This window comes from Myodes glareolus, chromosome 19 (assembly GCF_982192425.1).
Source record: "Myodes glareolus chromosome 19, mMyoGla1.1, whole genome shotgun sequence".
NCBI lineage: Eukaryota > Metazoa > Chordata > Mammalia > Rodentia > Cricetidae > Myodes > Myodes glareolus.
Window position 1 is genome coordinate 45,533,551 of NC_142044.1, and position 288,358 is coordinate 45,821,908.

General features: G+C 46.5%; 3 protein-coding genes and 1 long non-coding RNA gene across 10 annotated transcripts; all 4 read right to left on the minus strand.

Annotated features, from left to right (window-relative positions):
- Positions 1-40,708: 40,708 nt before the first annotated feature.
- On the minus strand, positions 40,709-90,884 carry Arfgap3 (ARF GTPase activating protein 3). 2 transcript variants are annotated; one of them, XM_048445003.3, is made up of 16 exons: positions 90,713-90,884; positions 84,038-84,156; positions 78,324-78,396; positions 76,295-76,426; positions 74,513-74,596; positions 70,131-70,218; positions 67,489-67,548; positions 63,235-63,281; positions 57,659-57,798; positions 52,805-52,933; positions 51,930-52,052; positions 48,979-49,110; positions 47,688-47,811; positions 46,699-46,789; positions 43,469-43,590; positions 40,709-41,713 (listed from the first exon to the last, which is right to left on the minus strand). In XM_048445003.3, the coding sequence occupies exons 1-16, from the start codon at positions 90,785-90,787 to the stop codon at positions 41,696-41,698; spliced, it is 1,557 nt and encodes a 518-aa protein (XP_048300960.3). In that variant the 5' UTR covers positions 90,788-90,884; the 3' UTR covers positions 40,709-41,695. The 2 variants fall into 2 exon arrangements, with proteins under 2 accessions (XP_048300960.3, XP_048300959.3); XM_048445002.3 differs by having other exon boundaries at positions 48,979-49,113.
- A 12,342-nt stretch (positions 90,885-103,226) lies between these two features.
- Positions 103,227-114,072, minus strand: LOC125407422 (uncharacterized). Its single transcript, XR_007234209.3, has 4 exons — positions 113,337-114,072; positions 112,208-112,664; positions 110,999-111,106; positions 103,227-104,652 (listed from the first exon to the last, which is right to left on the minus strand). It is a non-coding gene; the product is annotated as an uncharacterized LOC125407422 (long non-coding RNA).
- Positions 114,073-120,655: 6,583 nt separating this feature from the next.
- On the minus strand, positions 120,656-223,597 carry Pacsin2 (protein kinase C and casein kinase substrate in neurons 2). 5 transcript variants are annotated; one of them, XM_085678500.2, is made up of 11 exons: positions 223,458-223,597; positions 152,814-152,952; positions 138,163-138,319; positions 136,207-136,442; positions 132,950-133,105; positions 129,580-129,755; positions 129,022-129,142; positions 125,920-126,041; positions 124,041-124,163; positions 123,357-123,553; positions 120,656-122,146 (listed from the first exon to the last, which is right to left on the minus strand). In XM_085678500.2, the coding sequence occupies exons 2-11, from the start codon at positions 152,871-152,873 to the stop codon at positions 122,034-122,036; spliced, it is 1,461 nt and encodes a 486-aa protein (XP_085534626.1). In that variant the 5' UTR covers positions 152,874-152,952; positions 223,458-223,597; the 3' UTR covers positions 120,656-122,033. The 5 variants fall into 5 exon arrangements, with proteins under 5 accessions (XP_085534626.1, XP_048300956.2, XP_048300955.2 ...); XM_048444999.3 differs by lacking the exon at positions 223,458-223,597 and adding an exon at positions 208,237-208,259; XM_048444998.3 differs by lacking the exon at positions 223,458-223,597 and adding an exon at positions 187,508-187,612.
- A 24,249-nt stretch (positions 223,598-247,846) lies between these two features.
- Ttll1 (TTL family tubulin polyglutamylase complex subunit L1) lies at positions 247,847-274,369 on the minus strand. 2 transcript variants are annotated; one of them, XM_048444997.3, is made up of 12 exons: positions 274,230-274,363; positions 273,051-273,151; positions 269,829-269,876; positions 268,541-268,657; positions 266,907-267,115; positions 264,617-264,797; positions 262,195-262,329; positions 261,704-261,812; positions 257,519-257,662; positions 254,315-254,401; positions 253,504-253,667; positions 247,847-248,325 (listed from the first exon to the last, which is right to left on the minus strand). In XM_048444997.3, exons 4-12 carry the CDS (start codon positions 268,651-268,653, stop codon positions 248,196-248,198), a joined length of 1,272 nt encoding a protein of 423 aa, XP_048300954.1. In that variant the 5' UTR covers positions 268,654-268,657; positions 269,829-269,876; positions 273,051-273,151; positions 274,230-274,363; the 3' UTR covers positions 247,847-248,195. The 2 variants fall into 2 exon arrangements, with proteins under 2 accessions (XP_048300954.1, XP_048300953.1); XM_048444996.3 differs by lacking the exon at positions 273,051-273,151 and having other exon boundaries at positions 274,230-274,369.
- Positions 274,370-288,358: the final 13,989 nt, after the last annotated feature.

Below are 288,358 nucleotides of genomic sequence, written 5' to 3' on the forward strand. Positions count from 1 at the left end.
GAGTTGCCTCAGTCCAAACTCCACCTCTGAGAAAGGCCGCCAAATGGTGACCCCTCCCCAGGGACGGTCAAGACCACTCCCACAGGCTATTTAAACTGCCTCCCAGAGCCTGAACACATGGTCTCTCGGGTTTTCCTTTCCTCTCTCAGTGTTTTCCCAGAGGGTCTCCTGGGAGCACTGGCATCCATTAAACCTGGACTTTTTCTAATTCGATCTGATTTGGTTTGATTTGGATTACTGCATCTGCGAAGAGGCTTACAGGCCAAAAAAAAAAAAAAAAACCATAATATCTGGAGGTCCATTGAGATGGGCTGTTTTTCCTACTGACCTGGGGCTACATGTTGGAAAATGCCCTTCTCACCCTTGCTCTCTGCCAGGCTAAGATCGGCTTTGTCTGGGTGAGCTCCCCTTTTTCAGGTACATGGCCCTAGGTACAGGACCCGAACGCTCGTCGGGATAGTCTGCTGAAGTCACGGCTGTGCCAGGCACCTGACCCCACCGAAAGTGGTGAGGCAGTCCTTGCTGAGGTGAGATTGTGTGGGACATTTGTCCCATGCAATTCTCACACCCCTCTGTTTTCTGACTCCAGAGTCATATCACTTGGCATAGACTTGTATAAATGGGCTCTTGCAATTCAAAGCCGGATCCTCTATCACCCTTGGGCTGCCTTTTACTCCCACTCCCCTTCCCTGCTCCCCTCTCAGCTTCTCTAGCTGTTTGCTGTTTGTCTCATGATGGGCCTCTCTATGAAGAATCTGCTGCCCCCCTCCTTCCACTCTAAAACTATATAGGTGTTCTGTTCTTTGTTTCTGTTCCCTCTTGCAGCATCTGCTAATTTGGTCCTTAATGGGACCACCTGTGTACTTCTCTGGCTTCTGCTACCTACACAGGGATTTTAAGTTGGTCAACTGATACAGGTTCCAAAAAAACCCCCCAAAAAACAACAAAAGAAACTTCTATCTGTCTGTTAAAATAGTGTGGCCACACTGTGCTTTTATGTCAATATGTGTTTGTTTCCATAGTATGTTTGTCTTATTTCTCTGTGTATGTCTATGCATTTTAAGATCTGTAAAACTTGTAACTCCAGATTACAACAGCTCTGGAAAAATACAAACATGTGGGTAGCCGTCATTTTGACCTCAGCTCCATCTTTGGTAAGAATACCCACTGTGCTAGACCTACCAAGAAGACATTTCACCTCCAAAATTCTTTAACTTATTATAATATTCCTTTTATTCTTATATTTACTAGCATTGGTAAATCGTAACTAATTGGGTAAAATACATGTCTAAATTTAACTTATATGTCTAATTTAAATGTAACTAACAGGTAATGGTACCCAATTCACAAGTGCCTTTACAGATCCAAGAGTATGGCATTTAAAAAATGAGCTTCTAACACAATGACATGCCAGCTCCTGCAACATTCTATAGTGCCTCCAAGAAGATACATGGTTGCAAAAGACCTTCTGCCTGGAGGCTTGCCTTTGGGTATGGCAAAGCCACCCACACAGCAAAAAAACGGCCTTTCACCTCCTCAGCCTCCTGGATACAACACCAGGGATTGGTTGTTTCATCCTGCCAAAACAGGTAGACTAAATCATCCCCCCACAGGAAAAAATCTTCTGGCCTCTTGTACTCAGCAGCTAACGGCAGCTACTGCTTCTAAGGCTGGTGTTCTTCAAAGACTATGGAGAGACTTGGGATTGCCTGCGTAGCTAAAAAAGTTGTCTCATTTCTCTTCATTTACCCCTCCCAGATCTGTCTAATGGCATTTGATGACTTAAGGTACTGGTAGTTCATTACTTCATTTGTTAAGTTTCCTGCTAAAAACATAGACAGGCATGCCTCTTTTACAGGTTTCGTAGTCCAGGATTAACAGGTTTCAGGTGTATCTTCAGAGATCCAGAGTTCCCAATTCCCTTTAATTGTCTTCTAAAATGTTCCCGTTCCAGTTGTCTCACAGATACCTGCAGGTTCCTGAAAAAGTTCTGCTGCTTTATCAAGAAATCTGGTCTGGTGAAAACTAACAGTCTCCAGAGCCCATTTTAACCCCACCCATTTTCAAGCATATTTTACAGGTCACTCCTGCTGTCTGGGCCAAGACCAACTTACAAAGGGCCCTCTAGACAACGCCAACATTGGCACCAGCTCCTGACTCAAAAGGACACCTACCAACTAAAATCTGTTTTTAAAGGGCATATCTGCTCTCTCTCGTGTCTCACTTATTTACTCATGGGTTCTCCAGTACCACCAGGGCACTTCTCTGTCCCATTCTTTCTGGCAGTTAATGACCCTTCCCATGGCTAGCCCCTTTCATAGGGCCAATAATAACGGTATATTTTTTCTCCTAGCACCTGCCTTCCCATTTCCCTCAAGGAACAGATGCCTGAGGTCTTCAAGATGGCAGTAAACCGGACACCTCTCCAGCCACACCTCTCTCTAAGCATGAGCCCACTAACTCCCAGCTCTCCCCTCTCCCACATCGCCCCATGCCCACAGAAGTAGCCAGACTTGAGCCGACATCCCTTTACCCAAAGAGTCTAGAATGTTTGGTTGCAAACGTCACCTTAGCCCCCTAGCATCCTATATACAAGGAGTCTGGAATGTTTGCCTGGGGGGGTCATAGCACCTTCTCCTGGGAGTTGCCTCAGTCCAAACTCTACCTCCGAGAAAGCCCACGAAATAGTGACCCCTCCCACAAGCTATTTAAACTGCCGGCAGAGAACAAACATGTGGTCTCTCTGGTTCTCCTTTCCCCTCTATGTGTTTTCCCAGAGGGCCTCCCTGGAACGCTGACATCTGTTAAACCTGGGCTTTCTCTAATTTGGTCAGATTTTAGTTTGATTTGGATTATTGCATCAGCAGAGAGGCTTACAAGGCTGAAGAAAAAAAACTTTAACAGGGACATAGCCCAGTCCTTGAGAAACAGGTTTAAATATAAATAGCATAGGACCCAGCTGAGTCTCAGTAGTTTACCCTAAGGCAATGCCTGGTTCCAAGAAAGAACACAAACTGAGACCACCCAGTCAGCACCCAGGAACAGACAATAAAGAGGAATGAGTCTGGTTTACCTTTACTATAAGATGGATTTTGAGTCCAAGGGGAGGCAGGCTGGTTCTTCAGTACACACACACACACACACACACACACACACACACACACACACACTTAAAAATAAAATTAAAGAGATGGAAATCTGGCTCAGCAGATAAGTTCTTCCAGAGACCCAAGTTCAATCCTAGCACCCATGTGATGGCTCACAACTGTCTTTCCCAGGATATCTGATGGATTCTTCTGGTTTCCATAGGTACTAGATACACACACAGTATGCAGACATCTGTAGTTGGTTGTTTTATTATTCTTTACTCTTAGCTCTCTGGAAGCCAGCCACTCAGTTCACAAATAAATCACATAGAAGCTTTGTTATGGTTTTTGTCTCTTTAAGAGGCAAGCCATGCCCACTCCTGACGGCCCCTCCCCCCATCTTAGTTCTCTCATTGTCCTCTGTTGGGGCGCGCACATCCCCCCAAGTCCCCCTTCTCAGTCTCTTTTTCCTCTTCTCTCTCTCTCTCTCTCTCTCTCTCTCTCTCTGCTTCCCCTTCTCCCTTCCCCCTCCATAACCGCCTGAATAAATATTCAACCTCACTCTACATGTTGTGTCTATCCATGTCTCTGTCTCTTGCCCGCCCGCCATGCATCTCCCTGCCCGGGACCAGCAACCGCTCCGGGGATCTTGCAGGGACCCGCGGCCATTTCTGTCTGGGACAGGCTGCTCCCAGAGCCTGCTGCTTGCTGCCACACGGCCCCACCACAAGCTGCTCTCCTGGGACCTGCCGCAGACAAAAATCATAAAAGGCTTATTTTTCTTATGAATATGTGCCCTTAGCTTGGCTTATTTTTAGCCAGCTTTTCTTAAGTTAAATTATCTGTTCCACCTTTTGCCTCTGGATTTTTTATCTTTATCCTATATATCTCTCTTTACTTCTTTTTTCTTATTTATTTATTTATTAAAAATTTCCACCTCCTCCCCCTTTCTTTACTTCTTGCTCCGTGGCTTGCTGTGTGGCTAGGTGACTAGCCCCTTCTTTTCTTGCTCTTTGATCTTGCCTCTTCTCCTATTCTTTCTTCCTGCCAGCCCCGCCTATCCTTTCTCCTGCCTTACTACTGACTGTTCAGCACTTTATTAGACCAATCAGGTGTTTTTATACAGACAAAGTAACACAACTTTACAGAGTTAAACAAATGCAACATAAAAGAACAACATAAAAGATGTGCTGTGACACATCTTTGCATCATTAACAAAATGTTCCACTGTAGATGGAAGTTTCTGTCCTGCCAGATCCCACAGCTGTTCAATCCCAAAGAAACACACAGAGGCTTATGTTAATTATAAACTGTTTGGCCTAGTAGCTCAGGCTTATTATTAACTAACTCTTACAACTTAAATTAACCCATAATTCTTGTCTATGTTTAGCCACGTGACTTGGTACTTTTTCTCAGTAATGCATTCTCATCTTGCTTCCTCTGCATCTTGCTGGTGACCAACTTTCGTCTTCCCAGAATTCTCCTAGTTTGGTTTCCCTGCCTATACTTCCTGCCTGGCCACTGGCCAATCAGTGTTTCATTAAACCAGTATGAGTGACAAGTCTTTACAGTGCATAAGAGCTTTATCCCACAGCATTCCACAATATAAACAAATGTATCACATCTTTAACTAATATTCTACAACAGACATCCAGTAGGGCAAAATAACCACACACATACAGCAAAACAACTTTAAAATGTTTAATAAACAAAAAGAAGTGAACCAAGACACTAGAGAACATGAACACAGAGGGTAGTATTAAGGGCACAGTATGAATGACTGATTAATTCTATAGAATGTTGGGAAAAGACTGTGGTATTGAACTTCAGAGCTCAATAAAACATTTTTGATAACCATGAATAATAAATTATCCCAGCTAGCTGTAGAGGTGCACACCTTTAATACCAGCGTTTCAGAGGCAGAGGCAGTGGTTCTGTGAGTTCCTGGCCAGCCAGAGCTATATAGTTCAACAATAATAACAGCTTATTATTTATCCCTCATAATCCATAGGGAATCCGAGGGTATTTTTAGGAGTCCTGCAGTTGACAAATACCATAGGTGCTCAAGTCTTACATCAGGTATAGTGTCTGCTAGTGAACTGTTAGACTGTAATCCCAGCACTTGAGAGTTTAAGACAGAAGGATCAGAAATCCAAAGCCAGCCTTGGCTGTATGCAAGTTTATAATCAGCTTGGGCTATATGAGATCCTGTCTTTCTCAAGATGAAAAAAAAAATTGTAACCTAGACTGGCCTCAAACTCTCAATCCTCCTGCCCCAGCCTCCCCAGCTCTTGGACTACAGGCCTGCATCATCACCTGCCTACCCCCAGCTACGCACACACTGTCAGTCATTTCTGGATTACTCATTATGTCTGAAGCAACACAAACAGATGTGATAGTGGGTTGCTCAGGAGAAATGCCCCAGGGGATAATGTGACTTGTTCAGAACAAGAGGAAGCCTTTTTCTTCAAACACAGTCATTCCCCTGTTGTTTGAGTGTATACATTCAGACTGTTCTGATTCCCGAGCTGACTATATGACTTTCAAAGATGTGTATCCACAGCGGGTGGGAGGGGGGAGATGGAATTAGCTTACTGCCTGCCCTCCTGCCTGTGTTGGGGCAGCTGCAGGGTGTGGTCCTTGAAGATTCAGATTTCCATTTGTGAGCTTTCCTTTGGGGTTTGAAATCCCTCCCTTCCTGCCCTGCTACAGGGGTGTGGGTGGGTGGGGGGGTAGAGCAGGTGACGAGGGACAGACTGCCTAGGTTTTCTTCCTCCTTCGCAGACCTAGTCTCCAGTCCTGTGTGCCGCTCCAGCATCTTGGGAGATGTGTCGCCTCTTCCCTGACGTCTAGAGTAGGTACCTCGTAGTGACATGCCTGGTGTAAACAATAAATTGTTGTGGTCCCTTCTCACTTAGGGTGGACTTAGGGCTCCTCAGAGTTACAGGTGAGCAGGCGACATCAGGGCCCCTCTCTAGCTGGAGGCTGCGACCTGTTTGCCTTAAAACTCTCGAGATGGAAAGTAACAGGCAACCTGAAGCCATGATCAGAATAGTTCCAGAGCAGTCCTTAGAAAAGGCCTTGGATCCCAAACCAATATGGTAGAGGATCTTCGAAGAGGGCTATGCTAGATTGTGCATCCCTGAAGTCTCTCCCTACTGGAGAAAGAGGGCAGGCATTTCTCAGGGTTGGGGATTTAAAAGCCACTGCCTGGCACCAAGTCGCACAGCAGCCGGTTTTTGCTGTCACTCCTTTCTGTAGAATGGCATATTAAATACAGCTTTGTTTCCCTAGCCTCTTGACTTCATTATTATAGAGGGGGAGGTTTATTTTTATCTCTATCTATCTATCTATCTATCTATCTATCTATCTATCTATCTATCTATCTATGCTTAAGACAAGGACTATGTAAACCAGGCTGGCCTCAAGCTCACAGAGATGCACCAGCCTCTGCCTCCTGAGTGCTGGGATTGACGGTGTGCACCACTATGTCCGGCAGAGGATCTTGCCTCCCACACTGGCAGCAGAAAGGTTCCCAGGCATTCCCCACACTTGTCATTTCTGATGACCCCACGCGGAGGTGGCATCTATACAATGACAGTGAAACTCCTGTCTATGTAATCAATACTCCAGATGCAGCTCAGTGTCTCATCAATTTGATCAGTGGGTGCACAGTGCATCTTGTCTGTCTGATGCTGTAGGAATGAACCTGAGTCCAGAGAAAACCCACTGAGATGTCCAGGTTCTTGAGTTCCACAAAGAAGATTTAGACTGGGGTCACGTGGCTGATGATGGAAAGAGAGACGGTTTCTCCATGAAGGAAAATGAACTCCTGAGAACAGGAGTGGGCTGGAGAGCTGGACTTCAGCCTGTGTATCATGTCATTTACATACTCATGAGGCACCCCCACAGGCACAATTTGGAGAGCAAGGGTCTGTTTCTCATGCCTGCTGTTTTGTTACATGGTACCTGTGTGTGTCTGTCTGTAGTCTGTGTACTGTGTCCATTCTTCCCTATCACTGGTTTATTTTCTTTGAAAAACTTTTTATTTGGTCAGGCATCGTGGTACATGCCTTTAATCTCAGCGCTCGGGAGGCAGAGGCAGGAGGATCTCTGTGAGTTGGAGGCCAGCCTGGTCTACAGAGTGAGTTTCAAGACAGCCAAGGATGTTACACAGAGATACCCTGTTTCGAAAATCTACGCACACACATACACACACACCAAACAAACAACCAACAACAAGAAAAATCCTTATTTTGTATTATTATTGCAGGGCAGATGGCACACGTGTGAAGTCATGAGACATATTTGTTGGGGGAGGGGCTTTGAGACAGGATTTCTCTGTGACCTAAAGAAAGTTCCCAGAAAATGACCTAGCCAAATGTTTTCCAAGGAAGTCTACAAAGGAATCAAAGTATATTTCTGGATAGGGGTGGAGGGGTAAGGATGAGGAGTAGGGGTGGGCGTGGCTTCCAGGTACTGAAAAGAACCCATGGGAAAGGGATTGATCAGGGTCAGTCAGAGCCATTCAATGACAGCTTGTCATTTCCGTCACATCCAGGGTCCCATGGCCATCAGCATTCAGGCCCAATTGCCTAGTGACACCAGGTGTCTTATGCCTTACATATCTGTGTGCAGCATGACCTTGTAACCTATACATGGTGTGGCTATGTAAGTCCCGTGCACGTACACTAAACGGCCTTTAAGAAACAGACACTCCTGCTCCACCGTCTCTGGCCACGTTGCTTGCAGACAAGCCTGTGCATGCCCCTCCTTTCCTTCTCTTTATTAATAAAGCTCTTAAAGTGGGTTTCGTTAAATGCCTGCGGTCCGTTCTCACACACGATAATATCAGGCAGGGCTAGCCGGGGTATACCTACCCCTAGGAGACAGACAGGCTGGGATACCTACACACCGTGTCTCAGCAGTTCATTCTCTGTGACTGTGGGCCAAGCAGACCCTCAGTGGATTTTTTGTTTGCTTGTTTTTGCTTATCTGCTAACTAGAAAGAACGATCACCCTTCCCTCACGTTTGGGGTAGCACCCTGTTAGCAGAAGCCTAGGCAGCCCTGAGCTGTGGTTCTGGGAGCCAGTGAACTCCCTAATAGACATGGGTCAGGCTGTCCGTGTCTGCTCAGCTTCAGCCCTAACCGGATTAGCTGGGCATCTGGCTCCAGTTCTGGCAGGTTTCCTCGCTGTTCCCCTGCTCCCTGCATGGGCAAGGCCAACTGATTGATGTTGATTATGTCCTCATGACACATGGCTGGGCTTTCCTGGACTGACACAGTATTTTTCTAAGGGAATCAAACAGTGAGAAGCCTGCCCTGCTACTGTCAATATGCCTTTATGCTGTCCTCACCCCGCCCCAGCCCTGCATCTTCACCGCCTGGGGAAGATGAGATGGCTCTCCCTCCTTCGTAGGTTATATCTTCCGTTTGAGGCTTTGGGCTTCCGTCCCCTGCTGCAGAGTGGTGCCGAAGAAGAGGTGGGAGTTTCCAACTTATCTCTGAACAGGTTTCTCAGAGAATTGTAGAGCACACCCAGAAAGTGCAGGGTTATCCCCCCCAACCCCTCTACCATCACCATCACCCACTCCCCTCTACCCCTCCACAACCCCACCACCATCACTACCACCCCACCACCACCATCACCACTACCACCACCAATAACAACAATCTCTCATACCATCACCACCACCCACCACCAGCACCACCACCACCAACCCCCAGACCACTACCCACCATCAGCACCACCACCCACCACCATCCTTGTCACACCTTCACTACCATCCCCACTCTCATCCCTGCCATCACCAGCTTGTCACCACTACCCTTACCACCATCACCATTACCCTCGTTACCACTACAACCACCATTATAACCAGCATCGCACCACGACCACCACCATCATAATTCCTATCACCGCCGGCCCTTGACCATACCGCCTCAGACTCCCAAGTGCTGGGGCTACAGGTGTGCTGCCATGCCTGGCTTTGCTGATATTGCTTAGAGTCACTGAGCCCGTGACGTGCTGTCCTAGCACTGAGACAGGCTGGAGAGTGTCCTTCTGGGGAGGCAGGCCATGCCTAGGCTCGGAAGCCTGTGACATTTTCTCAGCAGATGCTGTGTAGCATGACGCCCAGTGTCACACTGATAACATGTGGTTCCTGTATCCCTGTGTCTTGGGATGTCTCTGGCAAGCCAATGTTGTCATGTCTATGGCAGCATTTGGCTTTGCTTCAAAAGGTTTTGGTGAAGTCTGTCGTGGCAACCTTATTTATTTATTTATTTATTTATTTATTTATTTATTTATTTGAGTCAGGGGTCTCTCTTTGAAGCCCTGGCTGTGTCCTGGCACTCTACATAGACTGGCCTCGAACTCACAGAAATCCCCTGCCTCTGCCTCCCAAGGGCTGAAGTTACAGGCGCACACCACTACTCCTGGCTTGTACATATTTTTAATGTATTTTAATTGTACTCATCCACTGTTGCTCCTCTTCTTCCTCCTCCCATTCCCACAGATGCCTCCAAGTGTAGACCCGCCCCTGCCAGGAAGGCAGTGTCCGAGCATAGAGCAAAACGTCAGAAGATCTGCGTGCAGCAATCTAACCAAGGTACTCCAAGTGTTTGGGCTCAAGATTAGTGCAAACAAAGCACTTCTCATTTTTATTATTGAAACACGAGGTGAAGTCTACAGTTAGCCTAAGCAAATACAAGTCCAGCAAGGTGATACGCCTGGTGCTATGGCTTAGCATCTTTGGTCGGCGTGTGAAAAGAGCCATGAATATTCCTCCCAGGTCTTTGTCTTTCCTATGGAGACAATGTAGACAAGCCAGGGAATTCCCTTCATGTTTTGCTTTCATGTATATTTATTTTATTTAGTTTTTCAAGAAAGGAGTTCTCTATGTAGTCTTGCATGTGCTGGAACTCACTGTGTAGACCAGGCTGGCTTTGAACTCAGAAATCTGGACACCTCTGCCTTCAGAGTGCTGGGATTAAAGGAGTCACTACCACTGCTGGGCTTCAAGTACATTTATTTATCATAGTTTATGCAATTCTTTCTAGTAGGCCATCTCGTGGAAAGAGCGTTCTACACTCTGCCTTGTTGAAGCTAACAGTTCACAGCTTTCCTCCTCCTCCTTCTTCCTTCTCCTCCTTCTCCTCCTCCTCCTCCTTCTTGCTTTTCTTGTTTGTTTTTGAGACAGGTTTCTCTGTGTAGCCGTGGCTGTCCTGGAACTCACCCTGTAGACCAGTCTGGCCTCGAACTCACAGAGATCCATCTGCCTCTGCCTCCGGGGTGCAAGTTCACGGCCTTCTTACATGGGCTCCCACATACAAGGATCTTATTTTGATTATAATTGTGTGTGACAGCCAAGCCTGGTGGCACAGGCCTGTCATCCAGTTCCTTGGGAGCAGAGGCAGGAGTATTACAGTTTGGAGACCTGGGACACAGTGTGAGTTCAAGGCCAACCTGGGTAACGTAGAGGCTCTGTGGCAAAAATTGCAAAGGGGTACAGGGCTGTGGCCCTTGACTGAGCTGAAGCTCTCGACTAACATTCGTGAGGCTCTGGGTTCAGTCCCCAGTGCCACACACAGGGAAGATGTAGGGGAATAAGACCCCCAGCATGTGGACTATTTCCATCGGTGGCCTTCACATGGGCTGTGTATTTGGATATAAAATGAGGTCATCTAAATAAAACCCTGCCTGTGGTTTGAATACTGTTTATCTACTCTAAAATTTCCTATTGAAGGCTAACCCCACCATCAGCCAGCCATGCCGTTCCCATTCCTGCCCTTTGCCTTGTGGTTCCATTTGGACCCTAGGCAGGTTGGATATGGCCACTCCCCATGGTGGTGAGTCGTGTGTGTGTGTGTGTGTGTGTGTGTGTGTGTGTAAAATACTATTTTACCAGCTGTCTGGGCAACTCTTTATTTTTATTTTATTGAATGATTGACTGATTGATTGAGACAAGGTCTCTCTCTATAGCCCTGGATGACCTGGAACTCAGAGAGATCGCCTGCCTCTGCCTCCCAAGTGCTGAGATTAAAGGCGTGCACCACCACACCAAGCATCTGGGCAGCTCTTAAGAAAATGGGCCACTACCACTAGAGGGTCGTTAAGAACACTTGCTGCTCTTGCAGAGGGGCCTCAATTTGATTCCCAGCATCCAAAGAATGGCCCACAACCACCCATGAACTCCAGTTCCAAGGGATCCATTGCCAACTGACCTCTGTGGGCACATATGGTGCACATATATTCATGTAAGTAAAACATAAAATAAGTCTGACACACACGTGCACGCGCACGCACACACACACAGCGGAAACTAAGGTACCACACAATGTGAAAGCCATGGGTTGTTTCAGCACCCTGAAAGGAAATGTCCTTCACCACAATGTAGCCAAGGCTGCTGGCCTTTTTGCTTTCTCAACCAAATCCAGGTAAGGGCTGCATTACTGCCCGGTGGGCTCTGTGAGAGAGAAAGGACCACCTCCAATGTGTGGCCTAAGCAGCGTGGAAGCTGTGCATATGGTTATTGTTACCTCCAAGCTAAGGTGAAAAAAACCCCAAAAAAACGTGTTTTGCCTGAGCTGGAGAGACGACTCAGCAGGCAGGAGCATTTGCTGTTCTGACCGAGGGTCTGAATTTGAATTCCGGCACACTTAACATTGGGTGTTTCCCACCCAGCTGGCTGTAACTCCAACCCCAGGGAATCCAGTGCCCTCCTCTAACCCCAGGTTATTCGTTCATAACCACAGATGTTTGCACACACACACAGACACATAAATAAATAATAAATTTTTAAAGTGTGTTTTTCTCTCTGCTTCCACAAAACATAACCAGATAATTGATAAACACAGCAGGAACATGTACTTATGCGCCTCACCTCCACCCCAATTCCTGTCTCCCGAGTGTGTGTTCTCAGGGATAAATAGACATCCTCCAGACATCCTCCGACTTCTAAACTGCAGGAGTGAAGGCCATGTGTGTGGATCCTCGGGAGTGGCAGTTTAGAAGTTGGGTTCCGACAGTCCTGAGTCAGTGACCAAAGAAGGCAGCGAATGCAGCAGGGACAGCCGGGCTGTGCCCGGCAATGAAAGTCATCTCTGTGGAACTCTGACAACACTGAAAGAGAACAGGGCTCTGTGACAGGGTCACGTGATGACGAAGTGTCGGCATGACTGAAACATGTCAGGAATTTCAGCCCTTCAGAGGCGGAGGCACACATCAGGAGTTCACAGCCGTGTTTACCCACCCTGACTTTGAGCCATCCTGGGCTACATGAGACACTGCATCAACAAACAAAACAACAACAACAACAAACAAATCACGGGATGCCCGTTCAGTCACAGAGAATTTATTACATAAAACGTTAAGACCTGAAGTTCAGCCTGGTGGTGATGGTGCACGCCTTTAATCCCAGCACTTGAGAGGCAGAGGCAGGTGGATCTCTGTGAGTTCGAGGCCAGCCTGGTCTACAAGACCTAGTTCCAGGGCAAGCTCCAAAACTACAGAGAAACCGTGTCTTGAAACAAAACAACAACAACAAAAAAACCCACCAACAACAACAAAAAACAAAACAAAACAAAAAACAACCCCCTGAGTCTTGTATTCCGAGCACTGGAGAGGTGCAGACAAGAGGATAGTCTAGGGGAATACAAAAGCTTCCGCTTCAATGAGAGACCTAGTCTGGTGGTTTCTTGATGAAAGACTACATTTCCCAGCTTCCCTTGCAGACTATGGCAGCTGCACCCCATTTTCTTCTGTAGGCATTTTAGTCAGTGGATGACAAAAGGCTTCTTTGGCTGTGAATAAACACGATCAGGAGCCAGTCATAATAAGCTAAATAGAAACAGAGCACCCAAAGGAAGTTCTTCCAACCATTATCACCTGCGAGAGTAGGACTCGGCCATCAATAAATTTAATAGAGGCCTGAGTCTCAGTAGTTTACCCTGAAGCAATATCTGGTTGTAGGAAGTACCATAAATTGAGATTATCAGAACACCACCCAAACCATCCAAAGGAAATGCCTAATGGTCCAACTTCTGTAGATTGGATCACCTACCAGCACACACTCACCAGGACACCCCTAGACAAATGTCAGCCAATCAGGGGTCCTGAACCTCAGAAACCCCTCACCCCCACCCACCTTTATTACCATAAAAACCCAACTCTAACTGAACTTGGGGCTCTCCGTTTATTCCAATACGTTGGATATGTGGAGAGACCGAGTTTACAAAGTTGTATAAAATAAAGGCTCTTTGCTTTTACCTACGGGACTTGGTCTTCTTGTTGGCTTTTTGGGGACTTTGCGGATTTGGGCATAACTTTTGAGGGCTCGTCCCGGATCCCCCAAGCCCACTGGGACTACCACCTGTAGAGCCTTCAACCAGCTGGTAGGTTTTCTGTGTTTTGTTTCATGTCTCATATCTGTGTCTCATGTCTTTCTGTAAGCCGGCCCAGGAACCGTGAGTGCCTGGAGATGATTCAGGCAGATGCACTGAGCAAAAAGAAAAGATCTCAGGCGGGTCGCCTGGAGGGGACGTCCCTAGGACCCTTCTGCAGAGGGTGGGTCCCTCTGGTGAGACACACGGGTAGAGGACTCAGAGACATGCAGGTAGCGGTCTTGATTCTGTGTAGAGACGCAGGGAGCAGTCTCAGTTCTGTAGAGAGACGCGCAGGTAGCGGTCTGTCTGTATAGAGACATGCGGGTAGCATGCTCAGTCCGATAGAGGGGTGGGTCACACCCACAAAACAGCTTGAAGCTGTGTCTTTGATTTGGTTTGTCCTGTTCATTGTCCTGTGTGTCTGTGTGTTGTTGTGTTTTTGTCCTGACTTAGACTGACACTGACAATATGGGACAGACTCAAATCACGACTTCTTTGACTTTGATATTGTGATCACTTCCAGGACTTTAGAGATAGGGCCATAAGCATAGGGGTATATTTTCCTAAAACGGGTAAGATAAATAACCTCTACCTAACGCCTTAAACATTTCATGGAAAGGAGTCAGCCTTGGCCTCTGCAGTGATGGGAAAAACACAGACAGGTTTGCCATACAAGCACCAGGCTTCGGGGCAGCAAGCTTGGGTGGATGGGTGGCTGGGCTATGCAGCCTTGTTGTTACCATGTAGCAAGGCTGCCAGCCACAGTTGTAAGGGGGCGGATGTATCCCAATAGGATTTCAAACACTAAACAAAAAATCTGGGGTTAATTGCTATGGTTTAGAGAGGTTAACCATCTTTTCCCCCCATGCTGCATATCACCCTGCCCTCTCCCATGTTGGTGGATGAGTTCCCTCCACCTGCTCTAAGGGCTGCATGCCTCAACTTCTGCTCAAACCTGACCAAGTTTTGGCTCCACGGGTCAAAGACTCTGGCTATAGGTGTTGCTGCAATGGCCATGTTGTGGCACTATAGCCAGACTTTTCCACCAGAGCTGCTTTGATCATTCAGATCCAATACCTTATAAATATATGTCGTCATTTATAGGGGTTGGTTACAAATTATTATTAGTTAATGCATATAAAAGAAAACTACTGTTGGTCTCAGATGTTTCATGCTGGTACAGGATTTTATGTGATATAAATTTAAAGGTTTTTTGTTATAATATATGCATGTTTCTCTTCTTGTTTAAAATACCGTAGCCATACAACATACCATACACCACTGAGGGAAACCACAAAAAGACTTTGATAAGAGTTTTTATGTTGTCCAAAAAGCAAGAGAGATTTTGGTATGTTGTCTAAAAAGCAAGAGAGATTTTGGTACGTTGTCTGGAAAGCGAGGAAAAAAGCAGGAGACTGAAAAAATAAAGAGAGAAAAAAATGGATTAAAGGTATATAAAAAGTTAGAAAAGGTCAGAAGGGGATGTGAACTATGTTTGCTATGATTTCTCATACATGCAAATACTGAATATGCTATTTTGTTGAAAAGTTTGTCTATGTAAGTTGTCTTGCAAGCATAGAGCTGAGACAGAAATGATCTGATCAACTAATGCTTTAAAAATATGTTTCCTTGTTCAAGGTCTATTCAGGTTTAAAAATGTATGCCAGCTTCCTTGCCTTTGCTAATTTGTTGGGTTTAAACTATTTGGATAAACTGACTCATAAGTTTTTGTATTGATACTAAGAGGCTTGGACTTCCTCGTCTGGGCAAAGAATGTTGTTTCTGTGTCAATCACTCCGGGGTAATGAGAGATCCAATGACCTTGATAATGATAGAGAACAGAACGCTCACACGGAAACTGGATGAAAACTTGCTCAGCTGGCCTCCTTGGCTAACAATCTTGCTTCCAGCTCTAACAGGATCCTAATGATCTTGCTTCTTCTTATCAACAGACTGATGGCTTTTGTTCAGAATGGGTCAATACTGTTCGACTGATGGTATTGAAGTTCCAGTAGCACCCCCTTGAGCCCCTGGTCAGACAGGAGCCATGATTGAGTCCTGCCATTGGTACTTGTGAAGGGGAAAAAAATGTTGGGCCCAGGGCAGCTTTCCCAGAGCAACTTGGTACACACCTGCCAAGATGTTCTATAAATCAGCAGGAAGGTGGGCCTGAGTCTCAGTTTGCCCTAGGGCAATGCTAGCTCTTAGACTCCCTCCTGTTCCCTTTTCAGCCTGGGACCTCTTCCTTGCCTTTGCAGGAGACAGCATTAACAGCTGGATACAAACTTGTTCTGTGTTTACCCTTGGAACTATTTGGTCTGTATTCAAATATACTTTATTTATCCTTCTGGAATCTCTGATAGCATTGATGGCTAGGACAGTTATAATGTCAGGGTAACAGCAAAAGTTGTCCAGATTCTTCCACAAAGCTATAGCCAACTTGTTAGCTCATTCTAAAGCTATCATACACGGTTCTCTGGAGAGCAGAAAAACATACATGCTTCTAACCAAAATCTGTAGGTTTTTTTGTTTTGTTTTGTTTTGTTTGTTTTTTTTCGAGACAGAGTTTCTCTGTGGCTTTGGAGCCTGTCCTGGAACTAGCTCTTGCAGACCAGGCTGGCCTTGAACTCACAAAGATCCGCCTGCCTCTGCCTCCCGAGTGCTAGGATTAAAGGCGTGCGCCACCACCGCCTGGCCAAAATCTGTAGTTTTTGCTCTATTTCTTCTGTTTACAGGCATTTGCTATCTGCTCTTTTTCTAAATTTTAACTTCTGTTCCTAGTTTAAACTTATCTCAATGGCTTCCACTTGGCTGGCAGACACATCTAAGCATCAGTTGCTGACTACACCCGCTCTGAATGACCGTGAGTCCTGGACTTCCTGAAAGCTGGTGTGGACCAGTCCAGCTGATATGAATACTCCCTGTCCCTTCAACAGAGTCTGATGAGTGCCCCATTGTCTGAATTCCCTCCCTAACTTAGGTTAGCCTTTCAACCTGCTTGGGCCCAGATAACAGCGCCCCGATATCAGCTTGAAGTAGTTGCGGAAAGAAACATGTCGTCTTATGCTCCCTGCCCAAAATAGGTTAACAGGCTGAAACAAGGGGAAACTCCCTGGCATGGGGGACAGGGTAACTACCTATAGTGCCTGTTGATATACCAGAAAAATAGGTCCAGAGTTGTCAATTAATGGATTTATTAATTTAATAGTTCCACGTCTTCCTAAAGTCAGGGGCAAGCAGGACCCAAGATTGGATCCTGTCGTTGGTGCTTATAAAGGGGAAATGTAGGAACCAGTCATGATAAGCTAAATAGAAACAGAGCACCCAAAGGAAGTTCTTTACTTCCAACCATCATCATCTGCCAGTGTAGGACTCGGCCATCAATAAGTTTAATGGAGGTCTGAGTCTCAGTAGTTTACCCTGAAGCAATACCTGGTTGCAGGAAGGACCACGAACTGAGATTCACTGAGCACCACCCAGGAACAGATCATCCAAAGGAAATGCCTAAAGTTCCAACTACTGTAGATAGGATCACCTGCCAGCACACACTCACCAGGACACCCCTAGACAAATGTCAGCCAATCAGGGGTCCTGAACCTCAGAAACCCTTTACCCCCACCTTTACTGCAATAAAAACTCAACCCTAACTGAGCCCGGGTCTTTCCATTTATTCCAATACGCTGGACATGCGGAGAGACCGAGTTTGCAAAGTTGCATAAAATAAAGGCTCTTTGCTTTTATGTATGGAACTCAGTCTCCTTGTTGGTTTTTTGGGGACTTTGCGGATTTGGGCATAACACCCCATAGTTGTTTTTTAGTAATCTAACATCCTCAAACAACTCAAGCCACGCGCAATCAGCGAAGACACCTGCTCTAGCACGTGTGCGTGCATGCACCTAAAAGGAATAAACAAAAAACAAAAAAGTGCTTTAGGGGCAAAAATGAAACTGTGAGTTCGCTGTGAATGAGACTGACTCAGGAGCACAGCCAGCCTGCTCTGGGTACCCTGTCCCACCACGGAAGAGGGTCCATGAGCACAGTGGACCGGTCGGGACATTTCCTGGCTATGTCAGTGGGAGCATGGAGTAGGCGGCTCGCTGCCCAGTGGGAAGTCTCTGTATGTTCAGAATGTGGCGGTAGATGTCCTTAGAGCAAGGACTGGTGGGGCCTGAAGGGCAGTTACCCTGAGGGACACGTTCTGTGATGCATATCTACTGGACAGAAGATAGATAAGTCAGGCACAACCCTTTAGTTAGAAGACTCCAGATAACTGTGATAACTGACTCAGGACAGTCAAGGGCAGGCAGTCTGCAGGGCCTTTAATACAGACAAATGCAACTACCTCAGAGAATTGCAGCGTGCAGAAGACCCTGACAGGAGCGTGCCCTGGGTAAAGATTCATCCCACCAATGTCCCACAGCCTTTGACCATCTAGAGAGCAGCAGTGATCTCCACCCTCACTGCAGACAGGGTTTCTCGGTAGTCCTGGCTGTTCTGGAACTACCTCTGTAGATCAGGTTGGCCTCGAACTCAGAGCTCCACCTGTGCCTGTGCTGTGATTAAAAGCGTGTGCCACCACTGCCTGGCGTCTTATATTTCTATCCTGGCAGTACAGGGATTAAACCAAGAGCCTTACTGACACATGCCAGGCCAATGCTCTGCCACTGAGCTGTATCCTCTACTCTTTTAATTTAATTATGTGCATTGGTGAGAGGGTGTCAGAGCCCCTGGAAATGGAGTTACAAACAGTTGTGAGCTGCCATGTGGGTGCTGGGGATTGAATTTGGGTCCTTTGGAAGGGGATCTCTCCATTCCCCCCTCCAGAAAAACTTTTATATTGAGACAGGTTTTACTAAATTGCTCAGGTTGGACCTTCACTCAGCCTGTAGCCCAGGAAGGCCTTGGACATTTGGTTTTTCTGCCTCAACTTCCTTGGTTGCTGGGAAGGTCTGGCTATGAGGCCCACCTTGACTTAGATTTTTGATGAAAGGATTTTGCTGACAACACACTGTATGTTCTGATGTAAATCTGATATCTGTGTTATTTTTGTCTGACCCTTTTTAACACCCAACCCTGAACTCTAAAGGAAATGGAGATTTTTCTCACAGGCATGGTGGCCAAAAGTCTAAGTTGAAAGGATTAGCAGGGTGGTGTCTTTTTGTCTTATAGACACTGGCTTCTCCTTGGGTCTTCATGTTGTCCATCTGGTGTGACCCTAGGTCATAATCTTTTTTTTTCTTTTTCTTTTCTCTTTTTTATTTTTTTATTTTTTGCACAGAGATTTGTTTTATTGTGGACTAAAAGAGCATGAATTTGTTGGATTAGCGTTAGAATTCTTTTTTGATGTTTTTTATTGATATTTATTGAGTTTTACATTTTTCTCTGCTCCTCTCCCTGCCTCTCCTACCCCCTTCAATCCTCCCCCAAGGTCCGCATGCTCCCAATTTACTCAGGAGATTTTGTCTTTTTCTACTTTCTCCTTCCCATGTAGATTAGATCTATGTAAGTCTCTCTTAGTGTTCACATTGTTGTATAAGTTCTCTGGGATTGTGGTTTGTAGGCTGACTTTCTTTGCTTTATGTTTAAAAACCACTTATGAGTGAGTACATGTGATAATTGTCTTTTTGGGTCTGGGTTACCTCACTCAAAATAATGTTTTCTAGCTTCATCCATTTTCCTGAAAAATTCAAGATGTTGTTATTTTTTCTGCTGTGTAGTACTCCATTGTGTAAATGTACCACATTTTCTTTATTCTTCAGTCGAGGGGCATTTAGGTTGTTTCCAGGTTTTGGCTATGACAAACAAAGCTACTATGAACATAGTTGAGCACATGTCCTTGTGGCATGATTGAGCATCCTTTGGATATATACCCCAAAGTGGTATTACTGGGTCTTGAAGAAGGTTGTTTCCTAATTTTCTGAGAAATTGCCACACTGACATCCAAAGGGGTTGTACCAGCTTGCATTCCCACCAGCAATGCAGAAGTGTTTTGTTTTCCCTACAACCTCTCCAGCATAAGTTGTCATCAGTGTTTTTGATCTTGGCCATTCTTACAGGTATAAGATGGAATCTCAGAGTTGTTTTGATTTGCATTTCTCTGATGACTAAGGACGTTGAACATTTCCTTAAGTGTCTTTCAGCCATTTTAGATTCCTCTGTTGAGAGTTCTCTGTTTAGGTCTGTACTCCATTTTTTTTTATTGGATTATGTGTTCTTCTGGTGTCCAATTTCTTGAGTTCTTTGTATATTTTGAAGATCAGACCTCTGCCTGATGTGGGGTTAGTGAAGATCTTTTCCCATTCCGTAGGCTGTTGTTTTGTCTTGTTGACCGTGTCCTTTGCTTTACAGAAGTTTTTCAGTTTCAAGAGGTCCCATTTATTAATTGTTTTTCTCAGTGTCTGTGCTGCTGGGGTTATATTTAGGAAGTGGTTCCCTGTGCCAATGCGTTCCAGTGTACTTCCCACTTTCTCTTCTATAGGGTTCAGTGTGGCTGGCTTTATGTTGAGGTCTTTGATCCATTTGGACTTGAGATTTGTGCATGGTGATAGATATGGGTCTATTTTCATTCTTCTACATGTTGATATCCAGTTATGCCAGCACCACTTGTTAAATATGCTTTCTCTTTTCCATTTGATATTTTTTGCTTTCTTGTCAAAAATCAGATGTTCAAAGATGTGTGGATTGATATCCGGGTTTTCTATTCAGTTCCATTGGTCCTCCTGTCTATTCTGATGCCAATATCAGGCTGTTTTCAGTACTGTAGCTCTGTAGTAGAGTTTGATGTCAGGAATTGTGATGCCTCCAGAAGTTCTTTTATTGTACAGGATTGTTCTGGCTATCTTGGGTTTTTTGCTTTTCCATATGAAGTTGAGTACCATTCTTTCAATGTCTTTGAAGAATTTTGCTGGGATTTTGATGAGCATTGCATTGAATCTGTAGATTGCTTTTGGTAAGATTGCCATTTTTACTATGTTAATTCTGCCTACCCAAGAGCATGGGAGATCTTTCCACTTTCTGGAGTCTTCTTCAATTTCTTTCTTCAAAGATTTAAAGTTTTTGTCATACAAATCTTTCATTTGTTTGGTTAGAGTTACTCTGAGATATTTTATGCTATTTGTGGCTATTGTGAAGGGTGTTGATTTTTTGATTTCTTCCCCAGCCCTTTTATCATCTGTGTACAGGAGGGCTACTAATTTTTTGAGTCAATCTTGTATCCTGCTACACTGCTGAAAGTGTTTATGAGTTGTAGAAGTTTCTTGGTAGAATTTTTGGGATCACTTATGTAAACTATCATATCATCAGCAAACAGTGAGAGTTTGACTTCTTATTTTCCAATATGTATCCCCTTGATCTCCTTTTTGTGTCTTATTGCTCTAGCTAGGACCCCAAGAACTATATTGAATAGATATGGGGAGAGTGGGCAACCTTGTCTTGTTCCTGATTCCAGTGGAATTGCTGGGAGTTTCTCTCTATTTAGTTTGATGTTGGCTATTTGATGTGGGAGAATTGTCTGTATTCTGTCAATCATATTTTAATAAAACGCTGATTGATCAGGCAGGCAGTATAGGCGGAAAAACCAGACAGGAAGTAGAGGTGATGCAATGAGAACAGGAGAATTCTGGAAAGCAGAGAGGTTCCTCTGCCACTCCTACGCAGACAACCGAAGAGGCAACATGTAAGCTGTCACATTGAGAAAGGTACTGAGCCCATGTGGCTAACATAGATCAAAATAATGGGTTAAGACAAGTCATAAAAACTAATAAGTAGCCTGACCTAATGGACCAATCAATTTATAACCTTATGGAGTCTTATGTATGATTTTTTCTTTGGGACTTGCCAGCTGTGGGGTACTGGGTGGGAACAGATACCCCAACAAGCTGGCCCCTCATGTTACATATGGCGCCCGTCAGGACTTAATTATAACTCTAAATTTTCTTAAGGTCCCCATAAGATTATCAGCGCCCCCAACCAGCAGTAAGTAGCCTAAAATACTACACCCACATTCCCAACAAATGGACTATGGGTATTTTCCTTTGTTTAAAAAAAAAAAGAGGGAAATGATGCGGGAGAATTGTCTGTATTCTGTCAATCATATTTTAATAAAACGCTGATTGGCCAGGCAGGCAGTATAGGCGGAAAAACCAGACAGGAAGTAGAGGTGATGCAATGAGAACAGGAGAATTCTGGAAAGCAGAGAGGTTCCTCTGCCACTCCTGCACAGACCACCAAAGAGACAACATGTAAGCTGTCACATTGAGAAAGGTACTGAGCCCATGTGGCTAACATAGATCAAAATAATGGGTTAAGATAAGTCATGAAAACTAATAAGTAGCCTGACCTAATGGACCAATCAATTTTATAACCTTATGGAGTCTTATGTATAATTTTTCTTTGGGACTTGCCAGCTGTGGGGTACTGGGCGGGAACAGATACCCCAACAAGCTGGCCCCTCATGTTACAGCTATTGACTTGCTGTATGTTGCCTTAATTATGTTTAAGTATGATCTTTGTATCCCTGCTCTCTCCAAGACCTTTATCATGAAAGGATGTTGTATTTTGTCAAAAGCTTTTTTGGCATCTAATGAGATGATCATGTGGTTTTTATTTTTCAGTTTGTTTATATGGTGGATTACGTTGACAGATTTTCATATGTTGAACCATCCCTGCATCTGTGGGATGAAGCCAACTTGGTCATGTTGTGATGTAGGTGGGTCTTCTGTCTGTGTGTTACTTTCATTATCAAATAAAGAGACTGCCTTGGCCTTTGATAGGACAGCTTCTTAGATAGGTAGAGTAGACAAAACAGAATGCTGGGAGAAAGAAGCAGAGTCAGGCAGATGCCATGAAGCTCCAGCCCAAGATGGATGTAGGCTAGAATCTTCCCGGTAAGCCACGACCTTGTGGTGAATACAGATTTATTAGAAATGGGTTAATCAAGATGTGAGAGTTAGCCAATAAGAGGCTAGATATAATGGGCCAGGCAGTGTTTAAATGAATTTAGTTTCTGTGATTATTTCAGGGGCAAGCTAGCCAGGATCTGGGTGGGAACGCAGCCCGTTGCTCTTTTACAATGGTGGATGATGGTTCTGATGTATTCTTGGATTCGATTTGCCAGTATTTTATTTAGTATTTTTGCATCAATGTTCATGAGTGAGATTGGTCTGTAATTCTCTTTCTTAGTATTGTCTTTCATGATCAGTTTTCCTTTCCAGTGCCTGGCTGCAGCAACTATCTGGCTCTGCCACCTACCTTTACCCCTCCTCTCACATGCTCATGTGCTGCTATGGAACCCAACCCTGACCAAGCCAAGCCTGTGACAGTTCTCCCATTGCGAGAGGTGCCCAGCATAGATAGATTATTAGGATACATGCTCCTTTCTCCCTCTCAGAACGCTCCCATATAGAACAAAAACTGGGGTCCTATACGTCTAATTCTACCACTTTCATAAGGCAATTCCAATATATTACTCAGTCTTATAATCTCACCTTTCATGATATCTATATGATCTTATCTAATAACCTACTTCCTGAAGAGAGCAGGTGAGTTTGGGAGCAGGCCAGACTACATGCAGATGAGATTCACCAAACTCATGCAACACACCCTCTGGGGGCAGAAGTGATCCCTGAGCAGGAACCTCACTGGGACTATAACACTCCAGGTGGGATTTTAACTAGGGACCAGTTTTTGACTTGCCTCCTGGCAGGTCTCTGCAAGGCTGCCCTCAAGCCAGTAAACTATAATTAGCTTTCAGAGGTCATTCAAGATATGAAGGAAAACCCTTCTGCATTTTTGGAACACCTCACTAAAACAGGCCTCACTAAAACTCTGTTACAATATACTAACTTGGTATAGGAAGGTCTTCTTTCTATGTGTTGCTTTCATTGGTCTCTTCTCCATGGCTCTTCTCTCTGAGACAGATGCTGTAGGAAGGTCTTCTTTCTATGTGTTGCTTTCATTGGTCTCTTTTCCATGGCTCTTCTCTCTGAGACAGATGCTGGTTAGACTCATGCCGGTAAGCCACAGTCAAGTGGCAATACACATTAATGAATATGGGATAAACTAGTATGTGAGAGTTAGCCAATAAGAGGCTAGATATAATGGGCCAGGCAGTGTTTAAATGAATACAATTAATGTGTTGTTATTTCAGGGTATAAGCTAGCCAGGCTGCTGGGAGCTGGGTGGCAGGAACGCAGTCCGCCATCCTCATTACTATAGAGTAAATGTTGTAGGAGGGTCTTCTTTCTATGTGTTGCTTTCATTGGTCAAATAAAGAAACTGCCTTGGCTTTTTGATAGGGCAGAGTTTGGATAGGTGGAGTAGACTGAACAGAATGCTGGGAGAAAGAAAGCAGAGTCAGATGGACACCATGGCTCTTCTCTCTGAGACAAATGCTGGTTAGACTCATGCCGGTAAGCCTCAGTCAGGTGGCAATACAGATTATTAGAAATGGGTTGAATCAATATGTGAGAGTTAGCCAATAAGAGGCTAGAACTAATGGGCCAGGCAGTGTTTAAATCAATATAATTTGTGTGTTGTTATTTCGGGGTATAAACTAGCCTGGCGGCCGGACACCAGGAACACAGCCCGCCACTCCTTTTTACTACACTAACTTAGATCCAGAATCCACAGAAGGCAGACAGTTACTCATGACTCATTTTTTTCTCAGTGCTACCCCAACATTGAGGCTAAACTTAGATGTTTGGAAAAAGGCCCCTTGACCTCGCAGGCAGAAGTCTTAAGCAGACTTTTAAGGTCTACCATGCAAAGAATGACAAGGTCCACAATCACTGTCATGTGCTAACCACAGCCTCCCGACCAGCTGAGGTGACAGACTGCCTGATCCATGCTGTCTGTTCTGCTCCCTTGCCCCCTTGGGGCTCAAGAACCGCCAGGCCTATGTTTCAAATGTGGTAGAACTGGTCACTGGGCCCGAGCATGCCCTAATCCTCATCTTGGTCCCACAAGACCTTGACCAAGATGTCATAGGGAAGGACATTGGGCAGTCAATTGTCCTCATGCACATAATGGCATGGAGACATCAAACCCAGAAAATTCCCAAGTTGACCTTCTAGGTCTGGCCATGGACAAGTGAGGCCGCTTGGGCTCCTTTGATCTGACCACAACTGTCATCTGTAACAGGGAGCCACAGGTAAACATCACAGTATCAGGACGGCCCATCTCCTTTCTCTTGGACACTGGAGCCACATACTTGGTACTGAGGGAATTCTGGGGACCTACCTCTCCTTCTAGTTTCCCTATTGTCAGGGTAGGGAGACAGCCTTATTTACCTCAGCAGACACCACCACTTAACTGTGTTTTTAGGGATATTTGTCTAACTCATTCATTTTTAGTCATGATAACTTGCCTGGTACCTCTTATGGGAAGAGATTTTTTAGCAAAAGTAGGAGCTTCCATTTCGTTTGCTCCTTCCATTCACCTTACCCTAGACTCACCATCAGCTCCCCCCTCCTCCTTCTAGCCTCCCAGCCTCCCAGTTCCAATGTGCCTTTTCCTTTACCAGCCTCTAAGGTGAACCCCCAAGTCTGGAACACCCAAAACTCCTCTGCTGCTAAACACCTTTCTCCCATCATTATCCAGTTACAAGGTTCTACTAAGTACATTACTCAAACTCAGCATGTGTAGTGTACAGAGTTTACTTTCCAGATTTCTCAAACTTTGTCTAAGGCTCTTAACATTCCCTGGCATTTTCTTATCCCATACCACCCTCAGTCTTCAGGGAAGGTCGAACGAACTAACCATTCCTTAAAAAATGTTCTTGTTAAGATGTCACAGGAGCTTCACCTCGACTGGGTAAAATTTTTGCTTCTGGCCCTTCTTAGGCTTAGGGCTCTCCCCAAAAGCCCCCTTTCCATCTTGCACTTTGAACTGATGTATGGGTAGCTGGTTTTAACCCCCAGCCTCTCACCTAAAACCTCTTCCCTTCCTGATCACCTGCTTACTCCACTGTTAACCCATCTTCGTTCCCTATTATGGGATTTTACCGACTACTCATTACCTCAACCATGTGCTAATTCAGGCCTACCACTGATTAAAATAGGGGATCAGGTACTATTCTCTCCTCCAGACCAATGCCTCTCACCCTTTTCCCCTAAATGGCAGGGCCCCTTAAAGTAATTCTTGTAACTCCCACAGCTGCCAAGCTTGAGGGACTTCCTCATTGGATTCACCTGTCCCACCTTGAACCTTTTACTCTTCCAGTTCAAGATACTCCCTCATATATGGCAACTCAAACAGGGCCCTGCTCCTTTAAGTTCCAGAGGACACCAAGATCAGCCACTCTCTCTCCAGGTCCATAAAAATAAAAGTCCCATCACCGTACTCAAGTCTCCTGTACCAAAACCTCCATATACTCCCCCTCTTCCTCTTTCTCCCATCTGCTTTACCAACTTCTCTATATTTCCAGTGTCATGCTTAGATTTCCAGTTAACCACTCAGCTGTTATTACAGGGACCATCATTAAACATAAAGCCGGAGGTACAAAGACTGTCAAAAGCCCAGGTGGTAAGAAACAATAATGACTTTGGGGACATTCACAGTCCTAAACTCCAAAAACTCACAAAACAGATTTTAACATAACAGGTTTATCACTGACTGCAGCAGGGTCTCCTGGATGTTAAGGTAATACCATGATGCTAAAGAGAACAAGTGTCTTACGGTTTGCTTCAGGTAAAACATCGAGGGGCCTAATAATTCCCCTTTCTAATAATTCCCCCTTCTTTTCCTCCTTCCTCCCCACCCTCTTCCATTCCAACACTATATCATCATAATCATAAGCTTTTAATATATCTAAAATTTATTTCTTTTCAAACAATTTTTTCATAAGCTCCAGGGACCCAATTGAACCTATCTAAATGGACCAGACTTGCCCAGAATAAGTATTATTTAATTCTTCCCTTATCATTCCTGGTCTCAGGAACCCCTGAGAAATTCCATCCTCCACCCCCCACCAAATACCCTCTATCTTGCATCTTGAGACTTTCCTCCCTTGATCACTGGGATCTACATTTTTTTTCCAGACATAATTTTCTGCCTTTCCAGCATCTTGCGAGGTCCAAGCTGCCAGCCAGCCTGTTCCACAGAGCGTGGAAAAAACACAAAAGTAATCAGCCACCCCAGGACATGGTCAAGCATCTCAACTCTCCAATGCCCACAAAATCAGCAGGAAGCAGTCACAAGAGACCTTAGTGATGCCCCATTCCCACCCATTAAAGACCCTCAACTCCCCAGATTTTTATAATAAACAAAAGGGTGGAATGTAATGATTTCAGCCACATAAGGCTGATACTTCTGGGTTCTAGGGGCCATGCATGTGCAGACAAGCCTTCAGGCAGAAGTGCCTAATGGCCTCTGGGGATGTTAAAGGGCCCCGCAAGACCCACATGTGGCATGGATTACATCACCCACGTATGGCTCAGCATGCATGCATGTTTGCATCATCCATGTATGACTCAACTAAGCCCTTTTGTGCATGCATGAGCCCCATCATCTGCATATGAAGTAACACGTCAATCTCCTGTGCGCATGTGCTAGGCAGCTTTTAAAAGCTGGATGCTCCATCTTCCTCTCTCTCTCTGCACACTCTGACTTTCCCAGGCCTGTATATGCCCCTTCTAATAAACTCCTAAGCGGGTTTGTTGCATGTTGCGTGTTTTCTTCTCACCTGTGCTAGGTAATTTCAATCACAGCTGGGTGGAGCAGAAAATATGTTTACACAGTAAAGACATGTTTCTGTCTAAGGTGCCTTCTGATTGGTTTAATAAAGAACTACATGGCCAAGAGCTAAGCAAGAGAGATAGGCGGGACTTCCAGGCAGAGAGAGAAAACTCCAGATGAATCTAGGTGCATGAGAGACCCCAGCCAGACATGGAACGAGTTGGACGCATAGAATGTGATAGAGGTAAAATCCATGTGGTAGAACATAGATGAATAAAAATATGGGTTAATTTAAGTTATAAGAACTAGCTAAAAATAAGACTCTCATTATTAATAATACATCTCTGTGTCATTATTTGGGAGCTGCCTGGCAGGACAGAGAAAGACTCATTACCGCTGGACTTGTTGGATGTTGGGCATGGGAAGGGTTTGGAACCCTTGCCTGAGTATTCACAACCAGCTGTAAGCAATTCTTCCCTAACTGTTGTGGCCTTGGGGAGGAACTTGGGGATCTAGGGTGGTGTCTTAGTTATTTTTCTGTTGCTGAGATAAACACCCTGGCCAAGGCAACATCTAGAAGGAAGAGTTTATTTGAGCTTACGGTTCTATAGAGATTGGTCCTTCATGGTGGGGAGGCATGACAGCAGGCGTTGAAGCATGGGGGCAGGAGCAGGAAGCTGAGGGCTCACATTTTCAAATGCAAGAAGCAGAGAGGAAAGCAGGAGGAAGGGTACAGTACTTTGAATGTAATTGGTCCCCATAAGCTCATAGAAAGTGGCACTACTAAGAGGTGTGTCTTTGTTGGAGTAGGTGTGGCCTTGTTGGAGGAAGTATGTCACTACAGAGGCGGACTTTGTGGTCTCATATATGCTCAAACCATGTCCAGTGTCTCAGTTCACTTCCTGTTGCCTTCGTATCACTATGTAGAATTCTCAGCTCCTTCTCCAGCACCGTATCTGCCTGCACTCCCCCATGTCCTGCCATGATGATAATGGGCTGAACCTCTGAACTGTAAGTCACCTCAGTTTAATGTCTTCCTTTATAAGAGTTGCTGTGGTCATGGTGTCTCTTCACAGCAATAGAAACCCTAACTAAGACAAAGAATAAGACTATATACTCTCAAAGCCCACCCCTACTGATGTACCTCCTCTGGCAAGGGTGTGCCTCCTCATAACCTCCCCCAAAGCATAGCCAGTGGGGAACCATGTGTTCAAATGCACATGGTTTGAGCCTATTCAAACCACTAGAGTGGGGAAAGACCAGAGGTGCAGGGGCTTTATCTACGTGGCCATGGGAAGGCCATCATCCATGTTGGTTGCAAACCTTTCAGAGTGGCCACTCTCAGGTCCTGTCTGCTCCTGCATGGAAGCCTCACCCGTGACTCTGTCAGTAATTCTACTAAACTCACAGGCCTCAGGTTGGACTTTGGTGGAATCTCACTTTGGTTTGTTTCTGTACGTTAAGAGGAGGGAGAGCCATTGCTTGCATCTCCTCCAGAGAAGGAGTTTTAGCAATACCTGTCTGGTCTGGAATTCTTGATCCTCCTGCCTCAGCCTCCCAAGTCGTGGAGCTGAGCTCAACCACAGGACCTGATTTCCTTCAGTTGCTTCCTTATCTTGACTCAAATACAATTGTATGCCTGAGGTACCTGGCGTTGGGACTTTGGGAAGAACACAGTTGGGCTGCAGGAAGCAGGTTTTCTTGCTTCTGTCATGTGGCAAGACCTTCCTTGTCACAGTGTGACTGCCACACTTCTGGAGAGACAAGGTAGGGAATGGCATCTGCAGTCTGGGCATCTCTCTGCCTTTGGTGTTAGAATCCATTTATACCTGAAAGAATTATTGTTATTATTAATATTTGCTTGGTTTTTGCTGGGGTGGGGACAGGAGAACCTGTATAGAGTTCCTTGGTGTCTCAGTCCGTTTCTGTTGCTGTTAGCTAGTATTGAAGATGGTGGTGATTTACTTGACTCACAGTTCTGGAGGCTGGAGGTCAAGGGGCATGGTGCTGGCTCTCTATGATCTCGTGTCAGGGGCCCTCAATAGATTGGACATGGGAGGGCATCACATGACAAGACAGTGTGTCAAAGAAAGCTCAACGGTGCTGGGGAGTCACTGCCTTGATAACAGAGTCCACTGCTCTGGGAGCAGACACGGTCCTCATGATCATCTGACATTGATATAAATATCAAATAATAACAACCATCAATTGCCTGTCTCCAGACCCCAGGATGGAGGAACCTGGCATTATGGGAAATGTGTATGACACATTAGAACCCAGGGAACAGAGCTCCTGACCACACCCACGCTAATAGGCAACACGGAGCCAGGGTCACCCTGCACTAGGAGCTAGGCCTGGCTTGACCCTGCAAGGTTGGCGTGGACCTCATGTCACGCCCTCATGGCTCCTCGCTGTGTTGACTGTGCACTAGCTGTCCTGAGCTCCTCGTTTGCCTTGAATTTGCATCATCTGGCCTGTGTTTGTGCTCACAGCGTCGTTGGGAGCTGTGGAGTCCACATGACTCCCCTCTAGCCGCATGGGTTGCTCTGAGTCAGGTATTGTCCAACCAGGCTTGGGGACATAACACAATACCAAAATAACAAGGCTCATGCAAATGGGACATGTGAACACGGCAATAGTAAAATGCATCAGCTGAGACGGTCGGAAGTCACACTGCTCAGGAAGAGGCTGGAGTCAGGATGGGAGATGCGGCTCAGCTGGTTGAATGCTTGTTTAGTGTGCAGGAGACCTCAGGTCTGATCTCTGTCCCGCATGGCTTAAACCAAGTGTGGTGGCACATCCTGGCAGCAAAGGAAGGAAGATCAGGAGTCCAAAGTCATTCTTTGCTACATGTGGAGCTTGAAGGCAGCCTGGGATACACAACAATGTGATTCCAAACAACAGTGGGGAGATAGGCGTGTAGCCAGTACCTGTAACCCCAGCTGCTCAGGAAGCTGAGGCAGGAGGATCTCAAATTTAAAGCCAGAATGGGCAACATAGCCTGACCGCAAAGAAAACTGTGTGTGATTTGTTGTTTATCCTTTACTGAGGTTGTTTTGTATTGTGAAAGGATCTCATTATGTAGCCCTGGCTATCCTGAATTTCACTATGTAGACCAGATTGGCCTCAGACTCACAGATTCATCTGCCTCTGCCTCCCAAGCACTGCAATTAAAGGCATACATGTCACACTCGGCTACACTGAATGTTTATGTGGAAATTTAGGTAATTAATGTGTTTTATTTTTTAATTTCTTTAGATTTATTTATTTGTATTTTGTGTGTTTGTGAGTGCCTTGGGTATGTGCCTGGTTCTCTCGAAGGCCAGGCAAAGCCGTCAGGTCCTCTGGAATTTGAATTATAGACAGTTGTGAGTCACCATGTGGGTTCTGGGAACCAAACCAGACTGTGTGGTATGGTGTAGCTTGACAAGCTAGAGAGAGACCCCTGGAAAGAGCAAACTTTAATTGATAAAATGCTTCCATTAGATTGGCCTGTAGGGAAGTCTGCAGGGGTATTTTTTTTATTAATGACTGATGTTAGAGCCACTGTGAGCAGTGGTCCTGTGTAATGAGAAAGCAGGCCGAGCAAGCCATGGCGAGCAAGCCAGTAAGCTCCACTCCTCCACGTTCTGTTTGAGTTCCTGCCTCGACTTCCCTCAGTGAAGGACTGGCATCGGGACATGTCAACCAAATAAGCCCTTCCTTTCCGAGTTGCTTTTGGTCAGCATGTGTAACCATAGCAACAGAAGCCAACTAGGTCACGTGGTGATCCCAGGCTTTGCACCAAAGACCCGAGTCCTAAAGCTCACACCACCATTCATTCACAGGCTGTGCCATCCTGACCCTCCACTTGGGCATCTGCAGGGTTCAAGTGGAAGAGGATGGCAAGAGAGAAAAGTTCAAGAGGCAGCATGACTCGGGCACTGGGGACAGCCTCCCCACACCAGCCCCTGTCCCGGGGGGAAGAAGTTCCTGGGGATGTCTGCCCCGGGCTTTAGGTTCACAGTGTGGCTGTCCCATGCCACCTGGGGGAACCCATGGCAGCCTCTAATCAATTCCACTTCCACATTTGGTGCGCATAACCCACTAGCCGATATGGTGGTTCTCCGAGAGGCCGCCTTCCCGGCACTCTCCCTGAACCCCAGTTTGTTCGTCTTTGTCCTGTGTGCCAAGCAGTACCTGAGCTCCCTCCTCCTCAACGGGAACCACTTGATTTCTGCAACAGGTATCTGGCGCTCAACTCTCTGGACACCAAATCCTGGTGTGCAGTTGCATGGCAGTGTCTTTGGGGACCTTTTCATCTGCGGTCCAGCCGTGGTTACCAGAATGAAGGTCATAGGTGACCTGGCTGGGGAAGGTAGCCAGAGGTACCACCCCAGCACTAGATCTGAGAAGGTTCAAGGACTGGGACCTTGGTTTCCACGGGGTTAACACAGTCAGGTCAGCCCTGCCCATTGTCTTTAGTCCTGCATATGGCTGCTTAATTCTGTCTCTGGTTCCTGAGGAGCAAAAGCTGGCTTCTCTGTCAAGGCTCTTGCCTCTCCAGGGGCTGAAGCTGCCTAAGGTGACTCTGCCCTTCATCAGGAGTGGCACAGGCACAGGTGTGTTTTTCTCAGCCTCTGGGGCCCATCTGTCCCTGTATTTGTTTCCCAAAGCCAGGACCCATGGAGACTCAGCAGCTATCTCCAGGTGATGCTCGTTGGCTGATCTGTACTCCTGGGATCGGGCACATCTGTCTCAAACACTGGCCATATTGCCTGAGTTGGCTGGGATTTCTGAGGGGTGGGGACAGTCTCTGGGCCCGAGTTAGACAGAACCCTATCAGTCATATCCTGAAATGCAACTTTGTTCTAGAGGGCCTCCTGCCCACTTTCCTTCCTTCCTTCTTTCCTTCCTTCCTTCCTTCCTTCCTTCCTTCCTTCCTTCCTTCCTTTTCTCTTTCTCTCTTTCTCTCTCTTCCTTCCTTCTTTGCTCCCTCCCTCTGTCTCTCTCTTCCTCCCTCCCTCCTTCCTCACCCCTTTCTTCTTTCTTTTTCTTTTCTTTTTTTTCTTTGTTTTGTTTTTTATAGCCAGGGTTTCTCTGAGTAGCCCTGGCTGTCCTGGAACTTTGTTTTTTTATAAACAGGGTTTCTTTGAGTAGCCCTGGCTGTCCTGGAACTCACTCTATAGACCAGGCTGGCCTCAAACTCAGAGATCCGCCTGCCTCTGTCTCTGAAGTACCGGGATTAAAGGCATGTACCACTACCACCTGGCTCATTTCCTTTTCTTAGACCATGTTTAATCTGCAAGCAGTTAAGAGTGGAGAGCACATAGCACTCCCTTGTTTCCCCAGGTGCCTCTGTCTGAACTGCCCCCATTTCCTGCTAGACTGGTTCCAGGCCCATCTTGTTTAGTTACTGTCCTATTGCTATGAAGAGATTCCATGAACAAGATAACTTACAGAAGAGTTTACTGGGGCTTATAGTTCCAGAGGGTTAGAGTCTATGACTATCATGTCAGCGAGCATGGTAGCAGGCATGACACTGAAGCAGCCACTGTGAACTTACCATGTTATCTGCAAGTAGAAGATACACACACACACACACACACACACACACATGATAGATGACAGATGATGGATAGATAGATAGATAGATATGTAGATTAGATAGATAGGAGATAGAGAGAGAGTCATACACTGGGAATGGCATAGGTTTTTGAAACCTCAAAGCCCACCCCCAGTGACACACATCCTTCAACAAAGCCATACTTCCTATTCCTTCCCAAATATGTTCCCCAACTGGAGCCCAAACATATGAGCCTATGGGGGCCATCGTCATTCAAAGCACCACAGTCTCCCTCCAGCTGTGCCGTGGGTCTGGCAGATGTTGCTCCTGTTTGAGGGATGTCACAGTGGCTCACATTGTTGACTCTCTGGAGGAGCACAGGACTTAGTCCCTATTGAGTGCCCGTATCTTAAAACCTCAGTACAGCTTTGTCTTCCGTGCACCCAGAGATGAGTCGGAACAGGCAGCTCTGTGCCTGTACTCAATCTGCCGCATGCATATCTCTCTCTCTCTCTCTCTCTCTCTCTCTCTCTCTCTCTCTCTCTCTCTCTCTCTCTCTCCTGCATACTGCAGTCTGTATCTGAGGCCTTGCCACAGGCTCAGCGCTTTGATGTTCATGATCCTGAATCACGCAGGGTGAATCACGGGCCTGAGCGTGTCTCCTTTGACCTCCTTTCTCTTCAAGTCTCAGCCCCATTTCCAGGCATAACCTCTGCCCACAGTTCCACAGAAAAGTTTTAGGACTTCCTGCCAAGTGCTGTGACACACCACCGGGCCGGGGTGGGGTAGGGGTAAGGTTGTAAAGTCCCCAAACTTGAATTTTGAAACATCAGAGGCATCAGCAGTGTGTGTGTGTGTGTGTGTGTGTGTGTGTGTGTGTGTGTGTGTGTGTATGCGGGATACCACACACCAGGCTTTTAAACTGTACAATTTGTTTCGATTTGGTTTATAGAATTTATTACTATTTTACATTTTATTTGTGCGTTGGGGAACACACACGGATCGCAGCATGGGTGTGAAGCCAGAGGACTTCTAGGAGTTGGTTCTTTTCTCCCACACAGGTCCTGGGGATCACATTCAGGTCATCAGGCTTGGGGGCAAGTGCCTTTACCCGATGAGCTATCAGCCTGAATTCTGTTCTCTTCACAGTTGGGTTTGTATCCAATTTATGTTAGAGTTCCACTTTTTGTTTTTTTCCTACAGTCTCACAGAATGCCCTCCTGGGGTCAAGCGGGGTCTGTCACCATCTGGAAAGTCACAGGAAACCTTTGCTTGATTCATCCCAGGTCTAATGGGATGCTATCCAAGAACTGAAACGAACCTGGCTTAACCAGCTTTGGCAGCCTTGCCCAGGGAGGCTGGCCTGGCTACAGACTCGTTTCCTAGAACCAACGATGCTGGCTGTCCTTGTTCGCTTTCTACTGCTGCATAAATACCACAACCAAAAGCAACCTGGGGAAGGAAGGATTTATTTCAATTTACAGCTTGAAGTCCACCATGAAGGGAAGTCAGGGCAGGAACTGAAGCAGAGGCCATGGAAAAATGTTGCTTACTGGCTTACCAATGGTTGTGAGCTACCACGTGGGTGCTGGGAATCAAACCTGGGTCCTCCGGAAGAGCAGCCAGTGCTCTTAACCATTGAGCCATGGCTCCGATCCTCAGTCAGCTTTCTTATACAACCCAGGACTACCTGCCCATGGCTGGCACCACCAGGGCTGGGTGCTCTCACATCAATCAGTCAAGAGAATGCCTCACAGACTTGCACACACATTTTATCAACTGAAGATCCCTCTTCCCAGATGACTCTACAGGGTCCCCAGAGCCAGCTGCCTGATCAGGTTCCACTGTGTTTAGCTGCTTGTCCTTGGATGGACTGAATAGGAACTGACCCATCCATGCCCTGTAAAGTCCAAGGGGACGATGCCAATGATGACTCTACAGGGGACTTCCAGCATGTTCTGCTGGCAGCTAGGAAGGTTGTTTTTTAAAAATAGATTTCTTGTTTATTGCAAGGCTAATACATGTATAAAATGTATTTCAATTTTATTCACCCCTCTAGTTCCTTCTAGATCCTTCCCCACGGCCTTTCCCAACTTCATGTCCTCTTAGGGAAGTCATATTATATGTAAAGTAGCCACCTGCTCCTTCCAGCTCTCCAGGCCTCAGCATTCTGTTGCCTTTCGTTGGTCTCCACCTCTGCATTCAGTCACCTTCCAATCCCTTTACCATTTCAATTCCTGACCCTTCTCCTCCAGGGTCAGGGGGTCTGGGTTTTTGCATTTCCTACTGTGTGGGCTCCAGACCAGCTTACCCAGTTTGGGCTAGGAGAAGCCCAGGAAACAGACATTTTTTTTTTTCCTGCAAAGCCTGAAGACCTGGCTCATTTGGGACCTGGCCAAGCCCTTTCTTCTCCCAGGTCTGTTCCAGACTGTGAGGTGGGGGAGGGTGCAGAGACTGCCCGGTTCCAGGCCGAAAGGAAGGGCCATCAAAGATCCTGCAGATCAGAGCTCACTAGGCTGGTCTTTGAGGCCATGGACACAATGGTTCATGGCCAGGAGCCAATATATCAAGTCTGGGAGATGGGGGAGGGAACCAGGCGGATCTCTGAGGCTTCTGGGTAAGTCAGAACAGAGTCTGGTCATCTGGGTGACCATGAAATGCATTCCAGTAGCTGGGTACTTTAGTTTCCTCAACCACAAGACACAGCTATTTGTACAATCTCCTCAGAACTGCTATAGGCACTGGATCTAATAGGGACTTCATTCCTAATACCTATTTGCCTGACATGCATGCGCGCGCGTGTGTGTGTGTGTGTGTGTGTGTGTGTGTGTGTGTGTGTGGTATATGAGGGTGTGTAAGGGGGTGTGCATCTGTGGATTTGGGTGTAGAGGCCAGAGGTTGACATCAGGTGTTTTCCTCTATGGCTGTCCACCTTATTTTTTAAACCCTCGTATATTTACTTTCTCGTGTGTACACATGGGCATGCACATGTGTTGGCACATGTGTGGCGGTTTGTTAGCGGGCAACTTGTGGTGTCAGTCCACCCCTTGTACCATATGGGTCCCTGGCATCGAGCTTCTTAGGTTTGGAGGAAGAAACCTCTACTCACCAATGTACCTGGGCCTCTATTCTATTTACTTATGTGTATGGGCCTTTTGCTTGCATGTGTCTCTGTGCACGGTGCATACGTATGTCTGATGCTCTTGAAGGCCAGAAAGTGTCAGAGCCCCTGTAGCTGGAGTTGGAGACAGTTGTGAGCTTCCGTGTGTGTGCTGGGACTCAAACTCAGGTTCTCTCCCAGACAAGGAGATGCTCTTATTCGCTGAGTCACCTCTCCAGCCCCCACCTTAGTTTTTGAGGCTGTCTTTCATTGAACTTGGAGCTCACAGATTTGTCTAGACTGGCAGCTAGTGTGCCCCTGGGATCCATCTCTATGCCCTTGTAGCTGGGGTTCCAGAAGCTGCACTCCCCTCCTCCCCTGCATTGTCTCCTCTGGGCTGGGGACTGAACTCGGGTTGTCATGTCTCCCAGTTGCCTGTTCCTTCCTGGTCGAACTTTATGTCTGCAGAGAGGCAATGGGCAGCATTTCCTTCCTCCTTAGCAGCTCCAAGTGGTAAATCATGGTCATCGGAGGCAAAGCTGTAGACAGGACATCTTATACAGCCTCTTTTCGCCCTTCTTCCTGCCCAGAGTTGCAGACTCCATGGCTGGAATTAGGGAAGCCATTTTGAGAGCATATGGATGCAAGTCCCACCGTGATACTGGCCGAGATGGCGAGCAGGGGTCTGGTCCCTGCTGCCATTGTTGTGTTGAGATGTTTGATGTGAAACTGAACCCCAAACCTGTCTGTATCTTGAGACTGCTTTGTGCTGTTACAGCAACTGAACACAAAATTGTTTTTTGAGACAAGATCTCATGTAGCCCATACCCTCAAATGAACTATGTAGTGGAGGAAGACCCTGAGCTTCTGATCCTCCTGGCTCCACCCCGGAGTGCTGGTATCATGGGATTTCAGGCGGGCACCACCAATGCCCAATTTATACTGTGCTGGGGTTCAAACCCAGGGCCTTGTACACACTAGACAAGTACTTTACCAACTGAGTCACTTTCTCACCCCCCTGAACACAAAGTTTAACTTATTTAGCACCAAGTAAGTACTCGACACATGGGAGTAGTGGTCTCCACCTTTGTTGGACCGTACTGGGTGGGTTTAAGCCAATAGTCACTGCCTGTCCTTCCGCACTTGAACATCTTCTCATCTGGCTCTGGGGTGCCTCCTCGCTGGACTATCTGCCCCTTCTGTGGCTGGTCCTTCTCTCTTTCTGGAGCTGCTTCCTCTTCGTTTGACCTCTGGCTTGTTTTGGTGGGTTCCAACTCTGGGCAGTCCCAGTCTGGCATCCTTGAAAGCCAGTTCTACCCTGATAGCTCACGGGTGCCTCTGCAACTTGGCCCGACTCTGAGCTCCTGACAGGCAGACACAACTGTAAGCCAGCACCCTCCATTTCTTGCCCTGGCTCTTCTACCAGATGACCGCTCATACCTAGCAAGCCCTTAACTTCTTTGTGATCTATTTATACTTTCCAGCAAACTCCTTCACTGTTACCAGGATCCAGCCACAGCTCCCTACCTCCCAGCCCCATTCCCAGGCGCTACAGACTCTCTCTTCTCCCCTGGACCTTCACCATATCTATTCAGAGAATCAGCAGCATTGGATATGGCGAGCTAAGGGCCCATAGGAGGACATGATAGTCACGAGTTCTGGGTGTCCATACAAGTAGGGACTTTCCAGATGTGGCTAAAGCTGCTGAGGTGTAGGAAACGCCTGCCAGCTTCCAGTGGTGCAGATGAGGGCTGCTGGAGGCAGAAAGACGAGCAGAGTCCTATTGCGTGCAGGGGCAGAAAGACGAGCAGAGTCCTATTGCGTGCAGGGGCAGAAAGACGAGCAGAGTCCTATTGCGTGCAGGGGCAGAAAGAGGAGCAGAGTCCTATTGCGTGCAGGGGCTCCTCAGCTGAGGTTTGTTTTCAGTGGCCAGGGGTGTGGCTTAGTTGGATGTGACTCACCTGGGGGTAGGAAGTCATATTGAGTACAGGGACTGAAAAAGCCTCAGAGCCCAGGCTCAGCCCCAGGCCCGGGTTGGTACAACTAGGTCAGACAATGCCCCCCATGTCACCCCAGCTGCCTGGGGACCAGCACAGATGCCAAGCACAGGGAACCAGAGAAGAGTCACCTGTCCTTTCAACAGTCTGTGCTGGGCCTGCAGCTGGTGTCCCAGCCACGGAGTTCCCAGTGAGCGAGGCAGAGGGCTGGGTAAGACACGGGAACCACATCCAATTGGGACAAACGGGCACTGAGGTGCAGAAGAGCACACAGCCCGTGTCTCTATCACTGGATACAGTGCGAACACAGGCCTCGGGGCCCTGCTGGTCCCCACTGAAGGCTGTCTGTCACCTCTGCTCCCCTGAGCTAGTTGTCAGGAGTGGGGAGTGGGGGACAGGGAGAGCACATTAGCAGAGGTGAATAAGCATGGCGAGGCAAGGATGACGAAGCGAGTCACGCTGTGGGTGGCAGTGCCAGCCCGGAGCTGCTATCTCCCTCTCAGCCTCATGTCACCTCTGTGGCTGCCCCAACAGAGCAGCAACTAAGGACCTTCAGTGTGCTGGCAAAATGCCAAACAAGAGAGCCAACTACCCTGTCCCCAGGATGCTTATGTCTTAAGTCACAGACAGGCTGGGAGGCTGTGCCTGACTGCAAGAGGCCTGTGTGGCCACAATGGAGTTGGCTGGGGAGCAGAAGGGCCTAGAAGGTTCCGGTCACAGTAAGGGGCGATGGGGAGAGACAGCAGAGGCTAGAGAGACATGGCAGCCTGGGAGCCACAGGCCACCCTGAAGGACTGCAACAGACGCTCTAAAGGAGATGGCGGGAAGGGCCACCTCTGCCTGCATACCAGCAGCCTGAGTATCTAGAAAAGTAGGTGTGTAGGGCGCACCACCAGCTTCCAGAGAGTAGCTGGGCCTTGCCCAGTGCTTGTGTGCCCCCAGCAAAGGGGCCTCGGATTTCCTGGAACTGGAAGGTCCAGTCCCCTAGAGTTGCAGAGTGAGTTCTCCCTCCTTCTGGGGCTCTTTGGATCTCAGTGTCGTCAAAGATCACAGAGAAACCCTTCCCGATTGGCACTGACCTTTCTGTGTTGTTCTGAGACAGGGTGCCACTAGGTGACCCTAGTTGTCCTGGAACTCATTATGTGGACCAGGATGGCCTCGAACTCACAGAGACCCGCCTGCCTCTGCCCCGTTGGAATTAAAGGCGTGCCCCATCACACCAAACATGCCCGCCTTTATTTGCATCCATTTACTCACACTCTCAGTGGGCCCTGTGGTCACTGGAAGCATTTATTCTTTTTAGTGTGAATGTGCGTGTGTGAAATGCACGAGAGTGCCTGCGGTGGCCAGAAGGGGGCGTTAGATGCTTCGGAGCTGGAGCTGCAGGGGGTTGTGGCCAACTGATGTGGGTGTTGGGAACAGAATTCAGGTCCTCTCCAAGAGCTGCGAGTGCTCTCACTAGCTGAGCGTCTCTCTAGTCCTCCAGGGTTACTTTAAAATGCTGCATTTTAACCTGGATTTCTTCTGAAAAAGGTGTTGTTCAGCAAAGGCCCCGCCCTCAGGGCTTTCTCTACCAGCCCCCATTCTTCTCCTCCAGCCCGCTCTGCACAAAGGCTCCAAAAGGAGTCTCCTGGCTTTCTTGGCCTCACACACAGGGAAAGCTCAGAAGCACCTCACACACCCCAGGCCCCCTGTGACCAGGCAGTTCCACCATGGGGTTTCTTCTGCCTTTCCTGGCCTCACACACAGCAGGCAAGTCCTCTACTGCTGGGTCATGTTCCCATTTTACTTTTTGAGATTTTTTAAAAACATCTTTGGGTATTTTGCCACATGTATGCCTGTGTACTGTGTGTGCCAAAACCAAAAGAGGGTGTGGGATCCCTTGGAACTGCAGCCACCAGCTGGGTACTAGAAATTGAACCCAAGTCTTCTGAGTACTCTTGACCCTTGAGCTTCTCTCCAGCTGCTGCCCCTTCCCCCCCCCAAAAAGATTCATTCAGCCAACATGAACAACTAGCTTTTGGTAGCAGCAATGAAACTAATACTGCACAGCCACGCCTCCTCCCAGCAGACCTCAGACAGGGCAGAGCCTCTGGATGGGCAGTGGACTCGTCTGCACAGCATGGCACTCAGCCCTGAGTCCTCCTTGAATTACTGGAAACACTGACTACATGGATCCAGAAGATACCCACGCAAGCCTGCTGCCCAGTGAGGAGGCCCCAGTGAGGAGGCCCCAGTGAGGAGGCCCCGAATCGGGGAGCAGATGAGGAGAGCAAGTTGGGGCAGGGGCCCAGTTGCCTGGGGATAAGACAGGCATAGAGCTCACAGGGCACACGGGATGAGCACAGGGCTCACTGTGGGCCAGGCTTCGGATAGAGCTATCCCCACTACTGAACCTCCCTCCCCCGTGGGCTGTCAGTGTTTGATGTTCCGCATGAATGCTCAGAAGATGAACAGCTGCGGTGTTCCTCACGGATGGGTGGTCATGGGGCATCCCCGACAAAAGATGGGCTGAGTTCTCAGTGCTCAGTATGTTCAAAGGCCTGGCTCCCATCCCAAGACTGAACCAATAAAGCGAAAAGGGGGTAACAAACCAGCAGCACCCCTTCCGTCCCTGCATGTCAGTAATCAAGGCCTCTGGGAAAACCCACCCTGAGGGTACCCTGACCCTGTCATTCCAACCCACAGTAAGAGCCACATGCTGTGGTCACAGCTGTGTGCTGCCTTGCCGTGCACCCATGTGTGGAAGCCCCCTCCCTTCCCAGAGGCACTCACCTGCCCACTGTGCTCTTTCAATAATACCTGCCAGTCCCACCCATAACATGGGAGTGACGGGGGGGGGGGCAGAGTCACCCACGCCCAGTTTACTGTGAGTCAGTGCAAAGGCTCTGGTGAAAGACAACACAGGCAACAGGGTCTGCTGTGCTGTCCATTATATTTAGAAGTCTACAAATTGGATCTTTTAAGAAAGATTCACAAAATAGTCATCTGAAATCACATTTTGGTTCATCAAATTTCAAATATATTTTACTGTGCTGAACAATATATTCTGATGCTGTCTAAAACACAGCCAAACGACTATCGATTTACATTTATCCTGTAACTTTTGGAACATCAAGGTCAAGATAAAAAATATTAACAAAATCACCCAATTATAATTACCATTTCCCCGAATCTGAGCTGATCCTGAAGCCACATGGCCACCTCTATTGATTTCTAGGTGGACTGGGAGCCCTTAGTTGGCCCTGCAACACCTGTCACCATGTCACAATGAACTCCCTTGGCATTGTGGAAGCTCAGGTTTGTTAAAAAGAACTGACTGGGGATTATTTTTAAGTGTAGAGAATGTACAAAATAATTTACAAAGTGACAGATGGCTTTAAGTGTTGTTTGAAATCTCCTCGCTGTGTGAGGGACACAGGAAGCGATCTGTCAGTGAGAGGCCGGGCACTTTTGGTCTGGTTTTTGTTGTCTGCGCCTTTGCAGAGGGAAGCATGTGCTGTGGCTTTACTTCTCTCGCCCATCCAGCACCAGCTAGCTCTGGCAGCCCTGGGCCCACAGTCCTTGGAGACTCTCAGGTGCCCCAGGGAAGGCTCCCAGTCCAGGGAGCAGTGGGAGGAGCCCGCAGCTCAGGCTCCCAGCTCTTAGAACTGAAGATTCCACAAAGATAAAGCAAGAATGTGCTTGACTGACAAAGAGCTAAGCTAAACCAGAAATGAAAGCAGAGCTCCACTACATAGAAATGGGGGTGCCTCAAAGGAAAGACGCACGCTCCAAGTGTGCAGGTGCCTTGCCAACCAGCAGGATTTGCCTGCACAGCAGCTGGGGCTTCGGTGCAGCCAGATGTGCTCCCAGATCCGTCTGAAGTGGAGTGTTACCAGGTTAGGCACAGCCTGGCACCAGGATTAAGAGCCGTAGCGATCCTAGAGAGAACCAGACCAACATTTACTCCAATACACTGCATCTGTCTCCTCCCCTGTGCATGTACCATGTGACCGCTGTTGCAGGCACCCAGCTCAGCACTGGCCACAGCCCCAGCACGAAGAGTAGGTGAGTGTTGCCAGCACGGCTTCAGTGTCTCTATGGTAGGAGGTGAATGGGGTTTGGAGTCCTGCCTGGATTACACCCTAAGTGAGGTGCCCAAGGACGGTCTAGAGTTCCAGGCCGTACTAAGATGGAAAGGCAGGGGCCAGCGTCGTGTCAGGAGCACAGGGAGCATGCCTGAGGGAAGCACCGAGGGACTGTCTCAAGTCTGAAACCTCGATTTTGGTTCCTATGCATCTTACAGAAGCTTAGTCTTTGCCTGTTTCTTTACTTATAGGTGAAGGACAGGAATGGACGTACTCTAAAAACAAGATGATCGCCCACAAAACAGGACAGTGACGGCCAGGAGGACTGGGGCCAGGGGGACCTGAGGGAGGAGAGCCCCAAGCCTCTGCAGCCTTAGGCTTGTTCCTTGGAGGGCTTTCCTCACGTTTCCACTGAGGCCGCAGCAGTGTCTGTCTGCAGACTAAGAGCCTCCATGGACCCAGAAGGGGCAGCGTCAACCCAGTCTACTCCTCTGGGCCATATTTCACCCAACAGGATGCTTTCAAATGACTGCACTTAAGCAAGCCATCCACATGCTTAGAGAGGTCCTCACTGTCATAACAAACAGGCTCCACCTTTTCCTTATTGTATATTAGGTGAATTAAGTCCAACACAGAAAGATAAATATTTCCACAGATACTTAAAAGTATGTATGTGTAAAGTAGAAGCAAAATTGTCCAGGGGACTAAGAGGACCAACTTGGGAGGGCACGAGTGAAGGGCAGAGGTATGGAGGAAATATGCATCAAGTCAATTCTACACATTATGAAACCGTCCTTAGGTAACCCGGGACCAGAGTATAGAGTAATACAAATAAAACTCAAAAAGAGAGTGAAGAACAGTGCAATGTCCAATGTGTGGAACAAGCAAATTAGATAAGCATATTTTCACCCCATGGCAAACGGCTTCTGGAGAATTTGTAGTTCCAGAGAGCCACTGAGAAATGGAGAAGATACAGTCACACAGCAATAGGATTCCCTCTTCATTTAAAAAGATACGCAGCCACAGGCGGTGGTGGCCCATGCCTCTAATCCCAGCACTTGGGAGGCAGAGGCAGGTGGATCTCTGTGAGTTAGAGGGCAGCCTGGGCTACAAAGTGAGTTCTAGGCCAGCCAGGACTTCACAGTCTAGAACTAAAACAAAACACAGCAGAACACTACAGGGTTATCCCAGAGCAGGGAGACGGTGGACGGTTTTCAGATTAGGAATTCTCTCTTCTGTGGGGTTGGGAGATGGCTCAGCAGTTTATAGCAACTGTTGATCTTGCAGGAGATCTAAGTTTAATTCTGACACCCACATGGCAGCTCATAACCATCTTTAACTACAGTTCTGGGGATCTAATCCCTTCTGTATGGCCAGGCATGCATACATAGTACATGCAGGTAAAACATGCAGACCTATAAAATAAAATAATCTAATTTTTTTAAAAAAGTATTCTCCATTCTAAACTCAGAACTGGGGAATTATATGAATCCCAGTAAGAACTTGGAAAATGCTGCCTGAGGCAGGGTCTCAGCCCAAGTCTGCAGCACAGCTTTGCACTCACAGCTACAGTCCAGTTCCCTGGGAGCCTCGCGGAGCGTCACTCACCTGAATGGACGTCATGACTCCATTGGCAAAGACCGAGAGTTTTCCAGCAACGGATCGCACGCCTTGCTTGAACTGCGCCATGTCTGGGGCGTTGGGCAGCACGTTCGAGAGGTTGTAGTTTCCTGCACACAGAGAGATGCCAGCTCGTCCCTCTTCTAAGGACCTATGTATCTCTGTGAACCCACTCTGCCTCTGCTGTCACCTCCCAAGCTACGACTGTGTCTGCAAAGATGATCATGTGTGGGGCAGGGCTCAGAGGGCAGTACTGGTTCCACCACAGCAAGGTGGACACAGCACTCTGCAAGTGGCTCTCAAGGCTCCAATGGAATCAGACATATAGCCAGCAGTGGCCATGGGGAACTGGAGGCTCTGGCAAGGCGTGTGGCTCCTGTGCTGGGCAGCAGGCACACTCCAGGCATGGAGGGTATCGTGTTCATTCATTCTCCATATGTCTGATCATTCATTCAGCACACCTGTGACAAGGGCTTTGTCAAGTGCCAAGGGCACAGAAAAGAGCAGATGGGTTCTGCTGTAGTCAGGTCATAGGTACCTCATTCCTGCTGTGGTGAGGTACAAGCATGGGGAGGCCTGTGGAGCCCCCACAGGCCCAGGACAGCTGGCCAGAGGGAGAACTGAGGAGGCAGGAGCCAGGCTGAAAGCTGGTGACTAGGCATGAGGGCAGGGTACCAGCCTGCAAGCAAGGGCTCAGCAGTGTGCTGGCTGCTCTGGCAGAGAAGAGGCCAGGGGGCAGCGGGAATGGATGATGGACACAACACACACAGAAAGGCCTGGACCATGGGAGTGGCTGCAGACAGAAGAACCTGTGGACACCCAGAACTCAGGGCTCTGCCCTCCCACCCATCAGGGGAGTCATGGACCTTCTTTAATGGGTTATTTATGGACCAATTCTCAGAAATGGAGACAAATCAAGAGAAAAGTCCAAGATCCTCCACAAGCATGCATGCATGAGCAAGGACATGTATACACACACACACACACACACACACACACACACACACACACAGAGAGAGAGAGAGAGAGAGAGAGAGAGGCATGCGTGAGCACACACACAAGTACCTGTGTATACATGCACACACATGCATGCTAAAAACACCAAGGAATAAGCTGGGCCCTGAGCTTTTTTCAAACATGGCTATCATATACCTCCCTCTACTCTGGCATCTGTGGTCCTAAGTGCCCCATCCCTTCTCAGATGGCCCAATCCACATACTCACTGGCCTTGCTCATAGAAGCAGCCACAGGCCTTGCCGTGACAGGATAGCTTCGATACTCACACACGCTTCTCACTCGATCCTTCCATTTTCTCTAGCAGGGATCAGCCCTGAGTACCACCCCATCAAGGATCTACTTCACAGGAAGTGCATGGACCAGCAACTCTAGATTGCTTTATCTGGCACATGGGAGTGATCAGGATGAGCCAACACGATCGCTTCTAACACTCGCTTAGGCTCTTTACTGAAGTGCACACCAAAGAATGAGTCCTTGGTAAGGCTGTCCAGCCAGCTCAGGGTGGTGGCTGCAGGTGTCCCGAGGGGAGTGGTGGTGGGGTTTCAGATGGGCTCAGTAGCAGGGGCGGGGGTGGGGGGAAGGAAGAAGGAGCAGGCTCTGCTCAAGGCAGACCACCAGCCATAGTTAGGGGGTGCCTGACACCCTAGGGAGCAATTCACAAAGGCCCTCCCCGAGCTGCTGCTATGGCCCTAGTATCAGAGTTCAGCAGACCTTTGGTGGTGGGGCAGGAGGCAAGCTTGAGCCAGACATGCTCTGTAACAATGTGAAGGGCGGAAGGGTGTGTTTGCTTCAAAGAGCTTTCTTTTCTTTTTTTCTTGTGTATGTGTTTAAACAAACAATCATGTTCAGAGTAAATGTTCCAAGAAATTAAATTTAAAAAGCAAGTGGATATTTCAACAGCCTGGGTCTTGGGGCTGGCTTCGAGATGACTAGCCAGCACTGACAGGGTGGGAGCTCTGCCCGGAGACCTTGGGAGGTTGGGTGCAGCCTTTGGGCTAGGGGTGTGTCACATCACAACAGGAAGCGCCTGACAAAGGCCAGGATGTGAAGGTCAGACGCGAAAAGGTAGCAGACTGCTGGCTAAAGACTTGCTGGGCAGTGGCTGACCAACAACCGTCCCCGCACCTGTAGTCAGGAAGGATGGGCACAGGCGCCACCGTCCTGCCAAGCCCCGTCAGGCAGCAGACCTACAAGGGTGGCCCACCAGTCTCTCTGAACACTGCTGCCTGCCTGCCAGCCACTGTACCAGCACACACCAGCCTAGAACAACTCTCCCCACTTAAACTGGCAGTGCCACTGTATCTGAGGATCATAATGACTACACATGCCAGAATCTCCACACAGAAGGTTCCAGACAGTTGAGATGAATCCTACACCTTCTCTGTTGAAGCTGCATCCACTCCATATGTCTCAAAGGCAGTGTGGCTGCCAGGATGGTCCCCCCACACCAACACTCAGGCCTTCTGTAGCCAAAGCCAGTCTGGTTGTGAAGTAAACGATGCAAACCAGCACACAGAGACCTCAGCCTGCAGCACTGGCTCCAGAGACCCCTTCTTGGTTCTTTTACTGAAATAACTTCAGAAGCTGCTGCCATTTCATGCTCACCCGGTGGCCTGGTAGAGGTTGTGTGGGTGCCCACGCAGGCAGGCCTTCTGGGACAGCCAGAGCACAGGTAAAAGCGGGAGGTATAGGGAAGGGCCTGCTCTGGGGCTCACATCTGGGCTCATGGTTGGTTAGACTCCAGCCCTGGGATGACCAGACACCTCGTGCAGGATGTAGAGGGGCAGCAGAGACAGGTTCTTTCTCCCCACACACCCACTTCCAAGCTTCAGTGGATCTTCCCTAAAGAGCTGCCCACTCCTCAGTGCCTGTGTATCCTGAGGGCTGAGGAGCCTGAGGCGACTCCTGGGTACAGGACCCCAAGTGGTTGGTACCTTACACAGTATCTCAGGCCCAACTCCTCCATAGACAAGAGACGGAGGCTAAAATGACCCCAGCTAGTGAGTGGCGGGCACCTCGCAGGAGCCCCCCCCCCCCCCCGCCGCCTCCTGTATTCACAGTGTCTGGATACCAAACTGCCAGGTGACAAGGGTGCTATGGCATAAACTTCATGATGTGATCTCCTCTCACGGGACCCTGGAAGGACAGCCTCAGTTCTCACTGCTCACACAGCGGCAAAGGTGCTATGGAGTCACACTCACCTGCTGGCTGTTTTCTCTGTTCATCGAAAAGATCTGCGGAGCTTATGGAGGAACTGGCAGAGAGCCTCTCCAGCCGTGCCCGGGTCTCAAACTAGACAGAAAAAGGCAGAGTTAGACCCCAAGAGCTGCTGAAGAGAACTGGAATGAGTCTGCTCCCCAGGGCTCCTCCCGTGTCACTCCCAGCCAGCTGTGCTCTGCAGTGGAGCAGGTCACGGCTGCGCAGGGCAGCATTCCACATCACTATCAATGAGGTCAGAATGAGGGGCAGCCAGAGCTCACGTCTGCTCTCAGCCACCCTGGGAAACCCCTCAGTGCTTGGCACACTGCTTAGCCCATCAACTTCAAGTCCTTCAAATTTGTGTGTGTTCATCGTGCACGTGTGTGTGTGTGTGTGTGTGTGTGTGTGTGTGTGTGTGTGGTACTGGGGATGGAACTTAGGGCCTTGAGTAGGCCAGGCAGGCATACTTGCAAGAGTGTACCCCAGCTCACTAACTAAAGTAAACCAAGTTGAAGAGTTGGAGGTCCCTCTGGCAATTAGGCCTCTGCTAAGAGACAAACCAGCATGCCCGAGTTCTAGCCCCACCATTCCCTCTGCACTTGAGCACTAGAGGGAAGTGGGCTTGGCCCCAGCTTAGCCAGACTCCTGAGGCAGGTGACAGCTGGCTAATGAAGCTGTCGCCCACAAACATTTCCAGGCTTAATTTAACTATGTTAAACTGATCAAAAGCAATTACTGCTACATAAAAACCTGAATTTACTCAAAAGCTACTAACTGATGGCCACTCTCTCCAGAGAGGCGGAAGAGTAATGAATGAGACGGGGTCCCTGACTCCACAGCTGCCCAGGGTGTTCAGGCAGGCCTGGCTCTGGTCCTGGCTTCAGCATGATTGTCTGGGGGCCTCTTCTCCCTCAGCAGCCCACCCTCTCATGGTCCCCACAGCTTCTTTCCTGGTTCTCGGGGCTCCTGTGGGAGCTTTCTGCACCCTTACATCTGCCTGGGCTTGTCTTCCAAAGTACATGTCTGAGGAAATGGCCTTGACGTTGCCAAACTTCTTCTGGGCTTCATCCGTGGTGTCAACAGGCTCATAGTCCGGCTTCCGGCGAGTGCTAGGCCTAGAGCAAGAAACAGCCAGGGTTGGTCACACCAAGGGCGGTGAAGCAAACCCGGTTCACACTTCAACTTATGTGGAGTCTCCCATCCCAGCTGCCCACACTGAGTGAGCCCAGAAGGACAACACTGGCCATCAACAGAGTGTAATGCAAGGGGTAACAGGACATCCAATTACGGGGCAACCTTGGGCTACATGTGTAAGGCTCCTTGGTGTGGACAGTAAATGATGGGTTCCCGCTTCAACAGGAGAGCTGTGGAGGCGGAGGGGAGGCTACCTCAGACAGGTGACCTCTGCAGTCAGGTGACCGGGAGTTCAGAGTTCAGAGACGAGGCCAGTTACTGGATGACTGACTAGCCCACAAGGGAAGACCCAAAAAGAGAATAGCAGGGGCCGGGGGCTGAGGACAGAGCAAGGGACTTGGCAGCAACAGAATGTCCTGGGCCTTGTTCTTAGCAGTCACTACATGACTGTGTGCTAGTCAAGACTATGAAAACTGTGCCGGGTGTGGTGGCGTGAGTAGCAATCTGAGGCAGAGGCGGGAGGATGTCAGGTCTGAGGCTAGCCTGGGTAACTCAGGGAAACTGCCTTCAAAATAAAACAATAAAATTAGATTCCAAAGAGCACATGTGTAGTTCAGCGCAGTTCGCCTGCCAAGCACGCTTCAGGTGCTGAGTCTAACTCCCAGCAGCACACTCAACACCCCATAGACAGCACCCACACACTCATACATGTGCACATTCCCCCACATATCCCTAGAACACACATATACATACATGTATACACACTCACACATAGCACTCCCCCACATGCACACGTATATATACCCAGAAACATATCCCAGGATTACACACATACATACACACATGCATACACGCACATACACACACGAGACCAAATTGCAGAGCTGTTCCCTAGGAAATAGGGACTCCTACAGTTTACAAATAGTCTTCACATGGGGAAGGTGACTCATTCATGAGCCAGGTCAGACACACGGACTGCTAATCCCCAAGGAACCGGCCCTCACACCTGCTTTTAAACAGCCACAGATGTTTCCGGCATGTGCCCCCAACACACAGTCACTTCCTAAAGCAGCACAGGACATATGACACATACATCAGCTCCTGGTCCTACGAGAGGAGCCCCTGGCTGCCCAGCCTGCAGCTCCCACCTGTCTGAAGAACCAGTGCTTTGCACGGCAGGCTCGAGGTCTCTGCTGCTGTCCTTCTTCCAGTAGGAATCGGCACTGTCATCCCAGCTAGAAAAGGAGCTGCCTCTTATCTCCATGGGGTCATCAAAGTACCTGCTACAAGAGAAGACAGTGACTAGGGGGTACCTAAGGATGCTCACTCCTTTCGGGTCTCTTGCGTTTGGGCATGGGGAACCTGACTTCCCTGCCCAGTCATGTGCTGACATGAAGGGCAGAGCTGACGTGAGGCGTCCATTTCCAAGGTCCTCCCTGCAGCTGTGCTCCCGCTGACCTTGCTCTCTGAGGGCTTAAGGGAAGAGGGGTCCCTCTGCTGTAGTCTCAGGCTGCTGACACTGCCACTACTTTGGACAGTTGTGATGCCATAGGGTAGAGTCCAGAGGCTGGTCAACCCCTCAGAAGCACAAGGCGCGCGCGGCGGGGGGGGGGGGCAGCACTAGATGGGGAGGGGCTGGGATACTCAGGTTCTTCTCAATAATGGCTCTCAGTGTTCTGGAGATCACCACTCCAAAACACAAACAGTCTTCACCTGTGTGAGTGAAAACCTTATCTGGACCGGAGGGGCACTGGGAGACTTTAAATTGCAAAACAAGATGATATCTGTGTGGGTGCCCTGAGCAGTCCACACATGGGTCTTCCCAACTCTTCACTCTCCCTATGCTCTGGCACCCTGTAGGGGATACCTAGTCACTCACAGGCAACACTCTATGCCAGCCAGCCTGTGTAGCCATCAGGCCCATGCCAGGACTCAGCAGCTCTTCCCATCGCTACCTTCACCCAGTGTGGGCTTTGATTTCTGGGTCCATTTTCTCCAGGAGCTTTTCCTTCATGCTGGTCCTCACACTGCACCTTCCTCCCCTCTGAACACACTGCTACAGGTCCCTGGGAAAAGCCTTGAGCAGCTAGCACACTGTCTTGTCGCCAGTCATGTCCCCCACCAAAGGCCATTTGGACTCCATGGGGCTCAGCAAACAGTCCAGTTTCATTATTCTGAATGCGGTTTTATAACAATGCATCATTTATAATCTGGAAATAATGGAATCCACTATAAAATATGTCCTCTTGCTTAACAGAAACAGCATTCTTCCATAATTCATAATATGCAAGTTCTAATGGCTGATGAATAATTTGGAAGCAGTAAAAGCACTCTGTGGCACTGCCATGCTGGCTTTCAGAGTGTGTTCACTTCATCTCTGGTGCCAAATCAGCCAATCCAATCCTGCTCTGTCCCTGTGGTCATCAACTGAACTAGAGTGATGCTTCTGTCCCTAAATAACCTGCAGATCACCATCTACACGGCACCAAAATCTCTCTGCTCTACATCCAAACACCCAGTTTGGATGAACTGAAACTGAAACTGGTCCCCGGCACAGCGGCCTTTGGGGCTGACTCTTCTGACTGAGAGAGGATGCTGGAGGTTCCAAGGCACACATAAGCCCCACACGAGTTCCTCCATGACCTGAGGCTGTGGGGATAGGAAAGGTCCCACTCAGCAGGCAACCTTAGCCAGACCCCTTCCTCTCACCAACACTGCTACCCAAGCTTGGAACTGGCGCTCCATGAAAGTGAGTCTGTCTCTTCCTACTACCCTCCTGGGCATTACTACTGAGCAGGGAAGTCTGTCCTCAGACCCTCACCTGGCCCTCCTTAAACCATGTGTGAAATGGCCTGACATGTGGTTTCCAGGTTTAGACACAAACATGAATTTCTCTTGTGTCAGCTGCATCTCGGTTTTCTCAAATGCACAGTATGGACAGACCCAAACATGCTGCTGAAGTCAGAGGAAGGTAGGGAGCAGGCAGCCTCTGACTATGCCAGCAAGGAAATATGAAAGCTCTCTCTAAAATACTGGGAATCAGGTAACTCAGAGCTGTGCTTAGAAACAAAGAAAGAGCTGTTTGCACCATTTCTTACCTGGGAGCTTGGATAGGAAAGTCAGTGATTTCATAGTTGGCTCTAGATAACAGCCTGTGTCTGTTCCACCTACGACACCCATGTCTGCAGCCATGACACCAGGAAGCCTGTGTGACCGTGGCAGCACTGTCACTGACAGATGTGTCCCTTCCCCACCAACTCCAGAAGTGAAAGGGTCCTTGGTGTGGTTAACGCAGCTGCCCACTTGGCCACTCACTGAGCCACACGTCCCTGGACAAGGTCCGAGGCTACAGTAGAGACAAGCCGCAGCAGAGCTATGCACTGCCGGTAGCGCCTCAGCTTTTCCTATGGACCTGCAAGGCAGGTTCATTTACAAACGAGGAGGCTGCAGCAGGGAGCATCTTAATAACCCGGCCACTGCTATGCAGTTCATATGTGGCACAGTCAGCCTTCGACCTAGGCTACTCCGTTTCTGCACCTACAATGCTATGTCAAAGCCATCCCAAGTTCCTGTGAAGACAGCTTCTGGGTGGCCCTGACAAGGTGACATTCCAGAGGACCCTTGTCCTCACCACATTCAGCCTTATGCCAGTCTCATGTTTTGCCTCAACAGACAGTAGACACAAAAGGACAGAACCAGGCTGTCCTAGTACCGTGGGATCCCCTCAGAGAACAGTCATGGCTTTCCCGAATAAATACATCTGCAAATGCTATCTCCTCCCGGACTCTTGTAGAAGCTTTCAGAAGGCAGTGTTTCAACACAGAAGCCACTGAAGGTTTGGGCATGCTCCGGCCCTAGCCTCTCTCCACTCCTCACAGTACAGAAACATCTCGCCCACCTCTGACTTTAATCCTCAGTTGCTGACTGTAGCAACAAACATTTTTCTGGTTGTAAACACTGCCCCTAACTGCTTCCCCACCCCCTGGTCCTATGCACAGACTCGCAGCAGCCAGAGCTTTCAAACGGTGCCAGGCACTGATGTGTACTGGTTCCTAAGGACAACCCCTAATGCACCCTTGGCTGTGGCCAGGCTGAGCACCTGGAGCTGGAGGTGAAGTACGACTCGTCTGGGTCCTCTTGGTACTTCCTCCTTGGCTTTGCCAGTGTGGGCGACTCTTGCTCGATGGTTTGCATGTCTGAAGTCACGGAATGGGAGATGCCACTTGAGGAGATAGAATAAAACAAGGAGTATTACATCACTGGCTTCCTAAAGGCTTGTGTCTTACCAAACAAAAGAATGCTGTAAGCTGTACTCTGAACAAACATAAGCTCATCAGGAGGGCTGGGAAACCCAATGTGAGCTTTGGAAACTAGAAGTCATTCTGAGGGCAGGACCGGACCGGGAAGAAGACAGCCACATGCATGGGGTGTGCCCAAGGCGTCCATTCCAGTGCACTCTTCGTGGAAACTCAGGCCCATTTCCTTTTCTTCAAGAACCATGTGCACCATCTGTCATCGCAGCCCTACCCCCTGCCCCCCACCCCCCACCCCCGTCTCATAGCCTAGGTTAGTTTTGAGCTTGCTATATAGCCGAGGCTGGCCTTGAAATTCCTGATCTTTCTGCTTCTACCTCCTGAGTGCTAGGACTAGAGACACACACCACTATACTTAGTTTTACCCTAAAGCTAGTCTGTACTTGTTGTTTTGAGACAGACAGGAACCCTTGCAGCTCAGAATGACCTTCAGTAAACCCCCAACCTTGTTTTCTATGGTGCTGGGGATCCAACCTAGGGTTTTGTGCATGTACTACCCATGAAGCTCCAGTCCGAGCCATAATGTACTAAATACCAAAGCAAAGCCAACCAACCAGGAAAAGGAAGAGCAGCAGAGGAATGGTCTGAGGTTGAAATGAGCCCCTAGAGCCCTTCGCCATGAGCAAACTGCACTGGGCTGACCCAACCAAGCAGACCATACCTCCTGCAGCTCCCAAAGCCCATGCCTAGCCTCTCGGCTTCCACCTTCTTCTGGCCTCTCAGGTTCGGGTTTTCATCTTTCTTCATGTGAATTTCGAGATCCTTGTAGGCCAAGCGTAATGATGAGACCCTGTTGGGAAAGCACACGCTCATGAGGTCAGCTTTAAACCACAACTGACATTAAAATCCCGGGCAGACCGCAGACATGGAAGCCCCCTTGAGCTTCAGCATCTCAGTCCTTTTCCAGTTAGCACACTTGCAGATGCTGGCTTCAAGTCTTTCTCAAGTACCAGCTCAGGATTTTCTGGCTGTTCTTCCGCTTGTGGGTAGCATGGCGAGTTCCTTGGTTACTTCCCACACAGAGTCCTCCCTTTGACTGACATTTGATTACACTTCCCTGGGACACATCAGCATATGTGGTTAGTAAACTTGTCTGTGTCATTTAAGATGGAACTATGATCTCTTTAGGTGATCTGACGCCCTCTTCTGACCTCTGCAGGCCCCTGCACAAACATGCTAACTCCCACAAGCAGAGAGACATCATACATTCAATTAATTTAATTAAAAAGATGAAAATATATCTAGAATTGATTTCATAAATATATAAATCATTAGCTGTATTTCAAATAATTTCCTCTAGTGTCTCCTTATGCATCATTCTGAGAACATTTAAAATGGACGCCCAGTCACTATCTCTAGCTTTAAAATCATTTTATTGTTATCATATGCATACATGTTGTGTGTGGGGCGGGGACAAGTATATGGTGTGTGTGTGTGTGTGTGTGTGTGTGTGTGAGAGAGAGAGAGAGAGAGAGAGAAGATACAATCTATGAAGTCAGTTCTCCCACCATGGGTTCTGGAGATTAAACTCAGGTCACCTGCTGGGCCATCCCATGTGCCCCAGCCATACCCTGATTTCTATTAAAGAAGGCATCACTGTGCCTGGAAGGTGTGTGCATTGCCCTTGCTCCCAGGCTTCCACAAGCTCAAGCTGGGCATACAGAAAGCTATGCCCCTGCAGTAGGAACGGGAGTTTGCATCAAAAAGCGACAGTGTCGTGAGAAGTGACATGCCTACCATCTGCTTCCCAATGGCCTGGACAGAGCCAGGGACCCTATGCAAAGTGACTCCTGTGCTGTGGCAGGGAACAAATACACCAGGGACACTCTACTCCTGTTCTTGTTCTTTCCTTCTTGAGACAAGACATGGGGATTTTTTGGGTCGGCCCTGACCTGACAGGTGTCTTTTTCTTTAGCTTTCTTATATCATCTTCCTAAGCAAACACGGTAAAACATCAGGTTTCCTTAGAATCACTACCTGACAAACTGGGGCAGCAGGTCTCCTGGAGAAGAACGGAAAACTACGAAGATCATAGGAGGGGCTCTTAGGGACTGACAGGGGACTGTCCTTGCTCACAAGCATGTGCTCTCCATGGTGACGGCTGGGCTGAAGGATGCACAGAAGCCAATCGGGTAGTCAGCCAGGATGAGGCACTGCCAAGGCCATTAGCTTCACAGTGTGACAGGGTATGGCGTGCTGACACCTCCACAGATCCCTGAACCTGTACCTATTCACACTCACTAGAAATGTCAGCTTCCAGGATCTCACCCTCACTCTCCCCAGTGAACACAGAGCTCAGACAGGGGTGAAATCGGTTTGCATAGCAGGGACAGGTGGTTAGTCACAAGAGGTCCTGGAGAAAGGCAACAAAGCTGCCAAACTGGGTTGCCAAGAAAATCATTCTTTCCCTCCCCACCAGACACCTCTGCACAGAGGCTTTCTGCATGCCTGGAGAAAGCTCTAGCCACATGCTGTGCGATATCTACACACTGTGAAGACATGCTGCTGTGACTGGTGTAATAACTGATACTAAGTGTCTACGTCCTTATTTGTGGCTGGTGGCCACGATGAGGAAGTACTACTACACCTACAAGCTGCAAGCTAAGCCCTCATTATTGTGTTTTCAATGCATCCAAAGGACAGACACATGGAAGGTGGGTGTGGCTAGCATCCCATGCTCATCCCCCTGTGTCCTGCTTCTCCAGCTTCCTGATCACACAAAGGAGGGCGTGGGCGCATCCCACAGCTCTTGTCTCACCAGGCTTTTGAGTTTACTTCAAGCCCCAGCAGCACAGGCAGAGCCACTTCCCAACAGCTGCACTAACCTGCCTCTGCCCAGGTCAGAAAGCAATGAAAAGAGAAATTTAAGTCTTCCACCCCACTCCTGTCATAAAGTCTGTCTACACAGGTCAGTGCTACCCCTGGCGTTCTGAGAGCTCAACAGGAAAATAATCTCAAACCATCCAGGCTTAGTCTCTGAGTTTCACTCAGCAAACCAACATCAGCACAAACAGAAACAAGTCACACTGCTAAACACCTGCTGTGTGCCAGAGGCACTAACTGAACCCTACTGTGCTCCAGGTACTGCTGTCAGGATTTCAATAAATGTCACCTAAACTGTACCTTGAAAGAACCTCACAAATCAGGGTCATCTGTTTCGCCCGTTATACAGTGGACTACAATTCCAGCTAAAGCAGATAAAAAAAACAGAGGAAGACAAGAGATCTCACAGAAGATGGTCCACACAGAAGACAGCCAAGACAGAAAGAGGACATTACAAAAGATGGTCTGCACAGAAATAGGACATGGCAGAAGACAGCCCATTCAGAAACAGAACATCACAGGAGACAGTCCACACAAAACCAGGACATCACAAGAGACAGTCCACATAAAAAGAGGATCTCACAAGAGACAGTGCGAACAGAAACAAGTACCACAGAGGACAGTCCAGAGAAACAAGACTCCACAGAGGATAATCCACACAAGAACAAGATTCTATAGAAGATACTCCACACAGAAACAATCATCAGAGAAGACAGTCCACAGAGAAACAGAACACTATAGAAGACAGTCTACACAAAAACAGGACAGCACAGGAGACAGTCCACACAAAAACAGAACATCACAGAAGATGGTACACACAGAAACAAGACTCCACAGAAGACATTCCACACAGAAACAATTACCATAGAAGACAGTCCACACAGAAACAGAACGCCACAAATGACAGTCCACGCAGAAAGAGAACATCACAGGAGTCAGTTTACACGGAAACAAGATTCCACAGGAGACAGTTTGTACAGAAACAAGCACCTCAGAAGACAGTCTACCCAAGAATGAGAATCCCCAGAAAACAATCCACACAAAAACGAGACTCCACAGAAGACAATTCACAGAGAAACAAGACTCTTCAGAAGACAGTCTACACAGAAATAAGACTCCCTAGAAGGCAGTGCACACAAAAACAGGACTCCACAGAAAGAAGAGTCTCCGGAAGACAGATTACATATAAATGAATGCGACTTCACAGGAGATGGTCCACACAGCTCCATACAGAAACAAGACTCCCTGGGAGACAGTTCATATAAATGAGACTCCATGGAAGACAGTCCACACAGATGCAGGCAGCACAGAAGACGGTCCACACACACACACACACACACAAATCAGACTCCACAGAAGACAATCCACACAGAAACAAGACTCTTTGGAAGACAGTCTACATATAAACGAGACTCCGCAGAAGACAGTCCACACAGAAACACCACTTCACAGAAGACGGTCCACACAAAAACAGGACTCCACAGAAAGAAGAGTCTCCGGAAGACAGATTACATATAAATGAATGCGACTTCACAGGAGATGGTTCACACAGCTCCCTAGCCAGGGGGCGGGGGGGCTCACCTGGTGTGACAACCTGAGTTGATCCCTGAGCTCCATGCGGTAGAGCCAGAGAACCTATTCCTTCCATGTTGTTCTCTGACCTCCACACATGTAGTGACTTTGTGTATATGTGTGCACACACACACAGACACATTAAAAAACAAAACAAAATAAAACCCAGGGCCCTGATGTCTTTCCCTCTGCACTGATAGTACCTGCTCTCCCTCTTTGCCTTCTAACTCTGTGATCTGCTTGTTAGACATCTCCTATGGGGAGAATCACACTCTGTGTAGTTTTGTGTGTGCTTTCTTTCTTTGGGTAAACTTTCAATGTACATCCAGGTATTCATTCTTTTCCTAGCTATCAAATCACACTGTGAAGACACACATCGTTTATTCAGGAGACACATTCCGGTTCCTTCTACTCCGCTGTGGGGGCGCATGCTCTGTGAATGCTCTTGTATAGTCCAGGAAAGTGCTCTTCAACTGAGCTATAGTCCGAGCCTCAGTTGCTTTCCCATTGCTACCAACAGTGTTACAATGCCTGTGTCCTACCAGCATTTGCGACAGCCTGTCTGTCCCGGAGATAGACTGCAGACCCTCACGCATGCTAAGTGGGTACTGGGCCATTAGCCCAGTAGTTCTCAACTGTCTTAATGTTGCAACCCTTTAATACAGTTTCTCATGGTGTAGTGACCCCCAACCATACAATTATTATCATTGCTACTTCACAACTGTAATTTTGCGAGTGTTGTGAGTTATAATGTAAAGATCTGTATTTTCCAATGGTCTTGGGTGGCTCCTGTGAAAGGGTTGTTTGACCCCCAAAGGGTTCGTGCACCACAGGCTGAGAACCTCTGCTCCAGCCTGTCTTTTCTGTTGTAGTTGCCCTTCCTGGATAAGAACTGGCATCTTCCTGATACTGTGCCCCATCTGCCATTCCTGCCCATGGCTCCTCCAGGGTCCACTGCTGCTTCCCAGAGCCACCAGTCCTGAACCCTCCAACACACACGCCAACACAAAATTTCATGAAACGACACCCTGCATAGCACACTCACCAAAAATACAGGGTGTCTGGAAAACAAACCAAGTCAAAAGTCAAAGCATAGACAGCAGAAGCAAAGGAAGCTCACATGGACTCCTCTTTCGGTGTGCTCCTGGCCAGGCCTTCCTGCTCCCTCCTCTTATCCACGGCCTGTGCTTGCTTCTCGATCTCAGTGAAGGATGCATTCGTCAGTTTCTGGGCTCCCAAGCTTCCTTTTTTGGCTCCAAGCTGGAATATATGTAAGATTTTATTCTACCCAGAGTTAAAACCTATAACTGCAACAATACACTTTGAGGCCCGTGACCTACCAGGCCTGTGAAAAGCATTTCCTTCTCCTGCTTAGTCCCCTCAGTGAGACTGGCAGTCTCCTTACCCCATGCACAGATGCTGACACTGAATGAAACACATGGGATCCATGGGAATCAAGACAGTATCCAGGACTGCTGAGTGAGGTGGAGCTGGAGTGGGTATTGGGAGGAGGGGAAGTGTGGGTGCTCCCACCCCAACCCTTGCCTGCAAGAATCACTCCCTTACTGCAGGCATCGCTGTAAGGGAGAATTCTTCATAAAGCCACCCTCTGGTCTTCACAGGTGTCTCAGTTACAAATTTTCCCACGTGGTCACAGACAGAAGACAAGGTTAAACATGTATTCTAGAAAATACTAAATATAATACTCACTGAACAAAACCACCACATTTATTATGTTATGACTCAAAATAACTGAGGATACTGCTCTGCTGAGGACAAGATGAATCCCGATATTGATGTGGGATGTCCTTCTGCATGTGTGTTGTTTTTTTGGACAGTGGCTTAGCACAGTAAAGCCAAGCGGAAAAATCTGAACAGAGATATATAAGAGAGTGGGCAGGGTCAAGGAGACACCATGTAGCTGCCAAAGGAGAAAGATTCCTCATGGGGATACGTAGGATTAATAGAAATTGGTTAATTTAAGATGTAAGAGCTAGCTAGGAATATACCTGAACCATTGGCCAAACAGTGTTGTAATTAATATAGTTTGTGTGTGATTATTTGGGTCTGGGTGGCTGGGAAACAATAGCACAGTCTGTGTCTACAAACAGGCCCCAAACATTTGGAAAGACTCTCCACATGAAGCCTGAGAAAGCTTAAAAAAAAAAAAGGATTCTCCCCCTTCCCTCTTTTCTTAAAGATATATTTATTTTATGTATAGGGATGCTTTGTTGGCATGTGCCGTCATACACCAGAAGAGGGCATCAGATCATATAAGACTATAGTTATAGAAGGTTTTGAGCTTCCATGTGGGTACTAGTAATTGAACTCAGGAACTCTGGAAGAGCAGCCAGTGCTCTTAACCATTGAGCCATCTGGCCAGCCCCATTTAAAAAAACAAAAAGATTCTTGACAGACAAGAAAAGAATCAAGTGCAACTTCTTAGTAGCTGTCTTTTCTCTGGTAGGCTCTGTTTGCTGTCAGCCGGCAGAGGTGCAGCTCCTTTAAGGGATGCTTCCTGGATCAGCATTAGTGGCTAAAATCTTGCAGCTCTTTTAAGAGGCTCTGCCATTAAACACTTAGATGGTGTTTAATCAGTCTTCTTGGTGGTGACATGGACCTAGAAACTCCACAGATTTGTGAGAATAAATGTGGTTCCCACCAGTACCTCTGCCATGAAGCTAGATTCTCAAAAAGCTAAGGAATGGGGTGGAGTCGGCTGCCAAAGCCTCAGTTTTAATCCTAGCCATACTGTTTAGCAAATGTGGTCAGAAAAAGAGATATACAGTTAAGATGGAGTCAGATAAAAAAAAAAAAACTTCAAAGTAGTTTACAGTGTGCTTAAAATATACATAGGCTTGAGAGAGAAAAGAAAAAGGATAGAGAAAGCCCTGAAAACAAAGGAAATAGAGTAGTTGGGCACACCCCTTTAATCCCAGCACTTAGGAGGCAGAGGCAGGTGAATCTCTGTGAGTTTGAGGCCAGCCAGGTATACAGAGTGAGTTCCAGTACAGCCAAAGATGCACAGAGAAACCCTGTCTCAAAAACTAAGAATAAAAAAGAGTCTAGATTATGTATATTATTGAGTTTTCTTTGAATTCTTTGACTGTGAATGAGATGAGCTAAGTACAGAAATATATTTCATTGTACGGGCTGCTGAGCTAAACCAACATATATATTTTAAAGGTATCTTGACTTCAAAATTTAAGTCTAAGGACAGGTTACTTTGGAAGAGAGGTTCTGTTTTTGTTTCCACAGAGTATAGAAAGCTGTGGATTCCTTACCAGCTTACATGGTTTGACCAAGCAAGACCCCCTGACGTGATGGCACAGGTGGTCTATGATCCATGACAGCTTCAGGACTGCTGGCTGAAATGGACCAACCACACAGGATACCCCATGAAAGACCTGATTAACAGCATCCCCAATCAGCAGGAAGTAGTCTAAAAAACTACACTCACATTCCCAAATATTGTTTATAAATGTTTGTTTTCATTTAAAGTAGGTTGATAATAAGGGTTAATGTTCACAGTCAAGGTCTTTCTAAAGAAAAAGGGGATGTGATGAAGAAATGAATACATTGGTATGAACTTTGGTTCATTGATAAAAATTTAAGGTCAATTTTGTTATATGTATATTTCTACTCTTAAGGTATTATATTTATACAGCTAATTTTAAAAAGTAATGTATAATTAAAAATTACGGATTAATAAATAGTTATCTATAACAGTCAAACTTGTAGTCATATTAGGTTTTCTAGATGTACAGAGATATATTTTGGATAGATAGGATTCTTCAAATCTTTCAAAGACCTACAGAACATGGCATTTAAAAGGTTTTAAGAATTCAGACTTTTCTCAACAGTGAGACATGTCTGCTGGCAGCACCAATCACTTCAGAGAGGTTGATGGGTATTGAAGAAACTCATTACGGAATTTGCCTTCAATGTGACAAGGTTAGTCATTTGGGCAAGAAAGTACTCTTGCCTAAACTGCTTGCTGGCATGCTGAATGAACTGGACACACAGGACCCACAGAAAAGTGACTGTTAAACTTGCCTAAAGAAGGTGAGATAGTCCTTCAGGGTTCCTGCTTCATGAAATAAACTGACAGACATTCTACAGGATACAGAAGAAAGCAACTGACAAACTTTGCCATTACAAGACAGAACAGATATTCAAATTTTCTGCTTCATGGAAAAGTTTGCCAGATACTATGGGCCTGTAGGCTGGATATGGATGTGCCAACGTTACAAAAGAACTTTGGGTGACTGTCCAGGAAGCAAAATGTCTCTGTCAATTCTAGCATTTTGGAAGTTGCTTACAATGTACTTCCTGTTTACTTAGGTAATATTATATCCTTCTAGGGTCTTTGGTGGAGTTGAAGACAGAGTTTTTATAGTTTTCCTTAGTTATGATAAAAGATAAATTAGATATGAAACTTTAGACTCACAAAGAAATATTATAACTGTAATTCTTGCTTGATACCTGTTTTGTTATGTTTAATTTTACTATGTTAAAGTTAAAACCTTCCTTTTTATTTAGACAGAAAATGGGAGATGATGTGAGATGTCTTTCTGTATATGTGATGCTTTTATTGACTAATGAATAAAGTTGTTTTGGCCAATGGTTTAGCAGATTAAAGCCAGGCTAGAAAACCAAACAGAAATATAGAGAGAGTAGGTGGAGTCAGAGAGAAGCCATGTAGCTTCAGAAGAAGAGAGATGCCAGAATCTTTCCAGTAGGCCATAGCCTCATGGCAATACAGATTAATAGAAATGGGTTAATTTAAGATCTAAGGGGTAGCCAGGAATATGCCTAAGCTATTGACTAAGCAGTGTTATAATTAATAAAGTTTTGTGTGATTATTCAGGTCAGGGTGGCCAGGAAACTATTGAGCAGTCTCTGTTTACAAGAGACCAATTGAGATTCCTGCGCAGACCACCAAAGAGGCAACATGTAAGCTGTCACACTGAGAAAGAAAACGAGAGACTCTGGATTTATTCAGAGTTAAGAATAATCACCTTTGACCAAGGGAGGCCACCTGAAAAATCTACGATAGGAACAGATGGCCCAGATGACAGAGGTCTACATCCAGAACTGATCCAAGACTGCTGCCTGAGATGATCGAGACTCACAGGATACTCCAGTCATGACTTGATTATAACTCTAAATTTTCTTTAGGTCCCCTTAAGACTATCAGCGCCCCCAACCAGCAGGAAGTAGCCTGAAATACTACGCCCACATTCCCAACAAATGGATTATGGGTATTTTTCCTTTGTTTAAAAAAAAAAAAAAGAGAGAGGGAAATGGTGCGGGAGAATTATCTGTATTCTGTCAATCATATTTTAATAAAACGCTGATTGGCCAGGCAGGCAGTATAGGCGGGAAAGCCAGACAGGAAGTAGGGGTGGAGCAAAGAGACTGGGAGAATTCTGGGAAGCAGAGAGGTTCCTCTGCCATTCCTGCGCAGACCACCAAAGAGGCAACATGTAAGCTGTCACACTGAGAAAGGTACTGAGCCCATGTGGCTAACATAGATAAGGATAATGGGGTAATATATGTTATAAGAGTTAACAAGAAGCCTGACCTAATGGACCCATCAGCTTTATAACTTAAAAAAAAAAAAAAAAAAAAAAAGAGACCAATTGATGAACTTTGCTAGTATAAGGCAGAACAGAACTTCAAATTTTCTGCTTCATGAAAAAAATTGCCAGATACTATGGGTCTGTAGGCTGAAGATGGATGCCCAAATGTTCTAGAAGAACTTTGGGTGACTGTCCAGGCAGCAAGATGTTGCTGTCATTTCTAGAACTTTGTAAGTTGCTTATAATGTATTTCCTGTTTACTTAGGTAATATTATATCCTTCTTGGGTCTTTGATGGAATTGAAGACTAAATAGTTATAATTTTCCTTGCTTATGATAAAAGATAAATTAGATATAAAACTTCAAACTCACAAAGATAGGATAAATGATAGAGTATTTTCCTTATTTACTATGTTAAAGTTAAAATCTTCCTTTTTAATTAGACAGAAAAGGGGAGATGATGTGAGATGTCCTTCTGTATATGTGTTGCTTTTATTGGCTGATGAATGAAGCTATTCCAGCCAATGGCTTAGCAGAGTAAATCCAGGTGGGACATCCAAATAGAGATATAGAAAGAGAGTAGGCAGAGTCAAAGAGATGCCATATAGCCACCAAAGGAGAAAGATGCCGGAACATTACCAGTAAGCAAGTCTCGTGGCGGTACATAGACTAATAGAAATGGGTTAATTTAAGATGTAAGAGCTAGTGAGGAATATGCCTGAGTCATTGGCCAAATAGTGTTGTAATTAAGATAGTTTCTGAGTGATTATTCTGGTCTGGGTGGCTGGAAAAGGAAAACAAGTCTCTGTCTACACAATATAGTTTTTTTCCCCCTTTCCTTTTTTCTTTTTAAAGACAGATCTCACTGTGTAGCTGTGACTGACCAGGAACACACTCTGTAGATCAGGCTGGCCTTCAACTCTCAGAGATCCGCCTGCCTCTGTCTCCCGAGTGATGGGATTAAAGACATGTACCATCATAGTGATTTATGAAAGTCAGTATCATGTGCAGTGAGTATATGCCAGTTTAAAAAAAAAACAACTCATAAGAGAAAATGGATCTCTAGTCTTAAGAGTCAAACACCTGTATTTCTAACACAATGTAATACTCACTCCTTTTTTTGCTTGATTTGGTTTCTTTTTTATAATAGATGAAACTTCTGCCAAAGGGAAAAAAAAGAAGTCAGATAGAAGTTATGCATTACTTTTCTATTCTAGTGTCTTATAAATAAGATGCCTTGCTTGTATATGTTGTCAGGCATGTTCTCAGGTTCCCAGGGCTTCATCAGCACAGAGTCAGGGTATGACCATACACCACTGCCGCTCAGAGCAAACACCTGCTCTGAGTACACACTAAAGAAACAGTCTGTGCTTGTCCCAGGACCTGCTCCCCACAAGCATCTAAAAACACTCTTCTGTGAGATGGTTCAGTGAGTACAGGCGCTTGTTGCCAAGCCTGATAATCTGAGTTTGATCCCAGGACCCATGTGGTGAGCTTCTGTGAGCTGTCCTCTGACTTCCATACACATGTCATAGCATGTACCCCACTCCACAGATAACTAAAGTGTAATAAAAATAATTTTAAGAGGATCTAACTCTCCTATGAATTATATGCATCAAGAACTTCTAAAGTACAGCTATCACCCGGGTGAGACAAGGCCCGGACTTGGGGTTCTTTCTCTGTGTGATACAGCCTAATGTCAACCCTTAAACATTTATTGTCCTGCTTCCCCATATCTGCAAGGACCCTGAACCCCTTTCTTGGGAGGACTGTTTTTAATCAAATTTTCTTGTCAGACCTAAAGAGTTGTGACTCTCAAAGACTATATGGTTATGTTATGTTCTAAAGCACCTAAGAATTCAAAAGTCCTTCTCTCATATAGGTAAGAACATGTGACCCTTGATGACTGACATAGAAATCCAACATTCTTAAATAAACAGTCTTCACATGCCTCTTTTGTTTTGAGAGGTGCTGAGACTTGAGCGCCTCACCGGGATGCTCCATCACCCCAGCCTGACCTCAGCTGCGCAGCCCTGCACACTTCAAGCTGGCACTGGCCAAGGTGCCTTTGCTCTGAGGCTCTCCCCCAGGGCCACCACTTTGCCTTCTCATTTACTGTCTCCAGGAAGCAGCTGAGAGCTCCTTTATCAGCAAAGGAGCTGGTCTGCTCCTGGGGTTCTTGCTTCTATTTTATGTGTGGGTGTTTGCCTGCATGCTTACCTGTGTTCCATCTGTGTGCCTGGGGTTCACAGGGGCCAGAAGAAGGCATCAGATTGCCTGAGACTAGGGTTACAGACCGGAAACTGAATTTGGGTCCTCTGCAAGAGTAGCCAGTGATCTTCACCACCAGGCCCTCTCTAGCCAGTTCCTGTGGTTTCTTTGGATGCTCTCTCTGCTGCTTGTGTCCTCTATGCTGTCTATTGCTACCTTGAGCCTTGTTTGCTATCTGTGGCCCTTGGAAGCACTACCCCAACCCATGCCATCTAAGCTCTGTCCAGCCTCGGGCTCCAGCCACATTCTGTGATGGGTTTTTGGCATCCTCTGTCATTTGCTCCCAGGGGATGACAGAGCCTAGCAGCCCCCCAACTTCAGTCTTCAGAGCACTCCTATGTGATGAAAAACTGCAGCTCTTTGGCCCCAACTTCAGAAGATTTTGCTCATTCCATGCACCCTTATCAAGCTGACGAGATGACTGCACTGTTTGGGGCAGGGGAGCTCCCAGAGTTGGGCCAGGTGTCCCAGGTCATGAGCCCCACTCCCGTCAAGATTCTTTCTTCTACTGCAGAGCCCTGACAACCAAGTAATGATTGACTTCTGTCTTTGTTTTCTTTTTTAAAAAAGCTTTTATGCTGGGGATTGAACCAGAGCCTCAGGAATACTAAGCAAGCACCATACTGCTGAGCTATATCCCCACTCCTCATTTTTTTTTGTGTGTTGTTATTATCCCACTTATGGTTCTGTTGCTAGGCAGGCGAATCTCTGTGAGTTTGAGGTCAGTCTGGTCAGTTTGAGGTCAGTTATAGGATGGTCAGGGCTACACAGAAATTTTGGTAGTCAGACAAAAGTCAATGTTCAACTGATTCCCATCTGCCAAAAGGAGTCATTTCCCTTCCTTCTGGTAGAACTGGCATAAGCTCCATTGACATAAACCTGTGCTTGCAAATCAAAGCCCATGCTGGCCTCTAGGCTTCCTCAGTCCCTCAAAGCCCCTACCTCACCCCATCTCGGATTACTGCTGTCTTTATTATACCTCAACTCAGCCTCAATATACCAACTCTATCCCTTGTTATCTATCCTCTTGCTCTTTCCCTATACACTATTCTCCCTTCTCTAGTAGACAGCCCTGGCTATGTCCGATCTGTTTCTTCTCTCTGCTCTTGACTCTTCCAGATGCCTCTGGATGTTCTCTTGCTCTTATTCACAATAAAAAATGAGCAGTCATATTGGCATTTTCTTTACTGCACCCCCTCACACACGGTCATTACCATCACCATCATCAACATTCTCACTACCACCATCACCATCATCACCACCGTTACACTGCTCGGTGTTGCTGGCAATCAATCCTAGTAGGTAAGTGCTCCACCACTGAGGTAGCCTCAGCTCCTTAAAAACAGGAAACTGGGGCTGGAGAGATGGCTCAATGGTTGAGAGCATTGACTGCTCTTCCAGAGGTCCTGAGTTCACTTCCCAGCAACCATATGGTGGCTCACAGCCACCTGTAGTAAGATCTGTGCCAACTTCTGTCTGCAGGGACACATGCAGGAAGAACATTGTATGCATAATAAATGAATAAATCTTTAAAACGAAAAAAAATTGAAGAAATTGAGTCAAACGGTGGTAGTGTACACTTCTAATCCCAGCACTCTGGGAAGCAGAGGCAGGCAGATCTCTGTGAGTTTGAGGCCAAGCTGGTCTACAGAGCAAGTTCTAGGATGGGCTGCAAAGGTACACAGAGAAGCCCTGTCTCAAAAAACCAAAAGCCAAACCAAAAAACCAGGAAACTGGAGGCTGGAGAGACGGCTCAGAGGTTAATAGCAATGGCTGCTCTTACAGAGGACCTGGGTTTGAATCCCAGAACCCACGTGGTAGCTCACATCCATCTGTAACTCTAATTCCAGAGGATCTGACCCTTCTTCTGACCTCCGTAGGCTTTTGCATGTATACAGTGCAGACATACATGCAGGCCAAATACCTATTACAAAATGAAATACATAAATATTAAAAAGATAATAAAAACAGGACATGCCTGGCACTACACTCTAACTAAAGCCTGGGCTGGGGTTTTCCTATGGACTTACACACAGATCTTAGCATTCCGCCACTGAAACATGAGAAGCAGCCTGTCATTTAGTAGCTGCCTCTTTCGATGCTTTTTGGCCTTTCTACTAAGGTCTTAATATCAGTATTTCTGAATTTCACAAAAATACATGCTTTATAGTTTCTTTAAAATATCACTTTCTGAATCATTTTCTTTCTTTCTTTCTTTTGGTTTTTGTTTTTGTTTTTTGAGACAGGGTTTCTCTGTGTAGACCTGGCTATTCTGGAACTCACTATGTAGACCAGGCTGGCCTCAAACTCACAGGAATCTACCTGTCCCTGCCTCCCAAGTGCTGGGATTAAAGGAGTGTGCCACTACCACCCAGCTTTTCTATGTAATTTTTAATACACAGCTATATATTCTGGTTTCAGAATTACGTTTTGGTGACATAGGAAGAAAAAAGCCTGGGGCTGAGGGTACAGCTCAGTGGTAGAGCCCTTGCCTAGTATACATGAAGCCCAGTTCTACTCCAAGACACACACGCACACATGCATGCATGCACCCTTATGGTGGGAAGGGGAGCATGTAAATCCCCTGCTGTAGCAGACTGCAATCTTCAGCTCTAAGAAGAGACCAGAGCTAGACTTCAAGTGTGAAGAGGATCCCACGGGGACTCTCCTTTCCACTGCTCTGTTTTAGACTCCAATTGTACATGCCTCATAACCTGCTCCTGACTGAGAAGTCTGATAGATGGTGAAAATGACTAGAGGTTTAGTTATTTTTCATCAGTGTGGCTACTTTCCAATACATGAAAATTAATACACAACAATATCAGATTATAATTCCTTAAAAATGGAGCACTGGCTTTGAAGTTTAGAACATGGAGAAAATGCTGAGTGTCTGATGAAGGGTGGTGCAGGCTCTGAGCTCATATAGTGGGCATGTCTGTGAACCAGCCCCTGCAGGGTGCATAGCCACGGTGGCTACATAGAATAGCAGCTTTGCCTCATAAAACCCAGTAATGGGTTCAGTCACAATGCTGAACCACTGTAAGAACTGAGACCGGCAGAATTCAAAGATGACCCCTGGACCCTCAGCATATTACCTACTGTAGCCTTCCCTGGGGCGTTCAGACCTTCCACGCTTGGCCCTTGTTCTGGTCCACCTGAAATGTAAAGCACTGATGTTAATGCAGAAATGTTTCTCATCTGGGAACATCAGTCACCTTGCTTTTCAGGTCCATGATCTATTTCGTCATTATATATTTTTTTAAAACTTTTATTTAACTTTTATTTCATGTGCATTGGTATAATGATGTCAGATTCCCTAGACTGGAATTACAGACAGCTGAAAGCTGCCATGTGGGTGCTGGGAATTGAACTCAGGTCCTCCGGAGGAGCAGTCAGTGTTCTTAAATACTGAGCCATCTCAAACAGCCCCTCATCATTGTATTTTTTGATGGTGCACATGGCCAAGCTGGTGCTTTACCACTGAGCTACATCTCCATCTTTTTCATTATCATTTAAAGACAGGGTTTCGCTGTGTAAATCAGGCTGGCTTTGAACTCACAGAGATCCTGTCTGCCTCTGCCACCTGAGTGCTGGGATTAAATGTGTGGGCCACCATGCGGACCCTCATTGTTTAAAATATATTTTTCTTTTCAGTTGACATATAATAATCCTATGTATTTATGAGACACTGGCATTTTGACAATGTCCACAGTTTGTCTTGGTCATGTAGCATACCAAACATTAGCACCTCTCTGTGTCAGACACATTTGAAACCTCTCTACTGTTAGGCAGCGTTAGCAGATGCAGGTTATCCTAAGGTGCTGCGAAACATGGCCGTCATTCCCCTATCAAACTAGACCCCTGGCTCCATTACCACCCTCACACAACCTGCTCCCTGCCATAAGCAATTTGACTTAAAATTGCTGTAAGAGCTGGGCATGTTGGTGTCCTCCTGCAATCCCAGCACTCAGGAGGTAGAGGCAGGACAATCAGAAGTTCAAAGTCATCCTCAGCTATATGTAGCCCTGGGATACATGGGACTATGTCTTTAAAAAAAAAAAAAAGACAGAATTCTGTCCATTAAAATGTCAATGCATGTTTAAAACAATGGTTTTATAGAATGAAAATTAATGGTCTTTTCAACTGCTACCATTTAGAATTCCACTTTGTAATTGCTTTGGACAGGGTTTTATACAGCTCAGGCTGGCCTTCAACTCCCTAGGTAGCCAAGGATGACACTGAACCTGACTTTCCTGACTTTGCCCCTCAGTGCTAAGACTGTAGGTATGTGCCCCCACCCTGGTCTCAGAACTCTCACTCATCATGCGGTGGTTTACAGTAAGGCACTGAGTTCCCTACACTGCACATGGCACATCCACTGTACGCTCTGTCCATGGGACATGTATCACATGTAACACAAGGGACACAGCAATCTCCATAACAGGGTGTACTGTGCTAGAAGGGAGACAAAGTGCAGAAGGCAGCTGCAGCCCCAGAAGAGAAGGAAGGGGGAGGATGCCAGGCTGGACTCCTGTGTTTCTCCAAGGCATCTCGACCATAGGATACAAGAAAGAAATCCACATAGCCAGACTGTGGTGGCACACGTCTTTAATTCCAGCACTTGGGAGGCAGAGGCAAGTGGATCTGTTGAGTTCAAGGCCAGCCTGATCTACAGAATGAGTTCCAGAACAGCCAGGGCTACACAGAGAAACGCTGTCTTAAAAGATCAAAAAGGAGAAAGAAAGCAAAGGTTGTAAACCATAGGTGAAAAGCAGCTATGCTGGGGTTACCTTAGAGCTGACTCCTGGCTTCTGAAGCTGCTCTCCTACCACCCTTCCAGAGACAGACAGCACCAACTGTAATCCTTGCAGCAGAGTCCAATTCTGAAACTGTCTTGCTGCACCCCAACCCAAAGGCTGCCACTGAGCCTCCTTCCACAAGCCAGCATGTCTTTCCTGGGTCCCACATCCTAAGTTCATGTTTGGCTGTCAAAGGTGCGTTTTATTGTTAATTTACTGTAACATTTGGCCTTATGAAAGAAAGATGCTCAGTTTTAGACACAATGGGCACCCTAGGTCATTTCTAATGCATACATTAGATCACACAATGACTGACAGCATATTTACAGTACATTTACAGCTGGGTGAGGTGGTGCATGCCTGTGAGCCTAGCACTCTTCCTCGACGACCTCATGAATTTTTAGACAGCCTGTAAAACATGAGACTCTGCCTCAAAAAACCATTAAGTCAATAAAGTTCTGCAATACAGCTATAGCAGATGTGTGTGACTGACTTACTGTGAAATAGTTATTAAACAATTTTAAAATGGAAATCTTAGCCAGGCATGGTGGCACATGCTTTTAATCACAGCACTCCAGAGACAGAGACAGAGGCAGAGGCAGGTGGATCTCTACCAATTCGAGGCCAGCCTGGTCTACCTAGTTTCAGGACAGCCAGGACTACACAGAGAAACCTTGCCTTAAAAGTTATAAAACTAAATTTAAAAAAGCACTCTGAAATCTTGTCTTCTATTATAAAAGTCCACACTTCAATGCTGCATCACAGCAGACACTGATGACCCAGTTTTCCTATTCTCTAGCTGACGTCTTGCTGGGACTCTTCTAGAATGTCTTTAGAATCCATAGGCTAACACAAAGGGTTTCTACTTTAACTTTAACAGTTTCAGCTTGGCCACTAGACCACAGAACAGTGTTCTGTGTTGACTTCATGGGCCCCACCTTCATTTTTTTCTGGAGTGGTTTCCACGGTCCTCGGTGTTAAAGGAGCTGGTTCTGGCTGTGCCGATGCCCGCACGGTACCACTGACCTGAGGTGAGATGAGAGAAGTCATTAGCAGGAAAGCAAGGACTCATCACTAACAGCAAATCAGCATCAGGGTAGCAGTGCAGGAGCCTCTTCAGAGCATGTGCCAGAGGCAAGACTCCCAAAGGATCTGTCTACAGCCCTGCCTAAATGTTCAAATGTCTCACTTTGCCCACCATTTTTTTTTTGTTTGTTTATTTTTTGAGACAGAGTATCATGAATCCCAGACTGGCCTAGAACCTGGTATTGTGGCAGAAGATGACCCTGAACTTTTGACTTTTCTCCTTTCACTTCCCAGTGTTGGTATTACAGATGCAAATCAGCACCCAGCTTATGATATCTGGGAATAGAACCCAGGGCCTTGTGTTCTCTCTAGCAAGCGCTCTACCAACTCAGCTATATTTCCAGCCTCTTCCCTTCTAAGGTGTAAATTTTGGAATTTTTGTTTTTGTGAGACAGGTTTCAGTATGCAGCCTTGGCTAGCCTCAAACTCAGAGATCTTTGCTTCCTGAGTGCTGGGATAAAGGTATGCACCACCACACCCAGCTGGAATAATTTCCGATTTATGCAAAAGTGATCCAGATCATACAGAACATTTCTATGTACTCAGGCTCCTCTGCACATCTGTCAGCGCAGGAAATGGTCCTGGATGCAGCACCTAGGCCCTGCAGGCTCTGTAGGGCTGCTGTATCCACAGTCATTTCCTCTCCTCTTGGAGCCACTCAGGGACCCAACCATGAGGTCTGGTGCCCCTGTGGCTTGTCATCATTTTTCATGGCCTTAGAAGCTTTTGAAGGACGTTGTCCAGTGCTTCGTAGCAGAGTGCTTCTCTCCTGGCCTGTGTCAACATGACTCAACACTGGAGACGGTCCCCTGACCCTTGGTGAGGGGATGTGGCATCCTTTCCAGTCTTGGCAGGTGTCTCCCAGCCTGACCTGCACCTGAGGAATGGCCAGCTGAGCTCCGTGTCCTGAAGACTCCACTCACAGCTCAGGGTCTGAGAGGAAGACCCACCCCTCCCCCATTCATGCTGTACTCACTGAAGTCACACAGACTCCTGGTGACAGATGCTCTTTGGGTGGTAACAACACTGATTTTATAGTTCAGACTGCCCCAGTTTTGGCCACAGGGGTGGGGGAGGTCTTTTAGGCTGCCTACGAGTGCTGTGGATGAAGCCTGTCCACTCTCCCCGGGTCACCTCGCTTTCCAGCCTGAGCTCTAACTCTACAAGACTGTCTGCACGCCTGTCAGAAACCTCAGCGGTCATTTCAGACCGGTAGCCTGGCTCCACTGCTGGAACATGGGAATTAGAAAGCAGGAGGGCTGAGGGGCTGGAGAGACAGCTCAGTGGTTAACAGCACCGGCTGTTCCTGTAGAGGACTCAGGTTCAGTTCCCAGCACCCACATCAGGCTGTTTACAACTACCTAGAACTCCAGCTCCAGGGACATGGTGTCCTCTTCTGACTTCTGCAGGCACCAGGCACACATATGTTGCACACATATACATGCAGATACTCACATACACATAAACAAGTCTTTCGAAACCAAGGCTAGATGCTGAGGGTGTTTGCCGAGCCAGGATGTCACTGTCTCTAGGCATTCTTATTTTTTTGTTGTTTTTGTTTTTTTGTTTTTTGAGACAGGGTTTCTTTGTAGCTTTGGAACCTGTCCTGGAACTAGCTCTTGTAGACCAGGATGACCTCAAACTCACAGAGATCCGCCTGCCTCTGCCTCCCAAGTGCTGAGATTAAAGGCGTTTGTCACCGCTGTCCACGTCTCTAGGCATTCTTGGGATGGGGTGGGGAAGCTAGATGACTTGCGTGCACATCTATCTAGAGTCTCCATCTGCACATGTGCAGACATGCACTACAGAGATGACACAGATACACATGAGTTCTCCTTCGACTCTCCAACCCAAGACCACACCATACAAAACCACACCATGCTGCTCCTGGCTCTCTCTTCCCAGCCCATCTTTTTACTGCTGCCATTTCTCAGCTACTAAGCATGGCTATTCAGTCTATTCTGTATTTAGCACTGTGTTAAACAATAGCCACATTCCCAGCCAGGCTGGCCTCAACTCATGAGTGCTGGGTTACATATCTGTGTCCCCATCCTCAGCTTCTGGTAACCCCTTATTATGTCGTCAATGACAACATATATATGCAAATTATAATAGCAAAAAAGAAATAAATCAAGATTTATCGTGTGTGTGTGTGTGGTATCGTGGGCATATATGTTCACGGGTGTGTGGGTGCAGGTGTGTGCAGAGGTCAGAGGTTGATACTAGATGTCTTCCTTGATCCCTCTCCCTTTATTTACTGGGGCAGGGTTTCTTGCTGAGTCTGGAGCTTGCTGACTCAGCTAGTCTAGAAAGACAGTTTGCATCAGGGACTCCATCTCTCTCTCCTGAGCCCTGGGATTACAGGAAGGCTGCTACCTGTTCAGCTTTACGTGGTTCTCGTATCCAAACTCCAGTCCTCATGCATGGCAAGTGCTTTATCTACTGAGCCATTTCCCCAGTGGGCTTTTGCGTTTTAAATTTGATTTTTCTAGTCAGAGCCTCACACTACGGCCCAGGCTGTTCTGGAACTCACTCTACAGCCAAAGTGGGCCTCTAACTTGTAGCAGTGGTGCGTCTCAGCCTCGGCAGCACAGGACCATGATGTATAGTGCTTGCATCTTGGTCTTGCTTTTAAATGCCCTCCAAAAGCTTAAGCGTCACTCACTTGGTCTCCAGCCTGCAGAGGGGAGGTTCTAAAGGGAGGTCTCAGGGCCTTTGGAGGGAAAAAAGGGACCCTAGTTCCTCTGGCCATGAGGTAAGCAGTTTTGCTTCTCTGTATGCTCCCCACCAGTGTCCTAATGCTGAACAGGCGTAGGAGCTACAAGACAAACCATCCCCGACTGCTACGGAACAGTCTTTGTGCACTGGAAACATGCATTACTCTCACTGGCTAATACTGAGCTCACTGGCCTAGAGCTGGGCAGGCAGAGATTAGGTGTGAGAGCCAGACGAGGAGTCACCAGAAGGTGCCAGGAGGTGCAAAGTGTGCAGGATGGGCAGTACATAGATGAGGTAACGAGCCTCGGGGCAGCACAGAGATGAATAGAAACGGGTTCATTTAAGTGATGGGAGCTAGCTAAAAACATGTCTATCAGCTGATCATCTGTAAATATTAAGTCTCCATGTGGGTATTTGGGGAGCAGCTGGTGGGACAGAGCTAATCAGTGGTCTAGATGAAAGACTCTGCCTACACCAGTCTGTAATCTCCAAACAAACCTGCATCACCATAAATCTCTCTTCTTGGGTATATGCCACCATGACAGACATGAACATGTAACTTCATTTTAAAACTGAGAAAGCAGCAGCCCCTCCTGAATGAGACTGTAAGGATCAGGAAGAATACAGACCACAGGGCTCTCAGCCAGAAGTCTGCAAGTGTTGCTTCTCAGGACCTGTTAGTGTTTTGGGTCTTACAAGCTCTACCTTCTCTTAGCAAAGTGACTTGAGAGGGAGCCAGTGAAGCCCTGGGGTTGGCTGTCACTGCTGCAATATAACTGTGCATTCCATCTCCCCAACACTACTGCACTGGCTTCTCTGTATTTCACTAGTGTCACTTAATTCTCACAGTAAGCCTTGACATCAGGGCACGGAGATTTACCCCCAGGACGACAGGGCACTGAGATTTACCCCCATGATATCAGGGCACGGAAATTTACCCCATGACAATTGTCTTTATTCTGCAGTCACCAAGCTCTGAGTTGGCTAAGAAAGAGCACTCAGTTTCCCCAGAGCTAGGTACAGAGGTGACCACATTCCAGTCAGCAAGACAGGAAGAGGGGTGTGGTTGCCACTTCCAGACTGTCTCTGAAACAAGACAGGGCCCTTGCTGTCCCGGAGTGTACCCCTTGCCTATGAACTGTGAAAGAGAGAACTCCTAGGCCCCAGGTTAGACCACAAGTCAGAAGTCATGAATGGAGAACAGCACAGGAAACGTGTCAGGCAGCCTGTCACTTACTGCATCTCAAATGCATGCTTGTTAGGGCTTCCAGAACAAGCACATTTTAAAATTATGGGAAGCATGGCCGAAGAGATTGCTCAGTGGTTAAGAGCTTGCAATGCTCTTGCAGAGGACCCGAGTTCAGTTCCCAGGACCCATGTAAGGTGGCTCACAACTACCAGCTCCAAGAGTCTGATGCCCTCTTCTGGACTCCATGACACTGCACTCACATGTACAAACCCCCATATACATACACATAATCTAAAACAAACCTTGAGAACAAAACAGCAAACTTACCTCCTGAGAGGCATGAGCAGCAAAAAAATCCTCCTCCTTTGGGGGAGGGGACACAGGTGGAGCCGCACAGCTGTCAAGCCACAGCTGAAAGGAAAACAAAACAGAGATTAGCAGGGAGTTTACCTCAGCTCTCCCCTCCCCTCTGGAGCTTGCAGCTGACACTGCCTAGTACCTCATGCACAACACCAGAGTGTCCAAACACTCTGAGCACACTGTGGAAAAAGCTGTCACTCCACAGTCCACACCCTCAGGAGGTCAAGGACCCCAGTTCCTGAAACCCTTTTAGATATAAGTGTAGGTTCTAAACCACAGTGACTAGGCCCAGTCCATACCCAGAATTCCATCCTCACTGAAGTTGCTTAACACCCTTGATGCTTTCAACCCATCTCCAGACACTAGCAAAGATGAGCTGTGCGGAAAGCATGTTCCTGGCTGAGGCTGGGGCAGGCACACTGCCCTGTGCTTCAGTCCTCAGACTAACAAATGAGTGGCCTTCCTGTGCCCCATCAGGGCATGCCTTCCTCACTGCAATGCCTTTTATTCTAATGGTTTCCACGTTAAACACAGCCCCAAAGAGCTAAGCAGTATCTAGGACTCCCAGGCTTCCAAGGGCTGTGATGAGCCTTCAATAAGATCCATCAGCCCTGAGCTAAGGCCCCTATGTGGTCAATGCTCACATGTCACCAATATGTATCAAACAAGGCTGGCAATTAATAAATTCTTTGGCAGCATGAAGTGGAAGCCCAGGGTCGTTCACAGAAAGCAAGCATTCTGTCACTGAGCTCAAGCCCATAAACATTTATGATTGACTGATCTTCATTTTCAAGACCCTGACTGGCTTAGAACTCACTGTGTAGATCAAACAGATCTCATAATTGAGGTGATCCTCCTGCCTCTTCCTTCCAAGTACTAGGATCCGAGGTCTGCGCCACCCTGTTCACTTATTTTTGTTTCTGAGATGGGGTCTCAGCCCAGACTGGGCTTGGACTTGGATTCCTCCTGTTTCTGCCTCCTAAGTGCTGGAATCCCAAGTGTGAACCAGCGCACCTAGCACTAAAATGATAAATCTTTAACTGGAAGCACACATTAAGCAGTTATGTATTGCTTAGTTAATGGAAACATGACCATGACCTGTGTGACCCATGGCCAGAAGGAACCTAACGTCTCCAGCAGTGATCCTCAGTGTCCACTGTGCTGAGAGCTGGGCTGACCTGGAAAAGGAATATGCTTCCATGTCTAAGACCTGGATTACTTGGCAAAGCCAGTAACAGCCTGGGGCCAGGGTCTTGGGGGAACTGTGATTAAAACCTGAGAACTCAACTCTTGCCCCTTAAAGGACTGTGGTTATCAGTCCCAAGGCTGCTGTGTGCTCTGTCTGAGACACACTTGGTACCCTTTGTTCCCTTTGTACGACACTGCTTGATTAGCTTCCTGCTGACTTTGTCCCATTGGGCAGTAGCTTTCTGCTGATCCTTGCAAACTGTATATAAGATGCTGTACTTCTTAATAAACTCGTTTGCACACAACACCAACTTGGATAAGACCTCCAAGCCCAGCTTTTCTACTTCCTTGATCCTCGCATCTCCTGGCCCTCCCCTTTAGGCCCTGTCACTGAAGAATGACCTGCTGGTCCAGGTCACATGTGAATTGACAGGGCAGAGTCCTCCTAATAATGAGGGTCCTCCATGCCCTGGCTCCTCACAGAAGACTTTAGAGAGAGTTTTACTGCTTGGGATTAAATGAACGCTTTTTACTGAATGAACTTTATTTACTGGGACTCACGTCAGTGCCGTGCTTCCGGGTGGCCTGGGTGGCCAGAGACTTGACTTTCTCCCGGTAAAGCTGAGCCGCACGGCTGTTGTACTTGGCGTTGGTGTCACTGGTGGTACACCCGTGCTGGTGGAAGAAGGAGGACTACAGAGAAAAGCAGACAAATTAACAGAAATATCACAAGACTTCTGACCTCAGGCTCAAAATGCTACTGAATGAGAGACTTAAAAAGTTCAAGGGAAAATGAAAATAATTAGACACCATGAAAGCTCTAAAGTAAATTTCCCTTACAGAAGGGAATCCTTGGGGTCGACGAGACAGTTTAGCAGGGAAAGGTTTAGGCTGCAAAGGTGACAAACTGAGTTCAATCCCCAAGACCTATGTAGTGGGAAAAGAGGTTCACCTCCTACAAGCTGTCTTTTGACCTCTACACACACATACAAAGACATGAATGGAATAAAAAATTTAAAAAGAAAATCCCTTCAAATATAGTAACAATATTTTTATTTTTAACACTTATTGATTGTTATATGGATTGTTGGGGGTGCGTGTGTGCATATATGACATCTTGGGGGCTCTGTTATCTTGTTCCAGAAAATGAGTTCCAGGTATAGAAGTCATGTCACCTGGCCTGACAACAGGCTGAACCATCTTGGGTCCTAAAGTTAATGTTTGATAAAACAAGACCCAGGACTAGATAGAGAATGGGTTAACCGGCCTTTGGAACTGCACCAACCACCTGTGCTGACTCGAAGGCTACTCTGAGGAGGGTTTCCATGGGAGAGGCAGGGGCTCGCTATGTATCTCTGTGAGTTCAGGCCAGCCTCATCTACACAGCAAATTCCAGGACAGCCAGGGCTGCATAGCCTCAAAAGAGAAACCAGGCAGGACAAAGGTCTTAGAGAATAAATGACAACTCTTCATTACAGGGTCTCACTATATAGTCTTGGCTGGCCTTGAACTCACAGAGCTCCTTCTGCCCCTGCCTGCTGGGTGTCAGGTTTATCGACATGGCCACCACATGTGACAACATATGACTTCTTACACCTGGCTGAACAGCACCTCTGAAAATGTTTCATTCACCAGTCAGTAACATTTGGAAAAGAAGGGAGTGTCAGTGTCTCAAAAGACCTTTCGGGCTAGCATCTTTTCTCCTCCTCTGACAACTTCATGTGTGTATATAACGTGTTTTGGTCATTTTTACCTTCTATTAGGCTCTCTCATCACTGCTTATTCCCAACAAGGCCCCTTCTTCTTTCATGCCTATTGTAGGGCTTGCTTTTTTGTGTGACCCACTGAGTTTAGTCACGTATGGTTATTTACTGGAGCCTGTACAACTACCCCATGGCTACACCACTGAAGAAAATGATTCCCACACACACACACACACACTAGCTTCTTTGAACCAGTTTCTGGTCTACCACTGGATAGACCTGATTCTCTCTAGTTAATGTAAATATACACATTCCAGTGTAAGCACAGAGGCTCCCCCTCAAGGGTTAAAACCTCCTTTTTATTTAAAAGATTTATTTATGTACATATATGAGCGCTGTATTTGCATGTGTGCCTGCATGACAGAAGAGGGTATCAGATCCTATTACAGATGGTTGTGATCCACTATGTGGTTATTGGGAATTGAACTCAGGACCTCTGGAAGGGCAGCCAGTGCTCTTAGCCTCTGAACCATCGCTCCAGCCCCTCCTTCTGGTTTAAGCACACCAGGTTTTCTAAATCCTCACTTGCTTTCAGATTCCTTAAAGCACTTAGACTCCTTCATTTTCTTGTGGATTTACTTCTTCAGTTGTGCTCTGACTACCACCAGAGGGGTTGGTTTGTTACCAGACACCCAGCATCCAGCTCAACAGGTACTCACTCAATGGGTTTCTGAATTAAAAAAACGTCTTTGATGTTTCTGGTCATTGAGCCTGCTTTTTGTCATCTGCCCCCAACCCCGCCACATTCATCCCCACCCTGAGCAACCCAAACAGAAAGGGATTGAACTTCAGTAAAAAGGAGGAAAGGGCAAGTCTGGGGAACTTACAGCATTCGCGTTCCCTCCAACTTGCATGCATCGAAGCTGAAACCAAGACCAGTTCGAATCCAGCTCTGTGGATCTGGAAAGAAACAAGATCCCACAGTGTGAAAACTCACCTTCTCTGGCATCAAACTGCTAACGAACCTTTCATAACATTTCCTAGAGCACTGGGATTTGGGACCTCTGTGCAGTCAAGCACAGTGGTGTGTACCTGTAATCCTCACCCGGCAGGCAGAGGCAAGAGAACTGTAAGTTGGAGCCTTGCCAAAGTTCCATGAGAGCCTGTTTCAAAAACCACAAAGGTGGCTGCTATTGTGGGTTCTTTACCTGCATGTGTGTCTGTACAGCTCGTGTACGCTCGGTCCTTCAGAGGCCCGAAGACGGAGTCTGATCCCCTAAAGTTACACACAGTTATGAGTCTCCACATGGGTGCTAGGGAACCAAACCCGGGTCCTCTGGAAGAGCAGCAAGGGCTCCTAACCACTGAGCCATCTCGCCAGCCCCTTTAAGCGGGGGGGGGGGGGGGATATTTAACTACGTTAACAAATTCCCTCGGAACCCTGGATTCCCACAACAAAAGGTTCCGATGGTGGAGGCCTGAGCATGCCCCATAGGAGGTCTGGGCAGTGGCCACTCCAATAGGAAGAACTGCTGCCCAGCAGAGTCCTATGAAAGCTGAGTGCTGAGGAAAAAGTGCTCTTGCTAACCAATGGAGTAGCGGGAAGGTGGTCTATGAGGTCAGGAGATAGTGGCCTCCCTCGCATTTCACTAGTGGCTACCCAACACAGCACTTCTGTAAGTAGAGTGTTTAAGTAGATTTTGGCGGAATGAATGCTGACTTCCCCTAGTCAGCAGTACAGAGGAAAGAAAAGATGTGGTGAACGGTATGGACTGCGCTAGGGCATTTGTTTCCAATGTGAGGGTTCTTCCTTCAAGGCCACATGTCCCCTTCCATGATGGTGTCGTGCTGAGGCTCCTGCTTGAGTCCCTTGAGAGGCACCCAGCTGAGTCTGAGCTGAGGATGTGAACAGAGCAGCCCTGGGTGCTGGGCAGGGCCAGGGCAATTCCAGCCACTGTTGAATTCTGGACCCCAGGCATCATGAAGTCTGGTGTTTATACGCACACTCCTACCTTGTTTCGCTGGATGTCCACCAAAGACAGGTTAGAAATTACTGGTCCTTGTAAAAATCACTACCTTGAAATTTAATCTAAAATCACAAACTCCACTTGGTTAAATACACCAACCATGACACACTGAAAGCTCCGCCTGCTGGCGCTCATCTGTGTGTACATGTGTGACTGGCAGGGCGAGAAGGAGGAGGAAGGGAGGACCCAGAACAGGGGCTTCCATGCCTCACTTACATGTGTGGGTGCTGATTAGACCTTTTCCACTGAGCATTTGAATGTCTTCTTTTGAGTTGGGACATGAGGTTGCTGAGGATGGTCTTGGACTTGTGAACTCAAGTGATGCCCTTAGCCTCCCCAGGGCTGGGTTCCTGGCATGTGCCACTCTGCCAGGCTTGTGATGGCTTGTTTGTTTGCTTGTTTGATTTTTGAGACAGGGTCTTTTTATGTAGTCCTGGCAGACCTGGACTTCACTATGTAGACCAGGTTGGCCTTAAACTTGGCAATGATTGTCCTGGGTAACGTGTGCCCTGGATTTTCTCCTGTCCATAGCCTAGGCAGTTGTCCGTTGGCTCGGTACTTTTTAGTTGTTATTTTTTGAATCATCCATTAGTGTGTGACTCATGCAGTTACATTTATCTGACTTTGAAAAGGAACACGGTTGGACCTGCACGGACCCAGCAGATCTAGCTGCCCAGGTTCCAGACTCCAGGCCAGTCCTCCTCCTACCTGATTTCCTGTAACTGTGTGCGCGGGCACATGCCTTAGAGGTGAGCAAGAGGACAGGCCAGAAGATAAGGAAGGGACCTGGAAAGGAGAAAAGGACAGAACAGCCCCAAGCAGAAGGAGTGTGCTTCCTCTGCTCTGGACAGGGTGTGGCATTGTATCTGAACAGCTAATGACAAATTTGGGAAAAACATTTTCAAAAGTAAATCTGGAAGCTGGGAGAAGGATGGTGGTGTTGGTGTCTGTAATTCTAGTGCTTCAGGAGGCTGAGGAAGGAAGGTCTCAAGTTCAAGGCCAGCCTAGGCAGTGCACAGAGTGAGTTCAAGGTCAGCCTGGGAAAAGTACAAAAGCCTGTCCCAAAAAGTGCAAAGAGGCTGAGGATCTAGCTCAGCGGAAGAACAGCTGCCCAGCATTCACTGGTGTGGCACTGTATGCATCCAAGTTTCTTGGTTCTGTCCCAAGGGGGCTTACACACTGACAAAAACACACGCATGAACTTATACACTTAGCTATTTTTTAAAAAAAAGATTTTATTTATTTATTATGTATACAACATTCTGCCTCTATGTATACCTGCACACCAGGAAAAGGGTGCCAGACCTCATTACAGAAGGTTGTGAGCCACCATGTGGTTGCTGGGAATTGAACTCAAGACCTCTGGAAGAGCAGTCAGTTCTTTAACCACTGAGCCATCTCTCCAGCCCCCACTTAGCCATTTTCACAAACAAAAATTAACTCATGCCTTTAATCCCAGCACTCAGGAGCTTGAGGTCAGTCTGGTCTACAGAGACAATTCTAGGAATAGCCAGGGCTAGATAGTGAGACCCTGTCTAAAAAACAAAAAGAAAACTCAAAAGTGTCAAAAACATAAATGTAAGACTTGAAACTATAAAACTATGGGAAACTATAAAACTAAACTATAAAACTAAAACTATGGGGAAAAAAAACAGGAGTTCATGGCCATGGGCTCAGTGCCCATTGTTTGAGAAGTATTTGAAAGGCACACACTATCTGGACGTCAGGAAAGTTTCCAACAGGTCTATCAGAAAACAGAGTAGAGTCATCATCCATCAAATGGGAGGAAATTCTCAAATCATTTCTGTTATAAGGGTCAATATACAGCAAACAAAAAAAAGTCTGAAAACTCAACACAACAAACAACTCAATCCAAACCAGGGAAGAACTTGAACAGAAAGTCTTCTAAGAAGATACAGAGATGGGTACAGTGCACAAGACACTGAGCGCTATCACTGGGGAATTCACATCACACCCAATGGCTGTTAATAGAAATAAAGGAGGGAGGGAGGGAGGGAGGGAGGGAGGGAGGGAGGGAGGGAGGGAGAGAAGGAAGGAAGGAGGGCTGGCTTGGGGGTCTAGCTCAGCAGCAGAGTACCTGTGCAGCATGCATGAGGCCCCAGTTTAGTCCCTGGCACCACAGAAAAGACTAAAGGGCAGGATCAGGAGGGTGAGGACCAGGAAGAAGAATAGAGACAGGAGAGGAGATGGAAAAAAAGAAGAGGAGGAGGAAGAAGAGAGGAGGAGGAAGAGGAAAAAGTCAAGTGACAGATGTTGATAAAAATGAGCAGAGACTGGGAGCCTAGTGCATTGCTGGGGGGATGTAAGAAGGCCCAGGCATTCTGTAACAGGGAGGGCTTCCTCAAAACAGGAGAGATGTAATCCCCACCTGAGTCATCAACAGCACTTCCGGGTACCAGCCCAAAAGGACTCAACAGTTCCCAATGTGATGTGCATGCACCTGTGCTCAAGACAGCTTTACTCAATGGCTACAACACGGGAGCAACCCGTGTCCATTCATGGCTGGACAGAGAAGTAAATCAGTGTCTACAGACGGCTGGGATATTGTTCAGCCTCGTTAAAGGACGGGAACACTGATTATGATGAGCCTTGATAAGAGTGAGCCAAGCAAACGGAGCCAGTGCCCAACAAACACCCCAGCTCTATTCACATGATGTGTGAGGTTAGAGTCAGTGTCCCCACAGGCTCTTGTGTTAAAGCCTGTAGTCCCAGCTGGTGGTGCTGTCTGAGGAGGTTCTGAGGTTATGGAAGCCTTGGGAGGTGGAGCCTTGCTGGAGGACATCACTTGGGGTGGGCTTTGAGTTCTTACAACCTCGCCTCACTTCCTGACCTCTCTCTGATTCCTGATGGTCAGGCTGGCCTAGTTTCCTGCCAGTATGACTTTTTTTCACCATTATGGACTCTCTCTCTGGAACCCTCAGCCAAAATTAACTTTCTTTTTTTAAAAAATTTTTTAAAGATTTATTTATTTATTATCTATACAGTGTTCTTCCTGAATGTATGTCTGCAGGCCAGAAGAGGACACCAGATCTTATTACAGATGGTTGTGAGCCACCATGTGGTTGCTGGGAATTGAACTCAGGACCTTTGGAAGAGCAGCTGGTGCTCTTAACCTCTGAGCCATCTCTCCAGCCACAAATTAACTTTCTTAAGTTGCTTTTGGAGATGGTGTTTCAGCACAGCAACACATTAGAAACTAGAACAGGAGGTATTAAAGTAGGCAAATCATAGAGTTTAAAGACAGCAGGGGGAAGTATTGACAAAATGCACCACAGGCTTGCTTACAGGCCAATTTGGTGGAGGCATTTTCTGAATCAAAGTTCCTTCTTCCAAAATGATGCTGGTTTGTGTCAGGCTGACATAAAACCAGTCAGCACAGCTAGGTGGCAGTGGTGCACGCCTTTAATCCCAGCACTCAGGAAGCAGAGGCAGATGGATCTCTGTGAGTTCGAGGCCAGCCTGACTTATAAAGTGAGTTCCAGGAGCTGGGGGAGAGTGTGCTGGAGAGAAGGCTCAGTGGTTTAAGAGCATTGATTGCTCCTGCAGAGGACCAGAGGACGGGTTTGATTCCCAGAACTCACACGGCACTTCACCTTCTATAACTCCAGTTCAAGGGGAATCCGGTACCTTCTGGCTTCCAAAGGCCAGGCACATACAGAAGGAACACACACACACACACACACACACACACACACACACACACACACACACATGCAAAATACCCATACACATACAAATAAATAAATAAAAATTTAAAATGTTAAAGTAGATGGGTGGAGGGCTGGGGCTGAAGTTCAGTGGTAAAATATTTCCCTTTCAAGTGTGGGGCCCCAGGTTCAATGTCACTAATAAAAAAGCAAAAACAGCTAAGAAGATAGGCATGACAGTCACAAATCAAGACATTTAAGAACCCTGAGCTGTACATGAAGAAAGGCAAACTATATATCTGTATTATTTGTGTCTTATACCACGATAAGAAAAAGTGGAAAAGATAAAAAAAATTGACTGGCCATTAAATCCCTCAATATTTAAAGAAAAAATAGGTGCCAGGTGTGGTGATACCTTTGATCCCAGTGCTTGGAAAGTAGAGGCAGATTGGACCTTTGTCAATTGTAAGGCAAGCCTGGTCTACATAGTGAGACCATTTCAAAAACGAAAAATGAACTAAGTAAATAAAATAAAAAATAAAAAGAATCTGGGAAGTGGTGGTACACACCTTTAATCCTAGCATTTAGGAGGCAGAGGCAGGTGGATCTCTGAGTTCTAGGACAGCCAGGACTACAAAGAGAAACCTTGTCTCAAAAAAATTAGTAGTAGTAGTAATAGTAATAATTATAATAATAGTAATAATAACAATAATAAAATAAAAAGAGACAAAGGCATTCCAGCACATTCCAAACATTCTGGAACCAGAGTCTCAGACAAAAGATGACTAACACTTTCTCCTTCAAATTTTTCCTGCCAGGTGCTGTCTCCAGCAGGGAGACAAACACTGTATGCACCCACGGAGCAGTGCAGTTCTCCAGCCTATGAGGGAAAGAAAGCTCACTTACCGGATAAAACTCAAGTGAACACCAAGTGACCGGTGTGACCCTGAGCAGTCGATGCAAAGAAACACCCCGAAGGTTATGCTTGCCCAGCTGGGGTTTTTGGCACCGCAGTCAAAACATACCTGAAAGAAAAAACATTAGATGTGGTCGGCAACTACCTGACATCAGTCGGCGAGCCATCCAGGAGGTTGGGGGCGGAGGGGGGGACTCACACTTTACACCCAGAGGCCCACAGAGACCTGGCCTTGCAGGCATGAGGATCTGCATGCTGTCCACCCCTAGAGCCCACTGTGGGGGCGGGGGACCAGCTGGCTGTGCTTACCTGTTGTTAGGGAGGCACAGACTGACAGATCACCTACTTGGCAAGCAGTAGGCCAGTGAGAGACCCTGCCTCAAAGAAACAAAGTGGGTGGCATCTGAGGAATTACCGCTGACTGCTGATTGTCTTCTGGCCTATACACACACATGAACACATGTGCTTATGTACCAGCACACATGTGCCCACATATTCACATGGGCATACACACACAGGAAGAGAAAGGATGTCACCTAGGTTTTCCAAACACTCACATTTCTTTTTATAATGATGATGATGGTAATAATTTAAAGCTACATTAAATAAATACAATAAGAACATAGATTTATCTCAAGCACTGCTTATCTCGGGACTCTCAGTAGGGACCCTTAGCACATAAATGCATGCTGGTGAGGAACAAGACTCTGCCGGGACACTCTGTCCCATCCCAGCATGGGGGCAGCGGTTGTCACCCACATAGCAGGCTTCTGGGTGTGAGTCTCTCTCTCTCTGCCCGAGAAGGAGGGTGCCCTAGCCAGATGCTCAATCATCCCCCACCTCTTAATAATCAAATCCTTGTGCAATCTCCGCCTCACTTCACCACGGTGCCTTGGAGAATGAGGTGGGAGGATGATCTACCACTTCTGCGATTAGGCTGAGACACTCTGACCTCTGGGAGAAACCAGATACAGGTTCTCAAGGACACTCAAGACAGCCCTGGGGACAGGCTCAGGTGGCAAGGAGCTGAGGCCCTTGCTGGACAGCCGTGGAGAGTGGAGGCCTGCCCACACCAGCAGATGAGAGACATGAGCAGCATCACAGACATGACACACTAGCCGGCCTGGTCACTCTCTGCTCCTGACCTCAGAACCCATGTGGGCAAACATGTCTGTGGATGGAAGATGCTAAGTCTGAAACACGGCCATCCCAACCCCCAATCCAGTCGCTTTGAGAACTGCTAGACACACGGGTCAGACAACAGAATGTGTCCTCCACTCTGCGGGCACAGAGAGTCCCTACAGGGCTGGGCCTTCCCTGTTACCTGTTTTCTCTATTAGCACAGGTGTTTAGTGCTGGCTGAACAGTTCTGGATACCTAGCTACCACGGACTCTTATCAAGTAGTCTTTTCTCATAAGCACTCCGCAAACGTTTGCTAACCAAGTGAACAGCACACCAACTTACTGCCAGCTCACAACTGCCACCTGACCCTTCAATGATGAGGAGAGAAAACACTATCTGATAACACGTGCACAGAGCTATTTAAAGACACACAGTGCTGGGCCACCTGGAGGGCTCAGTGGGTAAAGGTGCTTGCTGCCAAGCTTGATGATGACCTAAGTTCAATTTCCGGATCTTACATGGTGGGAGGAAAGAAATGAATCCCTTAAGCTGTCCTCTGACCTACACAAGCAGGTCATGAAAAGCACACCATGGTACCCATGTGACCCCACCACCCCCAAAATAAATAAATAATTACACAGTGTCTTCCATGGAATTTAATATTTATAGTTAATTTAAATCGGAATAGCAATTACATGTTTTTCACAAACAGGAAATTAGCTTTAATATTTTTCAGCCCCCCCCAACACACTTTAGACACATTTTATAAAGTAAACACCACCCTCAGGAAAAAAGCTGTTTCCAGCCTTGGGAAGCAAGAGAAACTACAAGCTGCTGAATAGCTGTCACCATGCTGGACTCAGGTTGACCAGCGACAGCGGGTGTAGAGTGACAGCAGGCTTGGAGAGTGGACAGTGACTCACTGGGCTACGTGTCAGACACTGTAACAGAAGCCAAGGTACACAGGAGTGGACGGCATCGTAAGTCCACCAGCGCACACCGAGACCTAGTCCCTGGAGGCCAAGTGCTGTCCCGTGAGATGCTGGTCATGAGGGGAGAGATAGGCACAGACATTAAACTGCGCTGGGGAAGCAGCTCTGAAAGTAAAGAGCCTCTCCAAGGGGACACTGAGTGGCCAAGGCCTTGCTCACTCCCACGACTTTACTGTGCACTTCGTAGCCTGTGCTGTCCCTGCCCCCTGGTTCAGTGGGTGAGACAACTCGTTATGTGATTGTATGGCTTTAGGTGAAGGGATTCACAGCTTCAGCCACCCCACTGCCTGGGACCCCTGGGAAATCTCCTGCTGCCTTAGCGGGCCTGTGGCAGGATGAATGTTCTGCAGTTCCGTGTTAAAATTCTTGAGGCTTTTCAAACAAGGGCATAACTCTCTATTTTCAGCATTTTACAAATTAATAGCTGGCCTTCACCATCACTTTAGGGAGAATAAGGAAACAATCAGACATCAGAGTTGAGATACAGGAACCAGGGCAGGAATGGTGGGACATGCCTGGGAAGTGGAGGCAGGGGGATCAGAAATTCAAGGCTGATTTCAGCTACACTAGACCCTAAGTGATTTGTGTTCTTGGCACCTACCCCTAGCATTTCACCAATGTCTCCCATATCAGACAGCACAACAAATGAAGCCCTTCATCTACTTTAAACACTACTTCATTTTATGAATGTTTTGTCTGTATGTGTACCACATGTGTGCCTGGTGTCGGCAGAGGCCAAAGAGGACATTGGTGCCTCTGGAGCACCAATGTTATGAATGGTTGTGAGCCACCATGTGGATGCCAGAACCAAACCCAGGTCCTCTGTAAAGAGCATTATTAAGTGCTCTTAACCACTGAGCAACTTTTCCAGCCCCATTTACTTTTTAAAAGAGTTATTTTAAATTGCGTGTCTGCGCGCGCACGTGTGTGTGTGTGTGTGTGTGTGTGTGTGTGTGTGTGTGTGTGTGTGAGTACAGCTACCTTGGTGGTCAGAGGCACTGAATCCCTTGGGACTGGAGTGGCTGTGAGCACCTGGCATGGGTGCTGGGAACCTGACTCAGGCCCTGTGCCAGAGGAGCACCCATTCTTCACTGCTGAGCCATCTCCCTAGCCCCACATCTATTTCCACCCCACCGCAGGCGTCTTGAAGGCATGTGTCATGTCTATACCTTCAACGTAAATGTCCTCAGTGCTTTACATGGCAATGGAACAAGGTGGGTGCTGAACAAACACCATGAAGCAGCATGTGAGCCGAGGCCATTCACCCAAGCAGACTGCCATCACATCCAAGGGAATGTGGATGGCGAATTCCAAATAAAGTCAATCTAGCTGCTTTCTTTTTGCCTTTTCTGACTTATGCATTTTAGGGTTCCTTTTTTTATTATCTCCCTCTTTTCTAGACAGGGTCTCCTGTAACTCATTTGTTCTGTAGCTGTAGATGACTTTGAACTCCTGATCCTCCTGCCTCTCCCTCTAGGTTCTGGAATTAAAAGTGTACAGCACTATACCAGGCCTACAGCCCTATTAAAGCACAGTTTACTTATAGGGCATGCCCTTATAAGCTCAGATGAGTCTTTATACATTTTTACTTATTTAATTGTTAAATTTTCATTTGTGAAAGGACCTTGCTATGTGGTCTAGCCTTGAATTTGCCAATCCTTCTGCCTCAACCTAAGCATTTTAAAAAACGTTGTTAAGCCAGGTATAGTAACATATTCTTGTAATTTCATCATTCAGAAGGCTGTGGCAGGGGGATTGCAAAATTCAAGGCCAGCCCGAGGTTACATAGTGAGTTTAAAGCTAGCTACACAGAAAGAACCTGTCTCAAAAACAATACAAAAAAAGGGAGAGAGAGAGAGACAGAAAGACAGACAGACCGGGGGAGGGGGGAGCTACAGCTCAATGGCAGTGTTTGTCTAGAATACACAAGGCCCTAGGTTCAAATCCCAGTACTACAGAAAAAGGGAGGGGCTTGTTGTTAATCAGTCCTTCTAGCAATTAAAACGAGTTTTCATTATTCTTCATGGCTTCAAGCCATTTCATCATCAACAGTTTCAAGCCAAGACCATAAAGCAGAGCCAAGTGCCATGAGACATGACCAGAAGCTACTCTGGCATCTTGCTTTAGAAATCTTATCACAAACTAGGCAGTGGTGTTGCATGTCTTTAAGCCCAGTACTCAGAAGGTAAAGGCAGGCAGATCTCTGTGAGTTTCAGGCTAGCCTGGCCTACAGAGCTAGTTTCAGGACAGCAGGGCTGCACAGAGAAACCCTGTCTCAAAAACCAAACAAACAAATCATATTACGGAACATAACATATCCACGGGTGTGCTCTTTAGAATAAAATGGAAACAATGGCTTCATTTATGTAGACTAAAGTCACAACAGGTTTTTCTTGGATTGTCTAACCTAATCTAATCTTTACAACCACCCTTTCGGTTAGATCCAGTTCATAACCACATTCTCAGACAATGAAAATAAAGTGCAAAGTGAACAAGGGATGTGCTTCAGAGAGGTAAAGCTAGAACACAGCAGCACCCCACCCCCCACATATATAATGTGTGTGTGTGTGTGTGTGTGTGTGTGTGTGTGTACATTTTGGGGCAGGTCTCACTTTGGAACCAGACTAACCAGAAATCCACTACGTAGCTTAAGCTGTTCTTTAACTATTGTAAATCCAACTGCCTCAGACTCCCAAGTGCTGGAATTGTAAGTATGTACCATCATACCCATGGACAATAATTTTAATTTTTTTGAGAGAGAGTCTCATGTAGCCCAGGCACGCTAGAACTTGCTATGTAGCTGAGGCTGCCCCAAACTCCTGATCTTTCTGGCTTCATCTCCCAAGTGCTGGGATTACAGCATATGCTACCATGACCAACTAAATTTTAATATGCAAGCAAGCCCACGTGGGTTCCTTAAAAGTGTCTCTTGGTATCATAACACTGACTTTTTATATAAAGGGAACATCTTCCCTTTTTACTGCTGTTTCTGGCTTTTTATCTTTCTTATTTATCAGCGTCTTTTGGAGGACTTCAAAGAGAATATGTACTGGTGTGACGGGGAGAAAGCACTAGCATGTGTATTTTCCACCCTGCCAGCTGCACATCCAATCTTGTGTGTGGTAACAAGCAAGTTCTTGCTACACACAGATCAATCTACATTTGAAAAAAAAGTCAAGGAAATAGTAAAGCAACAGACATGGGAGAGTGCCTGGAAGCTGTCTCCTCGTTCCTACACTCACCAGACATTATCACCCCAATTAACCATTGCCTTCGCTAGAAGACTATAAAAATCTGGACTCCCACCATCAAGACCTAAAATGCCTGGATTTTATAAAACGCTGGAACTTTCTAGGCCACCAGTTCAGACTCATGGCTGTGCTCGGTTACCAGATGTTTCCTTGGAGGTGGAGGTAGAGACCAGACTGAACTCCAAGAGGGTGGGGAGAGTCCACGGTGACACGACTGCCCTTTGTACTCTCCAGGTTCCACCCTACTCCGTCATCCTAGGAAAGTGGTCACTTTAACCCTGTGTATCATAACAACACTGCCAGCCACGTGCTAAACGTTATGAGGTACAGTGGGGGTGGAGATGCTTACAGGGAAAAAAATTGGAAGGGTGGACCTCAACCTCTGAAGGGATGAAGGTGAACTTTGGTGGACTTCCTTAGAAACACAGAAAGTGGGCATCCAGGGCAGAGAACCTTAGCTCTATTGGATTTGGAAGCGGGATGTCACCAAAGGCCAATGGGATCAGGATACAACAGGTCATCAGTTCTGAGAAACACTAAAAACAAGGTCCATGGTGGGGAGAATTCCTTCTTTCCCAGGGCCTAGCACATTTAATGTTCTGACCCCTAGACATGCTTCCCCTGGTCTAGGTGGCTGTAGTATTCCCCCTCAGCTCACGGGAGCCAGAGTGTATGCCTCTCGAGCTTTCTCAGAGATCAGCTATCCAATGGACAGACATACCTCCCATACCTCCACTTCCTGCTTTCCCCACCCCACCTTGTCTGTGCTTCTGGGTCAAGGTGCTCTGGTCTCCAGACCCAGGCACCCCCAGATGCCATGAACCGGCTTCCTCTCTCTCTCCGAGTCTCCAGGTACTGGCCTCTTATCCTGGCCATCCCCAAAGGTCCATACCCCAGTTCTCTCTCTGCCCTAGACATCTCCAGAAGCCCATGCCACCATCCTCTGTCTACGCCCAGGTGCTCGGTCCTCCGGTGCTGGACACCCCAGATGTCCATGCCCCAGCCCTCTCTGTGCTCCCAGGTGTTCTGCTCTGTGTTTCTGTACATCCTCCAGATGCTCATGTCTCAAGTCCTCCCTAGGCCCCTAGGGCCCATGGCCAGGTTCTCACTGGACCCCGTACTCCGTTGCCAAGCCCCTGGTGTGTGCCCCCCCTTTCCGCCCCTCGCTGGCGAAGGTTGGGGAGCGGCGGCTGCCAGGCCCACAGTGCGACGTGTCACAGGCCGGGCGGCTCCTCCCATGGCCGTGGCCACACCGGGGTCCAGCGAGCCGCGGGGTCCCGAGCCTGCCTGGGCCGTTACCTTGTTAGTAGGCACCGAACGCAGGCGCTTGAAGATGGCCAGGATGTCCTGCTTGCTGGGGTCCCCCATGGTCATCGAAAATCGAGGTGAGGCAATTCCCGACAACCGGGAAGAGACAAGGAGAAGCGGTTGCCGCCTCCCGGAGACCGAGGGGCGGGGCTGCGCGTGACGAAGGCCACGCCCCCGCCGCTCCTAGATTCCGCCCACAAAGCGGACGCACGCGCCGTTCTCCCTCGCTCTGACGCTCCAGCGGCGCGGCTGGACCCGCCGGGTTCCCACCTAGAGGCCTAGGGTGGCAGGCGCATGCGCGGACGTAGGGTCTCCATTCTGCGGTCCTTCAGCTCTCAGTACTAGTCTGTAGCGTAGGGCAGAAGCGCCAAGCTTTGCGCAGGGAGCAGCGCGCTTACCCACCGTACTCGCCAGCATCTCGCCGTCGGCTCCTCCCACGGCCAGTCACACGTTCTTTCTACTGGGTCGGGATCCTGGAGAGAAGCAGTGGAGGAACGTTTGTTTGTACTTTCTTTCTCAGCTGAAGCTAAGCCGGGAAAGAAAGTCTGTGCTGCAAACTGCTGTTTCATTTTCTCCTCTCTCCTGTGAAGCTAGGCTAGCCTAGAACCTACTGTGTAGTTCCCAGGCTGCACTTAAACTGGAGATCTTCCAGTACCAACTTCCTGCGTGCTGGGATTACAGGTCTGCGCTGTACCATACCGGTTCGGTAATCTTGTAACTATAAATTGTCTGTCAGTGGAGAGAGTGCCCGCCTCTAGGCCACAGGTTCTGTCAGGATCAGAACTGAGAAGTCTAGAAAGACCAGAAACATGACTGTACAGTGCTTGGGGCGCCATTAAAATAACATTAGTAGCTAGAAGGCTTGAGCTCGGGAGCAGGTGCCTCTTTTACAAGGGTCAGCATGAACCAGCTGGCAAACATGGCCTCAGGCAGGGCACAATAGAAGAAAAACAGGTTTTGGTGTTGAGTGCAATGCCCCAGCTTCTTCCCGGTTGGGCTGGCTGCTTCTCAACCAGGCGGCTTGTCATTTCCTAGCTTGTACGAAAGAGGTGGGGTTGAAACATGCTGACCGGAGCAGCACAGCAGCTTCAGGGATATTCGGGAAAGGGGCTTGGTGTGAAGTTGGGAATACTTTCCTGGGCGTCTGCACACCCTCAGGGAAATTGGCACCTCACAAAAGCTGTGCATTCACCAACCCAGAGCTGGATCAAAAACAGCCAAAAAACCCACAAGGATCAAAAAGTAACAGTAAGGAGACAGCTGAAAGAAGGCCCAGATAGGGTGGGAACAGTTGTGTTTGGCCTCTTTGTTCAGGATCGAACTCAAGGCCTTGCATATGCTAAGCAAGCGCACACTGCCCACTGAACCACGTTCCTGTTCCAGTAGGGTCTGCTTAGTCATGTCCTCCCATCTCTCTAACTTCCTTTGTCTTTCCCATGTAATGCTCCTTGCCATCTCTCTTCTCTCTGGCCCTGTGCTGCATGCTGTCAGTGTTAGGAAAAGGCACGAGGTGGACCTTGGCAGGTAGGTCCAAACCACGGCGGGTGTTAATACATCTCTTTTTCTGACTTCTCCAAAAACGACAAAAGCCTCTTCTGTAGATTTCACTTCTTTTTCTGCACATCCTGCTGTAATATTCGGCATCCATCTTTGGAAGCCCCCTCCCCCTGGGCGTTGCCTTGGTCCGGACTCCACCTCCGGGAATGCCCACCAAGTGCTGACCACTCCCACAGGCTATTTAGGCTGCTTGTCATGCTGGGAGGCGGGAGTGGGGGGAAGCTGCTGCATTAAACGTGGACATCTTTTATTCAGTCTGATTTGGTCTGATTGGAATTATTTGCGTCAGTGGAGAGGCTCATCTTAAATATACCTAACACCTGCAATATACATATTGTCGTTCTCGCGGTATTTTAGATTATGGGAGGTTGGCCTTTATGGGATTAAACTGCACCCCTTGCAATAGATCATATATGTAATTAATATAGATTTCAATGTAAGAGACAAATACACTATAGATGTTGTCTTCATCAGTTTCTGCCTTGCAGAATTCTTGTACATTTATCATATCTACAAATTTTGGGTCTGCTTGTTGCTTGCTAGAGGGCATCTCTGAAATGGGCATGGCTTTTCTTTTCTGCTGTTCTAATAGGGCATCAACTTCACACTATATTTCCATGCTGTTCCTTTCCTTAGATTTAAAACAAAATGACCCTATGCTGTTAAAGATTATATTCAAACAACGAGGAAGCAGGCCTCCATACCCCAGAGAACCTATCATTGTGTGAGTTTTACCACTTCCGGTCACACCATACGTAAACAAAAGACCATTATTGCCACGAATGAGGTCGTCTGCCAATGGACTAGCTACAACATCGAAAAGTTTCCTCCGAGGGGTATGAGTGCCAAATCCCGGCTTAAGTGAATACTGAGTCTCCTGATAGTCTCCATTTCTGCTGAGTCAATGACGCTTAGGAGTGTAGAGCTGCACAGTCATATTATTGAGAGTTTCTACATATAACATTCTTGGTCAGGAAAGCTCAGTGGGCACACCCTACAGTACACCTTAATTGGATCATTAAGGTTTGAGAGTTCATTCTCTTTGCCTCATCTCTCACCTTCTACTCACGTCGTTGTCTCTAATTCCTTCTCACATTGACTCGGTTGCGGGTGTGTTTGCTTAGTGGCAGGGCCCGCCAGAGGCACCCACTTCAAGCAGAAACCCTTCCCCGCCTGCTCAGCTTGAAATAGACCTGCCCTTTCCCACTTAAAACAAATCTGCTTTCTCATTCACTGGCGGCTTTACCTTTCATCTTATGTCTTTGCCAAATGTTCAACACCAAGCTTCTAGAGAATCTAAGTAAGTGGCAACTTGTGTTTGATAAATAAGATATCTAATCTGTAATGAAAATGACTGGTCCCCAGAGAGGGTGGGCATTTGGGTCAAGGCCCCCATGGCTTATCAAGGGCAGTACTCATCTCTGGGATTCCTCAATCCCTGATCATGGGCCACACCCCAACTTACAAGTCTCCTTTTCTCCTGTCCCCATTTGACCCTGGGATCTTCTCCTTATCACTTTTTCTTGCCTTCTCAGGAAACAGTCTCAGTTTGGTACAAACTTATTCAGTTTTACCCACAGAATGGCTATCTTGATTTCTTTACCAAACTCATCATCTACAATTAAAATGTTTTATTTTGATACTAAAAGAACTTCAATTCAAAATCATTATTTTTAAGACTAAATCTGACAGGAATGTAATGTAAAGTCTTAGTCTTATGGAAGCTGCTAGCCTATTGTAGACTATTGAGAAACACAAGTTAAGAGTCATCTTATACATGATCAAGCTCTTTAATTGTGGTCATGCTGAGTACTGATGTAACTAATTATAGAGATAAGCCCTATGCAGTCCTCTATGTTTTCAGACATAAGGAAACAAGTAACTAAAGACAAAGTTTGTCTACTCAGATATACCCAAAAGACAGACAGTCCTCAAATGCTCAGAGATCTGCAGAATATTGCATTTAAAATGTTTAATTTAAAAGGCTTTTCATAATAGAGAGACAAGCTAGCTCCTGGCAGCATCCTTATTTCCTCCAAAGAAGATGGATGAGAACAGAAGAACCTCCACCCAGAACTTGCTTCGTAAGTGGCAGCACTAGCCACTGAGCAAAACCACCTTTCACCTCCACTGCTGCTAAGATCCTCTTCAGACCGTGGACAACAGGACACCAGGGAACTGACTGCCTCAAGTTGCCTAGACAAAGGTAGGCTGGTCCTCCCATGAGTCCTTACTCCACAGAAGCCTGTGGGATGGATCTTCTGGGACCTTACAGGCCTACCTCTGCCAGCCAAACATGAATGCTGCCCTGAGACCTTTGCCCTCAACGACCATGGAGGACCCTGGGGTGACTGTCTAGGTAGTCAAACAAGTCATTTTTAATTGCTAATCCAGGTAAAATTTTATTCCTCTCAGAACTCTGATGCTGTTTGATGACTGGTAGCTTTTTAACAGCAGCAACCAAGGTTTCAACTGCCTTCCCAGCTCTCTTCCCAGTGTAAAGTTCAGGTTACCAGCCTCACTCTCCTAGAGCTGATGCTAAATCCAGATACAATCTACCTTGTTACTAGACTCGGAAAAGAGATAAACTGACAAAACAAATTTCAATATAACGTAGCATTCCTTTGTTTAAAGGAACTTACTTTGCAATGACTGCCGTCAGCGATCAACCACCTGAGTCTCCTGGGTTAAGGTGATGCCATCATGACAAGGGAAAGGAACAGGTGCTTTAAGGTTTATTTACATAATGATAGGAAAGCTTGAGGTGCGAAAATCTAAGAAGGTTTTAGGGTCTAAGAAGGTTTTTTAAGGTGTGCAAATAAAGTTATTAAGGTGTACATGTGCAAGTTATTAAGGCCTGAGGATAAAGAGAAAGTGATTTGAGACATTTAAAAGAATAAAACATGTTCCAGATTTCCCTCTCTCATTATGCAACTGTTATATTAAGACTACAAAAGTTCATCGTCTTCACATTAATCAATAGAATTCTGATAAGCTATTAATCGGGCTCTGGCAGAGGACTACCACTATCATCATAGCCATAAGCTCAAGATTTCAAATTTCCTTTGGCTGTTTCCTAACTATAGACTTAAAAGGTGCTTTTCATTGTGCTAAATATCTGTCACAATTTTCTGGAGAGAAGAAACAATGTTAATGCATTCAACCAAAATCATTTTTCTACCATGAGTATACAGCAGTTTCTACAATGCAGATTTCAGTAGAGCCTATAGACAGTGGGGATGTTAATGTGCTTAAAACTTAACTTTTCACAAACTCAAGAAATTCTTGTAAGCTCCAGGAAGTCGACTTGGATTCTCCTCAAACAGCTCAGACACACTTCAGATAAGTACTGCCTAAGCCTCCTGCCTTTCCCTGGTCTTGACAGCCCCTCCTTCAATTACCATGACCCAAGAAAAACAATTTTTCCTTAAACTTAACCTCGTCCTTGCTCTGTCAGCACCGCGCCAGGTCCAAGAGGCCCCAGACAGTTCCACAGTGCCTGGACAGAAGTGAGGCAATCAGCTACTCCAGGACATGGCCAGCTCCTCAGTTTTCTCAGGTCCCTCAAGATTTTGACACCCACAATCAGCAGGAAGCAGTGTCAAGAACTGGGCACCCTCATTTCCCTATCCTTCCTGCCTGACTCCTCATCTTTTTTAATAAATAAAAAAGGGAGAAATGTTAGCATCCAGGCACACCTGGTCCCACCCCTTGGGGACCTGGAAGACAAGCAGTAGCCTGGTCTGCTGTGTGGTCTCTGTGCCCCCGTTCCTTTAAATGGTGGAACTTCGCCTACTCCTTCCTCTTCTTTCTCTTCCTCTCTCCCACTGTCTTGGTCTTTCTGCCTTTTTGTATCTCTCTCTCTCTCTCTCTCTCTCTCTCTCTCTCTCCCTCTCCCTCTCCCTCTCCCTCTCCCTCTTCCTCTCCCTCTCTCTCCCTCTCTAGCTCTCTGCCTATCTGCACCTCTGTACTCCCTTTCTCTCTCCCTACTCCCTTCCCTTCTCAATAAAACTCCCCATGTAAGCTCTGCCTGAATGGCATGTTTGTCTCTTACCACTGTGGTTTGGATCCACCCACCAAGGTCCATTTCAGTCAGTTCCACATCCCCTCTCCATATAGTCAGTCATTTAATGCACACACTGCCACTCACTCTTCCACTTATTTAATGTACACCCTGCCACTTGCTCTTCTTTCAGCTGCTGCCTTTGAATTATGCTGTTGAAACACTGATGCTTTTTAAATTAATGTGATTCCCCTCTGTATGCTGCAAATACCATTGGTTAATAAAAAAACTGGCTTGGCCTGATAGGGTAGAGTAGAGCTAGGTGGGAAAAACTAAACTGAATGCTGGGAGAAAGAAGGCGGAGTCAGAGAAGCCATGGAACTGCTGCTGGAGACAGACATACTGAAATCTTGCTGGTAGGCCATGAACCTCATGGTAAATATAAAATAATGGAAATGGGTTAATTCTAGATGTAAGAGCTAGCTAACAATATGCTTAAGCTATTGGCAAAACAGTATTGCAGATAATATAGTTTCTATGTGATTATTTCAGGAGTATGGGCAGCCGGGAACATGGAAGCACACTCCTACTACAACAATTTGGAATGTGTATATGCATGCACCCATGTGCCAGAGTGCTTGTAGATGTCAGAGGACAAGTTTTGGGGTTTGTTCTTTCATCCTACCACATGGCTTCCAGGGACTGAAATCATGTCTTCAGGCTTAGTGTCTAGGATTTTTATCTACTGAGACATCTCTCAGCCCTCATAGGCGTCTTCAGTGTGCATTCCCTACATAACTGACCTACTGTCTATCTCTTTCAGAGGTATTTTCTTTTCTTTTTGTGGTACCAGGGACAGAACGTAGGGCCTCATACTAGACAAATGCTCTACCACTGATCTACATCCCCAGGCCAGCCACATTTTCATCACTCAACAGTCCTTATTTTTGACCCAGTAACACAGTACTTTATAGAACTCCACATTTAAGACTCTTCGTCACCTTCCAGATGTCCTTCTCACTATTCCAAGTAGCTCTCAGGAAGCACCTGTCTCTGACAGTCCTGCTGAGCTCCTGTCCCTTCATGTCCAAGTCCACTCACACACTGGCTTCTTCCCGGCCCCTGTACTCATCTTCATCCTCAACCTTTCTCTTTCCTCCCCATTTCTCACCCATATGATGAGCTCTCTGTCCATGCTGTTCCAAGTGCTTGTGTCACTACTTTCTCCATGGCTGGCTAGCCAGCTGTTCTGTAGCAGGCCTGTTTTCTGCAAGTTCAGATGCTACCAGTGTGGCCAGACTGCTGGAACTAGCCTTCTCTTCCTGAACATAGTAGTCAAATGTGTCTTCCCCAGAGTTAACCCCATAACAACTGGCACAACTCTCAGAGCCTCTTCTCAGAGCCAGTCCTGATTTCCTCTCCCTTGTATTACTGAAGACTTATTCCTTTCTTTAGGGGTGTTTTATCTCTTCAAAATTTCTCCCATGGGTAGAAATGCTGAGGCTAGACACATGCCATCTGTTAAACTGAGATGACAGATTAATAGTAATCAGAGAAGATGACCAAGTCTTTTTTTTTTAACCTGCCATGGCCTAAACAGCAATCCTTGTCCACCTGACATGGTAGTCTCTGGTGGGCTTATCTCACAACGGTTTCTCTAATAAGTATTTATTTCTAACTCAATTTAGTACAATGTACACAATACAATATGCAAACATACAGTATGCATGTAGATATATACACCCTTACATACATATAGACAGAAAAAAATACCCATATGTGTTAGCATCTACTGTTGTGTCAAAATACTGGATATAACTGAAATGAGTAAAGACTTATAACTTATTTTGGCTCATAGCTTCAGTCCATGGTTCTTTGGTCTCATCACTGTATGAGGCAAAACTAAACATCATAGAAACACTTGGCAGAGTGCTTTTCTTATGATAGAAAGAATACTGGGTTAGGAACAAGATAGACTCTTTCCAGGGCATTCCTCCAGTTTCCCACGTTCTGCAAAGAGGTCCCAAAGTCTGCCCAATCAAATATCAAATAATTAACAGATTAGTCCATTGATGTCACCACCCTTAGGATCCAATCATTCCTCAACAGTACCACTAGCTGAGGAGCTTTCCACCTATCAGTGGTTAGGGTGACATTTTATAGCCAAACACTAATACCACAATGTATGGGATAACAGTAACAACTGGGCACAAGTGTCATAGAACATTCCACTGATAATGACATTGAAGTTCATGGGCTTCCTTAACCCAAGGGCTAAACGTGGCTGCACTTGGGTGGGGGCTATGCCTGACCAGTCCTTTACAAAGCAGTCATTTCCTAGTACCCTTCGTTTTGGCTAAATATGCACTGGCTCTCAGTCAGGTGCCTTGGTTCTTGTTAGATTTATTTTGGGTCATATTTCTGAATTGAGAATTACCCTGAGGTGGTTGCCACAAGGTACTGACTTTTATCTATTCCCCCTCTGCCCAGGGTCTGAGGTCCTTCCTAAAACTTTTGTATCTTCCCGTCTAGATCACAGGGTCTGTAGATGTAGGAGCTTAGTTAGGAGTCTCTCAGATGAGGGTTCTGGTATAACTTCATAAAAGATTAGATAAAGGAGCCTTCTTCCTTCAAGAGCAGACTAATCCAACATCAAGCCAATTGGTCTTTTAATCTAATTCACACTGATGTCAGGCATTGTGAAGTGTTTTTTTCTTGAACTTCTTGGATCTAAATGAATCTCACTTAGCACTCTGACACCCATGGCGTGATCCCTAGGCCTATTCTTTAACTTGTTAAAGAGGTAACTTGTTAACATGAAAAGCAACTAGAACCTCAGGGCTCTCAGAGCTGCTTTTCATGGCATTCCTGGAAATGGTAATGGTACTAGGCACTGGCCCTGCAGACAGGGTGTGAGAACTGCAATTATAGGTGCTCACAAAACAAAGTTATACCACATTTAGAGTAGCAGAAACCAAAACAAGCCTCCAGGCTTCAGACAGAGACAAGGCACAGAGCAGTGTGAGTGGCAGCCCTACCTAAAGTCTCTTCCTTCCCTTTTTCTTATTTTTGGAGACAGGGTATCACTTTGTAGCCCAAGCTGGTCTGGAACTCACTATGTAGCTCAGGTTGGCCTCAACCTGGCAATGCTACATCTACCTCCTGAGTGTTAGGATTAGAGGCATGAGTCACCAGACTAGCTCTAAGTTTCAGAAGCCAGTGTCTACTGGAATCGAATACCAAGTCAGCAGAACAGAGACAAAGCTTACAGACCGTTACAATGCTCGACCAGTCTGCAGTCCAAAGGGGAGATTAAACTGGGGCCACTAGAATGTGACAGCCAGAGAAGCAAGAACAGACAGGACAAGCAGAGAAGGTTACATTATGGTGGGTAGAGGTACACACTGTAGACGGCCAAGAGTCTATTGACTAAAATTGAAGCCAAGGTTCAGGCAGTCACAAGGCAAATTTGTACCAACTATCACCAGGGCTGACTGTCTTCTTCAGGCCCTCAAAGAATCCCTTTGTGGTCATCAGAACTATCAGCAACCGGTTGAGGTACCTTTTGCTCAATGCAGATGAAAATCAAAAATGTCAAAGTGTAGCTTTCCTCTTGTTAGCAGCTCTGAATTGCTGCCACAGATGAAGAACAATGCAGAGAGATGTATTAGATGGTCAGCCAGGCAAACAGAATTGTTGGCTAATACTGTGAAGACCATGGGAGGAAAAAGATAAGAACAGATCCCTTTTTTATCCTGGGGGACCTTCAGTGTTAATGCCAGTACCCTATAAAGACCACAGCTCAAAGAATGAAACATTGAATATTTTTATTTTCATCCTAAATTAGCCATTGGCATTCTCATTTTTATAAATTCCTAACTTAAATGTGTGTGTGTGTGGGGGGGGAAGTTAGTCAATACTCAATATGCTCTTGACAAAGCACGTAATAATCAAGTTTTGCTCTCGAGACTGTCTCTACCAGGAACTGTACAAATGGCTATTTTCAGCTCCAGTCCAGCTACTGAGCTGCAGGTCTCTGGCAGATGCAGTGACTGCCCTAAGCTTCAGTTTCCTCATCTGTGAAATGGGGACAGCTATTCCTATTTGCTAGGGAACAGGCAATACTCAGAGGCTGAACCATAAACATGGTGCCTAGCATAAGATTGGTACTCAGTAAGTGAGAATAATTAGAAAGTAGTAATAGTCTTTTGTGACATGAAAGCAGAAGGCTTTAGTTCAGTGTCAACAACTATGGAAAGCTGTCCCTGTCCCCTAGGTCAACATGAGATGCCAGGCACTCTTAGCTATGCATTTTGCTAGATGGCATCTCTCTCTAATCTACCAGCTGGTCTATCAGTATCTGGCCTGGAATTGTATGCAGAGAGTCTCAGTCTGCAGACTTGTCTCTGTTGGTAACAAAAGCAGGGAAGCTTGTTGTCTGGAATACAGCACAAGCATGTTGTAAAGCAACAAGGGGCAGGCTAGCCACTCCCAGGAGTGTCTGGCAGGTGGACTATTACTTGGCAAGTATCTGTGGAGTGAAGTCCTTTGCTTTTTAAGTAGCAAGGAAACTATTCAAAAGCAGTATTATAGTATAAATAAAAAAGAAATTATCAGTCAAAAGTGACCAAGTGAGATCCTTTTCTGATGACCCCTTGTAGTGATAGTTTACCTAGTTTGTACCTGTTCCTCTTCTTGACAGTACACACACACGAGACAGCAATGACAACTTTTAACACAGCCATGGGGAGGTTTCAAGGAAATGAAGTGGCGTAGAGCCTTCAGAAAGTCCGGAGTCCTCAGAAAAGAATCTGAGAATGGGAGTCTTCCACATGAAGGCCACTTTGAGCAATTTGGCCATTAGCACTTCCTCTACTTGTAGGTAGAAGCAGCAGAGTGCACCACAGAGTGTAAAACAGGAAAAGCTTGGAAGCTCCAGAGGAGCCAAGGAAGAGTGACTCTACTGGACCTCCACCTGAGGGGCTACACTGAGGTGGCCAGATGCTTATACTAATGGACACAGAGGGTTAATCACAGGCTGGTGAGGTGTGCTGAGCATTGGCATAGTACCCACTTTAGGAAGAGTACCATGTACTTCTCACGTGCGTCCTTCAACACCCATCAGTTGTTAGGGACACATATGGAAAGCTCTGCAATAAATAGGTATTCCCAGAACCCAGCTGCCCCTCACTCCAGGAAGCTCCTATCACCAAACAAAACTGTCTGAAGCCACAAAAGCAACAGATTAGCATGGTATGGAGGGTATAGTCCACAAGCCTGGGCGAGTGTGGTCTCCAAGCCCGAGCACACTTGTCAGGTGTCCATTTTCACCACATCCTAAGGATTAACACATTCTATCCAGAGACTTGCTTGAGCTGGACCATATTCCTCTTAATCTATCCTTTTAACTAAATGCCCTTCCTCCAGAAATCCTTGAAAAAGAAGCTGAATGGACAGACTTTAGGAAGTCTAGTCCACATAGCTTTGTACTGGTCATTTAAGTCTCAAAATACTGATACAGATAGTATTCTTATTTTCTGATAATGAAAGTGAGACCCAGGACCATTTGGCATTTAAGACAATGACCTTGTCTCTAAGGTGTCTCACATGCTGGGGCCAGACCTAGGCTACAGCATTGGACAGCACAACCCTCCCCACTGACAAAATGGAAACAAGCATGTAATGAATAAAGGCAGCAGCTATGCTCACAACTATGCCACCAACATAGATATATGCTTGGGATCTGGGACACTGAGTGTTGGTGTGACTGCCTCCTGTCTATATCTACCTGTCTGGGCTTTGCTCCAGTGAGAGGCAGAGAGGTACAGAGAGAGCAACTTGCCATGGAAAAGCACAGGGATTGAATTCGGAATCTGGGGAGGCCTGCGAAGCAATGGGGCACATGGGATGGAAACAAACCTCTGTGTCAATTTCAACATAGACCAAGGACAAGTATGAAAAGGCCCTGAAGGAGCTTAATCAGACCACATCAAAGTACACGGAGAACACAGAGCAGGTGTTCAAGCAATGCCAGCAGTTTGAAGCACTTGCACTTCTTCTGAGAGGGCTTTATACACCACATTGCAGATGCCCAGAGGGCCTGTTTGCAGAGCCAGCATACAACATAGCCATGGAAGGCTTAAAACAAGGAAGGCATGGGGGACTTGATGCTGCCAGCTCAAAATGGGTCTGGGCAGCAAGAGAAACTGTTCTGGTACCACAGCTAGGACCAGCATTCTGAAAATCCACCTGGGCTGGTGCAGCATTGGCTAGGCCTCAGGTCTTCTGCCCCCAGGACAGTCCCTTGTAGAGATTGTCTCATTCCTGCTGCTAGCTTGACCATTGACATCTTGGTGACTATAGGTCCTGGGGAGGCCAGAGCGGAAAGAAACTCCAGTTTGACTTATGACATGGTGTGCCTGCATCAGGAGAGACCCACAAAGCAGGACAGATGATGGGATAGAAATCAACTTCCCGGGCTGGAGAGATGGCTCAGCAGTTAAGAGCATTGCCTGTTCTTCTAAAGGTTCTGAGTTCAATTCCCAGCAACCACATGGTGGCTAACAACCATCTGTAATGAGTCTGGTGCCCTCTTCTGGCCTACAGGCAGATATACAGACAAGAATATTGTATACATAATAAATAAATAAATAAATAAATATTTTTTTAAAAAAAAGAAAGAAATCTACTTCCCTCATCCATCTGGCAGAATCACTGAGAAATGAATGTCAGGTCAAAGCTTGTTGTCAGCAGAAAGTGACATCCTCTTTGTCTCTTCTAAAAACATGGTGAACAGTCATTTCATGGCTGCTCTGCTGTTATTTTATCTCTGTGACATCCTAGAAAGTAGGCAGAACTGTCTCCATCTTGCTGATGGGAAACTGAGCTACTACACAGCTTTTAGGGGACAGGAAAAAAGACAAAGCTGGGACTGCGTGCTGCTCTTCTGTGTGTGAGGTTCCTTCCACTGTGTTTGTACTTGGCTGTGGCAAAGGCCTGAATCAGCACAGCCTGTCTCTATGTTCCAAGCCACGGGGAGGGGGGTGATACATGATGTAGTCACTCCTAGGGCTGCTGTAACAGAATCTGGGTGGCATGGCAGACAAGGGAAACTTGCCACTCAGTTCTAGAAGACACAAGTCAAAAACCAAGGTGTGGCCACACTCCCTCTGAAGGCTCGAAGTGCCTCTTCTAACTTGTGGAGTCTGCCACAGTCCTCAGCTTTCCAGACAGCTGCCCACTTCTCTTCAGTCCTCTGGCCATCTTCCCCTGACTACCCAGTATAGATTTCTCCTCCTTTATAAGGGCTGCTGTCCTTATAAAGGGGCCGCTTTACTGAACCTGCTTTAAGTTGTTCACTTCTAAAGGACCCTGTTTTCAGCAAAGGTCACCCCCCAAGGTTAAGACTTCAGTCATTGTTTTTGGAGAATGCAATTTAATCTCTAGATATTCCACACTGAAGGAAATTGAGGCCTTGTAAAAGTAAAGACCCACGTAGGTAGATAATAAGTGACCTATCAGGTTCAGCCAAGACCGTGTTCTTGCCCCAAGAGGCCGTATTGGGCCTTGTAGTTCTGCCCTCCTCCCATACTACCTTTCACTTGGGGAGGGAAACCTCCAGCTCTCCTGAGAGAAATGGAGGAGGGGACATTCTGACATTCTCCTCTAATGGTTTCTTCCTCAACATGACCTGAGCCAGTGGGACTGCACAGTTGCCACCCACACAGCAGTCCCAGGATCCAACGCAGGACAAGTCTCAGTGTGCCACCTGGTTTGGTGTGAAACTTACTTGTTGGTGGGTCCCAGGTTCTGGAGGATGGTGTCTGCATCTGTACATGTGACGGCCCGGGAATGGCATCCCTGTGTCTGGGAAACAGATTTGTGCAGACTGCAGAGACCACCATGCAGGCTACAGGGCCTGCTGTGGCTGTGAGGAATGATGGCTGGGTCCTGCCTTTTGTAGAGCTGCCTTTCTGTCTCTGATTTAGCTACAAAACCGTTTATCAAAAGCTGGGGAACAGCATCAAAGCAGCTGATGGCTCCTGCTGACCCCTGCTTGGCTGTAGCCCAGGCAGCAAAGAATCTGCTATGCTGGCCCACTAATATCCTGGCTCCACCTGCCTCTTTGCACACTGATGACCATCTGCCAGCCACTCTGGGTGTGAAGTGAGTGCTGGAAAGCAGGGTACAGAAGCCACTTCAGCCTGCAGTTCTGGCTTCCTGGTCCTGCAGCTCACATCTGTCTGAAGAGCCTGTGCTTTTCACAGTAGTCTAGGTGTCTTGCCTGCTGTCCTTCTTCCAGTAGGAATCGGCACTGCCATCCCAGCTACAAAAGGAACTGCCTCTTATCTTCATGGGCTCATCAACACACCTGCAGGAACAGGAAGGAAAAATGATGATGGGGTGTTTATTTTAGGTTCTAATCTGGGTCTTTTTTCTGGGTGTGGGGCACATGCCTCTTCTGCCCAGTCATGCGCTGAGATAAATAACATCCACATGATGTGGCCAATAAACAGGAACAGATATGAGGTGTCATTTCCAAGGTCTTTGAAGTGACTGTTAAACCCTACCTATTTTCTCTTTGGTGGCTGTAGGAAAGGGAGTACTATAGCATAAGAGTTGTAGTGCTACACAGAAGACGGGAACTTTAGACCAGTGGTTCTCAACCTTCCTAATGCTGTAACCCTTTAATACAGTTCCTCATGTTGTGGTGAACCCAACCATAAAATTATTTCATTGTTTCTTCACAACTGTAATTTTGCTACTATTATGAGTCATAATGTAAATATCTGATATGCTGGATATCTGATGTATAACCCCTATGAGGGTTGCAACAGTCACATGCACCCAAAGCTAACTTGCTAGACACAGGGATAAACTACTTTATGCTGAGCCCCTGAGACTTCAGAATGCTAATCAGTGCATGACCTGGCTTATTTGCACAACACAGGTCCCCCTCAAGTCATAGACTTCATTTTCTTCTGGCACTGTTACAGATGCTCCTAGGATCTTCTAGCTGCCAATCTCTTCCCTGGTCACTGTGTTCAATATGAATCATGTAAGTGTCACTCACTTTCTGGAGTTGATACAAAGCTACAGACCATGGATCACTGGACCCTTCTCCAGAACTCTTGCAGTGTGGTCTAAAAGTACCCTTGAAGAGATGCTGGACCTCTGAGTTGGTTTTCTCCTTGTCAGCTAAGCATCATTAAAGAAAGTATCACTTAGAGAACAGCACTCAATGCCAGCACTCCATCCTGTGTGACAAGGGAAAAAGATTCCCCAAGAAGTTGTAGCACTGTTAGCCAGGATAGGACGGAGGCAAGAGAGATGTTCATGAATGGTGATGGTGGTGTCATGACAGTTTGTGATGGGAAAAGAGCCCAGGGGAATGTGTCTCCAGTATGAAGATGGATTTCACAGGGATCTGAGGAGAGAGACAGAGCCCACAGCTGAGGGTTTAGGCAAGGAAGGGTGATAGGAAAGAATGCAGAGGCTTTATACAACTGAAAAGACTGAAGTTCACAGGAAGCAAGGCAAGCTCCAAGAAGATGGATGTGCTAGATCAGAAGGGCAGAGAGCCAAAGACAGACAAGAACCATACCAAACCTGGAAGAACTAGGTCAGGAACCAGATGGGCCAGGATCATGGTGGAGGTACTAAGAACAAAGACATTCTTTTCTTTTCCTGGAAAAAAAAAGAAGGAGGAGGAGGAGGAGGAGGAAGGAAGAAGAAGGAAGGAGGAAGAAGAAAGAAGAGAAGAAGAAGAAGAAGAAGAAGAAGAAGAAGAAGAAGAAGAAGAAGAAGAAGAAGAAGAAGAAGAAGAAGAAGAAGCAGCAGCAGCAGCAACAAACAGAGACAGATAAGCCCAATGTCGGTAGCAAATAGGGGATTTCATAAGAAGCATGGAGAGAAAACAGAACTGCTAAATGTGGCTATGTCTTCTCTGGCAAGGACATTAAGAACATGTCTGTTACATTATTCCCATCCACCCAAGTAAGAAGATGTGGTATTTGAAATATCTCTGGCTTTTAGCTAGAAACCCACTAAATACTCTTTTGCAGTTGAATGGATCAGCACCTAGGCCCTGGATCTAACTGAGGAACAGAGAGAAGAATTATTGTTCAAAGAACGGAAACCAGGACAACCGAGGAAATAGAAGAAAATCAGAGAAGGGTTCCAAAGGACTGAGTAGTTGCTGACTTTCACACGTTTCAGGGCTTATCTTTAAGGGCCCAGGAAAGGACTAAGACCAATTCACTGACAAATATACAAGCTACTCAGTAAGTGCTTTCTAGGGGTCAGAACTAAGTAGTGGGTAACAGGGCAGGACATAGCTCCTGTCCCTGTTCATGAGGCTTGCAAACTGGTTCACTGAAGTTGTTTTGGGTTCAGGATCCTATAGACCTTCTTGTCGAGAGACAAAAGTCTAAGAGAGGCTGGTGGGCCCCTGAAGGGCACAGAGGAAGTACCAACACTAATAGGGGGTGAAGTGGGGGGCTGGAACCTCCGGGCTCTTTAAGACTGTTCTCACACAGAAGTGTGTAAGTTTAGCAACACTCCAAGGAACAAACATTCTTCACTTGTATGAGCTAAGAGCTTATCCTGGAATGTAGGGAGCATTAGGATCCTTTCAACTACCCTAGAGAGAATACCACCTTGTATAGGTGTCCTGAGCAGTCTACACATGGGTCTTCCCAACTCTTCACTCATCCATGAGAGCCTCCAAATGCTCTGACACCCTGTAGGGGATACCTAGTCACTTACAGGTATCTATGCCAGCCAGCCTGTGCAGCCATCAGGCCCATGCCAGGACTCAGCAGCTCTTCCCATCGCTACCTTCACCCAGTGTGGGCTTTGATTTCTGGGTCCATTTTCTCCAGGAGCTTTTCCTTCATGCTGGTCCTCACACTGCACCTTCCTCCCCTCTGAACACACTGCTACAGGTCCCTGGGAAAAGCCTTGAGCAGCTAGCACACTGTCTTGTCGCCAGTCATGTCCCCCACCAAAGGCCATTTGGACTCCATGGGGCTCAGCAAACAGTCCAGTTTCATTATTCTGAATGCGGTTTTATAACAATGCATCATTTATAATCTGGAAATAATGGAATCCACTATAAAATATGTCCTCTTGCTTAACAGAAACAGCATTCTTCCATAATTCATAATATGCAAGTTCTAATGGCTGATGAATAATTTGGAAGCAGTAAAAGCACTCTGTGGCACTGCCATGCTGGCTTTCAGAGTGTGTTCACTTCATCTCTGGCGCCAAATCAGCCAATTCAATCCTGCTCTGTCCCTGTGGTCATCAACTGAGCTAGAGCGATGCTTCTGTCCCTAAATAACCTGCAGGTCATCATCTACACGGCACCAAAATCTCTCTGCTCTACATCCAAACACCCAGGTTTCAAACTGAAACTGGTCTCTGGCACAGCGGCCTTTGGGGCTGACCCTTCTGATTGAGCCAAGAAGAGAAAAGTTCCTGAAAGCTCCAAGGCAAATACAAAGGTTGACCCTGACTGTGGACAGTACCATGTTATGGGGCAATGCACATAAAGTTAGGCCAGTGCCCATTCCCTTTATGTCCCCTCTGTCAAAAAGGGTTAAAAAGCTTCTATCACACTCTCCTTGCCACTATGATAGTTAACCCAAGCACATAGATCAAGTGACTATTGATAAAACACACTGAAACTGTGAACCAAAATAAATGCTTCTCCTTACATTGTCTTTGTCAGCTATCTGGTCTACAGCACTGACAAAAACAAACAGACATTCCTATCTAGCAACTCCACTCTTGCCTATCTAATCACATTAGATATCTGTGCAACTATTTTCAAAGCAATATTACTAAATCATGGGAACAACCAAATTGCCAATTTCTGGATGAAAAGATAAAGAAAGGAGATGATACGTGCAGTGGGACTTTACTCAGCCTTCAGATGGAAGGGAATTTTGGCCTCTTTCACATAAGCATGAAGCATGAGAACCAATACTTGAAAGAGAATTAAGATGTTAAACCATGTGTTATGAACATTTATCACAAGATGAAAAAACTGGGACAAATAAACTTGCACCAGCAACCAAATCTATCAAAACTTTAAAAAGAGACAAGCCAGACAGTTGTGGTGCACACCTTTAATCCCAGCACTCAGGAGGCAGAGGCAGGCAGATTTCTTTGAGTTCAAGGTCAGGAATGAGCTAGTTCCAGGACAGGCACCAAAGCAACAGAGAAATCCTGTCTGGGAAAACCAAAATAAATGAATGAATGAATGAATGAATAAATGAGACAAGAACATGACCATGCACTCCAAACATTCTTAGACCACAGTTTCAGACAAAACAGGATGACTGATAATCTTAAATGAGTAAGAATATACAAAACTGCTACCCCTTCTTAATAACAACCTATTTAGTTATATGGCTCTTTATCCTACCACACCTTTGCAGTTTTCTTTTAAAAAAAAAATCCAGGTGTGATGGCATGTACCTTTAATCTCTGCACCAGAAAAGTAGAGGGAGGTGGATCTGGTCCATATAGGGAGTTCCAGGACAGGCAGCACTATGTAGAGAGAACCTGTCTCAAATCAAAGCAAAACTCCCAGAACAGTGTGACAGAAGTTTTAGTTAACAAAAAGGAAAATACGTTGTAACTATCACTAGTTTTCATGTTATCATGTAAAAAGTTTCATCAGTTTTTATCCTATGGGGACAAATGCTCCTTTATGGTAATCACATTGTGTCAATATTCCTTAAGTCCTAGCAACTACAACAAAAGAAATTGCTCCCACAGTTCAAAACAGCCTATCTACCAGGTCCATTTCCAGGAAAGAAAAAGGGACAGGCCAGCTGCTGGAGGAAGAGGCACCAATCTGCATGTGTCCTAACAAGGGCTCAGGCAGATGATGCAGACCTTGCTGGCCTCAAACCTGACTAGGGTCCTTTTACTATTATTTCACTTCACTTCAGGGTCCGTATTCCTCCCACAGGGGCTGTCTGCTCAGAGGGCAGCAACTCTGACACTGAATGTGGTGGTTTGAATGAGAATGGTTCTGACAGGCTCTTATGTTTGAATGCTTGGATTCCAGTTAGTAGAACTGTTTGGGAAGGATTAAGTGTGACTTTGAGTGGGTGTGACCCTGTTGGAGGAGGTAACACTGGGGATAGGTTTTAAGTTTTAAAAACCCACACCAGGTCTCTCTCTCTCTCTCTCTCTCTCTCTCTCTCTCTCTCTCTCTCCCTCCATTCTCTCTCTCTCCATGATTTAGTATATAAAGCTCTCTGTTTCTGTTCCAGCACCATGTCTGTCTGCTTCTTGCTATGATCATGGACTAACTTTCTAAAACCATAAGCAAGCACTCAATTATATACTTCCTTTTATAAGAATTGCTGTCTTAGGATTTCCTATTGCTGTAGAGACACCATGACCACAGCTACTCTTATAAAAGAAAACAATTAATTGGGACTGGTTTACAGGTTCAGAGGTTTAGTCCATTATCTTCATGGAAGGAATTATGGGATCATGTACTACACAGACATGGTACTTGAGGAGCCCCGAGTTCTACATCTGGATTGGCAGGCAGCAGGAAGAGAGAGAGGCACTGGATCTGGCTTGAACATTTGAAACCTCAAAGCTTGTCCCCAGTAACATACTTCCTCCAATAAGGTCACATTTCCTAATAAGTGCTACTTCCTGGTGATCAAGTATTCAATCTATGAGCCTATGGGGGCCATTCTTATTCAAACCACCACAGTTGTCTTGACCACAGGGTCTCTTCACACAGCAAGAGAACAGTAACTAGGACATCTGCAGAGGTCCACAGTGTCAGAGTAGACTCAGAGTTGCCAATGCAGTCCAAGCCCTTGGTAAAGAGAAAAGACCTTCATATTATAAACATGTGAAACCACCAGCTAAAAGCCAAATAAATCCATCCACTCACACTTTGTCCTACTAGAGGATTATACTGGATATCATACCCAGAATGAGGACCCCACCTTCATGTGAACTCTCAACCTTGTATGGTGTGTACAAGGAACCCCTTCTCTATTGAGTGTTTACTCTGTACTCTTTAACTTCTTATAAGGCACTGGAGGGAAAGGAATTGTTGCTTGGATATCCTGCATCAGGCTTTTGTCTTTAACATCAGAACTTTATTTCTCCCAAGACTTCCATACAGGCCTGAGTAGAAAATGGCTCATTTTTCCAGGTTATTAGTTTATGAAAGATCATATTCTAAGATTTATTTTTATAGTTAAGTGTATATGTGTGCATATGAATATGTGCACATGAGTTCAGGTGCCCATGGAGACCAAAAAAACAGAGGCAGTGGATGCCCCTGGAGATGGTGGTCCGCACAGGTGGCTGTGAGCTGCCTGATATGAGTACTGGGAACTTATCTTGGGTCTTCATGAAGAACAGCATGTGCTCTTAACCAAAGCCATCGTTCCAGCCCCATTGATGGAAGGTTTAAACCCTCCTTAACTGGCAGTTGGTCTGTCATTTTACTTGATGTCAAATCAAGAGAATACCGGGCCGTGGTGGCACATGCCTTTAATCCCAGTACTCGGTAGGTAGAGGCAGGGGAATCCCTGTGAGTTCGAGGCTAGCCTGGTCTACAAGAGCTAGTTCCAGAACAGCTAGGATTGTTAAACAGGGCAACCTGTCTCAAAAAAAAAAAAAAACCAAGTCAACATAATACAAAAAAGTAAGGAAAGACTCACCAGATAAAACTCTAGTGAACACAAAGTGACCCTGAGCAACTGATGAAAAGAAACACCCATCGGTTATGCTTGCCCCGTTGTGATTTTTGGCACTGCAGTCAAACATACCTGAAATAAAATTGTTACAATTTGTTATATATTGCTAAGAATTAATTTACATTAGCAGGATGGGTTATATAACTCAGCACACAATTAGCTTAGCAGCTGTCTAACATTCCCACTTTAAATTCTGATAACTAGGAAACATTACCTATTTGGTACTGTGGCAGCAAGATAATCCATCTCCTTCTCTGCCTGCTATTTTCCCCTGTGCACCTACCTGGAACAGGCCATTAACTTTCAGCAATGACGTCCTGACTCCAGGTATCACTATTGCCATCTCCTACAGATGATTGTGTCCCTCATCAGGCAAGCCAAGCTTCTACTGAAGGTATGATGTCTACCCAGCAGACCGCAGCTGAGAAACAGTACACAGGCACCATGGGCTACACTATCTGCATCTCCAAAGAGTAGGATGTACTGTTTTCCTGGCCTGGCAACCTGGAGAATGTTACCTGCTAGTTCCCAACACATTCATGGTCTAGGATAAATACAGGCGTATCTTCTTGAGGTTATGGACAAGCACACCCACATCTGAAGCTGGTGTGACAGCTACTGGCCTCTGAAGGAGCTCCTCATTTCACCCCCTGGCTAAATACTGTAAGAACTTCCTAGGCCGCTGACAGAGAAATTAGGCACAGACCCTGCCAGTTCAAAGTCTGGGGGACTCTGCTGAAGATTACTAAATTAAATGCAATCTACTGACTTTAACAAAGCTTTGACATCTCTGTTCAGGGTACCATAATATACTGCATGGAATAATTTAGTATATACAACTAGCTGAGGGCATGCTGCCTGACACCTAGGACACAGACATAGCATAATTAGCTGATCACAAAGATGGTTACGGCCAGTGTCACCTCCCATCTTACTCACAAATGGATAGATTCTGATGTAGTCTAAGGAGCTCCCATCTTGTATACAGGCAGTGTCTGAGATCTTTTACACAGTACTGCTAAACTATAAGGGGAAGCTTTTTGTTTGAAATAATGTCTAACTCTGTAACTCAGGTCAACCTGAAACTTATTTAGCCCACCCAAACTAGCCTTGAACTTGTGACAGTCCTCCTGCCTTAGCCTCCCAAGTGCTGAGACGATAGGCATGACTCACCATGGCATGCTCAGAAAAAGACTTCCAAAGGTTTGCAAAGCCTTCAAAGGAATGTGGTCCAACTTCTATGGCACAGGCAGGGCTGAAGAAAGTCACCTAGGTAGGTCCTCTCAACAGAACCAGAACCAGGCATATGGGAAAGCACTCCACTATTGTCACAAATGAGAAATTCCAGTCTTGGTCCTGGTCAGATGTTTAGGAAGGAATCTTGTAAGGGAGCTAACTGTGACCATGTTTCATCATTGGCACCTCATTTCATTACTGGGAGAGTAATGGTATCATGGTGGTCTTCCATCACGAAGACCTAAGAGTCCAGTCACTTGTAGGATGTATTATGTTGTATTTACTTAAAACCAAAAAATCATGTCTTTCTTTTGTAATAAGTGCCATTTCTTCTTGTACAGATACTTGTACAGCTAAATAGTATGTTCAGTCATATCCCATGCCAGGAATTCTACTGCAAAACAATAAAACAATATGAAAAGAAGAAAAGTGTCATCTAGGGTTTCAGAAATTTAAATTTTTATTTTGTGTGTATAAGTGTTTTACCCGCGTGTGTATCTGGGCACCCCATGTGTGCCTGGTGCCCATGGAAGTCAGAAGAAGTTTTGGGTTTCCTATAATTAGAATTACTAAGGATTGTGAACTGCCATGTTGGTGCTGGGAACTGGAGTAGCTTGTACTCTTAACCGCTGAGGCATCTCTCCAGCTCAATTTTTTTTTTAGAACTTAAAAATAATAATATTGGGGCGGAAGAGATGGCTCAGCTGTTAGTAACACTGGCTGTCACCAGAAGACCTAGGTTTGGTTCTCAGTAGCCACATGGTGGGTCACAAACATCAAATTCCAGAGAATGGGATGCTCTTTTCTGGCCTCCATAGGCACCAGGCCCACAGACATACATGCAGGAAAACACCCATACATTTAAAATAAATTTTTAAAAAACTAATATTATAGCTATAAATTGGTTAGCATGTTTGATACATTGGTTTTGCACTGGTGAAGGGTTACTCATGGCCCCAGGTTGAGTTACCACGGTTACTGTATTGTATTAACAATACACTATTGAGTATGTAGTATGCACAGTGAAGAGAGCTTGGGTCTGTAAGTCACACCCTACACTACTTACCTTTTAACATCCAGCTAGGAACCTAGCACAGAAACGAGTGCTGAGCAGGAACGTAGTCCCTCTGGGACACTGTCCTTTACCATCCACCATCCATTGGGCAGTGGCTCTATCTCTTGTGCAATTTCTGCCTTACTTTTACCAAGGTGTTGGGCGTGACCAGTAAAATGTGGCAAAAACGGCAGGATACAACTTTCAAGATTAGGTTACATGATGGTAAACAGCATACCAAAAGTCCCAGCACTCAGGAGGCAGAGGCAGGAAGATTACAGAGTTCAAGACCAGGTCTACATAGTGAGGCATTACCTAAAGAAAAAAAAAAAAAGATACTTGACACCGACTTCTCTCTTCAGCGGGTCACTACTAAATAACCATGAATTGAAGACACTGGGACAGCGCTGTGAGAAGCTCAAGTGACCAGGAACTGGGTGAGGCGCTAGCTCAACAGCTAGAGGGGGGCGCGACCAGTGAGGTGCCTTTAGCTCTTCCTGGGGAGACGCCACTAAACTCGGCGAGAGCAGTGAATGGACCCGACGTCTACCGGAGCACCACCAAGGGTTGCTCACAGCCGTGGGCGAGCGAAGTCACTTCAATCCCGCGCGGGCCAACTCGGTCGTTTATCAACTGGCCGACTCCGCCTCCCACGACCGCCGCGCGGTCCCGAGCTCGCCCGGCGGCCGCTACCTGGTTGCTAAGCACCGAGCGCAGGCGGTTGAAGATTGCCAAGGTCCCCCATGGCCACCCGAGGATCGACAGTTAGGGCGTCCCGAGAAGACCCGAGAGAAACCGTTGAACCCTCAGCGAGACCAATTGCCAACAAATAACGCGTGGCAGCAAGCTCCGCCCACGCCCCGCCCACGCCCGGAGCGCCAGCCACTCTCCGTTCCTCACGCAGGCAGCATCTCTGGCCCCGCCCCCGGCACTACCCGCGTGCTCCTCGTTCTGCTCCTTGCCTCAGGGCTGCGAGCTTGAAGCGCAGACCGTGCTGTGGTGCGCGTGCGCCAGGCGCCTCCGCGCACCCAGGAGAGGTGTCTTGGGAAGTTGTGAGGTAGTTGACTAGGACGCTCCCCTCACACTGGAATGTCACTCTTTTATTCTCAACTAAAGCCAAACCCCGAATCTGGTAGAAAAATGTTTGGTTTTTTATTTTTAAGAGAGAATTTTGTTTTGTTTTCGAGATAGGATTTTTCTGTGTAGCTTTGGAGCCTGTTCTGGAACTCGCTCTGTAGACTACGCTGACCTCGAACTCACGGAGATCTGCCTGCCTCTGCCTCCCGAGTGCTGGGATGAAAGGCGTGCGTCACCACCGCCAGCTGTAGAGAGAATTTTTTTGGGCGACTGAAGAGAAGCTCAGTAAGAGCGCTGGGTGCTCTTCGAGAGGACCTGGGGTTCGATTCCGAGCATCCACATACCAGGGGACTTCACATCCTCTTCTGGCTTCCACAAGCATGCTCGGGGTACAAAGTATATATTATATGTGTGTGTAGTGTATGTATAAATGATTTTTATTTGTTACGAGTGCCTTGCATACACACGCATATACACACACACAAAATGAGGCGGCATTTTATGTAGTCAAGGATAGCATTACGTACTCATAAACTCATGTAGCCGAAAATGAATTTGACTTTGTGATCCTTCTATCTCTACAACCTAAGTGTTAGGATGACAGACATGCATCACTACCCCTGATTTTTTTTAATTAAAAATTTTTTCATGCAATATATTTTGACCATGCCCTCCCCAACCCCTTCTAGATCCTCCTCAGTTCTTCCCACCCAACTTCATGTTTCTTCTGTCTTGCAAAATAAAACAAAACCAACAACTCAAGATCCCCAATACAAAATAAAGCAAAAAGTCCACAAAAATGCCATTGAGTGTGTTTCCTGTTGGCTACTGTTTTCTGTTAACTACTCCTGGGCATGGGTGCAATCCCTGGAATGAAATATTAATTATGCATGTCTGTGTGTATGCATGTGTGTACCCTGGGACTCTTGGAGCTAGTGGAAAGGAACTCAGATCCTCTGGAAGAGTAGTAAACTTTCTTAAACCATGAGCCAACTTCCCAGCACCCCCAAGATCACCTAGCACTTGGGGCTCCATCCCAGCCTTACACAATTCAGGTAGCCTGAAGGTTGGAACTCTGGAGTAGTTGCTCTTCCAGGGTGAGTGCAGGGTAGTTGGGAAATGTGGCCTCAGGTGGGGTGCTGCGGTAGCAGTAAAACAGGTTTGAGAGTCAAGTTCAGCACTGCCCAGCTTCCAGCATTTTCTTCTCTAGAGGTGCCATTTGCACATCTGCACTGCTCTCTTAACTCCTCCTCGAGACACGTTATTCTCTCTTCACCCTTAGGGCACTGATGACAACACGACTAGACACGACATCAGACCGAAGTTCCACCCAAATCTAGCAGACCAAACCAATGACTTCAATTAGGGTCACTAACAGGAGCACTGTGGTGGTGGTGGTGGAGGATAGAAAATTATCTCACTGCAAGTGAGCAATTATAGGCAGCACTGAAGAAAAGCTCCCACCCCCAGTAATCATAGACTGCTGCCCCAGCCCCTGGAAGGGACTAGGCTTAATAGGCTCTGAGAAGTTGGGAGAGGTCTGGGGGGGGCCACTTTGTCAGCTGCACGCAGGCCTCTTGTGTGTCGGCTCATGGGGTTGCTCAGCCCCCTCTCCCCTTCACCAGGGACTGAGACAGCAATGGCCTGTGTCATGCCCAAGGATAGAGTTTGACAATACATATAAAGGTTTAGCGCTAGAGAGCAGTTTCCGGTGAAGTCCTCCAGTGGCCTATGGCCCCCCATTTCTACTTCAGAAAACAGAAGACTCACTCAGCCTGTTCAGTGACCAGTTGGTCCAACTGCCACCAGAATGAAAGGTGAATGTGCCCAGTCATAGACTGAGTCCTCTGGAAGACACTACCAGGGACGAGTGTTGGAAAAGACCACAGGAACTCCTGTGTGGGTCAGACACATTGGGAAATAAACTCACTGAATCATGAGCCGCCTCGTTTGGCTCTATTAACCTCTATATTCTCAGGTTGTGACATTGAAAAATACAGTGATTTGCCAGGCAGTGGTGGTGCACACCTTTAACACAAGCACTCCGGAGGCAGAGGAAGGCGGGTCTCTGAGTTTGAGGTCAGCCTGGTCCACAGAGTGAGTTTCAGGACAGCCAAGGCTACACTTGAAAAACCTGTCTTGAAAAACTCTACAAATAAACAAATTTAGTGATTGGTTGCTGGATAAAAAAGAAAAGATTAGAAACTAACACCATTACCTCTTAATGGTATGAACAGCATAGCTTCATTAGTATATTTGTAATTTGAGGCAAAAAATAATCGACATGAAACACTGACAGAAAACCTGCTACTTTTCCTTGGCATGTGAGTGCATGTGTGCACACTTGGTTATGGTAGCTCAAGGCATTTCCCTAATAACTCTCCATCTTTTCATGGAGACAGGGCCTCTGCTTTGAACCTAGAGCTCCCCACGTCTAGTCTAGCTAGCAGCCTGTTCCCCGGTTCTGCTGTCTTCAGTGTCTGAACGCTGAAATTATAGGCAGGCTGCAATGTCTATCGAACATTTATATAGGTGCTGGGGATCTCAACTCGGGTCTTCATGCTTGCAGAACAAATGCTTTATCCACTGAGCCATTTTCCAAGATCCCAAATTCTGTCCTTAACCAAACCCAGGGCATTTTGACAGTTCTAGTCCAGCTAGTCTGCGTGTTCCTACCTTGCTCTAAGAAAGGATTCTGCCTCTGCCTTCCGAGGTTTGAATTACAGGTGGGTCGCCACACCTTTCTGGCATGTTCTGGGAGTTCCAGACATCTTAGCTCCAATCCTCTCAATCACTGAGCCATGTCTCCATCCCCAAAGGCTACCTTTTATATGATCCTATTCATAATACATTTTGGAGCTGGCAAAAGCTATAAAGAGAAAATAGATCAATACATGCTGAGCATGGCAGCTCATGCCTGTGAGGAAGCTGAGGCAGGAGGATTGTTTCTGAGGTTGAGGCTAGCCTGGGCTACATAGATAAGCCAATGTTCAGAAACAGTAGTAATTTCCAGGGACTGAGGGTATAAAGAAGTTGACTAGAAGATGGGCAAACTTGAGAGTTCTCTCTTTTGACTGGCAGGGGCAGCAACAAGGGGAGAGTTGTACTGATGGGCTGTAGAGAGGAGGCATTTCAAATCAGATGGCTCTGGAACTGGGTACTCTTGGCCTAGTTGGGTGACTTTTTTTTTTTTTCAGACAGGGCCTCACTATGTATCTAGAAATCACCATGTAGATAAGGCTGGCCTCAAACTCAGAGAGATCCCCTTGCCTCTGCCTCCTGAGATTAAAGGTATGCACCCACCATGCCAGGCACCAAGTGCCATGGGAACCAGTGCATACAGGCAAGGGGCCCAGTACTGTGTCCTCTGAGGCAGGTGCTACCAGGCTAACAATACAGTCAGTCTAGCTTGAAGGAGCCTGGGCTATCATGCCTAATCTGAAGCTTACTGTTGCGTGGAAGCTTTTATACTTTGGTCAAGCTGCTTCTCGGTGATTCAGTTTCCTTATCAATACAATAAAGCTAACACTACCTAGTGTGCTGTGCTGCCATAAAAATTAAACAAGTCAGTAGACGTTAAGAGTTTTGGATAGGGTATCACATGGAGTGAGATACAGATGTCTACTCCTAATGCTCCATCTTAGTGACAAGCCAAGCAAGGCTCAGAGAACTCCAGAGCTTTCTGCAAGGGCTCAGGTGATTAGGGTCACACAACAGGATTCATGCTTGAGCACAGGATCCTGTTACACCCGACAGCAAATCCCAGCCACTTCCTAGATGGTGCTTCCTAGCTGTGTCCTCACAGGACTTCTCGGGCCTCCTTTATAAGAGCACTAATCCTAAGATAAGGGCTTCCTTTACCCTCACCTTTGCCAATATCCCCTTCTGAAAAACCATCACTATGGCAGGATGTCAGAAAACAGGTATCAGAGACACATGTATCCTGTAGTGATGGTGTTCTGGCCCCGAGCCTGGTACTCAGGCTAGGCCATATTGAGCTCAGCCTGGTACAGCCTGCAGTGTTTTGTAACCATCTCTACCTTGGCTCTGGTTCTTTCCAATGTGGTTAATTTGGGTCTGGTTTCATCCTGGCCCCAGGGCCCTTCTGCCTCTTCCTACTAGAGGGAGGACAACACAGGTGGATGTGAGAAGTTGCTTCCCACCCATTTATATGGGTGACTAGGGTCCAGAAAGAGGCCTGTGTCTCCCTCCTATACGCATGTGGAAAATGGATGGGGAGGCATAGAACTGCCCTGTCTCCCAGAAAGCTCTGTGGTATGGGGACAATTGTCTATATTCTGTCAATTATGTTTTAAATAAACGCTGATTGGCTAGTAGCCAGGCAGGAAAACCACATAGGAAATAGAGGTGGGTCAATGAGAACAGGAGAATTCTGGGAAGAGGGAAGCTCCCTCTGCAGTCCTATCCAGACACAGAAGCAAGATGTGACTACCCTGCTGAAAAAGGTACTGAGCCATGCAGCTAACATATACTAGAATAATGGGCTAATATAAGTTATAAGAGTTAACAAGAAACCTGAGCTAATGAGTCAATCAGTTTAACTAATGTAGACCTCTGTGTGACTTCTTTGGGACTTAACGAATGCGGAAACTGGGCAGGACAGAAAACCTCAGACAACAGCTCTGGGCAAGGTCTTGTGCAACAGGGCAAAGGTGAGAGTGCTTGACCTATGAAGAGATAATGACGGTAAAATAGGAAGTTCAAAGAGCAGGTGCTACCCAGGGAGCCAGCCTGGCACCCAGTCATCCTAACTGATCACCCTTTACAGAAATGAGGTTCAGGTACTTGCCAGGGTCAAGGTATTGTCTGTCTGCAGCCCAGGTTGACCTCCTAATGGGAAAGTGGAGAGGGGAGAGAGGACTCAGGATGCATGGTACTGAAATTGGGGGGAAAATTGTAAGGACCAGAAGTGCTTTGCCTCATCTGCCTGTCTTACTATCTGGAGACTTCCAGAATCATCTATGACCAGGGACATTCTTGCCCCAGTGTAGGGCTGATTTGGCATCTTCCCAAGGGTACCCACTGGTTGTTTTATACTTGGGCTGTTGGAATCTAGTACACAGCAGGTACTCAATAAATGCTGGGTGTGTATATTCATGAATAACTACTTCGTGGATAAATGAGTCCATGTCCTTCCCCAGCAGGAGAGGCAACCTGATTTATATGCCGGGCTGTTTGTTGTGTCCATGAGCAAGTCTCACCTTCCTCTCATGTGGCCTGTTTTCCCCTGAACCATGAGGGACTTGGTAGGGTGTCCATGGGGTCCTTTACAAACCTTCTTTATCCATCCTTATGAGTTACGAGCAGTCCCCTCTAGGCTTGCCCTAATAGCCTAGCATAACCCAGTCACACAAGCTTCTTAGAGCAGGGTAGGCCAAGCCAAAGCTCATGGTCGCAAATAGCTGTTGTCAATCTGCAGAGACCTTTGAAGACCAGTGTTCTTGCTCTGGCTGTAGCAGAATCCAACTTAAGCCAGGTCACTGGACCATGATTATATTACAATAGGGAGGAGCAGGGCTGGGCAGATAATAGTTTTCTCGTTAGCTCCCATGGAGCTCCTGCCCAGGTAAGGTCTGGGGCTCCCTACATTCCCCCTAGAGTCAGCTTAGGGGCCCTAGTGCCCTTCAAGAGTAGTTAACAGCTCTGATCCAGTGCAGGGGCTATGGGAGGCCAAGGGGATCCCAACATGGGAGCTAGGGAATGGGCAGGCAAGAGTAGTGATGGGTCCTGGTCCTCAGCCTATGTGATCATAACCATAACAAGGACCTTCTATCTAGACTGGTCAGGGTTACCAAGTCCGGCTTTATTTCCTCAATTGATCCCAATAGAAGACAGGGTTCTTCGAGGTTCTCTGTGTACCTAGCACCAGCGGGGAAGGGACCTGCACTGATCACATTACACCCAGAGATCAGTTATTGGCAGAAAACAAAACAGTGGCACACAAGGGTCAACACATAGTAGGTACACACAGCTATGGGGAAGAGTGGTTGCTGGTCTTGTTCTGCTAGGTGAGGGGAGAGAGTGGCACCAGGACTGGCACCTCCACACGGGTGCCCAAGGTGCCTCAAGTCCTCAGTCTCTGGTGGCAGGAACACTGAGACATGGCCCTGAGAAGGGGTCCTGTGTACTCGATCTTGCCCAATTCCAGTTGGTAAAACCCAAAGGAGACAGATCTCGTCTATCAGCTGTGTGAACATGAGGGTGGATACAAAGCAAAGGGCCTGTCAAACGCACAAGATCAACTGTTTATTGATTTTTTGTTGTTGTTGTTGTTGTTGTTCTAAAATACTATACATTTAAAGGAATTTCTAAAAGTTAAGGACTATAGCTTAGGAACAAGGATTTCTGCTGATAAGCTGTCATGACACACAGCCACAGTGCGATAGGGCACTCACGGCAACACTGAAGACACATAAGTTGCTGATGTGCAACACTGCCCACTGTCTGAGCTAACAAAATAAAGGCCCTCCCTGAGCTTATCCCTGGGGCTCAGGACAGTCCCACTGGACTTGAGAATAAGGGTACCCACAGGGATGTGTGCTGGGGGTAGAACCCTCTCTCCAGTGAGTGGCACAGAGCCTGTGATGACTGTAAAGACCTAGGAGCTGGAGCTCTGGCCAGTGAGAATTAGTCTTCTCAGCAGCCTCCATTCAGAGGCCAGAGCCACATCTTAACTGCAAGGAGGCTGTCGGCCAGCCATGCCTGTGCCTCAATGTCATGGGCTTCAAGCAGTTGACAATATCTGCTGTCAGAAGCCACTAACTCTCATTTCAACAGTAGGTAAATTTTATAGATCCTCTGATATCAAATAATATACAAGATATACATCAAGACATGAGTCTAATGTAAAGCATCTTAATCTATAGATGCAGCTGCTCTGAAAAGTTAGTCTTCTTTTAACTTTCCAAATCACTAATAAACTGCTAACTTGAAAAACTGAAGCAAGAATACAGTGAAAGTAATTTCTAAATATGGTGATGCTGGGGAATGCTGCATAACACTACCCCTAGAACTGGCACCGCCATTGAACCCCTGATGCAGCAACCCCACATCTGGACAATGCAGAGAAATGAAGACACCTTACATGGAGAACATCTCAGATCAATCTAGGCCATAATTTACGTGACTGGAAGAGCATATAAAAAGTATAACTGTACATTGCCTTTAAATTAAAACCTCAAACTCTTTACTCAGAAAATGGCGTTGAAGTCTGTTCACTGAACTTGCAGAGAAAACAATCAGTGGAACAAGAATCAGTGTGATCCATCATTGACTCAAAAGAGGCAAGGGCAAGAAGGTGCAGATCCATGATACAGAGAGCTGGTAGGGATAGGGAGGGGCTTGGCTTTTGCTGTTGGACCATGCCTTCCTGTGCCTAGATCTGCCCAGATGTGCTTGAAAAGGGGCCAAGTCCCCAGTGAAATCACCAGCTCATCTGCCTTCAAACCACACCAGGAAGCCAAGAACAACAGAACCATCATCTTTTGCAGGTGGAGTGGATGCCTACATGGCTGCTGGGGGTGCTAGAGGTATCACTGCACAGGTCAAGGCTAACGGAGCTCCTGAATTGCCCACTTCTGTCTCTCCGCCAGCCTGTCCATGCATGGCCTATCACTGGATCGCCTCGACGTAGTTGGCTGGGTAGAGGCCAACTTGGCCGCTGTCCAAGCGTCCCTTGCACCAACCCTGTTCATCCTCATCCTCTATCTTGGTCAGCTCATCTCCTGCAAGACAAAAAGAGGGTATCCTTAGTGACAGGGTGGGTGACACTGACCACAGAGTTACCTATGCATCCAAATCCTGTGTGGATATAGAACATGCTTCTAGAAGAATCCTCAGAGGTTCTCCAGGGCAGAGGGACAGGGAGCCTCCCGAAGATGGGACAAGACCGTGGATATTTCCCTACTAAACTGTATTCATTGCTTTTTCCCCAGAGACCACTGTGATCTGAAAATGGCAGCTCTCAAAGTAATCCTGCAGCAACTAGCAGTCCAGGTGGTAATAGCACCAGCCTTGCACCTATCCTGTGTGCTCCAGGCTGCCTTGCTTAGCAACATGTCCCCATGTTTTCATTTTGTGTGGTGGTTCAAGGTGTCCTCTGACCCTCTGAGGTTCTGCTTCCTGAGCTACTGCTGGCCTGGCAGAGTCCTGGATCTTCTCCCTAGACACTTCCATCTGCAGATGAAGACACCACCGAGGCCTGAGTGCTAACACGCAAGGTGCCCAGAATGCAGAAAGCATGAGTGAAGGGCAAACTGTCTTGGCTCACAGTGAGGATACAGGCAAGGGGTAAAAAGATTAGCACAGCAAAGTCTACAGGACCGAAGAGGATAAATGGGAGGACTAGTAGGGAGCATGAGATACTCAAGCTACACAGCTAAGAGGAGGGACAGAGTCTGGATCAGCGATACCATTCTGACTAGCCCCCAAAGGTTTTGAAGGACACACTTAAGCCACTATTGTCCTTTCTTATAATCTTGCTTCTAATGACAGGCTAAATTGCAAGCATGGCTTCTTGCAAGAAGTTTCTGCCTAGAAAACCAGAGACAAAGAGCTATCAATGAGGTAAGCATCCAAGAGGGACTGTGGCTATAGTTTGTTGGCTTTGATCGTTAACCCTCTGCCACAGCAAAGAGACAACCACATAAACATCAGAACACAGAGATCTTAATATAATTAACAGTACACAGATACCTATAAAATCAGAGGTAGTAACTAATAGCCAGCAGACAGTGAAGGGCAATGGCTAACAAAGCACAAGTCAGACGGCCTTCAACTGGCCCCAACGTGAACACACTGTTGGGACAAGGGACATGTGAAGACCTGGCAGGGGGAAGGTACTGGAGTTAAGATCCACATATGAAACTAGAAGAAACTTTACAAGACTTGAAGAACAAAAGACACCCAGGGTGGGTACCTGGGAAGGTCACCTACCAGCCTTGAAGCTCAGCTCATCGTGTTCCTGCCCCTCATAGTCATAGAGGGCCCGAACTCGCACTTCTGTTCCTGAGGTAGTATCCTCGTCAAACGGGTTAGAGTCCCCGTTGGCATCCGTGGATGAGAAAGGGTTGTTGGACTCATCGTCAGACCAGTCAGTAGGGTAATTCTGAGTCTTCTCATAGCTGCTGACACTGCAACACAGAGCACGCACAGGACTGAGAGAGGATGTGAGGTTCCCACCCAGAGTTCCTGCCCCAATGGCAGGTACAGCCAGGCCCCTGAGCCTTCATGCCATCCACACTCATCCTGGGCCCCAGAGAAGCTGAGGAGCTGCCAAAACCCCAGAGTAATGCCTGCAGGTAGACCTCACCCCCTTCAGCAGGTTCCCAGGCTTAGACTGCCTGTCTGTCTTCCTGTAGTAGTGCTGCTCAGGCTTAAAGGGTTAACAAAGGACAGAGGAAAAGCAACCAAAGAGTGTTAGCTGTGCCCTCCCAGAGAGGTGGAGAGGCCTGACTGTCCCAGCAGGCCTGGAATGCAGAGGGCAGGTGCCCAGGTCCTGCAGGACTCATGCATTGCTGAAGTGCTGAGGGGTGAGACCCCAAGAGACCCCTGGATAGAAGAGAAAGGAGACACACAGAAAGCGAGGTGGAAGCCAGAGCGAAGTGTGTGTTCACCAACTTTTTGGCCTTAATGTCCTCCTTCTCACTGACGGTGCTGCCCGTGTCGTCCTCATCCTCGAAGGGGTTGTAGCTGGGCTGTAACTGCGTGGACTGGGCAGGGTTGCTCGGGACACTAAGGTTGCTATGGGGGAGAAAGAGAGCTTTCATGGATCACAGTGTGGGGCCCACTGAGGGCCCTGGTGACTCCAGCTGCAGAAGACAGTGACAGACTCTCTAGAGTTATAGCAGCTCCTCCCTAATCTGATAAGGAAGATGCTGTGTGACTAACAGATTATTTTAGTAGGACGTGTGGCTATATTTCGATGTTATCACTATACTGCGATCATCTATAAGTCTTCCACAGGTACACAAGTACTTCCGGGCTCAGGGTTTCTCCACAGTCTTCTAACCCCTCATTCCCACATAGGGTTTAGTCAGTGGGAAAAATTGATGGAGGAGCTCCTAGGAAGCAGTAGCCCTAGAAGGATTGTATTCATGGGGTAGTGGCCTCCCCAGCTCTCCAGTGCTCCTGTTAACTACTAACTAGGCCAATGGCAGCTCCCCGGTGCTCGAGTTTCCACAGTCAATACTAAACTTTGCAGCACACAAGGCCCTCTAGTGCTCTGGTGTCAAACCTTCCTTGTAACTTTGCCAACTATCTCCCAGTTTAGTGTTAACCAGAGAGACACTAGATGCTAGGGAGCGGGCTGTAGGGGCTGCAGAGTGTAGAGCACTATCAGGGAGCCATTTCAAGAAAAACGTAGAGTCACCCTGGGCTGACGTACTGGGTCCCTCAACTACAACTGCCACCCACACCAGTGGCCAGGGCTTTGGGCAGCATTAAAACTGGGCAGCTACCACCCCAGAGCCACCACGGGACAGTGGAAAACCCCTCAGATGCCAGAGTGACCTTGGCTGGCAGTGTGCTAGATACCACCAGACCTCTCTGCCCTCCTGGGCTCCTCGCTCTAGCTGATTTTTCTGAGGGACTTGGTGCTGTGCACTGAACTAGTGCATTCTCCATAGGATCTCCTCTGAGTCCCAGTTCCTTCCTTCCTACCCACAGCACCGAGTACACTGGAGAAAATGGCTTGGTTCTGAGGCTGAGCCCTCAAGATAGAGCTCTCTCACAGACCCCAAACACAGCAGCTGAGCAGGGCCTGCCATATGTGACTAGGGAGCTTGGGAGGGTAGTGTGCTTAGTGCCTTAGTTATACCCCAAGCCTACTAATTAAACCTGAGCTATGGTGATGATTACCTAAGCACAGCACAGAGGCCTCTAGCCAAGTCCTACAGCACACACTTTGCAGAATGTTCTAACAACAATAGTTGGTACTCCTTCTATCCACAAGTCTTTTTAGACAGAAGTCAGAGTTTTCTGTCTTGAGGACAAGGGAGTTCAGGTGCTGGAACTGAACCCAGGGCCTTTACTTGCCTGACAAATGATCTGCTGCTAAGTTACACCCCAAGCCTATTCAGAAATAACTATCACTAAGCAAGGGGACATGTGACCACTCCCCATTGTCCTGCATCTACTGGCATCTGAATACAGAAGTCCCAACAGGATGAAGCCACTGGCATCATGTCTCTATCTGCTGATTCCATCCAGGGCTGCACCATGGAGATGAAAACAAGCAGTTAACACTGGCATCTCCCTTAAATAGGACAGGCACAATGAGCAAAAGGCATTCTCTAGATCTTTCAGGAACTCCAGCAGCGAGCAGAAAGAGAATCAAGAGACACTTCACCCAGAGCTCAGAGTTCCCAGAATATTTGTTCTTGGGGTCTCCGTCCCATGTGGAATCATCCAAGTGTTCAAGCTGGTGGCATCCCAGAACCAGCGGATCCTCACTCCTGACCAGATGGTCAGATGGACTGGAGCTGTGCCTGGCGCTCACCTTTCAGGCTTGTTCTGCCCAGACTGGTCCCCTGTCTGGTTGATTCCCATTAGGGTGACACCATCAGCAGCCTTCTTCTTCTCTCTTCGGCTGAGAGTTCGATTCAGATCTGCAGACCACTCCTAGACAAGCAGCAGGCCACGGGAAAGAAATGGGAGGCTCATTTCTGGGAAAGCATAGTGGTCCAAAATATCTGCTCAGACAGCAGCTGCCCACCTTGCGCTATTAGTAACATTCAGTCTGTGGCCTCTGCTCTCCTGTTTCCCAGCAAAGGTCAAACTGCCTCTTGGGCCTAAAGGATATGAAAGTCAGTACCCATTTAACCACAGAACCCTGACAGGAAATAACAGACTTTCTAGGACATGACAGTGACAACAGAACCAGGTCTGAGGCTAGGGAGGTAGTTCAGTAGTAGAGTGCCTGCCTAGCATACAGGTAATCCGTATGGTCATGGATTCTATCCCTAGCAACACACACACACACCGCTGAAACACGCAATCATGGCTGATAATGCTTACTGTCCTGAAGAGCCTTCTAATCCATTCCCTACTCACCATGGCTCTTAGGCGCTATCACCCCGGTCCCATGCCATGGGCTCTGGGGGACTTGAGCCTCTCATGTAGGCAAGCCAACCCTGTGGGGAGCCTGAATGAGGCACACAGCTTAGTCTTTGAGGATCAAGGATATTTTCCATTTATGCTCTAAACTCTAGGTCACAGGGTTGACAGCTCTCTGAAGGGTCCTGAGAATGCCTGCCACATAGGAAACTGAAGCCAGAACTAAAAATAAAACCAGAGGCTAGGTGGCTATGGCATAGCAAATGAGACTGACAGGTGGGCACTGAATGTTCAGGTCTCCAAAGGGGACCTTTAATCACCTTTAATAAGAGTGGCGTGCTGGCAGCTTGCAGTGAACAGAGGGTTCATGTCCCCACAGGTTTTCTGTTTTCCTAACAAGGGACTTTCACCAACTGTTGAAACATATAGGTGAAAAGGGGGCTAGGTCTTGATTTTCCAGAATAATCTCGTGGATTTATGCACTTAATGATTTCTCCTTACCTCCCGTCTCCATTTATCAAACAAGTGTAATTATAACCCAGTGAGATGGCTGATCAGGTAAAAGAGAAAAGTATTTGCCTTGAAAGAGTGACAACTCAATTTCTATCTCCAAAGACCATGTAAAGATGAAAGGGGAAAAAAAAAACCAACTCTACAAAGTTAACTTTGTGGCACTCTGGTGTGCCTCCCTCCCCCGTCACCACACACACACTTTAAATTTAAAATTTTAAATCCAATTTGCCTTAGGGTACAGCTTTGTTCCATCTTACAAAATATCAAGGTCACAGGGCATTTTAGCTACATTAAACCAAGCTTTTGATTTGTCAGGTGGGAAAATAAAGAGGTCAAGAGAGATTAAGGTCCACAGAGTGGATCATAGCCTTGGGCCACTGACCTCAATCCAAGTCACCTTATCTATTAATGAGTGTACTGATAGAAATAGTGGGATAATCTCTAGTTCCCCAAGTGACCTCTGAATATGAGTGGACTCTCACAAGGCAGCTCTTGGGGACTGGTGGGATCAGTGCCACAACCTTTGGAAGAAAGGACTAATGTCACCCTCTCTGCCCATAGAACTCAGGTCTCTACGGACAAGCAATTAAGTGGGCTGACTACATGAAGCAGGGAGCTTGGCAATCTATAAATTAATCATAAAACAGAAACTTACTTCATCCTTGTGGCATGAAAAACGAAAACAACTTCATTAGAGACAGTCAGAGACAACCCGACAACAACTATCACTGTGAATACAAGGAGCACAGGAGGGCTGGTTCCCTGGCCAGAGACCACAGAGTAGTCCACAGACTCTGGCCAGGGTACTCTCTCCAGGAGGACAATTAGCCCCATCTTCCTCACTGTTGCCCTCTTTGAAATAGTAGCCACCCTGAAAGGAGCAGGAGAGTATCACATACAATAGTGTCCGGCGCCACTCTAGAGCAACAGCAGACTGGACGCTGAGTACAAGCCATGCCTCAGGTACCACTCAGCACACTTCTTCCCAGGGCTGCGCCACTAGAAGAGCTGTTTCCTCTATGGCCACGTCTACTAGAAAAGGTCCTGGACTCAAGTGTCTCCTAGAGACCTGCACAGTCTGCAGCCTCTTGTCCAGTAGACAGATGCAGGGGACACAATTTGGAGAAGTCATATGAAATTCTAAAAAAAATGGAAGTGTGGGGGTGAGGACAAATACTGGTCAAAAAGGGCTGAGGAACTTGCAGGGAGCCCAGGTCTATGTGATAATCCAACACAGATCAGGTTATGACTTTGAATAACCCCAGGTTGCTATTCATACTTTAACAGGAAAAAACTAAGCCACACAAAGGGGTAGTTGCTTGCCCAAGTCCCACTGCTGCTAAGGGGTAAGGACAGATGCAGTCTAGGCTGTGGCTACTATCAGGCCAGAGAAGCCATAGCCACGCTAGAGGCATGTGCCCAGCTTGGAAGACTCTTACTAGCAGTTGCAAGGTCGGGGCTCATACCACACCAAGTGAATGAGGAGAGAATGCCTTCCTTCAGAGAACATGTCTGGAGGAGCTTCTGGCCACTTTTACACAGCTGTCAGGGAGCTGAGTGGGCCTGGTGATCAAATCCTAGCCTAAAGATACACAGGCCTTTGGATTTTGTAACATAAAGATACTACAGCACTAAGGCCCACAAAATGGGAGGACAAGCAAACTAACTTTGAGAAAAGCTTTGTGGATTTACAGCCTAAGGCAGGAAAAAGCCACCAGAAAACAGATAAGGAGAAAACTTCACTGATACTGGCAGCACCTGTGGCCCAACATTAGGCCTGAGGGACAGACTGGGCACTTCAGTTCCTGGATACCTTGGCTGGGGGGTAAACACAAGTTTTTGTCTGGGACAAGAGGGGATGCCAATGGTGAGTGACAGCAGCTGAGGACTTCAGATACAGCACTGGGACACTAGACACTGCCCCAAGCAGGACTACTGCATAGACAAAGTAGGAAGTGAGAGCAACAGCCAAAGCTCAAAGAGCGGTCACTTCCCAGATGGGCAGAGTTACAGGCATACAAAACCTCCTTACCTCAAACTGTGGCCAGTTCATGGCCATGCCTGGCCCATGGTTGGCTCGGAACCACCTCAGATCCTCTACTGCATCAGCTGCTTTGATGTTCTGTTCCAGCTCTCGGTAAATGGTTTTATAGCTAAATCAGAGACAGAAAGGCAGCTCTACAAAAGGCAGGACCCAGCCATCATTCCTCACAGCCACAGCAGGCCCTGTAGCCTGCATGGTGGTCTCTGCAGTCTGCACAAATCTGTTTCCCAGACACAGGAATGCCATTCCCGGGCCGTCACATGTACAGATGCAGACACCATCCTCCAGAACCTGGGACCCACAAACAAGTAAGTTTCACACCAAACCAGGTGGCACACTGAGACTTGTCCTGCATCGGATCCTGGGACTGCTGTGTGGGTGGCAACTGTGCAGTCTCACTGGCTCAGGTCATGTTGAGGAAGAAGCCATTAGAGAAGAATGTCAGAATGTCCCCCAAGGCTGCCATGCAACACCTGAGTCTATTCAATACCAGCCTCCCTGTGTCTCACATGGATGGAATTTTTTTTTTTCCTCAGGGAAACTTACCTAGACACATTGGACAAGTCCAGGTGCTTCTGAACCTCCAGTAGAACCTCCCGGAAGAAGCGCAGGCGCTTCTCTTCAAACTGCTGGCACTGCTCGAACACCTGCTCCATGTTCTCCATGTACTGAGGTGTGGTCTGATCAAGCTCTTTCAGGGCCTTCTCATATTTGTCCTTGGTCTACGTTGAAATTGGCATAGACAGAGGTTTGCTTCCATCTCACCTCTGTTTAACCAACATGCCCCGTTGCTTCTCAGGCCTCCCCAGATTCCAAAAGTGAAAGCAGGAGTTCTGGAGCCTAGCATTCTCCATCCAGTGAAGTCCCTGTTATTCTCCATGGCTAGTCACTCTCTCTAAGCCTGCTCTGCCTCTCACTGGAGCCAAGTCCAAACAGGTAGATATGGGTGAGAGATGGTCAAACCAACATTCAGACGGGATACTGACTACCTTATAAAGGCTCTAACGTCATCAAAAAACTTCACACCTGAATGGATTATTGGGAGGCAGGGCCCAGTTTGAAGAAGTAAGTCTCAGAGATCATGTGTCTGATGAAGCTGTCTTGTCTCTCGATCCTTCCTTTTTGTGCTGTTTCTGCCTGCCAGAGGTAGCAGCCTTCTCTACCACATGCTCCCACTGTCATGGTGCTCTTATTTGCCCCTAGAAAGTACAGAACAACAAAGCCAGGTAGCCCTTCCTAAAGCCTCTGAGACTGAATAAACATAAACTGTTCCTCCTTCAAGTTGTTTCTCATGTATTACACAGAGTGACAAGAACTACCTGAGTGGTAGCCTGTGTGTGCTGCTGACGGATACTTTCCAGGATGAAGTGAGGGATTAGAGTCTAATCACTGATTTGTCACAAGGTTTTACATCATGAGGCTATGAGAGCTGAAGACAGTTATTGGTCTGCCTGAAACTACTTTTACTCTACATAAATGCAAAACACTCTTTCAGGGAAACACCCAGGGCACTGGAACAACTTCCCTGTCTTCTTACATTGGGCAACAAATCTACTTCATCTACCCCAGGACTCAGACACCCCTTTCTGTACGTTCTAAGGAGACTACTCTTCTGGAAACTTTTGTTGACCTCCTGAGGCAGGTTCCACCCACATTTGGGCCCCATTCCCATTTCTGCCCATCTCTTGGCATCTGGTTCCTTGCTCTTTTATGAACTTAAATATGGTCAAGCTGGGTCCTCTGTAAGGAAAGGAAAGATCACTTATGCAAGAACATAGTTCCACAGACCTTCTGGCTACACCCTGACATCTTTAGCACTATCCTGTGCTCTAAAAACTGGAAGCACTGTGTAGGAGCCCTGGATCACAAACCCTCACTCAGCACTGAGGAGCAGGAGCCTTCAAAGCACAAAGCTTCTAGAAGCCTTTGAAGAATCACAGACATTCCTCTTACTGCATTCCCCTCTTACCACTTGATTATACTGAGGCTATGTCCTGTCTACAACATTAAGCAGGGACCAAGCAGGGTCATCACTATTGAGAAAATCCACTAGCAGAGATGTACAAAGTCCCCAATGGCCCCTCAGAAATGCTGTACCCCTGATGTGATCCTCCTCTCCGATGAACACTGCAAGATACATTTCCTGCCTAGCCAGGAAGGAAGTCTGTGAGAAACAGCTGTTGCTAGCTGGCATCCCCTCTAGCATTCTAGGGCTACAAGGATCACTCAGGCTCTGAGATCACTGGCAGACCACCTAGGGAGGGTAAATTCCAAAAGGGAAGTCACTATAAGTGTCTGTCTCCTTAACTGACATTTTAAGTTAGACCTCTCGTACTCTAGGTCTGTTCTGAGAAAGCACTGCACTGCGCAGAAGTACCTACCTCTGTATCGTGAAAAACAACAAGGCTTCTCTCCTTCCTTTACACAGAAAGACAGACACGCGCACATGCACGCATGTGCTTTACTTTTCTTCTAAACACCTTCCTAGGCAGCAGATTCCCTGTGATCCTAACAAGGACTTTAAGCATTTCCCAGGCCTTATGTTTCTTGAGTTCAAGTACCCACTCCATGGAGGTGTAGATCTCTCACCTGAGGCTGTTTCAAAAGTTCCTCAGTTCCTGACCCCCAGTGGGCTGCGGGCTACTTGAGCCACAGACCCTTATGGAGACGACATTTCCCCTTGCTAGGAGTGAAGGTTTTGAAAACAGTAGTGCAGGCTCTGGAGTCAGAATCCCTGTTCTCACATTAGGGAGCAGCATAGCGTTTGTCCTCATTGATCTTGGCTCCTTATTCACAAAGGAGGAATGCCATCACACAATCTAAAGGGATGCCAAGCCTTATCAAGTACAGCAAGGGTATCAGGTAAGTAATCTGCTCAGCACTCCCACCTGCCAACTGTTGGGATAAAGCCTGCTGTGAACCCCTCATCTGCTCCTATAGACTCAGGCAGGAATATGGGCCCTGCGCCATCACTTTTAGAGCAGTGGCCAATGGGAGTTTAGAAGTCCAGTCCCCAGGAACTTCTTAATGACAAGATGCCAGCTAGTATTTAATTCCTGTGACTCTGGGATCTTTGAAGTAAAAGCTCTCTCTGTACTGGTGAGGCACATCAGATTAAAAAGCGCTCTGACAAACTCATGTCCATGTGATCTCATTGACCCATTGAGACAGGACCACCTCACAGCGAAGCAGAAGGGCTACCAGGACATGACACTGGATAATGAGATGTATGTTCTCTCTCTTTTTAGCTAAAAGACACCATTCTGTCAAACCTAGCTCCTGTAACCTCTGCTATTAAGACTTGCTATTGGTGTGGTCACAGGACAACTGCCTCTCTCCAATGTCTACCTTCCTTATGAACTCCCAGACACACCCTCTTTCCAAGCTGCATCTAATCCTCGGATCTCTGCAGTCTTCCCTTTACATCTCAAACTCAGTCTGACCAGCCTTCAGCCACACTCTTCCCCCTTCCTTGGCTCCAGGTCTTCTTCAGTATATGCAGAGCTCCTAGATCTGCCCGGTTATGAAGAGCAATGGTCATTCTATGCTCTAGCCCAGGTTACGAGCTCATCCTCATTCTGCACCCTGAACAAGCTGCTCTTCCCCTCTACCATCCCAGCTGTTCTCAAATATATCTCCTGGGAAGCCACTCAAACTAACCTGTTCCCCTGAGCACAAAGACCACACTCTCCCACCTGTCTGGCACTTGGCTTTGTCCTTAGCTGAGGCAGATACAATGGCAATGCTAAGATGAGGCTCAAGTGCTCATCTGTAAGGACACGAGGACAAGGATGCTTTATTGTCATTTATCCTCATCTAGCCACCAAATCAAACAGTTCTAAAAGGCTCACTATGTGCTACACGGGAGAATAAGCGACACTGACATTCAGCATGACAAAGTGAGGGTGGGGTTTACCTTCAGGACATCCTGCTTGCATTTTTCTATCTTGTCTTGCAGTTTCTTCAGCTGTTCCGGATTGAGAGATGGATCTGCTTTGCTGTTGGCTTCTCGAGAGATGGCCAGTTTCTCTTCTTTGCATGCTGTGTGGTGGGCTTTCTTTGCTGCTTCTACCTACAGGGAGAGTAAGTTCTGAATGCAAAGCTGTTGCAAGTTCAGGTCTTCCAGAGATTCACAAGCTATAGAGCTGCATGTGCTTTAAGACAAGAGGGAAAAGCAGGGACAAAGTGTGCTTTGTCACAATAACAACTGGACGGAACAAAAGGCCTCACTCTGTAAATATTTATCCATATGTGGTACTAGGTACTGGGGACACAGGACAGAAGTTGACCCATGACTTAATTTGGAGATTTGAATTAGGTGGCCAAATGCAGGCATAATTAAATGTTGGGTTAAGTTAGAAGGGGCTAAGTGTTATGGATGAAAATCAAGCAGGAAGGAGATACTGGGAACAGCAGAAGTGTAGGGACAGAATTCTATAGAGAACAGTAGGAAAAAGGCCTGAGATTGTTTGGAGTAAAAGGAAGAGGTGTGGATACCCAAGGAAAGCACATGCCAGGACAGCCAACAGAAGGAAGTTCCAAAGGAACCCTTGCCTGGCATGGTGGAGCATGCCTTTAATATCCAGGCAGATTCCTGTGAGCTCCATGTCAGTCTGATCCACATAGTGAGCCTAGGCCAGTCAGTTAAACCCTGTCAAAAAGGAGACCCTGGTTGGGAGTGGGAGGAGAGAGAGAGAGAGAGAGAGAGAGAGAGAGAGAGAGAGAGAGAGAGAGAGAGAGAGAGCGAGCGAGCGCCCTCACATGAATAAAATGGCTTAAAATAGACTGACAGGAATGGATCATAATTTCCGAGGATTTTTCTTCTGTTTTTGTGTTTTGTAGTTGTTGTTTTGGGCTTTTCTTTTGAGAAAAGGGTCATGATACAGTGTCCATCCTGGTCTCAAGGTCATGCGCTTAGAGCAGTAGCAGTGGCTCTCAACCTTCCTAATGTTGGAACCCTTTACTATAGTTTCTCACATTGTGATGACTGCAAATCATAAGATTATTTTTGTTAGGAGTAAGCCAGCGACCTGACCCAGAGTCAGCGATCTCCACCAGAACTGGAGTGGAACAGAACCAGGTACCTAGGACAGAGAGCAAACAAGTTCCACTGGGAGTAGAAGCCAGAAGCAAATCCAATCCTGGGAGCCAACCCAGTCCAGGGACACTGGCTGATCAGGACTGAGCCAATGAAAAGATCCAGAGTCAGCAATCTCCACCAGAACAGGTACAGGGGAATAACTGCTGAGTGAGTGAGCCAGAGACCGCTGAGGGTCCAGATGTGAATCTGGGACCGTCATGGGAGTAGACCTAAGACAGGACCCCAGTGGGTCTGGACGTGAGTCTAGGACCTCTCAGGAACTAGGCCGGAGCCAGGACCTCTGCCAGTCTGGGCATGAGTGAACCTGGGATCTCTGAGGAAATAAGGATCTTGGTGGGGCCAGGCATTGAGTCTGGGTTCTCAGAGGGAGTAGGCCTGAGCAGGACCTTTGTGGGTCCCGGGCATTGGTCTGGGACATCAAAGGGAATAGGCAGAAACCTGGAACCTCTGGGGGTCCCAGTGTGAGTCTGGGACCTCTAAGGGAGTAAGCAGGTCCTCTGCGGGTCAGGGTATACCCGAGCCTGGGACCTCTGAGGCAGTAGACCAGAGCCAGAAACCTTTCCAGGTCCAACTCCAATTTAGGGACTTCTGCAGGAGGGAATCCAGATGAAGATTTACAGATACCCACATTTGCCCCAAGGCAAGGAACTCCACCTTGGGAAACAAATTCCACAGGAGTGGCTCTGAATGAGCTACCTAGGATAGAGAGGGCCTGAGGAAACAAGCTCTATAGGGAGCAGAAGTTAGGAGCAAACCCGGTCGTAAATCAACCCAGTCCAGGGACACTGGTGGACCAGGATTGAGCCAGCAACCTGACCAACAGTCAGCGGTCTCCTCCAGAACTGGAGTGGGACAGAAGCGGTTACCTAGGACAGAGAGCTCATAGCTCCACTGGGAGCAGAAGTCAGGAGGAAAAACAGTTCCGGGACACTGGCGGATCAGGATTGAGGCAGCGACCAGATCCAAAGTAAGCGATCTCCTCCAGAAGAGGTTCAACTCCAAGCCAGGGATTTCTGCAGGAGGGGATCCAGACCAGGACTTACAGAAATAGGGCAAAGCTGGCAACCTAGGCCAAAGTAGGCCTAAGACAGCAAACTGCAAGTGAGCAGAGCAAGGCACAGGAGCGCTAAACTATCTCCAGGAACATCGAGTAACCAAGGGGTAACTAGAACTGTGACACTGACTGTACCAGATGAGGAACAACCACCTGATCTTTGGATTCACTGGCACCTGGAAGATTATTCAACAGAATCTCAGAGAGCCCCAACCATACCTATTAAAGGAAAAGCTGAATAGAAAAGGTAAGATCACACACTACACCACAAAGAGCAACACAACACCAGTGAAACCTAAAGACCCTACAAAAGCAAGACCAGAAAAACCAAATATTGATGAACCAGAAGAAAATGACTTAAAAAATAACATCAAGAGAATGTCTGAAATTCTTAAAGATGAAATGAGAAATTCCCTTAAAGAAATTGAGGAAAAGACAAAAAATGGGAAGCTATAAGCAAAGTAGCACAGCTCTTAAGAAAAGTGGAAGGGGCAGCATTCCAGTGAGAGGTGGAGAGCACACTACAGGGGGGAAGCGAACACGCTGAGGTCAGAATAGTCAGAAGACATCTTCTACCAGTTAGTTAGCCAAGGCCATATAGGACTCAGTGAGTTTGACTGGAGATTTTGAAACAGTGGGGATCAGTGTTGTATGCCAATTTGGGAGAAAAACCCATATAAAGAAAAGGACAATTCTGAATTAAACCTTTATACTAGTCCAAAGGTCTCCTTAATCTCTGGCACAAACAATTCTCCAGGCTGCGGAGAGAAATAGAGCTGGGCGAAAGCTTGAGCTTAAGGCTCTGTCAGTAATGTGAAGTTCTGGTCCTGTCTGTAGTGTATGATGAGCTGGTAAGGATTAAATTTAAAGAAAGCACATAAGGCAGGGTCTTGGCCCAGAGATAGCCTGTTCTCCACCAGCTATGTTCTCCTGTGGCTAAGGTGAGTTCCTGGAAGTGTAGAAGGGAGCCCTGACAGTGGAGAGAGGCACAGCAGGGCCAGAAAAGGGAGGGAGGCACCTCTTTCAGCTTCTTGGCCCAAGGCTTCTGGGCCTTCCGGAAGCCATCCTCTGCTTCCTTGGTCTCCTTGAAGCCTCCCATCATCTGTTTGTGAAAGGCTTCCTTCTGCCAGTTCTTGATCTTCTCAAAGTCTTCATTCATCAGTAACGTCTTCACTTCTAGGTGCAGCTCGCTCACCTTCTCTGCTTCAGACATGACAGCCATCCAGGCCTTCTCCACAGTCCCATACTGTGGTCCTGACACAGGAGAAGACTGTTAACTTAGCCTCTGCTCACAGCAGGATTTCTGTCACCCCACAGCTATGCACCTGGGAGCAGCCCGGCTGCAGACAACGTTTCTAAAGCCTTTGAGCTCTCGTGTGTGAGTAATGTGTATATGTAAGAGCATGTACAGGTGATATACATACATATTTTACATGTAATTGTGAGTGAATGTTCACGTGTTCTATGTACCTATTTTATGTAGAGGACAAGGCTCACATTAATCTTCCTTAGTCACTGCTCTGTTTTTTTGAGACAGGGTCTCATGAAACCTGAAGCTCATGGATTCAGCTAGACAGGTTGGGCAGCAATCATCCAGCTCCTCTAGTCTCTATTTCACAGAACTGGGATTACAGGTGTGTAGTGCTGTGCTTGTCTTTGTAGAAAGATTCACTTTTATTTTGAACATATGTAAGTACTTACATATATGTACGTATACTGTGTGCACACCTGGTGCCCAGGAAGGTATTGGCAACCCTGAAACTGGAGCTAGAGGTGTTTGTGAGCTGCCATGTGGGTGCTGGAAACGAAACCAGGTCCTCTGAAAGAGCAACCAGTGCTAACTACTAAGGTGTCTACCGAATCTTGCATCTTACTTCTGTGTAGAAGGAGTTGGGAATTAGGCCTTCTGTGTGCACAGTAAGTGCTTGTACAGCTGAGCCAGCTCCCCTGTTCCCTCTGGGGTCTTTGAAACAAGCCTTTCTACATTTTGGAGATCTCAATTTGTTTAAGGTGGCCAGAAAAGGGTGAACTCTTTGAAGTGAGCTGCCAGCCTCTCAAACAAGAACTCTCTTGCTCCCATGACAGGCCAGGATTGTGAGTGGCCTCCCTCAAGATGGAACACCTTTATTCACTCCCATGAGCCTAGAGGATAATAGTGCCAATGAAGACAGGACAGGGAACATCTTGTAGTCCCCAAACCCCACTCCTCACTGGCTCAACTCAGATCAGAGACTGCTGGTTGCTGTGAGCACTTCAATGATGTAGCTGAGTTCCACCCATTTCACCAATGGTTTTCTTCTTGTCCTTCCTACCCAAACCCCCTATCCAAAGTGACAGTCCTTGGTGTGGGAGAATTGTCTGTATTCTGTCAATCATATTTTAATAAAACGCAGATTGGCCAGGCAGGCAGTATAGGTGGGAAAGCCAGACAGGAAGTAGGGGTGGAGCAAAGAGACTGGGAGTATTCTGGAAGCAGAAGCTCCCTCCGTCACTCCTGCGCAGACCACCGAAGAGGCAGCATGTAACTTGCCCAGCTGAGAAAGGTATGGAGCCATGTGGCTAACGTAGATAAGGATAATGGGGTAACAAAAGTTATAAGAGCTAATAAGAAGCCTGACCTAATTGGCCAATCAGTTTATAACCTTATGGAGTCCTGTGTGTGATTTTTCTCTTTGGGGCATGCCGGCTGTGGGGTACCGGGCGGGATAGAAACCCCAACAAGCCGGCCCCTCATGTTACAAGTCCTGATTAAGAGTTCCCCTCCTGAGCCTTGGGGAATGAGAACAAGAAGGGAGAGAATTGGCAAAGTGTCCCTATACCATCCAGACTTCCTTCCTTTCTGCTGAGGACAGTCCTCTATCCTACAGGCACCCTCAGGCCCTCAGCAAGATGCATTCCTAGCCCACTTGTGAGCAATTCATCAGAGGGTCCCTGCAATGTGAGTAGTTAGTACCCATGCCCAGGGTTACCTTACCTTTCTCCACAAGCTGCTTCCAGCGTCGGGCCCACTCAGTGAGCTGCTGTGCATATGCCTTCTCAATGCGTGCCCGCTCATGCAAACAGTTCATGAGGTCACCACACAGGCGGTGCCCATCATCAATCCGCTTCACAGTCCGTTTGTAGTTCCCGACCTGTGAGACAGAGCTTAGTGTTAGAGTTAGGCACATACTTAGGGTGATCTGTCCACCTGCTATACCCTCTAGCATGGTTAGCCTATCTGTTGCTATTATATATTATATATAGGGTCTCCATCTCTGGGGTCATCCCATCTCCCCACCCTGCTGGCTACCTCCTGTTGCCAGTCAAGATCCCGTTTTATTACCAACAGGAATAAATAAATCAGCAAACTGGACTGTCTGAGTATATAACACCAGGTCAGGTCCTGTGGCAGAAACCAACTGGGAGGTTAGGGAAGGAGGCAAATGAGCAAGATGCAGGGCTGAGTGAGGCTGACAGGTCTTCAGGCAGATGGAGGAGCAGGGGTGGCTTCCTAGAGCAGGTAACATGCAACTAAATCCTCACATTGGATTATTACTACTTCCCAATGGCAGTAGCACATATTTTTCCTACCCACTGAATGCCTACTATGTGCCAGACACCTTGATAGGTATTTCACACAGTATGTGGCAGCAACTGCCCCCTACTTCACAGATGAGGAAACTGAGGCTTAGAGAAGCTAAAAACTGGCTAAGACTGCATGGTCACACTGGCTGGGATGAACCTCAAGGCAGTTTTCAAAATACTTTTAGGTAGGGAAGCCTGGACGGCAAACCTCAGATTCTAATCTGCTTTGTCAAGGGCAAGTTTTGGCTACCCCTTTTCACATACGAAGGGAGAAACTAGATTACCTAAACTAGAAACAGTTATGAAAATATTTTCAACTCTGTGTGTGTGGTATATGCACACACAAGTGCACATGTGGGTGAAGTCCAGAAGTCAATGTCAAGCATCTTCCTCAATTGTTCTACTTTTTGTTCTTGTTGTTGTTGCTCGTTTTATTCTTTGAGACAAGGTCTTGACAAACTTGATGCTCACTCATGGATCTGGCTATATTAGCTGGCCGGCAAACTCAGAGATCCTCCTGTCTCTACCTCCCAGCAAAGAGTTTCAGGCGTGAGCCATCACACTCAGCTTCTTATGTGGGTGCTGCAGAACTGACTTTACCAACCAAGTTAACAACTCCACAGCCCGTTTCACCCTTCGAGCTATAGCTTCAGCAGCAAGTCATAGGGGAAGGCCCACGGAGAACAGCACAAGAAAAGGACTAAATATGTTTTCATTGGCTGCCTACCAATGTCTTCGAAACTCTTAAACCACTCTCTTATGCTTTCTAACAGTCTCTACCCACTGACTCTCCAGTACGTTGTTCAGCCTGAAAGCCTTAAAGGCAGGCATGCCTGCACCTGCTCTACAGAAAGGGCAGCCCTCTCTGCAGTGTTGTGGTACTCCCAAGTCCTCCTTTTCTCCAGTGCTGAGCTAGCTAAGGGAGGAGAAGAGGTGCTGGAGATGACCTGCAAGAGTTTGAGAAAGGATAACACCTTTGGAGAAGGCACTGCATGTAGATGCAAAAGGATGAGAGATGGTGGCTACTGTACCTAGAGGGAAAGGCTGTTTCTTGGGCCAGGGCTCTAGGCAGGCTGAGGTGATGACCTCCTCCTGCAGGACCCCAAATCCTGCTGAACAGTTAAGACCCCCAGAAGTCAGACAGCCTAGGATGCCAGAGGCCCAGCATGACTTTGGCCACCTCTAAAGGGTGGGACTCTTGGACCCACTATTAATCGTTTACCCTCCACAGAGCCCCTGCACCCCAGGCAAAGTCTGACTCTTCTCAGCAAGGTTGGGAGTTCAACACATACAGCTGAAGCTGGGCTATGACTTAATCCCCCAGCTTTTCCTTTTTCTTACTGCAGAAAGGAAAACAAAAACAATCTCCGCAACCCACCCTGAAGCACTGACACACTTGCTCTTCTTCAAATGGGCCTTTGTGGTCACTTTCAAATTTATAAAAGAAAAAATAACAAAACTCAACTTAGTACTACTGGGATGGGAGCAAGAGGAGAATCAACCTGACTGAGTCTCAGTAGCCACATGGAACCACACACAGAGACAGTTTTCATCTGTCACAGAAGTGCTCAACTGGAGACAATCATCCAGATGTATATGTGAGCATCTGGAAACCTGTTCACCTCGTCAGTATTCAAAGCCCAGGGGAAGACTTCAAGAAAGAAAAGAACATCTGCTAAGGAGCCACAAGCTATGCAGGCCAATGCTGAAACAAGAACTCCCGTCAACTGAAGGGCAGCCTCCTAGCTCCCAGGGTGGGAAGAGCCTCAGCAGGCAGACATTTCAGGCTATTAATGGGCCTTGAGGTGGTAGAGAAATCTGTACTGGTTCTGCGATGCTTCTGGGCACAGGTGGTCATGTAGTCAGGAAGAGAGCAAAGGGCAGAAGGGAGACAACATGTAACAGCTCGAAGACCCAGGGAGAACCTATGGCCCTAGTATGATCAGAACCAGGCAAGCTCATGTTCACCTAAGTTGCCCTGGTCCTGAGATACTGAGGAAATTCCTACCTCACAAGGAACTCAAACAGAAAACACTTCCTGAGACCTCAGAGAGGCTCAGCTATCACGAGGCTGACCCACTGATCCCCAAATGAGAGGGATGGAAGTTCTCCTGCAGGCAATGGTCTAGGATTCATGCCCCAGACTACCCTGTTCTCCTCTAGCCAGACAACGACCACCCTTGTCTCTGCCACAGCCAAACTCACTTCCTGCACATCAGGCTTGGGTAGATCCAGGCAACAAAAGCTTCACCATGCACAAAGCACCTACACCCTACAGCATGTGTACTGATGTCTCTGTCCATTTTTCTTTCTCTAGGCCGTCCACACAGCAGGTTTTTAATGAAAACATGAGCAGTAAACCCACAGAGCAACCAGAAGAGCATGTAGGCCAGTGCACTTCTGCAAGTTAAAGTGACACTCTTTAAATAGCATTTCACAGATTGAAGTTACATGAATGCACATCCACTATCCCAACAAAAACTAAAGATATTTGTTCAGAAACAGACATCCTGAACAACTGCAGACTTTAAAAACTATCTCCTAACTGTTACATCTAAAATCAACAGGGGGCGCTGGAGAGATAGCTTGGCCATCAAGACCTTTCCAGACCAAGTTCAATTCCAGCACTCACACCAGGATGTTCACAACTAACTCCAGCTCAGAAAGAGAGAGAAAGAGAAAGAGAGACAGAGACTGTCTCTTAACAATCTGCCAGGAATTTAAGCTGAGAAGCTGTCACCAAGTCCTAGCCACCATGATGAAAAGGGCAGGACTACTGCAAGGAGCAATCAGGGAGCTCCTTACACCCAGATTACCAAACCCCAGAGAGAAAGAGAAACCTCAAGTACAGGAAAGGGCTGGGCAAAGACTCTTGCTGGATGAACTAGTAGAAAACAGACTTCTTCAACAACCAGGAGGTATTGAAGTCATTAGGGACCAGTATTCTGTTTCAGGCTAATACCCTCACATTGCAGGCAGATAGGAGACTATTCCCTATGACATGAGAAGATGTGTGGCACAGAAAAGAACTGGAAGGCAGTGTAGGTCAGGAAAGACTCACCAAAGATTAGAAGCTGTTTATATAAATCACAAATGCTTGTAACACAAAGCAGGGATAAAAAGTTTCAGAAATGTGACTATCAAATCTGCACCACTGGAAGGGAGGAAGCAAACAGGTTTCCTCCTGTTTGGGAAGTAGAAAAGTGCAGAGTGGGATCTGAACTGCCCAACCCATAGTACCTTGCTTGAAAAATGGCTCAGCAAGTCTTCTCCACGGATGCCTTCCTGGCAAGACCACCTGCGAGCACTTGCATCACCTGCATCCTTCGGCTGCTGGAACTGATTTCTCCAATATGGCTCCTGCCAAATGTTCCAACTGGGGACCACATGAGCCCTTGAGAACATGGTGCCCATAGCCACAGCTTCTCTGAGTTACCCCAGGCACATTGGCCTTGGCCCTTAGCTAGGCTAGACTCTCTTAGCAACAAGTGCCACATCCTGTCATTATGCATTACATCACAATGTTTGTGTTTTGCCAGGTAGGGAGTGATAACCCATCCCATGCATTCTCAGTGGGTGGGAATATTAGTGTCCCCATCTAAAGGATAAGGAAATAGGACTGAGGAGCTATGGTCACCCATGTTCATACAGATAGAAAGAAACAGAGACTCACATTCCCCTTGGGTCAATCAGAGAGGGTAAAGAGTTGCAGGCTAGGGTCAGGCCCCAGTCCTGTTTCCACTGTATCCCAATGGCACTTCATCCCAGGAACCCTAATCTTACATGCTAAGACAACTTGCCAAGGGTAATCTTGGTTTTACCCTTGTAATAAAGGCCTAAGAACCACACTTGCCCCCCTCTCAACCCTGGAAAAGGAAGGCATCTGTGCCAAGTTGCTCAGCAGAAGGCTGAATGTCCCTCCAAGCAAGTCCATGCTCTGGAACTCAAATGTCTAACCCAGCACACTGATAAAGGATGCCTAGAAGCTGCAGCCTTCTCTGCTGGAGTTGGAAGACACAAAAAACGACAGGCCTTTGGAGGGCGGTGCTTAATTACAGCTCTGTAGGTGGCCACAAGATGGACTAAAAGACCTTCTGACTTTGTGTTCAAGATCCTAGGCTCTTTTGGCCTTTTTCTTTCTACTGTATCTCACATGAGCATCAGTACAGATCTGGCTCCGCCCCAAGCATGTGATCTGGCCAGGCTTCTCTACATTTCTGATTCTCAAGCTGGAAAGGGGATGGAAACAGAGCACTTACGTGCCAAGTGTCCTAGAAGCTCACGCTCCAGGTTGGGCTTCCTCCCTGCCAGCTCTACTCTTAAGTTGCATGGCAGGACCTAAGTTGTTTTCTGGCTATTTCTTCATCTTGTCCACGCAGTAAAGGAGTGAAAAGCAGCTTAGGTGACCTCGAGAGGCCCTTCATGGTTCTGGAATCTTGAAACGAATCGTATCTGCCACTGCCATTAGCCAACTACAAACAGCCAGTCAAGCATTCCTAACTCTCAGTTTCTGATGTTCTGGCAACTCCCTCTTGCCATCCACAAAAATTTAATGAACATCTTCTGTGTGACAAGCACTACGTGAGGCACACATGATATCACAGTGAGCAAACCATCACTACATTGGCCTGATGGGGCTTATGGCTAGATGAATACCATAGTTTTGGAAAGGAATATTCCTCAAGTGGTCAGAGCTGGCCTGGAAACATGTGAGGTAAGAGTGAAGGACCTTAGACTTCTGGAAGACTTGGGACAGAAGTCATGACCCACACAGCACGAGCTATGCACAGCACCACTCCTCTGACATCTATCCTGCAGCTCCAGCCACCCTGATTCCCTTGAGTGGACATCTGCTGCATACCAAAACAGCGTCACTACTCTCTATTCTCCACGCCTATAGAACAGGCATTCCATAACATCTTCTCAGAGCCCAAACATGGCTGGTAGCTAGACCTGGATTCCCTTTCCACTTGGAGAGGTAGAGGTCTCAGAAGTTGATGGGATACTTCCCATCATGGATACTGAGGCATTCTGGAGTCTTCTTTTTTTTCACAAAGCTCTCAACTCAGGAAAGCTATAAGAGCCCTTCCCATCAACAGCCCAAAATAATCACATTGGCAGATGGCAATCCCAACTATTGCTGTGATGAAACACCATGACCAAAACAATTTGGAAAGTAAAGGGTCTGTTTCACTTACAGTTCCATATAACAGTTCATCATCAAAAACAGCGAGGGAATGAACTCAAGTAGAGCAGGAACTTGGAGGCAGGAGCTGATGCAGAGGCCATGGAGGGTTGGTGCCTATTGGCTTGCTCACCATGACTTGTTCAGCCTGCTTTCTTATAGAACCCAGGATCATAGGCCCGAGGGATAACACCACTCACAATGGGTTGGTTCCCCCCAGAATCACTAATTAAGAAAATGCCATCATTATTAGGGCATCCTTGACAAGATAGCAATGCCTGTGGGTTGGTAAAAGGCATGTAGATAAGCTATCGGCTACTCAAACTACTTCAGAAGTGTTGAGACTTCTGGGGTATGATATGCCATGCTTTTTATATAGAAACACAGTATGCCAAGTAGGCTTGTTGCCAGGTCATGCCTGCATTTTCTCCTACAGTTCCCTTTTCTACATTATTTTGCCTTCCTAAGAGCAGATGAGCCGATCAATGAGTGGAATATGTCAACCAATATATTACAACTAAAGAGATAAGTAGATTATAACCATTTCAAAAGCAAAGAAGGTATCTGGGGATGGGAATAGTTATCATTCCAAATTATAGAATTTTCACTTATAGAATCCATATCAGGAAATAGGTTGGAGCCAGTGTCAAACAGCTAAGGACAAGATCCTCTGGTCTCCACCCCAATAATAAGAGAGGGTTAGGTACCAATGCCCAGTAATTTTCAGTGCAGACAATATTTAGAATCAGTAAACAGAGGAGCAGGATAGGTGTTTGCTGCTGTCTCTTGCAAATGCCCAATTTCATCTGCTTAATTGCTGGTCTCTGCTGTCCAGGGTCTGGTGAGCCAGGCTGGGATCCAGATGGACTGCAGAAAACCCCTCCCAATGGTAAGTAATGGGGCTAGTGATTGGCATTTACCCATTATTACATCTTTCCAGATCACAGAGGTAACCTTGTAGACCCTGACAAAGGTGTTCAATGTGTATGAGCTGCAGTATTTCCCTTGTCATCTGTTTTCAAAAAATTTAAAGTAAAAAATGCCATATTAATAAGATGTTGAGGGTGAGCCTTACTCAAACCCATAGGCCTCCCTCGCCCCACCACCCCCATATCTATCAATGTGTTCTTTGAGCTGTTTGTACACTCTCTCCACTACAGTTTGACCTTGGGGATTATAAGGAATCCCAGTAACATGTTGAATTTTCCATTGGAGACAAAACTGTTCAAAGGGGTGGAGAGATGAGGAGGAGCAGGGTCATTATCTGTTCTTACAGTGTAGGACACTCCTGCTACCTCAAAACGTTTTAGTGGGTTTTGACATGATAGGCCTTCTCCCCCATCATTGGTGTTCTGACTTCTGAGCATGGTGTGTGTTGCTTCTTATTTAGAAATGCAGCATGCCAAGAAGACTGGCCAACAGGTTATGCCTGCATTTTCTCATATAAGAAAATGCCTTCCAGCCCTATCTTATGCAAGCATTTTCTTAATTGAAGTTCTCTCCGCACAAGATGATTTTAGTTTGTGTCATGTTTACATAAAACTCGCCAGCACACCCATGCCGGGGAGCAAGCTGCTCTTTAGCCTCCACACTGCTAGAAGAGAAGTGAAGGCACAAGTCAGCAGAGGGCTCTGCTGATCCGTTGCTCTGTGCTCCAAGCATTACACAGTAAAATAGACTAACTCATGGAGTAGTGAGGAACCAGATCTGCACCTGTCTTTTGAATAGTCACTGTCATTTCTGTAAAAACCTTGTGAAGCGTTCCTCTTTTCCATAGTGGGATCCATCCCAAATAACTCTAGTAGTGTATTAATTATTGGGCATACCTTCTTTCTGTATTGGCAACTGGATGACCTCTCCCCACACTGTGGGGCCCTGGTGTGAAATATGTACTCAGTCAAAGAAACCTATGCTCTCATAGTCAAATCTACATAAAGTTAGCCCCCCACAATTATCCTTTATGGCAGGGCATCGGACAAGGAAAGAAGCCTTGCTAACAGACCAAATGAGAACCTCAAAAGACAGGCATTGAGCAGAAGAGACAGCATGTCCACCCTTACTGATAAACACATCTGGGAGGCCCTAAAATCTCTAACAGCCAACTCAGGAGAATGTAACCTACTGGCCTGTGCTCTATACTAAGAAGTTATTAATATTCTGCATTTACTTTCACCTCGGTTTCATTGACACAAGATCTTAGTCTAGAAAACTGTTTGTGCCTTTACCCATAGAAATACAGGGGAAAAGCTTAGGTTGCTAAACAAGCCCCAAAGAAAGGAATTCCTTCCCACGTGGGTGTCAGCAGATACAGCACCTGTATAGCACCTTGTTGGTTAGCCCTGGGGTTGGGGGGGAGGGGAGAGGTACAAAAGTGTCATCTGCTTTCCTCTCTGAGGCTTACAGTGGTTGCCATGGATACCAGAAATGCTGTGTTCCCAGCTGCTGCTTAGAGAGTGCACAACAAGGAACCGTTTTTCTTCCCTACTTCTTTACATTTATCAATTACAAACATCTAGCTTAACAAGTCACATTCAAGAAATGCAGTTAGTACACACACACACACAAAAAAACCAACCCTTTTTTTTTCCCTCTTTCTAGAATTCTGTACTGATTTAAAGCCCCATCCTTAATTAATCCTCCCAATCTCTGTCAGGGAGCTTCACAGCCACGGCCCCTCTGTGACATAAGTAAGACAATTGGCCACTGCTTCATCAATCCTATCCATCTTGTTGGCCCTAAGAAATGCATGCTTGATATTACTGTTATTTACCAAGAATTGTTAATTATGTCTGTGTGGATATATAAACTAAAAACCTTGTGGAACATCAAGAGAGATCATTGGGAGAACATTAAAAGAGCATTACAGAGAACACTGGGGAGAAGGTAGGAAGAATAAATGGGACATGATGAGAAGGTGTGCATGAACTGACATTTCTTTCACACTTGGGAATCTTTAGTCAAGTCTTCACTTTCCTTCTGAATCCCGAGAGAAGTTTAGAGGGGGTTGGCACTACAACGTAAACCTTGATACCTTGCTGAAGCCTATAAAGTCTTTAGTGACATCTAGGGCCTGAATATTTTACCCCAAGCCCACAGTATCTTAGTGAAGCTGGAAGGATTGCAGATCATTCTTTCTTCCTACTACTACATCCTGCAGCATTACTCCCCATCACAAATACAACATGGTATATACACCTACAGGGCAACCTCTGGTAAAGCACAGGGCCTCCATCTCAGCAACTTCCTACAGCCCATCAAACTCCCACTGTGACACTTCCAACAGGGATGAATCTTCTGGGTCTTTCATTCCTATCATCTTCTATTGATTTTTGGGTTTTTAACTCTGGGGCACTTGTGCTTAAAGAAACCAAAATGTAAGGGGGTATCTCTAAAAAACTTTCATGTCTGTGTCTTGCTTTTCAGGGGCCAGGTAAGAGTTCTCTCATCCTCATTTCTACAAGATTCTGCTGGTTTCACCCTGAACTTTCTTGTAGTTTTCCAAAGTGCCTCCATCTTGGAGAGGAGAACCAAGAGGCATCTTGGTAGGATGTTTCCCGGAACCATTGGCCTGTGTCATATGTCACTGGGTTCCCTATCTGCACGGGATGATGCTCCTTGCCTGCAGAGCCCTAAGAGAGCCCAAGGCTGAAGCTTATGCCTGGGTCTGCTGGTGCCTCTACTGCTTTACAAACAGGTAGCTTCTGTCCCAGCATAACAAAGTCTAGGACTTCACTTCTGTCCCAGATCCCAGTGTTCGGTAACAGCCATACATTGACTCCTGCCATCCTGTTTCTGGAATTGATCTTCAAAGGAAGGGGAAGACAATGGGGTTTGCTACTCAGCAAAGGAAAGGAAACAGAGTTCACTGCCTAGCAAAGGAAAGAGAAGGAAATTGGGTTCACTGCCCAGTAAAGGCATCATTTGCTCTGATTGTTTATACAAACATGAGAGAACAACTTTGCCGGGCAGTGGTAGTATACGCCTTTAATCCCAGCACTCAGGAGTCAGAGGCAGGCAGATCTCTGTGAGTTCGAGGCTAGTCAGGTCTACAGAGTGAGTTCCAGGACAGGCTCCAAAGCTACAACGGAGAAACCCTGTCTCAAAAAACCAAAACCAAAACAAAACAAAAAGATAACTGAATTATCAATCTTAAACCAAATGTTCAAACTGACAAACTTAAAAATGGATAAAGTGGAACCCTCTTAATTCTAGTTGCCAGATCCTAACTCTAAAATCAGAACACATGAAATAATAGGGAGGAAATATACGTTTAAATAAACCTATTTAAAAAGTTCTTTACATTTATTATTTACTTAGTGGAGGAGGGTTGTATATGTGCATCTACTCACACGCATGCATGCGCAAGCTTGTATGTGTGTGCACGCACGCGCCTACAGAGGCCAGAAAAGGGCACTGGATTCCTGGAGTCAAGAGTTACAGATGGTTACCCAGTGTGGGTGCTGGGAACTGAACTTGAGTCCTTTGGAAGAAGAGCCAGAGTCCTTTGGAAGAAGAGCTTCAGCCCCAATGAACCTTCTCTTAACTGAGTTTCTCCACAAGGCTGCTGGCAAAGTTTGCTGCACACCATGTCCTCAGTGCATGTGGTATGTATCATACAGTGGAGGAAGGCAGGCATCTGTGCCCATAACATGGACCAGATCTGCCTGCCACTGTCCCCAAGGCCCATCCTCGAACTCCAGGCTTCCATATATAAAAGTGTGAGCCCTCATTCATCCTTCAGCACACAGCCTAGAAAATGGCAAGAAAAAGTGACAGCTGTTGCCACAGGATGGCACAGTAATGATAGGGGAGTTCAGCCAATCACATTCTGTTCGTGGGGCGTGTTGCCCTAAGGCAAAAGTTTACCTATAAACCTGGCGGGTGCAATTCCCCGCCCTCTCTCTCTCCCTCTCTCTGGCCTGGATCTAGCGTTCTGGACGGGTGGGATTCTGTGTAAGTTTTTCCTTCTGTTTTATTAAAGCTGTATCTTTTGTAAGATAGTCTGGGGACCTTTCATTACCGATCACACTGCGTCCTCACAGCGAAAGCCTCTTCCTGGTATTAAGTTCTCATGGAAGACCAGAACCACTCCAGTGTAGGAGTAACAGACACTCTGAAAGTTCTGTGACCCCTGGGATCCAAGTCAAGAGACATGTGGAAATGAGTCAACCTGTCATAAAAACCCAAGCACCCTGGAAGGAAATCAACAGACTGAAAAGTGGGGTTAGGGTTGGGATAGTAGTCCCTTTAGGAACTCATACTCCCAGTCCTTTTACCCCAACCCTGATTGTGATCCATTCTGGCCCTGGTCCCTCATGTCCAAGCCTGGTTTACAGTTCTCACTGCCTGTCCGCTCTCAGGCTATATCTGGTCACCCAGCTACCTTCCCGCTCTGCCAGCCCAAACCAATATTTGTCTTCAAAGTACCATGGAGCCAGGATGCTATGAGGAATCAATACCAAAGACCACTGAAATTCTACAATTTCATGTAAAAAAAAAAAAAAAGTACCCCCAACAGCTTACACAGGAGACTGAAATCCAAAGAAAAACACAAAAGGTAGACAAGCTTCTTGACAAGCAACTGAGGGACAGCCCTCCCATCCCCCAGTAGCTGTCTGGCATTGGGAACCGTGTCTAGACAATGAAGAGACTTGTCAGCAACAAGATGGAGTCTACTTCCCCCATCTGTGTATGTGCAATGCTCATGTGTGCAGCTGAGGACCAGGGAATGCAAAGAAACTATGGCTTGGGAAACCCTGGCCCTACCGGTGAAGAGCCCTGTGACCCTAGGGATCCAGGTACCCTAGACACACCAGATAGCACCAACAGTGAGGAAGCACCCGGCATTGGTACACTATCGTAATCACAGAAACGCTATCACTGACTGGACTGGACATCATGATCTATGACCATGCACATTAAATTCTGCATTAGATTGCATGACTGGATTGCTCTGACATCAGCAATGAGTGAGTGCATGGGCTGATAATGGTATGGATGGTATATATAGAACGCCTGGTCCTGGGACTAAAATGAGACAGTTTTGTCAGGCGGCACCCAGCCAAACACACTACCCAGATAGCACCCTACAGTCTTCTTGAGGGGGAAGTAAACAGAATTGGAAGCAGCTGCAATTACCCTACCTAACCATGTCTACTAAGCATGGGGAATAGCCAGAGATCTAAAAACCAGCACCAGATTGCTGAAAACAGCCAGTACTCAGTTACCAGACTCAAGTTCCTATAGAGGATATGCCAGGTTCTGAAGGATGATAACTCTTGGAAGATACTCAGTCATTTATCTCACTATCAGGCCCTCAACTACAAAGTCCCTCCATGCACCATGCACTAGGTGCTGAGAACACAAGCTAAACAGAGTCACTCTGACTCTGTTAGGTTACAGAACAAAAGGCGCCAACAGGTGTGGCAGGTTTGAGTGGCCATCACTGATGTGGGACCAAGAGCTCTGTGACAAGAATTATCTTTGTCATTTTCATCTTCACAGGAAAGCAGCAACACCTCAGAGTGTAGAAAAACAAGGCTCTTCAGGACAGAGTTCCAGGAGGCCATAAGCAGGGCAGGTCTTGGAGCTTGTTTTTCTACCCATTTGAAGTCAATCTATCTATCAGCCTATCTATCTACCTATCTATCTATCTATCAATCATCTATCTATCTATCAGCTATCTGTCTGTCTGTCTGTCTATCTATCTATCTATCATCTATTGGTTTTGGGGGACAGGGTTTCTCTGTGTAGTTTTGGAACCTGTCCTGGAACTAGCTCTTGTAGACCAGGCTGGCCTTGAACTCACAGAGACCCGCCCGTCCACCTCTGCAGAAGGTATGCTGGGATTAATGAGATTAAAGGCGTGTGCCACCACCAACCGGCCCATTTGAGATTGTAAGCAGAGCTCACACCAGGGACACAGCTGTGAGGACTGAAAGCAAGGCTTGGGCAGTCACTCGTGATTTCTAAATGTTCTATGGGACTTTGCCATGGCTGTAGAAAAGCACAGACATCCTAACAGTTTCTGGGTATATGTGTAATAGGCTGTCAGAGTGAACGCAACCCAGCACAGAACACACAGAGGCACAGACAATACAGATTCATAGGTGCTTTTGTGACACTAGTGGGGTCATAGCTTCTCCGTGGTCCAGCAAAAGGGGTCTGCCTACCCACACAACTGTATCTGCAGAGGCAGAGGGCAAGTCCAGCCCTGCTCCAGACAATGTCTACAGCCACAGCTCTAAAGCAACTTCCCCTAGTTTTGCTCCAACCTTTCCAATTTACCCTGTTGTTGAGCAGCTGGCAACATATCTGTCCCTATGACCCTTGCTGCCTTAAATGTTTCCAGGGCAGAGGTGTCTCTTGTCATCCAGATTCCAATTCCAGCCTCCATCCTTACTAGACAGCTGTGGTCAGCTAGTCTGGGACGATCATGCCTACTCCTTCTCTTCCACTCACTCAGCACCTATAGCAGCAACCCCTTAAGTCCCAAGACTTGTTCTCTACATGCCCTGCCATATCCTCACAGGATCTCATACACGATCTGTTCAGTAATGCACACTCTGTTCTATTTTGTTCTGGGGCCAGGATCTTGCTGAGTTGTCCTGCCTGGTATCCCACTCTTGAGCTGAAGCAATCCTCTGGCCTCAGGCTTCCCAGTGCTAGGGACTATGGGCATATAACCACTGCATCTAGCTAAGTAGGTACTTTTAATAGAATAAAATATTTAGCCAGTTCTTTCATTCAGAACACAGGAAAGAAAAGTGCTAGTGAAGTTTGAATCCTCTTTTAAAACCGGAGCATTAGTGATTGATCACTTGTTTCCATTAGCCTGTAACAGCAGATGACATGTTTGCCCCAGCAAACACCAGGACTGCACACTCACCTTTTCCTCCTCTGAAGCCTCCTGTCAAGAAGGCACCCACACAGTGCTGAAGACTATAGTCCCATCTGGCAGCCTCTCTTGGGGGCCAGAATTAGTCCCCTTTTATTCTGAGGCTCGGGTAAAGTGGGCAACTTGTCCAAGGTCACATAGCTAGTGACAGCACAGCTGGGGTCAGGGCTGACATGCTACTAGCTGAAAGCCCAGTCCTCCTCACCCTATCCATGTAGCCCAAAATGAAAAGAAAGTTCCAAGGGTTTTTCCAAAGGGGGTTAATTATGGTCAAGACTTTAGTTCCTTGGCTGGAGTGGAAACTCAGTGGTAGGACCCCTGCCTAGTTATGCATGAGGTACTTGTTGTGGTCCATCCCTAGTATCACCACTAACAACAACAAGAATACAGTTGGCTTTTTTTTTAACTAGTGGACAGGAAAAATAAGTGGGTTGGGGAGAACAACTTGTGAAAACAAAACCGGTCACAAGGTAATTTCATCAGGAAGGGAGTTCCCAGGACACAGGCTGGCAGGCAAATGCTCTTACCAAGATCCTAGCCCTTTGTTCAGCCCTCTGGCTGCTTGCCTGCATTATGCAAAATAATGTCACATCATGGTCACTCATATGTAAAAGCTGCCTGTGAGATTGGGCTGGGTCACTGCTGTGTGTTGTTGTCTATCACACAGGGCTAGACACCCAAGAACATCGGAGGGCAAACCAGCAAGACCTTTCACAAACACATCTCAGTGAGGAATCGGACTTTCCAGATAAGTAAACTCCCAACTCCACTGAGGGCTGGAGCATTGCCATACTCCCAAAAAAAAAAAAAAAAAAAAAAAAAAAAAAAAAAAAAAGCCCTGTCTCTGCCACCACCAATTTGATGGCAAGTTCCTGCCTGATTTTGAGTTAATGTTCATTTCCTTCTGACTCTACCAAAACCACAACGGTACACTGGACGCCAGCAACCTGGGATCTGTGTTCAAAAGAGGAGACATTACCTCCCAGAAGCTGTCACTGGACACTTCCACTCCCACAGAATCGTCGTAGGTGACAGACATTTCTGCAGAGGATGAGGAGATGGCAGCAGACACTCTGGTCCAGGGATTCACTTCAGATGCTCAAAACCTGTAGACAGACCTATGAAAGAAAAACACAGACAGCTGTAGTTTCCCCATTCCAGGACAAAAAGCAAGGTATCGCTATTGAATGCATGGCACCCACCTCTGCATATTGGTTTCTCCTACCCTGCTACAGCCAGCTTCTCTTCCCTGTCCCACCACTCAAATCTCAGTTCACGTACTTCCCAGAGATGCCTCAGGAACTCAACTGACTACAGTGTCACCAGTGACAGACACCACAGAAGCTCTTCTGAGAGCCAGCCAGTTTTAGTCAAATAAGGATCAGGGCGCATTACTCACATCGTATGAAGTTAGTTAGTTACTTGGTTGTTAACTTGACTACATCTGAAATTAACTAAAATCAAAAGGACTAGGTGCACCTATGAGGGATTTTTTTTTCCTAAATTAAACCATTCAAAATAGAAAGACCTACCTTTAATCTCAATCTTCTGAAGTGGAAGATCCACCTTTAATCCATAGCCACATCCTTGGCTATATAAAGGACATGGAAGGAGGCTTTTGCTCCTTGCCTGCTTGCCATTGCTCTCACTGGCAAGTCCATTCCTTCACTGGCATCAGAGACTACTTCTTCAGGATTCTGGTGTGTAAAGACCAGCTGAAGACACCCAGCCTCATCGACCCAACAACTACAGGATTCTTGGACTTGCCATTGGGACAAAGTATTGTTAGACTAGCTAGCTAGACCCGAGCCTGTAAGCTACTCTAAAAAATCCTATCAGTTCTGTTCCTCTAGAGAAGCCTGACTAATATAGTTAGCAAGGACAAATAAGAGTTACTTGGCACACATCCGACACTCTAAAAGTGACCATCCAGTAAGCTCCCAAAAGACAGTGAGAAACACTAGGGAATAGAACTGATTTGCTGCTGTTGTTTTGGTTTTTGCTGTTGTTGTTTTTTGTTGTTGATAGTTATTGTTTCTGAAACAAGCATTTTCTCTGAGGCTGTCAGCTTCCCTTACTCAGGGAGGGAACCGGTGGCCACCCGCTGCCAGGAAGCTTATATGCTCTTCATGCACACACTTATTTGCTGTGCAGCAAGGCTGGTCTTAAAAAACACAGAGATCTGCCTACCTCCGGATCAGGCCCAGCAGAAAATGGTTTTCTACACATCATCATAAATTATATATAGAAACTATATCCACACATATGTATATACTTATATGTCATATATAGAGACTATATCTACACACCACAGTCCCACAGTCACAGCTTATCTCCTCCTCTCTATGACTTTTCTTTTTCTTGTCTTAGTATACCAGAGGACTTCGAAAGACTAAGCTTTCAACACTTCATCACTGAGGAAGAGTGAGGCTCAAGTGGAGAGCCTCACTCAGCTCAGCAAGTATAAAGCCCTGGATTCAACCCCAGCACAAAATGAAAAATAAGTATCTGCTATTACCTCTGGCTTCAGGTTTTATTCCTTTTCTAGTTCTTGGAAGTGAATGTTTACTGCTTTAATCTGCAGCCTTTCTCTTTTTCTAAAATACACATGGAGAACAAGAAAACAAGAGTCCTTCCACATAACACAGGGCAAACTGGCAAGGTTTCACAGGCAGGTGGCTCAAAGGTATAGGCAACAGGGCTTCCTGAATATGGGTGGTAAAAATGGGTCAAGACAAACCTCATCTCTGGAAATCTGTAATTGGTAATGTCATTTAAATGACAGAATTAGTGCTCAGGATTCAGAATCACACAGGAGCATTCTGCAGCATTGTTGGTGGCTCTCATTCATTATCAACTACTGTTGACAAGTCTTATTTATTCATCCAATAAATAAGATTCTAAGTCTCAAGCTGGGTATGGTGGCACACACCTTTAATCCCAGCACCCAGGCAACAGAAGCAGATGGATCTCTGTGAGTTCGAGGCTAGCCTGTTCTACAAAACTGAGTTCTAAGCCAAGACTGTTACACAGAGAAATCCTGCTTCAGAGAGATAGAGGGAAAAAAAGATTCTAAATCTCAAAAATAGATCAATGCCAGGGATACAAACAAATGGGCTACACCTCAATTCTCTTAAATAAAATTAAAAAATATAGTTCCATGTGATACTGTGTGTCTAACCCCAAATTTTTCAGAAAACTAAAGCAAGACTCCCTGGATCCAGAGATTCAAGGTTAGGCTAGGCAACATAGTAAGACCCTATTCAGTCATAAATGTTCAGTACATAAATTAATTCTAGGCTAGGCTAGAATGGGGGCTAAATAAAGGACTAGATGTTAAGGTTAGTTAAATGCACACAGAAGAAAGGCTTTGCCTTTTGTGCTGTAAGAGAAATAAAACAGGTAATTATTGATACTCACTGAACTAAAATCTAAGGATGTGGGCTGGAAAGTTGGCTCAGCAGTTAAGAGCACTGGCTATTCTTCAAGAGGACCTGGGTTTGATTCCCAGCACCCACATGGCAGCTCATAACTGTCTAACTCCAGCTCCAGAGGATCCAACACCCTCTTCTGGCCTCCAAAGACACCAGGAATGCATGTGATGCACAAACATCACATGTAGGCAAAACACCAATACACTTTTTTAAAAAAAAACCTAAAATGTTACATATTCATACATGATAAGTTTATTTGTAAAAATAAAGCTACATATTTATGTAAGACAAAAAGAGTGTGGTGGTTTGAATTTGTACAGCCTCCATAAGCTACATGCTTGAACACTTGGTTCCCAGTTGGTGGAACTGTTTGGGAAGGACTGGGTGTGGACTTGTTGAAGGTGTTTTACTGGTGGTAGACTTTGAGGTTTCAAAAGACCTCTGGGATTCTCAGGTCTCCCTGCACCTTTGGTTGTGAATCAAGATGTGAGTTCTTAGCCCAGCACACCCACTTAATCCTAGTGCCCAGGATGTAGTGGCAGGAGCATTTCTGTGAATCTGACTTCAGCCTAGCCTTCATAGTAAGTTCCAGGACAACCAGGACTACATAGAGAGACGCATAACTGAGGATATCGAGAGCTGCAGAGAAACAGCTCTAAGGTAAAAGGAAAGGGCACAGAACATAACCATACCCCAAGAAAACAGGGTTTCCAGCACAAAACTCTGGCTCTCTCTTCTAGTTTGGACCCTAACAAGAGAGCCTTCCCTTCTGGGTGAGAACCAGCTACCAACAAGGACAGGTAGGTTGTATCCAAAACAAGCCACACTCAACCCTATAGATAGTCAAAGACCATCAAGGAAGGAACTAGAAGAGCTGTCTGATGCCACACAGGTGTTCAGTCACTAAGTAATGGATAAATTATGCTCCCAAAAAAGGCTCTTTTTCTAGAGGTGGCCACATTTGTGTCAAATATAACAAGGCTGCTTTAGCCGAGTATGAGTCTTTTGTTATACCTGGGAGCACATGGTAAGAACATGGAGCTGCCATGTGCTGTACACCTCTCAGTACCAGCAGATAGTTTATGCTGAGCTTTAAGCAGGTTTCTTGTTCCTCAGAACCCTACACACTTTACAGGCAGGCAGCTGAGTATCCAGAAAGCACTGGTCCAATACCTGCTGTGGTTGGGTATAGTACAGTATCCTCCAAAGGCTCTTGTATTGAAAGCTTGCTACTCAGCTGATAAATCAGAGAACTAAGAAAACTCTGATGATATCAAAGGATTAATCCCCCCAAAAACTGTTTTGCTGTATAAGATTGAGAACATAATGGCATCACTGGGAGGTGGGCTCTACTTGGAGGAAGGTCACTGGGAACATGCCCTGGCCCCTTTCTCTCTCTGCTTCTCAGACCCTACGGGGATGAGCAGTTTTGTTCCATCACACCCTTCTGCTGTGATGCTCTGCCTTACCACAGGACCAGAAACAATGGAGCCATAGCCATCAACAGAAACCCTGAGCCAAAACAAACACGTATTCCCATTACATTGTTTGCTCAGATAACTGTCACAGTGGCAGATGCAAGGGGGGAGTGAAAACAAAAATGAAAACAAAACTAAAACGCTAAAGACAGTCCAACATCTAGCAAAAGTTTCTCCACAATGTCTGTTGCATCTCCACCCGTCCTGCTCAAACTCAGCTTGCTGCAGGTCTGGAAGGCCATTCCTTTAGAAACAGGCTGTGGTTTTGGAGCTTCCTACTGAAAGGGATCTCAAAAGCAAGTGTCCTCTCATGATTCACAGCCCTCCTCTGTGAGGTAGGATGTAACAGACCACCTCCTGAGGCTTTAAGGTATGGTTGAGTGATAGAGTGAGGCCCTAGGTTCAGGGGTACACTGGTGATAATAGTTACTAAAGAACTCTGGAAAAGTTCTTCCTAAAAATGGGTGGGTCTGATACATGATTTATGTAGTTCACACTGTCTGGCACTCAGAAACTGACTGATGACTTCATCCTAAAGAAACTGAGTTCTAATGCTTGAACAGAATGTTCAGAGTTCTGAGGACTTCCCAGTGCTGTTGGTGAGGGAGAAGGTTACTCCAAAAATTCAGTATTAAAGATGAAGCTAGCTAAATTATGAAAACACAAGGATCTCCCATTACACCAGTCAGGAGTACAAATTAAGAGTCTCAACATCAGTCTAGGCAGGTGAGTGACTTGGTGAATGCACAAGGACTCCCAGCTAAGGGCTGCTCCCCTCCCTTTTGGATCTCTTAGAGAGACACAGAGCTTCTGCAGCCACTCAGTGAGCTGCCCATCATGGGTAGGGCAATGGGCAGTGCCTCACTCCAGCTTCTCCCAGAGGTTAATTAATATCCCAGTTAATTAAGGGACAAGAACAGCACAGGCTACTCTGCCCCTCAAAGGAGATGCTTTTCTTTTACTTTTCTTGTTGCCATAACATGATACTAGACAAAACCAGCTTTAGGTGAGAAGGGTTTATATGGGTCCATGGTTTGATGATACAATTCATCATGGTGAGGAAGACACCCCAGTGTGAGCTAACTGGTCACACTGTACCCACAGCCAGAAAGGAGAGAGCAACAAATGCTAGTACTCAGCTAATTTTCTCCTTTTTTATTCAGTCTAGGACCCTACCCACCCACTGGATGCTGCTGCCCACATTTAGGGTGAACCTTCCCTTCTCAGTTGAACCTGGTACACCCTTACAGACACACCTAGATTTATGTCTCTTAGGTGATTCTAAATCCAGTCAAGTTGACAATGATGATATAATAAACATGCAACCTGAGAGCAAGAAAATCCTAATTATAAAAGCCAGGCTGGTGGCCAATACCTGTAATCCCAGCACTTCAGAGGCTGAGGCAATAGGACTGCTGGGTTCAAGGTAGCCTGGGTTGTAGAACGCGCTCCAGGTCTCCTGAACCACAGTGTGAGACTATCTAAAGCCAGCACACAGTGAGCCCTCCAGAGACACTCACTAAACAATCCTGTTTTAAGAGGCACTCCTTTGGAATCCAGGAATAAGGATGGAGCAAGAGTAACTAGGTCCCTGCTTCCCATGACTTCTGCTGAAGGTCAATACTGGTCCCAAAGCCAGTTTTCTGCTAATGTGCAGAGGCTTAGAGGTTAACAGAGGATGTCACAGTTGCCCTTGGTCCCAGTGGAGGCTGGCACAACCTCCTTCTACCATTTCTGGCCTGATAACAGGTATCAGGTAAACAGAGGATGTGTTACATAAGACCTCTAGCTTCTCTTTAATCCCCTTAGTTCATTCCAAAAGGAAAACAAAGACCTACAGGTTATTGTAGAAAGCAAGACCATCTAAGTACTGTGCTTGCCCGTCATCCCTGAAAGAAGAGCAGGAACCCCTCCTCTTTGATCTTTGCTAAACACTAGCTAAAGAGAGAAGCAGATGTGCCCACATGGCCTTTCCAGTCTGTTCTGCAGGCCCATGGGTCACAGAGGTCTCTTTCTTACTCATGACCTGCATAAAAAATTCTTCAGTTACTAAGAAATGATTGCAAGTTTCTCTCTGTCTCTCTGTCTCTCTCTGTCTCTCTCTCTCTCTGCTTCTCATTTTTTGAGACAGGGTTTCTCTGAGTAGACCAGGCTGGCCTCGAACTCGATTATGTAGACCAGGCTGGCCTCAAACTCAGAGATTCACCTTTCTCCGCTTCCGAAGTGCTGGGATTAAAGTTGTGTGCCACCACTGCCCAAGTGACTGCAACTTCTAAGATACTGTGTAATTCCGGGGTGAGGGAGGTGGGGTGCCCACCATTCTTTAAACAGGGGTCCATTTATCCATTCATTCCATCTACCATGCACCAGAAACTATCCTAAACTGGTGTCAGAACAGTAGCAATAAACAAGACAAATTCTGTCCCTGCCCTCCTGGGGCTGAGACTGCTCTGGGATACCCTGGCATGCAGTTAAGTGACAGTCACGTAGTGTATTAAATTCTAGGACAGAGGAAAAAGTCTGAGGGGCAGAGGCTTGTTGAGATAAGTATGGCCTCTGAGGGCTTAGAAAGATAGGAAGTAGAAATAGGTGTTTCCTAGTAGTGAGACAGGAGGTAACATGCCTGCCCTGCACTGGACAGGGCAGGACAGGGAGGTCAGTACCAAAAGATTCAGTGAGGACCAATGAGGTATCCATATTACCTCTGTGCTTTGCCTTTCAAAACTAAAGACATAGTAATAACAGACATCAGGGGCCTTGAACCAAACCAGTGATTCCTTGTGAAAGCGCCTGCACGTAAAGATGTATGGATAAAGGGTTTACTGTGTGACTGACTCACTCACACTTGGAGTTTCTATGAGACTTTCCCTTTATTCTTTTAAAAAATTGTATTGTCTTATGGGGGGTGCAGAGGCAGAGGGCAGATGTGAGAGGACACAAACAGAAAGAAAGCTAGAAAAATGCTTTTAAAAATCAAGCATGTGCCGGGTAGTGGTGACAAACGTCCTTAATCCTAGCACTCCGGAGGCAGAGGCAGATGGATCTCTGTGAGTTCGAGGCCAGCCTGATCTACAAGAGCTAGTTCCAGGACAGGCTCCAAAACTACAGAGAAACCCTACTCGAAAAACCAAAACCAAAAAACAAAACAAAAGACAACCAAACATGTGGCTAGGGATGGCTTAGCAGTTAAGAGGATGTACTGCTCTTGCAGATGATGCAGGTTTGGTTCCCAGAATACATGTTAGGCAGTTCACAGTCACTGGAACTCCAACTCCAGGGGATCCAACGTGTTTGGCCTCCTCCGGCACCTACACCACACTCACATGCCCTCTCCCCTCACACATACATTCACATAATTAAAAATAAATCTTAAAAACCAAGCATGTATGTGTTTTGTATATGTCCTTAGCTCTCCTCAATATGAGAAATTACTCTCTCCTAACAACCATTAAGCTGCAAGTTTATTTTACAGATGAGTTCAGCCAGGATAGCCAAGAGCAGGTGTTTACTGATAGACTGTGTAGCAACAGAACACAAAACAAAAAATGAAAGTTACTTCAATGCCATCAAATGCTGATACCAGAGCTAGGAGAAGTGACACAGGCCTGTGATTCCAGCACCAGGGAGGCTAAGGAAGAAGAACTGACAAGGCCAGCTTTCCCAACCAACAAGTTCTTGTCTGAAAAGGAAAGAAAAGACAAGAAATTTAAAAGAAAAGTATGGGACTCCAGGTAGCCAGCACAAGGGCTGTGCAGAGACAGGAACACAGGCAGCTCTAGCAGCAGCAACATACATTTCACCTGGGATCTCTCAAAGTTCACAGATGCAGAGTCCTCCGTGGACACCTGTGTCTCTGGTGGTGAAGGGAATGTCTACCTATTATTTACAGCCTCCTAAGCTATTTGAAATGTCACCTAACAGCACTAAATGCTTTTGGAATACAAAACATGCAAAAAACAAAACATTTTGTTTCATGAATGACCCCATGCTGGGATGACAAGTGGTCCCAGAGGACCACATTCCAGGACACCCGCACAGCTTCAAGAAAGATTTTCCCATGCACTGTTAGGCTGGCCTCCCGGCCCTCTGGTCAGCTCCTCTCCCTCATTTCCCTCTGGCATCATCACTGTCATCATCACCTCTTCTCTGCATTTTGCTGTCATCTGTCTCCTAGCATCTTCCCAGCACCCAGTCCCACTTCAGTCTATTTTCAAGACTGTGACCCTCTCTAAATCTGTCAGCCTGGTAATACACTACACTACCTACATGTCCCTGTAGCAGCCTCCACAGCTAGAGCCCAACTTACTTCTCACCAAATTGTCTAGTCCGCAAGCCTCACCCCACCCCTCACCCGCATTAGCCACAACACACAACTCCAACCAGGCTGTTACTTCACTGGCGCTGGCACTACCAGGTACAGTTCACTCCTTCTCTCTGCCTGGACTGTCCTTCCTCCTACACTACAGACCTGTGTGAGGCTGGCAGCACGCTAGCACCTTCAACTCCCACAGCACGTTCAATTTCTAACAGACCACAATTGGCTTTTTGTATTTTGGGTTTTATTTGTTTGCTTGTTTTGAAACAGTCTTTCTAAATAGCCCTGGCTGTCCTGAAACTCCAAGTAGATTAGGCCAGTTTCAGACTCACAGAGATCTACCTGGCTCTGCCTCCTGAGTGTTGGGATTAAAGGTCTGCACTACCAAGCAACAAATGGAAACTCTTGAGCAGGCATGAGCCTGAATCACTGCCCTCTTTTGTACACTGCCCTGACTCTAGCATCCCCAGTTCCTCGGGTACCAGTCACTCTGTTAAAACTTGCCAAAGGCTTTAGGGTGAGCTGAACTCAAGAGTCTGAATGATTTTGACTAAAGGAGATGAGATCCTCAGAAGGAAACTAATGGGAGCCTTTATCTAAAGTGGAGAGTCTTTTATTAATACAACTGTAACACCTCTCCCATTTTATTATATGATCTTTCCTTCAATCCTCTAAGTTTCTGGGCTCTCTTTCTTGACGCCTAGGACTACTCTACTCATTACAAGTGGGTTTAGTAGGTCAAGGAAAAATGGGCATCTCAGGCTGGAGAGATGGCTCAGAGGTTAAGAGCACTGATTGCTCTTCCAGAAGTCCTAAGTTCAATTCCCAGCTACCAATGGTAGCTCACAACCATCTAGTGCCCTCTTCTGGCATGTAGACATACATGCAGACAGAACACTGTATACATAATAAATGAATTTTCAAAAAGAAAAGAAAAACGACAGTTCAAGCCCTGTTCAGAACTATAGCCACATAGGAAGCCCTATAGCCCTTCAGTGCAGCTGAGGCATCGAGCCTCTGGGTTTCCTCTGCTGCCAGCTTCAGCGTGTGTCCAGTCAGTTCTTGCAAGAAACACAGTCTCCTGCATCTCTCTAGTCCTCAAGCCACCTTGCACACAGTGGGTGCTCAGGCCTGAGCTGACACATGGCCTCACACTATTGGTTAAGCAGAAACACGTGTTTCAACTGAGCTATCTGCCACAACCTATTTGTTTCCAATGACTTCATCTGGGAAAGGGAACATTCCTTAAAGGAAGTGATAGAGATCAGTAAATAGTGACTTCTCTCTCTGGAATGCTGTGTAGAGCACTCAACTCAACAACGAATGGGAAACTATACATCACAACACGCTGGATTCTAAAGGTTCGGTCAGGCTGCCCAGTGGTCAGTCAGTCTAAATAATGAAGGTGGGAGCATGGTTTTTAACTCTCTGCTTCCATGAAGACAAGAACTTGTAGTTGTCCTGGAAACAATCACCTAAAAATCAAGTTGGCCAGAGGTGGCTTTCAAGCCACCATGTGACACAGGCAAGCCCCAACTACAGAGAGGGCTTGTAAGAGGCAGGAGATCTTAGGAGCACCACAAGGGCACAGAACCATTTTCCTGAAAACAAACTCTTAAGAATCCCAATTAAGAAGAAAAGGGGGCTTGCCTTATTTGGTTTCACTCAGCACTGCAGCGGCCTTCTTCCCACAGGGGAGGTAGGCTGAGGAAATCATACTTCCCTAAACTGACAAACCCAGTAAAGGTGTCCTACTGTCATATACATGTAATTCCCGCTCAGGAACAACCAACTTTCTCTGTCTCTGCTCTTCCATCCGGCCATGCTGCTAGGCCCATGACAGTTTTAATTCCAAATGGCAATGCTTGATTAGCATGGAATGGTCACACCAACACAAGGCCCTCCATTCTCAGTACTTAGTCTGCTTTCCTTAACTGCACAAATCAGCATTTCTCCCTGCAGAGTTTTAAAAACCATCACTGTGGTCCTAGGCTAGACTTCAGGTCTTTACAGTTCAGGTCATCCCCAGTCAGAACTCGGAATCCAGACTGGGACAGTTAGGGCTTCGACAGCTTCCCATTTCTGTCCTGTTCCTTCAGCAGGTGTTCTGGCTTCAGCACTCCAGATTGTTGGCAAATCTCCCAGGCACAGTTTAAAGAGCAAATGTCTAAGTAACACCTTCCATTTGCATTTTAAGGGCAGATATCACTGGCAGGAGAAAGGACTAAAATACACCCTGAGAGAGGAGGAGAATCATCAAAATGCTGTCTCTTGAGCCCTTGAAGTCTTTCACTACCTGTAATTCGCTGTTTGTTATCTGTATTCACAATAAAGCTGAGAATATGAAGCAGGTACAGGAGATACTATACCTGTGATATTATAGATAAGGAAGAAGGGACAGAAAAGCAAAGAAAACAATCAAGTCTTCTTAAAGTCTCCCTTATTTTAGAGGCTGGAGAGATGGCTCAGCTACCAAGAGCAGTGCCTACTCTTGCAGGGGACCAAAGTTCAGTTCCCATCACCACACGATGACTCACAACTGTGTCTAACCTCAGTTCCAGGGAATCTAACACCCTTTTCTGGCATCCATGGGCACCTGCACACATGTGGTACACATACATACAGGTAAGTAAAACACACATTTTTAAAAATTCTCCTTATTTCACTGTTGGTAACATAAAGGAATCAGGTTGTTTTTGTTTTTAAGAAACTCAAGGAAATGACACAAAATTTTCAATATGAACCATCTTTAGTAGAGAACTACAAGAGTATTCACACTGTGTATATTCAAGTTGTCCACACACAACTAAGTATATTCATGTAGGTCAATGGGAGTTATTCAGTGTGCTAAAAGGGATCATTTCATATGCTCTGCCCCAAATGTCCAGTTTACATTTGTTTTGGGACACAAAGTCTCACTATGTACCTCAGGCTTTCTGAGAATGCACTTATACAACCCAACCTGGCCTCAAACTCAACATCCTCCTGCTTCAGTCTGCCAAATGCTGGGGTTATAGGCATGCATTATCACGCCCAGCTAGAACACCAATTTTAAAAGAAAAGTATACCTAGACATTCATATACTCTCAAACAAACAAAACTAGTAAGTCTATGCCAATCATAACTTCTGGGGGCTGGAGAAATGGGCCAGCAGTAAAGAGTACTGGCTACTCTTTCAGAAGACCTGTGTTCAAATCCCAGCACCCCATGGCAGTTAACAACTGTCTGTACCTCCAGTTCCAGGGGGTCCAACACCCTCTTATAGCCTCCATGGGCACTACACACATATGGTGTCCCAGATACACATACAAGCAAAACACCCACACACTTAAAAATAATCTTTAAAAATGTAAATACCCAACAAAAGCAAACAAAACCACAATTTCTTCTCTCTCTCTCTCTCTCTCTCTCTCTCTCTCTCTCTATATATATATATATATATATATATATATATATATATATTCTATTTCTTTTCAGACAGTGTTTCTCTGTGTAGTCCTAGACGTCCTGGACCTTACTCTATAGACCAGGCTGGTCTTGAACTCAAGAGATTAGTCTGCTTCTGCCTCCTGGGTGCTAGGATTAAACACCACCTGGCCCACCATAATTTCTGATGAGTTAAAAATCATATTTTAAGATTTTATTTATGTGTCTATGTGAACATATGCTACATGCAAGCTAGAGCCCTAAGAGAACAGAAGAGGGTATCTCCCTAGTTACAGCTGTTGGACATGGGTACTTGGAATTGAACCTGGGTCCTCTGAAAGAGCAGGGAGTGCTCTTGACTGCTGAGCCATCTCTCCAGACTCCTCAAAAGTCAGTTTTTACAAAATGATCTCAGAGTCAAATTTAGGAAGATTCATTCAAAACTTGACATTAAGGATCTGTGGAACTTTGGGCAAGTCCCTAATATTTTTTAGGCGCTCACTATGGTCACTTGAGAATTTAAATCAATCAGCGAGGTATGGTGGTGCATGCCTTTAATCCTAGCACTCAGGAGGCAGAGGCAGGGCGATCTCTGAGGTTGAGGCCAGCCTGGATTACAAATCAAGTTCTAGGGGAGCCAGGACTATAACAGAGAAACCCTGTCTCAAAAAAAAAATAGAATTGATCTTTAAATGGCTTCAAAGGGCATCTCACTAGAAAGAGATTATGGGAAAACTTGCATAGATCAGAGGTTAGAAATTACAAGTGCATACTTGTAGTGATCTTCAAGGCTGCAAGCAAGGGCTTTTCCATCTCATCAGACCTGAGTATCAACTTCCTTGTGTGGATCCCCACCAGGGCCTTAGTAACTAACTTGCCTCTTTTCCAGGATCTTGCAGTAAATCAAGCCACAGTCTGTATTTCCCAAGCCCACCCACATCACAGAAATTACACATGATGCTGCTCACCAGGATCCTATCCTTATCCTAACCTCTATCTGAACTAAGGCTGAAAGCCAGATGGCCAGTGCTAACAACTGCCCTTACATGCATCTTACACTCTGAGTAAAAAGCTGAATAAAGCTGGTAAAAAGGGCCCCTCAGGGCTGTATGGGATGTGGTTCCTGACTATGCTAAATAACAGAAACAGTAGCAGTTAATAGCTACTGAGTATGAACCCCAAAGCTGGGCACACACCCCTCCAACAGTCCCATAACACAGAAACAGATAAAGAAACAGAGATGCCATTGGGTAGCATGTGCTCAGGTCACCCAGGAAGAGGAAGAACTGAGTCTTAAAGCCAGGCTGCACGCTCGGGGTGAGGCAGGAGCAGGTGCAAACCACTGAGCTTGACTCAAGACAGGGAAGGAGGGTTTGAAGGGAGCTGGTACCTGCTGGGTTCCAGCTCTGTAAGATACTGATGGATCTGTGTGCACTGACTCTCTCAATTTCATTCACGAAGGCTACACACTAGCATGTTTTACAGCACCCAGGAAAGAAAAAAGACTAATTACTTAAGATTACTAACCAAAAATATCCTGAGCTGAGAACAAAATAGATAAGAGGCAATTCTTCTATAACTGTCTGTTGGTCCATCCACCAAGTCAGCAGGAAGTCTGTGGTGGTTTGAAGAAAATGGTCCCCAGGGTGTGAATGACATTATTTGGAGGTGTGGCCTTGTTGGAGTATAGGTGTAGCCTTGTTGAAGAAAGTGTGTCAATGTGGAGGCGGGTTTTGAGGTCTTATATATGCTCAAGCCATGCCCGGTGAGACATAGTATTTCCTGTTGCCTATGAGTCAAGATGCAAAGACTCTCAGCTCTTTCTCTAGCACCACGTCTGCCTGCATGCTGTCATGCTTCCCGCCATGACAATAATGGACTAAACCTCTAAACTGTGAACAAACCACCAATTAAATGTTTTATTTTTTATTATTATTGAGCTATACATTTTTCTCCATTCCCCTCCATTCTACTCCCCTTCCTCCCTTCTCCACTGCTACCTTCTCCCGTGACCCTCATGCTCCCAATTTACTCAGGAGATCTTGTCTTTTTCACCTTCCTATGTACATTCATGTATGTCTCTCTTAGTGTAGGCAGAGACTGCTCCTTCGTTTCCTGACTGCTCAGACAGGAATAATCACACAGAAACTATATTAATTACAAAACTGTTTGGTCAATGGTTCATGCATATTTCTAGCTACTTCTTACATCTTAAGTTAACCCATTTCTATTCATCTGTGTAACGCCACAAGGTTATGGACCATTGGTAAATTTCCAGCGTGTCCTTCTCCTTCGGCAGCTAAATGGCATCTCTCTGATTCCGCATACTCTGTATCTATTTCTCTCTATATCACTGTTTGGGTTTCCAGCCTGACCTTATTCTCCTAAGTCATTGCCTGAAACAACTTCCTTAATAACCAATGGTAATAAAACATATTCATAGCATATAGAGGGGAATCGCACATCATCTTAGGGTCCTTTTCGTTGGCTGATTTCTCTGAGGTTGTGGCTTAAAGGCTGTTTTTTCTTTGCTTTATGTCTAAAAGCCACTTATGAGGGAATACATATTTTTTTTTCTGGGTCTGGGTTACCTCACTAATATGTTTTTATCTAGATCCATCCATTTGTCTGTAAATTTAAAGATGTCATTATTTTTTACCACTGTATACTACTCCATTGTGTAAATGTACCACCTTTTCTTTACCTATTCTTCAATTGAGGGGCATCTAGGCTGTTTCTAGGTTACAAATAATGTTGCTATAAACATAATTGAGCACATGTCCTTGTGGCACGATTGAGCATCTTTTGAGTATATATCCAACAGTGGTATTGCTGGGTCTTGAGGTAGATTGTTTGCTAATTTTTTGAGAAATTGCCATACTGACTTCCAAAGTGGCTACACAAGTTTGCACTCCCACAAGCGATGGAGGAGTGTTCCTCTTACCCCACATTCTCTCCAGCGTAAGTTGTCATCAGTGTTTTTGATCTTGGCCATTTTGACTGATGTAAGATGGAATCTCAGAATTGTTTTGATTTGCATTTCTCTGATGGCTAAGGCTGTTGAGCATTTCCTTAAATGTCTTTTAGCCATTTTAGATTCCTCTGTTGAGAGTTCTCTGGTTAGGTCTGTACCCCAATTTTTTATTGGATATTTGTTCTGTTGATGTCAAGTTTCTGGAATTCTTTGTATATTTTGGAGATCAGACCTCTATCTGATATGGGGTTAATGAAGATCTTTTCCCAATCTGTAGGCTGTAATTTTGTCTTGTTTCCAATTTGTATTCCCTTGATTTCCTTTTGCTGTCCTATTGCTCTAGCTAGAACTTCAAGTAAATGTTTTCTTTATAATAGCTGCATGGTCAGTCAGGCAGTGGTGGCACACGCCTTTAATTCTAGTACTCATGAGGCAGGGGCAGGCGGATCTCTATGATTTTGAGGCCAGCCTGAGAAACCCTGTCTCAAAAAATCAGCAACAACAACAAAATGAGTTGCATGGTCATGGTGTCTCTTCACGGCAACAGAAACCCTAACTAAGACAACATCTCACACCTGGGGTCTCCTGGGCATGCCCAGAGCATCCAACACACCAGAAGGTCACATAGTTATGCTGCTTTTGCTCTTCTAAGAGAGTTGCCTGTGCAATCAGAGTAATCGAGCATGTGAGGAGCTAAGTCAGTTAGTACCAAAGCAGTCCTATCATCATGCAAGCTTATAGCAGAACCCGAAAACATCTAGCCAACACAGGTTCCTTTAAGACTCAAGCATATGCACAGAACCTAGTATGAGATTACTTCATGTGCTATCCTGAAACTAGTTACCTCTAAAGTACAACACTTTGAGGTGGATATAAACTGTCTCTTTCCATGCACCGTCCTCTGGAACTATCTTTAAACCCTGGACAATCACTCCAGAGCTAGAGTACAAAGAAAAGAAGAACCTTATAGAAGATTCTCAAATACATGAGCCAGAGAGCAAAGTAAATATAGTCAGAACGCCAGGGCTAGCACACAGGCTGTCTTTAAGGCTTCAGAGTCTAGAAACAAAGAACCTCCCCAAAGGTAAATGACCAATAAGAATAACCGAAAACAGGCATGGTGGCTCATACCAATAATTCCAACACTCAAGAGGGTGAGGAGGATTGCTACAAGTTCCATAAACTTGAGTCTAGCCTCGGCTATATAATGAGTTCCAGGCCAGCCTGGACTACAGTGTGAAGTTATCTTTAAACAAAGTACAAAAGGGGAAAACAAAGAATCACTCATGTTTGAAGATCCCAAGAACCAAGAGCCTGCTAGGCATGCAGCACTGACACTCCCAAGTCATCCTGCCTGCCTGTACCTAGAAGGAAAGGCCTTGACGCAGAGGGAACATCTGCTCACTCAGCCCTGGTGGGAGACCTGGCAGGCAGTCCTGGGCCACATGACACTGGCACCATCCACAGACCAGTCCCTTTTCCCCAACATTAACAAGTACAGCAACAATGGACTCTTCCCACTTAGAAAGAATTGCTATTGCAGCTGGGGAAACACTGCTTCCTACCCTGACCAGGACAGCCTGAGGGAGAAGAAAGCCCACAGACTGTATGAAAGCACAGGTACACAGACCTAAGGAAATATTATGGAGCCTTAGTAACAGAAACCATGAGGAAACTCTGCTTGCACAGAACTGTTTAAAAATAAACTGGTACTGAAATACCAGCAGAGCTACAGTGACTCACACTGTCCTCAGTGCTGAGAGAACAGCAGCCCCTTGACACACTTGTCTCCCGGGCTTCTTCCCCAGTGGAGGAACAAGGAAAAGTAAAGAGAAGCCCTGAGGTTTGTCTAATTTTACCAGATGAGTAAGATCTTTCATGTTTAGTTAGGAGTACAGAGATGAACACTCATGCAATAAACCTCAGCAAAGGCAAAATTCTAAAGCAGACCAGCACTGCGTGTGCTACACTGAGGATACCATGGCAGTACATCTGATAGACAGCTCAGGCTCAGTCACACTCATATGTTCACTGCCACAAGAACCTCTTCTTGGACATGCATGCATCCCTCAGCTTCACGCTCTCTAACTGCTCTCAATGACAGAAGACCCTCGGAGGACTCATACTATGGCCAGCCCTACCTTCCCAGTGGCCTCAGCCTCTGTGAACGTAGTCCAGTGCCACACACTGCTGCCCCAGACTGCCCTCTGGGTCAACTCCTACTCACCCCTGCAAGTCCTGGTGCGAGGGTCAATCTCTCTTCTACCATCCCAGTGAAGGTGGGAGTCATGCCAGCATGAAGAGCTCATGCCAAGGTAGGACATCCCACCCAACCCACAGATCCAAGCAAAAGGAAGATCCAGCACGCCTTGGAGACCAGTCACAGTCATAGGGCTGGCTCAGCGAGGCAGTCCTGGACTTCTTCAAACAAAGTACACCCACCTACCTAGCAGATTGCTCACTTTACTCACCCTCCGCAACCCATACACATGCACCCAAAACCTCATTTTGCCAAATGCTTGTCTCACATCAACCCTACGAATCAATGACATTGAAACTGAACAGAACTGCAAGTATTTTTGAAACCAACCAAATAATACCTTGAGGTAGTTCTGGGAAGATCTGTGGCTATCACCTCTATGTCTGCATTAGAGATTTAGTTTCTAAACTATTTCCTGTCAGAAAAGCTGCAGACGTGATTAGAGAATATCGGATCTCAAGACTGAAAATGAAGATGCTTCTGAAGCCCAGGGAAGGGAAAGTCAGTCTGTTTACAGGAGGGAAATCTGAAGCAGAAAGTACTTGCTAAAGCCTCATCTTTGGAACCACAGCCAATGAAAGATGTGACCTTCCCTTTCTGACTCTTACAGGAAGTATCACCGGACAGCTGCTGCTCTCGGCCCAGCAGGCTTCAGAATAGTCAGCGAAGCTCCTTCTTCCAGACTGCGCTATGTGCCAAAGCTCATACCAAGCAGAGAGTCCATAAACACTAATGGCCCTGCTCTGCCAGGTCCTCAGGCTCAGCTACCTCCTCCTAACAGCCTGCCACAGTTGGCATCACCTCTGGGTTATCCCTGCCCAACTACCCTGCAGCCTATCTTCATTCCACATCAGGAGTTCCACAAAGAAGAGCTGGCTCTGTGCTGCTTATCTGTGCAGGACACAAACCACCAGACATTCAGGAAATGGAACCAAGAGGGAGTCAGAAGTTACAGAGGGTGACAGGTTGTGAGTTCAGTTCAAAAAGAAGTTGTGGATTCTTCCTGTAGTAACACATGTAGCGTGTAGCCCTGGTGTCTTTTGTATCCTAATAGCACAAAAAAAAAAAAAAAAAAGCTGAGGACCAGGTGTCTGTCATTTTCAGAAGGCCTGCTCTAGGGTAATGAATGACTATCTCAGAAGGAATCACAAAGGTAGGAGGAAGTTCAAAACCAGAAGGTCTCAGGCCAGCTGTCAGCTATCAGCTCACCCACAGGATGTTACCAGGGAAGGTCTGGGGCTCATATGTGGTCTCCCGAAGGCATTTTTCCTCTGTAATGGGAACAAGTCAGGGTTATGTCTAAGAATAATCTCACAGAAATGTATTCCATACCTCTGGTTGGCAAGGGCCCTAGGAATGTAACGTGGACACTCAGCTGAAGATTTTTTCGACCTGCATACCAGTTGATGCCCCACAGGGTTAAAAGAGAACTACTTTTTACTTTTATTTTTTGGTTTTTCAAGACAGGATTTCTCAGTAGCTTTGGGACCTCTTCTGGAACTAGTTCTTGTAGACCAGGCTGGCCTTGAACTCACAGAGATCTGCCTGCCTCTGCCTCCTGAGTACTGGAATTAAAGGTGTGTGCCACCACCACCTGGCTCAAAATAAAGCTACTTTTAAAAGGACAAAAATAACACATTTTGAAACCTATTATTAATACATAAATGCCAACAGTAATATAAGAAAATACACAGAAGGAATCCAATGGAAAGAAAAATGCTGAGAGGTGACCCAGGTAGGGCTGGGTAAGTAGACTTAACTGCACAGATGCTCACAGCTCCTAAAAAGCCAACCCCATGAGGAAGCAGCTAATGCAACTTAGACAGTTTTCACAAGAAATATTCAATCACTTTTACTCTCAAGGTTGAGCGGAAATAGAACCTTCAGTGCAGAGAATCAGAAAACCTGCACTCCAGGGCTTCACTTTGGCTTTACAAGCTGCCTAAGTAACTCTAGGTAAGCCACTTTCTCACCAGCCTCAGATGCTCTTCCTATGAGGGAGAAATATACTCTGCCCTGCCTAGCTCTCTCCACACAAACGGAAGGTCACTGTCACTCCTCTTGAAGAGAGGAACTCACCACTCACTGTCACTAAGTACTGTCTCCTGAGCGCCTGTCTTGAGTGATCTGAGCATTATCTGACCTCGGATAGGATAAACTACTACAGGAAACTACTTAGGATGAAAACAATGGTGATTTTTTTTTTTTTAAAGAGGAGGTTTGGCTCAGAGGGCGATGCTTGTGAATGGGTTTTACACTTACTAGCCAGTGCTATCACTCTCAGTCAGCTGGAAAGAGTAAGGGCTAAAACAAAACCAAAAAAAAAAAAAAAAACAGGGACGCACAAACTCACTTAAAACCAACTACTAAAAAAATAAAAATAAAAAATATTCTATTAACCAGGTAGTGGTGGTATACACCTTTAATTCCAGCAGGCAGAAGCAGGCAGATCTCTGTTGAGTCCAATGCCAGCCTGGTCTACAGAGCAAGTACCAGGACAGGCTCCAAAGCTACAGAGAAACCCTATCTTGAAAAACCAAAAAAAAAAAAAAAGAAAAAATAAACAAACACACACACACACACCCCACACCAAGCCCAACTACTGCTCAGTGGCTAAGATAATCACTTTCTCAAAAAACACCGTTCTGTCCTCTGAAAATGAGAGCAAGTCACCAGACTGTAAGCTCATGACTTCTTCACTCCTGGTGGCACAGGCTTTGCTTAATGAGAACACATATGCCACAGAGGTCACCCCCAAACCTAACCCGAGGTAACAACCACCTCACACACCATCTCCTAAAGTCTACACCTTTAACTGCCATGGAAGGGGGAAAAGAGGATGGCTTTCCAGGCCAGCAAGTCAGTGGGAAGTAATACCAGAGAGCTCTACCCAAGGACAGGAACAGGTGCACATAGGGACATGGCCTGGAGAGGGAGCCACTCCACTACCTGGGCTACCTGGTGGCTTCCCTTAGAACCACAAAGTCCCACCCACTTCTGCTGCCACTGACTAAAACTTAGTGTTTAACACTGGAAATCAAAATTTGAGAAGTGCAAAAAGAATGGAATTCTATGCATAAATGAAAAGGTCCCATTCACATATGTCTAGCGGAGACCAAAGTCAGGACAGGGACATTACTCAACAGTAGAATGACTACCTAGCTAAGGCCCTAGCTTCAATCTCCAGAACCATGCATGGGTAGGGGGACCAGTGAAGGGAATTATTTAGCAAAAGACTATTGAAAACAGCTATTTCTCAGAACAAGTTTTCTAAGATACAATTTATGAATAATCTATCCATTTAAAATGAATAAAGTGATTTTTATGAAGTTCACAAGTTGTGTCAGCATCACGAGTCATTTTAAGAACATTTCCATCACACCAAACACAACCCAAGGCCCTTAGCAGTCATGTCTGTTCCTCTGACTCCTAACAATCACTCAGGGTTGGCCTCTCTTTATAATTCATATTAAAGGAATCTTACATGATATGGTCTTGCTTCTTTCACTAAGAACGCCTGTGAAGTTCTTACGTGTTGTAGCCCGTATCAGTCTTTCAGTCTTTTTTAATGCTAAGTACCGTTTTATTGGATAAACACACTCCCATTTGTTTATGCTTAACAAGTTCTGCTCTTGGGATATTATGAAAAGAACTATATTGAATAACTGTGTACTGCTGTGGGAGCGCCTTCACCTCCTTCAGCCAATAGCCGTTAAGATACCAGCCCACTTGGGCGTGGTCTCATACTATAAATGCAGCTGTAAAGCCTGTGCTCACTCTCTTAATTTCTGGCTCTCGCTTCCGGCTGCTAGACTCTGTTCCTGTCCATGCAGAGGACTGGGATCTAGGACAATGATCTGTGAGTCTCCCCTAAATAAATTACCCTTCACTGTATGTAATTCTGCACTAGTGTGGGATTATTTTGTATCTTCCGCCATCAGAGTACAGATCTCTGCAGAGCCCTACGTACGTCCTCATTTCTCTAGAGTACTAGGAACTGCTGGGTCATACTGAGAAACAGCTACCTAAAACCACATTGTCTGACAACTCACCAGTTTGCATTACCATCCAGTGGCATACTGAGCTGGAGCAGACAGAAACAGAAGCACTCATGGGCATCTGCTAAACCAGGTGGCATGAATGACCCAGCCAAATGAATATACAGTCTTAACACTGCCCTTTCTGCTGTGACCACCACTGAGGAGGCCTCAATTGGCAGCTGTAGAGAGCAGGGTCTCCTAGATCAACCTGGCCCTAGGGTCACTGTGTACTGGACTGCACACCCAGGCACCACACAGGAACATGTGGGAGACTTGGGGGTGGAGGGGAAGAAAGGCCAACATTGTTGTCGTGTTCACTACTGAAAACTGGCACTGTTCACTAGTGAGGCATAACCTATACAGATGGGACACAATGAAATATGGGATTAAAACGGTCAATAACTTCTTCGGATGGAGCTATAAGAAACAGGAGTATACTCTTACATTGTCAAAAAGCTTTATGGAAAAATCTGGAAATATAGACAAGGCTGGTAAGAGTTACCAACCTCTGACTGTAGTTCCACTCTGGGGAATACGCCCCAAGCAAATAAACACAAAGGAAAAAATAGCTTGAACAAAATGTTCATCCCAGTAATATTTATAACAACAAAAACTGGAGACAAGTCAAATACTCCAAAGCTAAGAAAACAATGGTGAACTGACAGGACGGACACACACAGCCATCATAAAAGACAGGCAGGAAAGTGGTTTACATTTCAAACTGGATATACACAGAACAGCACAGACATCCGTTATTTGGGGACAAGGGCTGTACATTTTCATCCTTGTCCCCAGTGCTTAGTATGAGGGACACATTTAAATATTAGTCAAGTAACTACATGTCCGAGTCAACTCAGCGAGTGAGTGACAAGCACTGGGGGAGACGTGTGGAAGAAAACTAAGGCCCGAGTCTGGGTCCTGGAAATGACTCGGTGTAAGCCTTACAAGAGAAAGGAGAAACAATATTCTTCCTTTGAATAAGAAAGCTGGGTGCATCTACAAGATGGGCCAGGCCTTTCCACAGAGAAATGTGCCTGTGGTTCATGAGGCTGGCAGGCCGCCTGTCGTATCTGGTACAGAGGGAAAAACAGGGTGGGGCTCTGGGAGGTCCTTCCATGGGTTACCTGCTTTATAAATGCCAAAGTACCTCCCAGAATGTTGGCTACACACAACAGACATTTCTCTCTCGCTCAGACTTTGCAGGTACTGTCTTAAACCCTCGGTGCTTGTTTTCAGAGAGCCTTGTTGATAGTCATAAAGCCTGCTTTTGTCACTGAAGAAACAGGTTTTCTTCTTTTGAATTAATGATCACATTCATGAGGAAGACACACCAGAAATTCAAAGGGTTATAATGTGAAAATTCTTTCTCCTCAGTGTTCTGTGCTATGGCCTGGAACCCACCACATTTCTTCTCAATAGTCCTGGGCTAACCACTGCTACAGCTTCAGCCCCAGGGCATAGCAGGAGGACTGCCAGTTCTTTATGGCCAGCTCCTTCTTACCTGCCTAGAGAAAAGCTACCAACCCAACTGCCAGCCTCTTGCCTCGTTCTGAGCAGTCTACTGGCAACACCCAGAGACCTCTCCTTCCCTGTGTACTGTCAACCAGCAGCTGGCCAATCCACAATCCCTGCAGTTTGAACCTCTATAGTTCACCTCCACCCACCTCCCTTCTCTCTCTCTCTCTCTCTCTCTCTCTCTCTCTCTCTCTCTCAGCAGAGAAAAAATAGCAATTAGAAGGCCAACGCTCCTTCCACTCCTCACTGTCCCCTTTTCTGGCCAAGACTACCATTACTGTCACAGGCCCTGTCTCCCACAGCACACTCTACCTGAGCAAACTCCTTCATTTCCACACATCAAACCACCTTCAACCTTGTGTCCCATCTGTTCTTGGGTTAAATCACATATCCAACTGCTTTCTAGACACCTCCAATCAACCCTCTCACATCCCGGTAAACTCTGCCTCCCTACTTTGTTCCAGACAGTGAAACAGTCTGAAAATCCCACATCAGGAAATGGTCCCAGCACTTGTAGGCTACTCAAGCCAGAAGTTCCCATACCCACACCTTGCTCACACCTCTGTACAAGGTGGGACTGACTACATAACAAGAGTTTCTACAAGCTATGACTGCTTTAAAAGTGGGAAAGTATTCTCATCTAAAGGCACCAAATTCTAAATGTCATGTTTTCTTAGCTTCAACGGAATATACTTGACTGATTGGGGTTTCTGCCCCAAATACAAGTATCCTATACAAACAACCCAAGTAGCCACATTCAACAAAGATTTGCATTAGATTAAAGAACTACTCATTGGCTTACTAACATATCCACATAGCTTTTTGACAATGTGTAAATCAGTCTGCTAAAAAAATGACGAAGTAATATTCCAACAGTATTATAATCCCTTCACCAGTGGGCTGGAGAGATGGCTCAGAGGTTAAGAGCACTTGTTGACCTAGCGAAAGATCTAGGTTCAAGTCCCATGTAGCTTATAATCTTAGGTAAACTCCAGTTCCAGGGGATCCAACTCATTCTTCATAGTGTGAGTCCCAGGTACACATACACTCATGCACATAAAATAACAAATCTTAAAAAAATATATGTGGCAGGGCTCAATAGATGGTTCAGTGGTTAGGAGTGCTTACTGTTTGCCCAAAGGACCTGAGTTTGATTCACAGTAGCTGCACTGGGTGTCTCACAACCACCTTGACCTCCAGCTGGCCTTCAAGGACACCAGCACACACGACCTATTTAATATACACATAAATAAATCTTTTTATACAAAAGAATTCTTTTAACCGGGTGTGGTGGTGCATGCCCTGAATCCTAGCACTCAAAGGTAGAGGCAGGCAGATCTCTGTAAATTCAAGGCCAGTAGGGTCTACAAAGTGAGTTCCAGGATAGCCAAAGCTGTTACTGAGAGAAACCCTGGGGGGAGGGCGGGTCATTTCACGCGGAGCTGGAGAGCACACAGAAGGCACCAACAGCTCTGCATGGCTTTTCTCTCACTTTAGAGTATCTTAAGATCAGAATCAACAGTCTTGAACAAGTGACAAAAGTCTACAGTTACACAAGAGAGGTGTGTCACGAAGCTGCCATCTAGGGTACTAGTTCTGTGGACACCGATAACTCAACAGCTCCCTTCTGCTCCAGCCTGACAGACACTACCACAGCTCACTGTCAGGCACATCAAATACTTCCCTGGGGATCCTCCAGTCAGGGGTGTCTGCTTAGTCAGTGACTTCTTCCTCAAGCTATCATGTCCCACTCAAGAGCTTCATTTCAACTCCAGAAAAGTCACATGGATCCATATGAGTCAGAAGGACTCTTCTAACCAAAGTGGGGGAAAAAATACAGAATGGGTCAGGAGGTTGTCATTTGTTCAGAGGGACAGAAAATGGGAACATTCACCAAGGGCTGGCATGAGGGGAAGGAGTGAGTTCTGTCTGCTAGAGCAAATGGCTGCTGAATCAGGTTCCCAAGAGCAGACAAAGGGCATTATTAACAAGACATATGAGTCAGAGTGTCCCAGGTCAGCCCCTCTAGCTCCTTCCAACCCCTCCACTTTGAGACAGCCCCTCTATAAGCAGGACTTCCTGTCACACAAAGGGCCTCTGTGGGCCTGTGTCCACAGAGGGGGAGTGGATGCTTTTCCTGTGCATAGGAAGCAGTTTCAGAGGCCCTGCCCCAAAGAAAGGTCTGACAAAGCAGATGCCTCTAGGAGCTGCAGTTCTGCCTTAGAGGTGACAGTCGCTGAGTGGAAAATTAGGAACAGCAAGGAAAGGATAATGCCACAGCACATGACCAGGCAAGGTCTCTGAAACTTGTGAGTTTGATTCTTCACAAGACCATATCTTCTGGGGGTCTGATCATATCAGGCAAAATACTTCTGAGGCTTAAGGCAATGTTCATCTGGAAAATGGAATCCAGTCTGTCTTGGATGCTATGTGGAACCAGCAGGATTCTGCTGAGGAGTGGGGGGGGGGGGGGTCTTCTTAAGTCGTGACAGCTAGGTAACTATGTCTGTGGCCCAGGTCTCCAGCACAAAGGGCTCTGTTCTCACAGGACTCACAATCACAGAAAGGACTTCTTCCAACACAGTGCACAACCTCTTCCAAAAGCAAAAGCACCACGGGACACAGAAAGGGTGTTTGAGGCAGAAATCTCACTAAGAAGCCACAGGCCGAAGGGGTAAGCATCCCAGGAGAAGGAACCAGTGTGATAGCAAAAGTTCTGCAGCACACAGTTTAGCTGGCTTTTAAGGTTACTTGGTGGGAAGGGGGTTATTGTTTACAAATAACCACATATATGGGCCAGACACCAGATTGAATCCTCAAGTCACCAGAAGTGACTTATGTCCCATATACTTAACATGAATTTTCAAAAGAAAACAGCACTTTGGGTTCAGAGCCCACCTCCACAAGAATGATAGAAAATGTCACAAAATCATAGCACTACAACACTTTTTAGACATTGTATCTAGAAACGAACTACTCAAATATTTGTCTTGCCATATACCTTTGAAGCTTAAAAACAAAACAAGAAAATTTGGTTTTTTAAGTGTTATAGTGTTGTACTGTAGGCACTGTAAGCATCCAACTACAATGTCACTTTCTCAAGAACCCATTCTGCTCATCTGCACATACCAGCTGGAGCCTACAACATCCCACCCCAGAGAAGGTCGCTGGACCAGTTTGCAGCTGGTGCTCACAACACATTGAAGATTGAAGGAGGGAGGTGGACAGAAGAGGGGGAGATTAAGGAAAAAGGGGAAGGAAGGAAAAAAGGGAGGGAGGAAGGGAGGAAGGGAGGGAGGGAGGGAGGAAGGGAGGAAGGGAGGGAGGGAGGGAGGAAGGAAGGAAGGAAAGAAGGAAGGAAGGAAGGAAAGAAGGAGAGTTCTAATTTGATGCTGATGTTAGTTAAAACAAACAAAGCCAGCAGTTTGGAACAGAAATTCATTTATCAAGCAATAATCTGAAACGAGCCTAAGCAAAGCATCAATCAGTAGCAAAATATCCTTTCTATGAGTAAGATGAGAAGAACTGGACTCTGAGTCTTGGCAACAGCAGTGATGGGGTAAGGTTTAACTTCAAGGCTTTATTCCCAGCTGTAAAATGTGGGGGAAATAAGGCTCTATTTCATGCAGGAAGTTATAAATTTCAAAGACACGTGAAGTGTGAATGCCTACATGTCTGAGGCACTCTACAAACGTTGATCTCTCAAGTTCTCAACCTGCTCATCCTCAAGGTAACTTCTGTCAGCTCTTTGGCCAAAGCCCACCCACAGAACAGATGTCACTTAGCAAGTAGAACATAAGTTACATCAAAGTTCTCTGAAGAAGCTGCACCCAAAGATCCACTCTAAAGCTGGTGCAGACTGCTTGAATTTGGCTGGGTAGAACACTGTGATTCTGGTAAGATGCTATAGGAAGGCCCAGAGCTAACTTTAGTGGTCATCTCTCTTAACTTCTGCATCTTACTTAACATATATGACAAACAGATATACTTCTCAGAAAGGACCACTTAGCTGACCTTTAGACTCAAAATCTAAAGTTAAGGATGCTATGACATTCAAAACCTAAAGAAGAAACTTTCTACCTTGGCTATGAGCTGCCTATGTATGCTCACACCAGATATAACCAGCAAATGTCCTGATAGTCCTCTGTTCTGTGACTATACGTGCTCAAGTACCCTCTTCCATGCTGAGACATGGCATCTAGCGAAGGCTGGCTGCGTTCCTGAGCTAGCATCACTCACAGGGGCTTCTGAGTAGATTTTCCTTGTCTTCCTTTAAAGCACGACTGTTGATAGACACTGACGACACAAGGACAACTCCAGGACACAAAGCCTTCACCATCAATTCACACACTACCTTCCTAGAAAGCGTGTCTAGTGATCATGGTATAAAGGAGAAAAGAAAATCCCATTTCCACCCACAGCAAAGTGCCTAATTACCATACTTGCCTTACCAAGTAATAACTGAGGAGTCTTGAAAAAAGTATCTTGGTTACTATCACAATTTCAATTACAATACTTTCTTTCCTCCTCTTCTCCTTGTCTCCTCCCTTCTCGTTCCCCCATACTCAGTAAAAAACTTTACTGGTTTAAGAAATATCCTGAGCCAGGCATGGCGGCATATGCCTTCAATCTAAATAGTGAGTTCCAGGATAGCCAGGGCTATGTAGAGAGACCCTGCCTCAAAAATAAATTAGATGAAATAAATAAATAAATAAATAAATAAATAAATAAATAAATAAATTAGATGACTGGATGAAGGGAGCGAGGGCAGATGGATGGACAGATAGCCTGTGTCCCACTTTTTACATATTTTCAATAAAAATTTTAATTTATTATGAAAGTCACAGAGACCCTCAAAAATGAAGAAAAGGGGGAGAAATAAAAGAGCAGCAATAGTAGAAAGAGATACATTAAGAGCAAGAGAAAGCAGTATTTAGGGATAATTTTGCAGAATAATCAAAGACACTAAATTACAGATCATTGAAGCCTAATAAGCCCAAACAAGATTTTTAAAATAGCTGCACAGAGACAAGTTAAACTGCAGAACCACAAAGATACAGGGAAAAATCAGAAAAGCAGTCAGAGAAAATCACAGCTTGCTCTCAGAGAGTCCCAATTAGACCAGTACCAACAGTGAAAGCCAGAAAACACCGGAGTAGGACATAATGTGCTGAGCAAAGATAACTGCCTAGTAAGAACCCATGTCCAAGCTGGGTGGTGGTGATACATGCCTTTAATCCTAGCACTAGGGAGGTAGAGGCAGGCAGATCTCTGTGAGTTCGAGGCCAGCCTGGTGTACAGGACAGCTAGGGCTGTTACACAGTGAAACTCTGTCTTGAAAAACAAACAAACACACCCAGCAAACCCAGTTTGTAAGGGTCAGACCTTTCAGACAAGTATGCCATCCAAAAGCCCTGCAGAAAGGACCCTAAAAGGATGCTGACCAGACTAATCCTCCTGGATGGGTGCCCAGGTGAGAGGAGCATCACTCTGGAGACAGTAAGGATGGTCCACCTCCACGTAAAGAGAACAGGATTAAAACTGAGCCGGCAGAGTGTGAACTAATATCTAGAGGGGAACTGCTAGATATTAGGAGACAAAAGAAGCGACCAAGCCCAAGAGCCTTAGCTAGCATACTAAGGAGGACTGGGGCCTTCTTCAGAGCCGTGGGGACAGAAGGACTAGATCTGAAACCCACGGAGGAGAGTTCCCTTGGGCAGAGTGGAGAACTTGGGCCATCCAACAGGGCACTCACCAGTCCTTTAAGGCTGGATGGCTCAAATGAGAAACTGACTTGACAATTTTAACATAAATAGACACAAGAAGCTAGTAGCCCAACAAGTGGTAAGGCTTCAAAGAGAAATAAAGAACACAGAAGTAGCTTAAGATGGAAAATAACTGCTTTGGGCCAGGGAAATAGGAAGTGGGTGCCTGAAGCACATACTAAGCTCTAGAACAGTGGTTCTCAGCCTTCCTAAGGCTGCGACCCTTCAATACACTCCCTCATGCTGTGGTGACCCCAAACTATAAAATTATTTTCATTGCTATTCCATGACTGTAGTTTTGCTACTGCTATGAATTATAATGCAAATATTTTTGAATCTGGAGATTGTCAATGGGGTTACAACCCACAGGTTGAGAAGCACTACTCTAAAGAATGATGAATTAATCCTTTCTGACCTCCAAGATGTTGTTCCTTCTGGGTCTGCTTCTGTCTGACAAACCCTCCCAACAAAACTGCTCACCAATCTGTAGACTAAAGCTCCTAAAGTTCTCCAAGACACTCATTACCCTGCTGTTTACAAGTCTCTAGCACACACTTTTATCCTCAGTACTTAGGAGAAAGGGGCAGGTCAATCTCTGCGAATTCAAGGCCAGCCTGGTCTATATATAAAGTTTCAAACCAGTCAGAGCTACAGAGTAAGAACACGTCTCAAAAGACAAAAAAAAAAAAAAAAAAAAAAGAAGGAGGAGGAGGAGGAGGAGGAGGAGGAGGAGGAGGAGGAGGAGGAAGAGGAAGAGGAGGGAGAAGGAGGAAGAAAAAACTCAGCCTCCACTATCTATGGATGCCACGAGTCTAGCTCACTACCTGCTGAGGGTTACCACAAGCCCAAATGGATAAATGAAATAAATGAACGTGCAAGTGTATAAATGAACAAATAGATACAGGCAGCCAATATCCAGGCGAACTGTGTCTCAAGGTAATGAACTAATAGATGGCTGGAAATGTGCACAAGACAACAAAAACATTGAGGAGTAGGGACAATCATGGTTGATAAAGCTTGATGTCACAGCTTTTCATCATGCCATCTTCAACTCCCCTCAAATTCAAACTTCAGCCATCATAGTTCACTAGATGTGCTCAAGTGAATTTAATGTCTTAAAGAGTTCACTGTCAAACATGATTCTTTCTTAACGGCTTAGTCATCTCTCTAGCCTCTCCTTAATTTTTTCTTTAAGAGACAGGGTCAGTCAGGTGGTGATGGCACATGCCTTCATTCCCAGCACTTGGTATGTGGAGGCAGGAGGATCTCTGTGAGGTCGAGGCCAGCCTGGTCTATACAGTGAGTTCTAAGACAGGCTCCAAAGCTACAGAGAAACCCTGTCTTGAAAAAACAAAAAACAAACAAAAAAAAAACAAAAAAACAACAGAGAGGAAGAGAGAGAAGGTCTCAATTCGTAGCTCTAGATGACATGAAACTTAGAATGTAGAGTAGAGCATGCTGGCTTTGAAATCAGAGACCCATCTGCCCCTACTTCCCAAGTGCTTAAAGAAAGACATGGGACATCACATCCAGCAAGCCCCTACATTTTTTTTTTTAAAGAACCTAGGTCTGCAGTAACTCAGTGGTAGAGCACTTGGCTAACATGCCTGAGTTTATTTCCCAACACACACACATGTTCACACACACACACACACACACACATCTCTACACAAAGAGGACTGCTGCAATTCATTAGCTCACTCATTCTTTCATCCACACTACTGACTTTTGTTTTTCCTATTACTATCTGACATACAAGCATATTTCTCTGTCTAGCACTGAAGCCCGAGATAACTAGCAAAAGTCTCTTCTAAGTCTGAAAGGGCATTCTGAGGCTATCACTGGAACAGTCTGAAGAAAAGCCCGTAAGTATAGATGTGCAGAAAGCCCAAATGTCCGGAGCACAAATTCTCACTGACTTCAGCAAATCAGCGCAGCAGGAACCTCACAGCCCCACCTGTCTCTGACTCTTCGAGGACAAAGTGGGCAGAAGCTAAGACCACAAAGAATGTGTGTCACATAGTACTGGCTGACTCCAACAAGAGATGGGTCAATTATATTATCAGGAAAAGGAAGTCAGGTGAAATAGTCTATATGAACACACTAAAACTACAAAAGAAGCTGGAGAGATGGTTCAAACATTAAGAGTACTGGCTGCTCTTACAGAGACGCAGGTTCAATTCTTAGCACTCACATGGCAGCTTGTTCACAATCACCTCTACCTCTAATACCAGGGGATTCCGTGCCATCTTCTGGCCTTTAAGGACACCACGCATGCATGTGGTGCATAGATACACATGCAGGCAAAACACTGATACACAAATAAATTACACAAACAAATCATAAATAAGTTGAAAAATCTTAATGAAAATACAAAAGTCTAAAATACCGAGAAACAAAAGTCACTAAGGGTGGGAGTAGATGATGCACTGAGAAGTAGTCTGCTCCTGGCCTTAGCCTTGCTCTTTAGGCCCAGGTGTTATCAACTGACTCACAGTCTGTAAGCAACAGCCTCTCCAGGGATACAAAAGGTGCCCATTACAATGGCAGGGAGAGTCACAGCTCTGTCCTACAGCATGAAAATATCACTCATGGAACTCATTTCTTTCTTGGCTTTTATAGATTACAGTAAGTAAACATTGATTAAATTAAATTTTAAGCACAAATTAAGATATCTATAAAGACATCCATTTTCCTGGAATGTATATATTTCAGAATTTTTAATTTGTTTATTTGTTTGAGCATGGTCTTGTCAGGTCCAAAGGAAACTCCACTTTCCCCAAACTCCAAAGACAGTTCCCCTATCCAGAAACGAGCTCTACCTGGACTACAGGAGGATTTCTGGAGGTTGGATAAAGAACTTGTGAAGCCGGCTCCCCTCTACGAAGAGGGGTCATTCATTCCCTTGCCTCTGGCAGAAGGGACATACAGCTACATGAGGTGCCTATCAGCATATCAGCATATCAAAGCGCATGTTGGTATCACAAGCATCTCTCACACATTTCAAAGCCCATCCTAATCCTAGACCTTCTCACCTCCACCAGCTCACAGGTTCCCTTCCCGGACACAAACACACACACACACACACTCCTTATAACCCTGCTGTTCTCACTGTTTGCTCTGCTCTGCTCCTGCTCCTCTCCCTGTGCGTTCACTATTCCCTACCCACTGCTATTCTCCCCTCTCTCACAGGTAGTTCTGGTGTCGTCTGCTGACCAAGTTAAGTCTACTTTCTCTTTCTGCTCTGAACTCTTCCAGATCCTCTGGCTGTTCTCTCATATCTACAGTAAAAGCCTTGTCCTTAACCACCATGTTTATACAGACCTTACTGTAGAGCCCTGGCTGTTCTGGAGCTCAATATGTAAACCAGATAGGCCTGGAACTCACAGAGATCCACCTACCTCTACCTCTCGAGCGCTGGGATTAAAGGCAAGCACCACTACACTTAGTCTATTTTAGAATTTTTTTTAAGGATTATACTCTAAATTAATCTTAAAAAGTAAAAATACATGTCTATAACCTCCCCCAGAGTACCAGAAGTAAGTACGCTTTGGACAACAGCACGGTGTTATAATTTTGCTGGCCTTCCCTGCCAGTACCCTTGTCTCTTAAAGGGTTAAGAGAAGCTCCGCCCACTCCCAATCCCCCCTTCCTACCAAAGCAAGCTGATCTCTGCTCCTCCCCCCTCCCCTTGCAGTTCTTCTGAGGAGGCAGCTTTCTGTCTCTCTCCCCCTTTCCTTCTCTCTCCTTTCCTCTTCTCTCTCTCTGTCCCTCTATTCCTCTCTTACCCCATAATCCTCTACCCTTATACCCTCCCAATATCCACTAAATAAGTTCTCCATATCTAAGCTCTCTCTGCATGGAGTATCTGTCTGTCCCTATCTGCAATCCCCCACACCAGCAGTGGGACCTACCAGGGTCACTCACACAGTAAATCCTAACACAGGGAGCCATATCCAAGTAGAGGGAGCCAGTCACTGTTTTCAGGCAATCTGTGCTTGTATCTGAATTTCAGGAGGACTCGAACCAGTTTTTACAGAGAATTTTGTGAAGATTGGGTTCTAAAGATTGAACCCAGGGCCTCACACACTCCAAGCACTGGCCTGCCCCAAGAAACTTTAAAGATTCTGAAAAGCAGTGAATAAATTCCATTTTATTAACTAAATCATTTCTTTATTTACATTATAATTTTTTTAAAGTCTCTCATGCTGCCAAACCTGTCTTAAGAGTTCAAAGCTGTTAGTATTCCCATGCAGGAACTGAAACACACAAATACTAAGAAACAGGAGCTTGTGTTCGGGGTTTTCCTGTCATGTTTCCTCTTTCAAAGAAGAACGAAGTACTTGTCCATTTTTTTTTTTTTACTAGATGTGATCTTAATAGGGTTGGCAGTCTCATCTACAGATAACACATAATGGGGCTCAATTGGTTGGGACCTAATTTAGGAGAGAGGCAGGAAAAACTATGAAATAGAGAACTCTTTATTTTTAAGAAAAAGTATCTCTCAAAGGCAGAACTGTCAGTGCCCTTTGTACTGATAATGACCTCATTATACATTATATTCTATATTAATCTACTTTATTCATTATGCGTTTAAGCCAAATAGTACTCATCAAAACTTGTTATTTAATAAAAGCTGAGTGTTTGGAAATGCGAAGAAGAAAATGAACTCTTGGGGGCTGGAGAGATGGCTCAGCGGTTAAGAGCATTGCCTGCTCTTCCAAAGGTCCTGAGTTCAATTCCCGGCAACCACATGGTGGCTCACAACCATCTGTAATGATGTCTGTCAGACATACACACAGACAGAATATTGTGTACATAATAAATAAATAAATTTGAAAAAAAAAGAACACTTGCTGCTTTAAAAAAAAATTAAAAAAAAAAAAAAAAAGAAAATGAACTCTTGGGGTCAGGGCTAAGGCTCATGAGTGAGTCCTCCCGCCTTGCACTGATCTGAGAGAAGAGGGGCCATTCAAGATTTAATGTTGAGAAAGCAGATTGTCTATCAAACAAAGGTAATGACCTAGGAAAAGGAACCGTAGCTTCCAGACTCAGCACCTAGGAAAAGGAACCGTAGCTTCCAGACTCAGCTAACAAGCTGTGTGACCTTGAACGAGTCACTACACTTCTTGGTCTCAATTCCTTTGTCAAAATGATAGGCCTAGCCACAACTGCTCCAAGAGTCCTCCAACTCTAAATACCAAGCTCTTTGAAATTAAGTCATCTTATAACCTAGCATGTGGGTGAGCAAGAGCCAAACAAAAAGAAGGGCTATAGAAGGCATATTCTTACTTACTGGTGGAGCCCTCATACCCGCAAAGTACGCTTGGCTTGAAGTTATGAAACTGCTTTGTTATTTTCACAAGTGCATCACTTAAAGAATATTCAGTAGAAAAAAAAAGAATATTCAGTAGACTATTCTATGATCAAAAAAGTTTAAAGAAGGAGCTGGCCACAGGTACAAGAGCAAAACTAAAACTGATGGGCCTGATTAAGTTCTAACATTTATATACTGTGGAAGAGTTCCCTGTGACTCAAACAGTGCTAGACATAAGCACAAATCACAGCAGGTGAGACTCTAACAGGACCGTGTGCTCATGTGGTAGCACAGCCTGCACCAGCAGAGTGCTTACAACAGAACCAGGCCACTACCTAGTTCAATGATCATGGCAATGGTGATCCAGTAGAATAAGCCATGCAGGGAAGGTCACTTAACGTAGCAAGTTTTTTGTTTTAGCTTTTAATTACAATTACAATTACAAAAAGAAAAGAGAGGAGAGTTATAATTTTCAGTTCCAGAATATGACTTTTGAGATAAGAAATAATTTTAAATGTGTATGAAGCTGCTTGGTTTTTAAAATAGAATGTCTGATAACTGTTAAAGCATAAAGTTTCTAGCACTGGAGTCAGGGCACGGGGTCTAAGAAATGAGAAAAGAGCTGACTCAGGCGGGGAGGAAAAGCTCATTTGCTGGCTTTTCTCTCTGTGCCTATAGATTAGCTCTGGCTTTTAAAAAAGGAACCGCGTACATAATAAACATATCATCTGAAAGTCAGGAAATAAGAGCCCTCTAGTAACAAACAGTTAACTCGGGTAACTCATTAGCTAGGCAGTTAGAGGTATGCAAGCTGGCAGAAACCATGCTGAAGCAGTCCACAGTGATCCATTGGAAAAGGAACCATGTACAGAGTCAAAGATTATAAAGCACAGTCTTCATTTTTTGCTCAGGTCAAAATCTAGCACAGGAGAATCAAGCACTTACTGTCATTTTCTCAGGGCATGCAGGCTAAAACATTCCGTGCTGGTTAATGTGGAACTGGCTGAACACTTCCGTCAAGAATCTCTCAAACTAAGTAGGCTTACTTACAAGGTGAGACTGCTGTTAATCATATGAACAAAACAACAACAACAAAAAAAAAGCACAGACATTCTACTTTCAGACAGGTCTACCTTAAAAATCACTCACGTTTCTGTCAGACGCTGGCTGCAGCCGCCTAACTTGGCAGATCTGTTTAGTACCTGCCTCCTTCCAACCCGGCTGGTAGGTCTGACCTCCCTCTCCCAGCCAAATTCTCCCAGCACATTTCATCATTTCCTGTTGGCTGCTGAGATAAGGTCATTCCTCACACTGCTGCATTCACAGTCCAAGCACCAGGTTCTGACTGCAGCTGGCTCCTGCCTGCCTGGGCCATCACAGAACAGCTTTCTTTTCAGAAAGTGACCCCAGGAATCTCAGCATTCCCTGAAAACCAGGCAACAAATTTATGCTGCTCCTCCAAACCAAAGTGTGTGCTCCCCAACTTACAAAACAGACTCGCCTTGTCTTTCGGGTCCTACTACTTAGGACAGAAAAGAGGGATTGCCATATCTCAGGAGCAGGTATAAAGTGGCCTATGTTTCCCACGGTTTGTTTACATGGGTGGGCTAACTTTACCATTTCCCTTTTAGCACTCTGCTCCCATGCTGTACTCTCTAATGCAAAGTAGCTAGTTAGTGGAAGACAATGGGGAACTGGATGCAGAGGACAAGACGGGAGATAAGTATGGGGCAACTGTCTCCAAAGAAGGAGGGTACACAAATATGCAAAATGAACAGAGTAAAAAGCAAAAGCCACCCCATTTCTTCTACTCTGATAAAGAACTGAAAGGAAAAATGATGTTCAAATTTTGGATACAATATGTACACAAGAATGCACAGTCATGAGCCCCTGCACAAAGAGGCTGGGAGGGCGGGCAGGATAGGGAAGTGGGAAGGAACAGAAATTACAGAGGGCTTCTGAGTTTCTGGTTCTTTTTTTTTTCTTTCCTTTCAGTACTTGAGATAGAACCAGGACCTCACAATAGACACAGACTAGACCTATTTCTGGTTCCTGAACCATACATACTATACATGTAAAAATCCATGCATATTTATATCTGGACACTTTTATGTACACATATTATTCGCCAATAAAGACTTTTTAATTACATGCAAGATGGCTAAGCAGGTGGAGAAACTACCTCCCCATGCTTCCCTCCCAGACAAGTTCAACCCCTTCCATACAGTCAGCTAGGACACTATGTCTAAATGGCAGTGGCTGGGAAAGGGTCACTTTAGGAATGAGCCAAGAGGAAGAATGCAGTTAAATTAAATTAGGTGACTGGTGAAATAATCCATTGCAAGGGAAAATGATGCACGTGAGCATTTGGTTATTAGTCAGTGTTACTGATGTCACTGTTGATGTGAGCATTCAAAAGTCACCTAGTCTCACCTTGTACAAATCAGTTAGAGGTCTCTTTCTGAAATCTTGTACCGGAAACCTCTTAAAAGAAAACATCAGAAAAGACCACATCAACAGAAGTTATCACTTGACCTCAGAAGGGAAAGGGGGGGCAAGGATACCTGGCAGCCTCGCCTTGACAGACTTCATTACCTCCCATTTATCTGGGTCCCTCTCTAAATTCAGCAAGCCCAAGACACAAACCCAGGTAGTTAGCTGCGCTGGTAGTAGAAGTCCTCCAACTACAGGGTCCTAATTTATTAGTATTCCAATTGCCACATCTGCAGAAAGGAGACTAGATCAAGTCAGCTGCCCCAGGACAGGCCACCAGGATACAGCTGTTCTAGAACAGTAGTTCTCAGTCTGTGGGTCGTGACCTCTTCTGCAAACCTCTTATCTCCAAAAATAGTTACATTACGACTTATAACAGTAGCAAAACTACAGTTATGAAGTAGCAACGAAAATAATGTTCTGGTTGGGGTCACCACAACATGAGGAACTGCATTAAAGGGTCACAGCATTAGGAAGGTTGAGAACCACTGCTCTAGAAGGACTGAGACTCATTGTCTTGCCTTTCCTTTCTGTTGCTCTTTCTTCTTCTTTCCTCCCTATCTGCTTTTGTCCTCCTTCCTCCTTTCCCTTTACCAAAATATTGACTTGCATAGAACTGAGTGCATCACTTCGTGGCACTGACAGAATGTGTCTCAAGCCTCAAGCTCCCTGTGCCCTTTGCAGCATTCCCTGGCTTGGCAAACACTAATCTATGGTTTTTAATGAGTAGTTTCTGTTGTTGAAACATAACCTAGCCACACAGCCCAAACTGAGCTCAAACTTGGGATCTCCCTGCCTCAACATTGGTATCTGCCTTTCTGCAGATACAGAGAATAGAATCCTAATAGTGTAAGTCTGTGAAAGAGGGAGCTCTCCCTGGGCTCCTGCATAGCTTCTGCCATCCTAGGGGAGTAGAGTTCCAGTAACAGAACTTCCCACCCAGTGCCACTTCTACAGTACCCTGGAGACAACACTGACTATGAACTGCACTGCAAGGGAAAAGCTTCATAACATTTTAGCCTAAGTATATTGTATTGAGACTTAGACCTTAAAGTGACTGACTCTATCATACACCAAATATTCTGATGAACCAAATGGCCCACTTTCTAGCCAGTATCATTCAGCTTCTCTACATTGTCACGAGAGCCTTGCAGTGGAAGAATTCAGTGACAGATTCAATGGCTACTAGGCAGGCAACAAAGTGATCTGATCTTGTCTTCAAATACCAAGCAAATACTCAATTTCAGAAACTTACTATATTACTAAGTAAAGTCATGTGGTGTTAGACCATTTGGAGAGAGGAAGGTGGTGGCTAATTTCAAATCTTAATGCTAGTCTTTCCTATTTTTCAGGAACCAAGATATAAATGAGTCATCTGGCTTTATTCCTCCTACATCTATGCCAAATTTCTAACAGCCTCTATAAGAAAATGCACCAGAACAAAGCTGAACTATCTTTGTCAAAGTTTTTTTTTAATAATTTTTTTAAAAAAAGGTAAAATCTATTACATAAGCTTCTTTGCTTTTCTGGCAATTGTCCAGAGAAGGAGAGGCAAGGGGCGGGGAATAGAATAAGGAAGCAGCAACACCAAACTCTTTAAGCTGAAAGCCCAACTAAGGAAAGTTTCAAAGCACCAATGTGATAGAACATGCTGCCCTCAACCCATACATAGCTTATAAAACCCCAGTGTCATTAAGAGAAACAATACTTGAGTCTTATGGGTGTTGTGTGTGCACATACATGCATATATGTTCAAATTTCTGCAAATACATGTATCTGTGCATCCATGTGTGAGGCCATCAGGTGCCGTCTATTTTTTTGAAACACCATTTCTCACTGGCCTGGAGCTTGTCTAGGAGGTTAAGTGGCCAGTAAACTCCAGTGATCTGCCTGTCTCCTCCTCACCAGCAATGAGATTACAAGCACGCACCACCACATCCAGCTTTTTCATATGGGTTCTGGGATCAAATTCAGGCTCTCAGCTTGTAAAACAAGGACTGTGCCAACTGAGTTATCATCTCAGCCCAACAAATACATTTTTAAGCTAACATCTTGGAGGTAAAAATGGTTTTTTGGAGGGTTAAGATTTCATATGACTCTGGGAATAAATAGTGTATGCATTCTTTGGGCAATATATTGAAAATGGAACACAATTCAAGAAAGAAGATCTGAAGTTCAAAAATCAAATGCTGAGTAAGTTTCAGTGAGTTTGAGGACATTTGCAAGACTAAAAATAAGTCATGTTGATGAGTGCTTTACCGGTATGATTTTCACCCATTTACTTAAATTGGAATTCCACCATCTGCTATAGTTTAGCTGTTAAGGTCCCTGCAAACCATGTAATAAAGACAGTCCTCACTGTGTCACTACTGAAGGCTTATAGAAACTTTAAGAGGGGGCATGTCCTCAAAGGGAACTGTGGGACCCAGGCTTGTTTCTTTCTTTTGAATCCTACACATTTGGTATCTTATGCTCCACTATGCTCCCACCATGTGGTACCTCCTCAACACAAGCCCATAATGCAATGGGCAGTCAACTGTGCACTAAAATCTACAAACTTGTAAGCCAAAATCACCCTTTCCTCTTTAGAGTAGGTAGTTGTTACAGTGATTATATAAATTACTTTCCTCAATGCTGCAACAAAATGTAACAAAGGCAACTTAAGGAAGGATTATGGTACAGCCACCACAGCAGGAAGGCATGAGACAGCTAGTCACATTGCATCCGCAGTAAGGAAGCAGAGTTGAATACTAGTGTTAAGTTCACTTTATCTTTTATTCAGTCCAGAATTCCAGTTCATGGTATGGTGCCACCAACACTTAAAGTGGGTTGTCCCACTTCAATAACACAATCCAGAAATCCTCTCAAATATATGCCCAGAAGTTTGCCTTTCTGGTGATTCTAGCCTATCAAGTTGGCAGTTTATACTAACAGTCACAGTGGTAGAGAGCTGACCCTCCACCTGACACTGTATGAAGAGTTACAGGAAAGTAGTCTGGAAGGGTAGATGGACAAATACCAAGAGGGTCACACAGAGTGACAAGCACTGTATCTAAGAACTTAACGGGGGGGTCAAGCTAAGCCAAGGAGTGAGGAAGAAAGGTGGACAACTCCCCAGAAAAGTGACCCCAAGTTGAGGGGATCACCTTTAGCAGCCACCTCCAAGGAGAGCTGGGCATTAGCAGAGCTCCTGACTGCATTGGCTAGTGCCTTTTAATGAAAGCAGGGAAGCAGCCAACTTTATTTCACTAAGGACATGGAGGAAGGGGCTTGTTACCTCCCAATATTTTATCGTTCAAGAGCTCTTATTAATAAAGACATTCTGGGTTCATAAAGTAGGCTCACCAGGTAAAGATCACTTGCCACCAAGCCTACTAACCTGAGTTCGAGTCCCAGGATCCACATGATGGAATATGAGAACTGATTCCTCCAAGTTGTTCTCTGACCTTCCTGTGCTACAGGGCACACACACACAATAACATGAAGTTAACTTTTTAAACCATGTCTGTCTGTGTGACTGTAAAGACATGGAAAACGTACATTGAGGTGCAAAGCTTATTTTCTTCTGAACACCTGCATCTGTGTTTTACACCACGTATTTACTGGCTTTAGAACAGAGGAATAAGTGGAGTTTCTCCTGAGTCCTCTAGCTGGACAGATATCATTGAGGCTGAGCCAAAGGCCAACCTTGCTGCTGTGCAGAGAGGCTAGGACTACTACACTTCAAAGCCCACAAGCCAGCCCCCACCCACAGGACTTCCATAACATCCACCAATTTCAATGACAAGTTGCCACCAACTAAAGCCTACCATTCTGAAACCCCTGCTCCAGAGGGAGGCTTGTCACCACAGCTGGCTTTCCTGACTGTTACACTTCATTGGGAAACAAGAACAAGGTCATTCCACACCATTTACTTCAAAAAGTCAACTGTGAGATTTTATGACCCCTTCCGGAAGAAGCATAAACCCTAGGTAAGGTTAAGACACTCAGCTACACCCAAAGGCAGACGCACACCAGACCAGCATGCAATTTCACATGTGGCACACAAGCAGACATGGAGCCCTAACACTGGAAGGTTCCCTAATCTCAACAACATGAAGGAATTCCATGCAAGGGTAGGTATGAGAAGGAGATTTTCATGAATAAATTAAGACTTAACTTTACTGGATGAACAGTATACCAGCAGGCTGGCATACTCAGCATGGTTCGTAATGACACTGACCACAGTGTCTCCAGTCCACAAAAGAAAACAGTCTATTTAAACTCTCAAAGAAAGGAAGGACCTTGAAATGAAGAGGTCCCTCTGTAAGCTCATAATCATACAACGTGATCAACAACTGCATGTGACTAGTAATTAATAAGAATGACAGCAAGTGGCCTTTAAAGCATGAGGTCAAATCTGCAGGGTCTGCAGGCACTGGTCAAGCAGCACCCCAGGTGGCTCCCGCACCCCCCTTTTTCTCCCCCACCAGTCCTCCTCTCCCCAACCTGTCCCTACAACAGTGCTCAGCACAGTTTGAGGGTTGTCTAGCTAACACTAAGCTGAAAACAGAAAGGGGAGTTGTTACCTCAAACTACCACATGCCATCTAGCTTATCAAAAACTTATTTAAGAGCTGGATGGTGGGCTTTTAACCCCAGCACTTGTGAGGCAGAGATAGGAGGTTCTCTGAGTTCAAGGCCAGTCTGGTCTACATAGTGAGCTCCAGAACAGCCAGGGCTACACAGAGAATCCCTATCTTTTTTTTTTTTTTAAAAAAAAAAAAAAAAAAAAAAGCTTGTTTTAGGGTTTTGTTTTTGACTAGTAGTAGTAGTTTATTCTTGTTTTTCCCCCCTCAGACAGGTACTAAGTATGTAGCTTTCTGCCTAGAACTCCCTATGTTGTATTTATGGACAATCCTTCTGCCTCTGGACAGTGTGCCTCCACAACCAGCTTTCAACTAGGGAAAATTAACTGTGACCATAGCCATGCACTGGGAACCCTGCAGCCAGGACCCCATGTGGGCAAGATAGAAGCACTCAAGCAATACTTTACCTCTGGTCTTTCTGACCTAGAGACCATGCTCAGAACCACTAAGCCTACCAGTTGCTTCAGGCTGGTTAAGAATTCAGTCATGCTTTCAATTAAGTAGCCTTGGGTGGGGTTTCTCACAAAGCACCTTCCTCCATGTGAAATAGGCTAGCTTCTAGAAACGGAAGGAAGCTTTGAAGGGATGGACAGCATGTGAGGACTTTGCCACCTGCGTTCCTAGATCGCTGAAACCCTGGTTCTGTAATTTCCTTTCTTCTGTTTATTAAAGCTAAATCTTTTATATTAAGCTAGTCTGGTTAATTTTTAACTACCGATCAACCACGCCCTTCATGTGAGGACTTGAATTCCTTCTGACTTAGATTTAAGGTGATTTTGTGGCTGAGGTCAGGAAAGAGGTAAACACTTTTAACAGAACTGCAGATCACTACCTTGGAACTCAAGCAAACACATCACTAGTGTGGCCTCTCTAGCAAGAATACCCGTGATCCTGTTTCTTCATTTCTTCAACTATCACAAAGACCAGCCTCTCCTACTTCCCAGGTTCCAAGAACATGTGTCAGTCAGCTTCTCATTACAGACACTATATTTTTCTTGAGAGATGTCAGAAGAAAAGATTTTCAGATCATACTTCCAAAGGATTCAGATTCTTAGCTCTGTTACTGGGCCTGTGGCAAAACAGGGCATCATTACTGGAGGGGGGAGGGAAGTGGCAGAGCAAAGCTGTTCACCTCATGGTACTCTGGAAGTAAAGAAACAAGAAGGGGGCAGGGCAAGATAAAGCCCCCAAGGAAATGTCCTTTGTGACATAATTCCTCCCACTAGGCTCTATGTCAAAGAGTTTTTAGAATCTCCCCAAACAACACCACCAGCTGAGGACCAAACTTCCTCACTCCAAATCATGTACCTACCTGCTTCTGTCTGTCCTCCATCTTGCCCACTGAAGTGGTCTGAATGAGACATGTCCCTACAGGCACTGGTGTTTGAATATTTGGTCCCCAGTTGGTGGAGATACTTGGGGAGGTCCAGAAGATGGAGCCTTCATGATGTTTCCATTTGCTCTTTCTGCTTTGTGCCAGTGGCTCAAGATAAGAGCTCTCAACATCCAGGCCCACCCGCTACCTCTACCCTGCCACTTGGGACTCTAACCCTCTAGAACAGTAGGCCAAAACAAACTCTTTCTTCTGTATGCTACCTTGGTCATGGTGTTTTATCATAGCAATAAAAATGTCACTCCACCCAATGAATGACACAGTCAATCCCAAGGACACGAAACCTTTGACTTCTACCTACAGCACTTTTGCTTCAGTTTTCAAAGTTGGCTTTGAACTTGAAGCAAACTTCTTGCCTCAGCATCCCAAGTGCTGGGATTACAAATGTAAACCACCACATACAACTCACACAGCATTTTCCTGTGAATGCCAAGTGACAGGCACCATGACAGACAAATGTTGTGGAATATTAACATAAGATGTGCTACACATTTGTTTATGCTGTGGAACATTTGTTTGATGATGCACAGATGTGCTGCATTCTTTTATGTGGCATTTGCTTAACTCTGTGAAGCTGTGCTACTTTGCCTGCCTGAAACACCTGAGTGGTTTAATAAAGAGTTAAACAGCCAACAGCAAGGCAAGAGAAAGGACAGGTGGGGCTGGCAGGCAGAGAGAATAAAACAGGAAGAGAAATCTGGGGAAAGAAGATCTTGGAGCAAGAAAAGGAGGAAAACATCATGGGCCACCCACCCAACTACACAGCCAGCCAAGGAGTGAGAGTAAAAGTAAGATATACAGAAGAAAAGGGAAAGGCCCAGAGGCAAAAGGTAAACTGGATAATTTAAATTAAGAAAACCTGGCCAGCAACAAGACAAGCTAAGGCCAGCCATTTGTAAGTAGTAATAAGCCTCCCTGTGTGATTTATTTGGGAGTTCGGTGACAGGCCCCCACAAGAGCCAAAAGAGCAAAGAGTAAAAAACAATCAACTACAAGACAAATTCACCTATTAATTGGATATGAATTTTATTTGTATTTTACCTACTTCCAAATGATAGAGAAGGTGGCCTGCTTCAACCATTTCAATAAGGAGGCTTTCCCTGAATTTTCTTTTGTTCATGCACCGATTCCTCAACACAAAGGAGTAGAGAGTTCCTCCTGGTGAAGGCAGAGAGCAGCTCAGATCATCCAATTGAGAGGTCATTAAGTAGCCGAGAGTGGTGGCACACCCTTTAATCCCAGCACTTGAGAGGCAGAGGCAGAGGCAGGCAGCTCTCAGTTAGAGGCCAGTCTGCATTATGGAGTGAGGACAGCTAAGGCTAAAGCTGGGAAATCCTGTCTCAGAACAAAACAAAAAATAAAGGGGGGTGTCATTAGGCAATAAAAGTGCAGCTTCTTGGGCTGGAGAGATGGCTCAGAGGTTAAGAGCATTGCCTGCTCTTCCAAAGGTCCTGAGTTCAAGTCCCAGCAACCACATGATGGCTCACAACCATCTGTAATGAGGTCTGGTGCCCTCTTCTGGCCTTCAGGTATACATGAAGACTGAATATTGTATACATAATAAATAAATATTAAAAAAAAAAGTGCAACTTCTTTTCCTTCCTTCTCCACCCACTGTCAATCCAAGGCAACCATGTGGTAGTAGCCAAAGCTATCTGCTTTGCAGACCAGCTGACTTTTAAGAGGACTGGGCCTAGGCTGTGGATAACAGAATGAGCAAATCCCCTAACAGATAAACTACATTCTACACATCCTTTATATGCTGAGCACACACCACGAGCAACTGAGTAAAATCTAAAAAAAAAAAAAAAAAAAGAAAAACTATGTATCCATGCACCAATAGATATGGAGAAAGAAGGCTCACAGCCACAGTGCTCATCATGGTCAGATACTGAAGCAATCCAGTATCTGCTGACAAAAGAATAAATTGTGGTCTGTGCATGTGATGGAGAGTTTTTGTCAACTTGACTACACCAGATATTTGGTCAAAAAGCTTCTACAAGAGATGAGATCAACATGTTTTTACTTAAATTTTTTTTAATGATTCTTTTCTTAATGTGCCTTTTTAATTTTAATTAAATTTTTGTTTTGCCTGTATGTATGTCTGTGTGAGGGTACTGGATCCCCTAGAACTGGAGTTATGGATAGTTGTAAGCTGTCGTGTGGGTGCTGGGAATTGAACCTAGGTACTCTGGAAGAGCAATCAGTGCTCTTAACCTCTGAGCCATATCTGTAGGCCCCTAAGATGAACATTTTAATCAGGTGATTTCAGATTGTCCTCTCCAGTGTGGGTAGGTTTCATCTAATCAGCTGAAGGTCTGAACAGAACAAAACCAGCAAAGAGATTGCAGCCTGCCCACTTTTGGACTGGAACTGCTTTACTGGCTCTCCTGAGCCACAGTGCACATGGGAACTCCATAAATGCATGAGCACATTCTTTATAAATCCCAAAAAGACACATGTACTCATGTGTATGTGTGCACACACATTTAATTCTGTTTCTACATAAAACATTAATACAAATGAATGCAAAAAACAATTACTCAGCAAGTAAAAATGAAGTAATTTGCAGATCATTTATGAGTTGTGCTTTATAAAGCATGTAAGAACATTAAATATAGTAATCGCAGATGTGTACTTAAATATATAGTATTCTCTGAAGAGAAAACAGATAATCAAGAGAAAGATGAAGGATCTAGACCACATTTATCTCTAACAGCATATACCACTTTCTTTGAAGTATACACAATGGTTTCCTTCTCAAGCTGGGAGACTGAGCCTCAGGAACTCACCAATATGCTTCAAGATCTAGCTATAGAGAACTACAGAAACAGCTCAGTAGGTAAGCACGCTTGCCTAGCTCACACAGGCTTCTGAGTCTATTCCTATAGCTACATATACCTGAAACATAAAATAAATACAGCTTGCACATACATCTTTTATTTTAGGTGAGTTTTAAGTTGCTTTAAATAAAATATTTCCAAGCCAGGCATGGTAGCACACACCTTTAGTCCCAGCACTCAGGAAGCAGAGGCAGGTAGATCGGATCTCTGTGAGTTCAAGGCCAGCCTGGTCTACAAAGAGAGTTCCAGGACAGCCAGGGATGTTACACGGAGAAACCATGTCTCAAAAAAACAAAAATCAAGACAAGAATTTCTAAACTGGAAGTAATATGACAGAAATGTCACAAGACAGACACAGGAAGAAAATCCTGTTTAACAAATGCAGAACCAAAAGCAGGGCAGTGTTGAAACACCCCACCTTCAGAGCTTTTGAGTCAGTCAGACAATCCAATCTGTCTGCAGTCCTCTAATTCTTAGGCCTTTCTTCCCTCTTTCATTTTGAGAACATCCACCCTCTTGTGTGGAAGTCAGAAGACAACCTACTTTCAGGTCTCTCTCATTCACTCATTCATTCATTCATTGTGATCCACTGAATTCAGTTAGGGTTGCTTGCATGAGCATAGGTGGAAGATATTTGTTCTTGAGATCTTAAACTGAGATAGCCATGTAAACTCAAGGGAAATGGAACTATCGAGTTTCAGAGTGATGTCCACTGAAGCTTTGTCGTTAAGGCAAGTATGATGTAAGAACCTGCAAAACACACCCCCGACTCTGCTACACAGTCAGCTTGGTGTGACCCGAGCGGAGTCTGAAGGCTTATTACCATTACCACCTCTGCCTTTATCTTTTATTTGGCATAAGCATATAGTAACAAGTGTAGTAACTTGTAACTAAGAAATCCAATGAAATGGATGTGGAAAATGTGGTACATTTAAACAATGGAGTACTACACAGCAGAAAAAAATAACGACATCTTGAATTTTGCAGGAAAATGGATGGACCTAGAAAACATTGAGTGAGGTAACCCAGACACAGAAAGACAATTATCACATGTACTCACTCATAGGTGGTTTTTAAACATAAAGCAAAGAAAGACAGCCTACAAACCACAATCCCAGAGAACTTAGACAACAATGAGGACACTAAGAGCGACTTACTTACATAAATCTAATCTACATGGGAAGTAGAAAGTTGAAAAAGACAAGATCTCCTGAGTAAATTGGGAACATGGGGACCTTGGGAGAAAACTGAAGTGGGGAGGGGAGAAGCAGGGAGGGGAGCAGAGAAAAATGTAGAGTTCAATAAATATCAATAAAAAAATGTATTAAAAAAAAAGAAATCCAATGAAAAACACTGCAAATAGTCTTTGTTTCCATGCAAAGGACATAGGGACCACATCAGGATGGTGGCTAAGAGTCTACTTTGTCTTGCTGACAGCAAAGTAGGATTCTTGGCTCCCAGGTGATGACATTCCTTTACTCTGAATTCACTCACCCACCCACATGGGGCAGAACTCAGGGAGGTTTCCTTGTGTGCACTGACAGTAAGATCAGGAATGCAGTCTGGCTACATTTGTGGCATTCCTAATTATGAGGTATTATGGTTAGCATCCTGGACGCCTATGGTTAGCCTGGTCTAGTCTGTTACATCTCCCATTGTGCAGGGGGCTCTACTACATTCCCAAAGCAACTCCATGCCCAGCACAGTTCTTCTTCTTCCTGGCACCAGCACCTCAGCTGGGCTTTAGGGAATCCCCTACCCTTTGGAAAAGATAGCCCCTCCCTGACTCCTTTTCAGGTTTCCTGCATCTGTGAGGTCACCATACCCAGTGTCTTCCAAGGACTGGCTTTATGCTCAAACTTGCTTAGATCACAAAACCCTTATCAGCTTTTTGTATTCTGACAGAGTAGAATTCTTGACTCTCTTGACCAATTCCCCCGCACTACAGCTCTCAGACCACAGGGCTCTACAAAGAACTGAAATACAAAAACTCCCAAAGAACCTGAAATGCTTTGGCTACTGTCCAATGCCCAAGTACAGAAACATGTGTTTGCATCTCGACCCAGGAACTGATAGTCAATTAAATATAAAACCGTCAAAAACAGATAGATATCAATGACCTTGGCTAAATGCCTCTCCTTCACTATGCTATGACCCTTCCTGCTGAGAGTAATACATTCAATTAAGGCAGTGGTTCTCAACCTAATGCTGAGATCCTTTAATACAATTCCTTGTTGTAATGATCTCCAACCATAAAATTTATTTTCATTTTCACTGCTACTTCATAACTGTAATTTGCTACTGTTATGAATCGTACTGTGAATATCTGTGTTTTCCGATGGTCTGAGATGATCTCTGTGAAAGAGTCCTTTGACATCACTCCAGGGGTAGCAGCCCACAGGTTAAGAACCTCTGACTTAAGGCATAACACACTTGCGGTATAGGTATTAAACTCCAGGCGCTGCTCATGGGGTATGGAACTTTCTATGAGTAGACTCCCATTAGCCTACAGACCACATGGAAGAAAAAGATCTCCATGTTGTCCCTAAACCTCAGCTTACGACAGTTTTGCTGGTGTAAATTTCCACATATAAATATATACATAGATAGTGCAGTTTGGAGTTGGCTCAGTATATGAGCTTGTTGCTGTGCAAGCATGAGGACTTGAACCGGGATCCTAGCACCTAGGTAAAAGCTAAGTGTAGACGTAACACCAGTACTTATGCGGAAGATGGGGAAAGGAGGTGGCAACAGGAAGACGGTTGGAGCTAGGTCAGTCTAGCAGAAAACTAGTGAGTTGCAGGTTCAGTGAGAGACCTTATCTCAAAGGAACAAGACAGAGAATGATAGAGCAGTACAGGCGGCACACACACACACACACATTCTCATCTCAGATTCCACACACTGACCACACCACCTGAAGTGACCCACCCTACCGCTCCCTCCCTTGCTGACTACAAGACTCCTCTAGAGCCACTGTGTCTTGGCTTCACTTGTACCACCAGGGCACAGGGCAGAAAAGATCAAGGTCACCTTGCCTGAGCTTTGGTCCCGTTCCACCCTCTACCTGGCTTAACCCACCCACCCCCTTCCACCACTACCACCCACCACACCCCGCCCCACTCCCCCCCCCACCCCGCCCCACATCTACCCAGTGTGCCAGAGGCTTTCTTTTCAAGGTCAACAATCGTTTGCCCTCTAAGTTTCAGTCAAGGAACCTCGAGCTGGGTTCTGTTTTCTGTGAATTAATACAGAAAGAGTGAGCATTAGACAAGAGGGGGGATATGAAAAAAGGAAGATCAGAAGCTACCCTAGAGATTATGAAAGAGGAACATGATAGCCACTAAAAAGAATTTGCCCAACATAGGAGGAAAAGGACCAAGGCTCAGTAAAGCAATGCTGCTATTGAAAGTGACCCCCTCTGGCCACCATCCCAGTCAGTTGGGAGAAAGTAGTGTTCACTCAACCAAAACAGCACAAGTATGAGCCAAAGGCAACATTAATCTGATCAAATAAAACTAAACACACCAAAATGATCTTTCATTCCATCTCCCTGGCTCCCACTCCTTGCAGCCAGGTTCCAGATCATGATCTCACAGCTCTCACACCTGGGCTGCCCATTCACACCATGTACTCACAGAGGAACTTCCCTAGATACCATATCCAGAGAACAGAGGACACAGAAACAGACAGGTCCTGTTTGCATGATATGACCACCTGATGGAGAATCAAGAAACTCTAAAACTCATGTGAGAACAGGATAGCCACATAAGGGAGGAGTGACAAGGCCCTGAAGAGGGGCACACTGTCCTGAAAAATGAGAGGAATCAACCACGTGAAAAACGTTCCAGGGAGTTCTCTGAGAAGACAGTCGCCCCCTCACAGGTACCTGCCTCTGCAGAGCATCTCTGTTCCTGCCTGTACATGGTAGGAAGACCTTCCTGAGGCTTAGGATGATCTCGCCCCACTCTTCTACTTAGAAATTCCCAGATTCCCACAGTCTGGACAACTAAGACACCGACTGTATATGTGAGTTTCATAATACAAATGAACAGCTACAGACACATACAGATGCTAAATTTCTGCACAAAGACCCTAACAAATCTCTCCCTTGTGGCCCACAAAGACTATGACACCCATTATAATTCATAAGCATGGGGAAAGATGGAATCCTGAATCTGCACATAACACACTGAGAGTAACCCAAGTTCAAATATTGACTGTCACTTATTAGGCATGTAAGTTGGCAGACTTATTATATGTGTTCATGTGTGTTTCTCTGTCACATGTGTGTGAGTGCCCCTGAAGGCTAGAAGGTGTTGGATCTTCTGGAGCTCAGAGTCCCATAGGAAGAACTCCACCTCAAGCATCTAGGCAACACTCCTCAACACAGCTGGTTTTCCCTCCAGGACTTCACGGGCTACTCATTTACACCTTAAGACCCCCAAGAATGGTAAATACCCATTTCCAAAGAACATGGGAGAGGTCAAGAAATGTGGGGATGCCAGGGAGAGTAGAAAGGGGTTTTTTCCTTATTTACAATCTATTTATTTGCTTGTTTGTTTGTTTATGGCTATAAGCAGAATTGACAACAAGATAAACTTGAAGTCATGTATGTACACCCCAACCTTCTTCATCCCTTCATCCCTCCTATATCCCCTTCCTCTTCTACACCCCTAACCCCTTAGCCTCCCTCAAACACCAAGCGGTCAAATGAGATTGTTCAATCCTGTCTCCTGGTAACTTAAAGAAGATACTATATATACAGTGAACTGAAATAATCTGGTTCAAGGGTCAGAACCCCAAGAGCCTGCAGGAGTGTGGCTCAGGAATATAAGATAGTAGTCGCCCCCCTACACACACACTCAATCCTTGAACTAGAGCAGCGCAAGAACTAAACCAGGCAGCTCTAACGTTCCCAAGCCAAAGCACCAAAGCCAGTGAGCTTCAGAGACATGGGTCTTGAGCCATGCTAGTCAACTGTCGCCCAGTCCCTATGTTCCAAAGAAACACTGCAAAAAATTCAAATAAGTCTTTGAGCTTGCCATCAAATTCTAATAGTAGACACATTTAGAAAAAGCTGTTGGGCCAATGAGACGGCTCAGTGGGTTGTCATACTGTTAAGAGGCTCTGATAACATGAATTCAATCCCACATCCCACAAGGTGGCAGGAGAGAACCAACTCCCAAGAGTTGTCCTCTGACTTTCTCAGGCAAACTGGGCCACAAGCATTCCTGTACTCACACACATACACACACAAAAACATATAATAAGTTTGTGACAGAGATACCAATTTTTGAATTGTTACAAGAGAGAAAAAACAGGCTAGGCAGTGGTGGCGCACGCCTTTAATCCCAGCACCCAGAAGGCAGAGGCAGGTCCATCTCTTTGAGTTTGAGGCCAGGCTGGTGTACAAAGCGAGTTCCAGGACAGTCAAGGCTGTTACACAGAGAAACCCTGTCTGAGAGAGAGAGAGACAGAAACAGAGACAGACAAAGAAAGAGAGAGAGAGAGAGAGAGAGAGAGAGAGAGAATATACTTAATAATCCATGATCTAAAAAAGACAACCAAGGAGCTATGTGAAATGGCTCATAACTGTAATCCCAGTACTCAGGTGTAGGCCAGAGAACTGTCACAAGTGTGAAGTCATCTGGTACACACAGTGAGTTCCAGGACAGTCAGACCTTATAACACAGATAAGACCCTGTCTCAACAGGAAAGAGAGAAGTGGAGAGGCAAGAGGAAGATAGAAAAAAAAAAAACAGAGAGAAAAAAGAAAGTCAATATAATTCCCATTTAAAGAAAAAAAACAACAAAACCAGCTCAATCCAGACAACCACTTCTCAAACCATGAGATGGTTTCCACGCCAAGGGTCCTCATGGTGCCCATGCATGCAGAGCTAAAACCTGGGTTCCATTTTTGAAAGACAGATCCTACAGGCCCTCACCTCCCTCAGCAAATCCTCTGGGAAGTGAGGAGCACTACATTACAAGGCATCCTGGGAGGGGACTATAGAGTGAGGGCAAAGGCTGAAAGGATAGGTGGAGAAAGAGAGGGAAGTCACCTCTTACCTGGAGGGAGAAATGCAGGAAATGTGGCAAGAAATGAGGTAAGCAGTGAACATTCTACAAGTCTGGGCTTTCACTGTGAGGGTGACCAGGAGGCATGAAGAACTGTAATCCCTCTGGTCTGGCCCTTCCTCACTGCTGCTGATGAAGACCAGGATGGCCTTGAGACCACAATTCTGAAGAGTACGGGAATAGCAAACCAATCAATCCTTCAAACTTCAGTAGCCAAACACACACGCACGGCATGTGTGCTCCGTTTCCGTGTCATCTGCTCAGAGGGCCATATGAGTCTGGCAGAGTGTACAGAGCAGACAGACAGTGGCACTGGCAGGACCATGGCCTGGGCACCACAGCCACACCACACAGGTCCAGGGAACAGCGAGCCCAGATACTGCTCAGAGCCTCTGTGACTGAGAACAAACAGAGAACTTATCCAGTCATCCAACTGGCAGAGAAGTCAGACCACGGAGAAGACAGGTTCCCACAGCCAACAAGCAGGTCATACCACTGTTGGGCCTCTCCCACCCAAGGTGGCCTCCAAACAGCCACATCCCCAGCCTAGGTTGCCACCCTACCTACCCCGGCACAGAAAGCTTATTGTATACCCTCACTTCTCTGTCCTGGCAGGCCTCCACAGTCACCTCTGGAAATGAGACACTGCCCAGAAGCCACCAACTGGGATGTCCATAAAGCTTCTGTGTCCAGGGCTCTATGTAACCCTGAGTAGGGAGAAAGCCCATGTACATCTGCCCAAGCACCATCCTGTCTCTTTATAACTTGCTTCACAATGACAGGGCCCCTGGCACCAGGAACCAAAGACACTCATGAAAGAAAAACACTCAGGCTACATGAGGCACAGAGAATAATAAGCAGCCAACAGGAAGAAAACTCAAGTGCCCAGAACCACAAGTTCCAGACCAATTAGAAAATTCCCCCTTAAAATTTAGGGAACATTTTAGTAAATGGTACTGAAAAACAAGATGGGGGGGGCACATGGAACCTTCTTTACAGATCTCCCACTACATAAAAAAAGTGGTTCAAATGGATCACTGACCCAAATATAAAACCCAGACCTGTAAGATCAGCAAGAGACAATGTTTGTGACCCTGAATTCAGTGAAGATTTTACATGAAACTTATCCCAAAACACACAAACCTGCAAACATCCACTTCATCTAGTCTTTTGCATTTTAAAGCAAGCAGGCCGGGCAATGGCTTCCTACCTGGGGAAGAAGAGGGGAGGGATAAATGAGGGGCTACAAAACAGCAGAAGGAGGCTGTTAGTTTGTGGGAATGGCAACAGTGTATGCCACGTCAAATTGGATCAAACAGTAGGCTTTAAAAACAGACAATGTAGTACGCAGTACTGTCCGTTATTACAACTCAGGAGTTTGAAATTTGAGGCAAGAACCACATAAAACACTAACCTTTTATACTGTCATATAACAACAACATTCTCCAAAAGCCAGCTCCTGAGCAGGCATCGTGCCACACACCTGTATCCAAGCACTTGGGAGCTACAAGCAGGAGGATCAGAAGTTCAAGGTCATCCTTAGCTACACCAATTTCCAGAACTAAGTGAGACCCAATCTCAGCAAAATAAAATAAAAAAAAACTACCTCCTAATTGCCAACGTTAAAAGGGCTTTTTCAAATTAAAAGGATGCATCAGTACTCTAGTAACTGTCCAGAAGGATCCTCCCCACTTCCCTCTGCATCGTACTCCAGGTTTGCTTTCAAGAAAGGAAAGAGAAGGAGAAGGGGAAGGAAGGTGAAGAGAAACAAAACAGACCAAAACCACAACGGTTTCCATTTTCTACTCAAACAGAACCCTCCTAAGACACACTGAAGATTCCATTGTCATTTTCTCACAGTGGAGAGGGCTCAGTTTCTGACCATTTTCCAGGACCTCTGGACAGAAACACACAGCTCACACACCTTGCAAGGCACAGAGCAAAGCTCACTTGGGTAACTGCTCAATCTTTAACCCACAGTTCCTCCTGGAAAGGTAAGCATCAGAGAAGGCCACGTGGACTGTAGAACAGAGACACTGTTTCCCTCCCCTACAGAAGACAAGAGCTGAGCAGTGATAAAATGTAAATATTTAAAGAACTTGCAGCTGCTGATGCCAGCAGGATAACAGCTTGCAAACTTCCAGTCAGAATGACTGTTATATCAAGGGCTGAGTCATGGCTGCAAATGCTGTTTCCTTCCATTCTTCATAGAGGAGAGGAGATTTTTAAAACAGCTTTCAGAAAGTTACTATGCCCAGTCACAACAAGAAAACACTGGAGAAAAGCCAGGGTGTACCCAAAGCTCTGCAGCCAAGAAAGGAATAATACACCATCCACAAGGAATGCATTCAGACAAGAAAGAGACTACTGCTCAGGTCTGTAAACAACAAACAGGTATATCTGCATCATCAAGTGCTGAGGTCCACCACACAAAGGACTGACGCATGTCTCAGATATTCCCTCTCTTTGATATGACAAATCCTGACTACAAAGAATAGAGCTGGTCCAGCATAAACTGACACAGTGCACATGCTGGCATTTCTGACTCATTCTCAGGTCTGCCTTCCAAGTTCCACAACAGCACTCAGATCTCAAGCACGTGCCATTCTTCCTGATATGAGATTTGGCACTTTGCCTAAGCTCAGTTTCCTCACCTGACCTGAGGATGAACATAACTGGGCAAAGAGATGCAGGGGGTCTAACGCATCAGCCCCAATAAACACTAAACTGAAAATAACTGTGGCAACCATAGCAAAAATAAAAACTAGGTCAGGGGTCCATGTGATAGTACACCCCTACAAAGCCAACATTCAGGAGACTGAAAAGTGAGGATCACTCAAGTCCAAAGTGATCTCTTAGGGAAAATGGGAGGGGAAAAAACATTAATGGTCCAACCTGGGAATGTGGGGTCTGGACATCGCTGAGTTTCAGGAGAGGTTGAATCCCTCCCCAAGTTAGTGGAAGTCCTGTCTGATCTTAGCCTACATGCAGACAGATTCCTCCAGTCTGCAGCTTCAGAGACTGAGAGGGGTACACAAACAGTGGGGGATAGGAACTCAAGTGCCCTGGGCACTGTGCCACCCTCCACAGTGAGGTAGGGACCCACAGACCCCAGTGTCACTGGACAGCGCGGTGGTATGGTTAAGAACTTTTGAAAATGACATCTCTCAGAGACTGAAGGGCACTAAATTAAACAAATACAGCTATCCTGAGAGGGCCATCACGTGGTCCAGGAAGCAACTTCAATCTCCCCAGAATCATCCTTCACTGGACAGAGGGGTTGGGCCCCCAAGAATGATGGTAACTTCTCAGGTCACATAGTCTCTGAAGGGCGGAAGCTACTATAGAAAATGCCAAGTTTATTTATTTAAATTCATGTTTTAAATATGTGATTTTATGTTTTGGGCTACATTATTCAATTGTCCTCACCCGCATGCCGCATATAGCCCAGAGCCAAGGGCACACCTGACACAATCTATAACTGCTGGGCACAGCCCTGAGGGACTAAACCCTTGGTAATGACTTAGCCACAGGGAGCCTGGATCACTACAGAACCACTACAGTACTCAGCTAGAACATAGGTCCTAAGAGTCAGGAAACTTCCATACACTGTGTGTTCTACTGTGGGATCACACAGCAGGCAGTGTAAGAGCCAGCCATGATAAGCTAAATATGAACAGATCACCCAAAGGAAGTTCTTTACTTCCAACCATTATCACCTGCCAGAGTAGGACTCAGCCATCAATAAGTTTAATGGAGGCCTGAGTCTCAGTAGTTTACCCTGAAGCAATACCTGGTAGCAGGAAGAACCATAAACTGAGATTATCAGAACACCACCCAAGAACAGACCATCCAAAGGAAATGCCTAAAGTTCCAACCACTGTAGATAGGATCACCTGCCAGCACACACTCACCAGGACACCGCTAGACAAATGTCAGCCAATCAGGGGTCCTGAACCTCAGAAACCCCTCACTCCCACCTTTACTACTATAAAAACCCAACTCAAACTGAGCTCGGGGCTCTCCGTTTATTCTAATACGCTGGACATGCGGAGGGACTGAGTTTGCAAAGTTGATAAAATAAAGACTCTTTGCTTTTACATCCGGGACTCGGTCTCCTTGTTGGTTTTTGGGGGTCTGCGCGGATTTGGGCCTAACAGCTTGGTGCAGCAGTTTTTTACCCAACCATACGATAACCCCATCAGCACCCCACGAGAAAGGTAAAGTGGGGGCTGTAGAGGTGGTTTAGCTGTTAAGAGAGTTTACTATTCTTTTTTTGTTTTTGTTTTGTTTTGTTTGAGATAAGGTTTCTCTGTGAAATAGCCCTGGCTGTCCTGGAACTTGCTTTGTAGACCAGGCTGGCCTCAAACTCTGCTCTCATCCCTCTGCCTCTGCTGGGATTAAAGACGTGTGCCATGCTGCCACCACCCAACAGGCTTACTGTTCTTGAAGAGAGTCTGGGCTTGGTTTGTAGCATCCACATCAAGCAGCTCACGACTGCCTCTTACTCCAGTTCCAGGAGGCCCACAGCGTTCTTCTGGCCTCTGTGGCTACCTGCACAAATGCCAGGCATATAAACTCCCACAGGTACACATACATGCAAATATACAAATAAGAAGTAGATCCCACAACAAACAGTACAGCCAAGGTGAAGTCAGAGCAGCCTAACAGCAGAACATCCTAATGAGACACCACACATTCTATACTCCAAAGCACCCAGCTGTGTCAAGACCCAAACTCAAAGGCAGCTATTACCTGTTTGGAAACATGGCCCTCCAAAAGGGTGAGCAACCTAGGCCCTCAATAAGGACAATCCCCCACCAACAGCAACAGTGTGCAGAGGGGGTGGGAGTAAGGTTTGCAGCTTTTGTAGGTCCTGGAAGAACTAGCAATTAGCCAACTCCATGCCAAAGAGGAAATCTATACAGTCCCCAGTAGGCTGAGCTTGTACTCCGAGTTTATACTGCCTTTCGGAAGGCAGGGTTATGAGAAGTCCTTCTACATTCATAAGAAAGGGCATAAATTATCTTATAATAATAAACTATTATATAATATTTAATAATATTAAATTATTTCTAAATGTCATAAACCTAGACATTCCCAGCAGAAGTAGAAGACAGAGCAGCTCAGGTCTAAAACAGTAATTCTGGAAATGAACACAAAGAAGATCTTCAGGGAAGGCTGGTTGAGCTTTAATATAGGTGATAACCAGCTCTCGGCTCCAGCTCCCATCAAGCTTTTAATATAGGTGACAACCAGCTCTCGGCTCCAGCTCCCATCAAGCTTTTAATATAGGTGATAACCAGCTCTCGGCTCCAGCTCCCATCAAGCAACTTAGAATTTACACCTATAAGAGTAAAAAGAAATTCAAAATGAAATACAAGCTGCATATTGCGAAATAACAGGATTGGTAAGTAGAGTCAGGAGGTAAAGACACTTGCTGTCAATCTTGATGACCTGAGTTAGATCCCATCAAGAACCAACTCAAGGCTATCCTGTGACCTCCACATGTGAGCCCTGGCACTCCTTCATCCACACACATATAGAAACAAATGCCAAAAAAGTTTTTAAGAACAAGATAATAAAGGATAATATTTATTACAGGAACCATTTCCCTTGGAAATGTTCTTAAAGGAACACCCATCATAGACTCCTGTGACCTCACCATACTCATTTCCCCATAATATACGGTGTTCAGGTATAGCCTTCTGGTCCTCTGTAAGGTCCTGTTTCCATGACAGACCCAGCCTTTAGGCCCAGGTGTAAGAAGCACAAGCAGCTTCATAGAATAGCAAGAGAAGTCCTTGCCCCGGTGCAGAGCAAAGCCTCCAGCTTCAGCAAAGAGCAAAGTCTGGGTTAGGAGCTGCTGGAGGACTGGGTCCGCCCTGTCCCATGCCATGCTACCCTGCTGAGCTGAGATTTCTCAAGAAAATAAAATGGTCTCTAGGGACAGCCACAGGGAGTGTCACTGGCCATCCAATTTAGCTGAAAAGTTCCCACCCAGCCCCTGCCAGAGCCTTTGCCACACACAAGCAAAGTTCAGCCTGTTGCTAAGGCAACAGAGACTCAGGCATGTTTAGGCATCTGTAGAAACCAAGCCAAAGTACAATTTCCACACTTGTGATAAAAAACACAGGCTGCCAAGCACACAGCCAAGCATTACTCTTAAATTTGGTCTTATTGACAGAATAAACAGGGGTGGGGAAGCAGGAAGCTCCCAGTGCCTAGCAGAGCCAACAGTCAGGCTAGCCCCAGAGGGCTGGCACTAAAAACCTGCTTGTGCCAGGGAACAAAGGCCTGTTATGCCCCTGTGTTGTCTGAGATGGTTTCCTCTCGTTTTACCTCCATATGGACTAGTCTTTTGCTTCAGTTCAGCTGTGATCAACAGCTTTATGAAAAGAGGAACTAAGATTGAGAGTTTTGCCCATGGTGAGGCCAGATATGTGAAGAGGAAACTGCTTCCATGGGAGGGGTGGATGTGGGAGGCTCAACTGTCCAAGGTGAGAACAGAAGTGGGCTAGTCTGGTCATAAGCTCCATACCAGGAACCCCCACGCTATCCATCCATGAAACACGCGCATGCGTATGCACACACAAACCTTGTCCTTTGCAAACCCTGAGAAATGAGCAAATAGGGCACTTCTTAGTCTTCCATAAGACAGTAAAAGGTGAAAAAGTCAGCCAATGGGAAACGACACAGTAGACTTCAGCAAAGAATGAACAAACAAGCAAACAGTAACAACAGAAACACGAGTAGGTTACATAACTCTGGTAGAGTGCCTATCTGTAGCAGTGAAGAGAAGCTGAAGCATCTGTGAGAATGGCACCCCTGTCACAAAGGCAAAGTCCAAAGGTTATGTGACTCCAGACTGCCATGACCTCTGAATGATTCCGGTGCCAACAGCCTTGCCCAGTCCTTCCCAATTCACAGACTGCAAATGTGGAGATGCAAACCAGGACAAGCATGATCAGCTACTGTGGTTCTGAGCAGTCTGACCCCTCACAGCCTTCGGGAAGAGGACCACTTGCTCACCTCACTGGTAACAAGTAGAAGTAGCAGTAAGACTTCTTCCATCTTTTTAGTGCTTAGTGCTAGGAACTGACCATGCTCACAGAATCTTTACTACTAAGCTACAACCCAGCCCCCTCCCCCAAAAAGGGCTTGCTTGTTTCATGTTGGTGAAAGGAAAGCATCCCCTGCAAGAAGAGTCCACCCAGATTAGGAAGGGAATGTGACTCATTCAAGAAACCCTCATGAGAGTTTATCTCGTGGATACTGCAAATTCCAAAGACCAAGACACCCAACAGGAAGAAAACCCAGGGTTTTCTTTAGCCTAAAATTCTAGAAAAACAGACTTACAAGAATTCAAGTCTCAAAGCACTCTAAAGTGTGTACAGCTTTAAAGCCATTCCTGGGAATTTCTTTTCGGGAACTAATTACATAGACAGGAAGGAAAGAAGGGAGAAAGGGAGGGAGGAAGTAAGTCAGGAAGGAAGAAAGGAGAGAGGGAAGGAAGGAAGGAAGGAAGGAAGGAAGGAAGGAAGGAAGGAAGGAAGGAAGGAGAGAGGGAAGGAAGGAAGGAAGGAAGGAAGGAAGGAAGGAAGGAAGGAAGGAAGGAAGGATTGTCAACTACAAATTCATCTAATTAGCAAAAAAGTGGAAATAATCTAAAATGCCCAGCACCAGGGAATGTTTCAATCCCATACAGCCAACAAGAGAACACTGGAAATCTTTTAAGAGGCTGGAGATGTGGCTCACTTGGCAGAATGCTTGCTTGCAAGAGCTAGGCCCTAGATCTGATCTCCCAACACTGCAAAAGAAAAAATACTCAATGAGGGCATTTAGGGCAGACATGGTAACATGGGGGAGAAAAAGAAAAAGGCATGGGCCATCTAGTATCTAGATTCTAGACAGTTCAGCAGATAAGGGCACTTGTTCCCAAGCCTGAAAATAAGAAGCTGAGCCCCAGTACTTCTGTAAAAGCAAAACGAAACAAAAAAAAATTCTTCAAGTTGCCCTTTGGCCTCTGCATGGCATACCATGGTAGACACACATACACATGCACACACACAGAGGGGAGGGGGAATATAATTTTTTTTAATACTCAGTCATTTGGCACAAAAAATGGCAATTAGTTCAAGCATAACCATCAAGTACCTAAGCCAAGTGTGATGATGGCACAGGCCTGTAACCCCAGCAGGATCTTGAGTCTGAGGCCAGCCTGGGCTACACAGTGAAACCCTGTAAGCAAAGCCACACAGTCAGAACATATGCTCTCAGGTATCCACTCAAATGATCATCTAACATCACAAGAACCAAGTAAGTTCTCCCTCAGCTGCCTCCTCAGGGCAACTGTGGAAGATGGAGCAACAGCACCCACCAGGCCTCTGGAACTCTGAGAACCCTGCTCCTCCACCCTCTGACCTCATCAACTGGGAGTGTTGCATGTGGCTGACCTAGTCCTAGCTTGTGATAGCTCCATTCCTACCCTTATAAATTCCCTGGTTTTGTAAACTGAATTTTCAGGTTTTCTTAATTGGGTTAGTTGTTAACATGGCCTGCCTTAAATGAAAAACACATAATTTGCCCCATTTCTATGTTCCTCAGAGGCAGGGAGGAATTTTTAAAGATCCTTTTCACAATTAAGGGCAAGAGACTCAGAATATTTATTCAAGGTGGCAAGATAAAGGAACACTGGTATGGGCTTCAGGGTCAGCTCTGACACCAACCCTCTGAAGGTCACTTTTCTGACCTTTGGGCTGATTACTCCTGGATGAAGTGGGGTGTTCACCAACTGGTTGGAAGAACTCAATGGGCAGAAATGTAAAACTTCCATGGTCTCTCAGAAAATCCAGAACACAGTGTACCCCATGGCTACTGGTTCTGTCACCAACCATGCCAATCTTCCCATGGCACATGCCCAGCCTCCTTATCTGATGATATATTTGCTGGTACAGAGGTCACAAGTACTTAATTAAAAACATCATCACTCTCAAGCTAACTGGTGCCCAGGCAAGCCAGCTTCAGCAAACCAGTGAGCTACAAAATCCACTAATAGCGGGCTTGGAGGTCTGCGTGGGAAGAGAGCCTGACCACAATTCACAGTCTTGGCACACTCAGCTAGAGACAGCATAATTTGATATAATGAAACACAAACATAGTTCGAAGTCTGAAAATGTTCATAAACTACAATTTGAGCATCATTTTAAAACAATAAAGTTTCATTTCATTCAAGAGACAACTTAGAAAACTAGTCACAGCTGATTCTAGACACCATAGACTACCCTGCAGGTCCAGGCGAAGGCCCTGTGACTGTCTACCCTCATGTGGAGTCTAGGTTAGTGGCCTCAAAAAAGCCACTGACCCTTCCAATTCTATCTCTTTTTGTCTTTCTTCTGAATCATGAACAAGGGAAACCAACAACCAATAAAGCTATTCTGAAATCAAAATGAAAGCTATGGGAAAGTTCATAGTCAACTACCAATAGTGCACAGCCAAGTTACACTGATAACACACTTAACCTAAATTATAAAGTCAATTAAAACTTAAACATTAATTCTGAAAGTAAAAGGGTAAGAGCACAGTTCAGAACCCCGATTCCACAGCTTGAGCTATTGCTGCTTCATGTAAGTTTAACCCTATTTCCGCCATGGATCCCTGTGCACACAGCTTGATCCTTGATCTTCTCAAGTCTTTTCTCATCTTGGATGTCACATTCACCCAGTCACATCCTCCCTTCCCCCTAAACACTAGGTACAATCACAGCAACATTCTTCATCACTGGGACAGGCCTGTATGACCATCACATTAAACTCAAGCACAGCATCATCAAGCCAGGAGGCAGGGCAGGGCTGTACTCAAACACAGGCAGGATGCACCCATCTTCTGTTTGTTTTGAGACAGAGTTTCTCTGTGTGGTCATGGCTGTCCTGGAACTCACTCTGTAGATCTGCCTGCCTCTGCCTCCTGAGTGCTGGGATTAAAGGAATCCACCACCACCACCTGGCTAGGATAAAGATTCCTAGTCTCACTCCCATCAAGGGGACAGAAGCAACAAAACCTCAGAGTAGTGCAATGAAGAGAACATATGTCCTGCCAAGGTCATGAGAATCCACAAAGGGGCTCATCCATACTGGTGACCCTGATAGCATCCCTGTGAACCAAAAAATGTCCTAATGAGTACTCTGGCTCAAGAAAAAATAATACATTTGTAAAAGAACTGGATAAAATAAATTCAATACAAGTACTTTAGGGTTTTACTTAATTTACAAATTTACCTGAGTGATACAAAATGACTAAGTACCATGGACTGAGCTCTGGGTCTGTGACTGCACATCACCTACCACACTCCAAATTCCCATACTCAAATTCTAGTGTCAATATCATGATATTAAGAGGTGGAGCCTTAGGAAGCAAATTAGGTCACGGGGGTGAAGTCCCCAAGAATGAGCTTAGTGCTCTTTCTTAAGAGGGCACTCGGGCCAGGCAGTGGTGGCACATGTCTTTAATCCCAGCACTCAGGAGGCAGAGAGACATGAGGGTCTCTGTGAGTTTGAGGCCAGTCTGGTCTACAGAGCAAGTTCCAGGAGGTGCTCCAAAGCTACATAGAGAAACTAGGTCTCAAATCCCCTCCCCAGTCAGAGAGCTTCCTTACCCTCATTCAGCTGTATAAGAGTAGCACCAGAGGTTGGATCTATAACCCAGAAGAGAGCCCAACACTAATGCACCCTCACCTCAGGCTTCCAGACTCCAGAACTTTGAGGAACAAAGGAACAAGATTTGTGCTTTTATAAGCAAATGCTAGAGCACTATGTTACAGCAGTTTAAAATAAGACACCTAGTCTCTGAAACGTTGAACCATTTGACCAGGCGTGGCGTCTACCTAGTGGTAGACCTAGACCAAGGGTTGTCTGGCTCTAAATCTATGCTTCTGATCCCTAGTTCATTGCTGCACTATTGCCTTTTCTCATCTGCAGGAGCCAGCCTTACAGACTTGTGAGAGTAAGCCAATCAAAATAAAAACAGGACCCAGGCTACATGAACACCCTCCCCACCCCAACAGCATAAGTGAACATTTAGACAATAGAGCTGAATCAATGACTGAGGTCAACGCTCCCTGGAAGCCCCTTTCTTACAAAATTAAACCACTGCTTCTTAGGAGCTGCTAAGGCAATCCTCAAGACTTTGAGGACACTGGTGAGCACGGAGAGAAGGAGCAATCAGATTCACACCTCTCCCATCCACTCCCTGACTTCTCAACTGGCCTCAGTTCTGCTAAGGTCATTCTGCCCATACCCTGGAAGGCTCCCACTGAATCTACTCTCTAGAGAAAAGTCTAGACCCTAGCCATGTCCTACAAAGAGCACATCCTGAAACTGTCCTCCCACCACACTCAACAAACCCACACACCACATGCATCCCACTTGCATCCACATTCTTGATGACTCTGGAGCTCACTTCTGGCAAAGACCTCCTCGTTGGAGTTAGGTTCTGTAGCATGCTGAGCAAAGCCAGACCAGTCCTTCTCTATATCTCTTTCCAGGTCGACCCATTTCTATCTGGTACTGTCATAGTAAAACATAATTATTCTAGACCCAGCTGTTTCTATAAGGCATGAGACCTTAATCCTGGAATCCTAGAGTTAGGAGCTGAACCAGACACCAAGATCTTTACATAACAGTAGCCAGAATGCACCTCTTCAATCCACCTTGCCTATTCTCCCTTCACACACAGATGTCCCAGACAACTAAGATACATTCCAAATGTTCTCAGGCCAAGGAGAGTTGTCAAGTAAAACCCCTCTAATATAAACTCTAAAATCGTTAAGACAAGAAGATGAGTTCAAAGCCTGCCAGGCTATGTTCTCTCTTTAAAAAAAAACAGGACTATTGGGACTGGACTGGAAAGACAGCTCAAGGTGGCTCAATAGTTTTAATTTTTTTTGTTTTTTGTTTTTCAAGACAGGGTTTCTCTGTAGTTTTGGGTCCTATCCTGGAACTAACTCTTGTAGACCAGGCTGGCCTTGAACTCACGGAGATCTGCCTGCCTCTGCCTCCTGAGTGTTGTGATTAAAGGTGTGCGCCACCACTGCTTGGCAAGACGGTTCAATAGTTAAGAGCACACATTATTCTTCCAGAGGTCCCACATGGAAGCTCACAACTGTCTATAATTCCAGTTCCAGGAGCTTTGATACCCTCTTCTTACCTAATTGGACAACAGTCAAACATGTGGTACACATATATACATGCAATTGAAACACTCAGACATAAAACAAATAATTTAAAAAACAAAGGGACTATGAAGATGGCTCTGCATAAGGGTAATCAAATACAGGCCTGACAACCTGAATTTGATCCCCAATCACACTAGACAACAAATAAAAAACCAGGTTCCCAAGGGTTGTCCTCAGACCTCCACAAGTACAGGCCTGCAGAAAATCACACACATTAAAAACACAAAGTAAGCACACACCTTTAATCCCAACATTCAGGAGGCAGGGAAAGGTAAATCTCTGTGAGTTTGAGACCGTATGCATCTAAGAAGAAAGCAGAAAGCCAATAGAAGGAAAAAAAAAAAAACAATGTATGGTGCCAGCTCCTGATGAGAGTGAGTCGTTGTGAATACTAGTGGAGTCAGTGAAGGTTTGTGGCAGGTGCATTCTGCACCCTGCTGCATAAGAGCAGCAGACTGGTGCTCCCAGGCTATTTCAGATCTTACTGTCAGGTAGCCTCACTTCCTCACCAGGCTCTACTTTAATAATTATCTACTGCTTAACATTTCAGAACTGACTGTTTGCCATTAACCTCTACCAAGTTTCTCCACAAGGTAAATCCTTTCCTGGGGAGGCTTCTCGTCTCATAAAGCAGAGCTGTATATGATTGCTCTGTATGTGTAGTATTTAAAGAACCCACTTGAAATTAGCAAATATAGACACACCCACACCTTTTATTTTATGCACATGCATGTTTGCCTGCATGTGTGTACCACATGCATGCAGTACCCACAGAGACCAGAAAAGGATGTCAGATCATCTACAACCAGAGTTAACAAGAGGTTGTTAGCCACCATGTGGGTACTGGGAGTTGAACTCTGGTTCTCTGGAAAAGGAACAGTGCTCTTAACCACTGAGCCATTTTTCTAGCCCACAGACACTTTTTCCATGCCACAATCACAAACTAGTTGGCTGTCTCCTGACAAGCATCAGGATCACATGATAGGAGGACAGGGGACTCCTCCATACTAACCATGCTTGAGGGAGACTCTACTCAATACAGTACTACAAATGCCAATGCCTGAGTAACCAACACATCTGACCAGGTTGTTTATTTTCATCAGAAATAGGCCAGTGAAATGATGTCTTAGTCACTGTTCTATTGCTGTGAAGAGACACCATGAACAAGGCAACTCTTACAAAAGGAAGCATTTAATTGTAGCTGGCTTGTGGCTTCAGACGTTTATCATCACAGCAGAGAACATGGTGGCAGGCGTGGTGCTCGAGAAGTAGTTGAGAGCTACATCCTGATCCTTATGCCGAGCCTGAGATTGGGCCTGGCATGGACTTTTGAAGCCTAACCCTAGTGATACACTTCCCTCAACAAGGCCACATCTCTTAAGCCTTCTCAAATAGTGCCACTCCCTGATAACTAAGCGCATTCAGATATATGAGCCTAGAGAAACCATTCTTATTCAAACCACTACAGATAGCTTGGCAGGTAAATGCACTTGTTGTGCCCATACACACATACACACACATGTACACGGAATAATATTTTTTAAAAATAAGGGGGAGAAAGTCATTTAACCTGCGCAGTTTTTAAGTTTCCTGTCCTTTCTTAAACACTTGCTTTTTATACAGTTGAGACTCTGTGATATAATAAACAATCCGTAAAGCACTAGGAACCTGACAGAGTCACAAGAAGCCACTGTTGGGACAGTCATGGTCACTGGTTATTTGAATGAGAAGGGCACCCTTAGACTTTTATGTTTGAATGCCTGGTACCCAGTCTATGGAACTGTTTAGGAAGAATTAGGAGGTGTGGCCTTAGGAAGAGGTGAGGCACTGGGAGAGAGTTTTTAGCTTACAAAAATCCATGCCACCATTCCCAACATACACTCATACACACACTCTCTCTGCTTCCTACTTTCTGATCAAGACGTGAGCTCTTAGCTGTTCCTACCACCATGCCTTTGCTCTGCCATCATGGATTCTAACCCTCTCTTTCAGTAAAGTTGCCTTGGTCAAGGTGCTTTAGCACAGCAACAGAAAAAAAAGTAAGATCAACACAATTCATACCCAACTTCAAATTACTTGGGGATTCTGGCTCAGGGAGGCCATATTTGGGTAGGTCAACTCTATGACTTGAGATTTTTTTGTTTCAAGACAGGGTCTCACTGTGTAGCAGTGGTTGTCCTGTAACTTACTCTGTAGACCAGGCTGGCTTCCAACACACAGAGATCCACCTGCTTCTGCCTCCCACGTGCTGGAATTTAAAGGCATGTACCACCAGGTCTGACTCAATTTCTAATTTCCACTTAACATTTATTAACTTCACAGCTTTCTCAAGCGCTAAACAACTGAGAAGTAATCATTTAAATATATTCTTTAATCAACAAAAATTTTAAAAACCAACATTAAATAAGTCTACCCAAAACCCTCCAATTCTACAAATTTTCCCCTCTGAAAAAGTCTGAAAACAAAAGGGGGCTAGAGATGGCTCACTAGTTAAGAGCACCGGTTGTTCTCTCAGAGGACCCAGGTTCAATTCTTAGCACCTATATGGCAGCACATAACTGTCCATAATTCCAGCTCCAAGAAATCAAAACACACACATGGTGCAAGCAGAATACTAATATACATAAAATAAAAAGTAAAGGTTAAAAGACATTTTAAAAAATAAAACAAGTAAGTTCTTCATCATCAAGACCGCAAGGTATTTAGGATTCAAATTCCAAAGGAAAAACAGTCCTTCAGTGGACAAACAAAACTTCTTTTCCCAGTGACATTCAAGGATATTTATGATGCCAACAACTCATCATGACAACCACCAAGGGAACAGAACCTAACAGAAAAACCCCAAGTTGGCATCCAGGAACCCAAGTTCTGGACCCAGAATGGACTCTACAACACAACGGCCAGGACTGACACCACTTTCTTTAACACAAATCACTCAAATGTTTGAGTACAAAATAATGGGAGGACAACCCTTTGGAATGTGTGTCCTCCAGTATGTACGTAATTATTAGCTCCAAGATGTCAAGGAAAACAGGATTACAGATTCCCTGAGGCAAGAGTCAGCTTAGAAAGCTATGCTCACCACCCCACCACCATGTCAGGAGGAAGACAGCTTAGGGCTGGAATGTGGCAGTCCTTACTCTGGATGCTGGCCCCCAAGTTGTCCACACATGTGCTTCTTTTCCTGGGGTGGGGAGAGGGTGTCTCATAACTGTTGTCAGAATTTCAAAGGTTAAGAACTTCTAAGTCGGGCTGGAGCGATGGTTAAGAGCACTGGCTGCTCTTCCAAAGGTTCTGAGTTCAATTCCCAGCAACCACATAGTAGCTCATAACCATCTGTAATGAGATCTGGTTGCCTCTTCTGGCCTGCAAGTATACATGCAGGCAGAACAAAAAAGAACTTCTAAGCCCCTCATCTTACAAATATAAATACTGAGACCCTGAGGTGCATATCATCCTAACCTCATAGTGGAGGGAAGGCTATAAAGAGTCCAGGGTTTCTGGTCTCCATCCATCTCCCACTCTGTCATCTGGTATTCTAGGAATGGAGAAAAATTACATTAAAGTAAATGTAATGGTTCAAGCCTGAAATATCAGCACTTGAAGGGCTGAGGCAGGAAGACTGCCTTGATTCTGAGGCCAAGAACAGCCACACAGTAAGTTCCAGGTTCAGATCCTGCCTCAATATCCCAGCAAGGTTCCTTTCTAAGATGGTCACTGAGGACTCTAATAGCTGTTACCACTGTATCCTGCCGCTGAACCTCCTTCTCCATCTAGTTCAGTGCCTGAACTCAAGAAATGTGTGAATATTTTTAAGACTGAAATTTTTTAATGAGCTAGAGGCACAGCTTAGTGGTAGATAGCTTTCCCAGTTCCATTCCCAGAACCGAAGCAGAGGAAACTTGGGGGAGGGCGAGTAAAGAATGAAAAAGCAGAGGTTGGGAGTACGGTTCAGAAGGTAAAGGTACCTGCCATCAACCCTTACTTACAGCCCGAGTAAAATCCCCAGAATCCACAGGATAGAAGAGAAAACTGACGAGAACTAACTCCTACAGTTCCGACTGCCACATGCACACTGTGGCATATCCAAACACACACACTAAATAAATGATTTATCTTTTTCAAAATAGAAGTTTTTATTTTTTTAAAATGAAAATTAAAAATCTGGACAGGGAGAAACAGTCCAGCAGGTAAAGACACTTCCTGCCAAGCCTGACAATCTGAATTTCATCCCTGCTAACCACATATAGAGGAGAAAAACAACTCCTGCAAGTTGTCCTCTGACCTCCACATGTACATCATGGTATATGCATACATGCATGTATGTATACATACACACACACACACAATAAATAAAATGTCTTTTAAAAAGATGCAAACCTTGGCCAGGCTGGGGTGGCGCACGCCTTTAATCCCAGCACTTGGGAAGCAGAGCAGGCGGATCTACAAGGCCAGCCTGGTCTACAAGAGCTAGTTCCAGGACAGGCTCCAAAAGCTACAGAGAAACCCTGTCTCGAAAAACAAAAAAAAAAAAAAAAACAAAAAAAAAAGATGCAAGCCTCTTGATCTTGATTTAACAGCTGTCTCAAGTAGTTAGTAACCGCACGGATGCTAAAAATGTCTGGTTGCGTAGAATACCTGGAGAACTATCTTTGTTGACATAGGGTCTCCCTACACAGTCAAGTTGGCCTCAGACTAGAGACTTGTCTACTTCAGGCTCCCAAAGGGTAGGATTACAGGCAAGTAGCCAGTGTCAGAACTATTCTACATGCGTGAGTGTACATATGCAGGCCAGGGGTTGATATCAGGTACCTTCCTTGATCACTGTTGACTGCATTTTTTTAAGATTTCTTAATTTTATGTGTATAAATGTTTGCTTGCATGCATGCACATGCACCATGTACATGTCTGGTGCCCTCAGAAGTCAGAAGTGCAAGGTCCCCTGGGACTGGAGTTACAGATGGTTATGGTACCATGTAGGTGCTGAGAATTAAACCCAGGTCCTCTCCATAAGAGTAACAAATGCTCTTAGACACTGAGCCATCTCCCCACCCCCTCCTTACTGTTTTGCTGGGAGTTAGAACTCAAGTGTCAAGTTTCCTGACTGAACCATCCCCCAGCCCTAGGAGACCTATTCTTTTAAGATGGTCTCTCATCAGCACAACCAATGAATATTAAAAATCAGAAAAAAATTCTCAAACAGCTATCCCAAAGACCACCACTGAGAGCCACCAGGAACAAGTTAAGGCCCACTCTCAGGGTTACCTTCAGGTGTGAGGAGGGTGAGCAGAGGTCACAAAGGACTCTGTTCCTAGTATGCAAATCGACTCAGTAGCTAAGCCCTGCCTTCCTTGGCTGCCTTCAGGTATGCAGCTGTGGTTCCAAACAACTGGAAAAACACTGAGCAGCCGCCACTACAGCTCATGTGAACACAGTTATTACCTACATAATCTAAAGAGTGGCTTCCAGAAGACCAAGTACAATGGGATGGTAGATAAGGCAGGCCAGAGACACCTGAGTTTCAGGTGATATTGGTCAGAAGAGCACTTTGGCCTGCTTCACGAGGTGTCACAACAGTTAGCAATTTTACTACTATTATTTGATATTCCATAACATCCTGCAAGGATCGAATGATGACTCTTTTCAGAAGCAGGAAGTCTAAGAATCAGGCCTTAACCCATCAACATGGAGTTTCAGGGAAAAGAATAGAAAGATTAAGGGTGGTCAGGTATGGTGTTACACGCATTTAATCTCTGTGAGTTCCACGTCTGCTAGTCTACATAGTGAGACTCTCTGTCTAAAAAACAAAACAGACAAACAAACAAAATCCCACAAAACTAAGGGAAAATGCCTCTGTTCCCCCTAGAAACGCCTGGCCACCAGGAATCTGTGCTGGCTGTCAGTACAAGGGAAGGCCTCTATCAGGCAGGATGGAAACATAGATGTTGTATCTTACATACACACACTTTTGGATTAATTATTACGTTCAGACAAAACAAGTTGTAGTTCCCCAAAACACATAAACTAAACTACCACTTCTATTCAAATGAGTAGTTATTCTTTAAAAATGTCGCACAGTTATGGGCTGGTGGTGGCGCTCCAAGGCAGGGACAGGCGGATCTCTGTGAGTTTGAGGCCAGCCTGGTCTACAGATCGAGTTCCAGGACAGCCAGGGCCACACAGAGAAACCCTGGGGGGGGGGGGGGGGGGAATTCTGCACAGACTGAATTGACCTAATCAGTGTTCTACTCCTTTGTGCTCAATTACTTTCCCAAGCAATATGTACCCATCAGCCTAATGGTCAGTTTCTTTAAAGCCTCCAGACGACAGGGCAAAGAAACACACATCACACAAGTTTTTCTTTGTAGTGGCCTCGTGACTCAAGGAGCATAGTTTCACCAAGAGACCGCCAAACTCTACAGTTGAGTGTAAATGCACAGACCAAAGTATTTCAAGTCAAGAGAGTCCCAACTACACGGGAACTCATTCAGTGCTTCTGTGAAAAGCTAATTCCAAATGCCCTACGACGGAAAACAGGCTAACACAAAACACTGCCCACCTGGATGATCCCTTTGCGAGGGGCTCCAAGCTGTCAAATGCACAAAGAACAGAACTTAAGCAAACGGAAAAACCTGCAGTGGGGGAGGAAGGTGTGAGCTCACATCCACAACTCAGGATTAAATAGATTCACATCAGGACAGAGCGGGAGTGTTTGTTAAACAGCGTAATGAGTAGCCCTGGAGACCGTCAGCAACCTACTCCCCTTAATCACAAAACCTCAGAACAGCTGCGGTCAAGGAAAGACGGCCAGAGCCAGGAATGGTGTGCACACCCCGGACCAAAGCCGTCTTCCCTTGAGAACCCAACAAGAACGCAGCATCCCTGGGGTGTGTCTCCTTCCAGGTCTAATCTCTAAAGCGTTGAGGTCCCCAGCCAGCCCCTCCGATCCACTCCTGGGGGGGGGGAGCAAAGCCGACTTTCTCAGAGTGGGGCCCGCAAGCCTGGGGAGAGAAGAACGCGGCTTTTGAGTTCCACGGGAGGAGAGAGGTAGTTGATATTTCGGATCCAATGAGTCTAGAAAACTATCAAAGTCAAAAGGACAGCATCCAGCCTTTCCTGCCTCGCCACACACCCCTAGGTCATGTTCTCCAGGCAGGCTTGGCTTTCACCACCGCGGACACCGAATGTGGGAAGGACGGAAATGGAAAGCGGACAGTCCGCAAAGCGCCCCCAGGAGTGCGTCCGCATGGGTCCCGCCCGCTCCGGCCGCCCCTCAGGCCTCCCCGGCTCCGCCCGCCGGCTCGTGGCCCCTCTCGCGCGGACTAGAAGTTTCGAGCGGCGCGGCCCCGCGCGCTCGGCCCCGGCGCGGCCTGACAAGGGTAAGCGCGGCCACCGACCCGCGTTCCAACCGTCGCGGCGTACCCCCTCACCTCGGCCGCCGCTCGCCTCGGGTTCCGCTACGCACGCCGCCCCGGCCGGGCTGCGACACCGACCCCTTTTCCGTTCCGCTCCGGCCGCGCTGCCCGGCCCTGCCCAGACCCGCCGCGGCTTCTGCCGCCAGCCGAGACCGCGCCGCCCCCGCCGCGCCCGCTGTGCTCGCCCTATTGGCCGCCTGGATTCAGGCCCCGCCCTACATCTCCCTCGACGCTCCGGATTGGACAGATCAGAGTTGAGGCGGCACGCCCCCAAGCGCGCTCAAGGGGACTACCCTGGGTGAGTATTAGCGGCCTCCCCTGTCAGTCAAAGAGGAGCGCCTACTTAAGACGCTGAGAGGCCAGCACGGGTCACTGCCCCGGAGCTCCCCGGTAGGATTTTCTCCGGCGGGCCGGAGTTATGTGGTTTTCCTAGCACCTGGGAGCCTTGCCGTGCCTGACTGGGAATTCAGATAAGGTGGACTTTCAGAAAGTTTCCTCGGATCTGGAGAGAGTGCTGCTTTTCCAGAAAACCCGGATTCCATTCCAAGCGCCCATAAGGCGCTTCATCACTATCGGGTATTCCAGTCCAGGAAATCTGACGCCCTCTTCTGGCCTTTGAGGGCACCAGGACGCACGTGGTGCGAAAAGACATGAGCAAACATACACGTAATTCTTTCTTATTTAAAAAGTTTCCTCCGGGCCAGGAGTGGTAGCACATGCATGTAATACCAGCTATCAGGAGGCAGAGGCGAGAGGATGTCTTTGCGTTCTGGGTCTACACGTGTTCCAGGCTAGCCAACGCTAGCTACGCTAGCCCTGTCAACAAAAAAGAGGAAGTGGAGTGGAGTGGAGAAACTTCCCTCCAGAGGACAGAGATAATGGCCCTTAGGGCACCAGGCAGAGTACAGACCTTTTGGTTCTTACAGTAGCCCTACCTGATAAGGTCTTAGCCCCTGGAGCAGAAGGAAATGATACTGAGTCAAAATGGCTAATGACTTCCTGAGCACTGTCTCACACATCTGAGGGAGGGTCTGAGAAGCTGAGAGCAGGTAACTTTCTGGGTACTGTGGTGTAAAGAGTTAAATAGCAGTGAATAATGGCTTCTGATCCCAGTTCTCAACAAGCTAACACAGAAGAATGGCTGAGAGTTCCAGGCCAGCCTGAGAACAGAGTAAAACGCTGATTAGAAAAGGAGTAAATGGCCTGGCAAGCCAGGGTTACGTCTAAAGACACTGACATAAATGAGTAAATGAGCCCCAGTGGGAGGTGCCTTTAATCCCAGCATTCGGGAGGCAGAGGCAGGTGGGAGGCAAAGGCAGGTGGATCACCCTTAGGCAGATGGCTGAGGTCAGCCTGCCTGGTCTACAGAGTGGGTTCCAGAATAGGCTCCAAAGCTACACAGAGAAACCCTGTCTCAAAAAAGAAAAAAAAAAAGAGTAAATGAAGCTAGATATGGTGATATATGTCTATAATCCCAGCACTTGGGAAGACAAAGACAAGAGAATCATTGAAAGTTCAAAGTCATCCTGGGATATGTAATGAGAGCCAGTCTCAACCTCCCTGCAAACAAAACTGTACAGAAAAGGCAGGTGTGGTGGCACAGCACTTGGGAGGTAGAACAGGGGGTCAGACATTCAAGGTCATCCCAGCTACCTATGAAGTCCAAGGTCAACTTGGGCTAGAGGAGACCCCGTCTTAAATGAAAGTGTGCTGGGTTTTTGCACCCTCCTTTTGCCCAGAGGCAAAGGCAGGCAGATCTCTGAGGCCAGCCTGGTCTATGAATCAAGTTCCAGGACAGCCGGAGCTACACAGAGAAACCCTATCTCAAAATGCCAAAATAGTAATAAATAAATACATGGCCAAGGAGGTCCAAAATAGTAATAGATGGATAGATAGACAGACAGACAGATAGATAAATGGCTGAGGAAATGCTCAGTGATTAAGCACTTGCCATGGACAAGAGTTTGAACCCCCAGGGCCCACACAGAAGTCTAGCCAGCACAGCCTATCTGAAGAGTCTGGGCTGGACTAGCTGAATCAAGAAGCTCCGGGTTTAACAGGTGATCTTGCCTCAGTGAACAAGAAGGAAATCCAACAGGGAAGATAACCCGATGACGACCTCTGGTTTCCACAGGCATGCACACACGCATATGAATGTGCACACAAATGCACACCACACATGCACACACAGAGAAAACAGTGATGGAGCTCAGTAGACGCAGTAAGTACACACAGGAGGATCTTGAGTTTGAGGCTAGTCTGAGCAAGGTCAGCTGATGATGCAGACTCCTGTCCCTGGAAGTCCAAAGGTCCAAAGGTCTCTAACTCCGTCACTGTCTAATCATCATACCTGTCACCATTACACACTCGAATAATCTTGTTTCACACCAAGGCCTGGTGAGACTAACCTCACCTGGACACCAGAAGTCACAGAGAAGTATCAAGTCTGTCGCAGCCCACCAACCAGATACTTCCTCTGTCAGTTGTAAATGTCTGCACAGACATCTCACAGTTTGGCCAAGTCCCCTTTATTAGTATCCAACAGGTCTGTATACCTCTGCCCCTCCAAACAAAGGATTTTCCAGACATCACCGACGCTCTCAGCACCTCAGCATCCTGGTGTGTGACCGGGATGGAAGACAGAACCAGCTTTTCAGAGTTTGTGAGTAGGCGCTTGGAGAATGACTCTTGGTCTCCATCTGTGACTGCCCTGTGTCTGAGGGAGTGACCACACACCCACACCCCTTTGCCACATCCTTCCCACATAAAGAACCCACTGTCACAGAGCTGTCAGGGTCAGAGGATGACAAAGTTAGTCCTTTATCAGCCATTTCACACAATACAGCCTGGATTAAAAAGTCTAGTTAAAACACACTTTCTTTTTGTTTTTTGTTTTGTTTTGTTTTTGTTTGTTTGGTTGGTTTTTTTGGGTTTTTTTTTGGGGGGGGGTTGGGTTTTTCAAGACAGGGTTTCTCTGTAGCTTTCTGGAGCCTGTCCTGGAACTACCTCTTGTAGACCAGGCTGGCCTCGAACTCACCTGCCTCTGCCTCCCGAGTGCTGAGACTAAAGACATGCACCACCACCACCCAGCCTGAAACACACTTTCAAGAGACTGGAAGATAGCTCAGAGGTGAAGGCACTTGCTGCCAAGCCTAACTGTCATAATCTGTCCTGTATAATCTGTCCTGTCCCTTTAAGAGACAAGCCCCCACACACACACACACCACTACCCTACCCCTGTCCGCTGAGGCAGACATAGATCTTCCTTCCTGCTTGCAGCCTGAGTCTCTTCCTTTTCCCTCTCCCTCTCAAAGTAGCGTCTGTCTCTCCCACTTCTCCCCTTCTCCCTTCTGTTTCTCTCTCTGTCTCTCTCTCTCTGTCTCTCTCTCTCTGTCTCTCTCTCTCTCTCTCTCTCTGCTCTTCTCTACTTCACTCCTTTTCCCTCCATAACCCACTAAACAAATATCCAGCCTCACTCTGCATGGCGTGCCTATCCATGTCTCTGTCTCTTGCCTGCCGTGTGGCTCCTTGCCTGGGACCAGCCACCTTCAGAGACCTGCAGCGTGGTTCCATGGCATGCCCATCTGTCTGTCTCTCCTCGTGGCCTGCTGCAGCCACTCAGGGAACTGCGCCATCCCTGCCTGGGACTGGCTGCTCTCGGGACCTGCTGTTCGCTGCCTGCCACCATATGGCCCACTGCCACCACTTGGGAACCTGCAGTGTTTCTGCTGCTGCAGCCGCCAAGGATTTGCGGCATTTTTATTTACTCCATTACACTAACAATCTTAAATTTGATTTCCAGGTCCCACATGGAAGGAGAGAACAGATTCCCTGCAAATTATCCTCTTGACTTTTATCAATATATTATAGTATATGCATGGCTACAGATACACACACACACACACACACACACACACTAAATAAATAAATAAATAAATAAATAAAATGCAATAAAATAAAACAAAATAAAAAAATAAAAAGCAGGTTTCAGACTGGACATAGTGGTGCCTGCCTGTAATCTCAGCACATAGGAAGTAGAGGCAGGAAGATCAGGAGTTCAAAGTCATCCCAACTACACAGAGAGTTCAAGGTCAGCCTAGGCTATGTGAGACTTTGTCTCAACTCTCCCTCAAAGAGAACCCTCATATTTTCACAGTGACCAAAATGTTTTCAATAAATAAATAAAACCCCCTGAGGAAGTTTGTATTGCTGGTAAAATAGTCCCAGTGATTCCAAAGTTTAGAATAAGGAGAGACAGCCAGGTCTGGTGGCACATGTCTTTAATCCCAGCACTCTGGGAGGCAGAAGTAGGCAGATCTCTGTGAGTTCCAGGCCAGCTTGGTCTACAGAGTGAGTTCCAGGTTGGCCAGAGATGCACAATGAGACCCTGCTTCAACTAAACAAAAACAAAACAAAACAAAAAGCAGGGGGGCAGCTCTCATGTGTTTGGTGACTCTAGCAAAAACAAGGAAGGCACAACAAGATTAAACACAGTAACAGTTTACAGCCCAAAATTGGGTAGAGTGTGACAACGAACAAAGGTGACATTTTAGTGCCCCAAGATGGTTAAAATATAACAAAGAGCAGAGACCTCCCAGAAAGCAGTGAGCCCTACAGGGAGAAAGGGGTTCCTCTTGGCTGGAGCATTTCAGGCATGCAAGAAGCAAGGACGCATGGGTAGGGAGAGTAGCTTGGCAGCAAACAGCCACTCCACCCTGCAAGTTCCTTCCCTTCTTTGGGGCGCAATTTTCTCAGCTGTAAAACAGATAAGTCCAGGAAATCCAGGACAAGTGAGTTTAAACCTGCCTTGCTCTCAGGATGACTTGGTGTGGCCTGCAAGTGCTGAATATGTCCCAGGAGCTCTATAGCCTGTAAAACTACTTCCACCTTTACTTATTTTGTTTGAGGCAGGGTCTCACTGTGTAGGCCAGACTGACTTCAAGCTCACAGAGATCTGCCTCCTAAGTACTGGAATTGAAAGACATGCACTACCAAACTCCACTCAACTTTCAGTTCTTTTAAATTGGGATTGGCATCAGGAGGGATAGCTCAGTGGGTAAAGTACTTATGATGCAGACATGAAAGCTCTGAGTTCCAGTTCCCAAAAACCATCTAAAAAGCCAGATGGAGTAGCATGTGTGTGTGATCTCAGTGCTAGGAGAGAGGTGTTAGAAAGATTCTACGGGACTTTCTAGACAGCCAGTCTAACTGAAAGAGCAAGCCCCAGATTCAGGGAGATACCCTGTCTCAAATAACTAATAATTAAATAAAAGACTGACTGACTGAATAAATAAATAAATAAAAACTGGAGAGTGGTAGAGGAGGATACCCAAAGTTAATCTTTTGGCCTCTGTACATGCATACAAAGGTCAGGGCACTCGAATACACACATGGACACACACACACACACACACACAGAATTAGAAGTTGAGAATGTGGCTCCATCTCTAGAACCCACTAACCAATTGTTAAGATTCTGGAGACACTGACGTGTTAACTGTTGGGGCCATCCCTGAATCTACCCAGGAATGAAGCAGGCTCAGGAATGAAGCAGGCTCCTGCCAAATGCGCGGAATGAACGTGTCACTGATTAGGAGGCGGTCGCCCAGTCCTCACTTACTTAAATGTTTTGTTCTTTGGCTTGTGCACGTAGACACAGACATAATTGTCCAGGCAGGTACAACACTCCACTCTCATATGCCGTAGGCCACTTGCCCTAATCCATCCAAGGTGGAGGGGCAGGGCACAGCCTACGGATAGCCTTAAGAAGGTGCGGTCAGCACTTGATAAGCCAGTGTCCTTCCGCTTGCACACAATCCTCAATTAGTTCTTTTATTTTTTCATTTATCTGTAAGTGTGCATGCATCCCACAGCATAGGTGTAAAAGTTAGGGGACAATCCACTGGGAAAAGTCTGTGGCAGAAATTAATGCTGGCCTGGTGCCGGAGGCTTAGCAAGTAACCCTTGCTAGCCATGAACTCCTGCTGGGCCATACCTGGCCTAGCTCTGGAGTTAACATTCAGCCCCTTTGTGTTACAGATACCTTTTGTTGCTCTATGGCATTATATTTTTGGAAACTTCATTCAGGTTGTTCTAAGCATATGGAAATCTGCTGGATAAGTGTAAATATGGCAAAAATAAGTAAATAAATAAATAAATATGCTAAGAGGAGAAGGGAAGGTGCTTCAGTTCACCGAGACTGAGCCCACTGCAGTGGCAGAGGTTAGGCTCATTCTCAAGTGTCTCCGAGTCTTCATTTCATGGACCTGCATGTACCCACACACCTATGCCGAGATACACATGACAAAAGTACACTCCTGCCTTGTAGGTCCTGGGGATGAAGCTCAGGTCACAGACTAGAGAGCAAGCACTTTTACCTGCTGCACCGTCTTACTGCCTTCTAAAAAACAACAAAAGTAAACTGTCTCTAAGTGCCTAAACTGACCAGAACTCACGACATAGCCAAGAATAACCTTGAGCTCCTGACCCTCCTTGTCCCAGGAGCTGGGATTACAGAGAATTTTAAAGGTGTGTCTCACCACGCTTCTCAACTGCTTCTCAGGCCTCTTGACTACTGCAGGGCACAGATCCTGATAGAAACTCTTACTTCGACTAAGTGGAAAACCCACACGGAGGGCCTCTAGTACAGTGTTACCATCCGTGCCAAATTGGACCAAGTAAAACTTGAATGAAGATGCAACGTGGCCTAGACTTTACTTGATAAAACATAAAGATATAAATTCCCCGAGGAGCTAGTCATGGCGGTGCACACCACAATCTGAGCACCACACAGGTGGGAGCAGGAGGAACAAGAGTTCAAAGCCACCCTGAACTCCTCAGCCTGACTCTGCCTCTAACGATGGCAGTCAAGTGTAGTAGCAAGAGCCTATAATCCTAGTACTTGGGAGGCAGAGGCAGGAGGGTCAAGAATTCAGTTACCCGGGGGAGAGGGCTGCTCATTGATCCCAGCCGCCCAGCCACAAAATAATCACACAGAAACTATATTATTTGCAATACTGTTTGGCCAATAGTTTAAGTGTATTTCTGGCTAACCCATCTCTATTAATCTGTGTATCGCCATGTGGCAGTGGCTTACCGGGTAATGGTCCCAGCATCTGTTTCACACAGAGAATCCATAGCTTCTCCCTAACTCTGCCCTTCTTTTTCCCAGCATTCAGTTCTGTCTTCCCCACCTACCTAAGTTCTGTCCTGTTATAGGTCCAAAGCAGTTTCCTTATTCATTAACCAATAAAAGCAACACATAGACAGAAGGACCTCCCACACCAGTCACCCTCTACTACATAGCCAGGTTGGGTTGAGGGCAGTTTGAGCTACATGTGACCCTATCTTAAAGCATAAGAGGATGGAAGGCTGGCTCATCAGTTGAGAGTGATTCCTGCTTTTCTAGAGAACCTGAATTCTATTCCTAACACCCTCACTGGGTAACTCACAGCCACCTGTAAGTCCAACTTCATAGGATCTCACACCATCTTTGAGGGCACCCAAACACACACACACACACACACACACACACACACACTATCAAGTTTTTTTTTAAATGTCTAGAATAATCTCACATTCTTTCAGGGCAATTGAAGATGCTCTTCAGGCCAATCAATATGGAGCCTGCAAGTCGTAAGATGACACTTGGAACTCAGAATGGAATCTGTGTTGGCAGGTCACCCTCCCTCTCCCTCCTTATCAACTGTCCCTGCCAGCACTTTGATTCTAAGCCTCCAGAATTGCAGAAGAGTAAACATCATTGTTTTAAGCCACCCAGGTCGAGGCTGTAATCCTTTGTCAGGCAACTCCAGGTAACATTTCCACAGCATAGCAACACAAGAAAGGCCAGATGTTTGTTCTCAAATCTACTTTTTTTGTCTCCCACATAATCTATAATGAGCAATGACACCTTACGGAAGGAAGGCAGAAGGCAGCGACAGGGAAGGAAAGAAAGTAAGAGAAAATTGTGCAATAAGCCCAGGCCCAAGAGTTTAACTGACATTCTGGGACAAAGGTGAACTTCAAAGCCTCCCCCATCATTCCTCATCTAAGCCAGGAGATTTTGGGCAAGCCTGTCACTTCTCAGCATCTGTAGACTTGTTTGATCAGGAGAATGAGCACAGCACTGCCTTTCTCCCTGGCTGGCTGTTGAATGAAGTTCTGCGTATATGGAAAGTACCTAGTACCATGCCCTCCATGCCCTAAAGGATCTACCTACCGATAATGGGTGCTAGCCCATGCCAGGATGCATCTGTGCCTCAAAGCCATTTCCTGGCCTCTACAGGAACAGAGCAAGCAGCTGAGGTCCGGCCTCCCTTTCCTCCCCCATACTCCATGCCTCTTAAGAGTGACCAGAGCTGGCCTGGCTAAGCCTACACTACCTGTTTGCTGTCTCTTACCACAGAGAAATACCATACATCTCTTCTTCCTCCAACTTGTCTGCCTGTCATCTGCATTCCCACTCCCACAGCCCTCTGTCCCTCCCCTTGGGAGCCTCCACCTAGACTGAGACTACTGAGCACCCACATTCCACTTTCAACAATCCTGTGGAGGCAGCAAGTGAGACCAACTCCATTTTAAGTTTAGGGTGTTTTGTTTGTTTTTTTTTCAAGACACAGTCTCTCTGTATAGCACTGACTGTCCTAGAACTTGCTCTGTGGACCAGGCTGACCTTGAACTCAGTGACCCGCCTGTCTCTGCCTCCCAAATGCTGGGATTAAAGGCATGCACCACCACGTACAGCTTCCACTCCAAGTTTAAACAACTCTACATGCATGAATGCCTGCTTATGGCACCCACTTCCTTTTCTCACTAGGTCTGGGGAAGTTAATGGACCTGGGTCAGGGAAATGGCTCAGTGGGTAAAAGGTGTTGCCCCGGAGGCCTGAGAACCTCAGTTTAGTTTCCCAAAACCCATCTACCAGTTGGACATAGTAAAAAGCATCTGCAACCCCAGTGTTCCTCCCTATAGGAGACAAACACAGGATAATGCAGAGAAGCTCTCAGACCAGCTAGCCTGTGACAGACCCACAGACAAGCTAGCCTGTGACAGATCCACAGACCAGCTAGCCTGGGACATACTCACAGACCAGCTAGCCTGGGACAGATCCACAGACCAGCTAGCCTGTGAGAGATCCACAGACCAGCTAGCCTGGGACATACCCACAGACCAGCTAGCCTGGGACAGATCCACAGACCAGCTAGCCTGGGACAGATCCACAGACCACCTAGCCTGGGACAGATCCACAGACCAGCTCGCCTATGACAGACATACCCACAAAAGCAAATAACTAGCATACTCTGTCTCAAGTAAATTGGAGGGAAGGCAAGGATTGGGGCCCACATAACACATACACACTCCACAGATACACATACACACACCACAGACATACACACACACATGCACACACACATCAGACATTCATACAGATACATGGAAAGATTTGTGAGGCTGAGAATATGGCTCAGTTAGTAGAGTGTTTGTTTGCCTAGCATACAAAAAGCCTGAGTTCAATCCTCAGCACCACATCAACCAGGCATAAATCAGATCTCCCACTCCTGTAATCCCAGGATTTGGAAGGTGGAAGTGGGAGGATCACAAGTTCAAGGTCATCTTTAGATAAATATCAAATTTAAGGAAAGGCCAGCCTGGGATACATGAAACCTACCTTAAGGGGGAACAAAGGGAAAAGAGAAAAAAGAGGAAGAGAGGACAAGAGAAGACACTGGACAAGGATAGTGGGCCCAAGCAGGGTGGGATACCAATAGATTTTAATCACGTGACCTAGAACTGTGCCCCACGCTGCTGTCAGGATCACGTGATGGTGGATTCCCCCTTCCTCCTCAGGTGCAGGTGCAGTGGTGAAGAGCACTTGTTGCTTTTGCAGAAGTCTTGGGTTGGGTTCCTCAGCATCCACACGGTGGTTCACAATCATTCATAACTCAGTTCTGGGGAATCCAACACCCTCTTCTGACTTTTGAGGAACCCAAGCATTGTACATGATGTACATGCATAGAGACAGGCCAGACACTCACACACGTAAAAATAAATACATCTAAAAAAAACACACACAGAGTGAGAGTTCACACCAGATGCCACTATTGTGCAGTTAGTGACAGATAGCCCCAGGAAGAAGATGTATTCAACATTTGGGATTCGGAACCACAAAGTCAAAAGACTGCAAAGATGACAGACAGTCCTATCATCCTTCCTAAGTAAGGAAATCAAGCCTGGAGAAGTCACAAAAGAGGTTCCCAGATCCCCACCCAGTAGTCAGGGACCCCTTGCAAATTTGCCCCCACTTCCCAAGTTCTTCAGTGTTGTTTCCCTACCCTCCGTGTAACTGAATTCAATAGACACATAAGGCCAGGTCCCTGGCTGGAGCAACAGAAGGGAAGATAGAAGTGGGCAGGGAGCGTCAGGTCCTGGGAGAAGCCAGAGCTGGAAGGCATTTAAGAGGCCAGGGGAATGTGAAGGGTGCTCCAGCACTTGACCCTACTTCCAGGGTAAGGCCAAGGCTGGGGAGGCCAGAGGGCCCAAATCCAACACAAGTTAACCTCAGCAGACTTCCTCTAGGCTTCTGACTCCCAGAAGCTCCCAGGTGGCCGGGGGGGGGGGTGGCAGAAGAGCAGGCCAACACCCCCCTTCATCTCAGCTGTCCCTTGGCAGGTTCTGGACGTGCCCTTCCTGTTATGACAGCTCTATTTTCTGCGCAACTGGTTCCAGCCGTGGCTCCGGTTTCAGATTGCAGCACGTGCACTCATTAAGGCTGATGGGAGTATCATGTGGGCACCAGGGAGAGCCCGCTGCTGCCAAGCCTGGCCAGGCTAATCACAGGTCAGGACATTCCTACAGTGTGCCCAGAGAGCTAACACCCGGTGCCAGACCTTGCCTGGGACTGCCAGGACCCAGCACCCATATGGCAGCTCACACAGACAGAGCTTCATGCAGAAGTAGCTGACATTTCCTTAACAAAGTCCCACAAAAATGAGCATGAATTCAGCCAGCCCTGACCTGGCCTGAAAGAGCCCCCTATACCATCATAAACTTGACCGAAGTCTCCTAATCCAGCACAACATCCCAAATGATGTTTTGAGAGTGGTTTGTTTCTTGAGGGGATATATCATGTCACTCGTGACCAGCTTGCATTGCACCTAGGAATTCCATGATAGGAGATTTAGTGAAAGCACAGGCCTATGATGGCTGAGGCCTCTGGCGAGGGAAGAAAGGCACTGATAAGGGAACGCATCCTCAGAGGAAGACACAGGCACGGCTGGGACAAGCATCCTCCATGTCATAGAGAAACAGGCGTTTTTCTTTTATCACTGAACATCTTAAAAAAACTATTTATAAGCTGAAGAGATGACTCAGAGGTTAAGAGCAGTATCTGCTCTTCCAGAGGTCCTGAGTTCAGTTCCCAGCAACCACATGGTGACTCACAACCATCTGTGATGAGATCTGGTGCTCTCTTCTGGCCTGCAGGCAGAACACTACGTATATAATAAATAAATCTTTAAAAAAATAAAGGACTTATAGATGGATGTGGTGGTAAACGCCTTTAATCTCGGCACTTTGGAGGCAGAGACAGGTAAATCTCTGTGAGTCTGAGTCCAGTCCCTCTCATTAATTTTTCTGTAAACCTAAAAACACTCTTTTTAAATGATCCATTAAGGTGCTGGAGTTAAGAGTTAAGGCTTGGCAGTTAAGAGCATTTATTGCTCTTGTAGAGGACCAGGGCTTGGTTCCCAGTACCCATGTCTGGCAGCTCACAACCCCCTGTGACTCCAGTTCCAGGAACACTCACATACATATACTACCTATAATTAAGGGTAAAGTAAATCATTTTTAATTTTTGTTGTTTGGTTTCTTCTTTTTTCTTTTCTTTTCTTCTCCTCCTCCTCCTCCTCCTCCTCCTCCTTCTTTTTAAGATGGGGTCTTTCTACAAAGTCCTGACTGTACTGGATTCACTGTGGAGACCAGACTGGCCTCCACCTCACAGAGATCTGCTGGCAGCATAGCTCAGTATAGTGCTTGCCTTACACACACGAAGCCTTCGATTTCAACATCTTATAAAAATGAGCATGTCAGGGGGACTGGAGAGATGGCTCAGTGGTTAAGAGCATTGCCTGCTCTTCCAAAGGTCCTGAGTTCAATTCCCAGCAACCACATGGTGGCTCACAACCATCTGAAATGAGGTCTGGTGCCCTCTTCTGGCCTGTAGGCACACACGTAGACAGAATATTGTATACATAATAAATAAATAGATATTTTTTTAAAAAAAATGAGCATGTCGGCAGACATCTACAATCCTAGCACTCAGGACAGGGGGGCAGGAGGAACAATTTCAAGTCACGCTTGGTTATGCAGCAAGCTCCCACCCTACCCCAGGCTACATGAGACCCTGTCTCTGACGGTCTCTGAGGCTGTAGAGGGGGAAGACAGAGGTGATTTCCCACAGGCCTGCATTACTTTCCTCTTATCTTCCTTCTACCCCTATTCTCCTGACACTTAGATCTTAGATCAGCGGGCACAGCTGTGACAAATGCCTGCTCAGTGCTAGGTGATCACTATTGACTAAAGTGCACAGCGCACATTGGGGTTTGTCGTTTGTGTTGTTTTCCACGGAGCTTGACCAATTCATGAGTCTACTCTTACCTTATCCCACAGAGTTCTTCCACTACCCTAAAAAATCAGTACTCTGTGCTCACAACTATAATCCCAGCACTGGGGAGACAGACGCAGGAGGATCATGAGTTCCAGGATAGCCTGGGCTACCTAGTAAGAACTTTTTTCAAAAACGGTTTTTAAAGTAAAATTGAGAATTAAAACTCAGGCACGTGGTGATGCATGCCTCTTATCCTAACACTTAGGAGATAAAGGCAGGAAACCTAGGAGTTCAAAGTCATTCTTACCCACATAGTAAGTTCAAAACTGCTTTGAGCTGTGTAAGATCCAATCTCAAAAGAAAGAAAGAAAGAAAGAAAGAAAGAAAGGAAGGAAGGAAGGAAGGAAGGAAGGAAGGACAAAAACAAAACAAACAGACAAAAAACACCCCAAAAACAAAAACCCTAAGATGGGCCAGTGAGATGGCTCAGCTGGTAACAGTTACTGTGTGTGCTGGCTAACTTAATATCAGTTTGACACATTCTAAAATCATGGGAGGAAGAAACCTCAATTCAGAAAGTGCCTCCATAATATGCAAGCTTGTCGAGCATTTTCTTAATTAATGATTGACCTGGGAGAGCTCAGTTCATTGTGGGTGGTGCCATCCCTGGGCTGGTAATCCTGGGCTCTATAAGAAAACAGACTGAGCAAGCCATGGTGAGCAAGCAGCACCCATCCATGGCTTCTGCATCAGTTCCTGCCTCCAGGTTTCTGCCCAGATTAAGTAAGTTCCTGTCCTGACTTCCTTCACGGATGAATAATGATGTGGATGTGTAAGCCAAATAAACCCTTTCCACCCCAACTTCCTTTTGGCCATGGTGTTTCATCACAGCAGTAGAAACCCTAAGACACTGTGCAAGCCTTGACATCCTGACTTCAATTTCAAGAAGACACAGAGGAAGGAGAACTAACACTGAAAACTGTCCTCTGACCACACACTCACGAGCCCCCTATACACACGGAATAAATAATGTAATTTAAAAAATAATAAAAACAAAATTTAAAACTTTTCAAGCTTGAGTAGGGAAAGACAGATGATTTATCTGGGAGGAGGGAAAGGTGACAGAAAGACAAGTCTGACCTGGACACTGGCATGCCAGGGGCTCCCAAGGTCTGGAACCGCAAGGATGGGTAGGGACAACGGCAATGGTGCTTTCACAGAAGGTGGCGGAAAGCCTCAGCAGCAAGGTGTGGTTTTAATTGGGTCTTAGGGCAGAGCAGGATCCTGTAGGGGAAAGGGAAAAACACACCATGAAGGGAAAAACATGCTGGGAAGAGGATCAGTGTGGGCTGTGACCCTGAGGCAGGGCAGCAAGGGCTGCTGGGGACATGGATGGGGAGAGAAGGGGATGTTACAAGAGCTGGCTGTATCTGCAACCAGGAAGCCACTTCAGTCCAAGTGACCAGCTAGGCCAGGTGTGGGCTGATGCTAAGCCATGGCAGCTGCTGGGCAAACATCTCCACTTGTCTCCTTGCTTCCTGCAGCCCTCAAAGCCTTTCTGTTTGAGCTCCCTTGCTGGTGAGACAGGAGATGCAGTTCCCTCCCTGCCGGATGTGGGTATTTGGTGTCACCATGACAGACACACCCCCAGCTTTATGGCTATGACTCAGCCTTCACCCAGTCCAGGGCTTTTCTAGCACAGGGCAACACCCTCTCTTGGCTCCGCCATACTGGCTGTTTGTAAGCCAAGAGCCGTGGGCAGGGTCTAGAAACTGCCTGCCCAGGGGACAACGGGAAGGGAAGGGAGAGGACAGCTCCTACCAGCAGGTGTGTCATTTTCTCTGCTAAGAATAGCAGCGAGGCAACAAACCCTGAACTGGCTCAAGCACACAAGTGCAGCCAGCGCTTCTGCCCGAGCAGCAGGCAGGGATAACAGTCACTCTCATGTCGCTGGCCCTCCCCAAGGGAACAGACTCAGAGAATCTGAATTGGCATGGGGGTCACATAGCAAGAAGGTGGTAGAGAGTCCTCCAGGATCTCTTTAATGTCAGGGTCCAGGCTTTGAAGTCATATTCAGTAAATGTCTACTATTTTCGTGCTGGCAAATGGGGGGAAAGGTCCAGCCCTTGGTGGGTGAAGTCATCCCTGGGCTGGTGGTCTTGGGTTCGATAAGAAAGCAGGCTGAGCAAGTCATGAAGAACAAGCCAGGAAGCCGCACCCCCATGACCTCTGCATCACCTCCTGCCTCCAGGTTCCTGCCATGTTTGAGTTCCTGTCTTAACTTCCCTGCATGGGAATGGAACTAACAAAAGAAGGCACTGATGGTCAGGATGGGGACCAGGGAGGTACTGGGCAGCTAGGGCTCTGGCCACAGGCTCAGCAGCCTTCCTTCTAGAACGGACTAAGCTTCAGCAGCTCAGCCCTTGAGATCCTGGAGCAGTTCAGGCACTGTGGAGCACATGCCCTTTCCAGACAGGGAGGACTCCCCTGTGCCCAGCAGTCAACCTAGACAACCGCACACAGTTGTCACACCTGAGCCCGCAGCAGCAAGGCTCAATCTCTTCCCTATCCTCCTCCCTCTGGGCTGTCCCTTTCTCACCTGTTCCCTTGCAGCGAAGACCTGGCTACTTGTCCACAGCTGGGCCAAGTAGGGAATGGCCCTTGCGTCGTGGTCGACAAAATGAAATATAAGCAAAACCGGAAAAAAATAAGCCCCACTCTTCTGCTTGCTGGGGAAGAACTCCTATAAGCCCGGATTCCTATAGACTGTTTTGCTCAAATTTGCTATATAGTTAAGGATGAATGACTTTGAACTTCCTGTCTTCACCTCTGGGGGGGCTGGGATCATAGGCATGTACCAGCCACCAAGCTCAGCCTAGACCTCCTTTCAATTCACTCTGAAAGTACTGATTTCATCTTAATTAGAAGATCTGGGAACTGATTTCCTCGTCATTAGGTCACTACCTTGAAACAGTGTTATTTTGTGACCCTGAGCAAACGACCTCTCCACAGGAAGTCCCTTTGTGAAAGTCATTTCTTTGAAGGTGCCAACCCCTTTCCCACACCTGCCCTCTGCTGGCAGCTGAGGGCTGCTCTCTTCTCTCTTTCACATCCGCAATCTCCCAGGGTGGAACTCCTTTTTCATATACTCGACTTCCTAGCTGCCTTCACTAAGGGGCGTTCAGGACCACCACCCACACCCTCACTCACCTCTCTAAGAACTCTAAGAAGAGTGGCAATCTTGCCACCCTTGCTCCTCAAAAACATTCCACGGCTGCCGAGTGCCTACAGAAAGGTTTCAAATTCTTTAGCCCGCATCTAGCCTCTTTCACGATCTGCCCCCCTTGCCTTCGTGAAGCGATCTAGTCTCCTACGCTTTCTATCCATTCGCTGTTGTGCAGGGCACAGCCTGAAAAACCAGCTGCATCCAGAAGTCACCCCGGACAGCCCACATCAGAAAGGATGGAGCCACCTTCACTCCTGCTGCTCCGACCCGGAGCCTGCCCTGTTTTGTCCACAGGTATCTGGGCACCCTAGGAGGATGTGCACCAGGGTCTTGAAAGCTTGAGAAAAAGAAAAAAGAGTAACTGGGGCCGAGGACTGGACTCATTCAGTATAGTACTTGCCATACAAGCATATGACCTGAGTTTGAACCAATGAACTCACATGAAAAAATTGACAGCTCTCGGGAGGCAGAGGCAAGCAGGTCTTTGTGAGTTTGAAGCCAGCCTGGTCTACAGAGCGAGTTCTAAGATAGCTAGGACTGTTACACAGAGAGAACCCTGTCTCAAAAAACCAAAAAGGAAGGAAGGAAGGATGGAAGGAAGAAAGGAAGGAGGAAGGGAGAGAGGGAGGGAAGGAAGAAAGAAAGAATTGAAAGTAGGGCATGGTGATGTGTGCTTACAACCCCAGTTCTGGGAGGACGGAGACAGGCAGATCCCTGGGGCTTGCTTAATAGTGAGCCCCAGGTCTCAATGAGAGACCTTGTCTCAAACAAAAACCAGTTGGAACTGGCAAGATGGCTTAGCAGGCAAAAATCACTGCAAAGCCTGCTAAGCTGAATTCAGCTCACTGGTAGGAGGAGATGACTGACTTCGGAAGCTAGTCCCCTGACCGCCACACAAGCCACTCGGCATGATTGTGCCCACACACAGAGAGAGAGAAAAAAAAATGAATTAAAACAGCAAAGCTAAGACAGATGACTTCTGAGGAAGGATCACCGGAGGTTGTTCTCTGGACACACACATAAACAGGAGCATGCACGCTAACATCTTTTGTTTTGTTTGTTATTTATCAAGATAGGGTTTCTCTGTGTAGCCCTGGCTGTCCTGGAACTAGCTCTGTGGCCCAGGTTGACTTTTAACTCACAGAGATCCACCTGCCTCTGCCTCACGGGTGCCAGGATTAAAGGCATTTGCCACCGCTACCAGGCCTGTTCCAGCACTTTTTAACTTGTCTCTTCCCTTCCTCGGTCATGGGAAGCAGGAGAGCATAGGCTAGCTTCTATCTGGCAGATGAGGAAGCAAGCTGCAAGAGGCTTAGTAAGCAGTTTGCAGTCACACAGTAAAGCAGGAGGAAGCCACAGGTCTGTAGACGCCTGGTCCTGCCCTGAGTCATTAGCACTAAAATCGTCCCCAGGCATCTTTCAGTTCCCAAACTCATACATGGTCCCTACCTCACTGTGGAGGGTGCTACAGTGCCCAGGGTTGCCTTGAGATCCCATCCCCCACTGTTCATGCACCCATCCTGAAGCTGCAGACTGGAGGAATCTGTCTACCTGCAGGCTAAGATGAGACAGGGCTTCTGCCAGCCTGGGGAGGGATTCAATCTCTCCTAAAACTCAGCAGTGTCCAAACCCCACATTCCCAGGTTGGACCATTAAAGGTTCTTGTTTTCTCCTGTTCTCCCTAAGAGACCACAGGGCAGGAGGCTCATGACTGACAGCTGTCAGAATGCGCAGACTGAAATCGGGGTGTCCAAGTACAAGGAGGAACCCACTGTAGGCTTGGAGTAGTCATTATAAAGCTTGGTATACTTGGAAAGTATAAGGTCAGGGTTCTGTTCTTGGGTGGTGCTGTGGGTGGCAGGCAGTTCAGATAGACTGTTACAACCTTGTCCACAGGGCAGGAGCCCAGAAAAGAGGGTGGGAACTGATTGGTAAGCCAGCTGTGGTCCCTGTTAGGCTAGCTGGGGTGCAGTGGGCAATCCAAGGCTTGGATGGTGGTCACACTGTTACCTGCTTTAGCATTATAGGATTAGGAGCTGGAAATGTGACTTAGCAATGGATAGCCTTCCATAGGACCCAGGTCCAGTTTCCAGCACCCATATGATGGCTCACAATGGTCTATAACTCTGGTCCCAGGGAATCCAATGCCCTCTTCTGGCCTGCACAGCAATGCATGAGCCTGGCACACATATCTGCATCCAAATCACCCATACACATAAAAATACACTTTTTAAAAAAATTACAAAAATAAAAGAAGAATCACTGGATGGTGGAGGGGGTGGTCTTTGTGTGCTAACCAAAGTCTCAGGGCAGCCTTACTCAACAGGACAACTACCAAGCTAGGAGGGCCAGGATGACTCTTGGTTCTCAGTGCTTTCTTCTTAAGAACAATGTCCCTTTAATCCCAGCAGAGGCAGATGGATCTCTGTGAATTCGAGACCAGCCTGGTCTACAGAGGGATTTCCAGGACAGCCAGGACACAAGAGAATCCTTGGAGGGAGCGCGGGGGGGGGGGGGGGGGAGGAAGGAGGGAAGGGAGAAGAGCATTATGTGTCAAAGGCCAGGAGCCTCCCACCCATGCTCTCTCTACCTGGAGCAGCCCATGGTGCCTCCCTCGTCTGTGCCAGTGGGCCCTCTTGGTCTTTCCTTCAACTCACCAGATGGCATTGTCTGTGGCAGTTCCAGGCAGCGAGGGCCTGAAATCTAGAACAAAGGTTGAGCAGGACAGCTACAGAATAGGACAGAGTGACAGAAGGGACAATGTGGCAAAAATCGAGGCAACTTAGTTCCTGGGTAGAATTCAGAGGTAAGGAGAGAGAGAGAGAGAGAGAGAGAGAGATCCCGTGCCGTGCACCTGAAGCAAGGTGCCCAGCAGGCTGAGCAGCCTAACAACGTGACCAGCCAGAATGGAAATGGGCCAAGAGGTTTTGGTTGAGATGAGTCAGCTAACAACTTGTTTTCAGGCTGCCAAGTCTATAACCACAGCAGCAGGAGGGGTGCCCTCAGGGAAGAAAGAGCCTGCCATTCCTGCCCATGCCCTCTATCCCCTCGGAGGGCTCAGTGTCCCCAACCTCTGCATGAATGCCATCAGGTGTCCCAGAAATAAGGGACTGCCTGTTCAGAAGGGAAGGGTGGAGCTTAGAGATAGAGGAATGGGGCCAGGGTAACAGAAGGGACAGCATTAGGGTAATACAAATCAATAAAACTTGGTTTCTGGATGGAGTTCAGAGGTGTGCGCATGTGTGCACACGTGTATGTGTGCGTGTCTGTATGTGTGTGTGTGCTTGCATGCGCACATGTGTGCGGGTCTGTGTGTGTGTGTGCGCACGCACACGTGTGCATACCTCTGTGTGTGTGTATGTGTGTGTGTAAAAGAGGGGTGCATTGAGATCCCAGAAACCCAAGGCAAGAGGCAAATGGACCAAGGAACCAGCTGCTGAGAGCGACAGGATTCCAGGGCAGGGACATGGAGCATAAGCTGTCAGATTTGGACGTAGAAATTCGGCCCCGGAAAGAAGATCAACAGTGTGCTGCAGGTGACTTCAGACACAGAACCAGAGGCAGGGAGAACTAAGCTTGAAGACATGTGGACAGACCAAATCAGGCATGTCCACAGTCACTAAGCAACAACTGACTCAGGGACAGTCTCTGTAGCCCCCTCCCTCCTTCTAAGGAACCAATGCCTACTAACATGGGGGCCTAAAAACCCAGGAATATATTTGGATGGTTCAGGAGGTCTGAGGCCCATAACCCAGTGTCTACAGGGCACTGTTCCCTCCAAACCTGTCTTTGTTTCTAGGCAACAGCAGCTCCAGCATCCCTTGGCTCATGGCAGCCTCACTTAAGGTTCTGCCTGTCTTTGCTTAGCCTTCTCCATGTGTGGTGTCCTCTCCTGATCAGTCAGCAGGTTTTGAGCTAGTTACATCTGCAAAGTCCCCATGCTGAAGACATGAGAGTTTTTGCTTTTGGTTTTGTTGTTGTTGTTGTTGTTTTTAGTGGGAAAGTGTGTCCTGAAGACTGTACCTTGCAGAAACAGACTCAGGGGCCAGGTTCAAGATATTTTGCATGGCACTGGGGACTCTCCATGCCACAATAACAATAAACACAATGAGAAAGTTAAAAAGAGAGCTGGAGAGATGGATCGTGGTTAAGAACATCGCTGCTCTTCCGGAGGTCCTGGGGTCGATCCTCAGCACTCACATCAGGTGGTCCCCACCTGCCTGTAACTCCAGTTCCAGGGGAACCCATCACCTCTGACCTCTGTGGTCATGTGCACATACCCCCATACACATGATTGAAAATAATACGAATAAGCCAGGCAGTGGTGGCGCACACCTTTAGTACCTGCACTCAGAGGCAGAGGCAGGCGGATCTCTGAGTTAGAGGCCAGCCTGGTCTACAGAGCTAGTTTCAGGACAGCCAGGGCTACACAGAGAAACCCTGTCTCAAAAAACCAAAGGCAGGGTGTGTGTGTGTTGGGGGGGAGAAAATAGCTGCTATTACCGTTGGGGCCTCTGTCCTGGACAGGCTTCCAGTGTCCCTGTGCAGCTGGGTGAGTGAGGAGATGGTAAGGCCCTGGTGATTGACACATAGCTCTGTGTGACAGACAGGCCAGGAGGACTGGATCTCCTCCCTCCTGCACCCAAGAAGCTGGTGCAGTGGCAGGGCTGCACAGCCATACGGTCGCTGTGCTGGACCCCTTGATGCCCACCTGGGCTAGAGCTTCACTCTGACCCCAGAAACAAACACCATTCCGACTTCATTATCCCATCAAAAGCTCTCAGAGGGCAACCTTGTGGTGCTGGCTCTCTCCTGCCTTTCCATGGGTTCTAGGGATTGAACCTGGGCTGTCAGGCTTACATGAGTGCCTTTATTTGCTGAACCTCACCAGTGCCTTAAAAAATTTTTTTAGATTTTTAATTTTTTTTTGAGACAAAGTCTCTCTATGTAGCCTTGGTTCCCCTAGAATCCACCAAGTAGACTAGGCTGGCCTCAAGTTCACAGAGATCCGCCTGCTTTTGCCTCCCAAGTGCTTAAGGGGTTAAAGGTATGCCACAATGCCTAGAATTTTTAATTGTTTTAGGTTTATTTTATGTGTACAAGTGTTTTGCTTGAATGTGTGCATGTGTGCCACATGTGTATCTGATGCCTGTGGTGCTCAGAAGATGGTGTGAGAACCCCCGGAACCGGAGTAGCAGACAGTTGTGAACTACTGTGTGGGTGCTGGGAACTGAACCTGGGTCCTCTGGAAGGCTGAGTACTCTTACCTATTGAGCCATCTCTCCAGCCTCACCAGCCCTTTAAAACAGTTTTTTTTTAAATTCACAAGACATTTTTAGATTAAGAAAAATCACCCAAGCATGGAAACTCTCACCTGTAATCCCAACACCTGGGAAGCTGAGGCAGGAGGATTGCTGTGAGTTTAAAGTCGGCCTGGACTACAGTGTAAAACTTTCTCAAACTCCACTACCCTGACCCTCAAAAAGTGGTAAAGAAATAAGAAAAAACAAATTAGTTAAACCTGGTGTGGCAGGCAGGGCAAGCCTTGGCTATGTGCAGGGCGTGCTTCAGACTCAGGGGCTGGCTCCTGCTAACAGTTCTCAGTACCTTGGCAGGGGACAAAAGGCTGCCTTTCTTAGGGTAAAAAAAGGAGGACTCTTTTGTTTTTGTAAGACCTTAAGTTGGTTTTCCTTTATATTCTGGGTTAGGTAATGTTCTATTCCATAAAATAGAATGTGCTCCTGGAGAATGCTGTTTTTAACTTCAAAGCATTGTAGATCCAGCTGAGGTTGGCAAGACCCATAAAAGAAACAGCTGCTGCTACCTCGCAGCAGGCCCTAGGAGGTCGCGGGACACTCAGTGGGTCCGGTTCATGGTTCATGTTAAGTAACACAATGAATACCTGGGTGCAAGGCCAAGGGTAGAATGTTCAGGATCCCAATGGCAGGGAGGCATTTCAGGTCTACAGCAGACCCAGCTGGAACTCCCTCCCCCTCCCCGAGCATGGCCTGACACAGAGGTGATAGTGTCACTCAGAGGGAGGGTGCTGCTTTGTTGGAGAAGGATGGAAGGATGGCCCACAACCCAGGTAGAGAAGAGGTGGGTAAGCATGAGGTTGATGATACTGTGCAGGGAGACAACCAGGCAGGAGGGGCCTAACCAGAAAACCAAGGACAGCGGCAGAACCACATAGTAGAAAAAGCCTATTGGTCAAGTGTAGTCCCAAGACAAATGGTTACTCTAGCAGAGACTCGGGCATCAGAGAAGGGCGGCAGAGTGGGAGGGGGGGCTATCTCAGCCTGGGGGAGAGGACAGCTCAAGCACCTTGCCGATGGGAAGCAGCCCCTGCGGGAAGCAGGTAGACAGACTAGCTCTGGGACAGTTCACACAGATCAGGCCACGGACATAACTGGACCCTGTTGTTCAGGTTTGGGGATCCACCCAGCATGAGGGGAAAGTAACAGGACTGTCATCTGGGACAGTCCCAGGAGGGGTGAGCGCCTGAACTGTGGGCTGGGTGATAAGCAGTAATGTTTCCCATCGCTTGGTTCCTCAAGGCCTGCTCTGATACCAACACTTCCTCCTGGTGTGTGTTCTGGAAGTGTGCAGAGGAAACATCTGCCCCAGGATGTGCTATCACCATGGCAACAGTCAATCTCACACAAATCCATTTGGCAGGGCCTCACTTACACCTAGCAACCCAGTCATCAACAAACCACCTATCACATGTTCAAAACAGCTGAGCACCCTCAGTCCTTCAGTGGGTCAGCTTGCCTGGCCAGGAACTCCCCCCACTCCAGACCTCCTGAGAAGCAGGACTGTAAGAGCCAAGCAGGCCACAACCGGTGAAGCTACGCGCGAGTCATCTCATCACCAGGTGCAGGGCAGAAGAGGAACCATGAGCCTTGCAACTCTTGGAGCCAAACCACGAGGGAAGTGAACCAGGTATAGCCTGTGGCCCTTGTTACTTTTTGAGTTAAGACACCTAACTCCCATTTTGTGGTTGTGGAGTCTGAGACAGGCTCTAGCTATGTAGTTCAGGCTGGCCTCAAACTTGCCATGTAGCCCAGGCTGACTCTGAATGGATGGCGATTATCCTCCCCTAGCCTCCCCAGTGTGGGATTATAGCCAGTGTCATTGGATGAAGAGAACATGGCGGCTCCAAGGTATGGTTGATGAGTTGGCCTCGAACTCACAGAGATCGACCTGTCTCTGCCTCCCGAGTGCTGGGATTAAAGGCGAGCACCACCACCGCCTGGTTGTGCTGAAGAGGTTTAAGGTAGGGGGCAGGGTGAGAAGCTGAGAGGAGCCACAGGTACTGAGTGAGCCTGGCAACCAGTGTGCACTTTGGTACGCTACCAGGCACCCCAGTTAGTCTTTTGTCCTGAGTTTCTTTGGGACCCAGTAGTCACCACACCAGGTTGTCTTGTTTTATATTGTAAGAAACCCAAGTCCCCACAGGACCACACAGATCGCAGCTAAGAAACAGAGCCAGGCTCTAAGCTCAGTTCTGGGTCCCATCATCAGCACACAGCACTGCACCTACGCGGCACAGGGTGCAGAGAGTGTGACCCAGGAAGTCACACGGAAAAATCCCGTACCCCAATTGCAGCCTTTTCAGATTCTGGCAGAACACTTGTTGTATGACTGAGCCTCTCACCTTACATGGCCTCAAACACACTGAAGACGGCTTTTCCTTTATTAACAATGACACATTAAAAACATGCATACATGTGTAGGGAGACATGGGCACGCATGATGTGACATCCATTGTCCAACACAGTGGAGAATGGGCGTCTTTTAAAATAAATTCCAGGTAGTGAGGAACATACATACCAGGCCACATGTGTCAGATGTGACTATGAGAAAGAGGTTGTCATGCCGGGTGGTGGTGGCCCACAGAGGCAGGTGGAACTCCGAGCTTGGGGCCAGCCAGGTCTACAGAGCGAGCTCCAGGACAACCAGGGCTACATAGAGAAAACCTGCCTCAAAAACCAAACCAAACCCCACTTGCAAGTAGGGCTTATGTACATGACTGCTGGTCTCTCTCTGCCCATACGACTCCCTGGATTCCAGGGGACTCCTTGCAAACAGCTGCCAGCAGCCAACCATGGCGACAAAGTCAGATGCCTGAGCCACAGCAACCTCCCCTCCGGATCTGTCTGTGCTCACCTGCCTCACCGTGCCTTGTCTCCAAACCGAAGGGACAGCAGCAGGAGACGTGTACAGATAAACACCTGTCTGCCCCACAATGCAGTGGGAGTGAGGTGGAAGGGCTGATTAAGCTTTTTCACGGCAGCATCACTCCACGAAACATGTCACATTTAACCTTTTGGAAAAGTTTTTAACCTTCTTCAACGTGAAAAGTTTAATGAATGGGAACCTTTCAAGAAGTGCATCAGGGGGCTGGAGAGATGGCTCGAATTTATGCATACTTGCTGCTCTTGCAGAGGACCCAAGTTTGGTTCCCAGATCGTACTTTGGTTAGTCTAAAACTCCAGCTCTGGGGAGTCTGGTGCCCTCTTCTGTTTTCATTGGGTGCTACACATACACACACACACAAAAGCCAGATATGGTGGTATACATCTTTAATTGCAGCACGTGGGAATCAGAGGCACGTGGCTCTCTGAGAGTTCCAAGCCAGCCTGGTCTACACAATGAGTTCCAGGTCAGCCAGGGCTATCTATCTCAAAAAATAAAAATAATAAAATAAATCTTTAAAAAGAAGATGTTCCGCCACACATTGACGCTGTCATTTTCGTGAGCGCATGTGAACCCTGAAGACATGGACTCCTCCACCTTGCAGGCTCTTTATTAAGAGCAGGAAAAGCACTCTAGAAAAAGGAAATTCCGATGTGTCGAGCAGAGTCCAGGTGGAGCAACTGCAGGAAGGCTGGGGGTCTTTCTTCCTACAGGCTGGTCACTTCCAGGTTGTGAGGACATTTCTCCCCGAGTCTCTCGAACGGCCTGCTCTGGGCCCCACTGACTGCCCTGGGCGGCTTCTGAGCTCTCTCTCGGCCCCATCACCCTGGGCCAGCTCCTCATCGTACCTGCAACAGATCACTGGAGTCACACGGAGGTCTTGTTCAGGGGTGGTAGTGACACAGACTGGCCCCTGGGCTGCCGCAGAACAAACATATTCCTGGAAAGAGCCAACGAGCCCCAGATCCTCCACTCAATACAACACAAGACCACAGAGCCTGTGAGAGAAACCCAATTAAACTGCCATCGTGGACAGTCTGCCCATCCTAGGCAGATGACTTTCTAAGAGGCGTCCAGGCAGAAGACAGCACTAACCTCAGAGGAGCTGTGAATGAGAAACGAGTCAGCCCAGGGTGGGGAGGGAGGGAGCCCCTGCATGCAGTCACTCCACACACCCTGTGGCGTAGGGCCTAATCCCACTTCAGACAGGGAACCAGTGTCAGCTCAGTGGACTGCCAGAAAGGGCTGGGCTGGGCTGGGCTTCCCCCATCATGATGTCACTGTCCTGCCACTTTCCTCCCATGGCCTGTGTTCCAGTTGATGTGTATACCTCGGCCCTGTGCAGTGCTGAGGAACAGCCTGGACATCACACCCGAAGAACCAGATAAAGGCTTGGTGTCTGGTAGCAGGGCTCCTGAGAGGGGTGAACATGCTACCCAGAAGAGATTGCCTCTCCTCACCATGACTTCCTATCACCTTCTGGCTCCAAATTCAGATGTGGCAGAAGGAGGGTTAATGCTGGGTCTGATTCCTAATCCAAGGCTTCGCCCTGCAGTTGAGCTGTGGGGAAAGCACTTTGGGACACTTAAAACACTTAAACTGCAGGTTATTTACTTTTTGGGGAGGGCTTTATTTGTTACATCGCGGTCAGAGAACACCTTGCAGGCACTGGTTCTCTCCTACCATGGGTCCTGGGAATAGAACTTAGGTCATCGGACTCGGTGGCAAACACCTTTATTTGCTGAGTCATCATGCTGGCACTTACATTTTTTTTTTTATTATGTCGACTGATGATCAATTGATTGAGGGCATACGTGTGCCAAGGTATAGAGGTCAGGGGAAAGTCTGTGGAAGACAGATCTGCCCTTCTACCATGTAGGCTCCAGGGATCAAACTTAGGTTGTCAAACTTGGCAACAAGTGCCTTTGCCTGCTATGGTAGTCTGAATGAAAATGGCCCCCAGAGGCTCACAGGGGGTGGCACTATTAGGAGGTGTGGCCTTGTTGGAGAAAGTGTGTCGCTGAGGGTGGCTTTGAGGTTTTGAGTGCTCAAGTCAGACCTAGTGTCTCATTATCTTCCTGTTGTCTGCCAATCTGGAGGTAGAACTCTCAGCAACTGCTCCAGCACCATGTCTGCCTGCCTGCTGTCATGACAACCACAGACTAAACCTCTGAACTGCAAGCCAGCCCGTTAAATGTTATTCTTTCTAAGAGTTGTCATGTCATGGTGTCTCTTCACAGCAATAGAAAACCAAACTAAGATACCTGCGAAGCCATCTTTCTGGTCCTCTGGTCTTTTTATTTTTGAGACAGTCTTACTAGGTAGCCCTGGCTGTCATAGAACTTGCCGTGTAGACCAGGCTGATCTCAGACTTACAGAGATCCACCTGCCTCTGCCTCCTGAGTGTAGGGATTAAAGGCATTCACTACCAGAGCTGGAGAGATGGCTGAGTGGTTAAGAGGACTGGCTGCTCTTCCAGAGGACCCAGGTTCAATTCCCAGCAACCACACGGCAGCTCACAACTGAATGTAACTGCAGTTCCAGGAGACACAACACCCTTCCACAGGCAAAACAAATACCACTATACATTAAATAAAAATAAATAAATAATTTTTAAAAAGCATTCACTACTATGTCTGGCTTGTTTCTGGTCATTTTAAAGTGTTTAAAGTCTAGCCAGGCATGGTGCTGCACACTCTTAATCCTAGCACTTGGAAGGAAGGGGCAGGTCTCTGAGTTTCAAGAGAAACTGTTCTGAAAAACCAAAAAATAATTTTCCTGAGGACCCTGAGTTATGTGCAAACAATTGCACTAAGCAAACAGGCATCAAGATGCTTTGCTGTTGCAGAAGCTGAATTTTCCTGACTTGTGTTCTGGTTCAGAGCCAGACTCTACGGATGGTATGGGGTCTGCATTAGAGAGTCCTCTGGTAGATGAACACTCTCCAAATGGTGCCTATGGTGGTGCCTACGGTAATGCCTACAGCAGCCAAGAGACTGGCACACAGGGAGTGCCAGAGTTAATGTGCTGACAGCTTTCCTCTCAGCCGAGGCTGTGCTTGGCACTGGTGTGAACTGTCACAACTGCTTTAGCACAGGGATGTGTTCTGCGGGAGAACTGTTCACACTGTACTCTGCTGGGCCAATAAAGTCACCCGGAATCCAGGATGGAGTCAGAGATTGGCTGACTGGGATTAGCCACAGAGATGCTGGAGGACTGAGGAAATCAGAAAGACAGGGACAAGAAGAGAGAAGCAGGGGCTGAGGGGATTTCTGAGGCTTCTGGATCAGGAAAACATGGAGAGTACGGTCAGCTGACCATCCCTCCACTGTTCCTTGGATTTATCAGGTTTTTATCTCAATTTCTGACTCCTGAGTTTTTATTAATACTAGAATAATTTAGGCAAATGCAATTGGGGCTCCAGATCACACCACAGCCACACCAGCTCACACCTACTGCTGCCAGTTGGCTTTGTCATTCAGGTCACTAGCACACTGTGCCCCTTAGTCCTGTTGCTGCACAAGTGGGTGTCTTCAGCCCTGCCATGCACTGCCAGTCATGTAGCACAATGATAGCCAACAGGCGTTTCCTTGCACTTCCTGGGCAGCCAGCCGCCACCACTGCCACTTTTGGAAGGTATCTTGGTTCTCTCCCATGCTGTGTATCAGCCATGCATATTTCTCCTACAGCTCAGCCCTCTCCCTGCATGCCTCCCCCTTTACACCACACATGAGCAGTCACAGTGGCCCCTGGTCCAGGCATGCAATTAGCATGGTTGGGGCACCCTAGCATCTGCCCTCCCTGCCGGCACAAACATGGAACATCATCACTACAACTGATTACACCCACACAGCTCTGCCTATTCTGTCAGTGTCAGCAGGACTGGGGAGACACCTGGAAATTCTTAAAGGGGAAATTAGATTTTTTTTTTTTTGAGACAGGGTTTCTCTGTAGCTTTGGAGCCTATCCTGTAACTAGTTCTTGTAGACCAGTCTGGCCTCAAATTCACAGAGATTCACCTGCCTCTGCCTCCCAAGTGCTGGAATTAAAGGCATGCGCCACCACCGCCCAGCTGAAATTAGATTTTTTTATAAAGGGGGGAGGGAGGTAGAATTTTTCCCATGTTAAGAATTGGAAATTTCACAATGCAGGGAGCTAGGACCATGTTTAGTGCTACTATGTCTTGTGAATGGAAAAAATAAATAAATAAATAAGGGGACAAACACTTAGCTGGGATTGATATAATATCAATTTTAATTACTATCAAGTTGGTAATTCATATTTTATCCCTACAAATGGTTTGATAACTGTGCCAAATGTGAAAATTTGGCTGATAAGATACAAACCTTAGTTGGGCAGTGGTGATGCATGCCTGTAATCCTAGCACTCAAGAGGCAGAGAGGCAGGGGGATCTCTGTGAGTTCAAGGCCAGTCTGGTCTACAGAGTGAGTTCCAAGTCAGGCTCCAAAAATAGACAGAGATACTCTGTCTCGAAAAAACAAACAAATAAAACAAAAAGATAGAAACCTTAGAAAGACTTACTATTGATAAGATGCAAGCCTCGGAAAGACTTATTAATGATAATAATAAGAATTGACTAATAAGATACAAGCCATAGACTTACTAATGATAATCTGACTGATAAAAGCCTTAGAAAGACTTACCAACTAAAATAAGACAAATAATCAGGCACAGACAGAACTTAAAACAGAACCTACCACACCACTGCATTATGAAATTGAAGAGGAGTGGACCTAGGTTATTAGAAAACCAACTTTAGTTTATCCAGTTACAAGAATGACCACCAGACAATAGGAGTCTCCAAGGCTATGCACATGTTGATTGGAATCCTGAAACTTTAGATCTGAAGATGGTTAAAGAAGCAGTCAATGACATCGATTAAAGAACTTCCATATAGAGTTTGCTTTCAATATGGCAAAGCTAGTCACTGGGTAAGAACCTGCCCTTGTCTAGACTGATGACAGTATGCATCCAAACTGGACAAGCAGTACACAAAAGAAGGCAACTGCCAAACTTTGCCAAGATAAGGTAGGGCAGTCCTTCAAAATTCTTGCTTCAAAAAAAAGTCTGGAAGATATTCTAGGCCCATAGGTCAAAGATGGATGCCCTTATGTTGCAGTGGAAACTTGGGGTGACAGTCCAGGTAGCCAAATGCCTCTGATGTTTCTTAGTTTTAGAAGTTGCTTGCTCTGCACTTCCAGTTTAATTAGGTAATATTATATCCTTCTTGGGTCTCTGACAGGGTTAAAGATATTTTTTTGTTATTGTTTTTTGAGATGGGTTTTTCTGTGTAACAGCCCTGGCTGTCCTGGAAGTTCTTCTGTAGACCAGGCTAGCCTTGAACTCACAGAGATCCACCTGCCTCTGCCCTCCAAGTACTGCACTACCACCACCTGACAAAGATGATTATATTATATTAGATAATTATAGTTAACAGTCTTCTGTAGATTTGATAGAAAGTAAATCAGGTACAACACTTTAGATTCAACAATACAGGATAGATAATGGAGTATTTTCTTTGAATTTGCCAAATACTAATGGACTGGACATTGTGAATATATATACATAATTACCACCCGGCTAGTGATTCTTTTCTATCTCTGTTCCTCCTACTTAACATTTTTCTAATCCTCACGCCCTACCCTGGTAAGTGGTATCCTGTTGAAGCATGGTCCCCGACAGCACCTCACTCTCAGGAAGCTACACAGATGGAAATAGGGTACAAGCCCCATACCATGTGCACCCTGCCCCTAGCACCTCAGCAGCCTGTACAGGGGACAGACAGTGGGGCTCAGACCTGGCATGAGGAGAATGCTTCGTAAGTATTGGCTTGCAGGACAGACCCAAACCACTGTTCTGTCTCTTCAACAGCTACCCCTCACAGCAACAACAAATAGACACGCTGCCCAAGAATACTGAGCCCCCATACACCCAGAATAGCCAAAGGGCACCTCAGCACCCTGGGCTAGAACACAGGACCCCTACACAGCCACACGCAGACTTACAGGATTTCATAGTTGCCTAGAACTTCCTTAGGGGGAGACTTGTTCCATTTGCAGTCAGGAATCTCACCGTTGGGGACCGCAATGTTGAGGGTGTCATTAATCAGGTTGTACTTAAGGATTCGATCATTAGCAGTGCTGGAGGTGAGAGATGGGGATGCATTAACCTACAAGAAGAGAAACACATGTCCTTCACTGGGGCGCCTCCTCCTCTGGAGTGGGAAGTGCAGGAGCCAGCGTGGGCCATGCTCTCCAGGCACTTGTCCTCACACCTGCCAAGCACCTCACACAGAAAGCTGTCAAGAGTTAGCTGTCAACTCGACAAGCCCTAGAGTTGCGTGGTGACGAACTGCTTAGACCAGATCGGTCTGTGGGCACGTCTGCGAGGCATTTTCTTTTCCTTAGACTTTTTTCTTTAAGCATTGATTTATTTTTGTGTGCGATACATGTGCATTTGTGTGGGCACACACGTGTCACAGTGCATGTGTGTCGGTCAGTGGACCACCTGTGGGAGCTGGTGCTCCACTTCCACCAGGGGGCTCTGGGCTGAAGAAGAAAGGAAATAGTGATTTGTTTGTCGAGTATTTGATCATAGTGTCAAGAGAAGTAACTGATACAGTGGTTAGGCCAGGAAAAAACCCTGCTGTGTGTCAGGATGTGTCCACCTCATCCGTTCTAGACTGACCACCATGATACCCTCTTCAACAGGGAGACAGAATCACTTCCCAATTATGCCTTAACACACACATGAGAACAGTAAGAACGTCCCCTCTCCCGCGGCACTGCTGGCCAAGGTGTCGGGGTGGTGAGTTACCTCAATCAGCCAGGGCTTCAGCTTGTCGTCGATGATGATGTCGTAGCCGTAGCATTCAAAGCAGTGCTTGTCATTGTTCATCACTGGCTGTGGGGTGACCAACAGGTTACAAAACCACATTCTGCTGGGCAGTGGTGGCCCATGCCTTCAATCCCAGCAGTAGGGAGGCAGAGGCAGGTGGATCTCTGTGAGTTCAAAGCCAGCCTGGTCTACATGAGTTCCAAGACAACCAGGGCTACACAAAGAAATCCTATCTTGTAAAAAACAAAAATAATAAACAAACAAACAAATAAATAAAGGCATCCTCAGAGACCAAAGGGATCCTCCCAAACTACTGACTTCCTGCCCATCTCTCTCACACACACACACACATGCACGCATAGATACATGCACAAAAAACACTGTCTCGTAAAACAAATAATAAATATAAAGCCATCCTCAGAGACCAAAGGGGTCTTCCTGCTGTCTTCCTGTCCTTCACACACACACACACACACACACACACACACACACCAGGCTGCCTCGTATTCTTCTCAGCCCTGTGCAACCAGGTTAAAAACCAGATTATAGACCTGTTTCCAAGTAAGTCTATTTCCTTTCAATTTCTAGATTTCCACTGTAATTTTTAATTCACTTAAATAAAGTTTCCATGTGTAGTGAACAAAGGAGCGGGGGTTGGAGAAATGGCTCAGAGCACTTACTGCTCTTCCAGGGGACCCTAGTTCAGTTCCTGGAACCCATATCAGGCAGCTCACAACCGTCTGCAACTCCAGCTTCAGGGGAGCCGATGCTTCTGGCCTCTGTGGGCACCCATACTCACATGCACATACCCACATGCAGACACATATCCACACATACACCCCTACACATAATCAAACAAAACAAAAATCCTGCCTACTTCAAAATCTTGAGAATTGCCACCCAGTCAGAGAGTCAAAGAACAGACACTAGACTGCAGCAGGCTCACGGAGGGCCAGGAGAAGCGCCCCTTCCGTGAGGCAAATGGTGGCTCTTTTCAGGAAGGAAGATGGGTACAACCTGGAAATTCTCGTCTCTCACATCCCCATGGGGTCATATCACCATCCCATGTCCCCAGGCCCTATGTCCTCAGGTCCCACACAAGTGGGTGGGTCTGTCAGTGGCTAGGTCAGTAGCAGAGGGAGAGCAGTGAGTTGGCTGCCTTCCTGAGAGAGGTCAGGGGAGACAAGGTTATTCTATTCTTAGCTCTGGGGTCAGAGCCCCCATTTTCTTGTGGGTTATACGGGGAAGCTAAGACTCCTCAGAGACACCATCTGTGAAGTCCTGAAGATAGGGCCCAGCACACCAGTGCTTATTCCTATCACTCAAACATAGAAACGCGCCTGCCTGAGAACTGCAGTCCAGCAACAAATCACAGACCCAAGGTTCGGAACAAAAAAGCAGGCTGTTTCCAAAGCTGTTATTCTTTTTCAAAGATATGGGCGGGGGGCGCAGTTCCACAAGGGGCAGCGGTCAATGAGGACAAGTACAAGCTATCAAATTTCTATCTCATGCTGCCTTTCATAGTCTTAAAGATACTTTTCATTATGCAAAAATATCTGTCATAGTTATTTTGGTATAAATATGCTGCTGTTTAAAACTTACGCTTTCACAAAAGGCTTTAGGTAAACAACCGAGTATGTTCTCTGTCGTTTTTAATCAATAACTCAAGTAAAATTTTATCCTTCTCAAAGATCTCTGATGCAGTTTGACAGCTGAGAGGTTTTGCCAGTTTAAAAGAACAACCTCACCAAACAAATTTCAGCAAACTACAAATACAAGTTATTAAGGTGTGTGCCTGTAAGTTATAAAGGTGTGAGGACAAGTATAAGCTATCAAATTTCTCTCTCACGCTGCCTTTCATAGTCATAAAGATACTTTTCATTATGCAAAAATATCAGTCACAGTCATTCTGCCATAAATGTTACTGTTTAAAACTTATATTTTCACAAACTCAAAATTCTTGTGAGTTCCAGGGAGTCAAACTGAAGAATCCACCTTGAACAGGTCAGATACACCCTTCTCAATTCTCTGGTCCTAAAAATTCTGGTCCTAAAATTTTTTCTTCCTAAACTTAACTTTGTCCTCTGTTCTGTCAACACCTTGCCAGGTCCAAAGAGACACTGGACAGTTCCATACCACAAACCCTGAACAGGAGTAAACCAGACACCCCAGGATGTGACCAGCACCCAGCTTTTTCAGGTGTCCCCCCAAAAACAATGCCCACAAATAAGCAGGAAGCAGTCTTGAGAACCCACCATCCCAATTCCTTTAACCTGCTGTGCCTAACCTCCCACCTTTTTATTATAAGAAAGAGATGGGAATATTATGATCTACTAGCCTGTCCAGTCACCTGGGTACCCTGCCCCTTTAAGAGACAAGCCCTGCCCACTCCCAACCCTCCCCTCCTACCAAGGCAAGATCTCCACCTCCTCCAGCCTGCACTCTCTCTCTCAGTCTCTCTCCTGAAGAGGTAACTTCTCTCTCTCTCTCTCTCTCTCTCTCTCTCTCTCTCTCTCTCTCTCTCTCTCCACCTCTCTTCTTCCCCCTTCTCCCCTCTGCATGATGTTTTTGTCTGTCTCTCACCCCCTGCAGTCTCCTACCCACCAAGGTGACCCATCAAGGTCTCAGGGGACCGCCACCCCTCCTAGGACCAGCTTTCTACCCTCACCCTTTCATCTTTAGAAAAGAATAACACCAGCCTTAAAGAGCCATGAATGAAACAGCAACATCAAGCTGCCTGAAGAGAAGACTGTGCTGCAGATCCGCCCCCCTCCAGGAGTATCCTCATGCCAATACCCACCAAGAAGCGCTGATGGTGGATAGGCAGAGGCAGGCGATCTCTGTGAGCTCCAGACCACCCTGGTAACATTGTCCAGGCCAACCCTGGTTACATTGTGAGTCCAACTCTCCAAAAATGAATAAAGGAAGGAAAAAGATGATGTCAATGGGACTCTATAACTTCTGCAGAGGCTTCAAGCTCTGTGCCCATATCAGAGGCTGAGCATGCACAGAAACTGAGCCCAGTCCCTTCCCCAAACTGTTTCAGCCCCTGGCTGACACATGGGCAGGATGAGTGAATAGAAGCACTCCAGGCTAAGGAACACTTCCTGAGGACCACTGCTTAGACCAGGGCCTCCCACTGAGCTTTCGGGCCCCCTTGCCCTAACCCAACCTGTCACTCACTGCCACGGCCTTGAGAGACTGCACGATGATCCAGTGGATTTCGTCAAACAGCTTGCTGGTCACCTCTCTGCCTCGGGTGCTCTCCAGGTAGAGTCGCAGGTTGTTGACAGTCCACTTTCCACCGTGGATGTGGTTGTAGTCATCCTGGTGAGGGAGGGAAGGAGGGAGGGAGGGAGGAAGAGAGGGAGGAGAGCAAGTGGCCTTGAGCAGATGCCCCCTGGGTGTGAACAGCTACCCTGCAGCAAGACGCAGGGGACCCTGCCCAGGGAGACTGTACTATCTACTATACACACCGTTAGATGTTCAACTCCCGACTAATCTAAAAAAGCAACTCTTTCTACTCAGTAGCCCACACTGTGAAGTGCCACCTGGGTCCCCTTCCTAACCAGGGTACTCATCCCTCCCTCCCCAGAAGCAGCTCTAGGTTAATGCTTCTGGTCATGGTGCTTCATCACAGCAATAGTGACCCTAACTAGGACAGATATGGATGCTAATAGTTCCGGTCCTCGGGAGACTGAGGCAGGAGGACAGCCTGGGCTACTTAGCAACAGTCAATCTCAAAAAATGAAATAAAGAGGGCTGGGCATGATGGAACACTCCTTTAATCCTAACATTCTGGAGGCAGAGACAGGAGGATCTCTATGAGTTCCAGACCAGTCTGGTCCTCTTAGGATAGTCAAGGTAAGATTTTCTCTCAAAAAAACAAAACAAAACAACCCAAAAACAACAACAAAAAACCCAAAACCCAACAATAATAACAAAAACAAGAAAATGCCTAAATCAGTAATGCATAATTTTAAGAACAAGTGATAAAAAGGAGGAAGGGTTTTGAGGGATGAAGTATCTCCAGCGATATGCCACCTTGTACAGACGTGGATGTGAAAAGCAAGCATGTCTCCTGGTCCTTGGTCCCCTCAGGACACCTCATCTCATCCCACTAGTCTACAGGTGTCTTGGCCCATTCCTGGCTTGCTCTTCCCTCTCTGCCTGCTAAGCCTGTGCTTTCCAGGCATGCAGGAACCACGATCCATCCCCTTTCTTGTGAGCCCTGCCTGCACAGCAGAGGCTCCTGGGCCACACTGACTCCTGCTCTCACCAGAAGGGGCTCCCGTACAGTGCTCAGGATAAGAGCTGTTCTCTTTCTAATTCTAGAAATTCTAACCACATAAAATTTGCCCACAAAGCTCAAGCTGCAGTTTCAAAAAAGGAAGTGCTTTGCCATTCAAAAGCACTGCATGAAGCAACACACACACACACACACACACACACACACACACAGACACTATGATGTTCAGTGGGTTAGATGAACTGAATACATTTTCACTCATACATACACACTAGAAGTAACAATAACAGGCTGGGTAGTGGTGGTACACACTTTAATCCCAGCACTCGGGAGGCAGAGGCAGGTGAATCTCTGACTTTGAGGCCAGCCTGGTCTACAGAGCGAGTTCCAGGACAGCCAAGGCTACACGGAGAAACAATGTCTCGGACTACCAACCAACCAAACAAACAAATGAAATAATAATAGTAAAAGACAGGTTTAGACCGGGTCTGTTGGCACCCATCTATAGCTCTAGCTACTCAGATACCCAGGGAGGGGGAAATCACAAGTCAAGACCTGCTACAGCCTGAGTTTAAGGTCAGTCTGAATAACTTAGTCTCAGAGTAAAAAGCAAGAACAGGCTAGGAGTCTGGAAATATAGCTCAGTGGGAGAGGGCTTACCCAACATGCACCAGTGCACCAGGCCCTAAGGCCAATTACAGCACTGCTGGTGGCCATGTCACAAGAACAGCAGTTGGCAATTGAAGTTCAAGGTGTCAGTCCACCAGGAGCAAAACTCTCTGATGGATGAAACTTGTTAAGCAAGGCTATGAGGCTACAAACTCCAGAATGTCTGTTGCTTCTGTTGTGCCTTTACATGCTGATGCTACAATCTTTCCCTGGTATCTGACATGGTGTGAGTGGATGTGGAGAGACCCCTCCACTGCCTGTACAGTAGTGTGTTTATCTCATAGAAACATCCCAATTTACTGAGCATTTTTATCTGTGCATTGTCAAGAAGATGACCCATCCCTAAGCTGTACTGTCTAATTGACAGTTATGATGATTGCTTATACACAGTTTTGATGAACAATAATAAATGCAAGGATATGTTTCACAGCTAAGGCCTATGAGATCCACTTAAGGAGCTGCTTTAGGTTAACACTGTTAATCACAGCTCAGGTTAACGATTAAGGTAAACAACTGACTTTCCCCAGGAGCCAGGCTGGCTCTAATTTTCTTAATGCTGAAAAGATGCAGTCGCAGGTTTTGGTGTGCACCATTAGCGATAACAAAGTTTTAAAGTAACTTTAGGTTAGACCAAATGCCACGCTAGCAGTTTTTAAGATAAACAACCCTAGAAGAATGATCTTAAATTTATAAGGACACATGGCTGAGCTGTCTGATTTGCTGGGCTAGGGTTGAAAGTGCAAAGTAGCCCTATTACTGTGCACTTTCCTTGCTAGGTCTGGTTGATAACCTAGGACAATGATTAATTCCCTACACGGATTCCTGACCTCAGTTTTCTGTATGTACCCTGAAGACTCAAAGTTCAGCTGACTGTTTTTTTATGTATAAAAATGTTGGGTCCCAGAATTGCACAGGTGACAGGGAGCAGAGAGCCGAGGTCTAGAGACAGAAACAAGTTTTGTTCAGCAAGGCTGCGGCGAGAGAAGTTCTGGCTGGCTAGGGCTACAGAGACTAACTTGACTCTACAGCCCCGAGAAAGGGCTACAAGTTTCTTTTCACGGTCAAGAGTTACACACAGGGAGAACGTACATTTTGAGATTTAAAGCGCATGGTGTCACAGTTTCTTGGGAGTGCTGACTTGAGCTGATGCTGAAAGGTTTACAGAAGCTCAAGAACCTTGACCTGAGCTGAACTTGAGGATTTATGACACCCCGAGTGTCTCTCTGTCCGAGACTGGGCACTCTCTGGGCACCGACGGGACCCAAAGGGAATCTGGCATTTACAATTCCTGATTACAGGGTGATAGTTCAAAGTGTTTACATAGTTGTGAATCAGTTTAAATTGCCTTTTCTCTGCCTGGGAAAACTCAGGGCAGAAGCAGCTAATACATTCTACGTGGCAAGGACACAATTTTCTCATTTCAATTTTTCTCCAGCAGTTTAGGTTTGTGATTCCTTCAAAATTTCTTTTAAGATTACCTCTCAAGACAGAGAATGAAGAGACTCATTCCTTCTTTTTTTTTTAATATTTATTTATTATGTATACAATGTTCTGTCTGTGTGTATGCCTGCATGCCAGAAGAGGGCACCGGACCCCATTACAGAGGGTTGTGAGCCACCATGTGGTTGCTGGGAATTGAACTCAGGACCTTTGGAAGAGCAGGCAATGAGCCATCTCTCCAGCCCCCCTCATTCCTTCTTTATAACCGCAACTTGCAGCCTGCCAGTGAAAGAATTGATTAAGAAAACATGCTCCTTCCTTGCTCTGTGACAAGTTACTTAGCTATATTGCATGGGAGTTGTTGAGATGACTCTGTTTTTAATCTACAATCATTCTCTTGTAAAATGAATGTAACCCCTTTGCGACGCTTGCATTGCCTAAGAGATTTTTGTTGGAGTATATACGACGTGGAGAAAGAGAGAAAAGAAGAATACAGAGAGGAACCATCAAGAGAGTGTGAGTGTCTTTTTTCCCCTAACCCCCTCAGACAGGAAAGTCTCAGTTCATGCCAACACAGTGGGTTCCGTTTGAGCCCTGTGAAGCTCGGAGGGGCTGGTCCCCCCGGGTTGCAGTACAGGACAACAACCATAGAGGTTTATCAGGACACCACCCATCTCAGGTCAAGGTCCCTTTCTTTTACTGAAGGAGAAAAGGAGCCTCCTGCATTGAGCCGACTTGCCCACGATCACAGAAGCAGAAAGGTGGGGCCTGAATCTATACTCCTGGTTCTCTAAGTACCCCCCACCTCTACTCTACTACTACTAAGCAGCCATTTGGATAATGTGTCTGGGACAGTCATACCTGCTATTCTGGGTCCCTTCCATGTTGGGCCTCAGGCTACTGGGCTGTGAATGGCTCTCCTAGAGCTAGCATGGTCCCCTCTTGAAGATACACGTGAGAAAGAGTACCACAAAGCCAGCCTACCTCCTGATGCACAAGGAGGCACTCACCCCATGCTTCTGGATGGCTACATTGGTAAGGTGGACGAACATGTTGTCCAGCTCGCTGGTGCTCGGGGTATACTTCACTGTGCAGAATCGGCAGAAGCCAAGCTTGTACCTGGGAGAGAACTCAGACTGAGACACGGGACACGAGGAAGAAAATACGCCAGTCCACTGGACGGAGGAGTGGCTGTTAGCCAATGCTTTCAGTTTCACTACATAGCCCTGGCTAATCTCACACTCATGACCTCCCCATCTCGACCTCCTGAGTGCTGGGATTTCAAGAGTGCACACCGCACCCCACTTACTTCAAATGTCCAAAAGAGTGGCGTTTTTATCTGTAAGATTTACAATACCTTCTAAGCCAACTGTTCTTAAACAAGAGCTACCCACCTGATAGCCGCCCTGAGCCAGGAATGGTGTGTCCCCCACATCACTGAGTCGTTAAGACTCGAAGTAGCACTAGGAAGTGAGCCCGATGGAAGTGGGGCCAGACTCACATGTAGCAGCGCAGTGGGCGATATGTGGACACCAGGACATACAGACGCAGGTCAAACTTCCTCCCACCGATGAGTAACGGATTGTTGATATAGAGGGAGATCACGTAGGCTTCTTTTGTGGACTGAGACACGAACCTGCACACGTCAATGGAAGTCACAGTCAGATTGTAAAAGCTACAAGATTAAAGGCACAGCTTTCAAAGGAGAGGAGCGCTAGCTTGCTGGCCACTGGGATGGTTTGCTCTCCTTTTTAGTTAATCATTTAATGTACACGGGTGTTTTATCTGTATGTATGTCTGTGTACCACATGCATGCAGTACCCATGGATGGACTGAGGCTACAGTTGTGAGCTGTCATGTGGCTGGGCTCAAATCTGGGTCCTCTGGAAAAGCAGCCAGTGTTCTTAACAGCTGAGCCATCTCTCCGCCCAGGTAGTTTCAATGATCAAATCCACACAACCTAGAATCAGCTGGGAAGAGTCTCGATGAGGCACTCTCTACGTTGGCTTCTAAGCGTGTGTGTGGGTAACTGTCTTTCTTCCCCTGTACACCATGAGCATGCGGTGCCCGTGGAGGTCAGAGAAGGTCGCAGAGCCCCTTGAACTAGAGTTATTACGTACAGTTGTTAGCGGCCATGTTGGTTCTGGGAACCTAACCCAGGTCCTCTGCAAGAATAGCAAGGGCTCTTAACCCCTGAGTCATCCCTCCAGCCCTCTGTGGGGGACTGAATTGATTAAGTGGGGGACTGAATTGATTACGTGGGGGACTGAATTGATTATGTGGGGGACTGAATTGATTACATGGGAAGATGGTCTACTACGAGCAGCCCCATTCCCTAGGCCAAAGGTCCTGAACTGCGCGTGAAGAAAGCCATGGAGCACAAGTAAGCAAGCGGCCATGCATATATTAATTTCTTTCCACTCTTGGCTGTGGGCGCGATGCAAACAGATGTCCCACGTCCCTGCCCCCCTTGACTTTGCTGTGATGGAAGGTAATCTGGAATCGAGAGCTAAAATGGATCAACTCCTCCTCCCGAGTTGCTTTTCATAAGTGTATTTTATCACAACAACATAAATCAAACAGAGACAGCCATTAAAATTAGCGATCTGTATACAGCTGGGTGTGGTGATGCACTCCTTGGCATTCATCCAAAGGAGCTGAGGATCTGATCTCACACACACACACGCATGCACGCACGCACGCACGCACACGCACACACACGCACACCCCTGCAGAGTGACGCTGACAGCAGCATCAGTCACAGCCGCAGGGACATGCCAGCCACCAAGGCGGCCATCAGTAGGTGAGGGGTAAACTGTCAGGTAACAGAATGATTTATTCAGTGTCAGAAAGAAAAGAGGAAACAAGCCAGATGGCATAATGTATGCCAAGTACTTAGGGAGACGCATAAAAGTGCCAGCGGCCAACCTGAAAAGGGTCCATGCTGTGTGATTCTAGCCAGACAACATCCTGAAGAAGGGAAAACTAGGCAATCAGTAAGAAGAGCGACCATTGCCAGAGGATGGGCTGGCAAGGGGGGAGGGGAACAGAGGCTGTCAACCCAGTGAAACTGCTTTGTATGACCCTGCGGAGGTAGCAACATCATCACCCGCTGTCCAGAGACACAGAATGACTAAGTGTGAGCCCTGACACATATGATAAACTGTGTGTGCGACTCTCTTGGGGTGGGACTTGGGGTGACAAGGGAACCATGGAGGATACCTCAGCTAGAAGTTATGACAAGAGTTGCAGGGACAGCCCCCTGGGGACCCACCCAAGGAGGATCCTGAAGCGAGGTGTAATCAGACTGCAACATTCCATACAAGAAGGGTCCTCTGCCACTCTGGGAACTACTGACGGGCGCCTTCACTCCTGGGAAATTGTAATACAGTGTCTTACTGAGGCCTTGCTCCAGGCTCTCAGGCACTGCCAAGCAGGTAAGGATCCTCACAGGCATAAGAAAGCTGGCGAACTAGACTCCATCTGCTAACCAACCTGCTGCCCGCTCAGGTGCCCCTAGCAGGACACTCCTACTCTCCCCTGGGCTTTGCCCTGGTGACCTGCTCTACCAGGACAGGTGACTTTACTGTTCTCAGTTCCCTCAGACACAGGCTCAGAGGCATGGACAGGACAAGTGCCTCTCACCATCACAACTGTGCCTGCCTCAACCAGCTTGGGAACCAAGTGGCCAGCCAGCAAGGTGACTGCCCAGGACCTATACCACGTCACCCCCATGGCTTCCCATGGGGAACTCTGTGGTTAACGATATGTCTTCAGCCACGGAGCCCTGCTGGGGTACCACATAACAAGAATGTAGCTAGAAAAGCAGGCAAGGGCTGCCCAGGCTGTGACTGAGGGGGCTACAGGATGACAGGATGCGGCTAACCGGAAGCATACATGCAGTTCGGGGTTTGTCAACTCACGAGGACGTCTTGCTGTCCCGGGACCACTTTTTGATCTGTGAGAGCTTGTTGATAAGGAAGATGCCCTTTCCCTGGGCTTTACCACAAGGCTTCATGATCCAGGTACTGGATGGGCTCTTCCGGAATTCCTCCACGAACAGGTTGTAGTCGGCGGGGAGCATGTAGGTGACCGGGACAAAGTCTGAAGTAAAGACACCCATTGCCGTAAGCAGATGCCCGCCTGGGGCCAGGGGCAGGAAAACATCATCGCTATGGTTCAGGGCTCCTCAGCACCCTGTCACCTCAGCCCTGAACCTGCTGCTGTCCTGTTCCTGTATATACCAGGAAGGGACCCTGCTGAGCTATGTGCACAGAAACCCCCAGTAAGCTGTCCACTAGACAGCTACCCACTTAGCAGATGGGTAAACAGGCCTTAGAAGCTGGTGATCAAATTGTGCCTAGGGCCTGGAAAGATGGCTCAGTAGTTAAGAACACTGGCTGTTCTTGCAGAGGATCTGAGTTCTATTCCCAGCATCCAAACAGTGGCTCACAACCATCTGTGACTCCAGTTCCAGGTGATCCAGTGCCCTCTTCTGGTCTCCTTGGGCACTGCACACAGGTGGTACACATGCAGGTAGACAAAACACCCACATACAGAAAATAAAAAGAAATAAAATCTCAAAAAAAAAAAAAAAAACCCATTGTTTTCATTCTGCTCTGGTGTGGGATCCTGAACTACCAAGCAGCTAGCTTTGATCCTCAGGCAGACCAGGGACACACACCATCCCGAGTGTGGCTCAAGGGAGTAGTGGCACTGGGCACACCCCTGTCCATACTAAGTTTCTCTCTCAGCAACTCCACGGTCACAGAAACTCAGGAGTCCAAAGCAAACTGGGTCCCGCCCATCCTGGGACACACCAAAGGTAAAACAGATGTCTACAGAACCTGCTCTAACCCACGCCTCTGGCAAAGCTGCCACCAGTGCCTCAGGGCCTTGCATTCCTCAAATGATTAACTCAGCATACTGGTTAGGTTTTGTCAACTCGATACAAACCTAGACATATCTGAGGACATCTTTTTTTGTTGTTTTTAATATATTTACTTTTACTTTATGTACGTTGATGTTTTGCTTGCATGTGTGTCTGTGTGAGTGTGTCAGATCTTGGAGTTACAGACAGTTGTTAGCTGCCATGTGGGTGCTGGGAATTGAATCTGGGTTCTCTGGAAGAGCAGTCAGTGCTCATAACTGCTGAGCTGTCTCTCTAGTTCTGGAAGAGGAAATCTTTTAGTTGTTGTTGTTGTTGTTTGTTTGTTTTCTGAGATAGGGTTTCTTTGTGTAGCCCTGGCTATCCTGAAACTAGCTTCGTAGACCAGGCTGGCCTCGAACTCAGAGGTCCACTTGCCTCTGCCTCCTGAGTGCTGGGATTAAAGGTGTGCGCCACCACAGCCCCGCTGGAAGAGGAAATCTTAAGAAATCGCTTTCATTAGATTAGCCTATAGGCAAGTGGGGGGGGGTATTTTCTTGATTACTGATAGATGTGGGAGGGCCTGGGAGGGCCCAGCCCACCATAGGCAGTGTCATCCCTGGGCAAGTGGTCCTGGATCATATAAGAAAGCAGGCTGAGCAAGCCATGGGAAGCAAGCCAGTAAGTGGTGCTCTTCCATGGCCTCTACTTCAGCTCCTGCCTTGAGTTCCTGACTTCCCTCTATCACGCGTTTTGTGACCCGAGAGTTGTAAACTGAAGTAACCCTTGCCTCCCTAGGATGCTTCCAGTCAGGATGTCTTTCTTTCTTTCTTTTTTTAAATATTTATTTATTTATTATATATATAACATTCCTTCCATGTATGCTTGCACACCAGAAGAGGCACCAAATCTCATTATAGATGACTGTGATCCACCATGTAGTTGCTGGGAATTGAACTCAGGACCTCTGGAAGAGCAGTTGGTGCTCTTAACCTCTGAGCCACCTCTCCAGCTCCCTTTCTTTTTTTTTTTAATATTTATTTACTAAGTTTTAATTGTATGGGTACATACATGTGTATGTGTGTGTGTTGGGGGCTATGCATATGGGCACAAGTATTTCAGGAGGCCAGAGGAGTCAGATTCCCTGAAGCTGGAGTTACAGGTGGCTGTGAGCCACTATGTGGGTACTGGGAACTGAACTCGGGTCTTCTGGAAGAGCAGTACACGCTCTCAGCCACTGAGCCATGTCTCCAGCCCCGGTCAAGATATCTACCACAGAAGCAGAAACGCTTACTAAGATGCTCAGCTACTGACTTAGGACCCAGGGCAAGCAGAAAGGCACCAACCCAGGTAGAGGTATTTTCCATTCTCGTCCTTTTCTGCCAGAGGACTCCCTTCCTTTTCCAGTTCCTTCCTGTATCTTTTAATGTTCTTCACCATCAGGTCCTTGCGGGTCAGTTCATAGTGGTTGGGGAAATGGTTGACAATCTGGTCATCTGAGAGCCGGTACCCAGTTTCCACGCTGAACACATTGCGAATGGTTTGCACACTCATCCTGAAACAGAGGTCAAAAGAGACAGGGGCTCAGAGCCATGTCACCCAAGTGAGTGCTGGTTCACAACCCTGCCCATCTCCAGGGAGCACACTCTGTGGCTACAGCATAAACTGCACACTCAGGGAGGGGTTGTTGCCAGGCTGAAGGACAGCATGACTCTGACTCTGGGCTTTACACTTGCATCAGGCCCCACATAAAGCCCACTCACTGCTCAATGGTTAATGCCAGGCTCGTGTGTGTGCATGCTGTGTTCTCGGATGTCAGAAGAAGCACTGCATCCCCGGGAGTTGGAGTTCCAGGCCCTTGTGAGCCGCGATCTGGTGCTGGGAATCAAGCTCACGTCCTCTGGAAGCTTGCCACAAGTCTCCTCTGTGGATTCTGTCCTCGTCAACACTGTCCCACCCCACAGAGCAAGGCCACTGGCACTGTAGGTCTAATGAATGGTCTCATTGGACACCTGCCGACCCAGCTTTAAGTCACTCTTCAGTTCGGACCCACGGCCCTCTCTCCCAGAGCTCAGCGGGTGGAGTGCTCGCCTAGTGTCTCAGTCACTCTCCTGTTTCTGGAACAAAACACTCTGCCCAAGGCAACTTAGAAAACAGAGGTTTGCTTTCGTTTTGGTTTTTGTGAGACAAGTTTTCTCGGTGTAAATAGTCCTGGATATCCTGGAACTCGCTCTGTAGACCAGGCCGGCCTCAAACTCACTGAGATCTGCCAGCCTCCACCTCCTGAGTGCTGGGATTAAAGGCATGCGCCACCACAGCCCAGCAAAAACAGAGTATTTAACTTGGGGCTCATGGTCCCGGAGGGTTAGAGTCCATGGTCATCATGGTGGAAAGTTCTGCAACAGGCAGGTAGGCACGGCACTGGAGCAGCGGCTGAGGGCTTACATCTGAACCGCAAGCATGGGGCAGAGAGAGACAGACAGACAGACAGACAGACAGACAGACAGACAGACACACACACACACACACAGAGAGAGAGAGAGAGAGAGAGAGAGAGAGAGAGAGAACTGGGCTCTTGGATTCACCATGCCACCCAAAGAGGACAAAAATAAAGATACTTAGCCAAGAGAAAACAAACACCCAGCAAACACAACATCTGAGGGAAAAGGTCTCAATGAAGTGGTCCAAAGAGGAGGCCAAGCCCAACACCTGGTCCTACTGGACGAAGCTGTAGGTGAGAAACCCTGGAGGAAGCTCCCAGCCACAAGCTTCTTACATCAGCACGGTCCCTGAGATGATGATATGTCACCTGTCCTTGGCCCGGCCAGAGCCTCAGAAGCTCCTTAAATAACTGGTTCCGAACACCACGCTCAGGTTATTTCCACAGAAACACAGAAGGCTCAACTGGCTATACATTTGGAAAACTCAGACTTATTAATAAAAAAAAAAGGAAAATACAAAACATAGCTCTTTCTCTCACCAGTAAAAATTCCAATCTTCATTCTCTGTCACTTGGACCCACCCTCTCTTCTCAAAGTTGTTGATTAGCACCGACTTCTCGATGTCGGTGACCCACTTCACCCGTCCCGCCATGATCCTGGAAGAGACCCAAAGTGTCAAATTTGGGAACTCAACAGCGACCAACTTTCCCCAAACCAAAGGGATCCCCTAAGCACCATGCAAAGTAAACACACGCCCCCCCCCCCCAAGCTCACATGGGTATTTCTTAGCTAATCCAGTCCCAGAGGCTTCTGGTGATATCTAGGGACATCCTGGTCACCATAAATGGGAAAGGAGGAGATGCTTCAGGCATCGCATACGTGGGTTGGGGATACTGGTTAACATCCCACAGGCAGACAGGCTTCCATTCCTCCATAAATCCCCCAGCTCCCAAGTCAACCAAGGATAATTTAACAGTGACTCACAAGCACCCAATGCACCTGTGTCGGGAACCACAGGAGAGGCTTGAATGGCCACAAGGGCGGGAGAGGCTCTGCTCAGAGCAGGTGAGGAAGGCTATTCTGGGAAGTGGGCTGCTGAGCTGAACCCCAATGAAGTAGGAAGAGTTTGCACATCCACCCTGCTCTGGGCGTCTTCATCCCTCTCCCACGCTGTCTATCTCCCTGCCTCTCTTTGATCACATTTATTCTAACTATGCTCTTAAAACAAAACAAAACAAGGAACTGGAGAGATGGCTCAGTGATTAAGAATACTGGCTGGTCTTCCAGAGGTCCTGAGTTCCCAGCAACCACATGGTGGCTCACAACCATCTGTAATGAGATCTGGTGCCTTCTTCTGGCCTGCAGGCATACATGCAGACAGAGCACTCATATACATAAATAAATAAAAATTAAAAAATAAAAAACACTTTTGCCAGGTGTTGCCTGGCCCTGGCATGCCTTTAACACCAGCACTCAGGAAGCAGAGAAAGGCAAATCTCTGTGAGTTTAAGGCCAGCCTGGTCTACAGGGTGAGTTCCAGGACAGCCAGAGCTACACAGAGAGATCCTGTCTCAAAAAAAAATTTTTAAAAAGCAAAATAAACAAAAAGAACATTGTTTTGTGATTTTATTTATTTTTACTTTATGTGCATGAACATGCCACTCACAGAACACCAGGTGGTTGTAGATGTGACATATACCCTCACCCTCACCCTCATCCTGCAGGGCAGGAAGCAAGCCTGAGCCTTGGGAGGCCTTCAGGGAGACCACCCAGGGCTCTTCCCAGATATCTTATTACACATTCTCTGTTCCCAGTGTTAGTACTCACCATAGGTCCTTCTGCAGCTCCTGGAGTCCTCAGAATCTCTCCGCTTCACTGACAAAAGCACAGGGGACACAGAACTGAGTTCATTATGAAGTAAAACTTGACCACTCAAATAGATACCCAGGGATGGTGTCTTGGCTAACCAGTATGCACAGAACAGGCTCTTAAATGATAAAGATTTTGGAGTTGCCACCCATGGTGAGTCACATGTCATCCTAATCCTTAGAGGGAAGAGGCAGGAAGATTCCATGCAAGTTTGGGGTTAGCCTGGTGTATATGTCAGGTCCAGGCCACTCAGGATTATATAGTGAGACCCTGTCTCAAAAGGGGTTGGGGCACCTTCAACCCCAGGCTCGGAAGCAGAGGAAGGTGGATCACAAAGAGTTTGAGGCTGGCCTGGTCTACATAGTGAATTCTAGGACAGCTGGGCTATACAGTGAGACCCTATCTAAAAAAAAAAAATACAAATACAAAAAGTGAAAGAAAAAGGAAAGAACAGAACCTCCATGATCACTGCACACACATGCCCATCAATGCACAGAGGCACATACACACAAATAATAAAATAATAATCAATATATAGTTTAATAAGTTATTTGATAAATAATTAAAAACAATCTAATAAATAATAATTTGCTAAACAATAAAAATTAAATCTTAAAACATTTGCGCATGATGAAAACTAGATCAAAACAAAGCCATTGGAGGTGATCGACCACAGGCAGCCTACTGGGTGTTTACAGAGGACAATGCCACCCATCTGTCAAAGGTGACGGGGTATGGCCTTTGCAAGGAGAACAAGGCTTCCTCTGCTCACCCACAGCCTTACTTTCAGTCACCCCCTAGGCAAGGCCAGTCACTTGGCACGGGGCTGAGATGGTCCCGTCCCAGAGAAGGTGACCTACACATAGGGCAAGGTGACTTAATCACACCGTGACAAAGTTCAGCTGTGGTCCTGGAGGGAACAAATCAGGGGTCAGCTGTGTACCAGCAGACTTCCAAGTCCATACAGGGCTCTTCATAGTCTTCAGCTATGCTGGACAAATGCAGCAGGCCTGGTGGCCCTCCTTGCTGACCTTGTCCTAGTACGAGCCGGCACTCTGGCTCTTGGATACACACATCGAGTGAAGTTACCAGTTCCTAAGCCTACAGATTCTGGGCCATGGTTTACAGCATAAAACTAACAGTGTGCTCGTGACCTACAAGGTCAGCCCGGCCCTACCTGCACCACCACCTCCCAGTCCCCCTCCCATCACCCTACTCCCCCCTCTCCGGCTCCTTCCTTTCATCCCACGTCCACCAAACTGAATGTCTGGAGCCTGCGTTCTTCCCACAGACCAGGCCCCTTCTCAAATGACCTCTCCCACGAGCAGCTTTTCTGGACTGCCCAGCTTCAATCCTCCTGACAGAGCCACTGTCCCTTTACAGCAGCCCCCCGCCCCCATCCACATAGGATGCATTCCAAGACCCTGGTTGAGGCCCGGAACTACAGTGAGTACTAAGCCCTACACAAATTGTGTTACTTCCCATCCGAGCACCGGTGACAAGCTTGTACATCTTCACTTCAAGGAAGCTCTTTCCAAACAGCCAGGATCACCCCTTGTACATCGTGAGGCCATGACTATGAACAGAAGCACTGGGATAGCTCGAGAGTTTATCTGATCACTGGGTGGCTACAGAGGCTGACCGCTGGGATGGGAGCACATACCCAGTAGCTACACTGGACACGGAATGATTACTGTTCCAGGCAGGACAAGGTACCGCAGTGCACTGTTTTGTAATAGTAATCAGAATGATGGAACATTCACAACCCAAAAATCATATATTTCTTGGGGATGGAGCGATGACTCAGTGGTTATAAGCACTGGTAGCTCTTGTAGAGGACCCAGGTTTGGTTCCCAACACCTGCACTGCCACTCAGAACTGTCTAACTCTGTATCAGGGAACCTGACGCCCTCATCTGGACTCCACTGGTACTGCATGTACATGGTACACAGACACATGTAGTAAGCAAAACCACCTTTTTTTTTTTTTAAACTGTTTATTTCTGGAACTGAAATTATGGAAGGTGAAACCACCGATATGAGGAGTTTCTATGTTTTCTGTATGTATACGATACGCATTACACACTGGTTTACTCTGGCTCTTACTCAGGCTGTGGCCCGTGGCCTGTATAAGCAGCACAGCAGCGCAGGGAGCTGCTCAGATAAAAACACCTTCTGACGCTGAGTGGTAGAGCGCTTTCCTGGCATGCGGGAGGCCCTGGGATTCATCCGCAGAACAAGAAAAGGAAACCGGGAAGCCAAGGAGGAAGGGGTGGGGGGAGTAAGATTGGTCCTTGCTTTCACTTGCCAGTGATGACTGACTCAGGTTCTCAGAGGAGGACCCAGCGAGCTGTCAGATGAGTCGCACACATGCCCAGATGTGAAATCCACTTCTCTACTTCACGGATGTCTCTACACAGATGTGTCAACACAGGACTACCCCACCATGCCACAATTCCTGCTGAATCTCCAGCCTAGAACAGTGTCTAACAACAGTAGGTACTTAGCAAGCACCTGATGAACTGTGCTGGGCGTGGTGGTGCATGCCTTTAACCCCAGAGGCAAACAGATCTCTGTGAGTTCGAGGCCAGCCTGGTCTATGGAGTGAGTTCTAGGACCACACAGAGAGACCCTGTCTCAAAACAACAACAAAACGGGGTTGCCGAATGGCTCAGCAGGTAAAAGTGATCATCAGATGAGGCCAGCGACCCGAGTTTGATTCCCGGAAGGCACATAAAGTTGAGAACCAACTCCTCTGATATCCACATGCGTGTGGTGACACAAACATGCCTACACACAAGCATCATACACATAATAATAAAACAAATAAATGATAGACAATAAAAAAATAAGTAGAATTAGGCACAGTGGCACAGGTTTGCAAACCCAGCACTTGGGAAGTAGAGGCAGGAGGAGCAGACGTTTTAAGGTCATCCTCAGGCATATGGAGTTCCACGTCAGCCTAGACTACATGAGGCCTTCCCATAAAACTCAAAAACAAATTCCCTCTGCATAGGACTAAATATTTTATTTGGGTAGTGAAAGCAAGGAAGTCCAGCCCTAGTGGGGGCAGGTCTTCCCCTTCCAGGGTTGAGAGACCAGCACCAATAGTCCATAAGACTTGCCTTTCTAGGAACAAGCAGAATGCTACTGGGGGAAGACTCACACTGGGAACACTTGCCTGTTGGAGTATGGTACAACCCCAGGAGGACAGACACAGGCTAAAGAGCTTCACCGCCTGCTGTGATTACAGCCCTAGGCACAGCAGTCAAGGCAGCCTTCCTAGAAACAGCAAGCAGAAGAGAACTTACCAATGTCATCGCTCTTTGTCCAGCCTCAGAAAACAAGGACCCTCTCTGCTTCCCACACTTGAACGTTTTTACAATTCTGTTGGTGAAGTCCCCACACCACCAGAATTCCCAAAGTCTAGATTCTTTTCAACAAGCTTTCAATGAAAGGTAGAAAATAGATCTAAGGGACTGGAGAGATGGCTCATCTGTAAAAGAGGGCACTGAGCTTGCAGAAGAACTAAGTTTGATTCCCAGCACTCACATCAGGCAGCTCACAATTTCTTGTAACTCAAGCTCCACAGGCTTCCATACGCCCTCTTCTGGCCTCCACTGGTACCTGCACTTACATGCACACACCCTCATAAAACACACACACATACACACTAAAAATTAAATAACGAAGCCAGACGTGGTGGCTCACACATTTAATCCCAGCACTCAGGAGGCAGAGGCAGGCAGGCCTCTGTTAGTTCAAAGCCAGTGTGGTCTACAAAGTGAATTCCAGGGCAGCTAGGACTGCTACCCAGAGAAACCCTACCTCAAAAATAAATTTTTAAATAACGAAGAATATTTAAATAAAGAAAACAGTATATAATACTGCATGCCCGTGACGTACATCCCTCTCCACACCACAGTCGATTGCCAGTGTCATGCCCCAAAGTAGCTGTCTACCAGCGTCTCCAATTCCTTGAGAGCAGATCAGGACCTCTTTCTGTTCTGTCACATACAAGCCAGCACTGTAATATGCTCATTCAATGTTTCCTGAACAAAGCCTGCTTTACGAACTCCAATTCAGTTTGCAGCGCTACACTTCCAATTGAGGACGCAGTCCCAGCAAAGCCCCCATACTCCACAGAGAACCACCATTCCTGAACCCCTTAACAAAGACACCTCGGCGAACGCAGTCTAGCAGAGTCGCAAGTGGAGTGGCCCTGAGCTCCCCGCACAGGTGCCGCGACCCCACCCCCCACAACAAATGCCACCGCAAACCATACAGACTGCGAATGCACTGAAAGCCTAGGAGCCCGCGAGCCTGAACTAGCCGTTAAGAAGGATAAAGATGCAATTACAGCAATCGGACGGCTCAAGACAAGTCCCGGGAGCTCAGAAGACAGATGCTGAGCGGTGCAGGCCGGGACTGGGCAGCAGGAGCTAAACCGCCTGGATCCTCCACCTTCGCGCCAGTCCGCGCGTGCGCAATCTCCACGCGCGGCCACGCCCACGGCTCACAGGACCCCGCCTAGTCCTTCTACTGTAACCAGTGAGCCGAGCGCGCGCCACTTCCGGAGAGGTGTCCTAACAACTGAGGATGCGCGACTGCTTCCGGATCTGGCTTTTCCAACTGGGTGTCTGCGGCTTAGAGCCTAGAAAGCGCAGGGCACCCTGTCTGCGCACCCTTCAGGGCGCAGAAATGAGAGCTTCAAGGGTGTGGGCCAGCGGGTAAAGGCGATTGCCGCCAAACCTTATAACCTCAGTTCTGTCTCTGGAATCTATCTGCGGGATGGAAGGAGAGAAGAGACACCTGCTAGTAGTCCTTTGAGTTCCACTTGCTTGCTGTAGTGAATGTGCACACACGCACACATACAATAAATGAAATTTAAAAAATTAATGGGTATGGAGAAATGGCTCAGAGGTTAAGAGTGTGTTGTGCTTTTGCAGAGGACCCGAGTTCAGTTCCAAGCATGCATGTCAGGCTGCTCACAACCACCTATGTAACTCCAGTTCAATGTGATCCAAAGCCTGAAGTCAGTGGCCTCCATGGGCACCTACCTACCTGCACACATATCACACACACACACACACCACACATCACATACACACACAATAAAAAATAAAAATAGTACTGGAGAGATGGCGTGGCAGTTAATAGCACTGACTGTTCTTCCAAAGGACCCAGATTCAATTCCCAGCACCCACAAGGTGGCTCACACCCTTCTATTAACTATGTATGGGGTGCACTGACATATATGTAGGCTAACACATATATACATAAAATAAATAAGACTTAAAAATAAAAAATAGCCAGGCGGGTGGCGACGCATGCCTTTAATCCCAGCACTCGGGAGGCAGAAGCAGGCGGATCACTGTGAGTTCGAGACCAGCCTGGTCTACAAGAGCTAGTTCCAGGATAGACTTCAAAACTACAGAGGAACCTGTCTCAAAAAATAAAACCAAAAAAAAAAAAAAACCCTAAATAAATAAAAATTTGAAAGACAGGACCCAAGATGGCAGACTGAGCCTGGCAGTTGGAGGCCAAGTGAGTTCTGGGCAGGGTTTGCCATTCATCTGTCTACTTCTGTTGATTTTACCATCCAGGAGACCCAGATGAGAATTAACTCTTGTTTCTGAAGTTGCAGGGTAATGTATTTCATTCAGGGTGTAGTGATGATGAGGCGCCTCCCTTTCAAAGGACTGTGAAGCATTCCTCCACACAGGGCATGTTCTGTGTGCATTTGCTAAGCTGTTGTGCTTGTGTGTGCAAGAGTGTGGAGGCCAGAGACCACTCTCAGGTGTCTTTCCTAAGACACAGCCCTCCCTTCCTGGAGCTGGAAGCTGCCATATAGAGAGACTGGCTAGCTAGCAAGCGCCGGGGACCTGCCTGCCTCTGCCTCCCCAGCTGTGAGAGTACAAGCACGTGCTACCATGCCCTGCTTTTCTCCATGGGTTCTGGGTGGAATTTAGGCTTTCCCAATAGCACGGCAAGTACTTTACCAAATAAGCTACCAATTTATTTACAGCATGGGGAGTGTGGGTGCATGGTGCCATAGCTACATGTGGAGATCAGAAGAAACCTGACAAAACTAGTATTTTCCCTTCTATCATGTGGGACTTGGGGAATCAAACTTAGTTGCCAGGCTTGGCAGTTGCCATTTTTACCTCTTGAGCCATCGCACTGGTCCCTCAACTGCACGTTTTCAAATCCCTTTCTTGCCTCGCCGGACATGGTGACCCATGCTTTTAATCCCAGCATTCGGGGGCAATGAAAACGGGTTGAGTGAGACCCAGTTTACACAGTGAGTTCCAGGACAGCCAAGGCTACCTAGTGAAATCCTGTCTCAACAAAACAAAAACGAGGGGTTTTTGTTTGCATTCATTCTCAACCTGTGGGTCGTGACCCCTTTGGGGCTGAAAGACCCTTTCTTTTTTTCTTTTTCTTTTTTAAAATTTATTTATTTATTGTGTATACGGTGTTCTGTCTACATGCCAGAAGAGGGAACTAGATCTCATTACAGATGATTGTGAGTCACCATATGGTTGCCGGGAACTGAACTCAGGACCTCTGGAAGAACAGCCAGTGCTCTTAACCTCTAAGCCATATCTCCATTCCCCTGTATGACCCTTTCACGGGGGCTGCCTAAGACCATTGGAAATACAGATATTTGCAATTCATAACAATGGCAAATTACAGTTATGAAGTAGCAATGAAAATATTTTGTGGTTGGGGGTCACCACAACATGAAGAACTGTATTAAAGGGTTGAAGTATTAGGGTTGAGAACCACTGGACTATAAAGACGGCTCAGTCATGAAGAGCACTGGCTTCTCTTCCAGGGGACCCACATTCGATTCCCAACACCCTCACAGCCTCTCACAAGCACCTGTAACTCCAATTCCAAGAGATCTGATGCCCTCTACCGGCCTATGTAAGCACCAGACATGCTTATAATATACATACATATGTGAGTGCAAACCAGACAGGGGTTTTTTTTTTTGTTGTTTTTTAATTTTTCAAGACAGGGTTTCTCTGTAGCTCTGGCTGCTCTCGAACTCTCTCTGTAAACCAGGCAGGCCTCGAACTCACAGCGATCCACCTACCTCTGCCTCCTGAGTGCTGGGCTTAAAGGTGTGTACCACCACCATCTGGCAACAAACTTTTAATTAAATAATAAAAGTTATTTGAAAAAGCAGAGCAATCCCTCCCTTTAGAAAGAGAGAGGCCACCAGTCCAAAAGGAACAGCTCTGCATCGGCTCTGAAACCCTGTGGTTTAAACAGGTCACTTCACCTTTCCGGGCCTCAGTTTTCTTGCTAGTAAAATCGGAAATAACAGTTTTTACATAGCAGGTTTGTTGGGGCTGGGCCTGGTGACTGAGGCAGGAGGATTGCTTGAGTACAGGCCTTCTGGACTAAAGTACCTTATACTAATCAATCATCTTCACTAAGTCTGGTAGCAGCTGCTTAATGGAGGGTCAAGTTAAAATTAAGGGCGTTGGAAAGGTTCTTGGAAAGAAAGGTAAGTAAGTAAATAGGTAAATAAATTAATAAGCCATAGTTGTTTGAAAGCTTTCCTGTGATATTAACACTGGAGAAACTGAGGCAGGAAGATGGGGAGAGCCTGGGTAGCCTAGGCTACACAGCAAGGCCCTAATCCAAATAGAAAGAGTTGCGCCCTTGGCAAGGTACGTGGTAGCTGCTCAAATACTTGTTGGGTTAGTTCATAACAAAGGAGCTACACGTTTGCAGCCATGGCTCCCCTATGAAAGAGCATGCTGGAGACAGCAGGAGAAGTTGTGTCCACAGGCTTGCATGCCAGCTGACAGCTGCGTGAGCATGGGCAAAGCCCTGCTTCCCAACTGCAGTTTTCTCACTGTGGAAACAGGAATAACGACCTCCGTGGTGCAGGGAAACTGTTTAAGCCCCTTGGGAAGAACAGGTAGAAAGGTGCCCTGCAGGTTTGACCAGTTCCTTTGCATGCAGCCTACAGGGCCCCCGCGGAACTCACCAGAAGTCCTGAGGGAGGAGACTGCTCAGAGGAAGGGTAACGGGAGGGGCAGTGCAGCCAAGGTGAAGCATTTGCTGGGAGCTTCGTAAAAGATCAGAAACAAACGACAGACTGCCTCTCTGTGCTAACCTAATTATGTAAATTTAGTTTTTAAAAAAAGTTTCAAGAAGTTTGAGACCAGATGAGATAGCGTGATGAAGCTTATCTCAAATAAAAGTCAAAGCACATAATACATATACACAGCACACAAAGTCAGCAAGGGAAAAGAAACCTAATACAAAGCAGGCAGCTGGACCTGCGAGAGGACTCAGTGAGGAAAGGAGCCTGCTGCCGAACTGGGTGACCTGGGTTTACTAGGACCCACTTGGTGGAGGAAGAGAACCGACCTTCACACACACACACACACACACACACACACACACACACACACACACAGAGGCACGCACACACGCACGCACGCACACACGCACACGTGCACACACACGGTATACTCTTCTCTTCAATCGGCAGAGGGGTGGAGAGATGGCTCCATGGCTCCACTCACAACCGTCTGTAACTCCAGGTCCTGGGGATCTGACACCCTCTCTGCCTTCCATGGTCACGGCACACATGTGGAGCATAGACACACATGCAGGCAAAACACTCATATGCATTAAAGAAGAATAAATCTTTAGATAGCAAAACATAACAAACCTTAAGCCCAGAGCTACTGTTTGAGTCAAAATCTGACTATTCTCTCTGTGGGTCTTAGTCTCCTTCCTTCTTTCTCTCTTCCTCTCCCGTTTTCCTCACAAAATAACAGGTGCCTAGGATATCTGTGGTGGTTTGAATAAGAATGGCCCCATAGGCTCATAGATTTGAATGTCTAGTCACCAGGGAGTGGCACTATTAGAAAGGACTAGAAAGATTAAGTGGTGTGGCCTTGTTGGAGGAAGTGTGTCACTAGGGGTGCACTATGAGGTTTCAAAAACTCATGCTAGGTTCATGCTCTCTCTGCTTTCAGGTAAGGGTGTAGAACTTTCAGCCCCTTCTCCAGTACCACGTCTGCCTTCATGGTACCATCCATGTTCTTCACCATGATAATGAACTAATTTCTGAACTCTAAGCAAGCCCCCAGTTAAATGCTTTCTTTTATAAGAGTTGCCTGGGGGGCTGGAGAGATGGTTAAGAGCACTGACTGCTCTTCCAGTGGTCCTGAGTTCAATTCCCAGCGCCCACATGGTGGCTTACAATTGACTGTGCTAGGCAAAATGGAACGTGGTGGGTGAGACGTGTTTATAATCCCAGCATCTGAGAGGTGGAAACTGGAGGCTTAGAAGTTCCATGTTATCTTTGGCTATTTACTGAATTGGAGGTTAGCTGGGGCTACATGAGACCCTCTCTCAAAAGCCACAAACAAGAGCAAGATGGTTCAGACTCTCACTTTTAAAATCACAAACAGGCAAGCAAGCATTATGCTAATGTCTTAATTAAATATGAATTTGTTTTTTGAGATGAAATCTCACTATGTCACTCTGGTTGGCCTGGAATTCTCTGTAGAGATGAACTCACAGTGATCTAAACGCCTCTGTCTCCCAAGTGCTGGGATTAAATGTATGTGGCACCATGCTTGGCTAAATATATCTGATTTTTTTTTTAAATGATCTGAATTGTTTCTCAGACTTTTAAAGCTATGTTGAAGAACACAAGTGTAAACCGAGGAACTAATCTTAGTTGAGGACGGCTCCCCTTTTGGATCTGGCTTTCTGCCCAAGTGGCCATCTGCTTTAAGTCTGTGCCATGACTAGAAAACAAGACAATATTCCCAACAAACAAAAACACCAAGCAATCCTGGGAAGATTAAAAAGCAGAGGAGTGTGGAAATCCCAATTTAAAAAGGAGTATAGGCCAGGCGGAGATGGCGCATACCTTTAATCTCAGCACTCGGAGGGAAGCAGAGACAGGCTGATCTCTGTGAATGCAAAGCCAGCCTGGTTTACAAAGTGAGTTCCAGGACAGCCAAGGCTACACAGAGAAACCCTGTCTTAAAAAACAAACAAGCAAGCAAGCAAACAAACACACAAGTACAAATATGCAAGAAAAATGTGAGGCTTCTGAGCAAGCCCTGGAATCACCCCTGTAGGATGCGTGGAAGGGGCTGCCAGAAGGCAGTTAGGCAGAGTCACTTGCTGAAGTAGTCCATGGCGGACCAATGTCTGTGTCTGATGCTCACACGGAAGCCATCAGAAAGGTTAGTAGCCCAGCTAACAACCCTTTAAGGCAGTGGTTCTCATCTTTCCTGATGCTGTGATTCTTTAATACAGGTCCCCATGTCGTAGTGACCCCCAACCATAAAATTATCTTGTTGCTACATCGTAAGTGTAATTTTGCTACGGTTATGAATTGTAATGTAGATATCTGATACACAGCCCCTGTGAAAGGGTTGGGTTGTTCAAATAAACCCTTACAGGTCGGGACCCATAAGTTGAGAATCTCTGTTTTAAGGAAAGCTGGCAATTTTGAGAAATGCTCAAAACTGATCAAATGAATTGAGCAAAAGCAGGGAGTGCAATCAACACATTGGACAGGACTGACCCATGGCCACAGCCAGCCTGCTGCCTGTTTTCCCACAGAGCAGCAAGTCTCTGACGCTTTCCGATCAATTTACTGGTAAGGAAATATAATGATATTAGTGCCAATTAACTGAATCCCCTTCCTTCCTAGTCCAGGTTCATTTCTGTTGCTTTGATAAAATACCCCGGGCCAAAGGTAACTTAGGACAAGAAAAGATTTATTTAGCTTATAATTAATTCCCATTCATGGTCCCTCATTAGGGAAGCCAAGGCAGATATCAAGTCACATCCTACCTACCGTCAGCAACGGGGAAACAGTAGGTTTTTAACCACTTCTTCTCTCATCTGGCTCTTTCCAGTCTTATACAGCTCAGGACCCTGCCAGGGGAACGGCGCTCCCTACAGTGGACTAGGTCTTTTACATTGGTTAACAAGAAGACAGGCCTCCACAGATAATCTCACAGGCCAAGCTGGGGTAGAGGATTCCTCCATTGAAGCTTTTTCTTCTCAGGTGATTTGTTTTAGGTTGTGGCTAGTTAATGATCCAAAACTGACCAGCAGGTTACCCTAAAAAGAATTCACTCTTGGGCTGGGTTAGTTTCCTTAAACAGGAAGGTAAACAAGTCAAAATAACTTTAGGAAGTCCCTGAAACTGACCAGCATCACTAGCGCCCCCACCCCCAGAGTAAACAATAAAAGCTGAGCGTCCCCTTCAGACTAGGAAAGCCAAGCTGCCAAGAAGACCCTGGAACTAGACTTGCTGCCTCAAAGAGGCAGAAACCAGCCAAGCAGCCTGGAAGAGGCTTAGACCAATTGAGAGCACCTGGAAAGGACATTCCCCGACATGTTGAGCTGCCCGTAGGCTATGCAGTGTTCCCAGCTTTGTGAGCTGTCACCTGTGCTGGGTGGGCTTTGGTGATACAGCTGTCTTTGAGTCACTTCTGCTCCTATAACTATAGCCCCCCCCCCCGTATGATGTTAAGTAACCCGATAAAACTAACGTCTCACCAAGTTGTGCTTTGGTGGACTCCATCCTTTGGTCTGTCATGGGCTCCTTATCTGGGGTGAATAGACCTGTGTGTAGTGTCTACCTCCAAGAAAAGTCTTATCAAACAACACATGCTTAGCATGTACATACAAGGTGCTGAGCTTAATCCCTGGAGAACCTGTGGTGTGTGTGTGTGTGTGTGTGAAGGGTTGTTCATTCATCTCACAGCAAATCTGCATGACCCACATTTTGGATACAATCCCTATTATATTTTCACCAATAAGAAGGCAGTTAAAAGTACTCACTGCTCTTGCAGAGATGAGGGTTCAGTTCCCAGCATCCTCATGGTAACTCACAACCATCTATAATTTTAGTTCTAGGGAATCAAATGCCCCCTCTGGCATTGCATGGACACAGTACACATACATACATGCAGACAAAACACCCAGACACATAAAATAAAAATGAATATTTTAGTGAAAAAAAGAGGAAGTTGCGAAAATGTGCATCATTTGTCAACAGAAGCACCTGGATTTGAAGTGCTGATTCTCGCTACAGAAATTTTTGCAAAAGAAAAAAAAACCCATCCCCACCGCCTCCAGGCCCCAGTGCCTTTTCCATTCCTAATCATTTGCCTTTAGCGCCACCTAGTGGAATCATTTAATATAATCAGCTCCTGCCGAAGTCTTCTGTGCTTTCACGTAGGACCGGGTGAAGAGAAAAGACTGCCTGACATTCCCAGACCTTGCCCCGCTACCTGCTGGAAGGTATTCAATAAACTTTGCCCTGTGGATGAGCTGCTGCAGTAGGCGGATGCCGAGGCCTGCGCGCTATAGCACGGTGTCTAGAAAGAAGTCCTTGAAAATCCCTGCCCGGGGGCGCTATCCTAGGACAGTCTGGAGTTCAGAAGTGAACCTGGCCCACGGACAGCCAGAGAGGCTCCGAATGCTACTGTGGTCCTGATGGTGAGGCTGGCAGGTGAAGAACCAGTCCCTGGGAGTAAACCTGGCAGGGATGAATGACTGCACAAGCGCGGATCCCATTTCCATCTCGCAGCTCACGGACCCTGTAGAAGCCGGGTGAATTCCCCAGGGCTGATGGACCAAGAGGACATTTCAACAACGAAAGCTCTGTTGCGTCGCCAGTGTTGTGGGAGTGGGCGTGTCTTCACTTGGCAGTCTTCCAGGAATATCAGCCGCCAGGACTGCTCCCTGGTGGGGGTCTGTCTATTCCCTCTTCTCTCCCCACTTCCTTTCTCGTTCATTTCTGCCCCCTCCATCCTTGTGCTCTCATATTGGGTTAAGCCCCTTGTCGTTCCCAGGTAAAGCTAGGTGGGTGTTCAGTCTGTGAGGAGGAAAGACGATAACAAAAAGGATGGATTTGTAACCTGGAGAGCTGCCGTGCAAACCATGACTGGACACTGCCTCCCTACATGGCCCTCTCTAAGATGGCGTTAGAAAGACACCATTTGGCCGGGTGGTGGGGGCGCATGCTTTTAATCCCAGCACTCGGGAGGCAGAGGCAGGAGGATCTCTGTGAGTTTGAGACCAGCCTGGTCTACAAGAGCTAGTTCCAGGACAGGCCTCAAAGCTACAGAGAAACCCTGTCTCGAAAAACCAAAAAAAAAAAAAAAAAAAAAAAAAAAAAAAGAAAGAAAGACACCATTTGTTATTTATGCAAGAGTAACCTTAAGTAAGAACCACTGCCCAGGACGGGTTTGCAGACAAAACCCTCTTACACATACAATAAAATAAATCTAAAAATAAAATAAAAAGGACTCTGGCTTTTATAGTGGGTGTTGAACTTTCTTCAATATACATAATATAGATATTATGTATATACTATTTTTTCTACTTGTATACCTACAGGCCAGAAGAGGGCACCAGACCTCATTATAGATGGTTGTGAGCCACCATGTGGTTGCTGGGAATTGAACTCAGGACCTTTGGAAGAGCAGGCAATGCTCTTAACCGCTGAGCCATCTCTCCAGCCCCTGTTGGACTTTCTTTACCAGCTGCAATTGCTCCTCTAGATCGGGAGTTCCCTGGGGATAAGAGTGATAGGCCTTCCGTGTGTCCCCAGGGTCACACTGAGGAGGTGCAGGGAGCTTTGTGGATGCTAGGAGGGACCTAGAAGTTGGGAGCCACACACTGATGAGGCCATGGAGAAGCACTGCTTACCAGCTTGCTTTTCATGGCTTGCTCAGCCAGGTTTCTCATCGCATCACCAGCCCAAGGGTTGGTTGATGAATCATCCATTAAGAAAATTCACCAAAGCCATTCTGATGGCGGTTTTCCAAAATGACTCTAGCTTGTGTCGAGCTGACATAAAAGCAGCCAGCACAGGGCTTACTTAACACAGGCCTCCTTAGGACTGTCCTACCAGAATGCCCTAACACCACATGCTCCTGCTCGGCCCAGGCCTTGCCAAGGACAGACAGTATTGTGCTTGACAGTGGCTTTTGTCTCAGGCAAAGTGCCAGGTCATCCTTTTCTTCCTTTCTTAAAAAAAAAAAAAAGTAAAAAATTCTCAGCAAGGAGATGGTGGTGCACACCTTTAATCCCAGCACTTGGGAGACAAAGGCAGGCAGATCTCTGACTTAGCAAAGCCAGTCCGGTGTACAGAGAGGACAGCCAAGGCTACACAGAGAAATCCTGTATGGAAAACCAGCGCCACTACCATCACACACACACACACACACACACACACACACGTGTGCATATGTGTGTGTGTGTATGTACGCGCGCGTGTGTGTGTGTGCGTGCATGCCTGTGCCCTCAGAGGCCAGAAAAGAACACCAGATCCCCTGAAACTGGAGTTAGAGGTAGTTGGAAAACAGGTGGTAAGAACCGAACTCAGATCCTCTGCAAGGGCAGCAACTCTAACTGCTTCATTGTCCTCCAACCCTGAGAGAGTAGCATTCCTGAGTAGGAGTACCCACACTTGGGATTTCTAGCTTTCTTATCCTTGCTCACATGAATCTTCCCATGTCCTGACCTGAAATACCTAATATGATGGTGTTAAATGTCAGTTTGACAGAATTGGTGATCACCCAGGAGATGGGTCTCTGGGCATGCGGGGAGGGGGAAATCTAAATTAGAGTAATTGGGGTGGTATCACTCCCAGGTTGGGATCCTGGGCTGTATAAATGGAGAATGAGAGCCAGACAGCAAAAACACCTTCATTACAGTCATGTTGAGTGCAGACGCAAGAGGAGCCATCCTCCTGCTCTTGCCACCACGCCGTCCCTGCCTGCTGCCAAGTCCCTGTGCCCCCAACCCAACTCAGTCCTTCTAACTGTGAGCAACTTTTGTCCCTGAAGTTGCTCTTGTCAGAGTATCTTGTTACAGTAAAGAGGAACTAGCCTGGTGGTCGTGGTGCATGCTTTAATCCCAGCACTCAGGAGACAGAGGCAAGTGGGGTTCGAGGCCAGTCTGGTCTATAGAGTGAGTTTCAGGATAGTCAGGGCTGCACAGAGAAACTCTGTCTCAAACAAAAAGAAAAAGAAAAGAAGGAAGGAAGGAGTGAAAAAGTAACTAAGACATATAGGTCAAAGAACATAAACATTCCAAATGTTTCAAACGATCTCTGGATACCCCAGCTAAAGGCGGCATCTGCATCCTCTTAGAGAACAGGTTGTGGCCCTGACCTGCCTTGCCCACCCTGTGTCATCCACGCTGGCTGGCACCACTGCTGCTTTTATTTATGTTTCCCTGGACTGGGGAGCCGACTCAGCGGGTAAGAGCAATTGTTGTACAGGCGTGAGGACCTGAGCTCAGACCCCAGCACCGTGGAGAGCTGGACACGGTTTCCTGTGCATCTATAACCCTGGTGCTGTGGCGAGTGGAGACAGGAGCGTTTCTGGGGCTTTCTGGTCACTAGCCTAGCCCCTGGTTCAGTGAGAGACCTCGGTTCAAAGGAATAAAGCAGAGTGGTTGAGCAGGACATGTGAGATCCCACTCCGGCTTCTCTGCACACGCACCTGTACCTGCATGTATGCATACACCACAAACTACAGAATAGAGCTCTATCTACGTTTCTTTCCCAATTCAGGGGAACACAGTAACTTATAAACTTCCCCAAAGGGAAAAACACACCTACGGAACTTTAAAGACAAACAGATGATTTCCCGTGAGAGGAAAAGTCCAGGAACGCCTTCCGTCCCTCTTGGTCTTCTTCATTCTTGGAGGCAGGAGAAGCAGCAGCTGGGAAAGGCTGAGAGAGGAAGGCCTGTGGCACAGTGTGACAAGCTGGTTCCTGCCTCCTGTGGAACCTTGCGGGTGGCCTGCCTGATCTGATCTTCCTCTGTGACACACGGATAGCAGGGCTGGGAGGATGGACAAGGCAGATCCACTGTGAGGCAGATCTCTGCTTAGGGCCCTTTGTGTGCAGGAGAGCAAACATGTCTGCCTTCTCCTCAGAGAGGAAGTGAGCTGGGTCTCAGGGGTGCCCTGAGAGCAGACCTGTGGACATCCCTAACTGCCCGTGCTTGCTGAAGGTGCACGGTGGAGGTTCTGGGGCTGTAACTGTTTTGAGAAAACCTGTTATCACACCGATAAGCTGCCTGGTAGAGGATGTTATTTCTGGATGGGAGGAGATTCCGCAGGGCTGGGGCTCCTTCCTGTCCACACCATGTGGGTCCACTGCCTCCCACCAGACCTGACTTGAATGATAACCAGGGGACGTCCACAGCCTGTTGCTCAAGGCCTCCACGATGCTGCGGGGCCAGCTATCACAGGACCCTGGATTCCTGGAATTGTCTGACAGAGTGGAGGCCTGTTGTCCATCCCCTGACAGGCCATGCACGCCAAAACAGGTTATTTTGGTCACTCCAGCCACTGGCTTTTGGCCTGACGCATATCTATATTAAATTGCTATGAACTAGCCATGGCACCGAACTGGGCAAGCCGCATTGCCTACTCTGTTGGGACTGTTTTCAATTACAAGGTTCTTTCTGTCACCAGTGAATCTGACCTTGCCCAGACCACCATGGACTCAGCTAGCAGAATCTCCCTAACAGCTGTCGATCAAGATCTTGGTGGAAAAAAAAATCCTCATCTTGAACATTTTGAGTCTAATCTGTTGTTCTGCGTGGACTTGGTTTCTATCTAGTGTTGAGCTGGCAAACATTTGACTCGGTGTATGGCAGACTGCGTGTGTGCCGAATAGGCTCACCGCTGTTCTCTTATGATTTCTTTTTAGCAGCTTCTGTCTCCATTATTTTCCCCTCTGTCCATGGAGGAGCTTTGCCTTGCTTTGAGCTTCATGCAAGTGTAACTATAAGGCTAGGAGTCGAGTTGGTAAAGTCATTGCTGAGTTCAATCCCAGCACCCATGTAAAGATCTGGGTGTGTCAGTGCTGGCTTGAATCCCAGTGTTGGGGACACAGAGACAGAGGGATCCTTGGGCACAGCTGGCTCTAGCCCCATTGGTGAAGGGCAGGTCCAGGAAAGGCGTGCTATGACACTATTCCACCAAACCAACCCGTTTTTGTTTTTGGAGTCAGGGTCTCACTATGCAGCCCAGGCTGGCCTGAAACTCTCAAGCCTTCTGGCTCAGTTTGTAGAATGTGGATTGCCACGGCCCCCAGCCTCTACCACTGTGTGTTAAACAAAGGCTCCAAAGTCAGCTCCAGGCTAAACGTTGACTTGAAGTCAGTGCTCTTCCGTTGAGGGTCAGCTGGGCCTCCGATCCTTGAATGGATATAAGCGAATCCATGGGCACCAAAGGCAGCCGGGTTGATTATGGTGACCTAGAGGTCACCACGGGCTGTACCTCTGGATAAATGAATGCCCTCAGAGAAGAAAGGGGCAAGTCCCTGAGTCATGGTTCTCTCAGGTCACATGTGGCTCTGGGAGAGAACATGGGATTTACATGGTGAAGGAGAGAACTGCCTCCTGAGGGTGGTCCCCTGACCTCCACATGCTTGTTCTTCCCCTCCCCCACAAAACAGAAAGTGGAAGGTAACGGACCGACAGCGGTGGCCACCATTATTATCTCTTTTATTATTTCTTGCAGATGACCTAGGGCCTTTGGAGGCACTAATGGGAATTCTTCTTCTTCTTCTTCTTCTTCTTCTTCTTCTTCTTCTTCTTCTTCTTCTTCTTCCTTCTTCTTCCTTCTTCTTCCTTCTTCTTCCTTCTTCCTTTTTCCTTCTTCCTCCTCCCCCTCCTTCATTTTCCTTAGTTTTTTTTTATATATTTATTTATTTATTATGTATACAATATTCTGTCTGTGTGTATGCCTGAAGGCCAGAAGAGGGCACCAAACCCCATTATAGATGGTTGTGAGCCACCATGTGGTTGCTGGGGATTGAACTCAGGACCTTTGGAAGAGCAGGCAATGCTCCTAACCTCTGAGCCATCTCTCCAGCCCCTTCCTTAGTTTTTTTGAGACAGGGTTTCTCTGTTTCTCTTGGCTGTCCTGGGACTTGCTTTGTAGTTCAGGCTGGCTTCAAACTCAGAGAGATGCACTTGCCTCTGCCTCCTGAGTGCTGAGAGCTACACTCATATTTAAGCAGTTTTGCCCTATTTTCCTTCATTGGTCTCTTTTTTTCTGTTGTTGTTGTTGTTGTTTCTCTTCTAAATTCATTTTAGACAGGATCTCACGGATCCCAGGCTGACCTGGAACTCACCGTATAACTGAGGATGGTCTTGAACTCCTTGACCCTTCCTGCTTCCCCTTCCCAAATCTTGGGATGACAGGTGAGTATCAATATGCCCAGCTTTCCTTTCTAATTTAAGAAATGATTTCTCATTGTCTTGCCCAGAGCCCACCCAACCTCCCAGACTCTGGGTTGAGCCAGTCCAGCAGCCTACCCTCTCCATTTGACCAGCATGTTGCCTTGGGGATCTCCCAGGCTAAATAGTTTCTAAATAGTTTCACTCACCCCTCCCCTGGGCCTTTAAGTCCCCATCTGACCTCAAACTGGCCTCCTTG

Coding starts and splice junctions, on each gene's coding strand:
- Arfgap3 (XM_048445002.3), bottom strand. CDS start 90,787: ATGACCATGGGGGACCCCAGCAAGCAGGACATCCTGGCCATCTTCAAG. Junction 57,799..63,234: donor CAAATCAAGCAAAAAAAGGA/GTGAGTATTACA, acceptor CATATATTCCAG/CTTGGAGCCAAAAAAGGAAG. Junction 43,591..46,698: donor ACAGAGAAAACAGCCAGCAG/GTGAGTGTGACT, acceptor CTCTGTGTGCAG/GAAACTACAACCTCTCGAAC.
- Pacsin2 (XM_085678500.2), bottom strand. CDS start 152,873: ATGTCTGTCACCTACGACGATTCTGTGGGAGTGGAAGTGTCCAGTGAC. Junction 133,106..136,206: donor GGGCCAAGAAGCTGAAAGAG/GTGCCTCCCTCC, acceptor CTCTCCCTGTAG/GTAGAAGCAGCAAAGAAAGC. Junction 129,756..132,949: donor GCAAGCAGGATGTCCTGAAG/GTAAACCCCACC, acceptor ATTTCAACGTAG/ACCAAGGACAAATATGAGAA.
- Ttll1 (XM_048444996.3), bottom strand. CDS start 268,653: ATGGCGGGACGGGTGAAGTGGGTCACCGACATCGAGAAGTCGGTGCTA. Junction 267,116..268,540: donor GAAGATTGGAATTTTTACTG/GTGAGAGAAAGA, acceptor CCTCTGTTTCAG/GATGAGTGTGCAAACCATTC. Junction 264,798..266,906: donor TGGAAAATACCTCTACCTGG/GTTGGTGCCTTT, acceptor TCTTTACTTCAG/ACTTTGTCCCGGTCACCTAC.